We start from the raw sequence: 263,778 nt of genomic DNA on the forward strand, positions 1-263,778 counted from the left end.
GTTTAAACACTGGATGAGAGAAGCAACTACTACACATATTGGAGAAGTTGTAGAGTCCCAATTGATTTGGTTGAAAAACAATTGCAGCTATAGGTTTTTCTACGATATGTTATTTTTAGGGCAATCCATTGACCATAACAAAAGATGTCATGTGTTCAAAATGTCTATCAATGGCCATGGATCTGGTGTTGAGCTAGTAAATAAATGTAGCAAGATGGGAGTGGGGACTTGCGAAGAAGCTGGGTTTTGTTCGATCACGTATATAGGGTAGTGGGGTGGACAATAATGGCAACACATGTCTACAATCCTGCGTAAGGCCAGCTCCACAACTTCCTACTTTTTGTTCGTCCATTTGTAGCATTGTTCAATGATAAAACTTTGTAGGATTCAAGAAATGCAAAGAATTGCCATCTGCAAGATTAAGGAAGAAGACACATAGGCATAGATCATGTTCCGGGAAATGATGAATTCAGTGTTGCTAGACAGAAAACACCATCCAATTGATTTTAGAGAACTCATGGCAGATGAGGCTGGAGAAAACTGGAAAGCTATTCAAATTGTATTCAATGGAGGACCTGACAATGTTATGGAAGGAAAAGAATTCTCATGCTTGTTTCATTGGGAGCAAAGCTTGCACATTCACATCATGCAATATGTGCATAAAAATTTCCAAGAAAGCACAAGCGTATGTGTAAATTGTGGCGATCTGCAAGGACCGAGGAAGAAGAAACCAGCTTCTACTGTTCTATACGAGCTTGGTGGGCTTCTAGAAAAGTATGTGACTATAACTTGTCGCAAATGGATTGTTGGCTAATTTGATGGCATGTACGGTACCTTCGCTATAGAAAACACTTCGTTGGGGTAAACATTGCCAAGCAATTTTTTGGTAGAATCTTGTATTTTAGTGCTCAAATGCAATCCCATAATAACAAAATGTTGCAAGAAGTGGATGATATGTTGTACATTATAACTAAAAACCTTGCTAAAACAAAGTACGCAAGTTGGCTTGCTGGTGAGAGAAACATAGAAATGATGAGCTTGTATGATGCATGCATATCTAATCTATCAAACACTTTGCTTCAAAGTGTGAAGATGCTTGCTTTTGTCGAGGGTAGATATCATGGAGCTGTACCATCTGTAGAAATACTTGCTCGTAGACCACAACAAGGCCAAGCACCAGGCCCAATTGCTAGTGCTACAGAGAGATTGAGGATGGAATCAGAGGTACACCATTCTATCAACAATTGGCACTGGAGGGAGATAATATTACAGTAGCCAAGAAGAAAAAACAGGTTGGGACAATGATCTATGAGGAGGAGAATGCTTCACATCAAATTAAGTATCTCACTCAAAACATCCCGTGAACTCGTAGAGGTCTCCCATCAACTACCAGAGTTGCCATCCAAGTAGTCAAAGAACACGACTGTGGGCTAGTGGTTGAGGAGACATACACTCATAAGACAATGTGGGCAATCCACTGTATACCAAAGGAAAGTAGTGTTCAACTTCACTGGTAGTTAGGATCGAGAATTGGTAAATGCAAAAAAAAGATATAAAGAACACAGGAGCAAGCGTTGTTGCACCATCCTTTTGTGGTGTTCGGACATGGGAAGGGTGTGATGTTAGTGCTCACAGTAATGGTTCAAATGCACAATTCATGTGGTTCTACAATGATAGTGTAAATCACACATGGAAGATCTGTAACACAATCACTCAATGCCCTGCAAGGGTCCCAAGTATATGGCCAGTGGAAAAGGGAACAAACATAATTGCTTCAGAGTTTCTAGAATTTGAGACAAGAGGTTTCACAATAAAGAAGGTTGCAATTAAGGAAACCAATAATGTGCGTTATCGGCCAGGAGTATCAATACAAGCCTCTAAGAGAGTTGAGTTGAAAGTAACCATGGAAGCCCAATTCAGCACATTGTTGTGAAGGCAGGCATGCATGAAAAATTCATGGTAGAGACATCTTCTTCACAAGTCCACGGCGAGAGGTATGAAGTTCATGTTGCAAGTAGCCCGATGTGTATATGTGGAGACTTCACATAATGAGTAGCATAAAGAAAACCATATATGGCATGCAAGCTTATTTATTTCATCTTCCTTTGCTACTTTGGCTTGGATCTAAACCACAATATGTTTATCCATCAGAGCAAGATGACAAATGAGGATCTATTGACTTCATAAGCTCTAATTTACATATGAGTGGTGAGGAAGGCACATCCTTCTCTCCTAACGACAATACATGTGTGCCATTGGATCTAAAAATCATATTTTTGTGCTCATAGCAACACTTAAGTAATGGTCCTAGGCTATGCAACCATTCTCGAGCAAGTACCACATATGCCTACTCCATATTCATAACCTGGGAATCCAAGGATGTGATATTCCCTTGAATTTCCAACGGTACAGCTCTCACTTGAGTGTCCCACACCTCGCTATCATAGTCGTTCATCATCTCTACCTTGTAATGGTGGGAACTCAAAGTTTGGGGCAAGTTGAGCCGTTTCACTAACCCACATTTAATGAAATTGTGTGTAGCACCGTCATCTACCAAGATACGCACCTCGTGTCCTTGAATAGATCCGTGCATATGCACTAGCTCATGTGGAACTGAAGTTCTGCTGCCACATGGAAGATGTTATACAACATTCATGCACCACCTCACTGTGTGTTATTTACACATTGGAGAAACGTGAGGAAGAATCAAGAGGCAATATCTGCACCATGTGCATTGCTCTCTCCTTGCCCTGGGGAGAATATTTTCCCTTGGGACAATCCTTTTTGCCATGGCCGTTTCCTAAGCATTGAAAACATACTTTTCCTTTTTTGCCTTCCCAATTCTTCTATAGGGAGAATCCCTCTAGGACCCTTGGATTTTTTGGATGCCTCTGAATTGCCTACTATAAAATTCCTCTTATTATGCCCATGTTGTTTACGTGTATTACCATGTGTATTGTCAGGCACGTGAGTATTGTGTAGTGTCTTATCATCGCGATCATCATGGTTGTGAGCTTGTACTATGGACTCGTCAAGTGTTTTGGGATCTTGTATCTTGACATGTTCTTAAGCTCTAGCATCAAACCGTGGATAAACTTACACGCTTGCTAAAAGGTATCTAATCCTTCCAACTTGAGGATGACATCCCAATAGTGCGAGATATATTCCAGCAACGATTTATGTTGTCGCATGGAACACTTATCCCAAGCCGATCAATTTCTATCCGATTCATCTTTGGATAGAAATTCCTTTCTAAATACAGCCTCAAAGGCTTTTCAAGTCTGTGGTATGATGTTCTTCTCCTTGAGAGACATCCACCATTTATAGGCCTTGCCTTCCAATGGAAAACTTGTCTGCATTTGAAGTACGTAATAGATCATGAATTCCTTTCCAATTACTGAGAAAGATATTCAATGCATCCTTATTTCACTCTCTTTCCTATCCCTTAAAATTCGACGGTTTTGTATTTTTCAACAAATCCTTCACCTCCTTTTGAGTGAGGGAGTGCAGAGAATCTGGAGGGGACCCTGCCCTTGATCGGAGCCTTGGTCCTACATATGTATTAGCAGGACCCTTGGCCTGCTATTGTATGAATTGGACCACTAAAGTGGATAATTTACTAACATTTTCATTCAAAGATGAAAAATTCTTTTCCACCACAGATGCTTGAAACACTTACAAATTTCTGCCGTTGAGTCCTAAGCCAGCCAAAGCCAAAAACTTCACGATTGTGCCACTCTGCATCGACAAGACATGAGTGGATGACCATGAAACTTTGCGAGGGTAGGGAAAGCACAATAATTCTTGCCCTTGCAAAGTTTCATGGCCATCGCAATCCATCTCGATGGAACACGGCGACACAATCGCCAACTTCTTTGAATGGGTAGGGAAATCACACTTATCCCCACCCTTGAAAAAATTCATGGCCATTGAAATCTATCTTGACGGTTCAAAGCGGTACAATCACCAACTTTTGGCCATTGGGCCCAGCGAGTCTAGCTAAAAAATTGGCTATTGTGCCACCTTGCACTGACTAGATGGGAATGGATGGCCATGAAACTTTGCACGGCCAAGGGAAGCATACTAATTTCCATCCTTGTAAAGTTTCATGGCTGGATGATCTGTCGGGATGATCCAGGGAGACATAATCCTCAACTTTTGGCCGTTTGAGCCCGTTTGTAGGGGCAGGGGAAGCACACTAATCCCTATCCCTACAAAGTTTTATGGTCATCGCAATCTGTCTCCATGGTCAAGGGCGGTACAATCACCAACTTTTGACCATTGAGCCCTTCACAAGCCCAAAAAAAATAATAATTGTGCCGGCTTGGACTGACGAGATTGGAAGGGATGACAATGAAACTTTGTATGAGCAGGGGAAGTAGACTAATCCCGGCCTGTGAAAATTTTCATGGTCATCGCAATCCATCTTTATGGTCAAGGATGACACAATCGCCAATTTCTGGTCGTTGAGTCCAAAGCAAAAAAATTGTCGATTGTGCCATCCAGGATCCTTGCAAAGTTTCATGGCTGGACGATCTGCCATGAAAATCTGTTTGGATAATCCAGGGAAGACACAATCATCAACTTTTGGCCGTTTGAGCCCATTTGTAGGAATAGAGGAGTCACACTAATCCCTACCCCTGCAAAGTTTTATGACCATCGCAATCTATCTTGATGGTCAAGGGTGGTATAATCACCAACTTTTGGCCATTGGGCCCTTCGCAAGCTCAAAGCAAAAAAAATGACGATTGTGCTGGCATGGATTGACGAGACTGGAAGGGATAGAAATGAAACTTTGTATGGGGGGGGGAGTAAACTAATCTCCACCTGTGAAAATTTTCATGGTCATCGCAATCCATCTCGACGGTCAAGGACGACACAATCGCCAACTTTTGGCCGTTGAGCCTTAGTGAGCTCAAAGCAAAAGAATTGTAGATTGTGCCACTCAAGATCGATAAGACGAAACCCGATTGGCCATGAATTATTTCAGGTACAAGGAAAGCACACTTATCCCCACCCCCTATAAAGTTTCATGGCCATCGTAATCGGTCTCAACGGTCAAGGGTAGCACAATTGCCAACTTTTAGTCTTTGGACCGTTGGCGAGCCCAAAGCCAAAAAATGGGAATTATGCTGCCCTATACCAACGAGATGAGAACGAATGGACATGAAACTTTGTAAGGGCAAGGAAATCACACTAATCCCTACCCGTGAAAACTTTCATGGCCATCTCAATCCGTCTTCACGTTCTAGGGACGACACAATCGCCAACATTTGGTCGTTGCTTGGCGAGTCCAAAGACAAAAATTTGGCAATTGTACTACCCTAGACCAACGAGACAGAAGCCCTTGTCCATGAAACTTTGTGGGGGCAACCAAAGTACACTAATACCTACCCTTGCAAAGTTTCATAGCCATCAAAATCCGTCTCGACGGTCCAAGGCAATAGAATCGCCGTCGTTGGCCCTTGGCGAGCCCAAATCCAAAAAATTGGCGATTGTGCCTCCTTGGATTGACAAGACGAGAACAGATGGCCATGAAATTTTACAAGGGCAAGGGAAGCACAATGATCCCTGCCCCTACAAAGTTTCATGGCCATCGCAATCCGTCTCGACGGTCTTGGGTGGCACAATCGTCAACTTTTGACCGTTGGGCCCTTGGCAAGCCCAAAGCCAAAAAGTTGGCAATTGTGCCACTCTAGACCCACAAGATGGGAGCGGATGGCCATGAAACTTTGCAAGAATAGGAGAAGCACACTAATTACCACCCCTACAATTTTTCATGGAAATCAAAATCCATCTTGATGTCGAGGGCGGCACAATTACCAACTTTGATGTTAGGCGCTTGACGAACGAGCCCAAAGTAATCCATCTCGATGGTTTAAGAAGACACAAGCTCCAATTTTTTTCCCTTGGACCCTTGACGATCCCAAAGGCCAAAAATTCGTGATTGTTCCACCTTGTTGTGGATGTGCGTTTACGCGGATGCGTGCATGTGTGGTGCGGTGTGCATGCGGGAAGGAGAGTACACAATGTGTGGGTGGAGCAAGACTCTACCAATGAGCTACCCTTATTCTTTGTATATGTACACAAGAATAAGCTATCAGTTGGGAGGGCGTCCATAGCTTGGGCGGTCGGGCAAGGTACAGACGCCTATACCCCAACAATCCCCCACTTAAAGGTGAATGTGCCAATAAGTGGGTCCTACTAGCTAAACTGCTAGTATGTATAAGAAAACAGGTGAGAGACTCTCTCAACCTATGTCCACTGGCTCGCTTAGGCAATGGCTCGCTTAGGCAACCTACATGCATCCGTACCGGCTCTGGTGGTAGGCGAGCGTGCGTACCCACATTAGAGCCTACATGTAAATCCCGGAGACTACTATGTATGGTCTACAAAACTCCACTATACATCATGCTTATGTTAGTCATCGCACGACTGATAATCTCTGCTGCAAATGCTCCCATTGCAGAGCTGCTAGGTTGGGCCTCGATACTACTAGGTCGTACATGAGATGTCCGAACGCTGACAAAATCTGCACAAACTTGGTTGTACTCGCCTCCCCTGTGCTATATGCATACTCTGTATCATCAGGACTAGCTGTCACAAATGGATGTGTCAACTCTAACTCGTGGAAGACCACGTCCCTCTCATCCATAGGGACTTGATGCATGTGTCATGATATCACCTCATCAGCCTCTATCATGAGCATAAAAAACTCCATATCTGTCATCTTTGCTTGTGTCTCTAGGGAGTAGATCTGCTCTACCTCTACTTACACAAACTCTGACAACACCACCTTTTGATGTTAGGCGCTTGACGAACGAGCCTAGACCGCTCTACCTCTGTCTCTACAGAGTCTACTGACACATCCTACATAGCTAAATGCTATGTATTTTGAACATGGTGGAGCTCACCCATGAAGGAGACACGTCTCATCTCTTGCTCAAAGCATGCCAGCAACACAATAAATACTATGCCATCTCGTACCTCAGACACATGAATATGATATACCAAGCCGCCGGCATCTGAAAAGACTTCTCTCTAAAGCAATATCTGACAACCAAATTCTGCTAACTGTCTCACTGAGATCAAGCTCTGTCTCAGCTGAGGAACATAATGTACATGCCGTAGCGTATATGATGCACCATTGGGAAAAAAAAAACAAACATCTCATGCACCCTCTATGTCACATGTTGAAACATCAGCAAGTTGTACGCAACCAAGTCTCCCACTAGAAAATGTGTTGAACCACTCACGACATGGTGTGACGTGGAAAGTAGCATCGCTATCTAGTAACCTACCGTGGAGAAAGTGTGCTATCCATAGACATATTTGCAAGAGGTACACTCGAGGCAAGCATGACATCACCTCATTGATGTAAAATGCCATTGTAAGTGCCTCTCTAACATGTGTTAAAGCTGTATTTGCATCACACATATATCTCCACTACTATCTCATACGTTTGAAACAACAACGCCTAATGTGCTCTGTGTGACCACAATGCCAACAACGCAAAATATCAGCAAGAACGAGATCATTGTCCCTCAATAGTCATTGTTGTAGACTCTAAATTGTGACACATGTCTGCAACCATAAGTCGATGTCAAGAAATTATGGCAAGAAAACCTTGGAGAAATCCGACAGAGTCTCCCCTGTAAACTGAGTAAAACCTCAAGTATAATCTCTATCATATACCATGCCAAAATGGCAACAAAGTGGGAGATAACTCGACCACTACACAATCATGGAAAACATGATCAAACGCATCAAAACCGATGCTCACATATGCATAAAAGAACTCCACAATCTAAAAACTGTAAGCATATAATCTAGAACAAATGCTCAATCGAGCGTAAAACCCATAACCATATACTCAAGTAGAGAGAAAACTAGCTCAAAACGCATCCCACAAGAGAAACTGCTTACAAAAGTCTGCAAAAAACCTGTGAAACCTGTGATTGGCTAAGTCGGTAGACACACTAGCATACACAATCTTCACTCTTGCGAGCATGGATACAAGAACATCAAACTATGTCCAAGCTGACAAAACCTGTCAAAGTGAGAGTCCAACTCGACCACTAAAGTCTCCGAAAGAGGACTCTAAACCATAAACCATAACACTACTCAATCAACCACGGAGTGACCGTGCATAAACAAGCACCAGAAGAGTTGCAATTCGGAAAACCGATCAATGCAAAAACAATGCTCTCGAGAGAGCTCACCGACACTCAAAAGTGCTCGCCAAAATGTATGTATAATGGGCATCAACCATGCGCCGTAACCATATGCAAACCCATTTGTAAAGACCATGAATACAAGCCCAAAATCAATGCCAAAGTATCATGTGAAAACCTATGAAAGAAGCTCCACATGTGTGCTCCAAAAACCGTGTCTCTCAAGAGACCGCTTCGATGGTGTGTAAACGCCTTCGTACTTCGTTGCCCAAATCTACCAAAAATCCTCAAACCACAAGCTCTGCACAAGCTGAAATTTCATCTTCAGCTCAAAATTTATGCACCTAGCTTTGAGCACATGCCGTGCTTCAAAAAGTGCATCAAATTCACACACTATGCGAAAACAAAAAACATGCAATTCTGTATACAGTCAGTGTGAGCTGAATATTAGCAAAACGGTGAGGAATTGGCAAAAAATTTCTTCTGCAAAGTTGTAGACCATGTTAAAATGGATGGGCTTTGACGGGAAGAATATTCAAATTTTTCTTCTAGAAGGAGAAAAACAAATCTGAAAACAGTGCTTCTGTGCACACAATTTTTAGGACAGCACCTTCACTTACACACATCTTTCACACTGTCTTCTGAGCTTCCACAAGAGCATACATCACTCTCAGCTAAGCTCACAAGCTCCCATTGCATTCTCACAAAGTTTTCAAGATTTCTTGATCTCTCCACCATTGAGAACAAGCGAGCTATCACCTTGAAGCTCTCAAAACCATCATACTCCCGGCCATCGCCAAGCCGTAGCTCTGATACCAATTGTGGAGGTGCGTATACGCGGATGCTTGCATACGTGGTGCGGTGTGTATGCAGGAAGGAGAGAAAGAGAGAGTATACTAAGTGTGTATAGAGCAAGACTCTACTAATGAGCTACCCCTTATTCTTTGTATATGTACACAAGAATAAGTTATCAGTGGGCGGGCGGGCGCCCATAGCCTGTGCGACTGGGCAAGGCACATACGCTTATACCCCAACACTTGGAAACACAAGAGGGGAATGTATGGCCATGAAACTTTGCGGGGGTAGGGGAGGCACACTTATCCCCACTCTTGCAAAGTTTCATGGGGGCCATCACAATCCGTCTCGACGGTCCAAGGTGGCACAATCGCCAACTTTTAACTGTTGGGGCCTTGGCGAGCTGAAAGCAAAAAAAATGACGATTGTGTCGTCTTGGACCGCCGAGATGAGGTCGGATGGCCATGAAACTTTACAACAGTGGGGAAAGCATACTAATCTATATCCTTGCAAAGTTTCATGTCCATCGCAATTCGTCTTGACGGTCCAAGGCAACAAAATCGCTAACTTTTGGCCGTTGGCGAGCCCAAAGCCAAGAAATTGGCGATTGTGCCGTCCTACATCGACGAGACGATATTAGATGGCCATGAAACTTTGTAGGTGCATGGAAAACATACTAATCATTATCCTTGTAAAATTTCATGGCCATCAAAATATGTATCGACTGTCCAGTGGAACATAATCACCAACTTTTGGCCGTTGGACACCCTTGGTGAGCCCAAAGCCAAAATTCGCGATTGTGCCACCCTGCACTGACGAGACGGGAATAAATGGCCATGAATCTTTGCAAGGGTTAGAGAAGAACACTTATCCTGTCCTCTTCAAAGTTTCATGGCCATTGCAAACTGTCTCGACGGTCAAGGGCGGTACAATCATCAACTTTTGATCAGTAGGCCCTTGGCAAGTCCAAAGCCAAAAAATTGGTGATTGTGCCACCTTGGACCGACGAGATGAGAACATATGACCATGAAAATTTGCATGGGTAGGAAAAGCACATTTATCCTGGCCCGTGAACAGTTTCATGGGCATAGAAATCCGTCTCGATAGTCCAAGGTGGCACAATCGCCAACTTCTCACCGTTGGGCCCTTAGCGAGCTTAAAGTAAAAAAATTGGCGATTGTGCCATCGTGGACCGGTCAGATGGGAATGGATGGCCATGAAACTTTGCAAGAGTACGTGAAGCACATTAATCCCTATCCTTGCAAAGTTTCATGTCCATCGCTATCCATCTTGACGGTCTAGGACGACACAATCGCCAACATGTGGCCGTTGGGCCCTTGCTGAGCCTAAAGTCAAAAAATTGGCGATTGCCCCATGTTGGAACGAAGAGACGGGAACAAATGGACATAAAACTTTGCAATGGAAAGAGAAGCACACTAATACCTACCCATGCAACTTTGATATAACAGGTGCTAGCATCAGTCCCAGAGACTCATATTCTCCACATGTAGTGTCATGCCGTGGTTCAAGGACCAGGCTGCTAGTGGGAAGGGAATTATAGGAAAAAATGGTTATAAATAAGGAGGTAGGGAGGAGGATTCATTCACACAATTCCCAGGGCATCACACTGTAGTATTGCATGGGTCCAAATTAGTGTGCTTTCATTACCCTTGCAAAGTTTCATAGCCATCCATTCTCGTCTCGCGGTCCAAGGTGGCACAATCTTAAATTTTTTTGCTTTGAGCTCACACCAACGGCCCAACGAAAAATAGTTGGCATGATGCCATCCTGGACCGTCGAGAAAACTTTTGATGGCCAAAAAACTTTGCAGGGAGGGGGAGACTAGTTTACTTCATTGGAGAAATGTATCATATAACCCCATTCTTTGAGTAGCAGACAAGAAATTAGTAGTGCACCTGTAGATGCAGGTATTTTTGATTGACATAAATGTCTCCAATTGTGTTGTAACTTGTTTTTGGCCTCCATAAGTCCTTAGTAAATCATGGAACTCTTGGGAGCAATTGTGGACTGTTGGATACAACTCGTTGCAAAGTTTCATGGTCATTCGTTCCCGTTTTGTCGGTCCAAGGCGACACGATCATTATTTTTTTGGCTTTGGGCTCGCCAAGGGCCCAACGGCCAACGGTTGGCGATTGTGCCACCCTAGACCATCAAGACGAATTGAGATGGCCATGAAAGGCAATTAGTGTGCTTCCTCAACCGTTGCAAATTTTCATGGCTATCCGTTACTGTCTCGTCTGTGCATGGCGGCCAAGAGTTGGCGATTGTGCCACCCTCCGCCCTGGACTATCGAGATGGAATGCGATGGCCATGAAAATTTACAGAGGTAGGGATTAGTATGGTTCCCATACCCTTGCAAACTTTTTTTTCCTAACATTCTCGTCTCATTGGTCGAGGGCGACACAATCTCCAATTTTTTGGCTTTAAGCTCGCCAAGGACCCAACGGCCAAAAGTTGGTGATTATGCCATCATGGACCGTAGAGATGGATTGGCATGTCTATGAAACTTTGTAGGGGAAAGGATTAGTGTGCTTCCCACACCCCCACAAAGTTTCATGGCCATTTGTACCCGTCTTGTCTGTCCAAGATGGCACAATCACCATTTTTTTGGCTTTGGGCTCGCCAAGGGCCCAACAACCAAAGTTGGCGCTTGTCCCGTCCTAGACCGTCGAGAAGGATTGCGATGGTCATGAAACTTTACAAGGGCAAGGATTAATCTGCTTCCCCCACCCTTGCAAAGTTTCATGGCCATCCATTATCGCCTACTCGGTGGAGGGCGGCATAATCACCATTTTTTTGGGTTTTGGCCGCAAAGGACTCAATGACCAAAAGTTGGTGATTCTATCTTCTTGGATCGTCGAGACTTATTTTCATGGCCATGAAACTTTGCGGAGGCGAGGATTAGTGGGCTTTCATTGCCATCTGCTCTCGTCTCGTTGGTCGAGGATGGCACAATCGTCAATTTTTTGGCTTTGGGCTCGGGTCGGCCAAAAGTTGGTGGTTGTGCCGCCCTCAAGCATCAACACGGATGCCATGAAACGTTACAGGAACAGGGACTAGTGTGCTTTCCCTACCGCTGCAAAATTTCATGGCCATCTGTTCGCGTTGACGTACCCACTTTTAGCAGTTGCCCTCACCAAGACAACCAAAAAATAACCTCTCTTTTTCCATTCCTACGTACATTTGACTTACTTGCACTTACTTTGAAGACGCAAGATTTGGTAGCCACACAAAGCACATAGTTGCAAACGCAATGGAAAGCTCTGATCTTCATTTTTTCACATTTAAATGGCAATTATTGTTCAAGGACTAATCTGGTTCAGCCTGTCACACCTTGTCACAACATTGTGACCTTGATAAAGAAATAATTATAACTTTTTATAGGCTTTTATTCTTTACTTATCTGTTTTCACATCAAATGTTCACTTGGCATGCAGCTTGGCACGCAACTTAACTTGATTTAGTGATTTTTTTTTTATCTTTGCATAATTAATATTCATTTTTCTTTGTTAGAATATCTATTTACAAAAACCTAATTTTTTTCCACAAAAATGATGTAGAAATTATTTTGCAAGATCCAATGGTCATTTGATAGATTATGACCCAAAGAATGTGACCATGCAAAAAAAAAAAATTAAACTTCAATAATTCATTTTTTAAAGATCTATCTTAGAAAATATGACTGCTTAGAGGACCTTGATATAGTTTTTTTTTAAATCTAATAAATAATGTACATTGCCACTCATTTTAATTTTCATATATGTCATAATTCTTAGTGTAAGGTCCTCATAGAAATAAATTTGAGTAACGGAAAGACACTTTTCCATTGTTTTGATTTTTTCCACTTGCACCATTCACTTGAGGTGTGCATCCTTAGCTTTGGTAAAATACCAAACCTGAAAATTCTGACACTTGTCAACCAACCATGGCTTGGTTCTACTCTCCCGATCCTAGTTGACTAGTCCACCTCATACAAGGAGGCTGCCACATCACCAAAGGTCCATGTTATCACCCTATCTTACCTTCCACATCACCACAGTCAACACTTTGACGGTAACACTTGGTTTGCCATGTCACTCTAATTGCCAACTCGTCCACTATCCTCCAATGTCACCTTTCATGTCACTTCACCTTAAGTGCCATGTCACCAACTCATCGCCTTCTTTTTGCCACCTAATCATTACATGTCACCATTTTGACACATCATCATATAACATGGCAAATGAGGGGATCCCATCCACCACCTCATCTTTCCACCTATGCATTCCATGTTATCAATCATCCACATCAACTTGCCACATGGATGACCATGTCATTCATGCATGGCCACCTCAATAACCATGGTATTTTTTTAAAATTTAAAATAAAGTAAATAAATTAAAAATCAAGACATCTCAATCTAACTATTAACGTGGTAATTTAAGCAACAAAATTATTTTTATGTAATTTTTTAATTTTTTAAAAGTGTAAATAAATAATAAAGCTGTATTTATTTGAAATATCATTATATCACTGAAAAAATTAAAATAGCTTTTGGTTTACTTATGCACATGGGTCCGGGACCTTTTGTATCGATACAAGCCGCATGTAGCTCGCGGTGGGGCAGGGAAAATGTCCACTACATTCCTTGATCACACCGCGGCCCAGGCGAGAGCTCACCGTAGTCAGTGCCCCGACCCTGGACACGCTCCGTCGTCACTCATTGCCTATGGATCCCGTCGTCCACTTCACGCGTGCCGAGTCTTGCAAGACCCAAAAGCGGCCTGAAAATAACCAAGCCCGTCTGTAGAAGGAAGCCTTGGCACTCGCCCACGGGGGGGGGGATTGCATCCCAACGTCACAAGAGCGGTGTGGGGAACTCTTCGCCTCACCTGACATGGCCGACTACGTCGACGGAGGATAACCAAGGACATGGACGCGTTGACGAGACGGCACGGACCGACGGTTGGGCCAATGCTCCGAGTATGTTGACGAGGGCTGATAGGTACGTGAAGCACGAAGCAGACGACATCATCATCGATCACAACATGACGGGTCGATCGACGGGTGCACCGACGGGGCCGAATACGTCAAGGGAGGACAACCGAGGGGTCGTCCGTGCAAGTCTTCGATGACGGGGATGGAGCAGGCCGACAAGGGTGGACAGACAGACGGGTGCTTGAAGCACGGAGCAGACGACGCCACCGCCGACTACACCGTGATGGGGCTGATCAAGGATGGTAGCGCCGACGGAGCCAACAAGTCATGCCCGATGAGGGTGATGGGGCGGCGTGGGTCGACGGGTGAGCCACGCAAGGGTCGACGAGTCTGAGGACGAAGCAAACGATGCCACCGCCGACTCCACCGTGACGGGGCCAGTGCGCCAGCGAGACCGAAGGGTCGTGCACGGGTGTGAAAATGGGGTGCCATGGATGGATGGATGAGCCGACACAACGTGTGTGTCGACGAGGGTCGACGGGTGCATGAAGAACAAAGCGGACAACGCCATGGCCAATGACACCATGACGATGTCGGTAGCGTCAATGGGGCCACCTATGTTATCACTAGAAGGATGGACACAAGACTTTGTAGGGGTGGGAAAATGAAGCTCAAATCCACCTATGCAAAGTCACATGGCCACCCGATATGGTTTGGGTGGTCCCAAAACCATACTATACGCTAAAATGGGCCATACAAGCCATACGATTCATTTTATTGCATAGTATGGGTTTTAACCACCCATAATAGTTTGGATGGCTATGCAAGTTTTCACGGGTGGGTAAATAGCACTCACCTCCACCCATGAAAATTTTTGTGGCCATCCGATATTGTTTGGGAGGTCCCAATACAAAATACACGCTAAAATTGTCCATATGAGCCGTACGAACCATTTTAGCACATAGTATAGGCCTTAATCGCCCAAACCATATTTGATTCCTCTGAAAATTTGCAAGGATGTAAAAATGATTCTCATCCCCACCTGTGCAATGTCTCACGGCCATCCGATATGGTTTGAGTGGTCCCAACTCATACTATGTCCTAAGATGGATCGTATGAGCCATACAACCCATTTTAACGTATAGTTTGGACCTTCACGGCCCGTACCATTCCAGATGGATGTGCAAATTTTCACGGTGGGGGATTTGTGTTCAATCCCACCCATGAAAATTTTTAGAGCCATCCAATATGGTTTGGGCAGTCCCGACCCATACTATGCGCTAAAATGGACCCTATGTCTCCTACGACCCATTTTAGCGCATAGTATGGGCCTTGATTGCCCATATCAGATGGTTGTGAAACTTTGCATAGTGGAGTAATGACGCTCATCCCCACCCGTACAAAGTCTTTTGTTCATCCGACATGGTTTGTGCTTTTCATTACCATACTATGCGATAAAATGGGCCAGATGGCTCATACGGCCCATTTAGCACATAGTATGAGCCTTGAATGCTCATTCCATATTGGATGGCTATGCAACCTTGCAGGGGTTGGAGAATGGGGCTCACTTCCACCCATGAAAATTCTTGTGTCCATTCGATATGGTTTGGGCTCTCTCAAACCGTAACATGTGCTAAAACAGGCCGTATGGCTCATACATAGTATGGAACTTGAAGGTCCATACCAATTTGGATAACTTTGCAGGGATAGGGTAATGGTGCTCACCCCCACCCATGCAAACTCTCATGGCCATCCAATATAGTTTGGGCTGTCAAGGCCCATACTATGCGCTAAAATGGGCCCTATGAGCCATATGGTCCATTTTAACCTAAACCCTTTACTCTAAGCCTTAAACCCTAAACCCTAAACCATAAACCTTAAACCTTAAACCTTAAACCTTAAACCATAAAACCTAAATCCTAAACCCTGCACCCTAAGCCCTAAACCTTGTACCCTAAACCCCAAAACCCTAACCTATAAATTTCAAACTTGGATGGTTGTGAAACTCTGGACAGGTGGGAGAATGGTGCTTCACAACCAACTAATATGGTTTGGGCGGTCCCCACCCATACTATGCTCTTTTGGGTCCCATTGTACTTATCATAATTTGCAATTCTCGTGAGCTGTGAGGCCACATTAGGGCCAAAAGGGCCTCAAAAAGGGATGTGTAAGGAATTGGTTAGCTTGCTAGACGGTCAAAATGGCTCCAAATTTGGCCGTTTTGGGTATTGAAAGCATATCTAGAGCATTTAAAGAGTATCCGAGTACATATCTTTCAATACGAAAAAAGATATCATTTTCAGACTATTTTCTCCCCTACTCGACCTATTTTATTGGCGGCAAATACAAATTTTTCACTTTTGAATGATGGTCTTCCTCACTACACTTTTTCTCAAGCCATTTCATTAGGCTCTCTTCACCCTCACAGGCTTTCCAAGCTCTCTCTACCTTCCCAAGAGGACCGCCATTTCTGGTCTGGCTAGAAGGACCATTGTCATTTTTCTCTCATCACCATTGCAAGAGAACCACCATTTTGTTCTCTTCACCCTCACAAGATTTCCAGTCTTTCTCACTAGTTTTGCTCTAGTTAAAAGCTCACTTTAGCCTCACAAGTTTTCCCATCATTTCTACTCTGCATGGAAACCATTTTTCTCTCCTCATCCTCACAAGATTTCCAAACTTTCTCACTAGTTTTTCTCTTCCTAGAAACTCACTTCAGCCTCACAAGCTTTCCAAACTTTCTCACTAGTTTTGCTCTGGCTAGAAGCCCCCTTTAGCCTCACAAGCTTTCCCACCATTTCCACTCTCCCTAGAAACTAGTTAAGTTTTTCCATATGGAAATCAAGATGAACCAAGTGTAAGAAACCACGAGGGTTGTGTATCAAAGGCTGCAGGCGTCTGAGCTCAAGCATTACAAAGCCAAGGGAGCAAGCAAATATATATGTATAGAAGTTAGCTTGCATCCTGTTGATCCACAAACTCGAAGGTAAGTAGAAAAGTTTGAAGCCTTACTCTCAAAAATAGATTTCCATGGTGGCCATCTGCATTTGGAGAAGGATCCAATATTTCTAAAAGGATAGGAAATGTTTTGAAGGATGCTTCAACAGGAGGTTTAAAAGCCAAAAGATTCACTTAGTTTTTCTTAGTTGGAAATTGAATCTCATGATATCTTGCAGCATATGCTCTATCTACATGGACCGTATCTTGCAAAACAAGGGCCCATTGCAACACATAGAAGTCACATTATTAAGCACAAACTTCATTTTTCATATCGACAAGAAAGGGAGGATGGCAAACAAGAAGCAATGCACTAAAATAACTACTCATTCAGTACCAAAGGAGGCAAATATAGAGGATGAGATCAAAGAACCAACAACAACCACCTTGTTGAACATCACAATCATTCCAAGGAGAAGACTATTTAGATGCAAACTTACAATATCATTTCTTGCAAAGAACCAACTTGCAAGACATTATCAATTTAACAATATAATTCCTTGTAAATTTACTTTAAATCTCCTTGCAAATCATTCATTTTCACAATGTGATACCTTGTAAAGTTACAACATATGTTCCTCTAAACATTGCAACATCAAGATTAACACTTTATTTCCCCTTTGCCACACAATCATTTTACTCATCTATAACTCCTAAGACAAGTTTCCTTTTAACTATTCTAATATTTGTGTGGGATCAAACTTGAGCTTGAAATTTTTCCATTCTTCTATGTAGACTCCCATGTGACCATGATCCTATAACATGACATCTAGAAACCATTGGCATGGACCGGCATTATTAGAAGCTTCATCACCCTTGAGCCCCTTTGCCTTTAAGCCATGTTAATAAAACTTTGTTGCTTCAGCTCTTTTGACTCAACTTAAAATTATAACTTTCAAATAGAGAAAAATGACAAAATTTTAATATCACTAATGAGTTTGAAATGCCCAAAACCCCCGGAAATGAATGGCTATATGCCTTGTTTTGACACCCAAAGAGGTCGGTATGGCCAAAAAAGGCCTCTGGAGGTACTATTCCGTACGGTGCGAGGAGAGGGGTAGGGAGAATCCACTATTCTGTACAAAGCGAGAAGAGGGGTAGGGAGATTCTACCACTATCCCGTACGGAATAGTGGATTCTTCCTACCCCTCTCTTCGTACCATACGGGATAGTGCCTCCGGAGACCTTTTTTTGTCATATCGACCTCTCCGGGTGTCAGAACGAGGCATATAGCCAGTCTTTTCCGCGGGTTTTGGACATTTTGGACTCATCTATGATATCAAAAGCTTCAAACAATATAGCTTTTAAAAATTACAAGTACTATATATTGTAAAATAGAATTGAGTAATTTTGTGACTATGCTTGTGTCCAATATGCTTAATAAATCTGTCTATAAAAAGAGATCTATAGTGGGCCAAAAAAGGTACTCTGTGAATGCAAATAACCCACACGACACGATTGGGGTAATGAGATTCTAAAACTATCTCCTATCTTGTTGTGCAAGCAAGGCATAGTGTGGCACCAAATTGGTGTTCCGAAAATGACCCACACAACATGAGGGTTGGGATAGTGAGATTCTAAAACTACCCCCTATTCCGTTGTGCAAGGAAGGCATAGTGTGGCATCAAATAAGTTTTTTGCTAATATCTTCTACGCATGAGAAAAACCATAGGAATCCAAATAATAAGGTCACTCAAGGTTTTTTTGCATGGTGTGTGCATAGAGCCAGAGTGACGCAATGAGGGGGGGAGTGACAAGCTCTATGATGCCCTTTTCGCGCGGTGTGGGCAAGAGCTAGAATGATGCAACAGGGGGAGTGTCAAAGTTTATGAGCGCTTTTGCACGTGATTTAGAAAAACCTTAGGAATCCAATTAACAAGGTGATTCAAGGTTCTTCTGTGGTGTGGCCACAGAGCTAGAACAACGCGATAGGAGGGTGACAAGCTCACACATGACAAGCGCAATGTGGGCAAAAGCTGGAACGGTGCAATAGGGGGAGGAGTGAACAATTCATTGAGTCCTTTTGTGCACGATGTGGGTACACTACCAAAATGGAGCGAGTGAGGGTAGAGTGACTCGATCAATCAAGCCACAATCGCACGGTGTGGGAATCGATCCAAAACAATGTGAGAAAGGATGTCTTGAGGTGTGGTCCCATGTTGATGTAGAAATTATGTACACACGTGATGAGTGCAAGCCCTTGATGCGATGCTTATAAGTAGAGGATGAGTTAAAAGTAGACATTAAAAAAAAATTTGATTAGTCATTAATAGTTGTTGTATCACTGTTTGAAAAGAAAGATTTCGTATCTTCTATGTACAATATTAAATAGAAAAGAGCACTTATACATCGGGCCCGTTATCCATCAAAAACAACAAGAACACCATCAAGTAAGGAAATTTAGCCAAATGAAAGACATTTAGACGTTTTCTTCTAAAATAGGAGCTCAAAAGCTCAAGCTAGAGGAGACAAAAAATGCCATACTTTTGTATATGTGTCAAGTGAGTATTGGCCTATTTCTTAATCCATGGATTACAAGACAACCCTTTTTAAGACGTTTTTGGCCCTAATGAAGCATGTCCAACACACTACTTGTTGCATTCTGATATTTTTCTTTGGTTTGGTCGAGATGCTATATGATCCATAGCTAGGTCCCGCTTTTGGTTTATGTGGTCCTTAATGTCCACAACACTGCTATCTATTTTAGTGGCCCCCAAAGTAAAATGATAGCTTTTTTTGGTAATTGAGAGCATGACCTTTGCAAAACGCCACAAGGGTGCTTGTTAAAAACCTACCCTGCTCGGCTCACCACCTCGCTCCTCGCATTTTCTATTCGCCACCATGTGGCCAGTCTGAATTCCCTTCTCCATAGCTAGCTAAAATTATTATTTCATTAGATGGAATCTATAAAGATTCCATCCATCCAAACTTTCTTCTTCTTCTTATATATACATGCTCTCAGTTGCTCGTATTTTAGGTCCTCTCAAAGTTGAACTAGCAGTGAGAATAGGTTTGCTTTGCACATAAGTTTTGTGTGCCAGGAAAGAATTGAATAATTTATATGAGCTTCTCTCTCTCTCTCTCTCACACTCACACACACACGCACACACACACGGTGTGCTCTTTTGGTAGTGGTGTCACCGTGCATGCATGCGTGTGTGTGTGTGTGAGAGAGAGAGAGAGAGAGAGGCTGCTCTTCTGTGCGCATGTCAGAAAGAAGATAAGGCGATAGAGAATGTGAGAGAAGCACACCTCCGCGAGAGAGTATAGATGTGGTGCATCACTGCATCTCTGATGCCTGCTCTGGCAGGGGCCCCTCTGCAGGCTCTGGCGATGGTGACCTTGACCTCCTCGATGGCATAAACTCGAACTTGATGCTTTAAGATTGAGTTTTGCCCTAAACGATTAAAAACGTCTATTTTTTTTTCTCAAACTCGACGAGCTACGTGGCATGACACGCAACTTGTCGAGTGCTTGGCCACGTAACTCGCCGACTTACGTGGCATTACACATGACTCGGTGAGTTACGTGGCATGGACCCGGTGGGTAACGTGTCCACTTTACTCGGCAAGTTACTTGGTAGCCACATAACTCGTCGAGTTACATGGGCAGCTTACATGTCTACCATGCAGACAACCACGATTGCAAACACGTAACTCATTGAGTTACGTGGCCTGCATCTGTGGCAGATACGGTAGCCTTGCCACGTAACTTACGTGGCATGTCCACGTGGGCAAGTACGTGGAATGGCGTTCACGCCTTCATGGATTGACCACGTTACTCGGTGAGTTACATGGAGCCTCTTTCCAGTAACTTGCCGAGTTCTAGTACTTTGCCACGCATCACAAGCTCGTGCTTCGGCAGGGGTTTAGCTCAACGAGTTAGCCTCATTGCGGGTGTCAGACTTGGGTGGGGACTACGGGAAGTGGGTACGCTCGATCTTGCATACACCCAACTGCTTGTTACGAGGTTAGGTGAAAAAGAGATGCTTGACAGATAACCCCTTTCCCTAGCATCTAATCATAGTCCATCACCCCTCTCCCTAGCATCTACGCATAGTCCATCACCCCTTCCAATTCGTCCAGATATTTGTTCAATCCAAATACCTTGCAGAAGTCCCAGGGACTGCTTATTAAGAGGTCAGGTGAAAAAGAGATGCTTGAGAGATTACACCTCTCCCTAGCATCTACGCATAGTCCATCACCCCTTCCAATTCGTCTAGATCCCTGTTCACTCCAAAGCAGGTAGTTGTGCTTAGCAGACTTTGGAAGAGCCCAAATAGCCTTGAACCTTTATGTCCATTGATAGGAACTCCATTCAACTAATTACTTGGTATCTTCAATTGTTGTGAAGACACATTCTGCATCCTAGAGAAATGCTTTTAGCTGTCAAAACACAATTGAGTAAGAGTGCAATATGAGGTCGTATAAACTTGAGAAAAATGCTGATGTGTAGACATACTAGTTATCCTTCATACAACAATGTCAAGACAAGAAAATGAGATCTGCAAAGAGGCACAAAATTCTTCTCTTGACATCCACCGATGATGCCCTTCCAGTATCTAATACCCACTTTGAACCACATGTGTGCTCTTCTGTCTATCCTTATACCTATATGCATTGCTTGGTGTCCATACCAAATAGAGTCCATTAAGAATTGCTTTGAGTGCATAATCTTCTTGTTGATTTTCCAGCATTCTTTAACCTATTACCAAGAGTCACAAAACCTTTTGACTAATTCAAAGCCAACTGGCTTGTAGACGATGGGACATGTGAGGTGTCTCCAAGATGTCAGTTTAGTTTTAGTTGTAGGGCGGACAAATTTGCCATCCTCATCCTCCTTGGATGCACCATAGCTCACATTTACAAGTTTAAAGATCAATAAAATTAATAGACAGAATCTCATGCAAAGTCATACAAATATGACATGGGTGATTCCTCCTTGGGAGTTGGGAAAAATAGCTTTCTACAAAGAGAATTTTCTTCAGAATGCTAGGATGGATTTGTTTTACAACCAAGATACAAATGGATCCAAAACCTCTCGCACCAGCTTCGATGTGGAACCAAAACGGTTTCATGACTCCTCCCACCTGCTTCAGATAGAGACTAGTAGATACACTTTCATACCTCAGAGCAACGGATTTCTAGCCATGCAGCTTAGAGCCTTGAGTGCTACACATGTTGATGATCAGTATATTATGAGATATGGAGAAAATGTCATGTCTTTAAAAGAGGGCTTCCAACCTCTGTCCAAGGTGATAGATGATACCAATTTGAGATGCCTTGGGCTTTTCTTGCTGGAGTTTCGCAAGCACAACAATGTTTATTGCAGAGTTCGACGCTCTCTACGACAAGACTCGTTCGAAAGCAGGTGAGATTTCTTCCAAAGCAACAGCACTCAACACACGCCAAAAGAAGTCACTCTTCAACACATGGGACTCTAATAGACAGAGCTACAAAGATTAGTCGATCTGGAAACCCTCATCTCTCTCACAAGCATATCATCAATGTATTTATTGTCATCGTGTCAAGATCATTATTAAGAGGCATAGAGAAGCTCCTATGAGATTCCTTGCAGAGGAGGAGATTGATGCCATGATGCAATGGCCCACGGGAGACTTTATTGTATAGGTGCTTTTCGTGGAGCCCAATCAGGAGATCAAGCTTTGGGAGACATGCCACAAACTGGCTTTGTTGGTGGCTAATTCATTTACAACTTAGTATTTTGCCTTAATCTTTCATTTTCCTATTTTTTCATTTAAAACATACGACAATCGTGTAATTCTTCAGTCTAATGGTCTTTTAGGCCTTTGGTAGACATAATAATTGTGTGACAAATGCTTACAATAGCCCAAGAGACCTTGCTCACCTCTAGCCACGTATTGTATTATATGAATATGAAAGATTTACAGATCTCTCTCTCTCTCTCTCTCTCTCTCTCTCTCTCTCTCACATAAATAAGACCAAACTTCACATTTACCCATTTGAATGTCTGGGGAAAAACACTACAACCATTACATTAAGAAGAAAATACCCAAACATAAACCAAGGGATAATTCCTCAAGGTACAGCTGTACAAAAGATGGGATTGCAACACTCAATGTGTCTCAAAGAGAAGAAAAAATGTCGATCGAAGCTCAGTCCCAAGTAATTTTGCATTTTTGAGTGCTCTCTCTCTCTCTCTCTCTCTCTCTCTCTCTCTCTCTCTCTCTCTCTATAAGAGTATGTGTGCATGCACATGCGCACATGCGCGCCTTAAGACATTGTAGATGATCAACTAGTATAAGGAGCAACCCCAAAAACACTATATACACAGCTCTCCTGTACACACAGTCTCCTTAACAGGATAGCATGAGTGGATAACAATAGTCTGTGGCTGCCCTTATCAAACACTAAGACCAGGCAAGCCGATTCGATAACAGTGGGCAAGCACTCACCATTTGTAGTGAACAGGCTCTTGTCAAGCAAGTAATCCATCTGAATTTCCCAGCAATCGCTCCCCTCGTATGAGCATCAACCCTTTTCAGACCCAAAAACTGTCTGGCCCTCCCAGAGTACTCTCCCCATGGGTGGACCGAAGAACGTGTATCATTCCTCAGTTTGAGAGTAAGCCCCTCAATGAGCATTGTCCCTCTCGGATGTAGCGACCCTGCTCTGGCAGTGCAATTGTTCAGACAATTCTCGGGCCTGGTGGTTTCCGCATTCTGTAAGAAAACATCATGTACATAACATCGAGCAAATCGGCCAAACAAGGCTTCACACACGTTGACAAATGCATGCCCAAATGATCACACACAACATGCACATATACTTGCAAATAGGCAAAAGGAGAGTAGAATGGAGAGCAAAGAGCGTGTATTGGAAATCCCATCACCAGTCTCATCAACATTATGCATATGCCTGAAGCCCACAAGCCATGGAGACCTTGAGCTTGAGAGCGTGGAGAGTTTTTTTTTTTCCGAGAAAAAGATCCTTCTATTAGTTAATGAAAACTGCCCATAGGGCTACAACCTCCTCTGCAAGAAAGGGCTACAACAAGCATGATGGGGAGACTCTCCCAATGAAAAAACAGCATATATACAATGAGGCTAAATCAAGAGATGGGAGGAGGGAAGAGCCACACAAGTGGACAGTAGTGCCATATGAGCACCCCCTGGACTATGGTGTAGAAAGGCCCAGGGCGCCAGAGTCGAAGGAAAGCCTCGCGGCACTCCCGCATGCGGTCGGAGCTGCCCTGTAGTCCCTCAAGCTGTCCTCTGAGAGTATGGATCAGCTCGAGCCAAAAGTCACGAACAGTCTCTGCTGGTGGCATAGGGCGAGCCTCAAAGATGCGGAAACAGCAGGCCCGCCAGATGAACCAAAGTGTCAGGCCACTGATGAGCTCCCAACACTCCTCTCTCTCACTGAACCACTCCTGTGGAGTAAGCTATGTAGCAGGCTGGAGTGTAGGACATCCCCCCTGCATCACTATCATCCTGCTGGTGGAAGATAGCTCAAACTGAAGTGCCGGGCCCGTGAGGGTGGACCAAGCCGCTGCCCCCCAAGTGTACTGTCGAGCCGTGGAGAGAGCAGGCATCAGCCGAAGAACTCGTAGCCAAACCTGCTGGGCCGAGGGACAGTCCCAAAGACAGTGACGCTGACTCTCCACCAAATGGTCACAAGCTGCACATGTGGCCGAGAGACCACTATGCACTAGCCAGCTCCCTACTGCTGTGGCTCTATGTGCGACCAGCCACTGAAACACGTTGACTCGCTTCGGCTATCTGGAGTCCCACAACCTCTCCCAAAAGTCTGCCAAGAACTCGACGGTGAGACACTCCTCCTGCCAATGACGTGCTGCAGCGGGGAGGGCCTCTCTCTGTGCTGCTAGTATATGCCGTCCAAGCCGAACTGTGTACTGAAAGAAGAGGACTCCAGGGTGGTCTGTAGAAGAGAAGGGGTCCCTCCATAGCCACTCACCAGGATCCCACTGTACTCGTGCCAGTGGACAGCACTCCCAAGCCCAAAGCCTTCAGTGTCCAGTCTCAAGAGTTGTTGGGTCAGGGTCTATGACGCAAGTCCTCCCACACATGCCCACAACTCGGATCCTCTGGAAACAGCACTCTGCTACCTGCGGGGCCTCTACTGCAACTCGCTGAAGTCGTCCCCCACCTTGAAGCTCGAAGAACAGGGCTGGGACAGTCTCTGAGCAGGCCCTGACTGAAATGAGAACCTCCAGTCGTGTGAAGGCTCCCATCCACTGGGGTGCTACTGGCTCGAGAGGCGTGAGCCACTCAGCTGGAACTGACTCTGAGATGTCCTGACACATGCTCTGCACCCCTCTCATGCCCTGCAGCTGGAAACCCTGTACCTCCTCTGACAAACCTGTGAACTCTAGCCAGTCACCTAGAGAGCGCGCTGGACCTGCTGCCACGAGACCCCAGGAAACATGAGATCGACTACCAACCAAGTGGCCTCTCTGAGTGCTAACCATGGGGTTCCATACGAGGGGCTGCCGTAGGCGCTCCTCCGTACACATCGGCTGTCGCTGCTCCAGGCCACGCCGTAGGAGCTCCCAAGAACGAAGCAAACTCACAGCAAAACGGTCCTCTATTCTCCTGCTCAAACCAACTCGGCGCATCTCAGTAAAGATCCATCTGGTCGAAGGTTGCCAAGGGCCTCCTGACTGAGGCACCCTGGCACGAAGCCTCTGCAACAAGAACTTCTTCCAGGGCTCCTCACTTGGAAGAAGTCCTCTGACTATGAACTTCCCTAGAAGGGCTCTGCTCTGCTGTGCTGGATCAATGATCCCAAGCCCTCCCTAAGAACAAGGAAGCGTGATGACCGACCAAGCCACCTTGGCTCGGGCCATCTGAGTGTCACGTCCTGACCAAAGGAAGTTCCTGATCAGCCTCTCTACCTGGCTGATACAAGAACTCGAGAAGATCCAGCAAGAGGTGATGTACCACATAGTCGCCAACAGCACCTGGTTGGCAACTACTACTCTACCAGCCAGCGACAGACGTGCTGAGCTCCAATGTAACAGCTTTCTCCTGATGGACAAGAGAAGAGGAGCAATCTGCTGCTCGGGAGACAAGTCCAAACCAACCTGACAACCCAAGTATCGAACTGCAGTCCCTGAGGGAATCCACTTGAAACCCTCTCCTGGCATCCAATCTGGCATAGGAGCACTACCAACCGAGAAAGCCACTGTCTTTCTCCAGTTGATCAGTGCGCCCGATGCACAACAGAAGGTCTCTAGAGCCTGCTCACATCTGTGAAGATTGGCCTCCTGGCCATCTAAGTACAAGGCTGAGTCATCGGCAAACTCAGCGTCCAGTAGCTCCTCTCCCCGAATAGGGAGTGCTAAGCCCCGAAGACCAACCTGCTGTGACACCAAAAATCTGCTCATCGCCTCCGCATAGAACAGAAAGAGAAAGGGGGCAAGAGGGCAGCCCTGTCTGACCGAGCGTGTGAGCATGAAGCGCACACCTCTTCCCCCTGCCAAAAGCACCCGACTGTGAGCCTGCCTGTACAAAGCTGACACCCCTCTGATCCAAGCATTTAAGAAGCCCATCCTGCGAAGAGTGCCCTCTAGAAAGTCCCAGTCAACTCGGTCGTAGGCCTTCTCAAAATCGAGAAGAAGAATCACAAGGTCCTCACCACGGAGCCGTGCCAGGGCAAAAGTCTCCAAGAAAGTAAATGCCCAAATTCTTGACACTCGAAGCAACGCACATTGGCAAATTCCATAGCTGTCGTGGTGGCTACCATCGGTCGATTTTGGTAAGCAAAATTGACCGGTTTGTTGTCCCAATTATTTGACCTTGCCCTCTTTGCTATATAATCTCTGAAGTTAAAGGCTTAGCTCTCAATAAGGCATCTTGTAAGGTTGTTGGTCTGAGAGCTTCAAGTCTACTATTTAGAGGTTCTATGAGACCTTGGCATAATTTGGCAAAACCTGTTTGAGTCCCATGTATAAGGCTCTCTAAAAGTGGCTGAATCCTCAAACTCAGAGCCTTGGCAAGAATTTTGTAGGCTGAGTTGAGGATGGTGATGGGGCGCCACTGTCGAATCTCATCCAAATAGCCACCCTCCTTGGGAATGAGGTAGATCAGGCCCTCACTCATGCTGTCAGGCATCACTCCTGTGTGCAAAATGTACTGAAAAGCACTACAAAGATCTGGGACAAGCAGGTCCCAGTACTCCAAGAAAAAGCTGGGGGTCAACCCATCCTCACCTGGACAGCTACCACGAGGAAGGGCCCTCAGAGCTGTGTGCAACTCCTCAAGCTCAAGTGGCATCTCTAGCCTCTGGCGCATCTCCTTTGTCACAAGACATGGCATCTCTGCCCAAACCTGCTCCCTGCATGCATCCTGCCGCTCTAACTGAGGCTCAGCCGACAGTAACTCATGATAGAAGTCAGTAGCGACTGCACGCATATCCTCGGGCTCACAAGCAACTGACCCATCGGGCCTCCTCAACTGACTGACCTTGGCATGCGAATGCCTAGGCTCCACTGTCTCAAAAAAAGCACCAGTCACTCTGTCACCCACCTGAGTCCACTGAGATGCCTGTCGATGGAAGGCAAACTCATGACGCCTCTCCTTTGTGCTAGCAAGCTCCTGTCGAGCCTGCTGTAACTGCTCCTCCAACCATGGACTGTCTGGATGCTGCTCCTACATCCTCTGGAGTGAAGCAATGCCCCGTTTGAGACGCTGCTCCGCCTCTCTCGCTGCAGCTCAGCGAGCCAAAGACTCCTGAAGAAAAAAGTGGCTAAGTTGAGCTAGGCCTGAGGCCACTCTGTCTGCAGGTGAATCCTGTCTGTCTATACCCTCTGTCCAGTGAGCCTCTACCCTCTCTTTGAGTGTTGAGTCCAACAAGACCCTCTCTGGGATGCGGAGCATCGTGCTCCCACTCCTCTGCCTGTCTGCCACTGTGAGGATCACTGGTGCATGGTTCGAGAAGAAAGTCCCTGCCAAGATGCCCACTGAACCCCCCAAGTCACTGAAGTGGTCACTAGTGTAGAAGCGATCTATCCGCGATAGATTCACTCCTCCCACTCTGCGGTCCGATCTAGAGAAGGCAAGACTATCTGGGGGCCTCACAAAACCTGAGTGCTGCCATGTATCCGAGACCCTCAAAGTCATACAAAACCTCTCCCAAGCAGCCAACTCAACTCCATGCACAGTAGCATGGCTGCCACCAATCCTGTCAGAAGGGTCCTCCAACATGTTGAAGTCCCCTCCTATACACCAATGATCGGCCTACGGCAAAGACTCAACAATTTGTGACCAAAACTCTGCACGAGCACTCGCCACATTGGGCGCATAGATGTTCAGGAAGCCCACAAGGCCACCCTGAACCTGCATAGTAATCCACTGAGCCCTGCCTGGCACAATAATCCCTCTGCCTACAATGGCCTGCTGCAATGAGTCCGCAATAGTCATACATACCCCTCCCTGGATACCTCCAGGTCCAAAAGCAGCTGACCAAAAGGTATCATACCGTCCACGCAAAATCTGACCACAACGCCGAATGCGGCTCTCACACAGATGGTGCTCCTGAAGCATAAGAAGATCAATCTCTGCTCCCACAAGGCAACGCTAAAGCTCCTGACGCAATCGGCCCCGCTGTCGTTGAAACTGGGGCCCACCTAGTTCCTGCACGTTCCATGAGACGATCCTCATGGGGAGCGAGAGAGAACAGATGCTGCCGCAGCAGCAAGACGGGCTATCTTTGAGGCAGGCTTGGATGGGGAGTAATCCGCATCCGAGCGTCCTCTAGATAGGCGTGACTGCAGTGAGTGCCTAGCCAAAGCCCAAGCAGAGCGAGCCGTACGTAGCGCAACCTCCTCTGTCCAGGAGTCCTCATGCATGTATACATAGCAAGGCAAACACTGTGTATCAGCAAAGAAGTACACCACAATGTGCCTACATCCTGCTAAGTCTGGGGGTGTCACCGCAAACTTGGCCAATGGCCACAAAGTCTGTAGCATATCTATAACTCCAAGTTCTCCCATGTGGTGAGAGAACTCTAAAACCTGTGTATGCAACCATCCCACCACTGAGTCAAGGGACCACTCTGTCTCGGTCCTACCACAGAGGGGGAAGGAGAAACCAACTGCTGAGTCCAAGGCCTCTGTCCCCCTAGCGGCGAGGAACAGAACATGGACCTTGAAACAGGCTGCCTCATGGTCTGCTGCGGAGTCGCCGAGAAAACGAGTGAACCCGTAGTCGAAGAAGTCCCAACGACGTCTGATGTCAATGCTCGTCAGCCCACGAGGGATGGCTGTAAGGGAGGATGTCTGAATCTGCAGAGGGGGCCGCAAGAAGGGCTGACCCTCTCGCGCTAGGCGACTCGTGGCAAAGGCGCTGCCAAGAGATCTCCTAGCCGCCGGAGAGGGACCAGTCGCCTGAGCCGACTGAGGAACTGGAGCAGGGGGAGGAGAGGGAGCTGGGGAGAGTGGAGGAGAAGAGGGGCGGGATGGGGCGACAGAGGGAGAGGAACGGGATGGAGAGGCGACGGGAGCAGAAGGCGGGGAGGATGAGGCAAAGGGAGGAAACTCTAGGGGGGGTGCGGCTGTCGAGGGAGAAGCGGAGGTGGAGGCTGGCGTAGGGATCTCCTCCTGCTCAAGAGGACCAAAACGGTTCCCCGTAGGAACCCACTGCTGCTGAGTCAGCACCTGAGGGCCACTCTGAGTGCCAGGCTGACGCTGTGGCCCCTGGCGTCGGCGGCCACGGGCTTGCTGCCACCCCTCCTCCGCTAGAGCCCCAGGCTCGGAGGGTGGCTCTGCATCTATACGCTGTGTCGCTGGTTGTGGCTGCGGGCCAACCCTGGCAGGCTGGGACTAAGGCTGTGGTGCAGGTCGCGGCCTCCTCCGTGGACAAGCCTTCGCTAGATGGCCCATCTGGCAACAAATGAAGCACTAGTTCGGGAGGCCCGAGTACTCCACACTCTGTCGAAACCAACCCCCACTCACCCGAGGTAGAAGGATAGCCTTTGGAAGCGTGTGAGTATCTCTAACCAAAACTCGAACTGAGGGAATGCCAGCCGCCTTGGCAGCTACTGATGCTGCCGTGCGAGGTGTCTCCAGGACAGTCCCAATGGCGGAACCGATCCTGGAAAGAAGTGGTAGGTACTCCCTTCGTAAACCCGGAAAGCAAACTGAGATGGGGATGTCTGCCTCCTCTACTAGAACATCCGAAGCTGGGTCAAAACCATGTCGCCATTGTCGAAAGTGGGCACGTGAGGCTCGGATGGCCAGTGGACTCATAGCTATGACCTTGGACGCCATCTTGGAGGACTCAAACTCGATCTGATAGTAGCCCCGTCCGAGAATCTGGACATCCAAAATCTTTCCCACCTCTGCGAGAAGGCGGGCCTGGAGAAGGTCTCGCAGCCCTCCTCTGCTAGGTCGAGTGCCGAGAAGCTTGCAGATGACCGAGGTCGCCTGCAATCGCTCTACCTCGGCGACAAGGTTCGCTTGCTCTGTAGGCGAGAGAGCAAGTCCAATGGTGGGCTCAGCGGGGTCGGGCGAGGGGGCTTCTCGCGAGTCCCTCTGTGGCGAAGCTGGAGCCTCCATCTGTGTCTACTGCTGTGGCATAAGAAGAGGACCACGGGAGGATGCTGCAAAAGGGCGCGCCAACACTGTTCCAAGGAGTTAGAACAGATGCCGACAGTGCCGAATCTGCAGGGAGCAACCGAGGCGGGGGGGTGGGGGGGTGGGGGGGGGGGGGGGGGGGGGGGGTCTGGGGTGGGGGGGTTGGTAAAAGCGGGTTGGGGCTGAGGGCTGAGGGTGTGCGGCGGCAGCAGGGGGCTGCGGGCGGGCGGACGGAATGGCTGGAACAGGGCAGCGCGAGGGGGGGGGCAGCGGGGGCAGAGGGCAGGTGGGAGGGGACAGGCAAGCGGGGGGCAGCGGGGGCAGAGGGCAGGCGGGAGGGGACAGGCAAGCGGGGGGCAGCGGGGGCTGAGGGCAGCGGGCAGCACGCGAGGGGGGGGGGGGGGGGCAATCACCTGATACCGAGAGCGTGGAGAGTTGAGAGCTCTTAGTGGAGATTGGGCAAAAGCCCTGTCACATCTTCAACTAAAGGTTATATATGAAGGGTCTGCATATGTTTTGCCCGGTCGGACACTAACTCTAGTTGTTTTCATGCTCCTAAATTTCAGCTACACAAAATGAAGAGCACCTTCAGGATTCCCAAACAATTTCTTCCAAAAATACCCATTTGCTGCATAATGATGCTCTTGTAAACTCGCTTGATTCACAAAATAATTAAAAAGTAGTAATAGCAGCCATCCATCTCATTTTTTCTTTCTGTAGCAACTACAAAACCAATAGTCTTGGATCCACTTTTCTGATACAAAAACACTACTTCACTCCCCTTTTTCTTTTCTGGCCCTGTTCTTTCTTTGAAGGCTCTCCCTTCTCCGCTTTAACTTCTTCCTCTTCCTTGCTTACCTCAACTTTTTTAGTTCTTTTAAGGTTGGCTTTGTTGCTCACCTTCTCATTGTGAGCACTGCCCACTCTGCTTGTTCTTGCCACCTCTGTTGGTTCCTCTTTACCAGACCGCTTCCTTGCTGGAGCCTTCACCTGTTGCTTGCCCAATTCAAGCCGACTTTCAGGACTCTCCTCTTTCTGATCCCTAGGCTTCAATGCTTTTCCGGTCTTCTTTCCTCTTGAGACAGCCAATTTGCTCTCTTTTTCTGCTTCCACAATCTGTTTAGAGGCAGCTCTAATGCTTCCACGGCCCTTCTTAGGTTCCGCCTTACTGACGGGCAAACTCTCTTTTGTTGAGCTTTTCTTGTTTTTGACAACAAGATCTTCACCATCTGGTGGAGGAGCTGCCTTACTGGTCTGTTCTTTCCTTCCACTTTTCCTCTTGGTTTTGGTTGTAACATTCTCTGTTCCATTCTCATCAACTAGCCCATCTATTGAATTGCCTTTCTTCCGTGAGGATTGCAGCGTACATTTCTGAAGAGCAGGTACAATGGCAGATGTCTGGATTGGAAAACTATATTAATAAGCCTTGCTGAGGACAAACAGCTATCTAGAAAAACAGCTACGTCGAAGACATTACCCGACCACCCACTGTAATAAATGAAATCTTCTCCCCTGCAAACAAAGCAATTCTTTATTGATTTGACATAATAAACAAAAACAGCATAAGAGGGTAAGAGTAAGGATTCCCCAATGCAAAGCTACTCAATATCATTATCCCATTCTCACTAAGAATCTCACCTCCCACTTCTCCAGGTTTCTTATTCCAGCGGTAATGAAAGATCCAGTCCTTGGGAAACATTTCACTATCTGCATTGACATCTACTGAAAGCTTTAAAACCTGGAGGTCACACACAACGCAAGAGAGTAAAATGTAAGAGCCCGCCAATGTTCAGGCTGTGCGTAAAAACAACAATACAGAAAGCTATTGGTGAGCATTTCTACGTGCAAGATATCTGCAATACCTCTTGAATGGTTTTGTGAAGCCTCATGCACTCCGTTTCAGAAAGGCTAGAGGCCACTTGCTCAGGGTGAATTCTCGCCTGTCACATCAGTGTGTTGTGTTATCGTGATCGAGCTGACACAGTCTCTTTCTTCTTAGGATTAATGCATTGCATGGCTTTCAAACACGAAGGGCCAAGCTCATAACATAATATAAAGCCTTTACCTGATAAAGAACTTCATCAGCCACCCAGTTGCCAATGCCAGCCAGAAAGTTCTGCCAACAGAATTGTGTCAGGACAAGAAAACTGTGAAACTTTGTCTCTATAATTTAAAACCAGAATTTTGCCATATATAACCTCTTGCGAGTCTACTCGAAACGCTCAACAGATAACCTCTTGCGAGTCTACTCAAAACGCTAAACAGATCTTTTGTAGCAACACATCACACTTGCCTTGGTAAGGTTCTTGATACTACCTTACTAAGTGATGGGAACCTTATGAATCTACATTCAGTTTGCTCTCCGTTGAGTCTAGACTCTATGCTCTCTTTCTCTTGTTTCAAGTGCATATGCATGTGCATGTGTGTGTGTGTGTGATCCTATGTGCATGTGCTTGCTTGTATCGAGAGTGGTAATCTCTCCATTGTGTGTATGCACTCTCTTGAGTGAGTGGATGTGCATATCTGTCATCAGCCTTTGTATAGGAAACCCATGTATCAAAGCAGTTTATGAAAGATTATATATGTTGTCTTTCCAATTGAAAGATTACCTAATTGGACATGCATTCATGTGTCTACAGGACCATGATTGATTAGACATATGTCTATTCCTAAGTGAGGAAATATGAATGGCAATTGACATGCTTGTAAAGACTATACCCTCTTACCTTAATAGAAGAGAGAGAGAGAAATGAAATGAAATGAAATGAAATGAAATGTTATATTAACGTCTTCAAAAGGCCAGAGAGAGGCAGTCCCAGAGACACATTACAGATTTCTTTTCACTAGATATGGGACAGCCAGAGGAGCAGCCACGACTGCAGAGCTCGTCCCACACTCATTCGACCACTACTGGCACTCTCATCGACTGAGCATTGGAGCTACAGAGATACAGACGACCGCGACTGAGGAGAGGAGCTACACAGCATCGACGGAGACTACAACAGAAGATTCGAGCCATACTCTCTCGACATCCAGAGTGCAGATGAGGATGGATCCTCACCATTTCTTCCATCTTTGTTTCACACACTGTTACATCCAGTTTACCGGGTACCTATTGTATCAGCTGCTACACCCACGTAGTTTTAGATTGTAGTAGTAGTAGTAGTATTTTGTTCCACTTCTAGTTCTTTTGTACCCAGACATGGTATTAGATTCACTATTTTGTAACTGATTGGTCTCATAGGTCTGATCACGCGACTTGTCTTGTATTCGTTACGTTTTGAGCACTAACTTGTCATTTATTGAGACTTCCGTAGTACAACTCATTTATCACCTTTCCACTCCAGACACCGCATTTGGAATCAAAATGGTCGAAAAACGGGTGGGGTCAATATAATAAAAAATAAAAATAAACAAAATTCCAAGTCGACTAATGGCGTGGAGACGGATCTACTCACCCTAAACAGCTTAGCAAGTTTTACTTCTAGTGAAACTTGAGATTCTTATTTAAACTCAAGCTACAAACACCTTCTTACTATTTCCAAAGAGGAAGCCTCCGTGAAGGCCATCTCTTTTCCTTTCTGGACTAGGACACACACACACACCCTTCCATTTTCAGCTATGAAGAGCCCACCCCTATATAAAGAGGCTCTCCCCTCTCATTCTAGTCTTTTTGGCGAAGAGAGAGAGAGAGAGAGAGAGAGAGAGAGAGAGAGAGAGAGAGAGAGCACGTATGCTCCCGTGAAGGATTGAAGGGTGTAGAAGCTCTCCACAGACACACAATGAAGAATGCTGCTGATTTGATCGCAAGAAGGCGAGTGTTTGAAGACTAATTGCTGAATTTTTAACATCAAGGGACTCTACTCCCACGCGTTCGAAGTGCTGGAGAAGACAACCGGTCGTGTGCCCATTGGAAGGCATTTGGGTAGCACACAGATAGGAGAAGTACTCCAACACTTGTATGTGTGTGTGGATGAGACCACAGATGCAAGCGAGGAAAAACCAAGCATTTGTTTGCTCTTGTTTGTTGGTGATTCCATGATGAATTTTCAGCGTTATGTCATTCACAATCTTCTCTCCCTATCTCTTTAATCTGTCTTTCTCACATTCTCTTAAGCTATTCGTATCTCTACGCATCAATTACGCTATATCTCTACACATCTCTTCTCTCTCTCTCTCTCTCTCTCTCTCTCTCTCTCTCTCTCTCTCTCTCTCTCTCTCTCTCTCTCTCTCTCTCTCTCTCTCTCTCTCGGAGATGTCTGGGTTTGTTCTTGCTCGAGCAGCGCAGAAACAGAGATAGCCTGATGAATGGAGAGGCTAGCCAGTCTCAAAGACGGATCACAGACTTTTTCAGAGCAGACACGAGACAGCCGCAAGAGCCACTCCCACAGCAGAGCTCCCCCTCGTCTCACAACAGAGGCACACTGATTGACCGAGCGATTGAATTGGGGAAATCCAGGCGCCCGCGACTACGAAGAACTACACAACATCGACGGAGGCTACGACAGAAAATTCGGAGCACGCTGGCCAGGCATGCACGACGCCCGGTCAGACTACTAACCATGGAGGAAATTGATGAGATTCGCCAACGACCGATGATAGATCTCTTCTGATTCAGCTATCCCAACAAGCCGCCCATTTTTTGCTTAGTTTTTTGCTTGGCTCACATCGACCAACTTAGGACCCCATAGTATATATCTTTGTTTTGTAATGTTGTTAGGTTATTTTGTTACTCTGACTTGGTATCAGATCCACCACTTTGTAACTTTCGGGTCTCATAGGTCATTATGGCCTTTTGAAGACGTTAATATAACATTTCATTTCATTTTCATTTCTCTCTCTCTCTCTCTCTCTCTCTCTCTCTCTCTCTCTCTCTCTCTCTCTCTCTCTCTCTCTCTCTCTCTCTCTCTCTGGTCGAGGAGAAAGTGGTCATCCAAGATTCCATCATCCGAAATCTACAAGGTGAGCTTCTTGAAGTCGAAAGTGGGCACCTTGAAGAAGGGAAATTTCAGCCTTCCATGATGGAGGAGCTGAACACGATCAAAGAACAAGTGCAGGTCATCAAGAAGGAAGAGGAAAAAAATTCATCTTGGGTCGAGGTCATCACCAAGACACACAAGAAATTTGTGGTGACCAAGAAATGGATCGAGGTCGCCAAGAAAGGGAAAGGTAAAGAGGCTTCTTGTACACCTACCATCATTAACATGACCATCGAAGAAAAGCAAAGAAGGTGGCTATGTGCCTTACATGTGAGGGTCACCGGCCTCAAGGATGTCAATAATGTTGAAAAAGAGGTCACAAGCCTCATGTCCATGATGGGAATGGAGAAGCCTTTACACACAAAGGCATGGAGCGTGGGCAAGAGGAGTGAAGGCCCAGGAGAGTCCTCAAAGCAAAGAGCACTCATACTACGGTTCCCCTCCTTGGAGGAGTTCTTGAAGAAGAGGCCAACCCTCAAGAAGACAGGTATTTTTCTCGGTGATGATCTCAACCTCTCGCAACTAGCTCACATGAGAGAGGTGATGCCAAAGATTACAACAGCAAGGGAGAAGGGAAAGACTGCCTTCTACAGAGATGGTCGGGTGGTGATTGTAGAGCGACGCTCTACATGACGGTGTGAGACCTATGGGACCATACTGAATGGCAGCGTCGAATTGTAATGGATCTTATAGGTTGGATGTGGGTACCTTTGAGAATAGCTTTCGGGACAGGGACATTCTATTCTTCTCAGAGACTCATTAGGCCCCTGGACAGATGATGCCACATGTGACAGGATATAGATGGGAGACAGCTTGCCGGATTAACACATGATCTGAGCGTGGGCAAGTAGCAGGATTATTCAGAGAGGAACTACAGCCACTTATACACATTGTACGAAGAGACGATCGTGCTAGATACATGTGGGTGAGGCTGAAGGCTGACACAGGTTGATTTTTATACATTGCCATATGCTACTTTCCCCCCAATACATCAGTCTATGCTGGGCCTAGACGTTAGTCACCTTTCCGAATCCTAGACAATGACATATGGGAGTTTTCCAAGGATGGTGACATCATCATCCTAGGGGACTTCAATGCACGGACGGACAATGCTCAGACAATCTTCTATGACACTTCAAAGGAGATGCTTAGAGAACTGGATGTAGGAGATTTGGGGCTTGATAGACATTCACAAGATAGAGAGCAGACAGAGTATGGGAGATATCTCACAAAGATGGCAACTACACATGGTCTGGCGATACTTAATGGCCCGCAATGTTTTCCTAGAGCGGCTAGTTTCACATGCTTTCCACACAAGCATGGGGCCAGCACAGTGAATTATGTCATGGCACATCCGAGCTTCATTCGCTGCATTCACGATTTCACAGTAGGACCAAGACCAGCAGGTGTAGTAGTGGATCATGCTCTATTGACACTATCCATCTCCTTTCAGTTTAGTACAGCCCAGGTGTCAGGAGGGAAGACACATACCCGCTATACATTTACACTAGAGACTGATTGTGTTTATACAGAGGAGATCTATAGTCGTCTATGTACAGCAACCATGCCAAGACTCTCAGTGGAGGAGATCGCCACTTTACTGACTGAGACATTGCATGATGCAACAGTAGAGGGCATACCCACACACTCAGCCTAATCAACGACGTTGTTCTGGGACCATGCCTCAGAACGGTTGGTATGACAAGGAGTGTAGAGAGACGAGAGCACCACTTCAGAGAGATCTTTTCCTAGGGGTCATCAATCACAGACAATCTCAGATAGCCTTCAGGCAGCGAGCATTCCTAGCTCAAATGGAACAAGACTTAGACCAGTTGTTCTTGAGTAGAGACTCAGAAGAGGCATGGCGTTTCTTTCATGAGCACTCCCCTCCCCCAGTGATTACTTCTCCTGATGTGTGGGGTCAGTTTGCATCCTTATATACAGTCCCTGGACAGACACCCCTTCCAGATCCTCTTGAGCCATGCCCATCTACGAGTACCTTCTTTACCACTGAGATGGTAAAGACGGCCATTGACAGGACAATCTCAGATAGCCTTCAGGCAGCGAGCATTCCTAGCTCAAATGGAACAAGACTTAGACCAGTTGTTCTTGAGTAGAGACTCAGCAGAGGCATGGCGTTTCTTTCATGAGCACTCCCCTCCCCCAGTGATTACTTCTCCTGATGTGTGGGGTCAGTTTGCATCCTTATATACAGTCCCTAGACAGACACCCCTTCCAGATCCTCTTGAGCCATGCCCATCTACGAGTACCTTCTTTACCACTGAGATGGTAAAGACGGCCATTGACAGGATGAGGACTAGGGGGGCATATGATCATGATGGTCTAGTGGCAGAGCACTCTATACATGCTAGAGATATGCTAGCAGAGGTTCTTACAGTTCTCTCCAATCGTGTCATGTGAGAGGGTCTACCTGAGACTTGGAGATTGTCTACTATTGTGCCTATCTTCAAGGCAGGTGATCCTACAAATCCTAGAAACTACCGTACTATTATGATTGGACACACATTGGCACGGTTGTATACATCTACCCTTGAGCAGCAATTGAGCAGATGGGCAGAGAGTGAGGACATACGAGCAGCGGGACAAGCCGGTTTTAGGAGAGGCTTCTCCACTCTTGGCCATATTCTGCCACTCAGAGCCATCATTGAGGAGGGTAGGGCACATGGGAGACGGATTTATTGTAGCTTTGTGGAATTTCGCAAAGCATTTGACATGGTGCCCAGAGCCAGATTGATGCGCAGACTACAGGAGATGGGAGTGCCCACTGAGTTGATTTGGGCGATCATGGCTCTATACAGATCAGTGGTGGGCCATGTACGCACTCTAGAGGGCATATCTAATATAGTTCACTTCACCATTGGAGTGAAACAAGGCTGTCCATTGTCTCCTACTCTATTTGGTATGAATATATATGAGGTTTTTGATTACATTGACAGAGGTGCCCAGCTGGCAGGGACATGGAATCCATTATTGTTATATGCTGATGATATTGTGTTGATCTCTGACTCACCGGAAGATATGCAACAACACTTGGATGCATTACATAGCTTTGTGGAGGATAGTGGATTGTGTGTAAACCTTGGTAAAACCAAGGTTATGGTGTTTAACACCACAAAGCAGTGGATCAAGATATCAGCACCTACATTCACTTATGGTCAGGAGACTGTACACAAATGCATACAGTTATCTTGGGGTAGTCTTCACTGGGCCAAAGTTTTTTTTGAAGAGAGCAACAGATGAAGAGAGCAACAGAGACTAGACTGACAAGGGCGTATGCGGCCTTGGGAGGATTGGGGAGGATGTGTTTGCAGGTTCAATTCCACGAACCCCAAAAAAAGCTATGGCTCTTTGATACCTTGGTAGCTTCAGCTATGTTCTAAGGGGTTCAGGTTTGGGGACCCTCTATGGGTCAGGATGAGTGGAGAAGTATGGAGAGGCCCTTGGTATCTATGATCTCGGTGCCATCCAGCTTGGCCACTCACGATGCCCGAGGATGCCAGGATCTTCACATCGTAGATGAGGTTTACATCGGACGCTACAGAGCATCGTTGACGGGCATAAAGCACCCCCCCCCCCCCCCCCCCCCCCCCCCCATAGAGAGTTGAATATGGAGGACATTGAGGCCATACTGTAGAGACCCATGAGAGAGTTCATGGGATGATCAGCATTGTATACTTTCTCCATTGTACACCTCATTAGCCCTCATGCGATTGTACCCTCCCCGTATGTTTTCAGATGATGTAGAGACCCATGAGAGAGTTCATGGGATGATTAGCATTGTATACTTTCTCCATTGTACACCTCATTAGCCCTCATGTGATTGTACCCCTTCCCGTATGTTTTCAGATGTGTATTATGCGATGCTGTTGATGATGATGACGATGAGGATGTTAGGTAGGCTAACATACCTACCCACTCTAGGTACCCTCATTTATTTTTATGTTCCACAGACATTGCACTAGAGTCACACATGGGTGTAACCTTTTGGTCTCCTAGGTCATTTTGGCGTTTTGAAGATGTTAATATAACAGTTCATTTTTCTCTCTTAAGCGTTTTGAAGATGTTTTGTGCAAAGTATTATTCGGCAGTAGTACGCCTGTGGTGCATCAAAGGCAAGTTTCACTATCTGTGCATTCTATGTTTGCTTGAAGAGTGTGTGTGCATGCTATGTCATAGGAAATGTGTGATTGTAGCTCAAGATTGAGCATCGGCATAGGTAGATCTCTCCCTTTATTTGGTAGCTTAGATTTAATTCGGTTGTGAGCACCATTTGTGTGTGTGTTCATTGGCGCAATGCCTTTCCCCAATCTCACTATTCGATAGCCAATTTTCCATCAATAGACTAATGTATGCTTCACCTTTATCATTAGTCTGGATTTTTGCCATCCTGTATTATTTTCCAAAACTCGTTCATCCAGTAAACTATTTCTGGAGTCACACCAGATCTATCAACCTCAGACCAACTGCAAAAATTTACTAACATAAAATTTTTTTACTGTCTTTTGCTCTAAAATCTTTTAAGAATGAGCGGGCAGGATTTCCAACTGTGAGCTAGACGATTTCACCAAAGTTTTATGATAAAGCACACTGCCATTCCAATGTCCCTAAAAAATTTAAGGGAAAATCACCAAAGTACCCCTGAAAGCTGTGGAAAATACAACTCGAACTTCGAAAACTCACAAAATACCTCTCATATTTTTTCCAAAATTCCCAAACTACCCTTGTCACAAATCTGGCTTTTTTTTCTTGCAACTATTTATAGGAGAATTGGGTCCCCCTCAATATAAGATGATGACACTTGGATTTAGATGGTATTGTAGACTCTCAAGAGGAATTAGTTCATAATCTATGCAAAGATTGGAGTGATCCATCCAAAATTGGCAGAAGAGTATTTGGGGAATTTTTGTAATATGAGGGGTATTTTGGGATTTCCACAAATTTCGAGGGTATTTTGGCAATTTTCCCAAATCTAAACTGTGTATTTCCTACATGATTCGGCCTTCTCCAAGTAACCAATTGAACCACCACCCTTGAAGCACATGCCAAACCAAGACCATAACCAAACTAAGATTACAACCCATGCCACCTACCATGGGACACTATGGCATCTGCTTTAAGGCTTTTGCAGCTGGCACCATGCCAAACTTCATCATGAAATATGCTTACAAACAACTTTAATGATAAAAGAGGGACCATACCTGGTCCATTATAAGAGCCTTAATTGGGCATCTTTTCTTTAGAATGCTTCTCATGAAAGTAGTCTCTAATGGAAGCTCAAGAAACGCATCAGGTCCAAGCTCAGAAATTGGCGGTGCTGCAATTGGCTGCATACAAATGTTTGACATGAATCTAAAATTTTGCAAAAGTTCAAACAGAATATTCGACATAAACAAAGAAAATCTCTCAAAGCAGAAATGTACATGACGAAGAAACAATATAGCAGCTGCAAATATCGTAGAAGTACAGAAATGTTTCAAAGTTTAAAAAAAGGTGATATCCAGAAGAAGAATATATATTTATACCTGGATGAATCCAGGATAAGCAGTTATTCACATGTAAAGGAAAGTGCAAGGTATAGACTCATGGTAGTCATTCACAAGGCAATATAGCAATCAGCTCCATCATGCATAGTACTACGACATCCCTATTAGCGTCGTCAATGCCCAAATAGTGGGTGTAGAACTAGGTCCCACACACAAACAAGTACATTAGTGCAGGACTTGGCTATTGCACTCCACAATTGTATTTCAAATCATCTCCATGCACAACAAAAAGATTTCTTGCTGCTTTAGCATTTAGCCACAAAACACACCCTACCAAAAAAAGGTTACTTACATCGTCTAATAGCCTGACTCGAGCAAGGCGCCTCTTGTCTGTAAAAGAAACCTCTAACCCATCATCCAGCTGCAAAAACAATGGTCCATGTATTAAATTGAAGAGGCAGATCAGGGCAACCTTCAGACTCATAACAGTATATTAAAAGATTTGCAAACAGGCGGCCGGTTGCCGGACAAACTTTTTACATGAGTTGGTCCTAAACCAGAGAATTTTTTGTCCATCAGAGATGATGACAAAGCTGAACAGTTCCCGGCCTTGATACAAACCCCTACTCTTACCATAATTATATGCTCACATTGCTTGATCCGCTTTGACCTAGACATTTTTCTTGCTTTTTCAGTACTATTATTACACAAGCAGGATCTGCCTGCAAGTATCTTTTTAATTTTCAGAAATTGAATGAAAAGCTTGTGCACTTACACACCAAGCTGTCAATACTTTGACAGTGACGCTGCCAAGCACATTACTTCTCAATGACACTTGTTGCTCCAACTAGTCACTTATACATTTTACGTAGATATTTACACATTTAGTCCTTTCAATAGACTACAGCAAACCATAATAAACAATACCGTTTTCTGTCTTGGTTATCCCTGCAACCCTTGAACATGATGTGTTCTGGTGTTTTGTTAAAACTGACAACTCACAACTTACAAGCTACAGTTTTGCCCTCTCAATGAGCTTCCCCTCTTTTCTATGAATTCAATCTAGGCAAACCTGTTTGCGTGGGCCAACTAAGTATGTCTACACTATGTGACACTAGTCTTTTAAGATACAACGTTGGTTTTGATAGCCTCTAATTGAGATTAAGTAACCCCTTGGAATTTATGAACTGTATGGTACTCACCCAAAAGAAAAGTCCTCTTTGGGCCACAGTTCGGACTGTGACCCACCAAATGCCTATTCGTGTGTGATAGCATTCAACACTATGTTGGAATCAGGGTTGTAGGAAGACACAGCTTGGAGAAGAAGAAGGAAGCTCAAGGCACACAACAGAGAGTGTTTTACTTAGTGTGCAATGGAAAAATAGATAGCCCTAGAATGATGGACGTATATACAATGCACGGGGGGAAAAACCTCCTACTGAGGGAAAAAATGCCCCAACGGTCCTAAGTGTGTTCACACACATCACTACCACATGTATATGGTAACAAATCCCCCCTGGAATGATGCGGTGAACAAGAGTTGGCACATAGAGTAAAGGGAAGTGCCATGCCCTGAGGGCATGATCAATCCACAAAATCAATAATAGGCTGATCTGTAACATTTTCAAAAACCGCCATAGGCTGTATATTTGCCTCATTGGAATTTGTATTTGAACTTCCACCACTGAAAAGAGGCAACAAAGACTAAAGTGTCATAAATGTCATGTGAGCTTCCAGTATATGACAACAGGGCTCAACAGAATCTTCCACAAACACCGTGAGACCAAGATACGCTTTGTTAGCGGAAGATACAACCTGTAACCTTTGCTTTCAGCACTATAACCAACAAAAATACATTTGACAGCCGTATCATCCAATTTTCTGCGCTGTGTTTGTGATACCAAAGCATATGCCAAACAACCAAAAACACGCATGTGCTCAATAGAAGGCTTTCTATCATGCCATGCTTCATATGGAGTAATAGACTGCAAAACTTCGTAGGACACCTATTAAGTACATAAGTGGCACACATGAACGAATGTGGCAAAGCTTGACTTTTGTCCGTACATCGGGTGCCATTTCCGTAAGTGACCTGTTTTTCCTCTCAACAACACCATTTTGCCGAGGCGTATAAGGCACTGTACATTGGTGTTTTATCCCACGACTAGCCAGAAATGCATTAAATTTATGAGACATATACTCCCCCCCTCAATCGGAACGGGGGCTGCCCATAGTACAGTTCGAGACATTTTCAGCCATAGCCAGAACTTGTTTGAAGCACATAAATACTTCGGACTTTTGCCTTAAGCGGATACACCCATGCATGCCTGGAGTAATCATCAATAAAAGTCACGAAGTAGGTAATTACCCAAAGACGAAGTTTGCATGGGCCCACAAACATCACTATGCACAAGTTGCAACCTGCATGTGGCCCTAACTGAACCATCCTTTAGGAACTTAGAACGTTGCATCTTACCCAAATACAGCCTTCACAAACATGTTTGACAAGTGCTTCAAGAGGCGGCAAAGAAGCAACCATATCAGATTTCTGCAAATGCATGCAAATGGAGCAAATTGGCAAAATTCAGATGTCCAAAACGTGCATGCCAAAGTTTTGCATCTGAAATAGCCTTAGAATCTACAAGTGCATTTGCAAAATTCTGGCCACACTTGTCGTACAAAGTGAGCTTATACAGCCCACGACATAAAATGCCAGATGCAACAATTTCATCACCGAACCTGAGAACATGTATTGTACATCTATCATCCACAAACTTAACTACAAGACCAAATTTAGCAAGTGCAAATACAGACAAAAGATTCTTCTTGATCCCAGGTACATAAAGTGCATCAATAAGTGTGAAAGAACTACCATTTGCAGAAGTATGCACAATCTTTCCAACTCCCTGAACCAGATAAGAGACATTGTTGACACAAGTAACTGAATTCCCATGAGGGACAGATTCAAGAGAGGTTGTCACAAAGTGATGACGTGTCTGCCCGAGAGCATGCGGGAAAACCTAACCTTGATTGCTGCTGAAAACTCTAATAATGCAAACCTAACCCTAAAACTTGCAAACACTAAAATCTGCCAAAAACCAAAACCCTAACCCTAACCCTAAAACCTGTCCTAACCCTAGCAGCAGAAAAGCAGATTTCCGGAAAATGCATTGGCATGCTAACTTGTCACTGTATGGAAAAAGCAAGCTTTTCAACCCTCCAAGCGACGCAATTGGTGCTTTTTCTCTACGCTTTGGCAAGGAGAGAGAGAGAGAGAGAGAGAGAGAGAGAGAGAGAGAGAGAGAGAGAGATTACTTGCTTTATTTTTATGAAACTCTCTTGTGAGAGAGAGAGAGAGAGAGAGAGAGAGAGAGAGAGAGAGAGAGAGAGAGAGAGAATTTTTAGCTTTTGATTTGGAAGCTTTTGGGGCTCTGCTTTTCGGCATCCCTTGTAAAACTTTAAATAAGTGGTTTAGGGCTCACCCTACAGAGCATCTGGACGTAGAGTCTGAGAGTGAAACCCTAACCGCTCTCTTGTACTTTGACATTGATTAATACATAAAGAAATACCGAATGGGGCGCCGGTCTTTGGGGCCAATATCTCTAGGCACGGAACTCCGCCGGGCCAGTGCAAATCTATTGTGATGTGTGAATTGTTTTGAAGTGGTTATTTGGTATTGTTGTGATTGATTCTTGACTTGGAGTATCCAAGTCTGTTACAGTGGTATCAGAGCACGGCCGATTTCTCTTCTACGGGAAATCCGATCCCCAAAAAATTTTTCCGCGGCACCTATGGCTTCACGCAAGAATCAGTCAACTCCCTCTGCATCTGGAGATGCAGGCAAGGATCACAACGAAGATTCCGACAGAGAGTATGGCCCGCCTCGACCTACTCAGGCAGAGCGACGAGAGATATAGCGTCGTCAATTGATCGGCGATGCAACAAAGATGATGCTCAATTTTGCGAAGGACCCAAAATTTGCAAAATATATGAGCGAGACTTCTTTTTAGGAAGTGCACGAGCAGTGGCAGAAACCACACCACCACCCCCGAAACCCGCTCTCAAGAAACCTTCTATTCACAAGAAATATTAAGAGAAGGAATTAGAAGAGGTGGTTGATGCACGGATTGCTCAGCTTTTTGACGCGCAAAAGAAAGCCAAAAAGCACGGCAAAACGCAAAAGAAAGGCACTCACTTCCCGGGTTATTTGGGCCGTCAGTCGACATTTGACAAAGCAAAGAAACAGAAGACGCGTGTTCACTTTGAAGGAGTACCCAGTTCTTCTTCATCTTCTGCTTCTGACAGTTCTTCTAGTTCTTCAGATTCGAGCGAAGAAGACAGAAAAAGCAAAAAGCGAAGCAAGAAACAACGCTTCAGAAAGGGCAAAGAAAAGGCAAAGACGCCTAAATCTCACCCAGTGACTGACAATTCTACTGAGGACTCGTCTACAGACAGTTCAGACTCCGATGACGGAAACTTTTATGCGAACAAGAAGAATTTTTATAAAGCCAACCAGTATGACTTTCTGGAAGATAAAAAAGCAAGAAAGTCCGAGAGATTAGGGAAGGTGGACACTTGATCAAATTTGACACTTTTTCAGAATACTCAATGCTTCGAAGGCTTTGTCTTTTTATACAGCAGTTTGACATCGCTTTCGCGGGAGGACGCTACTCAGAGCACTCCAAGATTCGGAGAGTTGCCTCTTACTTTAAAGGGCATGCTCACACTTGGTGGTCCACGCTTCTTTTAAACAAGACTACGCCAGTTAAATGGCTGAAATTTAAGAAGCTTTTTATTTCTTCTTGGTTGACGCAAGAGTATGAACGCGATATACGAGCTACTTGGAACCATCTTCGGATGACCAAGAAAGATACAATAAATGCTTACTGTGAGAGATTCTCGAGCTCTTTTCTACCCGCTTCTTCATTCAAGAAGATCTCGTTCAGAGAACAGATTGAGCGGTTCACCTTGGGTCTACCTACAGAAATCCGAGATCGCTGCTTGGAACAGAAGTCAGCTTCTATTCAAGCGTTGATCAGTCATGTCTAGCGGGGCTTTGCCATTCACTCTGGCAATCTCACCTACCCCACAGATGAGGCCATGACACAACGAGCCGAACAGAGTTCCGAGAATGAAAGTAGGAAAAAAACAACCCAGAGAAAAAGGATGCATGACCCAAGATTACTCCTTCGGAGCGAGCTTGATTCATCAAGGAGGGGAAGTGCTTTGGATGCGGGGAACATGGACATATCTCCGCGAAGTGCCCTAAAAGGGCACAGAAAGAACAGAATGATAAGGACGACGACAGGCCTGAGAGTTCGAAAGCAGATGAGGAACGTGGACGAAAAGGCAAGATGAAAAAAGGACTGGTTCCAGATTGTGTGGGTACCGATCCCAACACCGTGGACGAGAGTACAAAACTTTGCCGAGCTTGGGGCAAAGTGAAACATAAAGAGGCCCTGATCTTCTTTGATGGAGCAGCCAAGGCCAACTTCATTTCACCGGAATTGGCAACGCGGCTCGAGATCACTCCTGATCGGATGGTACCACTTGCGGAGGCAGTTCTAGCGGCACCCGGCAGGGACGTAGCCATTACACCTGTCATTGCAAACTTAGGTTGCATTGTCAGGGGTATTTGGGGCATGAGGACTTCTTCATAATGCCTTTGACGGGTTGTCATGTTCTCTTAGGGATTCCTTGGTACCCCAAGAACAACGCCGTGGTCGATTATCGAGCTAGGAAAGCGACTTTGACTATAGAGAAGGACAGAACCATTGTACTTGATATTAAACTAAAGGGCGAGTCTGTCCCTATTGTATCGGCTTCGGCCATTTCAAATTTAATGAAATCCAGTCTGTTTGTTTACTCCATCTTTATGAAAGAATTGAACGATAAGGATAGGACAAATATGTCTAAACTTGATAAAGAACGCCAAGATTTTCTCCACTCTCACGCCGATTGCTTCTCAGAAAGCCTACCAGGCGAGTTACCACCTGCTCGTCCTGAAGATCATACCATTGATCTGATACCTGGAAGCACACCACCGAACCGGCCACTTTACCGTGTGAGCCGAGCACAGAATGAAGAGATTATGAACCAAGTGAAAGACCGCTTGGAAAAGCGTCTTGTCCAACCTAGTACTTCACCATATTGCTCTCTAGTGTTGTTGGAAAGATGGATCTTGGAGAATGTGCATCGATTATAGAGCTCTCAACAAAATCACCATCAAGAACAGATTTCCAATTCCTAGGATCGATGATATACTCGACAGGTTACAGAGATCCTCGTGCTTTAGCAGGATTGACCTGAAGAGTGGATATCATTAGATCACGAACGCGGCGGGAGACGTCTATAAGACAGCTTTTCGAATGACTTTTGGGTTATTTGAGTTTTTAGTGATGCCTTTTGGCTTAACCAATGCTCCTGCGACATTTAACCGGATGATGGAAAAGATTTTTCAAGAGTACAGGCTATTTGTTGGCACTTTCTTTGACGACATCATTGTTTTCTCCAAGAATGAGGCAAAACAAAGAGATCATCTGCTTCAGGTCTTTCAGGCATTACGAGATCACAAGTTAGTGATTAATGCAAAGAAAAGTAAATTTTTCCTACCAGAGATACACTTTTTGGGACATATTGTCTTAGCAGCAGGAGTGACTCCCTTTCAGACATTGAAAGAGAAATTGACTACAGGACCAGTTTTGACTTTGCCGGACTTGCAGAAGTCATTTGAAGTATATTGCGATGCTTGTGGTCGTAGTCTGGGTGCGGTCTTAATGCAAGAAGGCCATGTAATTGCTTATGAGAGCCGATTGTTCTCAAGGCTGGAGATGACAGCACAGATTTATGAGAAAGAGCTTTTGGCGGTTATCCAAGCTCTTACTCAGTGGCGGCATTAGCTACTCGGAGCGGATTTTACTATCTTTACAGACCATCAGACTTTGCGTTACTTCTTGTCACAGAAGCAGCTATGGGAAAAGCAGATGCGGTGGGCGAACATCTTGTCACAGTTTCACTTCCAGATTGTCCACGTTCAGGGACAGAAGAATATGGTGGCAGATGCTTTGTCTAAAAAACCGTTGGTTCTGGCTATTTCGTGATACATCATAGCAGCTTCGAGGATATGGTCGACCAGTTTGCCACAGATACAGATTTTGCAGATATTTTCACACGAATATGGGATGGGGAGACAGTAGCAGGATAATCCATTCGGAAAGGCTACTTGATGAGAAGAACCATGTTATGCGTTACACGGCCGTTGAGGGAAAAGGTTATGACGGAATGCCAGTGTCCACCTTTACGGGTCACCGCGGCATTGCTACCACCATGAAAGGGGCAGAGAGATACTTCTTTTGGCCGAGACTCAAAAAGGATGTGGAAGAGTTTGTGCGCAGTTGCTTAGTATGCCAGAAGGTCAAGTTTGACAAGCATAAGGCACAGGGATTGTTACAGCCTTTACCCATACCCACCCACCCCTGGGAAAGTATTGCAATGGATTTCATTTTTGATCTCCCAAGAACACAGAGTGGTCACGATGGTATCTGGACTGTTATTAACAGATTTAGCAAACACGCTCATTTCATTCCAGTGAAGAAAACAGTCAAGCCGGATAACTTAGCGAGACTGTTTGTGGCCCAGATCTTCAGATTACATGGCATGCCTAAGACGATTGTCTCCGACAGAGACCCCAGATTTACGAGTTTGTTTTGGAAGGCAATTTGGGAGAACATTGGCACGCGGTTGCAATTCTCTTCATCGTTCCACCCGCAGACTGATGGGCGATCCGAGATTGCAAATTCAGTGATTCTAGATTTATTGAACTCTTATATCTCATATCAGAAGACTCAATGGGAAAAGTATCTACCTTAGGTGGAATTTGCCTACAATAACACGATACACCACGGGAAGGCGCCATTTGAGATTGTTGAAGGTGCTGCGAAGGTTCCTCCCTTCCTAAGCACGAAAGATAAGATTTTTGAAGCGGATGAATATACGCGAGACTTGGATACGGCTTTTACCAAGGTTCGCGAGACTTTGCAGAAGTCTCAAGAACGACAGAAAAAGGAAACAGATCGCCATCGTCGCACTTGAAATTGAAGGAGGGTGATTAGGTGCTCTTACGTTTTGAGAAGGCACGCCTAAGAAAGAAAAAGGGAAAGGAGAGGCTTTTTCCAAAGCTTAGTATGCAATACTACGGACCTTTCCAGATCACTGAAAAGATAAATGATGTCTCCTTCCGGAGGAAACTGCCAGATACTTGGAGGATTCACAATGCATTTCATGTGAGTCTCTTGAAACCTTTTAAGGGTAATGTGCTTGATGATAGGGAGCCTGATGAGCAACCCGAAGTGGATCTGAACAGATTTTGGCACATAAGGATACGAAGAATGAAGGTAAAGTCCGAAGACGGTTCTTGATTAAGTTCAAGAACTATCCTCCATTGGATGCGAAGTGGATGGAGGAGGAGGACCTAGCAGATACTCCTCAGATTGTGAAACTTTACATTGATGCTTTTGGTTTAGCATAGTCTACTCCAAGTGGACCCCAGAATTCAGCTTGGCCGGAGATCTGGTGCAGTGGGATGCACAAGAGGGGAGTCACTCCGCTCCTTTGTCAATAGATGCCTTGATTTAGATACTAGAATCACTGATGTCTCTTTGAGCTTCAGGGATACTGAAAGCTGACAATATTCTATTGTATGACTTTATGAAATGGAATTCTTGATTATGATACTGATTTGTTCTCGACTTCTTTTAAGTGCAAGAACTGATAGACCAAATGACTGCAACATTTTAGTCTGATTGATCTCGAATAGACATGGTTGCAATAGGGGTTAGTCAATCGGACATCGATGAGGTCCCGATTGGACCTAGATGCAATTGCTAGCTACATTGCCGATAAATCATGGTCTAAGATCCGAATGGATGTTGAATGTCATGTGATGTCCTGTGATGTCTAGTGATGTCCTGTGATGTCGTGTGATGTGACTGTCGATTGGTACATGTGCTAGATGTGTGTTCCTAGTACGTAGGTACTAACAGTCAGTGTCTGCTAAGACGGTTTATGGCTTCTGTCTATTTTGCAGGCGTAATCGAGGGCGATTACAATGGTTTCAAGAGGGGGGTATGTCACAACGCGATGACGTGTCTGCCTAAGAGCATGCAGGAAACCCTAACCCTGATTGCTACTGAAAACCCTAATTCTGCAAACCCTAACCCTAAAATTTGCCAAGAACCCTAACCCTAACCCTAACACTAAAACCTGTCCTAAACCTAACCCTAACCCTAGCAACAAAAAAGCAGATTTCTGAAAAATGCGTTGGCAAGCTGACCTGTCACCGTACGGAAAAAGCAAGCTTTTCAGCCCTCCAAGGGACGCAATTGGTGCTTTTTCTCTGCGCTTTGGCAAGGGGAGAGAGAGAGAGAGAGAGAGAGAGAGAGAGAGATTACTTGCTTTATTTTTATGAAACTCTCTTGTGAGAGAGAGAGAGAGAATTTTTAGCTTTTGATTTGGAAGCTTTTGGGGCTCTGCTTTTCGGCATCCCTTGTAAAACTTTAAATAAGTGGTTTAGGGCTCACTCTGTAGAGCATCTGGACACAGAGTCTGAGAGTGAAACCCTAACCGCTCTCTTGTACTTTGACATTGATTCATACATAAAGAAATACCGAAAGCGGCGCCAGTCTTTGGGGCCAATATCTCTCGACACGGAAATCCACCGGGCCAATGCAAATCTATTGTGATCTGTGAATTGTTTTGAAGTGGTTATTTGGTGCTGTTGTGATTGATTCTTGACTTGGAGTGTCCAAGTCTGTTACACGATCTATCCAAGATAGATTCACTCCTCCCACTCTGCGGTCCAAGCGAGAAAAGGCCAGGGTGGAAACGGAGGCCAAAATGAGCCCGAATCAGAAGTCTGAGAAAGCGAAATCGGAGAAAGTGAAATCAGAGAAATGTTGCACTTGATGTGAAAATTGCCCGAAAAGAGGAGAAGGAAAGCGAGAACAACACGTGCTATATAGCACAAACCGTAGAAGACCGTAAGGACCTATTATGCAGATAACGGCATGGACATAATTTTTGCACAAAATGACGAAAGAGCCTACGTAGTATTGCCTGTAGTGGAAACGGAGGCCAAAATGAGCCCGAATCAAAAATCTGCGAAAGTGAAATCGGAAAAACTGAAATCCGAGAAAGCGAGCACACGTGTGATGGAGCTGCTGGCGACTAAGCCTGGGAGGACGCAAGCTGCTCTCATACCAAGTGTTGGAATTAGGGTTGCAGGAAAACACACACAACTTGGAGAAGATGTCACATAGTGATGACGTGGCTGCCCTAAACCCCTAAACCTAAATGCAGGGAAACAGAAACCCTAATTTCTGCCAAAAACCCTAATTTTGTCCTAACCCTAACCCTAAAAATCTGGAACCCTAATTCTGCCAAAAAAAAACGTAACCCTAATTGCTGACGTGGCACTGCCGTACTACTGACGTGGCACTCCCGTAAAAAAGCGGCGCAGTTTCCGGCAACAAAAAGCAAGGCAGATTTGCGTGGAGTTTGCTTTTTACTGGCTACGCAAGTTGAGAGAGAGAAAGAGAGGGAAGCTCTTTTTGCTTTTGCTTTATTGAGGCTCAAGAGAGCTTGAGAGAGAGAAAACCCCTTTATGCTTTACTTTACAAGCAAGAGAGAAAGAGCCTTTACTTTATTTTTAGGCTTTTGATTTTTTCAGCTTTTGGGGCTCTGCTTTTGGCATCCCTTGTATCGTTAAATACGTGGGTAAGCCACTCACAACTCAAAGCATCTGAATGTAGAGTCTGAGTGTGAGCGCCTGCCCGCACTCTTGTACTCTGAACACAAATTAATACAAAAAGAAATACCGAAAGGGGCGCCAGTCTTTGGGGCCAATATCTCAAGGCACGGAACTCCGACGGGCTAGTGTTGAATCAATTGTGAACTGTGAACTGTTTTGAAGTGGTTATTTGGTGTTGTCGTGGTAGATTCTTGACTTGGAGTGTCCAAGAGTGTTACAGTGGTATCAGAGCACAGCCAATTTCTCTTCTACGGGAAATTTGATCCCAAATTTTTTTTTCCGCGGCACCTATTGCTTCACGCAAGGATCAATCAACTCCCTCTGCATCCGGAGATGCGGCAAGGGATCACAATGAAGATTCCGGCAAGGAGTATGGCCCGCCTCGGCCTACTCAGGCGGAGCGTCGAGAGATGGAGCGTCGTCGATTGATCGGCGATGCAACAAAGATGATGCTCAATTTTGCGAAGGACCCAAAATTTGCAAAATATATGAGCGAGACTTCTTTTCAGGAAGTGCATGCGTAGTGGCAAAAAACCACAACACCACCCCCAAAACCCACTCTCACTATTTTGTAACTGATTGGTCTCATAGGTCATTTTGGCCTTTTGAAGACGTTAATATAACATTTCATTTCATTTCATTTCTCAAGAAACCTTCTCCTCACAAGAAATGTTCAGAGAAGGAATTAGAAGAGGTGGTTGATGCACGGATTGCTCAGCTTTTTGACGCGCAAAACAAAGCTAAAAAGCACGGCAAAAAGCAGAAGAAAGGCACTGACTTCCCGGGCTATTTGGGTCATCAGTCGACATTTGAAAAGGCAAAGAAACAGAAGAAGCGTGTTCGATTTGAAGGAGTACCCAGTTCTTCTTCTTCTTCTTCTTCTTCTGACAATTCTTCTAGCTCATCTGACTCGAGCGAAGAAGACCGCAAAGGCAAAAAGAGAAGCAAGAAACAACGCTTCGGAAAGGGCAAGAAAAAGGCAAAGAAGTCTAAAACTCGCCCAGTGAGTGACAGTTCTACAGAGGACTCGTCTACAGACAGTTCAGACTCTGACGACAGCAACTTTTATGCAAAGAAGAAGAATTTTTATAAAGCCAACCAATATAACTTTCTGGAAGATAAAAGCAAGAAGGTCCGAGAGTTTAAGGAAGGTGGACACTCAATTAAATTTGACACCTTTTCGGAATATAGAGACGCTTCAAAGGCTTTGTCTTTTGTACAGAAGTTTGACATCGCTTTCGCGGGAGGACGCTACTCAGAGCACTCTAAGATTCGGAGAGCTGCCTCTTACTTTAAGGGGAATGCTCGAACTTGGTGGTCCACGCTTCTTCTAAACAAGACTCCGCCAGTTAAATGGCTGAAATTCAAGAGGCTTTTTATTCTTCTTGGTTGACTCGAGAGTAGGAACGGGATATCGGAACTGCTTGGAACCATCTGCGGATGACCAAGAAAGATACAGTGGACGCTAGAGATTCTGGAGCTCTTTTCTACCCGCCTCTTCATTTAAGAAGATCTCGTTCAAGGAACAGATTGAGCGGTTTACCGTGGGTCTACCTACAAAGATCCGAGATCACTGCTTGGAACAGAAGTCAGCTTCTATTCAGGAGTTGATGAGTCATGCGAAACGGCCCTAGAATGATGGGCGTATATACAATGCACGGGAGAAAAAACCTCCTAGTGAGGGAAAAAATGCCCCGGCCGTCCTAAGTGTGTTCACACACATCACTACCACATGTATATGGTAACACACTAGACATCAGAGGGGGGAAAATGCAGTGTGACTAGGACCAAGCTCTCCTTGAAAACAATTCACAAGGTGTTCATCAAATGTCTTTAGATAGATCTCAGATACTACAGCCATATACACGAGCCATACACATCAAGAGATCATGGGCTGAAACGCAGTTCCTTGCAAACTCAAAGCATTTCACTTTGGAACACATTCCCTCAATTTTTATTAGTGAAAAAACCTTCCTTAAATCTATGGGATTCCTATCAAATTCATAAAATTAAACAATTTTCGTTTTTTAAACACACCCCCAAGATTCCACTGACATACTTACAGAGAATATTATTGAATGCATTGAAAATTGATTTCATAAAAGAAATATGGTGTGAAGGAGAACGCTCCACATTCTCATTGAAAGGACAAAAAAACTCATGCTTTGAATGCTGAAAACAAGAAAGCCCTGGTATCTATGTTGCCAAAGCTTGTCGTTGTTTTGCTGGGCTACATGTATTGAAACTTCGTAAAGAGTAATATTCCCAGAACTTTTGAGGCACATCCAAAACCAGGCCATTGACAAAGGCGACCAAACTAAGAAGCGCAACAATACAACAAATGCAAGTTGTAAATGGCAAACCTTCAAGAAGCAATATCCTAGATACAGATTATTTGCAGAAAATAAGAGAACGTTACCTTTAGAAAAACTTTGGAAAACTTAGAGGGCCACTCCTCTTTATCACTTACTGCAGACCTGAACAAATGCCTTACATTAGACATTTGGATGGACCACCAACATTAGGCTAATGCCTATCCTCTGTGAAAACAATGATGACACAGTTCCCCCTGACACACAATGTTTTGCATTCAAATCCAATTTGCATATCTTCCTTTGCTCTTTTAAAAGCTCATGGTCTCTTTCCAGTAGTGCAGTTTTTTTTTTTAACGAAACTCATAAACAATATCTGTTTAGTAAATCTTTACGACTTAATGACTACAAAAGCGAGACTAACATTAAACACCGCCTTAACTTACAGTGGCCTATTATGTTACTCAATCCGCACATCTCAAAAACTGATTACCGTTTGTATTTGGTAATCTCTTTGCCCTTGATACTGAAAGCCCCTGTCATGCCTGCATTAATAGAAATGTAACTTCAGTGTCTGAGGTTGATCAAGGCGTTCCTTAGACTCATTGCACACCATAGATGGATTGAACTCTTAAACACCAACAAAACCTTAACTACAAGGCCAAAGCCTAAAGTTTAGAACCAACAACTGATAATTCGTACTTCAACAACACTAGCAGCAGGTTGTTTTGTAGCAGGCCCTCTATATGATCCTCTTCATGCTTTTCTGAGCTGTCAGTTACAAAACAACCTGCTGCTAGTGTCGTGGAAGTACGAATTATCTTTTGTTCGTACAGCTCAGAAAAGCATGAAGAGGATCATATAGAGAGCCTCTGTTTGAGAGTGTGCCTCTGTTTTGTGCCAGCACCCACCCACTTCTTGAAAGGACTTGCATTGTTTTATTTTTGAAAGAGATTGCAAAACTTTGATTAGCATTGCGAGCACATAATCAATGCTAGTAATATCAAGAAGACTAAGAACACCGCAATCGAGAACAACTCTCCTTCATTCCTTACCCAAAACCCATAATTGAAGGTCCTCTCAAGGACTTGAGGTTACAAGAACCGAAATTGACCTTCAAAGTTTTGTTTTTTTGATAGTTATAGGGAAATTTACCATATTGTCATACTCTTCTAGGAAGTACTGATTTATCTCCCATAATAAGAGAAGCTGACTTTGTCTTTAGATCTGTCTTCTCTGTACACAGCAAAGCTATTAATCTCTCTTGCTCTCTAAATTCATTCCTCTTTTCAGTTAGAAACAAATGGGTGGTGGCTCAGGGTGTCACAAACTGATGACGTGGCAATCAATGACCAGCTAGATGAGAAAGAGAGAGAACTGCTGAACTGATGATGTGGCAAGACTGAACGGTGGCCAAGATTTTCCGCCGCAAATCACGGGGATGTTGGCATGGCAACCGAGCTGCTTTTTGGGCGGGGTTTATGCTTCACATTATGAGCTTTGGAGGCGCCAGTTCTGTTTTTAGGCACGTATTCTTAACAGAGCTTGCTTTTGAGGGTGCCAGTTTTTGTAGCTTTTGCTTTTAGCCACATTGCCTATAGGAGAGTGCCTTGGAGTCCTCTCGGGCAAATTAGCACATGGTTGCACAGTTGCAAAGAGCAACTCCCCGACACTTCTCCTATGTAACTTCCTGATATAGAAAAGAAGTATTGAAAGGGGCGCCGGATTAGGGGCCAGTGTATCTAGGTAGAGAACTATGCTCTACTGTGTCTCGACTCAAGTTATTTTAAAGTTCAAGTGTTGACCACCTCGCCAATGGCTTGCCGGTTATAGTAGTATTAGTGTGTTGACCGCCTTGCCACTGACTTGCTAGTTACAATGGTATTAGAGCTTCTCTATTACGAAGGAACCGATCCGACTTTTTGCAACACACGCCGTGGATTCAGACAAAGAAATTGACAAGGAACACAACAACAAGGAAAACCTCCAAGCTCATAAGAGTCCAAGACCGCCATCATGGTAGCTTTCCAAACCGCATAGTTGTCTCCATTCAATTGTTGATCCGAGGGAAAGGTAGGGAGTGTAGGTATCTTGATTGGTTGATCACCTACGCCAGAATAGAACTAGGACCAATCTCCCCATTCCTCATTGACAGTGGTCTCACCGCTGCCAATCCCATCCTCATGATGTATGGTGTACTTTGTCACCACGGGCTGAATTGGTTTCAGAATTATCACTCCTCTCCATGGTGTTGAAGAATTTAGGCATGTGATAAGGCTAGATCGAGGTAGAGGTTAAAATCTGAAAATCTGCCCACTACAGCCAAAATCAACCCCAAAAGAGTGAAAAACACAGAAAAAACAGCAAACTGTCACGTGACACATCCAACCCTATGTGTCCGTGGACAAGCTACAGCATGATCAAGGTTAAGTCAGTCCAGTCAGTCTAGATTTAGAAGTGATCTAGCACTTGTGTGAGTCTATTCGTAGACCGTGCATGCCCAGTCACTTAGCATAAATGCATATCCTCTGGTTGCACACAGCATGATCATCAATATTCCCTTCAGAATCCATCAGATTCAATCAGGGGAATTTTCCAGAGCATTTAGCCTATTTTCCCTATTTTTGGTATTTTCACTTATTATTTTTAAGTGACTTCCCAACAAAAGTAGGTAGGGCAATTTTGTTAAGTTAATATATAAGCAAACCCAAGTTAGCACTTTCAGGCAGAAGAGGCAGCAGGAGCACATGCTCAACGGGCATTCTTCTCAGCAAGAACCCTCAAGCGCCAAGCTCCCCCATAGCCTAGCGTTTTTGGATTGGACAACCTCGGCAGTATCCCCCAAAGATCCGGCGTATCAGCATTGCATGTGTCGCCACCAACACAGAGCCCTAGCGTTTTTCCCTTGCAGTCATTGCCAGCAATCCAGGTCCCTGGCGTTTTCTCCCATGATCGCCATCTCCCCCAGATAGCTAGCAGTTTTCACTAACGCTAGAGGAAGGCATCAACGTTTTTGGTTTTCAACCAATCCTCAGCAGAAGCAGATCAGCGTTTTTGGTTTTCAGCCATTTCGCATCAGATGCAGCGGCGTTTTCAGCTTTGAAGACGGTAGCAGATTCAGCACTAGTTGGTTGCAGAAGACCCCCATTTTCAGCCCTCGAAAACGCAGCCAAAACAGTCATTTTCAGCCACCGAAACAGCCCCGAAATTCAGCAGATAAAAGATCACAGATTTCAGCCCTAAAGTCGTCGTCATCATCACCGTCGTCGTCATCGGCATAGTCCCAGATTGCATCAGTCCATTGCATCGTCATTGTACCACTTTGTGCAATCATAAGTAGACCACTCTCGCCGACGAGAGTGGGGCCTTCGGAGGAGGGTTTTACGTCGTCTCTGGTGTCGTATCTCTCCTCTCTCTATCTCTTTCACTTTGTTCGTGATCGTAGCACTTTCCATTACGAACGGAAGGCTCTCCCTTCCATAAGAACTAAAAGGAACCTTGAGCACAGTTTTGGAGCACTCATCTTGAGCAAAGCGCAAACAATCATTCCGCTGCACCTAACACAAACCATCTCTTTTCGTCGCGAAAAAACAGCACCACAAACTCGCACAAATCACCGATCTGATTCGAGAGCACGCCGTGGCTCTGATACCATGTCAAAGGTGCAACGGAAAAGGGTAAATCGGGTGATATACTTGTCTGCAACCGTGAGCAAACCACCTCTCTGTGAGACAGGCAGCCAATAGATCTCGGATCTATCGCCATGGATCTCCTCATCGTCAAGCTCCTACCACGCGCCGCCCACCGAACGAGCACCGAAACACACCACAGCTAGTGGCACACCGAAGAGGGTGTGCACGTTGAGGAAGGGGAGCGCTAGCAAGGGAAGATGAGATTGCAAGGTAAAAACGCTAGAGAAGTTCAGATCGATGTGGATAGAGAAAACGCTAGAGAGAGGAGAGTCGCCGGCACACCCAAAATGCTACTGAATAACATACCAAAAGATTCAAGGGGGGAAGGGGGGTGTAACAGACTTGGTCACTCCAAGTCAAGAATCAATCACGACAGCACCAAATAACCACTTCAAAACAATTCACAGATCACAATAGATTTGCACTGGCCCGGCGGAGTTCCGTGCCTAGAGATATTGGCCCCAAAGACTGGCGCCCCTTTCGGTATTTCTTTATGTATTAAATCAATGTTCAAAGTACAAGAGAGCGGTTAGGGTTTCACTCTCAGACTCTGCGTCCAGATGCTCTGCAGAGTGAGCCCTAAACCACCTATTTAAAGATTACAAGGGATGCCCAAAAGCAGAGCCCCAAAAGCTTCCAGTTCAAAAGCACAATACTCTCACAAGCCCTCTTGAGGCTTTACAGTAACATAAAGCAAAAATCTCTGTCTCTCATGCTCCCTCTCACACACTTGGCGTGGAAAAAGCATCAAAAATTACGTCGCCCAGAGGGTTGCTTTCAGCCCGCAAATTACGGAAATCCGTACTGCTTGCCACGTGGCATTTCAGCCACCTATTTTAGGGTTCCCAGCCACATTAGGGTTTCAGCCAGCAGTTAGGGTTTCCAGCCACATTAGGGTTTCAGCCAGCAGTTAGGGTTTCCAGAAATTAGGGTTTCTGGCAGAAATTAGGGTTTGCAAGAATTAGGGTTTCTGGCAGTTTCTGCTCTCGATAGCCCCGTCATCACTTTGCGACATACCCCCCTCTTGAAAGCATTGTAATCGCCCTCGATTACGCCTACAAAACAGAAAGAAGCCATAAACCGTCTTAGCAGACACTGATTGTTAGTACCTATATACTAGGAACACACATCTAGCACATGTACGAAATCGACAGTCACATCACACGACATCACATGACATTCAACATTCATTCGGATCTTAGACCATGATTTATCGGCAATGTAGCTAGCAATCTCATCTAGGTCCAATCGGGACCTCATCGATGTCCGATTGACTAACCCCTATTGCAACCATGTCTATTTGAGATCGATCAGACCAAAATGCTGCAATCATTTCGTCTATCAGTTTCTGCACTTAAAAGAAGTCAAGAACAAATCAGTATCATAATCAAGAATTCCATTTCATAAAGTCATACAGCACAATACTGTTAGCTTTCAGTATCCCTGAAGCTCATAGAGACATCAGTGACTCTAGTATCTAAATCAAGGCATCTGTTGACAAAGGAGCGGAGTAACTCCCCTCTTGTGCATCCCACTGTACCAGAACTCCGGCCAAGCTGAATTCTGGGTTCCATTTGGAGTAGACTATGCTAAACCAAAAGCATCCAGATAAAGTTTCACAATCTGAGGAGTATCTGCTACTTCCTCCTCCTCCTCCATTCACTTCGCACCCAATGCAGGATAGTTCTTGAACATAACCAAGAACCGCCTTCGGACTTTATCTTTATTCTTCGTATCCTTATGTGCCAAAATCTGTTGAGGAACAAGGATCTCCTCATTTTCTTCCACTTCGGGTTGCTCATCAGGCTCCCCATCGTCAGGCACATCACCCTTAAAAGGTTTCAAGAGACTCACATGAAATGCATTGTGAATCCTCCAAGTATCTGGCAGTTTCAATCGGAAGGAGACATCATTTATCTTTTCAATGATCTGGAAAGGTCCGTAGTGTCGCATACTAAGCTTTGGAAAAAGCCTCTCCTGTCCCTTTTTCTTTCTTAGGCGTGCCTTCTCAAAACGTAAGTAAGAGCACCCAATCATCCTCCTTCAATTTCGAGTCGCGACGATGGCGATCCGCTGCCTTTTTCTGTCGTTCTTGAGACTCATGCAAAGTCTCGCGAACCTTGGTAAAAGCCATATCCAAATCTCGCGTATATTCATCCGCTTCAAAAATCTTATCTTTCGTGCTTAGGAAGGGTGGAACCTTCGAAGCAGCTTCAACAATCTCAAATGGTGCCTTCCCCGTGGAAGAGTGTATCGTGTTATTGTAGGAAAATTCCACCAAAGGTAGGTACTTTTCCCGTAGAGTCTTCTGATCCGAGATATAAGACTTCAATAAATCTAGAACCACTGAATTTGCCCATCAATCTGCGCGTGGAACGATGACGAGAACTGCAACCGCGTGCCAATGTTCTCCCAAATTGCCTTCCAAAACAAACTCGTAAATCTGGGATCTCTGTCGGAGACAATCGTCTCAGGCATGCCATGTAATATGAAGAACTGGGCCACAAACAATCTCGCGTATATTCATCCGCTTCAAAAATCTTATCTTTCGTGCTTAGGAAGGGTGGAACCTTTGCAGCACCTTCAACAATCTCAAATGGTGCCTTCCCCGTGGAAGAGTGTATCGTGTTATTGTAGGCAAATTCCACCAAAGGTAGGTACTTTTCCCGTAGAGTCTTCTGATCCGAGATATAAGACTTCAATAAATCTAGAGCCACTGAATTTGCCCATCAATCTGCGCGTGGAACGATGACGAGAACTGCAACCGCGTGCCAATGTTCTCCCAAATTGCCTTCCAAAACAAACTCGTAAATCTGAGATCTCTGTCGGAGACAATCGTCTCAGGCATGCCATGTAATATGAAGATCTGGGCCACAAACAATCTCGCTAAGTGATACGGCTTGACTGTTTTCTTCACTGGAATGAAATGAGTCTGTTTGCTAAATCTGTCAATAACAGTCCAGATACCATCGTGACCACTCTGTGTTCTCGGGAGATCAAAAATGAAATCCATTGCAATACTTTCCCAGGGGCGGGTGGATATGGGTAAAGGCTGTAACAATCCCTGTGCCTTATGCCTGTCAAACTTGACCTTCTGGCATACTAAGCAACTGTGCACAAACTCTTCCGCATCTTTTTTGAGTCTCGGCCAAAAGAAGTCTCTCTCTACCCCTTTCATGGTGGTAGCAATGCCGCGGTGACCCGTAAAAGGTGGACAATGGCATTCGGTCAATAACCTTTTCCCTCAACGGCTGTGTAACGCACAACATGGTTTTTCACATCAAGTAGCCTTCCCGAATGGAGTATCCTGCTATTGTCTCCCCATCACGTATCCGTGTGAACATATCTGCAAAATCTGTATCTGTGGTATACTGATCGACCATATCCTCGAAGCTCCTATGATGCATCGCGGAAATAGCCAGAACCAACAGCTTCCGAGACAAAGCATCTGCCACCACATTCTTTTGTCCCTGCACATGGACAATCTGGAAGTGAAACTGTGACAAGATGTTCGTCCACCGCATTTGCTTTTCTGAAAGGTGCTTCTATGACAAGAAGTAGCACAAACTCTGATGGTCTCTAAAGACAATAAAATCCTCTCCGAGTAGGTAATGCCGCCACTGAGTAAGAGCATGGATAACCGCCAAAAGCTCTTTCTCATAAATCTGTGTTGTCATCTCCGGCTTAGAGAACAATCGGCTCTCGTAAGCAATGACATGGCCTTCCTGCATTAAGACCGCACCCAGACTACGACCACAAGCATCACAATATACTTCAAATGACTTCTGCAAGTCCGGCAAAGTCAAAACTGGTCACGTAGTCAATTTCTCTTTCAATGTCTGAAAGGCACTCACCTCTGTGGATCCCCACGAGAAAGAGACTCCTTTCTGTGTCAAGATATGCAAAGGGGAAGCTGAAACCAGCCCGTGGTGGGGCGGTAGGCGTTGGCTTTCACCCGAAATTCTTTACTTTAGACACACTGAAACCGGCCTGTTTAATCCAAAAAGGGCGGTAGACTGTACACTTAAACCTTATTTGCTTTCACCCATTTAATTTGTCGCCCACTTTACCTGTAATTTCAAGACACAACAAAGGGGAAAGGGATACAGCCTGCTAGATTGCACCTCTATGAGAAGACCGACACCAGACTGGCCCCTAAATTAGGCGCCCCTTTCGGTATTTCTTTACTCTTTAACAGAGGGAATAAAAGCTGTGGTTCCCTACAAGCTGCCCCGCACAATCTTGGCTGAATTTCAGCTGTTTTGGCCTGATTTCCGCAACATAACTGTACTAGGACCCTTCACAGTCAATATTCCCACGCATTGGATGACTTTCCCGACACATACGGACCTTAGCAAAACCTGGCGAGAATCTGCAGCACGATGAATTCTGTTTTCTGTCCCGAAAATGCGCCAGATCACTTGTACAGCGGTCCCCTTGCGTCCCCGAACCTCCTGGGCGTATCAGGGTCCGTTTAAGGCCAAAACCCTAAACCTGCAAAAATACACAGCAGGCTGTAATTCACTGTTTCAGGCTCCGTTTTGCGTGCCGGTTGCATCCGTAGCAAGTCCTCGAGCTCTTGCACCTGTAGGGCTACTTGCCCTTTGAATCGGACGAGATTTCGCACGTGAAATCTCTCCGAATCACCTGTACCTGCGGGGGATTAGCCGCTAGCTAATCCAGTACCTATGCAAGAAGCTCTGCCTCGGCAATCGCGCATGAACGCACACAACTGTACATTGGTCAAATGAAAAGCCCACTAGAGGGACATAACATACTGCCATAGGGGAGAGAGAGGGTAGTGCGTAACGTGCAGGGCATCACTCCTGGCACCGCACTGTACATAAGAGCGAAAGCAAGCACTCCATAGCTCTTAACCTGTGACAGCCTCAAAATGAGCCCCTCTCCTCTCTAAAATCAGCGCCTCCTCTTCCTGCATGAGGAAAGTGCACAGAAATGTGCCATTTGGCACATTTACAAGCCATTTGCCGTTTCGGGGTTGCCGCCTAAGAATCTCCCGACCGGTTGCCCAATTGACTTCATTGCAGAGTAATAAAATGTTCCCGAAATAGCAGTTCCCTAAATTTTAGGAGATGCTACCATTGTATCTTTCTAGGTTATCCGACCCTCTTTGTACACTGCAGCCACACCAAGAAATGAAATGTAGCCTCTTTAGCAAAGGATTCCACTTTGGCTATTCAATGACCCCACTTTGCCTAACCATAGTCATTGTCCAACCTTAGTGCTCTCTTGCCCTCAGGCCTGGACTCCCTCTGAATAATTCCACACTAGCTATGCAATGCAGGGCAGTTAGATTTCCCGAGGGGTGTTTCCAAAAAGTGAAACTAAATAAATAATAAGAAAGAAATCAACAAAAAGGATAGATAGTAGTCACACGCTGGTGACATACCCCCCTCTTGAAATCTCAAACGTCCTCGTTTGCATCTATGTCGTACATGCTTACAGTCAACACTGGTGTATTCAACACCTCTCGACACATGTACTACACATACATGCTCACAGTCAACACTAGTGTATTCAACACCTCGTCGACACAGGTATTGCCTGCGTGTGAACCCTGTCCCAATGACATAGTGGTAGCTTCGCACTCTGCCATTGCTTTGAGTCATTAACTTTCCAATGACAAAATGGTAGCTACGCATTTTGCCACCGTCTTTTAGTACACGTTGGATCCAGTAACACTTTCAAGCATACCCAAACCGACAATTTAAGAATGCAGTTACACATGTATCCTTTAATACAAGCAATTACTGTATCCTTGACAAAGTGACAAGAAATACTCACTTCTATAGCACTAACCACACTTTTGGACATTCCTTAAGAGCAATTGCCAAACTGACAATCTGTACAGCTCTAATACTCATGTAACATGTACTTGATTTGAGCTCACTTTAAATACCATGTACATCATTTGTTTCAGAAGCCATTGTCACACTGACAATCCCTGTAGCTTTGAAACTGAAGGGGTCAAGGTAGATTGCAAATCGAAGGCTTCAAGGTAAAGTGATAACACAGTTGGTGACTCTGCAAGTTCACCTTCTTCCATCCACTTAGCATCCATTGGAGGATAGTTTCTGAACTTCACCACGTAACACCTAGCAACCTTGCCTTTCACTTTTCTTTCTTAATGTGCCAAAATCTGTTCCGGGACAAAGATCTCGTCAAGTTCCTCGACTTCCGGCTGATCTTTAGCTGGCATATCTTCTGGCACATCACCCACATAGGGTCTGAGAAGACTCACATGAAACGCATTGTGAATCTTCCAACTCTCAGGCAATTTCAGCCTTTATGCAACATCATTGATTATGTCACATACTTGAAAAGGCCCATAGTAACGCATGCTGATCTTTGGAAATAGTTTTTACTTGCCCTTCATCTTCTTTAACCTTGCCTTTTCAAAGCGTAGAAGCACCAATCACCAAGTGAAAATACCACTTCACAACGGTGACGATGAGCTGCTTTCTTTTGCTTTGCCTGAGTCTTTTCTAAGGCCACTTTGACCTTCTTGTACATTTCATCCATGTCCTAAACATACTTATCTGCTTCAAATATCTTGTCCTTTGTAAGCAGTTTGGGAGGAACTTTCTTGCCACCTTCAACTATCTCAAAAGGTGCCTTGCCAGTTGATGAATGCACTGTATTATTGTATGCATACTCCACCAATGGCAAATATTGCTCCCACTTTCCTTTATGCTGTGACACATAGCACTTCAACAGATCTAGGACAGTAGAATTTGCCTCTTCTAACTGCCCATCTGTTTGAGGATGAAATGACGAAGAGAATTTGAGCGTGGTGCCCATATTCTCAAACAAGCCTCTCCAGAACAAACTTGTCATGCGTGGATCACGGTCGCTAACAATCGATTGTGGCATGCCATGATACTTGAAAATATTGCTCATAAACAAGCGTGCCATCTGATCTGGCTCGATCTTCTTCCTGACAGGAATAAAATGAGCCTATTTGCTGAATCTGCAAATGATGGTCCAAATACCATCGTTTCTTGTCTGCGCTCTCGGAAGATCAAAGATAAAATCCATAGCAATACTTTTCCATGGTTTATCTGGAATAGGTAGTGGTTGCAATAACCTTGGCGCCTTTTGCCTGTCAAACTTGACCTTCTGGCATATTAGGCATTCTCGCACAAAGGCATCCACATCTCTTCTCAATGTAGGTCAGTAGAAGAATGTCTCAACCGCTTTAACTGTAGCATCGATACCACAATGCCCTGCATACGGTGGGACATGACTCTCTTGCATAACTTTGCGTCACAATGGCTATGTGACACACAATCTGCCATGCATCATCATGAACCCATCTTTGAGAAGATAGTGTTCATGACGTTGTCCATCCATTAGCTGCTCGAAGATCCTTGCAAAATCTTCATCATTTGCATATTGTTCCCTCATATCAACAAGTTCATGATGATAAGGAATTGACACAGCTGAAATTTGTGGCTTCCTTAACAAGGCATCAGCCACAACGTTCTTCTTGCCTTCCACATGCACAATCTGAAAATGGAACATGGACAACATATTTGCCAATCCCATATGCTTCTCAGATAACTTTACCTGTGTTAAGAAGTACTGCAAGGTCTGATGATCCGTTTGGACAACGAAATCTGCACCTAGCAGGTAGTGTTTCCAACTTACGAGCGCATGAATGACGGCCTGCAATTCTTTTTCATAGACTTGCATAGTCTTTTCTGGCCCTTGCAAGATTCTACTCTCATAGGCTACTACCCTGCCATCTTGCATTAGCACTACACCAATGCTACTACCACAGGCGTCACACTGGACCACAAATGACTTCCTAAGATCTGGCAACACAATGACTGGATCTGAAGTCATCTTTTCCTTTAAGAGATTAAAAGCTGAAATCTCTTTCTGTGTCCATCTAAAGGTGACTGCCTTCTCTTGAAGAGCATGTAAAGGTGAAGCAATCTCAGCGAAATTTCGGATAAACCTTCTGTAATAGGAGCATAGTCCCAAGAAGCTTCGGACATCGTGCACCGTCTTCAAATCTGGCCATGACTTGATCGCTTCAACTTTTGCAGGATCCATTCTGACACAATCCTTTGAAATCTCTTTCTGTGTCCATCTAAAGGTGACTGCCTTCTTTTGAAGAGCATGTAAAGGTGAAGCAATCTCAACGATATTTCGGATAAACCTTCTGTAATAGGAGCATAGTCCCAAGAAGCTTCGGACATCGTGCACCGTCTTCACATCTGGCCATGACTTGATCGCTTCAACTTTTCCAGGATCCATTTTGACACCATCCTTTGAGACAATGTGTCCCAGAAAGTGAATCTCTTCCAGAAAAAATTCACTTTTCTTTGCATTGATGAGCAACCTATGATTGCGTAGCTCTTTGAATACAATGGCCAAGTGATGCCTGTGCTCCTCTTCATTCTGTGAGTAGACTATCATGTCATCAAAAAATGTACCAACAAACTGCTGGTGTGGACGAAAATTCTGTCCATCATCCTATTTAACGTAGCAGGAGCATTTGTGAGACCAAAGGGCATCACTAGAAATTCGTAAAGGCCAAACGTTGTTCTAAAAGCAGTCTTGTGCACATCCTCTGATCTAATGCAGATCTGATGGTACCGACTCTTTAGATCTATCCTGCTAAACATAGCTGCTCCTTCTAATTTGTCCAGACTATCATCAATTCTAGGTATAGGGAACCTATTCTTGATGGTATTCTTGTTCAATGCACGGTAGTCGATACACATACGCCATGAGCCATCCTTTTTCTGCACCAACAACACTGGAGAACAGAATGGAGATGAACTGGGCTGAATCAGCCCCTTTTCTAACAGCTCCTCTACTTGGCTCATTATCTCTTTCTGCTGAGCCGCACTAACCCTGTACGGAGGCTTATTTGGTGGGCTACTGCCTGGCACCAAATCTATCGCATGGTCCTCGGGTCTCTCTGGCAGTAATTGAGACGGTAATGAATCGGAAAAACAGTCACTATACTGTTGTAAAAACATTGACCTTTCTTTATCTAACACAGATAAATTTGATTCATCACAATCTGACACTTCACGTGCAAAAACCAAGTACGCAAAAAGATGCTTTTTCATTACAGAAGTAATAGCAGAAGCTGATACAGTGGGAATAGACTCCCCTTTAAGCTTTACATCCAGAAGGTGAGTCTTTCCCCTACTCTGTACAGTGATCTTTTTGTTGAAGGCATCCATGATTCCCTGTACACGAAACAACCAAGGAATACCTAGCAACACATAACATCCGTCCAGTGGCATGATGTAAAATTCTTCAATATCTACATAGGACTGGATATGTAGGCGCAACTTTCCGATGATAGGTGTCACAGCCTCTGTATGGCCAGGACATGCCAAACCTGCCTTTGCTGTATACCCCATCTCTTCGGGTATGATTGCCAACTTTGAAGCCAATTCTGGGAAAATGAAGTTGGCTTTGGCACCTGGATCAAAGAAGATAAGCACTGTTTGATCCCTGACCTTTCCCCATGCTCTACAAAGCTCATTTGCATCTGAATTTGGCTTGTCGCCCACCATATCTGGCACTAGACCAGCCATGGGCCTCTTTCCTTTCATGTCCTCCTTGTCTTCAGAATCAGCTGGCCTTTTCTTTTGAGGACAATTGTAAGCAATGTGGCCAGGCTGCTCACAGATAAAACATTTGTTCTCTAACCTCAGGACCTTCTTTTGCTCTTCCGACTTGCGAGGAAAACGTCTTTTCCATTTCTTTGCTGGTCCCTTTTCTAATTCAGCCGTAGCTTTGCCTTTCCCTGCGTTGGCTGGCTCCTGAGTCCCTTTAGGAACCTCCTTGGGAACGTACTTCTTCGCTGAATTTTTCTTGGTTGATCCTTCCTTGACGCCAGTATTAAATTCACAATATTCTCCCTTGAGCAAACCATTGCGAGTGTTTTCTACCTCGATGAGCTGCGTCAAAGTAGTGACTTTGGTCTTCGTGCAATACTTTCTCAATCCTTTGGGTAGGCCACAACAGTATTTTTCAATCTGTTCTGTCAATGGCACAAACCCATAGGAAGTTACTGGAAGTAGAGCTTTCCAAAACTTCCGATTGTAGTCATCCAGATTCTTGTAAGTGGCAGCATTAAGTTGGTGCCATTCTGTCATGACATCTGCTTCAAAGTCATCAGATAACCATGCTGCTGCAAAAATCTACTTGAAGTAAATCCATGTGGACGGAGCTTCCCCTTGAAGCAATAAAGTTATCCACCATTGTCCCACATTCCCTGTCAAGAAAGTGGCTGCCTTGCGGACCTTTGAAGCCTCTGTAAAGTTTCCCCCTTCATAGGCCTTGTCAAACTACTGGAGGAATGAGAGAGCCTTCTTCCTGTCATCAAACCCTGTAAAGGTCGTGAATGTCACACCTTTGCCACCTTTTTTGTACGGAGTTGGCCTCTCTAGCGGCGTTAAGTTGTCATATGGAAGTGACTGAAACATGGGAACACTATTAGGGTTCATTTGTGTTCCTTGACCGCTATTAAGTTGACCTGGAAATGCCATATTTGGCTGTTGATTTGTAATTCCAACCATACCAAAATTTGTCTGTGGCATCCCAAATTGGCCTTGAATGGTTTGAAACCCTGGTAGCATGCCCGTGACACCATACATGGGGTTAGGCATCATTGTTTGAGCACCCCCAAACACTGTTCCTGGCGTGTAAAACTGATTTCCAGGTGTATGACCGGCCATGCTCTGGAATACCGATCCACCTCCAAAATAGCCAGGGTGTACTGAAGGTGGTGGGAAGACTTGTTGCATAGCCTGTAGGTTGCTTCCCTACCCATTAGAACCAGCTATAGGCAGTTGAAAGGTGGCTGGCTGAACTGGTACAGCTTGAAAGACTCTGCTATAGCTGGAAGCGTAGAGCGCCCTGCAAAATACTCAAAATAGCGCATAGCAAGACATAAACGAATAAATCTACGTACCTGTCGACTCGCACAAATCCATAATCGAGCACAATACGAACAGAGAGAGACAGAGAGCGAGAGAGATTGAGAGAGCACGTGCAGGCGCACCTCCTAGAGTGGAGTGCTACGCCAGCACGTCGAGAGGGGAGAGAGGAGAGGAGAGAAGAGCAACGCAGACACTGGGTGCAATCTCCCCCCGTGCAAGAGTGACCATTTCCCTCTTGGCATTTCAGCCACCTGTTCTTGCACCTTAGGCACAGGTTGTGGAGACTGCATGTTCTCCGTCAAGTGTACAGGTGTTTCCATTGACTCTGCAGTATGAATCACCTGTGCTTGAGCCTTAACAGGCTTTTGAATATGATCCAGTGACCCAACTTGCTGAGACGGAAAAGGAGGTTGCAGAAAGGCTAAAAACCTCGGGTTCTGCATTACTTGTGTGAACATAGCCACAGCAGTAGCCAACTGGGTCCTAAATATATCATCATCCGTCTGTGGTGGTCTTGAAGACTTACCCACTTCATGTGTCTTTTGACCCTGTGAGGAGGAAACCTCTTCAGTCACATCATCTAGTCTACTTGCAATTCTCTATGTCTGGTCTATGATCCCCTGTGTCTTCAAGCCCAAACTCACCAAGGCTCACTTCTATAGGAAAAAGTGATTTAATCCCGACGATGGAACCATGAAACCAGCATGTTTAATCCAAAAAGGGCGGTAGACTGTACACTTAAACCTTATTTGCTTTCACCCATTTAATTTGTCGCCCACTTTACCTGTAATTTCAAGACACAACAAAGGGGAAAGGGATACAGCCTGCTAGATTGCACCTCTATGAGAAGACCGACACCAGACTGGCCCCTAAATTAGGCGCCCCTTTCGGTATTTCTTTACACTTTAACAGAGGGCATAAAAGCTGTGGTTCCCTACAAGCTGCCCCGCACAATCTTGGCTGAATTTCAACTGTTCTGGCCTGATTTCGGCAACATAACTGTACTAGGACCCTTCACAGTCAGTATTCCCACGCATTGGATGACTTTCCCGACGCATACGGACCTTAGCAAAACCTCGCGAGAATCTGCAGCATGCTGAATTCTCTGTTTTCTGCCCCAAAAATGCTCCAAATCACTTGTACAACGGTACCCTTGCATCCCCGAGCCTCCTAGGGGTATTAGGGTCCGTTTAGGGCCAAAACCCTAAACCTGCAAAAATACACAGTAGGCTGTAATTCACTGTTTCAGGCTCCGTTTTGCGTGCCGGTCGCATCCTTAGCAAGTCCTCGAGCTCCCGCACCTATAGGGCTACTTGCCCTTTGAATCGGACGAGATTTCGCACGTGAAACCTCTCCGAATCACCTGTACTTGCAGGGGATTAGCCGCTAGCTAATCTAGTACCTGTGCAAGAGGCTCTTGCCTTGACAATCGCGCATGAACCCACACAACTGTACATTGGTCAAAAAAAAAGCCCACTAGAGGGACATAACATACTGCCATAGGGGAGAGAGAGGGCAGTGTGTAGCGTGCAAGGCATCACTCCTGGCACCGCACTGTATATAAGAGGGAAAGCAAGCACTCCATAGCTCTTAACCTGTGACAGCCTAAAAATGAGCCCCTCTCCTCTCTAAAATCAGCGCCCCCTCTTCATGCATGAGGAAAATGCACAGAAATGTGCCACTTGGCACATTTACAGGCCATTTTCCGTTTCAGGGTTGCCGCCTAAAAATCTCCCGACAGGTTGCCCAGTTGACTTCACTGCAGAGTAATAAAATGTTCCCCTTGTCATTCCGGAGGTAATGACGCGAACACATTTTCAGGTCCCAAAATAGCAGTTCCCTAAATTTTAGGAGATGTTGCCATTGTATCTTTCTAGGTTATCCAACCCTCTTTGTACACTGCAGCCACACCAAGAACTGAAATGTAGCCTCTGTAGCAAAGGATTCCACTTTAGCTAGTCAATGACCCCACTTTAGCTAGTCAATGACCCCACTTTGGCTAACCATAGTCCTTGTCCAACCTTAGTGCTCTCTTGCCCTCAGGCCTGGACTCCCTCTAAACAGTTCCACACTAGCTATGCAATGCAGGGCAGTTAGATTTCCCGAGGGGTGTTTCCAAAAAGTGAAAGTAAATAAATAATAAGAAAGAAATCAACAAAAAGGATCGATAGTAGTCACACGCTGGTGACACACACACACAGAGCACTTTGCAAAGGTAAACTGCAACGGGGATTAACACTTGAATACACACACGGCTCGGAAGCTAGAATGCTCCGAGCAGACGCCGACAACCTGTAGGCCCCAAAATTGCCGCCCCTTTCGATATTTCTTTATTCTTTGAGAGGATAAATTTACAAAGTCGAGTCCTGGGAATCCTTTGTCTATATCCAACTAGATACCACTTGATTTGGCCAAATTTCGGCAACGTAAAAACCCCAAAACCAATTCCCTTGCTTGAACTCACTTCCACTAGCATAAACCCTCTGATTCCTCCCCAAAAACAATAAATAGAGCACGCTGTATTTACTGGTTTTTGCCCTGTTTTCAGCCCCAAACAGTCCCCTAACTATCCTCTGCCAGTGGGGCCCTTTTCCCAATGGTTCTGGCGTCCATACGGCTGAAAAACAGTCAATTTTCTGCGCATACACGGCGCTGAATACGCACCTGTACGGTGAGGTTATGACCCTCACCGGTGCCTGCTTTGGAGTAGCAATTAGCTACCCCTGTTCCTCCTCAAGGAGGCTCTTGCCTTAGCACAAAAGCATGAACCCACACAGCTCTACAACAGTCAAATGAAGAGCCCTCTTGTGGGGCATCACACAACTGCACGTAGGGGGGGGAGAGAGCAGTCTATAGCGTGCAAGGCATCACTCCTAGCACCACACTGTACATGAGAGGGAAAGAAAGCACTCCATAGCTCTTGACCTATGACAGGTTCTCAATGAAGCGCCCCCCCCAGCATAAATCGAGCGCCCCCTCCTCTGCCCTTGACCTGTAATGCATCTGTGAACAAATAGTTGCAAAAAGCCGAGGAATTTCCATGGCTGCCAAAACCTGCGTATCGCTGAAAACGCAGCAAAACAGCCCTGTAAGCACGCATCTGACGCCTTCCAATGCTGAAAATGACCTCCTTGGACCTAGGCAAAGTCATGGGAAGCTCAAAACTGGAGAGAAATGGCTGAAAATCAGAGTTAACAGCGTCCAAAACTGCTCCAAAAAGTCAGTTACGAGTTCTCTTCTCCCAAACTTGGTAAATTGGCCAACAAGTACCACTTGGCACTCATACATGCAATTTTTCTCCGCATTGGGCTTCCTGCTTCAAAATCTCTCAACTAGTGCATCAGTTGACTTTGCAACAGAGTTGTAAAAAGTTCCCCTTGTCATTCTGAAGTTAATGACGCGAATAGATTTCGTGGCCCAAAATAGCAGTTCCCTAAATTTTAGGAGATGCTTCCGTTAGGCTCTCACTAGTCTTCTGACCATCTATCCTCATTGGGACCGCATCCAAAAGTGCAATGTGGCCTAACTATCGGATACTTTCTGTTGGTGATCCCACCTTGACTTTATGCCTTTATTGAGTTCACTTCCTAGTATCCACAAACTTGCTAAGTGCAACGGGGGGACCTACATGATCTTGAACTGAGCCTAGACATCTTTTACTTTACGAGTTCCAGTGACGACCAACTTCTCGTCTGCGGGCGAAACTACCGTTCACATTGGCCATACAATGTCCGACCATTTGCAGCTTCAAAAAGAGGGTCTCAAAAATAAAACAAAAATCATTGGAAAAAAACCAACAACTAAGGTTAGCAGTTGCCACGTCCTCGTGACAGAAGCAACCTTTGCAAACTTTCGTATGAACCGCCTGTAGTACGAACACGGTCCCAAGAAGCTTCTAAGTTCATGGACATTCTTCAAATCGGGCCAATCACGTATGGTCTGTATCTTGGCCAAATCCATTTGAACTCCTACTGCTGAGACAATGTGTCCCAAAAAGTGTATCTCTGGTTGAAAAAATTCACTTTTCTTTGCATTAATCACTAACTTGTGATCTCGTAATATCACGTGACACATCCCAACCCTATGTGTCCGTGGACAAGCTACACCACATCAGGGTTCAGTCAGTTCAGTCAAGTCTAGATTAGCAGTGATCTGGCACTTTTGTGAGTCTATTCGTAGACCATGCATGCCCAGTCACTTAGCATAGATGCATATCCTCCGGTTGCACACAGCATGATCATCGGAATTCCCATCAGAATCCATTAGCATCAATTAGGGAAATTTTCCAGTGCATTTAGCCTATTTTCCTATTTTTGGTTATTTTCACTTATTATTTTTAAGTGACTTTCCAACAAAAGTAGGTAGGGCAATTTTGCTAAGTTTGTATATAAGCAAACCCAGGTTAGCACTAAATGGCAGAAGAGGCAACGGGAGCTCCCGCTCAACAGGCACCTTCTCAGCAAGAACCCATCAGAACCCTTGGTGTTTTGGTGTTCCCTCATCGCCGCAGATACCCTTAGCGTTTTTGGATTCCATCAGCACCTCCAGTTGCCTAGCGTTTTTGCTAGAACCACCCAGATCTGCCAGCGTGTTGGATTTTCAGCATTAGGTGAACAAGAGAAGCCAGCGTTTTTGGTTTCCAGCCCTTATCGCAGCAGATGCAACAGCGTTTTCAGCTTTGAAGACGGTAGCAGATTCAGCCCTAGTTGGTTGCAAAAGATAGCCATTTTCAGCCCATGAAAACGTAGCCAAAACAGTCATTTTCAGCCACCGAAACAGCCCCGAAATTCAGCAGTTAGAAGAACACAGATTTCAGCCCTACAGTCGTCGTCATCACCGTCGTTGTCACCGGCATAGTCCCAGGTTGCATCAGTCCATCGCATCGTCATTGTACCACTTTGTGCAATCATAAGTAGACGACTCTTGTCGACGAGAGTGGAGCCTTCGGAGGAGGGTTTTACAACGTCTCTGGTGTCGTATCTCTCTTCTCTCTCTATCTCTCAGTCTCATACACTTGCACGCACAGTGTCCATTCACTTTGTTTGTGACCATAGCACTTTCTCATTAAGAACGGAAGGCTCTCCCTTCCATAAGAACAAAAGGAACCTTGAGCACAATTCAGAGCACTCATCTTGAGCAAAGCGCAAACAATCATTCCGTTGCACCTAGCATTGGTATCAAAGCTTTGGCAGTGTTCTGTATCACTCAAGGAAAGAACCACAAGAATTTTTTTGCTTGTTGAGGTCACACGAACCCAAGTTCGCTTGGGCGTGTCGATTCCTAATCGTGTTTTTGAAGAGTGACAGGAATCCCAGGAAAGAAGGGCGTGTCCAACCTCCCCTTGTGTCTCTTTTCACTCATTGAGAGCGGACCGTGCACTTAGCGGCCGGCCAATTGACGTGAGGTGGGAAAAAGCAACCTTGGTGTGAGCGCAAGGGGTGCGCCCGCAAAAAGGAGTAGAACTCGGGTGAAGAGAAGATCCTTCTCAAACGCAGTTTGCGAGCGAAGAAAACCTCGAAAACCTCAAGAACCAAGAACCCAAGTTCCTCGTGAACTTAAGAACCCAAGATCCCAAGAACCCACAAGAACCCACGACTTCAGAAGGGTCGTCACTCAAAGCAGAATGGATACTTCGCTTGGAGGTGATGAGCATGAGAGAGGCGAAGAATTTTCCCCACCGGGAGGTTTTTCTGACCCTTCCCCATCTACGACAAGGACTGCACTAACTCCTATGGAGGCTTTCGACAAGAGGATGATGGACAGGAAGTTAGAAAGCAAAGAAAGAATCGCAGCCATAGAGCGTAAGTACCAAGAAAGAATGGCAGCCACAGCGCGTAAGAGCGAGCAAGCACGCTTGGCAGCCAAAGCAAGAGAAGAAAAATTTGATCGCGAGAACAAAGAAAGAGAAGCAAAATTTGTTCGCGAGAACAAAGCAATACAAGCAGAATTTGTTCGCGAGAACAAAGCAAGAATGCAAGAGATGTTGCGACTCTTTTCTCACGTGCCGGCACCGATGCAAGAAATTCGGGAAAAGGAGACTCTCTCAGTCTCTTCTTCTCCAAAGCATGATACACAGGATTTGCATGATTGTGTGAAGCATGATAATGATTTGATTGACAATGACTTGCATGATGTTTTGAACGACAATGATAAGCACAATGATGAGCATGATGACAACCATGATGAGTTGCATGAAGATAATGTGATTGTTCACAAGGATGATGTTTTAGTAGATGCTTTTTCTTGCGAAGCTAACCTCGTTGTAGATTCGATCAATCACGAAGAACCGATCTTGGCTTTCGAGTCGAGATCCACAGATCCCCCACAAGAAGAGTCGATAGATCTAGAAGAACCGATCTTGACTTTCGAGCCTAGGTCCAAAGAACCCTCACAGGAAGTATTATGTGTTCGCATGATTGACACCCACACATTGTTCGAATGTTTCATTCGTGATCGTTTCCTGTATTTTAGTCAGCGTCATTATGTGATCCCTTTTCCTATGCATGACATATTGTATGTTGAGCACGTTTCTCTCATGAATGAGCACGAATGTATGCGGATTGTTCATGAAAAGCGGAAAAGTATGTATGTAAGGAAGTCACATTCGATGTCTCTTCCTTGGCATGACACATTTGTAGAAAGAGCACATGAAAGTATGAGCATCACGCATGGGCATTTCCGTTGTGAATTGCCACAGTTGATTGCTCTAGATCAAAAGAGAAAGATTCGATCTCATTGTTTGCGTGTGTGTGGTGAACGGTTTAGCACTCTGTCTCTTTGTTCATCTACATTGCATGCACAGTCTTTGAGGAAGACAAGATTTTTTCCACTCACTTTACATGGAATGGGTATGTTCATGGTTTTGTGTTGGAAATGGTTTCAATAATTTTTAGCCATCGAGATTCTTGAAGAAGAAAGAAGCAAGTCTCTAGACGAAGTTGAAGCATTGAAGGAGCCACAGAAGACTTTGTGTCGCTTTCGGCGCAGCCCAAAGAAGCAAGCGTTGCAGACCTTTATGAAGTTCAAGTACCGCACAACCCACACATCAGAGTGGACCGGTGAAGAGTCCCTTCCAGCATTCCGGATGCTATTGGCGATCTCCCTCGACACCATACAGTTCGGTATCAGTACCTCACTTTGAAAAGGAAGCGATGTCACGTGACACATCCCAACCCTATGTGTCCATGGACAAGCTACACCACAGCAGGGTTCAGTAAGTTCAGTCAAGTCTAGATTAGCAGTGATCTGGCACTTTTGTGAGTCTATTCGTAGACCATGCATGCCCAGTCACTTAGCATAGATGCATATCCTCCGGTTGCACACAGCATGATCATCGGAATTCCCATCAGAATCCATTAGCATCAGTTAGGGGAATTTTCCAGTGCATTTAGCCTATTTTCCTATTTTTGGTTATTTTCATTTATTATTTTTAAGTGACTTTCCAACAAAAGTAGGTAGGGCAATTTTGCTAAGTTTGTATATAAGCAAACCCAAGTTAGCACTAAATGGCAGAAGAGGCAACGGGAGCTCCCGCTCAACAGGCACCTTCTCAGCAAGAACCCATCAGTTTTTGGATTCCATCAGCACCTCCAGTTGCCTAGCGTTTTTGCTAGAACCACCCAGATCTGCCAACGTTTTGGATTTTCAGCATTAGGTGAACAAGACAAGCCAGCGTTTTACAAACGCTACAGCAGCCCCAGCGTTTTTGGTTTTCAGCGCTTATCGCAACAGATGCAGCAGCGTTTTCAGCTTTGAAGACGGTAGCAGATTCAGCCCTAGTTGGTTGCAGAAGATAGCCATTTTCAGCCCATGAAAACGCAGCCAAAAAAGTCATTTTCAGCCACCGAAACAGACCCAAAATTCAACAGTTAGAAGACCACACATTTCAGCCCTAAGGTCGTCGTCATCACCGTCGTCGTCATACAGTTCGGTACCACTACCTCACTTTGAAAAGGAGGGGATGTCACGTGACACATCCCAACCCTATGTGTCCGTGGACAAGCTACACAACAGCAAGGTTCAATCAGTTCAGGTTGCATCAATCCATTGCATCGTCATTGTACCACTTTGTGCAATCATAAGTAGACTCTCGCCGACGAGTGGGGCCTTCGGAGGAGGGTTTTACAACGTCTCTGGTGTCGTATCTCTCTTCTTTCTCTATCTCTCAGTCTCATATACTTGCACGCACAGTGTCCATTCACTTTGTTTGTGACCATAGCACTTTCTCATTAAGAACGGAAGGCTCTCACTACCATAAGAACAAAAGGAACCTTGAGCACAGTTCGGAGCACTCATCTTGAGCAAAGCGCAAACAATCATTCTGCTGCACCTAACACGTAATGCCTAAAAGACCTGAAGTAGATGATCCTTGTGTTTTGCCTCATTCTTGGAGAAAACAATGATGTCGTCATAGAAACAAATAGCTTGTACTCTCGAAAAATCTTTTCCATCATCCGGTTAAATGTCGCGGGAGCATTGGTTAAGCCAAAAGACATCACCAAAAACTCAAATAACCCAAAAGTCATTCGAAAAGCTGTCTCGTAGACGTCTCCCGCCGCGATCCTGATCTGATGATATCCACTCTTTAGGTCAATCCTGCTAAAGCACGAGGATCCCTGCAACCTTTCCAGTATATCATCGATCCTAAGAATCGGAAATCAATTCTTGATGGTGATTTTGTTGAGAGCTCTATAATCGATGCACATTCTCCGAGATTCGTCTTTCTTGAAAACCAACAACACTCGAGAGCAATACATAGAAGTACTAGGCTGGACAAGACGCTTTTCCAAGAGGTCTTTCACTTGGTTCATAATCTCTTGATTTTGTGCGCGGCTCACACGGTAAGGTGGCTCGTTCGGTGGTGTGCTTATAGGTATTAGATCAATGGTATGATCTTCAGGACGAGCAGGTGGTAACTCGCCTGGTAGGCCTTCTATGAAGCAATAAGCATGATGATTTCAATGATATTGCTAAGCATGATGATTTGGATGCCAATGACAAGCATGATGATTTGCATGATCAAGATGTGATTTTTCATAAGCATGATGATTTGCATGATCAAGATGTGATTTCTCACAAGCATGATGAGTTGCATGAAGATAATGTCATTGTTCACAAGGATGACGTGTTACTGGATGCTTTTTCTAGCGAAGCTAACCTCGTTGTAGATTCGATCAATCACGAAGAACCGATCTTGGCTTTCGAGTCGAGGTCCAAAGAACCCCCACCGGACGATTCGATCATTTAGGAAGAACCGATCTTGGCTCTCGAGCCTAGGTCCAAAGAACCCTCACAGGAAGTATTATGTGTTCGCATGATTGATACGCACGCATTGTACGAGTGTTTCATTCGTGATCGTTTCCTGTATTTTAGTCAACGTCTTTATGTGATCCCTTTTCTTAGGCATGACATATTGTACGTTGAGCACGTTTCACTCATGAATGAGCACGAATGTATGCGGATTGTTCATGAAAAGCGGAAAAGTATGTATGTAAGGAAGTCACATTCGATGTCTCTTCCTTGACATGACACATTTGTAGAAAGAGCACATGAAAGTATGAGCATCACGCATGGGCATTTCCGTTGTGAATTGCCACAGTTGATTGTTTTAGATCAGAAGAGAAAGATTCGATCTCATTGTTTGCGTGTGTGTGGTGAACGGTTTGGCACTCCGTCTCTTTGTTCATCTACATTGCATGCACAATCTTTGAGGAAGACAAGATTTTTTCCACTCACTTTACATGGAATAGGTATATGTTCATGTTTTTGTGTTGGAAGTGGTTTCAGGAATTTTCAGCCATGGAGATTTTGAAGAAGAAAGAAGCATGACTCTCGACAAAGTTGAAGCATCGAAGGAGCCACAGAAGACTTTGTGTCGCTTTCGGCGCGGCCCAAAGAAGCAAGCGTTGCAGACCTTTATGAAGTTCAAGTACCGCACGACCCACACATCAGAGTGGGCCGGCGAAGAGTCCCTTCCAGGATTCCGGATGCTATTGGCCATCTCCCTCGACGCCATACAGTTTGGTACCAGTACCTCACTTTGAAAAGGAGGGGATGTCACGTGACACATCCAACCCTATGTGTCCGTGGACAAGCTACATCACGACAAGGGTTCCGTCAGTCCAGTTAGTCTAGATTAGAAATGATCTGTCACTTTTGTGAGTCTATTCGTAGATCGTGCATGCATAGTCACTTAGTGTAGATGCATATCCTCTGGTTGCACACAGCATGATCATCAGTATTCCCATCAGAATCCATCAAATTCCATTAGGGAAATTTTCCGGTGCATTTAGCCTATTTTACCTATTTTTGGCCTTTTTCACTTATTAATTTAAGTGACTTTCCAACAAAAGTAGGTAGGGCAATTTGGGTAAAAAAATATATAAGCAAAGCAAAGTTAGCACTAAATGGCAGAAGAGGCAACAGGAGCCAAGCTCAGCAGACAACTTCTCAACAAGACCACTTGGTGGATTTCCTCCAAGCAAGAAGCAAGAACCATCGCCATAGACCTCCCCTCTCCTAGCGTTTTGGGAAGCATCATCAGTTAGCGTTTTGCATCAGCATTATCGCCACCAAGGACCAGCACCTAGCGTTTTGACAAGGCATCACCTAGCGTTTTTAAAATGCTAAGACCCTAGCGTTTTGGACTTCCCCAGCGTTTGCATATTCCAGCCCTTACAGCCTTCAGCCCGGCGATTTTCAGCATTAGAAGAACATCAAGATCAGCCCTAAGAAGTAACCGATTCACCCTAGAAAGACCATCAGTTTTCAGCCCTTAAGAACCTCTGTTTTCAGCCCTAAACCTGCAGATTTTCAGCGTCAAAGACTGTCACCAGGAGGTGTATTTTTCCTGTTGCCTTCCGTAAATAAGTATTAGATATTTTTATTTTTACTTGTTTTCCCCGGAACCCTTGAAAAGGTGCAAGTGGACATTGCATGGCCAGTCTGAAACGGCTGCGGCCGAATAGGTTTCTCACAGCGGGAGTCTGGGTCGGTCAGTCTGGGACTGGTCGGGCCAGTTAGCACTGAATTCTGATGAGTATGGAAGCCTGTGTGCGCCAAATGAAATCTGGGCCACTCGGAAAGTCACTTACAATTTTGTAAGTCAGTGGGAACTAGAGAATTAACTCAAAAGGGGCAAACTCGACACATGGCGGCTCCTGGTGCAGTTTTCCACTTGCATCAGCAAGAGGGGGCGCCCAATTTGAGAGAGGAGGCTGATTTGACTCATAAGTGACCTACAGTGTGTGTGTGAGTAGTGGGTGCAGGTCTACAGCTTTAATGGAAAGCTTGCCTTCTCCTCTGTCTCATGTAGCGCGATGATTTGCTCTCGTGCATCTCTCTCTCCCCTTTGGCACATATGGTAATGCCCCACTAGTTGGGCTACTCAGTTGAACATGTACAGTTCTGGGGGTTTATGCGCGTTTGCCAAGGCAAGAGCCTTTTGAACAGGAACCGGATTAGTTAATTGCTAATCCCTCATAGGTACGCACAGTTCCATCGCGAGAAATTGCAAGTTCGGAGAGTTTTCTCGCGTGAAAACTCCTCCAATTCACAGGGGAACTGTCCCATTGTGTGCGGGAGCCTTTGGGACACGCGTAGGCGTGTTCACTCCGCTAAAAACGATCCGAAACAGCGAATTACAGCCTGCTGTGTTTTTCTGCAGGTTTAGGGTTTCGCACCTAAACTGCAAGGGAACACCGGGGGAGCCTCGTGAGAGCCTTGGGATGCGTGTACAGGCTTTTGGGCACCTGGCAGTGAAAAACAGGGAATTACAGCCCGCTGAATTTCTGTGATAGCTCACCAGAAAGCTTCCAAATAGCGAGGGAATCCGTCCTAGATAGGTGCTTTTAACCTACAGGGGTTTTTGCGCCGTTATGCTGCCAAAATCAGGTCGAAAACCTGCGTTTTCAGCCCTCGCCAGGTTTGGACAGCTTTGTGAAAGCTTGTGCGAAGTGGTCGGATCGTCTACCTTAATTTGAATAAAGAAATACCGAAAGGGGCGCCAGTCTTTGGGGCCTACAGGGTGTCGGTCTCGTGTGCGCAGTGACATTCTAGTCGCTGGACGCAACTGTGTTCTCTTCCCTTCTCAGTGCTATGTGTAAAGTTATCAGGTAATTGAAATAGTACCGCCCTCTACGTTGTAGAGGCCGGTTATATGGTTCCATCGACGGGATAGTCACTTTTTCTTCAAAAAGTGCAGCGTGGATTGTTGTGGGTGAAAGCAACACAGAGCTTGTCGATATGGCAGAGAAGAGAGACCAAGTACCTGAAGAGGGATCTTCCTCACATGGCACGGAGAAAGTTCCTTCAACTCTTCAAGAAGAGGACAGGTTGTTTAGAACTCAACTACGTTGTTGCATGGACATGTTTCAACAGTTGGCTAACAACCCAAGGATGCAAGAGTTCTTATAGGCTCCGACACAGGGTTTTCAGCCTCCTACACAAGGCATGACTGAGCCGTTGCAGGAAAAGGAAATTTCCAATGCGCAGAGGACTCATGATGCTCGAGGGAAAGCCCATGTGGTTGAGCAACTAGCGATGTCCAATGATCCAAAGCAACTTGCTTTAGCTGGACAAGAACCGTTTGTGAATGGTCAAGGGAGTAATGAACACGGTATGCGTCAGACCCTTCCATTACCTAATACTTATCCTGGTTATTTTGGAGGCGGTTCAGTGTTTCAAGCTATGGTTGGACCTTCCACAGGTTATATGCCAGGGAATGTGTTCGGGACAATGCAAACAGGCATGGGTAACCCTATGTACGCGAACATGGGTGTCCAACCGGGTTTTCAGGGTGCCTATGGCCAGTTTCGAGTGCCTGGAACACAATTTGGTATGGCTGGTTTTTCGCAGCCATACGTACAAAATGCAGATATGACAGGTAAAACAGTTGATGTGAGTGTTGGAATGAACAATCATGGAGCACCACTGTTACAGGGACCTGTTTATGATAATGTTGCTCCTTTGAGTCAGCTTAAGGATTACAAGGAAGGTGGGCAAGGAGTGAAGTTTGAAACTTTCAGAGGAACTGAGGATCAATTGAAGGCTTTAACCTTCATACAGCAATTCGATGCAGCTTATGCTGGAGGAAACTTCACGGAATCTTCAAAGATACGCAAGGCTGCCACTTTCTTGAAAGGGAATGCGCTTCAATGGTGGACCGCATTGTTGAACCAGGGTCAAGCCCCAACAACGTGGGTCCAATTCAAACAGCTTTTTGCGCCTGCATGGTTGACAAACACTTTTGAAGTGGATGTGATGACAGAATGGCACGAGTTGAATGCTAAACAATGTGCGAATCTGGAAGAGTACAATAAACAGTTTTGGGCCACACTGTTGCCAATCACCTCTTACAGGTTTGTGCCATTGTCAAAACAAATTGAGAAGTACTGTTGGGATTGCCCAAGAAAATCAGGGACTATTGCACAAAGACTACTATCATGAATATGTTTCAGTTGATAGAGAATGCAAGAGTGGCCAGCAATCTGTCAAAGGGAGATTCCGATGGATTTAATAGCCACAAGAAAGGGTCCCAGGGCAAAGAGTTTTCAGCCAAGGGCAATGTTGCAACAAAGCCTTCTGAGCCTCCCACAAAGAAGCCCTCCACTTAAGAAGGTGATACGTCCAAGAAGCAGTCCAAGTCTTCTTCGGGACGAGGACAAGGACAAAAGAGACATTTTTCTGGCAAAACTTTTGAAGAACGGAAAGCTCTTAGGGAGGCCAAGAAATGCTACATTTGTGAACAGGAAGGACATTTTGCAAATGAATGCCCACAGAAGAAGTCACACGATAAGGATGACAAGTCAGACCATAAAGGGAAGAAGCCAAAGCCAAGTGCAGGACTTTGTTCCAGATTTGGTTGGAGACCAGCCAAACACAAATGCCACGGAGCTATGCAGAGCTTGGGGCAAAGTTAGAGACCAGACAGTGCTGGTTTTCTTTGATCCAGGAGCCCGTGCAAATTTCATATCACCAGAATTGGCATCAAAGTTGGGCATTCGTGCAGAGGAGATGGGTATGACAGGGGAAGCAGGTTTGGCATGCCCAGGTCATTCAAAGCCCGTTACTCCCATTTTGGGGAAGCTTCGTCTGCACATTCAGAGCTATGTGGATGCGGAAGAATGTCATATTATGCCACTTGAGGGCTGTGATGTGTTACTGGGTATCCCATGGTGTTACAGGTTGCATGCTATGGTGGATACTTACAACAAAAAGATTACCCTTGTACATAGAGGAAAGACTCATGTCCTTGATGTAAAGCTTAAAGGCGAGTCTGTTCCAGTTGTTTCTGCTTCTGCTATTTCATCTGTAATAAAGAATCATCTTTCTGCGTACTTGATCTTTGCAAAAGAAGTACCACAAGTTGTATCTAATTTGTCTACCTTAGATAAAGACAGGTCAACTTTTTTGAGTGGTTTCAGTGATTATTTTTCGGACTCTTTGCCAGGGGAGTTACCTCCTGAGAGACGTGAAGATCATAGCATAGATCTTGTGCCAGGTTCTAGTCCACCGAATAGACCACCATACAGGGTTAGTGCAGCCCAGCAGAAAGAGATTATGAGTCAGGTCAACGAGCTTTTAGAGAAGGGGCTGATTCAGCCGAGTTCATCCCCTTTTTGTTCGCCCGTACTCTTAGTGCAGAAGAAGGATGGTTCATGGCGCATGTGCATTGACTATCGCGCCTTGAATAAGAATACCATCAAGAACAGGTTCCCCATACCGAGGATAGATGACATTCTTGATCGGCTTGAGGGAGCGTCATTGTTTACAAGGATAGACCTAAAGAGTGGCTACCATCAGATACGCATTAGGCCAGAAGATGTCCATAAGACTGCGTTCAGGACAACATTTGGTCTCTATGAGTTTCTTGTTATGCCATTTGGTCTCACAAATGCTCCGGCCACGTTTAATAGAATGATGGACAGAATTTTTAGACCACATAGAAACTTCGTGGGGGTACCTTCTTTGATGACATGATTGTCTATTCGAAGTCTGAAGAGGAGCATAGGGATCACTTGACTGCAGTTTTCAATGAGTTACGTAAGAACAGGCTACTCATTAATGCGAAGAAGAGTGAATTCTTTTTGCAAGAGATTCACTTCCTTGGGCACATTGTTTCACAGGATGGGGTACACATGGATCCCGCTAAAGTGGAAGCAATTAGGTCATGGCCAGACTTGAAGTCCGTACATGACATCCGAGGCTTTCTAGGCTTATGTTCCTACTACAGGTGGTTCATCCGAAATTTTGCTGAGATTGCTTCTCCACTCCACGCACTACAAGTAAAAGGAGTTACTTTCAAGTGGACAGCCAAGGAAATTTTAGCGTTCAAACACTTGAAAGAGAAACTGACTTCAGATCCGGTAATCATTTTGCCAGATCTTTCGAAACCTTTTGTGGTTCGGTGTGACGCGTGCGGCCATAGTCTTGGTGCAGTTCTAATGCAGAATGGCCGAGTAGTCGCATACGAGAGCACAATTCTTTTGAAGACTGAAAGAAACTTGCAAGTCTATGAGAAAGAATTGCTGGCAGTAATTCATGCTCTCACTAGTTGGAAACACTATCTGCTAGGGGCTGATTTTGTTGTCCAAACGGATCATCAAACCTTGCGATATTTTCTCACACAGACGAAGTTGTCTGAGAAGCACATGCGATGGGCAAACATCTTGTCAATGTTCCATTTTCAGATTGTGCATGTGCAAGGGAAAAAGAACGTCGTAGCTGTCACCAGCGTGTGACTACTATCTATCCTTTTTGTTGATTTCTTTCTTATTATCTATTTACTTTCACTTTTTGGAAACACCCCTCAGGAAATCTAACTGCCCTGCATTGCATAGCTAGTGTGGAACTGTCCAGAGGGAGTCCAGGCCTGAGGGCAAGAGAGCACTAGAGTTGGACAAGGACTATGGTTAGCCAAGTGGGGTCATTAACTAGCCAAACTGGAATCTTTTGTTACAGAGGCTACATTTCAGTTCTGGGTGTGGCTGCAGTGTACAGAGAGGGTCAGATGACCTAGAAATATACAATGGCAACATCTCCTAAAATTTAGGGAACTGCTATTTTGGGACTTGAAAATGTGTTTGCATCATTATCTCCGGAATCACAAGGAGAACATTTTCTTACTCTGCCGTGAAGTCAACTGGGCGACAGGTTGGGAGATTTTTAGGCGGCAACCCCGAAACGGGAAAATGCTTATAAATGTGCCAAGTGGCACCTTTTGGTGCACTTTCCTCATGCAAGAGAAGGGGGCGCTGATTTTAGAGACGAGAAGGGCTCATTTTCAGTCTGTCACAGGTTAAGAGCTATGGAGTGCTTGCTTTCCCTCCTATGTACAGTGCGGTGCCGGGAGTGATGCCCTGCACGCTACGCACTGCCCTCTCTCTCCCCTATGGCAGTATGTTATGCCCCTCTAGTGGGCTTTTCATTTGACCAATGTACAGTTGTGTGGGTTCATGTGCGATTGCCGAGGCAAGAGCCTCTTGCACAGGTACTGGATTAGCTAACGGCTAATCCCCCGCAGGTACAGGTGAATTCGGAGAGGTTTCACGCCAGAAATCTCGTCCGATTCAAAGGGCAAGTAGCCCTACAGGTGCGGGAGCTCGAGGACTTGCTACAGATGCGACCGGCACGCGAAACGGAGCCCGAAACAGTAAATTACAGCCTGCTGTGTATTTTTGCCGGTTTAGGGTTTTGGCCCTAAACGGTCCCTAATACCCCCAGGAGGTTCGGGGACGCGAGGGGACCGCTGTACAGGTGATCTGGCGCATTTTCGGGGCTGAAAACAGAGAATTCAGCATGCTGCAGATTCTCGCCAGGTTTTGCACAGTGCCCGTATGCGTCGGGAAAGTCAGTCAATGCGTGGGAATATTGATTGTGAAGGATCCTAGTACAGTTATGTTGCCGAAATCGGGCCGGAACAGTTGAAATTCAGCCCAGATTGTGCGGGGCAACTGAACCACGGCGTTTATTCCCTCTTTTAAGCAATAAAGAAATACCGAAAGGGGCGCCTAAGTTAGGGGCCAATCTGGTGTCGGTCTACTCATCCATGTGCAATCTAGCAGCCTGTATCCCTCTCCCCTTTGTTGTGTCTTGAAAGTACAGGTAAAGTGGACGACAAATTAAATGGGTGAAAGCAAATAAGGTTTAAGTTTAAAGTCTACCGCCCTTTTTGGATTGAACAGGCCGGTTTCATGGTTCCATCGACGGGATTAAATCACCTTTTCCCATAGAAGTGAGCCTTGGTCAGTTTGGGCTTGAATACACAGGGGATCATAGACCAGACACAGGGAATTGCAATTATGGCTGACAGACCACATGATGTGACTGAAGAGGTTTCCTCTTCACAGGGTCAACAGACACATGAAGTGGGTGAGTCCTCAAGACCACCACAGACGGATGATGATATATTCAAGACCCAGTTGGCTACTGCTATGGCTATGTTCACACAGGTTATGCAGAACCCGAGGTTCTTAGCCTTTCTGCAACCTCCTCTTCCGTCTCAGCAAGTTGGGTCATTGGATCATATTCAAAATCCTGTTAAGGCTCGAACACAGGTGATTCATACTGCAGAGTCAATGGAAACACCTGTACACTTGACGGAGAACATGCAGTCTCCACAACCTGTGCCTAAGGTGCAAGAACAGGTGGCTTAGATGCCAGTCTTTCAAGCTGTAACAGTTCAACCAACCACTTTTTAGCAGCCTATAGCTGGTTCTAATGGGCAGGGAAGTAACCTACAGGCTATGCAACAGGTCTTCCCACCACCTTCAATACACCCTGGCTATTTTGGAGGTGGATCGGTATTCCAGAGTATGGCTGGTCATGCACCTGGAAATCAGTTTTACACGCCAGGAACAGTGTTCGGGGGTGGTCAAACGAGGATGCCTGACCCCATGTATAGTGTCACAGGCATGCTACCAGGGTTTCAGAGCACTCAGGGCCAATTTGGGATGCCACAGGCAAATTTTGGTATGGCTGGAATTACAAATCAGCAGCCAAATATGGCATTTCTAGGTCAACTTAAGTGCGGTCAGGGAACACAAATGAACCCTAACAGTGTTCCCATGTTTCAGTCACTTCCATATGACAACTTAACGCCGCTGGAGAGGCCAACTCCGTACAAAGAAGGTGGCAAAGGTGTGACATTCACGACCTTTACAAGGTTTGATGACAGGAAGAAGGCTCTCTCATTCCTCCAGCAGTTTGACAAGGCCAATGCAGGGGGAAACTATACAGAGGCTTCAAAGGTCCGTAAGGCAGCCACTTTCTTGACAGGGAATGCGGGACACTGGTGGACAACTTTATTGCTGCAAGGGCAAGCTCCGTCCACATGGATTTACTTCAAGCAGATTTTTGCAGCAGCATGGTTATCTGATGACTTTGAAGCAGATGTCATGACAGAATGGCACCAGCTTAATGCTGCTACTTGCAACAATCTCGATGACTACAGTCGGAAGTTTTGGAAAGATCTACTTCCAGTAACTTCCTATAGGTTTGTGCCATTGACAGAACAGATTGAAAAATATTGTTGTGGCCTACCCAAAGAATTGAGAAAATATTGAACGAAGACCAAAGTCACTACTTTGACGCAGCTCATCGAGGTAGCAAACCCTGGCAATGGTTTGCTCAAGGGAGAAGACTGTGAATTCAATACTGGCGTCAAGGAAGGATCAACCAAGAAAAATTCAGCGAAGAAGTATGTTCCCAAGGAGGCTCCGAAAGGGACTCAGGAGCCAGCCAACACAGGGAAAGATAAAGCTACGGCTGAATCAAAAAAGAGACCAACGAAGAAATGGAAAAGACGTTTTCCTCGCAAGTCGGAAGAGCAAAAGAAGGTCCTGAGGTCAGAGAACAAATGCTTTATCTGTGAGCAGCCTGGCCACATTGCTTACAATTGTCCTACAAAGAAGAGGCCAGCTGATTCTGAAGACAAGGAGGACAGGAAAGGAAAGAAGCCCATGGCTGGTCTAGTGCCAGATATGGTGGGCGATAAGCCAAATTCAGATGCAAGTGAGCTTTGTAGAGCATGGGGAAAGGTCACGGATCAAACAGTGCTTATCTTCTTTGATCCAGGTGCCAAAGCCAACTTCATTTCCCCAGAATTGGCTTCAAAGTTGGGAATCAGACCTGAAGAGATGGGGTATACAACAGAGGCAGGTTCGGCATGTCCTGGCCATACAGAGGCTGTGACACCCATCATTGGAAAGTTGCGTCTACATATCCAGTCCTATGTAGATGCTGAAGAATTTTACATCATGCCACTGGACGGATGTGATGTGTTGTTAGGTATTCCTTGGTTGTTTCGTGTACAGGGAATCATGCATGCCTACAACAAAAAGATCACTGTACAGAGCAGGGGAAAGACTCACATTCTGGATGTAAAGCTTAAAGGGGAGTCTATTCCCACTGTATCAGCTTCTGCTATTACTTCTGTAATGAAAAAGCATCTTTCTGCGTACTTGGTTTTTGCACGTGAAGTGTCAGATTGTGATGAATCAAATTTATATGTGCTAGATAAAGAAAGGTCAATGGTTTTACAACAGTATAGTGACTGTTTTTCCGATTCATTACCGTCTCAATTACCGCCAGAGAGACCCGAGGAGCATGCGATAGATTTGGTGCCAGGCAGTAGCCCACCAAATAAGCCTCCGTACAGGGTTAGTGCGGCTCAGCAGAAAGAGATAATGCGCCAAGTACACGAGCTGTTAGAAAAGGGGCTGATTCAGCCCAGTTCATCTCCATTCTATTCTCCAGTGTTGTTGGTGCAGAAAAAGGATGGCTCATGGCGTATGTGCATAGACTACCGTGCACTGATCAAGAATACCATCAAGAATAGGTTCCCTATACCTAGAATTGATGATATTATGGACAAATTAGAAGGAGCAGCTATGTTTAGCAGGATAGATCTAAAGAGTGGGTACCATCAGATCCGCATTAGATTAGAGGATGTGCACAAGACCACTTTTAGAACAACGTTTGGCCTTTACGAATTTCTAGTGATGCCCTTTGGTCTCACAAATGCTCCTGCTACATTCAATAGGATGATGGACAGAATTTTCCGTCCACACCAACAGTTTGTTGGTACATTCTTTGATGACATGATAGTCTACTCAAAGAATGAAGAGGAGCATCGGCATCACTTGGCCATTGTGTTCAAAGAGCTACGCAATCATAGGTTGCTCATCAATGCAAAGAAAAGTGAATTTTTTCTGGAAGAGATTCACTTTCTGGGACACATTGTCTCAAAGGATGGTGTCAGAATGCATCCTGCAAAAGTTGAAGCGATCAAGTCATGGCCAGATTTGAAGACGGTGCAGACGTCCGAAGTTTCTTGGGACTATGCTCCTATTACAGAAGGTTTATCCGAAATTTCGCTAAGATTGCTTCATTTTTACATGCTCTTCAAAAGAAGAGCAGTCACCCTTAGATGGACACAAAAAGAGATTTCAGCTTTTAATCTCTTAAAGGAAAAGATGACTTCAGATCCAGTCATTGTGTTGCCGGATCTTAGGAAGTCATTTGTGGTCCAGTGTGACGCTTGTGGTAGTAGCATTGGTGCAGATGGCAGGGTAGTAGCCTATGAGAGCAGAATTTTGCAAGGGCCAGAGATGACCATACAGGTCTATGAGAAAGAGTTACTGGTTGTGATTCATGCGCTCTTAAGTTGGAAACACTACCTGCTAGGTGCAGATTTCGTTGTCCAAACGGACCATCAGACCTTGCGATACTTCTTGACACAGACAAAGTTATCTGAGAAGCATATGCGATGGGCAAATATTTAATCCATGTTCCATTTTCAGCTTGTGCATGTGGAAGGCAAGAAGAACGTTGTGGCTGATGCCTTGTCAAGGAAGCCACAAATTTCAGCTGTGTCAATTCCTTATCATCATGAACTTGATGATATGAGAGAACAGTATGCAAATGATGAAGATTTTGCAAGGGTTTTCGAGCAACTAATGGATGGACAACGTCATGAACACTATCTTCTTAAAGAAGGGTTCTTGATGATGCATGGCAGATTGTGTGTCACAAAGCCATTGTGACACAAAGTTATGGAAGAGAGTCATGTCCCACCATATGCAGGGCATCGTGGTATAGATGCTACAGTTAAAGCGGTTGAGACATTCTTCTATTGGCCTACATTGAGAAGACATGTGGATGCCTTTGTGCGAGAATGCCTAATTTGCCAGAAGGTCAAGTTTGACAGGCAAAAGGCACCAGGGTTATTGCAACCACTACCTATTCCAGATAAACCATGGGAAAGTATTGCTATGGATTTTATCTTTGATCTTTCGAGAACGCAGACAAGAAACGATGGTATTTGGACCATTATTTGCAGATTCAGCAAACAGGCTGATTTTATTCCTGTCAGGAAGAAGATAAAGCCAGATCAGATGGCACGCTTGTTTATGAGCAATATTTTCAAGTATCATGGCATGCCACAGTCGATTGTTAGCGACCGTGATCCACGCATGACAAGTTTGTTCTGGAGAGGCTTGTTTGAGAATATGGGCACAACACTCAAATTCTCTTCGTCATTTCATCCTCAAACAGATGGGCAGTCAGAAGAGGCAAATTCTACTGTCCTAGATCTGCTGAAGTGTTATGTGTCAGAGCATAAAGGAAAGTGGGAGCAGTATTTGCCATTGGTGGAGTATGCATACAATAATACAGTGCATTCATCAACTGGCAAGGCACCTTTTGAGATAGTTGAAGGTGGCAAGAAAGTTCCTCCCATACTGCATACAAAGGACAAGATATTTGAAGCAGATAAGTATGTTCAGGACATGGATGAAATGTACAAGAAGGTCAAAGTGGCCTTAGAAAAGACTCAGGCAAAGCAAAAGAAAGCAGCTGATCGTCACCGTCGTGAAGTGGTATATTCACTTGGTGATTGGGTGCTTTTGCGCTTTGAAAAGGCAAGGATAAAGAAGATGAAGGGCAAGGAAAGACTGTTTCCAAAGCTCAGCATGCGTTACTATGGGCCTTTTCAAGTGTGCGACATAATCAGTGATGTTGCATATAGGCTGAAATTGCCTGACAATTGGAAGATTCACAATGCGTTTCATGTGAGTCTTCTCAGACCCTATGTGGGTGATGTCCGAGAGGATATGCCAGCTGAAGATCAACCTGAAGTTGAGGAACTTGACGAGATCTTGGTCCCGGAACAGATTTTGGCACATAAGGAAAGAAAAGTCAAAGGCAAGGTTGCTAGGCGTTACTTGGTAAAGTTCAGAAACTATCCACCAATGGATGCTAAGTGGATGGAAGAAGGTGAACTTGCAGAGTCACCAACTGTGTTATCACTTTACCTGGAAGCCTTCGATTTGCAACCTACCTTGATCCCTTGAGTTTCAGAGCTACATGGATTGTCAGTGTGACAATGGCTTTTGAAACAAATGATGTACATGGTATTTAAAGTGAGCTCAAATGAAATACCTGTTACATGAATGTTAGAGCTGTACAGATTGTCAATTTGGCAATTGCTCTTATGGAATGTCCAAAAGTTTGGTTAGTGCTATAGAAGTGAGTATTTCTTGTCAGTTTGTCAAGGACACAGTAATTGCTTCTATTAAAGAGTACATGTGTAACTGCATTCTTAAACTATCGGTTTGGGTATGCTCGAAAGTGTTACGGAATCCAACGTGTACTATAAGACAGTGGCAAAATGTGCAGCTACCATTTTGTCATTGGAGAGTTAGTGACTCAAAGCAATGGCACAGTGCGAAGCTACCACTATGTGTCACAAAGTGATGACGTGGCGGACAGCAGAAACCCTAATTTCTGCCAGAAACCCTAAAATTCCTGCAAACCCTAATTTTTGCCAAAAACCCTAAATTCCGGGAATCGCGGAGGCGTATTACTAAAAAAAAAAAAAAAAAAATTTCTTTTTTGGAAAATGATGAGCGACGCGAATTTTGCTTTTGCTTTTTTTTTATAAAAAAAAAAGAGAAGACTCTCTAAGAGAGAGAGAGAACTGATGCTTTTGATTTTAAAAGCTTTTGGGGCTCTGCTTTTGGGCATCCCTTGTAACCTTTAAATTAGTGGTGAGGGCCTCACTTCTCAGAGCATCTGGACGCAGAGTCTGAGAGTGAGACCCTAACCGCTCTCTTGTACTTTGATGATTGATTAATACAAAAAGAAATACCGAAAGGGGCGCCAGTCTTTGGGGCCAATATCTCTAGGCACGGAACTCCGCCGGGCCAGTGCAAATCTATTGTGATCTGTGAATTGTTTTGAAGTGGTTATTTGGTGCTGTCGCGGTTGATTCTTGACTTGGAGTGTCCAAGTTTGTTACAGTGGTATCAGAGCACAGCCGATTTCTCTTCTACGGGAAATCCGATCCCCGAATTTTTTTTTCCGCGGCACCTATGGCTTCAGACAATGATCAGTCGACTCCCTCTGCATCTGGAGATGCGGGCTGGGATCACAACGAAGATTCAGACAGAGAGTATGGCCCGCCTCGGCCTACTCAGGCGGAGCAAACAGAGATGGAGCGTCGCCAATTGATTGGCGATGCAACAAAGATAATGCTCAATTTTGCCAAGGACCCGAAGATGGTAAAATATATGAACCAGACCTCTTTGAAAGAGGTACAGATGGAGTGGCAGAGAACCACAACACCACTCCCGAAACCCGCTCTCAAGAAACCTTCTGCCTCCAAGAAATATACGGAGAAGGAACTGGAGAACGTGGTTGATGCACGGATTGCTCAACTTTTCGACGTGCAAAAGAAAGGCAAAAAGCACGGCAAAAAGCAGAACAAAGGTACTGACTTCCCGGGATATTTGGGTCGTCAGTCGACATTCGACAAAGCAAAGAAACGGAAGAAGCGTGTTCGATTTGAAGGAGTACCCAGTTCTTCTTCTTCTTCTTCTGACAGTTCTTCTAGCTCCTCGGATTAGAGCGCAGAAGACAGAAAAAAAGCAAAAAGCGAAGCAAGACACAAAGCTTCGGAACGGGCAAGAAAAAGGCAAAGAAGCCTACATCTCGCCCAGAGACTGACAGTTCTACTGAGGACTCGTCTACAGACAGCTCAGATTCCGATGACGGAAAGTTTTATGCGAACAAGAAGAATTTTTACAAAGCCAACCAGTATGACTTTCTCGAAGATAACAGCAAGAAAGTCCGAGAGTTTAAGGAAGGTGGCCACTCGATCAAGTTTGATACTTTTCAGGATACTCAGATGCTTCGAAGGCTTTGTCTTTTATACAGCAGTTTGACATCGCTTTCGCGGGAGGACGCTATTCAGAGCACTCCAAGATTCGGAGAGCTGCCTCTTACTCTGAGGGGAATGCTCGTACTTGGTGGTCCACGCTTCTATTAAGCAAGACTGTGCCAGTTACATGGCTGAAATTCAAGAGGCTTTTTATTTCTTCTTGGTTGACTCAAGTGTTTGAGCGAGATATACGAGCTGCTTGGAACCATCTCCGGATGACCAAGAGCGATACAGTGAATTCTTATTGTGAAAGATTCTGGAGCTCTTTTCTACCCGCCTCTTCATTCAAGAAGATCTCGTTCAGAGAACAAATTGAGCCGTTTACCTTGGGTCTACCTACAGAGATCCGAGATCACTGCTTGGAACAGAAGTCAGCTTCTATTCAGGAGTTGATGAGTCATGCGAAGCGGGGCTTTGCCATTCACTCTGGCAGTCTGACCTACCCCACAGATGAGGCCATGACACAACGAGCCGAACAGACTTCTGGGAATGAAAGTAGAATGAAAAAGAGCAACCCAGAGAAAAAAAAAGGATGCACGACCCAAGCTTACTCCTGAGGAGAGAGCTCGCTTCATCAGAGAGGGGAAGTGCTTTGGATGCGGGAAACATGGACATATTTCCGCAAAGTGCCCTGATAAGGCACAGAAAGAACAGAATGATAAAGACGACGACAGGTCTGAGAGGTCGAGAGCAGCTGAGGAATGTGGCAGAAAAGGCAGATAGAAAAGCAGAACTGGTACCACATGGCGTGGGACTTGAACCGAATCAAATGAATGAAAGTACAAACTTTGCCGTTTTTTTTTGGGGCAAAGTGAAGGATCAGGAAGCTCTTTTGAAGGAGCCAAGGCCAACTTCTTTTCACTTGGAATTGGCGGCTCGATTTGGAACTGCGCCCGACAGACTGACGCCACTGGCGGAGGTAGTTCGACTGGCACCCGGATGGGATGTTGCCATTACACCGAGCATTGGCAAACTTCGTTTGCAATGACAGGGGTGTTCAGGGCACGTGAGTGACGTTCTACTCGGGATCCCTTGGTACCACAAGAACTACGCCGTGGTTGACTACCGGGCCGAGAAAGCGACTTTGATAAATGAAGGGCTTAGAGATTGTACTTGATGAACTTCAGTTTTCTTACTCATTCTTTTGGGAGAACTGAACGATGGATAAAAGTTGAATATGTTTTGACCTGAAGAAAAGAACGCAAAGATTTTTTTCTCCACACTCATGCCGATTGCTTTTGAGAGGGCCTGAAGATCATACCATTGATCTGATATCTGGAAGCACGCCACCGAATCGGCCACCTTATCGTGTGAGCCGAGTACAGAATGAAAAGATTATGAACTCAATGAAAGACCTCTTGGAAAAGGGTCTTGTCCAGCTTAGTACTTCACCGTATTGCTCTCCAGTGTTGTTGATTTTGAAGAAAGACAGATCTTGGAGAATGTGCATCGATTATAGCACTCTCAACGAAATCACCATCAAGAACAGATTTCCGATTCCTAGGATCGATGATATACTCGACAGGTTACAGGGATCCTCGTGCTTTAGCAGGATTGACTTGAAGAGTGGATATCATCAGATCAGGATAGCGCCAGGAGATGTCTACAAGACAGCTTTTCGGACGACTTTTGGGTTATTTGAGTTTTTGGTGATGCCTTTTGGCTTAACCAATGCTCCTGCGACATTTAACCGGATGATGGACAGGATTTTTTGAGAGTACAGGCTATTTGTTGGCACTTTCTTTGACGACATCATTGTTTTCTCGAAGAATGAGGCAGAACACAGAGATCGTCTGCTTCAAGTCTTTTAGGCATTACGAGATCACACGCTAGTGATTAATGCAAAGAAAAGTGAATTTTTTCCTACCATGGATACACTTTTTGGGACACATTGTGTAAGCAGCACAACAGGAGTGCAAATGGACCCGGCCAAGATAGAGACTATCCGTGATTGGCCCGATTTGAGGAATGTCCATGAAGTTAGAAGCTTCTTGGGACTGTGTTCATACTACAGGCGGTTCATACGAAAGTTTGCAGAGGTTGCTTCCCCTTTGCATATCTTGACACAGAAAGGAGTACCTTTTTCGTGGGGACCCACAGAGGTGACTGCCTTTCAGACATTGAAAGAGAAATTGACTACGGGACCTATTTTGACTTTGCCGGACTTGCAGAAGTCATTCGAAGTATATTGTGATGCTTGTGGTCGTAGTCTGGGTGCGGTCTTGATGCAAGAAGGCCATGTCATAGCTTACGAGAGCCGTTTGTTCTCTAGGCCGGAGATGACAGCACAGATTTATGAGAAAGAGCTTTTGGCGGTTATCCATGCTCTTACTCAGTGGCGGCATTACCTACTCGGAGCGGATTTTACTGTCTTTACAGACCATCAGAGTTTGCGCTACTTCTTGTCACAGAAGCAGCTTTCGGAAAAGCAGATGCGCTGGGCGAACATCTTCTCACAGTTTCACTTCCAGATTGTCCATGTGCAGGGACAGAAGAATGTGGTGGCAGATGCTTTGTCTCGGAAACCGTTGGTTCTGGCTATTTCCGCGATACATCATAGGAGCTTCGAGGATATGGTCGATCAGTGTGCCACAGATACAGATTTTGCAGATATTTTCACACGGATACGGGATGGGGAGACAGTAGCTGGATACTCCCTTCGGGAAGGCTACTTGATGAAAAAGACTATGTTGTGCGTTACATAGCCGTTGAGGGAAAAGGTTATGACTGATTGCCACTGTCCACCTTTTACGGGTCACCGCAGCATTGCTACCACCATGAAAGGGGTAGAGAGAGATTTCTTTTGGCGGAGACTGAAGAAGGATGTGGAAGAGTTTGTGCGCAGTTCCTTGGTATGCTAGAAGGTCAAGTTTGACAGGCATAAGGCACAGGGATTGTTACAGCCTTTACCCATACCCACCCGCCCCTGGGAAAACATTGAAATGGATTTCATTTTTTTTTATCTCCCGAGAATACAGAATGATCACGATGATTTTCCGATTACATGGCACGCCTGAGACGATTGTCTCCGACAGAGACCCCAGATTTATGAGTTTGTTTTGGAAGGCAATTTGGGAGAACATTGGGACGCGGTTGCAGTTCTCGTCATCGTTCCACTTGCAGACTGACGGGCAATTTGAGATTGCCAATTCAGTGATTTTAGATTTATTGAAGTCTTGTATCTCGCATCAGAAGACTCAATGGGAAAAGAACTTACCTTTGGTGGAATTTGCCTACAATAACACGATACACTCTTTGACGGGGAAGACGCCATGAGAGATTGTTGAAACTGCTGCGAAGGTTCCATCCTTCCTGAGCACGAAAGATTAGAAATTTGAAGCGGATGAATATTCGCGAGATTTGGATACGGCTTTTGCCAAGGTTCACGAGACTTTACAGAAGTCTCAAGAACGACAGAAAAAGGCAGCGGATCGCCATCGTCGCGACTGGAAACTAAAGGAGGATGATTGGGTGCTCTTACTTTTGAGAAGGCACGCCTAAGAAAAAAAAAAGGGAAAGGAGAGGCTTTTTTCAAAGCTTAGTATGTGATACTACGGACCTTTCCAGATTACTGACAAGATAAATGATGTCTCCTTCCGATTGGACCTGCCAGATACTTGGAGGATTCATAATGCATTGCATGTGAGTCTCTTGAACCCTGTTAAGGGTGATGTGCCTGATGATGGGGAGCCTGATGAGCAACCCGAAGTGGAAGAAAACGAGGAGATCCTTGTTCCTGAACAGATTTTGGCACATAATGATACGAAGAAAGGTAAAGTCGGAAGGCGGTTCTTGGTTAAGTTCAAGAACTTTCCTGCATTTGATGCGAAGTGGATGGAGGAGGAGGACCTAGCAGATACTCCTCGGATTGTGAAACTTTACCTCGATGTTTTGGTTTAGCATAGTCTACTCCATACGGAACCCAGAAACTCAGCTTGGCCGAAGATCTGGTGCAGTGGGATGCACAAGAGGGGAGTCGCTCCACTCCTTTGTCAACAGATGCCTCGATTTTGATACTAAAGTCACTGATGTCTCTTTGAGCTTCAGGGATACTGAGAGCTGACAGTATTCTGCTGGATGACTTTATGAAATGGAATTCCTGATTATGATACTGATTTGTTCTTGACTTCTTGTGAGTGCAGGAACTGATAGCCGAAATGACTGCAGCATTTTGGTCTGATTGATCTCGAATAGACATGGTTGCAATAGGGGTTAGTCAATCGGACATCGATGAGGTCCCGATTGGACCTAGATGTGATTGCTAGCTACATTGCCGATAAATCATGGTCTAAGATCCGAATGAATGTTGAATGTCATGTGATGTCCTGTGATGTCTGGTGATGTCCTGTGATGTCGTGTGATGTGACTGTCGATTTTGTACATGTGCTAGATGTGTGTTCCTAGTACGTAGGTACTAACAGTCAGTGTCTGCTAAGACGGTTTATGGCTTTTGTCGGTTTTGCAGGCGTAATCGCGGTCGATTACAATGCTTTCAAGAGGGGGGTATGTCACAAAGTGATGACGTGGCGGACAGCAAAAACCCTAATTTCTGCCAGAAACCCTAAAATTCCTGCAAACCCTAATTTTTGCCAAAAACCCTAAATTCCAGGAATCGCGGAGGCGGATTACTAAAAAAAAAAAAAATTTTTTTTTTTTTTGGAAAATGATGAGCGACGCGAATTTTGCTTTTGCTTTTTTTTTATTAAAAAAAAAGAGAAAAGACTCTCTAAGAGAGAGAGAGAACTGATGCTTTTGATTTTAAAAGCTTTTGGGGCTCTGCTTTTGGGCATCCCTTGTAACCTTTAAATTAGTGGTGAGGGCCTCACTTCTCAGAGCATCTGGACGCAGAGTCTGAGAGTGAAACCCTAACCGCTCTCTTGTACTTTGATGATTGATTAATACAAAAAGAAATACCGAAAGGGGCGCCAGTCTTTGGGGCCAATATCTCTAGGCACGGAACTCCGCCGGGCCAGTGCAAATCTATTGTGATCTGTGAATTGTTTTGAAGTGGTTATTTGGTGCTGTCGCGGTTGATTCTTGACTTGGAGTGTCCAAGTTTGTTACACTATGTCATTGGGACAGGGTTCACACGCAGGCAATACATGAGTCGACGAGGTGTTGAATAAACCAGGGTTGACAATGAGCATGTATGTGTCGTACATATGTCGACAGGTGTTGAATACATCAATGTTGACCGTGAGCATGTACGACATAGATGCAAACGAGGACGTTTAAGATTTCAAGAGGGGGGTATGTCACCAACGTGTGACTACTATCTATCCTTTTGGTTGATTTCTTTCTTATTATCTATTTACTTTCACTTTTTGAAAACACCCCTCAGGAAATCTAACTGCCCTGCATTGCATAGCTAGTGTGGAACTGTCCAGAGGGAGTCCAGGCCTGAGGGCAAGAGAGCACGAGAGTTGGACAAGGACTATGGTTAGCCAAGTGAGGTCATTCACTAGCTAAACTGGAATCCTTTGTTACAGAGGCTACATTTCAGTTGTGGGTGTGGCTGCAGTGTACAAAGAGGGTCAGATGACCTAGAAAGATACAATGGCAGCATCTCCTAAAATTTAGGGAATTGCTATTTTGGGACTTGAAAATGTGTTTGCGTCATTACCTCCGGAATGACAAGGAGAACATTTTCTTACTCTGCCGTGAAGTCAATTGGGCAACCTGTTGGGAGATTTTTAGGCGGCAACCCCGAAACGGGAAAATGCTTATAAATGTGCCAAGTGGCACCTTCTGGTGCACTTTCCTCATGCAAGAGAAGGGGGCGCTGATTTTAGAGAGGAGAAGGGCTCATTTTCAGTCTGTCACAGGTTAAGAGCTATGGAGTGCTTGCTTTCCCTCCTATGTACAGTGCGGTGCCAGGAGTGATGCCCTGCACCCTACGCACTGCCTTCTCTCTCCCCTATGGCAGTATGTTATGCCCCTCTAGTGGGCTTTTCATTTGACCAATGTACAGTTGTGTGGGTTCATGTGCGATTGCCGAGGCAAGAGCCTCTTGCACAAGTACTGGATTAGCTAGCGGCTAATCCCCCGCGGGTACAGGTGAATTTGGAGAGGTTTCATGCCACAAATCTCGTCCGATTCAAAGGGCAAGTAGCCCTACAGGTGCTGGAGCTCGAGAACTTGCTACGGATGCGACCGGCACGCGAAACGGAGCCCGAAACAGTAAATTACAGCCTGCTGTGTATTTTTGCCGGTTTAGGGTTTTGGCCCTAAACAGTCCCTAATACCCCCAGGAGGTTCGGGGACGCGAGGGGACCGCTGTACAAGTGATCTAGCACATTTTCGGGGCTGAAAACAGAGAATTCAGCGTGCTGCAGATTCTCGCCAGGTTTTGCAAAGTGCCCGTATGCGTCGGGAAAGTCAGTCAACGCGTGGGAATATTGACTGTGAAGGATCCTAGTACAGTTATGTTGCCGAAATCGGGCCAGAACAATTGAAATTCAGCCGAGCTTGTGCGGGGCAGCTTGTAGGGAACCACAGCGTTTATTCCCTCTTTTAAGCAATAAAGAAATACCGTAAGGGGCGCCTAAGTTAGGGGCCAATCTGGTGTCGGTCTACTCATACAGGTGCAATCTAGCAGCCTGTATCCCTCTCCCCTTTGTTGTGTCTTGAAAGTACAGGTAAAGTGGACGACAAATTAAATGGGTGAAAGCGAATAAGGTTTAAGTTTAAAGTCTACCCCCCTTTTTGGATTGAATAGGCCAGTTTCAGTGGTTGATGCGTTGTTACGAAAGCCCCAAATTTCAGCAGTGTCAATTCCGTACCATTGTGAACTAGACGAAATGAAGACACAATATGCTGAAGATTCAGATTTTGCAAGGATCTATGACCAGCTTGTTGATGGGCAACATCATGAGCACTATATGCTTAAGAATGACTTTCTCATGATGCATGGAAAGTTATGCGTTACTAAATAGTTACAGCCAAAGATTTTGATGGAAAGTCATGCTTCACCTTATGCTGGGCATTGTGGAATTGATGCGACAGTGAAAGGGGTTGAGGCATTCTTTTATTGGCCAGCTTTGCGTCAAGATGTTGACACATTTGTAAGATCATGCTTAGTATGCCAAAAAGTCAAATTTGACAGACAAAAGCAACCGGGATTGTTGCAGCCATTGCCGATCCCAGATAGGCCATGGGAAAGCATAGCAATGGACTTTATCTTTGATCTTCCAAGGACGCAAACAGGCAATGATGGGATTTGGACTATCATTTGTAGGTTCAGTAAGCAGACCCATTTCATTCCTGTGAGGAAGAAGATAAAGCCAGAACACATGGTCAAGATATTCATGAGCAATATCTTTAAATATCACAGGATGCCTCAGTCAATTGTCAGTGACAGGGATCCACGTATGACGAATCTTTTCTGGAAGGCATTGTTTGAGAACATGGGCACTACGCTAAAGTTCTCTTCTTCGTTTCATCCGCAAACTGATGGGCAGTCAAAAGAGGCAAATTCTACTGTCCTGGACCTGCTCAAATGTTATGTGTCAGAGCATAAGGCAACTTGGGAACACCACCTTCCATTGGTTGAATATGCTTACAATAACACTGTGCATACGTCAACAGGTAAGGCACCATTTGAGATAGTGGAAGGAGGAAAGAAGGTCCCGCCCATTTTGCAGACTAAGGACAAGATTTTTGAGGCAGACAAGTATGTGCAAGATATGGATGAAACATACAGGAAGATAAAGATTGCTCTTGAGAAGACTCGGGCTAAGCAAAAGAAAGCTGCTGATCGTCACCGTCGTGAACTTGTATTTTCACTTGGTGATTGGGTGCTTTTGCGCTTTGAAAAGGCCAGGTTAAGGAAAAGGAAAGGCAAGGAACGCCTGTTTCCTAAGCTCAGTATGCGATATTATGGTCCTTTTCAGATTTCAAAAAAGATCAACGATGTAGCTTACAGGTTAAAGCTACCAGAAGGCAAGAAAATACATAATGCTTTTCATGTCAGCCTTCTAAGACCCTTTGTTGGTAATGTGCCAGAGAATATGCTTGATGAGGAACAACCCGAAGTGGAAGAATTGGATGAAATCCTTGTTCCTAAACAGATATTGGCACATAAAGAAAGAAAGGTTAGAGGAAAGGTTGCAAGACGCTATTTGGTGAAGTTCAAGAACTATCCATCGTTGGATGCCAAATGGATGGAAGAGTCTGAATTGGTTGATTCACCTCAACTATTGCAATTGTATCTTGAAGCCTTTCAGATGGAACCCACAGTGACTTGATGTAGCCTTTTTGGAGCAAGGCAAGAGCATGGTTCATGATGCTCAAGAGAGTAGTTAAGCAATTGTATCTACTCTTTCCATACAGAATTTAGCTAGAGAAGTTTGTGCTTGAGAGTACACTAGAAGACTTCTATGCTTGATATATGTGTCGTAGCCAGGTTGGTGGGATTATTTAATCGTCCAACGCTACATTTCCGGAAGCATGTATATCTTGGATTCCCATCATACAATATATGTGATATCAGGAGATACTGCATGTATTATTGGCATGCAAGCGAGGTCGCTTGCAGTATTTCAAGGGTGGGGTGTGTCACCAGGAGGTGTATTTTTCTTGTTGCCTTCCATAAATAAGTATTAGATATTTTTATTTATTTTTATTTTTACTTGTTTTCCCCGGAACCCTTGAAAAGGTGCAAGTGGACATTGCATGGCCAGTGTGAAACGGCTGCGGCCGAATAGGTTTCTCACAACGGGATTCTGGGTCGGTCAGTCTGGGACTGGTCGAGCCAGTTAGCACTGAATTCTGATGAGTATGGAAGCCTGTGTGCGCCAAATGAAATCTGGGCCACTCGGAAAGTCACTTACAACTTTATAAGTCAATGGGAACTAGAGAATTAACTCAAAAGGGGCAAACTGGACACATGGCGGCTCCTGGTGCAATTTTCCACTTCCATCAGCAAGAGGGGCCGCCCAATTTGAGAGAGGAGGCTGATTTGACTCATAAGTGACCTACAGTGTGTGTGTGTGTGAGTAGTGGGTACAGGTCTACAGCTTTAATGGAAAGCTTGCCTTCTCCTCTATCTCATGTAGCGCGATGATTTGCTCTCGTGCATCTCTCTCTCCCCTTTGGCACATACGGGCTACTCAATTGAACATGTACAGTTCTGGGGGTTTATGCGCGTTTGCCAAGGCAAGAGCCTTCTGAACAGGAACCGGATTAGCTCATTGCTAATCCCCCACAGGTACGCACAGTTCCATCGCGAGAAATTGCGAGTTCAGAGAGTTTTCTCACGTGAAAACTCCTCCAATTCACAGGGGAACTGTCCCATTGTGTGCGGGAGCCCTTGGGACACGCGTAGGCGTGTTCGCTCCGCTAAAAACGATCCGAAACAGCGAATTACAGCCTGCTGTGTTTTTCTGCAGGTTTAGGGTTTCACACCTAAACTGCAAGGGAACACCGGGGGAGCCTCGTGAGAGCCTTGGGATGCGTGTACAGGCTTTTGGGCACCCGGCAGTGAAAAACAGGGAATTACAGCCCGCTGAATTTCTGTGACAGCTCACCAGAAAGCTTCCAGATAGCGAGGGAATCCGTCCTAGACAAGTGCTTTTGACCTACAGGGGTTTTTGCGCCGTTATGCTGCCAAAATCCGGTCGAAAACCTGCATTTTCAGCCCTCACCAGGTTTGGACAGCTTTGTGAAACCTTGTGCGAAGTGGTCGGATCGTCTACCTTAATTTGAATAAAGAAATACTGAAAGGGGCGCCAGTCTTTGGGGCCTACACGGTGTCGGTCTCGTGTGCGCAGTGACATTCTAGTCGCTGGACGCAACTGTGTTCTCTTCCCTTCTCAGTGCTATGTGTAAAGTTAACACGTAATTGAAATAGTACCGCCCTCTACGTTGTACAGGCCGGTTATAAAGACCCACAGAAAACAGCCCCAAAATCAGCGTTTTTGGCTCAGTCGCAAATTTCAGCCCATAGCGTTTTTGGACAACAGTAGGAAGATTGCAAATTTTGAGCGATTAGGTCGACTTCATCATCACCGTCGTCATCGTCAACATAGCTTAGACTTGCATCAGTCTCATGCATTCCATTTGTACCAGATTGTGCAATCAATAGTAGACCACTCTCGCCGACGAGACTGAGGCCTTCGGAGGAGGGTTTTACGTCGTCTCTGGTGTCGTATCTCTCTTCTCTCCATCTCTCAGTCTCATACACTTGCACGCACAGTGTCCATTCACTTTGTTATGATCATAGCATTCTCTCATTAAGAACGGAAGGCTCTCCCTTCATAAGAACAAAAGGAACCTTCAGCACAGTTCGGAGCACTCATCTTGAGCAAAACGCAAACATTCATTCCGCTGCACCTTACACATGATTTATCGGCAATGTAGCTAGCAATCACATCTAGATCCAGTCGGGACCTCATAGATGTCCGATTGATTAGCCCCTATTGCAACCATGTCTATTCGAGATCAATTAGACCAAAATGCTGCAGTCATTTCGTCTATCAATTCCTGAACCTACAAACAAGTCAAGAACAAATCAGTTTCATATTCCGGAATTCCATTTCCTAAAGTCATACAGCAGAATATGTCAGCTCTCAATATCCCTGAAACTCAAAGAGACATCAGTGACTCTAGTATACAAAAATAAAGGCATCTGTTAACAAAGGAGCAGAGATACTCTCCTCTTGTGCGTCCCATTGCACCAGATCTCCGGCCAAGCTGAATTCTGGGTTCCATTTGGAGTAGACTATTCTAAACCAAAAGCTTCGAGGTAAAGTTTCACAATCTGAGGAGTATCTGCTAGGTCCTCCTCCTCCATCCACTTCGCATCCAATGCAGGATAGTTCTTGAACTTAACCAAGAACCGCCTTTGGACTTTACCTTTATTCTTTGTGTCATTATGTGCCAAAATCTGTTCAAGAACAAGGATCTTCTCGTTTTCTTCCACTTCGGGTTGCCCATCAGGCTCCCTATCATTAGGCACATCACCTTTAAAAGGTTTCAAGAGACTCACATGGAATGCATTGTGAATCCTCCAAGTGTCAGGCAATTTCAGTCGGAAGGAGACATCATTGATCTTTTCAGAGATCTGAAAAGCTCCGTAGTATCGCATACTAAGCTTTGGAAAAAGCCTCTCCTTTCCCTTCTTCTTTCTCAGGCGTGCCTTCTTAGAACGTAAGAGCACCCAATCATCCTCCTTCAATTTCAAATCGCGCTGATGGCGATCCGCTGCCTTCTTTTGTCGTTCTTGCGATTTCTGCAAAGCCTCGCGGACCTTGGCAAAAGTCGTGTCTAAGTCGCGCGTGTACTCATCCGCTTCAAAAATCTTATCTTTCGTGCTTAGGAAGGGAGGAACCTTGGCAGCACCTTCAACAATCTCAAATGGCGCCTTCCCCGTCGAAGAGTATATCGAGTTATTGTAGGCAAATTCCACCAAAGGTAGATACTTTTCCCATTGAGTCTTCTAATCCGAGATATAAGACTTCAATAAATCTAAAACCACTTAATTGGCAATCTCGGATTGCCCGTCAGTCTGCGGGTGGAACGATGAAGAGAACTGCAACCGCGTGTCAATGTTCTCCCAATTTCCAAATTGCCTTCCAAAACAAACTCATAAATCTGGGGTCCCTGTCGGAGACAATCGTCTCAGGCATGCCATGTAATCTGAAAATCTGGGGCCACAAACAGTCTCGCTAAGTGATCCGGCTTGACTGTTTTCCTCACTGGAATGAAATGAGCCTGTTTGCTAAATCTATCAATAACAGTCCAGATACCATCGTGACCACTCTGTGTTCTCGGGAGATCAATAATGAAATCCATTGCAATACTTTCCCAGGGGTGGGTGGGTATGGGCAAAGGCTGTAACAATCCCTGTGCTTTATGCCTGTCAAACTTGACCTTCTGGCATACCAAGCAACTGAGCACAAACTCTTCCACATCCTTCTTGAGTCTCGGCCAAAAGAAGTCTCTCTCTACCCCTTTCATGGTGATAGCAATGCCGCGATGACCCGTAAAAGGTGGACAGTGGCATTTGGTCATAACCTTTTCCCTCAACGGTTGTGTAACGCACAACATGGTTTTCCTCATCAAGTAGCCATCCCGAATGGAATATCCTGCTACTGTCTCCCCATCCCGTATCCGTGTGAAAACGTCTGCAAAATCTGGATCTGTGGCATATTGGTCGACCATATTCTTGAAGCTCCTATGATGTATCGCGGAAATAGCCAGAACCAACTGCTTCCGAGACGAAGCATATGCCACCACATTCTTCTGTCCCTAAACATGGACAATGTGGAAGTGAAACTGTGACAAGATGTTCGCCCACTGCATCTGCTTTTCCAATAGCTGCTTCTGTGACAAGAAGTAGCGTAAACTTTGATGGTCTGTAAAGACAGTAAACTCCGCTCCGGGTAGGTAGTGCCGCCAATAAGTAAGAGCATGGATAACCGCCAAAAACTCTTTCTCATAAATCTGTGTCGTCATTTCCGGCCTTGAGAACCATTGGCTCTCGTAGGCAATGACATGGCCTTCTTGCATTAAGACCCCCAGACTACAACCACAAGCATCACAATATACTTCAAAAGACTTCTGCAATCCGGCAAAGTCAAAACTAGTCCAGTAGTCAATTTCTCTTTCAATGTCTGAAAGGCAGTCACCTCTGTGGGTCCCCACGAGAAAGGGACCTCTGTGGGTCCCCACGAGAAAGGGACTCCTTTCTGTGTCAAGATATGCAAAGGGGAAACAACCTCTGCAAACTTTCGAATGAACCGCCTATAGTACGAACACAATCTCAAGAAGCTTCTAACTTCATGGACATTCTTCAAATCGGGCTAATCATGTATACTCTCTATCTTGGCCGGATCCATCTCCACTCCTGCTGCTGAGACAATGTGTCCCAAAAAGTGTATCTCTGGTTGGAAAAATTCACTTTTCTTTGCATTAATCAACAACTTGTGATCTTGTAATGCTTGAAAGACCTGAAGTAGATGATCTCTATGTTCTGCCTCATTCTTGGAGAAAACAATGATATCGTCAAAGAAAGTGCCAACAAATAGCCTATACTTTCGAAAAATCCTGTCCATCATCCGATTAAATGTCGCAGGAACATTGGTTAAGCCAAAAGGCATCACCAAAAACTCAAATAACCTTGTCTTGTAGACGTCTCCCGCCGCGATCCTGATCTGATGATATCCACTATTCAAGTCAATCGTGCTAAAGCACGAGGATCCATGTAACCTGTCGAGTATATCATCGATCCTAGGAATCGGAAATCTGTTCTTGATGGTGATTATGTTGAGAGCTCTATAATCGATGCACAATCTCGAAGATCCGTCTTTCTCCAAAACCAACAACACTGGAGAGCAATACGGTGAAGTACTAGGCTGGACAAGATGCTTTTCCAAGCAGTCTTTCACTTGGTTCATAATCTCTTCATTCTCTGCTCGGCTCACACGGTAAAATGGCCGGTTCGGTGGTGTGCTTCCAAGTGTCAGATCAATGGTATGATCTTCAGGACGAGCAGGTCGTAACTCGCCTGGTAGGCCCTCTGAGAGCAATCGGCGTGAGAGTGGAGAAAATCTTGGCGTTCTTTATCAAGTTTAGACATATTTGTCCTATCCTTCGCTCAATTCTTTCATAAAGATCGAGTAAACAAACAGACTGGATTTCATTAATTTTGAAATGGCTGAAGCCGATACAATAGGGACAGACTCGCCCTTTAGTTTAATATCAAGTACAATGGTTCTGCCCTTCTCTGTAGTCAAAGTCACTTTCCTAGCCCGATAACCGACCACGGCGTTGTTCTTGTGGTACCAAGGAATCCCTAAGAGAACATGACAACCCTCCAAAGGCATTATGAAGAAGTCCTCATGCCCCAAACACCCCTGACAATGCAACCTAAGTTTGCCAATGACAGGTGTATTGGCTACGTCCCTGCCGGGTGCCGCTAGAACTGCCTCCGCGAGTGGTCCCATCCGATCGGGAGCGATCTCGAGCCGCGCCGCCAATTCCAGTGAAATGAAGTTGGCCTTGGCTCCTCCATCAAAGAAGATCAAGGCCTCTTGGTCTTTTACTTTGCCCCAAGCTCGGCAAAGTTTTGTACTCTCGTCCATTGGGTTGGGATCAGTACCCACACAATCTAGAACCACTCCTGTTTTCATCTTGCCTTTTCTTCCACGTTCCTCAGCTGCTCTCGAACCCTCAGGCCTTTCGTCGCCCTTGTCATTCTGTTCTTTCTGTGCCTTTTTAGGGCACTTCCCGGAGATATGTCCAGGTTCCCCGCATCCGAAGCACTTTCCCTCCCTGATGAAGCAAGCTCTCTCCTGAGGAGTAAGCTTGGGTCGTGCATCGGTGGGGTAGGTCAGACTGCCAGAGTGAATGGCAAAACCCCGTTTCGCATGACTCATCAACTCCTGAATCGAAGCTGACTTCTGTTCCAAGCAGTGATCTCGGATCCCTGTAGGTAGACCCAAGGTAAACCGCTCAATCTGTTCCTTGAACGAGATCTTCTTAAATGAAGAGGCCGGTAGAAAAGAGTTCCAAAATCTCTCGCAATAAGCGTCCACTGTATCTTTCTTGGTCATCCGAAGATGGTTCCAAGCAATTCGGATATCCCGTTCATACTCTCGAGTCAACCAAGAAGAAATAAAAAAGCCTCTTGAATTTCAACCATTTAACTAGCGCAGTCTTGCTTAACAGAAGTGTGGACCACTAAGTTCGAGCATTCCCCTTAAAGTAAGAGGCAACTCAACAAATCTTAGATTGCTCTGAGTAACGTCCTCCCGCGAAAGCGATGTCAAACTGCTATACAAAAGACAAAGCCTTCGAAGCATCTCTATATCCCGAAAACGTGTCAAATTTAATTGACTATCCACCTTCCTTAAACTCTCGGACCTTCTTGCTTTTATCTTCCAGAAATTCATATTGGTTGGCTTTATAAAAATTCTTCTTTGCATAAAAGAAGTTGTCGTCAGAGTCTGAACTATCTGTAGACGAGTCCTCTGTAGAACTGTCACTCACTGGGCGAGATGTAGACTTGTTTGCCTTTTCTTTGCCTTTCCGAAGCGTTGTTTCTTGCTTCGCTTTTTGCCTTTGCGGTCTTCTTCGCTCGAGTCAGATGAGCTCGAAGAACTGTCAGAAGAAGAAGTAGTAGAAGAAGAAGAAGAAGTAGAAGAAGAAGAAGAACTGGGTACTGCTTCAAATCGAACACGCTTCTTCTGTTTCTTTGCCTTTTCAAATGTCGACTGACGACCCAAATAACCCGGGAAGTCAATCCCTTTCTTTTGCTTTTTTCCGTGCTTTTTAGCTTTGTTTTGTGCGTCAACCGTGCATCAACCACCTCTTCTAATTCCTTCTTTGAATATTTCTTATGAGGAGAAGGTTTCTTGAGAGCGGGTTTTGGGGGTGGTGTTGTGGTTTTCTGCCACTACGCATGCACTTCCTGAAAAGAAGTCTCGCTCATATATTTTGCAAATTTTGGGTCCTTCGCAAAATTGAGCATCATCTTTGTTGCATCGCCGATCAATTGACGACGCTCCATCTCTCGACGCTCTGCCTGAGTATGCCGAGTCGGGCCATACTCCTTGCCGGAATCTTCGTCCTGATCCCTTGCCGCATCTCCGGATGCAGAGGGAGTCGACTGATCCTTGCGTGAAGCCATAGGTGCCACGGAAAAAAAAATGGGATTGGATTTCTCGTAGAAGAGAAATCGGCCGTGCTCTGATACCACTGTAACAGACTTGGACACTCCAAGTCAAGAATCTACCACGACAGCACCAAATAACCACTTCAAAACAGTTCACATTCACAATTGATTCAACACTGGCTCGGCGGAGTTCCGTGCCTAGAGATATTGGCCCTAAAGACTAGCGTCCCTTTCGGTATTTCTTTTTGTATTAATCTGAGTTCAGAGTACAAGAGTGCGGGCAGGCGCTCACACTCAGACTCTACGTCCAGATGCTCTGAGCTGTGAGTGGCCTACCCACTTATTTAAAGAGTACAAGGGACGTCAAAAGCAGAGCCCCAAAAGCTTTTTTTTAAAAGCTGAAAACTTAAAAGCTTTTATAAATAAAGTAGAAGGAATCTCACTCTCAAGCTCTTATGCTTTAATAAAGCAGCCTTCAAAAAGCAAGTCTCTCTCACTTTCTCATACTGTTCTGCGTAGCAAAAAGCAAGGCCAAAATCTGACGTAGGCTGCCGCAAAAAGCGCCGTAAATCACGGACGTCCGTATTGCTGCCACGTGGCCAGTCCTCCGCAGTTTACGGGACAGTCAGACACATCAGCATTTTCTGATGCTCTCCGGGATCCCACAGGGTAGAGAGTATCTCCGGGGGTCTGTAGGGTTGATGTGTGTTGCAATGGGCAGCCACGTCATCAGTTTGTGACAGTAACGCTAGAGGAGAAATGGAGTTAGTGGTGATTTTAGCGTGAGGAGAGAGATAAAGATCGCATTGTTATATACAGCCGAATAGGCTAGCGCTGGTCTTTTTTAGAGCCTTGGCTTTATTTTAAGTGGGCAACCGATCACCTTTTTTTTAGAGTCAGAACCTGGACAAAACTCAATAAAATCGAGTGAGCTGAAAATTGATGCTATGCAATCACATTCAAGGCGTCCCCGGATGCAGTTCTCAGGCACAGATGCAATGCAAAAACACAGACACAGATTCCTTGCGGAAAAACATCTACTTTTCCCGAAAAGCACTTAAAAATATTCCTCTTTTTAGAAAAAGCTTCTCACAACCCATCTTTATTCTTGTGCTTGCGTCTTTATGCATATTCCTTTTTCTGGTTAGAATTTCCTGCCATACCAATGGAACATTCCCTTTCCAATACTCCCGTCACCCATCACGTAACGCATCAAGAATATCCATTTCTCAGTCTCTCCTACCGAACTAACGGTACAATCCCTTCATGATGCTTAATGTCACCTATCATATGACACATCAAAGTTGTCCGTTCTTGATGGCTTTTAATAATTCAAGTAAATCTGCAATTCCTAACCTTTACGGTTGAAGTGCACACATTTAAATATCCTAATTTCAATAAGTAGAAATTACTCCAAAAAATAAGAAAATAGTCCATTTAGCAACAAGCATCGTTCTGATAATGCTAAGGCATTCCTAATAAATGCATCACAGTGGCCCAACTCAATATATGGAAGTCGACTTTTCCATGATATCCTTGAATCGTGCCAAGACGAGCACCAACAAGGGGAATAACCGTACTAGTAACACCGGTAACTAATTCTGCTTCAATGCCAGGCACATATTGATCATAATCAAAAATTCATGGTTTTGAGAAATCCTAAATGAATAAATTATCTAGTGTTAGCACTAAATCACAGCTAAACTCAAAGAAAGAATCACACTATAGACACGGAGTGGCAGAGTTCCGCTTCTAGAAAAATATTGGCCCCAAACCCTAACACCCTTTCGATACTTCTTATATATTGATCTTCACAAAGTACTAGGGTACAACAACCGAAGGAGCGCACTCTGCCATCTACTACCAAGCTAATTTGCAAACGTGGCCCTCTAGGCTCTCTTATAAAGGCCTTGGCCAAAAAGTATTAGATATAAAAAGTTGGCACCAAGTTCAAAAGCAACGCTGCTATGAAAAACTTCAACTCAAAAGCATCTCCAAAAATGGTTACGTCATCCACCGCATCTTTCGGGTTGCCACGACCAGATTTTTGGTCCACTTTCTAGGTGTTCACACTACTGGCCATTAGCTCCCCTAACCCTTCAGGATTTCCTAGGATCATGCCACATCATCCGTTTGTGACATCTCAAGACCCAAACCCACGGCTGAACTAACTGTTTACATGTAATCACTTCCGGTGAGGGATCGGACAGAAATACACAGATAATTGCAAACTTCAAAACACTTAAATAACTATGAGAGTTCCGAGCTAAGATGTATTGGCCCCAAAGACTGGCGCCCCTTTCGGTATTTCTTCATTATTTCGCAAAGTACAACTCCCGCGGGTCGGACTCTCTCCAAGACTTTTCGTCCAGATGCCCCACGAAGTGGTCCTCTAGGCACTTATAAAGAGTACAAAGGATGCCAAAAGCAGAGCCCCAAAAGCATCTTACCTAAAAGCAATTAAGTCCAAAAGCACCTGTACCAAAATCCGGACCCAAAAAACGGAAATCCGTACAGCTTTCCTCATGACGACACTTGAGAGCTATGCAAAGCCTAGGACATGTTCCTAGAGAAAAAGTATCATAAAGCTTCCTCACGCGAATGTTAATGTCTTAGTTTTACACAATATCACTTGCCTTGATCCCATGAAGAATTGATCGCACTTGCCTTGATCCCATAAAGAATTGATCGCAAGCATGCAAAGACAATCACTTTGGGTGGTGTGAAGATGAAAGAAGACTACGATAATTCTTGCTATGGAAATTCCTCTTAGAAAAGAGATTGAGCTTTATAGTGAAGGGACCAAGGCGAAGGCTCAAACAAGCATGGTTCAGTAGGATACATTCACTAACCATCGACGATGTTAACATTTAGCACAAAACAGAAATGGATTGATGTATCAAATCTACCCAGCACTATTTCAGTGCGAAGAAAAACTCAATTGATGTGTCAAGGGCAGAGGTACTTCCTAGCACAAGCCAACGCTGGATTGATGTGTCAAGCCTAGCATTGCAAACCCATCCTTTTATCATAGCTTCTTTAGTTAGGAACAAATGGTCTTGTAGAAGACTTGAAGGATGTTATAAAATACTCTAGCTCCTTGTGCCAAATTCTCTCGCCTATTTCTCTATATATCTAGTTCAAGTTGCAGTTGTGGTTTCGAGCCTTCCATGCACATAAATGCGCAATACGTTCATTACATGCTACCACACTAGAGCTCAATTTCGATCAAACTCTTTGATTAGTACTATAGGTGTGCAACACATCATTGTTAACAAGCTTGTAAAGCTTGGTTACAAATGCAAAAGAAAAGGGGCTAGAAGCTTAGTGAAGTGATTCTCACGATTTGTAGAGTATTTCTAAAATTTTAAACAACACTTGATGTAATGGCTACCATCTCCACAATGCCATAATGCTAATGCTTTGTTATTAAAGCGTGCACACATGCATATCCATACATACACAAATTCTACTTTGATTTATATGGATAACAAAAAGACAACCTCATCGAGGCAAGAAAATGCAACAACTAATTGAGTGAGGGTCTATCATTGACAAACATTGTAAAATCCCATTCACATTAGGTTTTAAAAACACAAGCTTTGTAATAATTTCGATCGTATTAATTTGAGGAAGAGCTCAGTATGTGGTAACATTTTAAAAAAAATCGTGATAACACGAATCTTGCAAGATCCCTTGAGGAGCCATGTGGCTGCGAGGCAATCAACCAGGGGCACAGGCCAGAGCGGGCGCAGGCAGCCTGGTGAGGGACAGGTCGGACCAGCACACCAGCTGGCCGAGCAGCATGTGCGACGGTAGGGGAGGCAGCAAAGTTTTTTTTTTTTTGGTAAATTGGTTGCAAGCAATCACCGGAGCTCTCTTGATGAGTTCGCTTAGCGCAAAGAGCTCATTTCCACCCTGCAGCTTGTGAGCTCGTTAAAAGTAAGTAGTAGCCATACGCAAAGTATGTCGAGCATTATTAATTACATAGAGATTAGCTAGGTTAATTTTACATTCTCTCTTTCCACTTCAAGACTTAACTGTGGTCTGGTCAGAGATTATGACAAGCGTTATTAAATTACATGGAGATTAGCTAGGTTAACTTTACATTCTCTCTTTCCACTTCAAAACTTCTCTGCGGTCTGGGTTTTATAGGCACAATTTAATCCAAGTGTTTCAAATCCTCGTGTATGTGAGTGTGTACGTGTGCACTGGCATTCCTCCATGCACGCGTGCGCACACACACACACACACGTGTGTGTGTGTGTGTGTGTGTGTGTGTGTGAGAGAGAGAGAGAGAGAGAGAGAGAGAGAGCAGAGGACGTGATTTCATTTACCGAATTGAAAGGAGGGCCACGGGCGCGCGTCCAGTTCCAACCAGAGATTCTTGCCTTTGCGGTGAGCACCCAAAATGGTACGACCCACCAGAGCATTCTCCAAAACGGAGGGCGTGACACTGTCGATGACGATGGTGTCATTTGCAACAGTAGCTTCAACGATGCGCCGGCTACAGCAGCTCTCATGCACTGCCTTGCGGGCCGCCTCTACCTCCGGAAGCTCGGGCATCTCCCTCTCTCTCTCTCGAGCTCCTTCCTCCCGAGTCCCGCCCTCACTTAAGTTTGTTGGTCATAACATGCTCGAGAAAAAGCATTTTCTTAGCCTTGAAAATCATTTTCTCAAAGAAAATGGTAAAATCATTTTCTCGAAGAAAAACCATTTTCTTTGAGAATCAAAAGATGACGCAAAACTCTCCGTCTAGGTGTTCTCCTCTTCATCATCATATTTTGCTCTTGATAACATATCCGCAACCGGATTATCTCTCCGTGCAATGTAGAGGGAGTATGGATTAAGAGATTTTATCAATGCGATCCATGTAAGCATAACAATGTTAGACGTGGAACAGCTTGCAATCATCCCTAGCAGTGGTAGACAATCTGTCTCCACAATGATTGCTACCCCAATAAGTACTCTTTGTCGCACTTTAATGTCGTAGCAACACCCCATAATTCTCTCTTAACCTATGGATAATCCCTTCTTTGTCCACTCAAAACTTTAGCTCCAAACATTGTTACATATATGTGCCCTTCTTCATCATCATGTCCAGTCGCCCAACCAATCCCTATAAGACTAATATTCACTATCACAATCATAGGCCTCCCACACTTGTAGTCAATTATTCTTAATGTAGGAGCATTAAGTATACGGCCTATACATTGGTGTTTTATCCCACGACTAACAAAAAATGCATTAAATTCATGAGACATATAGTCCTCCCCTCGATCGGAACCAAGGGTGTCCGTAGTACATTAATAGGCATTTTCAGCCATAGCTTGAAATTGCTTGACGCACATAAACACTTCGGACTTTGCTTTAAGCAGATATACCCATGTATGCCTAGAGTAATCATCAATAACAGTCATGAAGTACATGTAATTGCCCAAGGACGGAGTTTGCATGGGCCCACAAACATCACTATGCATAAGCTCTAACTGAAACATCCTTTGGAAGCTTTGAATGCTACATCTTACCCAAAATAGAGCCTTCACAAACATGCTTAACAGGTGCTTCAAGAGGCGGCAAAGAAGCAACCATATCAAATTTTTGCCAACGCAGCAAACTAGCAAAATTCAGATGCCCAAAACGTTCATGCCAAAGTTTTGCATCCGAAATCGCCTTGGAATCCACAACTCCATTTGCAAAATGTCCACACTTGTCATACAAAGTGAGCTTACATAGCGCACCGCATAAAATGCTTGATGCAACAATCTCATCACCAAAACTGAGATCATGAACTGTACATCTGTTATCTACAAATTTCACCAACAAGGCCAAGTCTTGCAAGGGCAGATTAAAAAAAAGGTTCTTCTCCATCCCAAGTACATAAAGTGCATCAACAAGTGTGAAAGAACTGCCATTTGCAGCAGTCAGCACAACCTTTCCGACTCCCTTGATCGGATAAGAGGCATTGCTGGCACAAGTGACCGAATTCCCATGAGGGACTTCCTCGAGAGAGTTAAACAAGTCACGATGAGAGGTAATGTACTTTGTAGCACCAATGTCAAAGTACCAACATGAGCATTTGCAACAACTAACATACATGCATCATGGATAGAAGGATCATAAGTGCACTCATCACTAAAATCCCATTCTCCATCAACATCAACATCACAATCTCCTTTCACAGAAGAACAATAACTGCACACTTGTAGTGGAACCAACCTCTTTCTTCTTAGCCTTCAATTCAGACACTACTTGATCAAGTGATCATCAGCTTTACAATAATGGCAACGCATCTTCTTTTTGTCCTTTTCACCATTATTCTCAGACGAGGTGTTGCCAACAGAAGCATTGGAAACAATTGATTTTCCACTCTCATCGAAGAACCATGAGAAGTGGCTAGATTGCTTTTACCACCTTTCCTTTGAGCAGCAATAAAGCCTCTTCAATTGCACGTTGTTTAGCCCTGTTTTTTTCTTGAAAATGCCTCTTGCAACAACAATGTGCATAATGCATCAAACTTGACAACTTCAGGATTTCCTTGGGTCATAAGTCTCCAAGTACTAGAAAAAGTCTAGTAAGAATCGAGCAATGCATCAAGAACTGTTTGCATAAGGGCACTGTCAGAAATGACTTCACTTGCAGAAATAATTTTCTCATTTATATCCTTGATACCACAAAAAAAGTGTCCATTTCATCTTCCTCATGCATAATCTTTGATTCCAGCTCTTTACGCAGCAATGCAGTTTTAGCCTGATTTGCGATTTGCATAAAGACCAGCTAGAATATCCCAAGCCTCTTTTTCAGATTTTGATGAAAAAATGTGAGGAGTAAGGGTGCGCTTCACAGACAATGCAATCAATGCATGAGCCTGCACATCTCTTACATCCCAACGAGCTTGCTTAGCTATAGGCAAAACAACTCTAGCAGCAGGTACCCTGTCTCCACCAAAACCTGCAACATCCTCAACATCACGTACATCCTCAAAACTAGAGGTACCACAACATTCGAAACGCCCTTCGACACAAGGACATGTTGCATCATGTAAGCCCACATAGGATAATTGTCCCAATCCAATTTATCCTCAGTAAGCAAACATCTCGAACACGTATGATGTCAGCCACGGTGAATGCCTACACCTGATGTGAAAGCTGCTCAAAAAGAGGAAAAATGAAGCAAGACCAACACATGCTATATAGCACAACATGTAGAAGATCGTAAGGATCTCTTATGCAAAAAAAACGGCATTGACAAAAAAATTGCACAAAATGATAAAAGTGCCAGCGCAATACTGGCTATAGTGGAAATGGAGGTCGAAATGAGCCCGAATTGAAAATTTGAGCAGATTGAGCTCTACAAACGTGCTCAAAGTATTTGTTGACCTGCTCATGGTCACCAAAGCTCACTGAAAGTTGAGAAGTGAGCAGGCGTGTGCTGGCGATGTTGACGGCTAAGCTCGCTAGGACGCAACCTCTGATACCAATTGTTGGAATATGGCTATAGGGAAACACACACGGCTTGGAGAAGACGAAGGAAGCTCAAGGCACACAACAGAGAGTAGTATTACTTAGTGTGCAATGGAAAGATGAGATAGCCCTAGAGTGATGGGCGTATATACATTGCATGGGGAAAAAAACCTCCTAATGAGGGAAAAAAGCCCCGACGGTCCGAAGTGTGTTCACACACATCACTACCACATGTATATGGTAACACTATGAGTAGGAAAAATGCTACACCAAACTAAGTGAAACCTCAACAAAAGGCAGCAAGAAGAAATTGTATTTGGTGTGATGATGATGATCATCATGGATGAAGGGATTGTAAAGATTATCATGAGGCCTACGAGAGGAATCTAATCTTTTGGAAGAATATGAAGATTCATTTGAGCCAAACAAGGTACCAATATTGACCAATTTTTGTAAAGGTGGTTGAAGAAAGATTATGGAGGAGATGCTAGCCAATTCTTTTGGTAAAAAAGTATCGGCATATGGCCGAATGGTTTATGTATTAACTCCAAAGAGGAATATAAATATGAAAAGGATCTTTGGCTCTTCATCACATGAAGATAACAGATAAGGGAAAGGTTGCACATGAGACTTTGTGTCAAGTAGTAAATTGTATCAGAAAACAATGGGGTGGAAGATCGAGAAGATAATCTCTCTATATATGCTTATATTGCAAAGACATAGACTCACGAAGCAGTTTTGGAAGAAAAGAGGAAAAGGGAAGTTGATACTCTTGGAACATCAAAGAGGGTAACAAGGACTAACAATAGGAAGATGACCCTGAAGGGCCTACATACAAGTTAAAATCAGATATTGAGATGACAATAGATTTGCAAAAGTCTTTTGAGGAGAGAAAGTTCACTAGTAGGGTCGAGCTTACTCTAGGGGAACTATTGGGTATAGAAAAACCTAAATTTCAAGCAAAATATATCGACTTTGTGAAGAAGAAACAACACACCAAATGAAGTAGAGATAGATCCAAAGAAAGCCCACACAATTTAACAAATTGAGGCAATAGTTTGAAGTCATACAGAGGATTTCAAGGGAGATGAGTCTGAAAGCGTAATGGATATCTACAACATGTCATGTGATGTTAAGCATGTTTACTTCAGTGAAAAAGAAACAAATTACATTCCAAGAAGTCATTATTCAAGGACATAGTAGGTGATACCCATTTTGAGAAAAAAAGTACGGATGGAATCTTATGTGGATACCAATTTTGATTGAGCAACCAAAGTAGAGGTCGACGCACGCACGTACGCACGTGGGGGGAGCAACCAAAGCAAAGGTCATCAACGCACGTGGCATAGACCTGAGCAGCGAGTCGGTGGCATCACCCTCAGCAGAGCAGGCGAGGTTTTGAAGTAAAAAGATCAATTAAGCAAGGCTACCCACTAGCTCCTCTCTTGTTTGCCATTGGATCTCATCCACTAGCAACAACGCAGATGGAGGAGGGGCTGGGAGGGGGTTGTGAATTCTTTTGTTTTGAGATTAAAGGTGTTGAATGTTAACACCAAAAGCACCTTGCTGAGGTGGTTAGCGTAGGGATTTCCTGGCGAATCTATCCGAGTTCAGACCTGCAAAATGATTCCGAGTGTTTGTAGCTCCGTGTGCGCTAGAGCGTGCTCACTTTCTCCGATTTTTGTGAGCTTTGGCAAGCATCAGTAGGTCGTTTTGGCTCATTTCGGCCTCCATTTCCACTACATGCAGTAATGCATAGACTATTTTTATCATTTTGTGAAAAAAACTTGTCAATGCCATTTTTTGCGTAACAAGTAACTTACAGTCTTCTATGATTTGTGCTATATAGGGTAGTTTTCACATCAGGTGCAACATTTACCATGGCTGACAACAACACACATGTGTTCAAGATGTTTGCTGCTAAGGATAGATTGGATGAGGACAGCTACCATATGTGGGCTTATATGATGCAACATGTTCTAGTGTCAAAGGGTGCTTGGAACATTGTGCAACGCATTGATGTATGTTTTGGTTCTTCTGAGGATGTAGGCAATGTTGAGGATGTTGTAGGTTTTGGTGGCAGGATTGCTGCTGCCAAAGCTGTTTTACCTTAAGCTGAGCAAGCTCGTTGGGTTATAAAAGATGTGCATGCTCATGCATTGACCGCATTTTTTGTGAAGCGCACTATTATTCCTCACATTCATTCAACAAAATCTATAAAACAAGCTTGGGATATTCTAGCTGGTCTTTATGCAAGTCGCATTGAGGCTAAAATTGCATTATTGTGTAAAGAGTTAGAGTCGAACATTATGCATGAGGAAGATGAGCATTGAGATGGACACTTTCCTTGCTGGTGTCAAGGATATCAATGAGAAACTTATTTCTGCAGGCAAAGTCATTTTTGATAGTTCCCTTGTGCTGCTTTGCCAGACTCTTACCAAATTTTTGCTAGTATTTGGAGACTGAGAACCCAAGGAAATCCAAAAGTTGTCAAGTTTGATGCATTATGCACATTATTGCTGCAAGAGTCACTTTCTAGAAAAAACAAGACTAGACAAAGTGCACTGGAGAGGCCTTTATTGGTGCTCGATGAAAAGGTGGTAATAGCAATGTAGCCACTTCTCATGGTTCTTCTGCGAGTGGGAAATCACCTGTTTCTAATGCTTCTGCTGGCAGCAATTCATCTGGGAATCTGGTAATAAGGGCAAAAAGAAGATGCGTTGCCATTATTGTAAATTTAATGATCACTTGATCAAGCAATGTCCGAAATTGAAGGCAAAAGAGGCTAAGAAGAAAGACATTGGATCAACTACATGGTCCAATACAAGTAGAGCTATTGTAAAGTCTTTTGTGAAAGGAGATTGTGATGTTGATGTAGATGCAGAGTGGGATTTTAGTGCAGAATGTACTTATGATCCTGCTTCCATGATGCATGCATGTTAGTTGCTACAAATTCACGTGTGGTATTTTGACAGTGGTGCTACAAAGCACATTACCTCACACCGTGACTTGTTTACCTCTCTCGAGGATGTCCCTCATGGAAATTCAGTCAATTGTGCCCACAATGCCTCTTATCCGATTAAGGGAGTTGAAAAGATTGTGCTTACTGCTACAAATGGCAGTTCTTTCACACTTGTTGATGGATTTGTATGTACCTGAGATCAAGAAGAGTCTTTTGTCTGTATTTGCACTTGTTAGACTTGGTCTTGTAGTCAAATTGTGGATGACAGATGTACAATACATGATCTCAATTTTGGTGATGAAATTGTTGCATCTGGCATTTTATACAACGAACAAGTATGGGAAATTTTTGCAAATGAAGTTGTGGATTCTAAGGCTATTTCATATGCAAAACTTTGGCATGCATGTTTTGGGCATCTGAATTTTTCCACTTTGCTCTGTTTGCAAAAATCTGATATGGTTGCTTCTTTGCCGCCTCTTGAAGCACCTATCAAACATGTTTGTGAAGGTTGTATTCTGGGTAAGATGCAATGTTCGAAGTTTCCAAAGGATGGTTCAATTAGGGCCGCATGTAGGTTGCAACTTGTGCATAGTGATGTTTGTGGGCCCATGCAAACTCTATCCTTGGGAAATTACCTTTACTTCGAGACTTTCATTGATGATTACTCTAGGCATTCATAGGTGTATCCACTTAAGGCGAAGTCCGAAGTGTTTATGTGCTTCAAACAATTTTTGGCTATGGCTGAAAACGTCTCGAAATGTTCTATGGGCACCCTCCCTTCACATCGAGGGGGGGAGTAAATGTCTCATGAATTTAGTGCATTTATGGCTAGTCCTAGGATAAAACACCAATGTACAGTGCCTTATACACCTCAACAAAATGGTGTTGCTAAGAGGGAAAACAGGTCACTTACAAAAATGGCACGATGTATGGTCAAAAGTCAAGCTTTGCCGCATTTGTTTTGGCTTGAGGCCATCATGTGTGCCACTTATGTACTTAACAAGTGTCCTATGAAAGCTTTGCAGTCTATGACTCCATATGAAGAATGGCATGATAGAAAGCCTTCTATTGAGCACATGCATGTTTTTGGTTGTTTGGCTTATGGTTTGGTGCCACAAACGTAGCATAGAAAATTGGATGATAAGCCTGTCAAATGCATTTTTGTTGGTTATAGTGTTGAAAGCAAAGGTTACAGGTTGTATCATCCACAAACAAAGCATATATTGGTTTCACGGGATATTGTGTTTGTGGAAGATTCTGTTCAACCCTTGCTATTATGTACTAGAGATAGTAATGTAAGCTCACATGACATTTATAACAATTTGTTGCCTCTTTTCAGTGGTGGAAGTTTGAGTGTAAATTCCAATGAGGCAAATGTACAGTGTATGGGGGTTTTTCAAAATGTTATAGATCAACCTATTACTAATGAAGATGTACATGATGTACTTGTTGAGGAAAGGGATGAGAAAGAATGAGCAGGCTAGAGGTATGCCAAAATGAGTGATGCATACTTTGTGTCACAGTAAATTGGATGCAGCTTTGTCTAGTCATACTCATTCAGGTTTTTTCCATGCATCTTATGCATCAGATTGTTATGCTTTGGCTGTGTCTCGCTTATGTGATGTTGAGGAACCTCTGTCTTTTGATGAAGCACAAAATTCAAAAAATTGGATCACTGCCATGCAATCATAATATGATGCACTTATAGAAAATGACCTATGGACTTTATATGTGATTTTCCTCTTGGAAAAAAGGCCATTGGTACAAAGTGGGTTTAATCTTCAAGAGGAAAAATTTGTCTCTAGTGATAAGATAGGTCTCTACAGAACGAAGCCCTGGAGCAACCCAAAAAGGAGCCTAAAGAGCTCAAATCATAACAAGACTCTAAGGAGCTAGTAAGGTGTAGCTCCTACCGTTATCCAAGCTATCCTCCCTAGAATGCCCCCTTAGCACTAGGTTGGTAACCTAAGAGGACATAAAAGTGTCCTTTTAGGGTTTTGAAAAAAACTTTTAATCTCATAAGAGACTAATCTTTTTGGAAAAAATATTCTTGAGATTAGAGTCTAAATACCAGTACTTATAGGGAAAATGAGTAACCTTGAAAATGTCTCACCCTTTGGTCATGGTAAGCTTGCAAAGATGATATAGCGCTCTATACAACCATTCCTTGCTCTCAACTGCATACTGAGAAGGCAAGGGATTTTTCTAGAGCATGATATAGTTTTTCCCACAAACTGTAGTGGGGTTGTGATCACACCATATGGTTCTTTTATCCTCATAACTTTATATTTTTGACATAGAGAAGGTACAAAAAAGGCAATTTTTCCATTTTGTTGAACTATTGTCGAAGTTCATATAGCCATGCTCATTTTACTACCACTAAGTACGTGTTTCTTAGGCCCCTTTGGACCTGTATATTCGTAAGTATCCATGGAACATGTCAAAATAATAAAAAAGCTCCCATCTAGGATAATTTTGGGCACAACAATGAAGTATCGAAACAACATACATAAAAAAGGTGGGCTCCATATCACGGCATTTAGAATTCCTTAGAGAAGGCTTGATATATAGGAAAATCTAGAGGTTATAATTAGATATTCATTCAAGCTACAAAGTTTACATACTTGGCCCTTGAAATTAGCAATCATGAGAAGACTATACATGTTAACTTAGAACGGCTTTGATTCTTATTAAATCACAAAAACTCAACCATCATTCTATAGTTAGCTAGATGGGGTATTAGGTGCCCCAAAACTCAAGGAAGAATAGTCCCATGTTATGGAATCTACCTAAGTGATCAAAATTTCCTTTGGATTTTACTAATGCCACCAAAAAAATAAAAACGTGCAAAATTTGGCGGAAAGACAGGACTAGGAAATTATTGTAACTGGGTGAGAACTACTAAGGCTAATCCTCTGGCCATCTAGACCCCACTAAGATGGGTTTTAGAGTGTGTAGTTGAAAAAACTTGCAAAAATAGCCAAACATGTTTTTTTTGGCTCAGTTTACGTTGAGAAATAATTTGCAAGAATAGCGATAAAGGTCAAATTGATAACCCAAAAAATATTAAATTTTTTTTAGCTCAAAAGAAAAATTTGTGAATATTTATTACTAGAGATTTCATTTTGAAACTTCTCAAACAATTCAAGGAATTTGTTCACTTAAAAGGACATAAAAATGTATCAAGACATACAAGTGTCCCATTATTAACCTAGTGCTAATTAGAACTAGTGGAGCATTTTGAGTGGCTCTCCCCTATGGTGATTGATAGCAAAAAGAAATCCTAGAAATTACATGTTTGTGTTGATTTTAAAGCTCTAAATAAGGCCACTTTCCAAGATGTCCACTCCATTCACCAAAAGAGCCTTAGGGCATGTGGCTGAGCATACACCATACGATTTTATGGATGGGCTCATTGGCTACAACAACCAAGTGGCTATCCACCCAGACGACCAAATCAAGACAACATCTCTGACTCCATGGGGTATGTTCATTTACACTAAGGGCTGATTGCAACTATAGTACCACTAAAAGGGAAGGTCTAGCCATTCCAAAAGTTTTTTGATCACGTTTTTAGTGTTTATTTCATAGTGATCATTGGTCATAATGCTCTTGTATAATTCTCAAGTAGCTGACAGAGTTTGGTGATAGTTATTGTTGTTTAGGAATTTTAGTTTGAGGTGGATCTACAAGCTGGGAAACAACATGTTAGGGAGGATCACCTATCTAGAGTAGAAGCTGGTGAAGACACACTAGGTATTGAGGATGATTTTCTTGATAGCTATCGTTTCAAGGTAAACACTACCCCCATGGTGATGCCTTGGACTTGCTATCCACTGATATGTACCCTAAAAATGGCTCTCCAAAGAGAAGGCTATCATTTCAAGGTAAACACTACCCCCGAATGATATGATGATGCCTTGGACTTGCTATCCACTGGTATGTACCCTAAAGATGGCTCTCCACTACAAAAGAGAAGGTTTCTCTTGAATCAAATCCCTTTACTCTTATTGGTTTTCAATTGTACAAGTCTCGTGTAGATGGTGTATTCTGTTTACCCTCAGGTAGAGAGTATTTTGGAGGGTGTCCACAATTGTCCAACATGAGGTCACAACCTTGGTCATATTACTGCATAGAGAATTATATGGAGTCAGTCTTTTTCTGCCTCTTTCATTTCGGACTGCAAAAGGACTTTATGCATAGACTCAGAGGTTATGGCATCTTGCATCATACCTTGGCCGGCTCCAACCTCAAAGGGAGGGAACTCTTTCTGCTTTGTGCTCTGACCATCTTTGTCTTCTTCTTCTTCTTTGGGCTCAGAGGGTGTGGCATCCAGAAGAAGATTTGAAAGTTTCTGATGTAAGAAAACGAAGCCTTTTTCAGTGTTTTTCATACAATGCATAACATCATGAGCTTTTGCTCTAGAGGCACTACATACCCAGCTAGGTACGATTGGGGGGGCAGGGGACCATCGACCCCCAATCAGTCTTCAGAGACCTTTAGTTGTTTCAACAGGCGCGGGGAGGCAGTGTACAAAATGGCAAAAGGACGGGGGATGGCCGTCCATAGGCCTGAATTTGGTTATATTTTGGACTGCTTGGCCTCGTGGCAAGCAATCCCGAGCCGGGAATAGCCGGCTGTCCAAGAAGGAGGTTGATGCGGCACTCACGCGGGTCAAAAAGTGGGTGGCTGACCAAGTCAGTCAACACAAGGACAAGCACCCCGATACTTAACCATTGCCGGCTTGGCCCTTGGATACCATGTAGAGAACTTATTAATTAAACATGCTTCATTGCCTCCCTCATAGAGAACGCCGTCGCTCATACACCCAGGGACGTGCATACACAGAGAGACAACTACTCATCTAGTAGTATTGGATTGCATTATAATGTACTTGATTGTGCCCGTTCCTATGGCGGTGGCAGACACTTACATCAAATGGTATTGACTTTCAATAGCTAGCACTAGCTTTGGTTCCATTCTCTCACACAGTTTTTCCTCTTAAAAGAAAGAATTTCATAAAAAATGACTTTTTAAGTAAGTGGGCACTCACACACAGAGCCTTGGTTATTTTAAAGAAGAATCTTTTTTTTTTAATGCCATTCGCTTCGCTTCGACTAGTCTTACGAGATTGTGCCCACTCACCCACACCCTTATGTCTCAAGGGTTAAACCATAATGGGTGTGCTTAAAGCCCTCACCACTAGGAAAACTTCCTCTCAACTATTCAAAAGAAGAAACTTAAATCTTCAAGAGCCATTCATGTACTATAATCACAAAAATTTCATGTTGGTTTTATGAAGTTATTCATAGGATAAATCAAGCTATTATAATATAAACATGATGCACCATGCTACGAGTTTGTGAAAAAAAGTGTGAAGAGAGTAGACAATGGTTCACGAGCTAAGACCCTCTCTATATTGGCATCACATCTTATATATGCCAAGATTTACACATCTTAAAACGATAAAAAATGAAAAGCAATTGGCAACCAGCAACAACAAAGAATGCAAACCACATGGCAACAATTTTCATAATAGTAAAAAATGGCAAAATCTGAAGACCTGTGTGAAGGAAAAAATCCTTCAGTCTACAATCAAAGTTAACACCTATGTATATATAGAGCATTGGTGTGTACCTCCAACCCTCTTCTGGGTGGGGAATCTTATGCTTGTGTGTCTACCCTTGTGTTTATGAGACTTGTGTGCTTATCCTTATCTTTGTGCTGGGGGGAGATCGTGAATCCCTCCATCTACTTGTATGTGTTTAAGGGGATTGTGCATTGTGTGCCATACCCTAGTGTGTTTGGAGAAGAGATTGCACCCATCTTGATCCATTAGGGACTTTTGCAATGCAATGGGCACAATAACTCCCTCGTTCCTACCTTTCTCCTATTCTAAATAACTGGTGGAATCACTTCAAGGTGTAGAACTTCATCTAGCATTTGCTCTCAAGGAGGTGCACTAAATTGAATAACCCCTGGCTTTCCAGAGTCAACACTATCCCAAGCAATAGGAGGGTTGTCTGTGCATAATAGATTCTCGCAATTTGTAGCTTGAAAAGCTAAACATGACCGCCTTGCAAGTTATTTCTAGTCTCTCATTGCTGGGGCACACTCATCATAGTCAAGATCTCAGTGTTTTAGTCATTTGGCATTCAAGGGCTCTTTAGAAGCAAGTATGGAGAGATAATTTCCTCTAACATTGACTTGATCATATCCAAAGGAGTAGATGGAGCTGCCACTTTGTGAACACTATCAATTGAATCACTTTGACTCTAGTGATTGAATCTCGTTAAGGCTTGATTCTAGGGATATTGGGAAGGTGTATTTGCTTAGTGGCCTTCCTCACAACTTGGAATATGAATCCTTATTCATCCTGTTATGATAATTCCATGGTGGATTGCTAGACATCAATTTAAGTGCTAGTATTTGTTTGTTGTCATCTAGAATCTTGTTGTTCTTTAGGTTGTCAACACTATCATCCCCTTGCAAGAGGTATACAGGAACATTTTCTGGTGAAATTGCTATGTTTAGCTCATGGCTCCCTTTTACAGAGTCACATTGAGCTTTAAGGTGTAGGGAATGGTCGTGCACAGACCATTCCCGTTGATCATGGGCGACCGACTAGGCCGAAAGCCTTGATTATAGGAATGGTCTATGCACGACCATTCTCGATTGTCAATGGTTGTGGGAGAGGGTGGTCAACACACTCCCTGCAAATGGCTGACATTCACGAAGCGGACAGGATTCTAGGTGTTGATGTGGTAGCTGCATAGCGATTGTCACGTAGCACATTACGGGGGCTGTCAACGACAGATGCAATTCCGCGTGCTGATTTGGGATGTGCCTATTGGTCTGCAGACCTCATATTCCGAGTGCTAAGTAGGCTGGCATCCATAGCTCGTTGATGAGATTTTGCAGTAGAATGGACACCAGATAGATGGTGCATATCAACTCCCCCCCTCCCCACGGCCTTGACGGTTGGTGCAGTTTCTAGCTTTTTTGTAATAGATTCAAACTAAGGCTCATCACATGGACTCTTGGCTATGTTGTTTAGCATGACACCCCTATCCATTTCAGGTTAAGGTCATTTTTAGGAGCACAAGGCATCATTCAGAAGTAATTTCCAATTTCAGGGATCTGCAAGAGGGTTGTCGGCCAAATTTTCATAGTTCTACGTTCATGGGTCATATGGTCCATGATTTGCATGTCTTGATTCTTCTAGGGTCATATGCACTCTAAATTGTGGTCACTACGATCTGCAAAGTCTTATCCCACTCGTTTTCTCTTCAACGCTGGAGAAACTCATTGAGTGCTAAGTTGGTCAATATCTCATTTCAGCTCTGAAAGGTAGCTCATCATTGGTATTAAGCTCAATTTCGCTTTTCAATATTACAAGGTCCTCATGTTGGGTTTTCCTTTCTATTTATCTTTTTAGAAAAAAAATCCTCCTTTCCATTCTTAAAATTTTATTTTGATTTTTAACGAAGAATTCTGATGTATGATGCGATGGTGATTCAACCAGGAGAGGCAAGGGAGAGTTGGGAGGTGGTCGGTGAGCAGTGGCAACAGGGGGTGGTGGTGATTGGGAGCTGCCAGCGGCATAGGGGGAGAGGCGGACAACTTAGTTGAGACTGCAAATGAAAGCTACTTCAGTGAGTCAACGACCTAGGTTGCAAGGGGCAGGTGAGGCAATGTTGGGCAACTGGCAAAGGTAAGAGTGTACGTGGGAAAATGACATGGGCACGAACAGGTGGAGATTATGGGGATTAGGATGGTTAGGTTGAAGGAAGCACTGGATGTTGCAAAGGTGCAGTGATGCAAAGTAGAGTGGAGATTGAGGGACGTGCGTTTGAGGTTGGTGATGACAGAGAGGATGCACACATACATGTAGAGGGAGAGCGAGTAACACGAGAGAGAGAGAGAGAGAGAGAGAGAGAGAGAGAGAGAGAGGGCTACAGTCACTGGACATGACAAACAACTAATTATAGTTGGGCTAGAGTTCACATTGGACGGACGGACTCTCACCTAGGCAGTGACATGTGGCAGTGATATAGGTGGTGGTCTAGTGGACATCGTGGCCAAATCACCACAACTGTAGTTTGGAGATAGGCTTAGCTGGAGTAGGATATTTTGCTAGCCGTTGGTGGCTCTTTATGATACATATGTGTGGTTGGTTCCGGTCGTCAAAGACACCATGATGATCTACTTTGTGTGGTCAAGCATCAAGTCTTGAGTTCATGTAGATCATGTCTACACCGTTCCTACATATTGGAGCCTCGACACCTCATTGTACCCTTGAGTCTAGGCTTAGAGGTGAGTGTGCTACCAAGCGAGAGTCTATATGGTTCTTTGAGTTTGTCGAGTTCCACTGAGTTCTAGGTCTGTCGGGCTTTGAGAAGTCGTTCCATTTTAGTGTGATGTTTTCTTTCTGTTGGAGTGAGGCACTGAGGAGCACCCATTGTAGAGAGAGCACGACACACTTTTCCCACTACAGAGAGAGCTCTAATTTGATAGTAGAAAGAGAGGCCCTACTAGAATAGAGTAGAACACATGCATTCTCGCACCATTTCTCCTAGTCACACCTCTCTAAACAAGCATGCATTCACACAAAGGGAGCAAACTCGAAAGCAAGTAAAGTCACGGTCTTAAAATGGACACACTTATAATTGCTCACATAAACACGAATGGAAAGAGTGACCATGGAATGTATAGCAACAGAAAGAATTCGAAAGCATAGAATGCAAGAAACACTCACATGAGCATGGCTAGCATGTACAAAAGAAATTAGTGGTAAAGAAAGACACACCGCAACCAAACTTCAAGTTTACTTTTTGTCCAAAAGGTGAGTTTAAATGCTTCAAAGTATCTTTTAGAACCTACCTATCCTTTATATTCATTGTATGTAGTTTTGCACGAGCACTCTTTATGGACCCCATTATCTATCATGGTAAGCTCAAAAGTATAAAAAGACAATTTAAAAAAAACTCCATGATTACTGTATATAAGGTATTCCTAACGGCTCCAAAAAAAAGAAACACTACCGACATAAGAAAAAGTTGAAAGAAAAACAAGAGAGAAGAGAACCACAAACATACCAATGTACACTCGACTACCTCTCTTTATATGGACACAAAAAGTCTTTTGACTTTCCACCTTCATGTGTCCTTTCATTTCCTAAACTCACCCTTCACTTATGGACTTTAAGATGTTTTGAAAGGAATTTTATTTTTCCGAGATTGGGGGGCCCTAAGGGCCTCAAAATAAATTAAATTGAGATTCTTTTATGGATAGACATAGCATTTTAGTCTTGTTTTGGTACCAAGCTAGTACTGAAGAGGCCTTCTCATTGGGCATGGCTATAATTACAAGCAACAAATCCTTCAACTTATTTACAAAAGACCAATTGACCACCATTTCAAGGTCCCTTGGCTACCTGCTGTACAGGTCCAATTGCAAAGAATCAGATTTCACCAATCAATGTAACAATTACCTAGCTATCCTCACCAAAGCAATGTATTGATTGATGAGCGCTTAAGACTACCAGCTAATTTGTTCGATCCTCAAATCCGCTCTGAAAAACCGATACTTGTACTTCGGGAAACATATTCCGGATTCTCATCTTGACTGACATTAAGATCAATGTATTCCTCACTCTCATCAAAATCAATGTAGTCCAGAGCTTCTTCTTGATTACCATTGAACTCATTGGATTCTGGATTCTCTTCTAATCTGACATTAGAATCATCTGTTTCGGTAACCGACGCTTGCTCAATTTCCTCAAACACTACATTAACTGGTGAGAATGATACGGTCTTCCTGGTGGAGAATGCAGCTGGAATTGGGCTTTCATTATACAAAGGATTATTGTATTCTTCAGTAGAATTTTCATAAACTGAAATGCCGGAAAAATCTCTGCTGACGGGATTAGAAGAAGCCAGCAATTTCTCTGCTGATTGCTGCAGACCAGAAGCACCTATTATTGTCTGAGGTCTTGATTGCTTAGGCAGCAGCAGGGGAATAAGCGAAGCAGCGGGAGTCGGGCAATTATCATACTCGGAAAGAATTTGCAGTTCCTCTCCAAAATCCTCTTCTTCCAGTGCTCCAAACAAAATGTGGAAAACTGACTTCATCAACCCACTCCAAAACCCACCTCTTGAGTCAGTTGATGCGACAGCCGAGGCGGCCATTGCATCCTCTACCAGAATCCGTTCTTGATGAAAATGATCGCCTAGCAATGTGTCTGATGGAAACATTGCCAAGTATCTATCAAGGAAATGAAGCCCTTCAAGAGCAATCCTCAATTGGTCAAGAATCTTAGCAGACTTCGGCTGAACATCAAGTTCCGCTTGCAAATACTCAATATTCCGTAGATACATTCTTCGCCTATTCAAAAGCAACCCCTGTAGTTTGAACAAGAAAATGTTTTAAGCGGGATGCTGGCATACAATCCAACTTTTCATTGTAGTGTCTGCTATGAAAAACAATCATACTTGAGAGTTGAAAGCTTTGTACCTGGGGATGCCGAAACCTCTCTTGCTTCAGCAATAGACAAAGTCTTTGCCTATGTATTGTTTGCTTTTTCCTCCAGCAGCAATACATGAGAGCGCTTAAGAGCGACAGCAGTAAAAATATGATAAGAATAGAAATAGAGAATGCTATGAGGGGCCCATTGCTGCCTGGCAAATGGAAAGAACAACAGTTTGAGACTCTCTCTCTCTCTCTCTCTCCATTGCTGCCAGGCAAACGGAAAGAACAACAGTTTGAGACTCACTCACTCCCTCTCTCTCTCTCTCTCTCTCTCTCTCTCTCTCTCTCTCTCTCTCTCTCTCTCTCTCTCTCTCTCATCTTCCTCCTCATGCGGCCTCTCCCTGACTTGCCAGTAGCATTCGTTGGATGCCCTCCTCTCATGGCTGCAACCTGCAGTATACGACCCCTCCTTCCCTACTCGTCCTCCTACTCTTCTCCAGCTCTCGGTTGCTGCAGACCGCTCCCTTTTTGGCACGGTTGTACACATCTATTCTTGAGCAGCAACTGAGTAAATGGGCAGAGAGGAAGGGGAACGCGTAGCCGGGCAGGCCGGGTTCAGGAGGGGTTTTTCTACTCTTGACCATATCTTGACACTCAGAGCCATCATTGAGAAGGGCAGATCACATGGGAGACGGATCTATTGTAGCTTTGTGGATTTCCGCAAAGATTTTGACACAGTGCCCATAGCTAGATTGATACGCAGATTACAGCAGATGGGAGTACCCACAGAGCTCATTTGGGGGGTCGTGGCATTATACAGGTCAGTAGTGGGGCATGTACGCACCTCATAGGGTCTATCCACACCGGTTCACTCCACTATTGGGGTGAAGCAGGGCTGCCCGCTCTCTCCTACTCTATTTGGTATGTACGTGGATGAGGTTTCTGACTACATTGAAAGAGATGGTGATAGAGGTGCACAGCTGGCAGGGACATGGATTCCACTATTGTTATATGCTGATGATATTGTGTTGATCTCCGACTCTCCGGAGGGGATGCAACGTCACTAGGTTTGCCCAGGAAAGTGGTTTGTCCGTCAACCTTGGTAAAACCAAGGCCATGGTATTTAATACCACCCCACACTGGATTAGGAGGTCAGCGCCCGCATTCACATACGGCCAGGAAACAGTGGAGTATACAAATGCTTACACTTACCTTGGAGTGGTTTTTAGTGGGCCAGCATTTTCATTGAGGAGGGCAGCAGAGACTAAATTGACCAGAGCCCATGCAGCATTGGGTAGATTGGAAAGGATGTGTTCATAGGTTCAATTTCAGGAGCCTCAAACGAAGCTCTAGCTCTTTGACACTTTGGTGGGTTCTGCATTGCTTTATGGAGCTGAGATTTGGGGGCCTTCATTGGATCATCATGGGAGGACAGGCCGCAGTGATGGATGGGGGGACATGGAGAAGCCCCTGGTCTCGATGATCTCGCGGCTCAATAGAGCCAATGCTTCAGTACCACGTGCTATTGTCCGAGCAGAGCTAGCTGCCCCCCCACTAGTGGTTGAGGCGCTCACTAGATCTGTCTCCTTCATACACCGCATGTGGGAACTTCCCAGAGACAGATATGCCCGCCTTACACTTGAGTCCTCTCGACAGTTAGCAATGCAAGGAGATACAGCATGCTGGTATGGGGAGATGACATCATGGTTTCAGGCGCATGGGTTCAACATAGAATGATTGCCTCCCTTCCAGTACTCACTGGATGCACCCTCTCTGACTCTTACATAGTCCGAGATCACCAGGCTCATCCGCCATGACTTGACTCAGCTAGACACCAGGAGGACATGGATAAAGCTAGCACAAGAGCTGGGCACGAAGATGGCTTTCTACAGAGAGCATCTTCTCCAGCTTACGGAGGATGGTCTTGTGACGAGGCCCAGATACATGGACACCCACTTGTCTCATGGGATACGACGTGCTATTGGCCAGATACGCACATCTTCACACCAGCTACGGATTGAGACTGGGAGATACAGCGGAGTACCAGCAGAGGCCAGGACATGCCCCTTGTGTGACATCGAGCCTAAGACAGAGTTGCACTACACATGCCACTGCCCCGTCTACTACGAGATACGAAGCCGCTTCCATTGCTTGTTCAGAGAGGGCTTTCGACCACTCTCCAGAGTCATGCGGTATGAGGATCAAAGATGCCTGGGTTTGTTTTTGCTCGAGCTGCGCAGACACAGAGAGCCTGATGAGAGGAGAGGCTAGCCAGTCTCAGAGACAGATCACAGACTTCTTTAGAGCTGCCACTGGACACCCGGAGGAGTTACTACCACAGCAGAGCTCGTCGCCTCACACCAGAGGCACACTGATCGACCGAGCGACTGAGCTCGGGAGATCCAGACGCCCACGACTGCGGAGGACTACACAGCATGGACAGAGGCCGCATCAGAGGATTCGGATCACTTTGGCCCGACATGCACGACGCCCGGTTAGACTATTGACCATGGAGGAGATTGATGAGATCCGCCAACGACCGATGTTGGATCTCTTGTGATCTAGCTATCCCAGCTAGCTGCTTAGTTCACACTAGCAGTTTAGGATTCCATAGTATTTTATTTTGTCATTCTCTCATTTTGTCATCTTGTTACTCTGACTTTGTATCAGATCCACCACATTGTAACTTTCTGGTCTCATAGGTCACTTTGGCCTTTTGAAGACATTAATATAACATTTCATTTCATTTCTCTTTCACAATGGAATTCATACACAGCTTATGGGGGCTCCCATGAGATCGTTATGCTCGGCTAGATCTGGACTCCTCATGACACTTGACAGCACAGGGAGATACATCATGTTGGTATGCACAAATGCTAGCATGGTTTGAGCTACATGTTTTCTCTATGGACAAGCTCCCCCTCTTTCAGTATTCTCTAGATGCACCCCTCTCTCTCTCTCTCTCTCTCTCTCTCACACAGAGGGAGGTCACTAGACTTATACAACAGGATCTCTTTCACTTGGATACCCAGAGGACATGGATACAGCCTATACAAGAGTTGGGCACGAAGATGACTTCATATAGAGAGCATTTTCTCTAGCTCACAGAGAATGGGTTCTTATCCAGGCCTGCCTACATGGACACTCGCTTGTCCCATGGCTTAGGATGTGCTATTGGATAGATTCGAACGTCATCACACCAGTTGGAGATTGAGACTGGCTGATTTCGAGGCATCTAAGCTGAGGCCAGCAGACTGTGCCAGTTGTGTCAGAGAGAGCCAGAGATAGAGCTCCACTATGTACAACATACTATGAGATACGTCGCCGCTTTCACTATCTCTTTAGAGAGGGTTTTGGGTTTCTATCTAGAATTATGAGATACCAGGATTAGAGATGTCTTGGACTCTATCTATTGGAGATTCAATGACATTGAGCAAGATTACTGAGAGAGAGAGGCTCACAGATCGGGAGACACACCCAAAGACAGATCACAGTGTTCTTCCATCCACAGATTGAGGAGAGACGAGAGCAGCTAGAGAGGAGGGATATAGGGCATATCGCTAGCAGAGGTATACTGAGGATCAAGCAGCAGAGCTTGGGAGATCCAGAAGTGACCTTGTATCACATTCACCACGATGTAACTCTTTGGTCTCATAGTCATTTTGGCCTTTAGAAGATGTTAATAAAATATTTCATTTCATTTTTCATCTCTCTCTCTCTTGTTTTCCAAGAAAAGGGGGACTTGGTTCCCTTTGCATTACGTAATCAAAATTGCAAGCCTGAAGGCATTACATCAGCCTGTAGACATAACAAAATAAATGGAACTAGTAGTGTCACGTGACACATCCAACCCTATGTGTCCGTGGACAAGCTACAGCACGACAAGGGTTCAGCCAATCCAGTCAGTCTAGATTAGAAGTGATCTGGCACTTTTGTGAGTCTATTCGTAGACCGTGCATGCCCAGTCACTTAGTGTAGATGTATATCCTCTGGTTGCACACAGCATGATCATAAGCATTCCCATCAGAAGCCATCGGAATCCTTTATGGGAATTTTCCCGTGCATTTAGCCTATTTTACCAATTTTTGACATTTTTCACTTATTATTTTTAAGTGACTTTTGTTGGAAAGTAGGTAGGGCAAATTGAGTAAGTTTGTATATAAGCAAACCTAGACTAGCACTAATTGGAGAAGAGGCAGCAGAAGCCCAAGCTCAACAAACAACTTCTCAACAAAACCCTTGGTGGACTTTCCTCCAAGCAAAGACCCGCTCTCCCCTAGGGTTTTCCATCAAGCATCATCGCCAGCAGATTTGCAGTCCCTAGCGTTTTCAGCAACAAGGTCCTCATCGCGAGGAGTTCCCACAGCCTAGCGTTTTTCAGCCATATCACCCTCCCTTCTAGCTGGAGTTTTTCAGCAATGAAGCCTCAACAGATTCAGCCCTAAAAGACCTGCAGTTTCAGCCCAAAGAACATCAGTTTTCAGCCCCACAGTAGATGCAGATTTTCAGCCATAAAGACAAACAAAATCAGCGTTTTCCATAGCGTTTTCAGCAACAGCAGATTTCAGCATCTGCGTTTTCAGCGCATCGTCGTTGCATCGTTGTCATCGACATCGTCACCGACATAGAGTCAAAATTCAGCAGATAGAAGATTTGTAGATTTCAGCCCTTAGCATTTTCAGATTTCAGCCGTCTCGTTGTCGACATCGTCGGCAAGTCCAAGCATTGTAGAGATTTGTGCAATCATAAGTAGACCGCTCTAGCCATAGAGAGTGGGGCCTTCGGAGGAGGGTTTTACAACGTCTCTGGTGTCGTACTTCTCTTCTCTCTCTCTCTCTCTCTCAAGTCTCATACACTTGCACGCACAGTGTCCATTCACTTTGTTTATGATCATTGCACTCTCTCGTTAAGAACGGAAGGCTCTACCTTCCATAAGAACGAAAAGGAACCTTGAGCACAGTTCGGAGCACTCATCTTGAGCAAAGTTCAAACATTCATTCTGCTGCACCTTACAAGTAGTGACAAAACCCTAAGGATATACAATAACAACAAACTATAGGGGAAAGCATACTAGTGATACAAAGTTACAAAACATGGGTGATACTTCAAAAGAGGAAGTAATGGAAGACAGTAATAGAGATCTGAATCAAAAACAGGCAAACTAAACTTCGACGAGGAGGCCGAAAACTCTCTGATATTAAACTTCGGGTCTCCAAAGCCGCATGCACATCCAACAGAATAGGCACCACCACCGCACATGGACTCTACACCAAAATTTGGGAGAGAGATAGCCTCAAGCCATCCTTGGCAGCTATCAACAGGGCTATGACGGTCTTTAACATGCAAAACATCAGCATAAAGAGCAAGCCAGAGCGAGGCTTAGCCCACCGTATCACCAAACCAAATGAAACCACCATCAAACCGATCCAGCCACCATAGGCCCAACACATAGGGGAAAAACAACAATAACAGGCAACAAGCAAACACACATACACAAACACCCCTCATACAGGCAAAGCAGCCATTCAACACATAGACACATGCAGAATACACAACGGATGCAGCACAGACAAAACAACTAAAGCACAAGCATATAGGCAGACAACAAGAAACCAAAAAGAAAAGCCTACGTGAAAAGAGAACCTGAGAAAGACAGAAGAAACGTCGCAGGCACACATGCCAAAGGCAAAAATGCAGGAAGGAAGAGTTGGAGTGTCGGCTGCAGTCGAAGCTTTCGGGAAATCCTTCCCCAGCAGCCACATACACAGAAGGTGACGGCAGCAAACTGATAGTGGCGATTCATTAAATGGCACACGTACAGAGGCTCTCTCTGTGTGTGTGTGTGTGTGTGTGTGTGTGTGTGTGTGTGTGTGTGTGCAGGAAAAGAATCTTCCATTAAATAAAGATCTGGAGGGCACAATTCCAAGTACTGAGCGCCATAGAGAAGCAACTCTCAAAGTCATCAAATAATATACACTCAAAAGCACATAGACTATTGCTTGGTTCTGTGTGTGTGTGTGTGTGTGTGTGTGTGTGTGTGTGTGCAGGAAAAGAATCTTCCATTGAATAAAGATCTGGAGGGCACAATTCCAAGTACTGAGCGCCATAGAGAAGCAACTCTCAAGGTCATCATATAATAAACACTAAAAAGCACAAAGACTATTGCTTAGTTTTCACTCTCTCTCTCTCTCTCTCTCTCTCTCTCTCTCTCTCTCTCTCTCATTTATGGGAGAGAGACCTTGGCACCTTTCATAGCTCATCTCTTTAACCACGCACTTGTGGAGGGATTTCCAGACTCGTGGACACAGCACATCATTGTACCTATACACAAGTCTGGAGACACCATGGATCCCAACACATACAGGACTATTATGATTGGCCACATGTTGGCCAAGCTCTATGGCGCGGTTTTAGAGGAGGAGCTTAGCACCAGAGCAGAGGCAGCAGGCATCCGAGCTGCAAGACAGGCTGGGTTCCGCCGCACATACTCTACCATCGATCATATCTTCACGCTACGCTGCGTGATCGACCAGGCACGAGTGAGGAAGAGGAGGCTTTACTGTTGCTTTGTGGACTTTCGCAAAGCATTTGATACGGTGCCACGTGAGCAACTCTTCAGGCGACTACTCTCACTTGGGCTTGAGGAGGACATGATATGGGGCATATATACACTTTATGAGCAGGTATGTGGGCGAGTACGATGTCCAGGAGGCACTACAGAGACCTTGTTTAGCACCATTGGTGTGAAACAAGGATGTCCACTCTCCCCTACACTCTTTGAGCTCTACATTAATGAGATAGTGGATTTTATTCAGCATAGAGGAGGTGATGGGGTGGAGACGGGTGGCACCACAGTCCATATACTATTATATGCCGATGATATTGTACTCATATCAGAGTCAGCAGAGGGGCTGCGTCAGCATCTACTTGGGCTTGATGACTTTTGTGCGCAGCGAGGGCTCTCAGTGAACCTTGGGAAAACCAAGGTTCTCATCTTTCATACATTAGCACGGATCAGACGAGAGAGCTCTTTCACAGCAGCAGGGGGCAGTATCGAGGTTGTAGGCTCATATGTCTACTTGGGGGTGACTTTTACCGCGGCATCAGGGGCCTTTTCCATGAAACAGGCAGCCAGAGACAGACTGACCAGGGGGTACTCCGCACTCACACAGATGGAGAGACAGTGCCACCAGGCACACTTTCAAGAGCCCCGTACGAAGGGGTGGTTTTTTGACACTTTGGTTACACCGGCTCTTATGTATGGGGCAGCCATATGGGGACCTGGCTTGGCAGACTCGATCTGGCCTTTGATAGAGCGCCCACAGGTACTGATGATCTCCAGGATGATCTGCAGCAAGCCGTCCGTTCCACATGATATAGTCAGAGCAGAGCTAGCAGTCCCACCTATGCTAGTAGAGGCACTGTTTCAGACAGTTTGCTTGTAACATAGATTACAGAGTATGGATAGGGACCGCATTGCCTATCGAGCACTACAAGCATCACAATCTATGGCACTGGCGGGAGATGCCTCTTCTTGGTATGCACAGACCAGCGAGTGGTTCACTAGACATGGGCTTGATATAGATCGACTACCACCCCTCCAGTATGACATCCATACACCTACTTATACTCTCACTCATCAGGAGAGGAATAGGATCATCAGGCAGGAGATTTCGCATATTTACATTGAGAGGACATGGATCAGCCCCAGGCAGCCACTACCGACGAAAATGCTCCACTACCATGAGCATTTTCTCCAGATATCAGATCAAGGCTTCATAGACACCCCTCAGTATATGCAGCAGTACATGCCACATCACCTACGGGTAGCCATCGGCCAGCTCCGAGTCTCATCACACCAGCTTGAGATTGAACGGGGCAGAGCCAGAGGCATACCACGAGAGAACCAGACTTGCCCAGTGTGTCAGACAGAGGTGGAGACGGAGGAGCACTTCATGCTACGATGCCCAGCTTACTTAGAGCTTAGACAGCGATTTGGGATTGAGGGCACTCTCCAGACATGCATGAGGAGGAGAGACCAGACTCATGTGGGCCATTTCATCACAGGAGCACTCCACATACGTGAGGAGTCTACACGACCACGACCACATGACACTAGAGGTGTTCAGCAGACGATCACTCAGTTTTTCCAGAGAATGACTTCAGGGGATCCCACACCGCCGGCGACGACTGGGCTGACACTTGAGCAGGCAGAGGCACAGCGAGCACGACGCCGACCCCGGGAGTCAGGATACCGATGACCCGTCTATACCAGCAGGATATACTGAGGATCCGTACACTTCATGAGCAGCAGGTGGAGAGCGCCCGCTCCACCACACATTGGAGCACCCACTTACATCGGGTTTTTCAGCCCCTCCCCCCCATGTACCACTTTTTATACCCATCACACATTACACACTACTAGCCAGCTCTAATACGGGTATGCCCTCACACTTTTACTTTCACTCAGCACGAGGTAGTCATTTTCTGTTGTGACAGAGCTACATCCACAGCCATATATTCATATGGTCAGTAGCTGCGGTGCCAGAGCCATATATACCCATACCACCACACATTACCATCATACCACCACACTGCACATCCCGGTTCTAGATTAGCTTTCATTTCAGCATTTTATTTTCAGTATTTTCTTTTCCGGACACCCGGACTACCACTAGATGTATATTGATTTGTCTCATAGGCCGACTTCGGCCTTTAGAAGACGTAAATAAAGCTTTCTTTCTTTCTCTCTCTCTCTCTCTTTTTGGAAAAGTCAGGGCTGTATATTACTGAGTACAAAATAGTCCCCAGCGGATGCCAAAATAGCCTATCACGTGGGGTGTACAAGCTGAATGTAAGAATGATAGCCACTATAGTGACAACTCGACTAGAACAATCTCATGGTGGTCGGTGTGATGAGTGGAGGAGAAACAACCGAGGAGGGGCATAATGCCATGTAATCTGGCCACCTGTAAGTGTGAAGAAGAGTGGGAATCGGGCCCAACGCCGAAGGAAGTCAAATCAACGAGCCTCGGCTGCTCGAGATGTACCTGAGGAAGAATCCCACTGCCAAATCAGTGTGTGAATGATGTCCAGCCAAATGGCAGTGAGGGTATCCTGGAGGAGCTGTGGAGCCACACTGAGAATGTGAAGACAACAAGCTCTCCAAACATTCCATAGTGTAATGCTAGTGATGACTGAGAAAACTTCATCACGTGTCTGAGGATCCCCCTGCCAAGCAATCTGTGGTAGCATAGCCAAAGTCCCTCGCCGGTAACCAGTCGAGGTAAGCATAAGGGCTGGATCTGTGTCTGAGCCCTCGTAGAAAAGATGCGGTCCGGGCATCGGCATCAACCATGAGACAGATCCCCAAGTGAGAAATCCATGCCGAACACCCGCTCTGCTAAGTAAAAAGCAAACTGCAAGCCACACTACATGAGAAGTTGAGCATGACCAAAGACAGTGTGCAGGTGACTCAAGTAGTCGCAAAGGACAGCGAGTACATAGCGGATCATGACCCATAGTAGCTAGCCAAGTCCCAACTGGAAGTTCTGCATGTGCAATCATCCACATGAAAAAAGAAATACGACGAGCCGCATGTAAATCCCAGATGGCTGACCAAAACTGATGTACATAAGCATGGGAGAGACCTGAATGTAACGAGAAACGCATACGAGTGGGCTGCTCTGGTTGCTGTCTCATCAATGCTAACCTTCCAATCCTGACAGTGTACTTAAAGAATGATACAGGTGCACCGGTGGGGTCAGAGTGAGGCCAATGCCACTCTCCTGGGTCCCAATAAAGCTGAGATAGGGCACGACCCTCCCACACCCAGAGCCTCCAAAGTGCAGCATCAGCGGAAGCGAAACGAGGGTCAACACAACGACGCTTCCCGCGGAAGCCGACTACTCGTATGGCCTCCCATCGAGCGCCGGGGGAGACAGGGTGTGGAGAGGTGGCATCATATGTCAATCTAGCATGAATCCCCTGAGAGTAGTCAGTAGCAACTGTGAACAGCATGGTGTCTAAACGAACTAATAAGAGAGTGTTCTGAGCAAAGAGGCCTTCCCAGCCACAATGTGGAGGCATCTGAACCGTGCCTCGCAGGACTGCATCCCACTGTGAAGGAACGGCAGAGTCAATCTCAAGCAGTCTGTCTGTCACCCCGCGACCAATGTCATAATGTTCTGCCACAAAATCTACATCCAGCATACGTGTCTCATGAAACAACCGCATAGAGGCAGCAGGGCCAGTGTCCCAAGCAGCCCAATCAATGTGAGTCCTCTCTCCAAGCTGACGAGGTGGATTAACCAAAGAATCAAGAACTGCATCATTCCAAATGAGAGGCTGGCGCTCAATCTCCTCACGACATGAGGGAGGTGAGCATATGAAAGCCCGTCGCATGGAAACCCAAATCTGAAGGAGCGATCGGATGAAGGGTGAGAGGGTGATGGTGGACAAGGGGGCATCCGTAAAGAGGAAACGATACCCTGTATGCCAAGTATGACCATCTCTAGTGCCGAGGCGTGGAGTCGTTGTGCAAAGAGCGGCCTGAAGAAGCATCTTCCAAGGTTCTTGGCCGGGAAAAAGACCCCGAACAATAAGCTTGGTAAGAAGGGCGCGGCTCTGTAATTCTGGATCAATAATGCCAAGGCCTCCCTCTGACCTAGGACGAATAATCGTGCTCCAGCGAACTCGAGCACGAGTATCAGTAGTCCCATCTGTGCCACTCCATAAAAAGTTCCGCACTAGTCGGCAGAACTGCGCTCACACCAGAATGCAGCATCCAACAAGAGGCCGTATACCATACTGTAGCCAGAATGACCTGGTTGGCGACCAATGCACGGCCAGCCAACGACAGATGACGTGAAGACCAATGACATAGCTTCCTGCGAAGAGACTGTAGTACGGGTGCAAACTGCTGCTGTGAGGAAACATCAAATCCAACCTGAAAGCCCAGATATCTGCATGTCTGACCCGGCTGCAGCCATGTGAAACCATCAGCTACCCCCCAAGGTATGTCATCACTGCCAACCAGTAACCCATGGGATTTGTGCCAGTTAATGCGTGCACCACTGGCAATGCAATAAACCTCTAGGGCCTCCCGCATGGCATCAAGAGCAGCTAGCAAATAGCGCAACATCAGCATAGTGTCATCAGCAAACTCCTGATCAATAAGGTCCGGAGCTGTAGGTACTGGCATGGTCAAGCCACGAAATGCATGACTCTGAGCACGAAGAAAGTCGGACATAGTCTCTCCTACAAATAGATACAGATATGCTGCTAAAGGACATCCCTGACGGACAGATCGAGAAAGCTAAAAACTGCGACTGACACGGCCACCAATAGTAATAGCACTGCTGGCACTCCTAAAGAGAGCGGAAATGCCTTAGATCCATCTCGAAGGGAAACCCATCCTGGCTAATGATCCTTCGAGAAAGTCCCACTCAACACGATCGTATGCGTTCTTGAAGTCAAGGATGAAGAAAGCGAGAGGTTCAGAAGATGATCTGGCCCACTCTACTGCCTCATAAAAAGTGAAGATGTTATCTAGTATGCATCGATCCATGACAAATCCTGTCTAAGAAGTAGGAATAATATCTGGTAAGAACGGTCTCAAGCGATGGCTGATCAGTAACGCTAATATCTTATAGACCGAAGGGAGTAGTGTAATAGATCTCCACTGTCGGAGCTGAGTGGTGTCACCCCCTTTCGGAATAAGAGATATGAGACTTGAACAAAGATCCGGATGCATATATCCTGATGCAAAGATGTCCTGACAACCGCGAAGCAGTGGTATATGCAATACATCCCAATAAGTAAAAAAGAAAGCTCTAGTGAGGCCATCCTCTCCTGGACAAGAGGATGGATCAAGACTCTCGATAGCAGCATGGAGCTCTGTAAGTGAGAAGGGTGCCAACAAGATCTCTGCCATAGTGTCTGTACAACGGTGTCGAGTGTGATGCCAGATCTTCTCACGGGCAAGTAAAACCTCAATAGTGCATACATCAGCAGTGAACAATGTCTCAAAATAATCTGCAGACATATCAAGAATAACATCAGGATGCATATGTAGAGTCCCCTGAGCATCGAAGGGTGGTGCCAGGAGGGCGCTCTTTATGCGCAACGAAGAAATCTTTATTCATTTGATCAGCTTTAGCTATCCAGTGAGAAACAGAAGCATGATGAGTGAACTCAGACCTAGCCTCCTGTACGCGACGAATCTCCTCTGTGAGCTCTGTCTGTCTAGCAGCGAGATAAGCATCCTGAGGCCACTCCTCAAGCAAGCGCTGAGTGGAACCAAGAGGAATGTGAAGATCAGACTCACGTACGATCAGACTCACGTACTCTCAACTGACTACCGATGAATAATAGCAGTCTGATCACGACAGTAAATACTAGACTGAGTAATGCAATGAGCAAGAAACTCTCCAGGGGGACCACAGTAAGAAGCACCCGTGGACCATAAGTCACGAATCTGTTGCTGCAAAACTTCAGTGGTGAGAACACTGTCAGGGATGCGGCAGCCTGGTCTCTAAGCAGAGGATGAGATGGGTAAATGATCTGAGAGGCTGGTCCCTCTCCAAATAGTAGTAAATCCACCTAGAGCTGCTGCCCAAGGGCCAATGTAAAAACGATCAAGTCGCTCTAATAATCTCCCCTGCTGTCTCTGAAAGCCCCACGAGTAATGTAGTGTAGCAGGGTGGTGACCAAAAGAGGGTATGTGCCAGGCGTCAACACCTTGAATAGCTAGAAGAAATCGATCCCAAGCTGGCTGCTCATCGGGAGCAATGGATGATAGAACTGGAGGTGTGATGGATCGCCAGTCAGAGTCGCTCTCGACATTGTTGAAGTCGCCTCCAACAACCCAAGAGTCTACAGCAGGTAAAACAGCAGCCAAGGAGGACCAAAACGTAACCCTCTCCCGAGGAGTAGTGGGTGCATAGACTGACATAAAACCAATGATAGATTCCTGAATCCGAATAGAAACATAGACTGCTCTGTCAGCGACAAGGGTACCATGCTGCTGAACTGCGGCCAAGTAACGTGGCCTCACTGAGATGCATACACCGCAACTCTGTCCATGAAGGCCTAGAGCAGGCTCCCAAAAAGTGTGGGCGCCCGAGGACATGAGATTACCAAAGGGAGTGGCAATCTTATGCCTCTGTACTAGTAATATATCCACAGTGCCCACTACATGAGCGTGTAAATCTCTGCGAAGTAAAAGCTTACGGGAACCTCTTACACGAGAAGTCTGTAAACCATTAGCATTCCAAGAAACTACATGTAAATCCATAGACTGCATGAAAGAGTTTGTAGAGCATCTGACTAACTGCGCATCTTCTTGGAGGTAGCTGGGCCATCAAAGGGGTGAGCTTCGGGCGGTAGGAAAGCAACCTGCAAGCCCTCTCTAAAATATGGTGTCTCATTGCACCAACTGTGGACCTCAGCTTGTTTACATTGCATTACCGATGCTGCAGCTTTGACACCCCAAATGCGCATAGACATAGGAAGCACCACATCTGAGGATACATGAATGACCATAGGCAATGAATAGCAAGCATAAACATCACTCCACTCCACTCCATAAACATCAGGAGGAGCGGAAGCAGACAACCATAAATGAAGCTGAGCCATAGATTGTGCATGCACAAAATGTAGAACCTGATCCTTTGACCATTCCTGAGCAGCGTGGAATGGAAGGAAGAAGGAATGGGTAGGCTGAGAGCGACTGCCTATTAAAGAGGGAACACAACCTGTCTTGTGATGCATAAGGTAGAGCTGCACCCGCAATGGCCCTTCTGAGTCACCGCACATCTCAGCCCGATGTGTGCCCCAAGTAAGAGGGCAAGAGCTGAGAAAACTGCGTGGGACGTAAGTATGAGCTGCTGAGGGAGGGGGAGGACCAGAAGGTGGAGGGGGGAGAGTAATGGCGAGAGGAAGAGGAGGAGAAGGGAGAGGTAATAGCGGTGAATGATCCATCTGCATGGGAACAGGGACCTCAGGAAGAGGGGGAGGAGCGGGTGGGGGAACGGCAGGTGAAGGAGGAGCTGGAAGCAGAGGTAAGTGATCTTGTGCCGAAGAAGAAGAATGGCGAGGAGAAGCAGGGGGTAAGGGGGTGGTGGAAACTTGGGAGGGAGCAGGAGACATAACACTAGGGGCTGCATGCATTGTTGGTTGTTGACGAGGACGGAAGGAATGGTTACGACCCACTGTCTGCCATGCTGCCTCAGTGGGAGTTGAAGCGGAGGGAGGAACATGAAGGGTCGAAGCTCGAGGAGCACCTGTAGGCTATTGAGGTGCTCGAGTGGTAGTAGGAGAAACCGGTTGTTGACGCTGACCACATGGCTGAGCATGTGTGCCACGAGCCGGCTTTTGTTGCTGCCGATGGCGTGGCAAGAAGGGGCAATCTCGCGCCAAGTGTCCCATCTTGTAGTGACTACCATTCGGCAAGAGTAGTCTCTATCGCGCACAGCCACAGTAACTGTATCTGGTAATGAAGTATCCCCAAACACCAAGACCTGAATGCGAGGTGGACCAGATGAGAAGATGCAGGATCCTGGAACTACCATGCCAAAATGAGCAGCAATCATTTGGAGGAGATGCTCATCAATAAAATGGAGAGGCATATCCGGGAAGGAGAGTGTCAAAGGGAATCTGGGAATAAGATGTCGACTGTCAAACTCCTCAGTAGTAAACTCGGGATACCACCTCGTCAAGTATATCATCCTGCCATCAGAGAGTATTGGAGAGCGGGCCAGGAGAGCTGAGGCAGTGGCGGGATCTGAAAGACGTACCATGAATATGCCCCTGCCAAGGAATGTAAGCTTCGAGAACCGTCCCTGAGTAGTGCCCAAGGCAGTCTGACACCTATCACGTATAGAAGATCGAGGTGGAGACTGTCCAATCATCCGGCCAACCAAGGCATGCTGTGCCAAGTGTTGTACTTTGGAGTCAATGCGTGTCACAACAGGTCGCCAGTGCAGTCCACGCAACGGGCAAGTGGTGATGGAGCGTCGTGTGTAGCACTCGAGACCGGCAAAGCCGCCATGAAGAATGGGCGAGACTGACAAACGGTAAAAGCAAGACCCGAATTGAAGCTTGGACTCTCTCTCTCTCTCTCTCTCTCTCTCTCTCTCTCTCTCTCTCTTGCAGGCGGTAGAGAGATGCGCGCAAAGCACAGGTAGGGATTCGGACAGTTAGGGTTTTCAGGCTGCTAGGGTTTCCCAAAATTAGGGTTTCACAATTTTTGGCTTTTAGGGTTTCGTGCGGCAGCAGTAGGTACGCGCAGGCTGCAGAAGTAACGCGCACGCTGCTGGCGACTGTTTAGGGTTCGCACAGGCAACGCAGACACGCAACAGCAAGCAGATACGCGCAGGCAGCAGGCATGACGTGCAGGCAGCAGGGCGTAATCAGGCACACTTTCAGGAACCCCGCACAAAGGGGTGGCTTTTTGATACTTTGGTCACACCAGCATTGATGTATACAGCGGCAGTTTGGGCACCTGGGCTCTCTACTTCCTCTCTCTGTCTCTCTCTCTCTCTCTCTCTCTCTCTCTCTCTCTCTCATGGGTACCCACAGAGTTAATTTGAGGGATCATGGCTCTATACAGGTCAGTAGTGGGGCATGTAGGCACTCCAGAGGGGAGTTCTGATCTGGTTCATTCCACTATCAAGGTGAAACAGGGCTGCTCGCTATCTCCTACACTATTTGCCATGTATGTAGATGAGGTTTCTAACTACATTGAGAGGGATTGTGATACAGGAGCACAGTTGGCACGGACATGGATCCCACTATTGTTATATGCTGATGATATTGTGTTGATTTCTGACTCCCCGGAGGGCATGCAACGTCACTTAGATGCTTTTTGTACACATTTGCTAATGATAGTGGATTGCCTGTTAACCTGGGGACAACCAAGGTTATGGTGTTTAACACCACACCACAGTGGGTCAAGAGGTCAGCACCCACATTTACATATGGCCAGGAGACGGTGGAGTATACAGATGCATACATCTATCTTAGGGTAGTTTTCAGTGGACCGGTGTTTTCATTGAGGAGAGCCAGAGCTTATGTAGCCTTGGGATGATTGGAGAGGATGTGTTCGCAGGTTTAGTTTCAGAGAACCTCAAACAAAGATCTGGCTTTTTGACACTCTAGTGGCTTCAGCTATGCTTTACAGAGTTCAGATTTGGGGGCCCTCAGTTGACCACCATGGCAAATTTGGTAGCATTGATGGATGGAGGTGTATGGAGAGGCTTTTAGTCTCTATGATCTCTTGGATGATTCGGGCAAGGCCTTAGTGCCACATGAGATTATTCGAGCCGAGCTAGGTGCCCCCTACCCCCCCTCTTGTGGCAGAGGCACTTACTAGATCGGTATCCTTCATGCATAGTTAATGGGACCTCCCCAGAGACAGATATGCTCGACTAGCCCTTAGAGTCATCCTGACAGCTAGCGCTACAGGGGGAAAACATGCTAGTATGGGCAGATGACATCATGGTTTCAGTCACACATGAATAGACTGCTTCCATTCCGATACTCCTTGGATGCACCCTCCCTATCTCTCACACAAATAGAGATCATACATCAAGATTTGATTCACCTTGATATCGGGAGCACATGGATACAGCCGACACAGGAGTTGGACATGAAGAAGGCTTTGTATAGAGAGCATCTTCTCCAACTAACAGAGGATGGATATGTGATCAGATCGGCCTATATGGACACTCATTTACAACATAGGATACGATGTGCTATTGGTCAGATGTGCACATCATCGCATCACTTAGAGATTGAGACTGGCAGATTTAGAAGAGTTCTAGAAGAGGCCAGGAATTGCCAATTGAATCATATAGAACCAGAGACACAACTACATCACATTTGTCATTGTCCTGTATACTATGAGATACGAGGCCGCTTTCATTGTCTATTCAGAGAGGGCTTTGGACCATTGGCTAGAGTCATGAGATATCAGGATCAGAGATGCCTCCGGTTGTTTTTGCTAGAGCTGCGTAGACACAGGGAGGGTCTCTTGAGGAGATCAGGCAGTGGGAGACATTCACAGAGGCACTGACTTCTTTAGAGTAGGGGCTCGGTAGTAAGATGAGCAAGCTTCACAACAGCCTTCAAAGCCCACCTATACCAGAGGTATATTAGCTGACAGAGCCATTGAGCTCAAGAGAGCTAAAACACCCACGTCTACGAGGGCGACCACGACATCGACGGAGGCTCCATCATAGGATCAAGACTATTCTAGCATGACATGGGAGACGTCCAGTACGGCTATTTAGGCATACATTGACGATGCTCCTCAACAACCAATACAGTACTTTCTTGGACAACTCTAGAGTCATGAGCTATCAGGACCCAGAGATGCCTTCGATTGTATCTACTTGAGTTACACAGACACAGAGAGAGCCTACTGAGGACATCTAGAGAGAGACAATCCCAGAGACAGATTACCAATTTCTTCACACGAGACACTCTAGGGACACACGACAGCCACCGCTGCAGAGCTCAGCTCATACTCGCACCCGCGGTACTCTTATTGATCGGCATTGGAGCTAGGGAGATCGAGACGCCCACGACTAAGGAGAGGAGCTTCACAGCAACAATGGAGACTGCAACTGAGGATTCGAGCCATACTATCTTGACATCTAGAGTATAGATGAGGATAGACTCATGACCCATTATATCACCCTCTTGTACTAGGCACCCATTGTATCAGTGATCTCACACATCCCACACAGTACCAGCTAGTAGCACTCCTAGTTTCATCTTTAGCATCTCGTTTTTGTACCCAGACATGGTATCAGATTCACCAATTTGTATCGGTTTGATCTCATAGGTCAATTTGGCCTTTTGAAGACGCTATATATCATTTCATCTCTCTCTCTCTCTCTCTCTCTCTCTCTCTCTCTCTCTCTCCCCCCCCGCCGTCCCAGTCATCACTTCTACGGAGGTATGGGTCAGTATGCATCATTTCTCTACACAGTCTCGAGGCAGCCACCTCTTCTAGATCTGCCAGAGCCATGGCCGCACACATGTGCTTTCTTTACTGCCGAGATGGTAAAGAAAGCCATTCACAGGATGAGGACCAGGAGAGCATGTGATCACGATGGCCTAGTAGCAGAACATTTTATACATGCCAGAGATCTGCTTGCAGAGCTTCTAGCAGTGATGTCAACCGTGCCATGTGCGAGGGCTTGGAGTTTGTCTACTATCGTACCTATCTTCAAGTCAAGGGACCCTATGGAGCCTGGGAACTACCGCACTATCATGATTGGACACACATTGGCACGGTTGTATGCATCCATCCTCGAGTAGCAGTTGAGAAGATGGGCAAAGACAAGTCAGTAGTGGGGCATGTACGCACTCCGGGGGGGATTTCTGATTTGGTTCACTCCAATATCGAGGTGAAACAAGGATGCCTGCTATCTCCTACACTATTTGGCATGTATGTGGATGAGGTTGCTAACTACATTGAGAGGGATGGTGATAGAGGAGCACAGTTGGCAGGGACATGGATCCCACTATTGTTATATGTTGATGATATTGTGTCAATTTCTGACTCCCCAGAGGAGATGCCACGTCATTTAGATGCTTTGTACACATTTGCCCACGATAGTAGATTGTCTGTTAACCTGGGGAAAACCAAGGTTATGGTGTTTAACACCACACCACAATGGGTCACGAGGTTAGCACCCACTCTTACATATGGCCAGGAGACGGTAAAGTATACAAATGCATACACCTATCTTGGGGTTGTCTTCATTGGACCGGTGTTTACATTGAGGAGAGCAGCAGAGACTAGATTGACGAGAGCTTATGCAGCCTTGGGAGGATTGGAGAAGATGTGTTCGCAGGTTCAGTTTCAGGAACCTCGAACAAAGTTGTAGCGTTTTGACACTCTAGTGGCTTCAGCTATGCTTTATCAGGTTCAGATTTGGGGACCCTCAGTGGACCACCATGGCAAATCTTGTAGCACTGATGGATGGAGATGTATGGAGAGGCCTCTAGTCTCTATAATCTCTCGGCTGATTCGGGCTAAGGCCTCAGTGGCACATGAGATGATTCAAGCCCAGCTAGCTGCCCCCCCTCTCGTAGTCGAGGCCCTTACCAGATCAGTTTCCTTCGTGCATAATGTATGGGACCTCCCTAGAGACAGATATGCTCGGCTAGCCCTTAGAGTCATCCCGACAACTAGCACTACAGGCGAACACAGCATGCTGGTATGGGCAAATGACATCATGGTTTCAGTCACATGGCTACAGCATGGATAGACTGCCTCCATTCCAATACTCCTTGGATGCATTCTCCCTATCTCTCACACGGACAGAGATCACTAGAGTTATACGTCAGGATTTAGATACCAAAAGCACTTGGATACAGCCGATATAGAAGTTGGACACGAAGATGGATTTTTATAGAGAGCATCTTCTCCAACTAACAGAGGATGGATATGTGATCAGACCGGCCTATATGGACATTCATTTATCATATGGGATACGATGTGCTATTGGTCAGATGCGCACATCATCGCATCAGACAGTAATTGAGATTGGCAAATTTAGGAGAGTACCAGCAGAGGCCAGGATATGCCAGCTGTGTCATATAGAGCCAGAGACAAAGTTGCATCACATTTGTCATTTTCGGTATACTATGAGATACGAGGCCGCTTTCATTGTCTATTCAGAGAGGGCTTTGGACCGTTGGCTAGAGTCATGAGACATCAGGATCAGAGATGCCTCGGGTTGTTTTTTCTAGAGTTGCGCAGACACATGGAGAGTCTCTTGAAAAGACCAGGCAATGGGAGACATTCACAGAGGGAGATCACTGACTTCTCTAGAGCAAGGACTCACAGCCACATGAGCATGCTTCACAGCAGACTTCAGAGCCCACTTATACTAGAGGTATATTAGTGGACAGAGACATTGAGCTCGGGAGAGCTAGACCCCCATGTCTACAAGGGCCACCACGACATCGACGGAGGCTCCATCAGAGAATCAGGACTATTCTAGCACAATATGGGAGACACCCAATACGACTATTTACAGAGGCGGACATTGACGAAGCTCTTCAGCGACTGGTGCAATACTTTCTCGGCCAACGCCCGATGCCGGGCATCCTCGGGCATTAATGATGATGATGATGATTTTAGTTTTTCACTTTAATTTATTTTTATTTTTGTACCCAGAGATTGGATTAGATCCACAAGGATTGTATCAGTTTGATCTCATAGGTCATTTTGGCTTTTGAAGACGTTTCATATAACATTTCATTTCATTTCATTCTCTTTCAATGGACCGGCGTTTTCATTGAGGAGAGCAGCAGAGACTAGATGGACGAGAGCTTATGCAGCCTTGGGAGGATTGGAGAAGATGTGTTCGTAGGTTCAGTTTTAGGAACCTCGAACAAAGCTGTGGTTTTTTTACTCTCTCGTGGCTTCAACTATGCTTTATGGGGTTCAGATTTGGGGACCCTCAGTGGACCACCATGGCAAATCTCGTAGCACTGATGGATGGAGATGTATGGAGAGGCCTCTAGTCTCTATGATCTCTTGGATGATTCGGGCTAAGGCCTTAGTGCCACGTGAGATTATTTGAGCCGAGCTAGCTGCCCCCCCTCGTAGTCGCGGTCCTTACTAGATCAGTTTCCTTCATGCATAATTTATGGGACCTCCCTAGAGACAGATATGCTCTGCTAGCCCTTAGAATCATCCCGACAACTAGCACTACAGGGAAACACAGCATGCTAGTATGGGCAAATGACATCATGGTTTCAATCACACGGCTTCAGCATGGATAGACTACCTCCATTCCAATACTCCCTATCTCTCACACGGATAGAGATCACTAGACTTATACGTCAGGATTTGATTCAGCTAAATACCAGAAGCACTTGGATACAGCCAATACAGAAGTTGGGCACAAAGATGGCTTTCTATAGAGAGCATCTTCTCCAACTAAGAAAGGATGGATATGTGATCAGACCGGCCTTTATGGACACTCATTTATCCTATAGGATACGATGTGCTATTGGTCAGATGTGCACATCATCGCATCAGCTAGAGATTGAGACTGGCAGATTTAGGAGAGTACCAATAGAAGCCACGATATGCCAGTTGTGTCATATAGAGCGAGAGACAAGAGTTACATCGCATTTGTCATTTTCCGATATACTAAGAGATATGAGGCCGCTTTCACTGTCTATTCAAAGACTGCTTTGGACCGTTGGCCGTTGGCTAGAGTTTCAAAGATGCCTCGAGTTGTTTTTGCTAGAGCTGCACAGACATAGGGAGTCTCTTGAGGAGACCACGGAGTGGGAGACATTCACAGAGGGAGATCACTGACTTCTTTAGAGTAGGGACTCAGCAGCCAGATGAGCATGCTTCACAGCAGACTTCAGCAGAGCCCAGTTCTACCAAAGGTATATTAGTGGACAGAGCCACTGCGCTTGGGAGAGCTAGACGCCCACTTCTACGGGGGCGACCACGACATTGACGGAGGCTCCACCAAAGAATCAAGACTATTCTAGCACGACATGGGAGACGCCCAATACGACTATTTACAGAGGCAGACATTGACGAAGCTCTTCAGCAACCGATGCAATACTTTCTCGGACAACGCCCGATGCCGGTCATCCTGGGGCATGGATGATGACGATGATGATTTCAGTCTAACGATTTGAGTCTTTTAGTTTAGTCTTTCATTGTACTTCATTTTATTTTTGTACCCAGACATTGGATTAGACCCACAAGGATTGTATCAGTACGGTCTCACAGGTCATTTTGGCCTTTTGAAGACGTTTAATATAACATTTCATTTCATCTCTCTCTCTCTCTCTCTCTCTCTCTCTCTCTCTCTCTCTCTCTCTCTCTCTCTCCCCCCAAGGAGCTCACCAAAGCCATGGAGGTCAAGATGGAGGCCACCCAGGAAGGATGGGTAGATGTCGTGCGTAAAAAAATCTCAAAGGAAGTAAAGGAAGAGAAGCGGCATGAAGAGACACTATGGATGCATGCCACCTCGAGGAGAAGAAGATGAGAGAAGCCTGTATGCTCAATGTAAGGGTAAGTGGTATCAAAGAGAAGCATGGATCATCACCGGAAAGTGACGGGAGAACATTGTGTGCCAAACTTGGGTACACCAACACCCCTTTCACCAAAGCATGGAGGGTAGGGAAAGACCCTCAAAAGAGGGTGCTCATGCTACAATTCAGAGACCTCATGGACAAAATCACCTTCCTAAAGAAGAGGATTGCATTGAGAGGATTAGGAGCCCCCATTTACATTGATGAGGATCTCACCAAGACACAAGTGGAGCATCGAAAGCTTTGTATGCCCAAAATCACGCAAGCAAGGAAAGAGGGCAAGAAGGCTTTCTATAGAGATGGACGAATCTTCATAGATGGAAAACCCATCGCATAGGGATTCGTGGCCTATGAGACTATGGAGGCGACACGACATGGGATCACACTCGGAGTATGGAATTGTGACGGATGCTATGGACTCAGCCAGGGAGACTCGAGGAGGTGATGGAGGGGAGAGAAATTGTGATGCTGACAGAGACACACGAGAACCAAGAGAGAGGTCTACCATATGTCCGGGGCTACCACTGGGAGTCCACATACAGACAATCCACAGGGAGACGGGGGACGTCACGAGGATCAAGGGGGATTGCTCTTTTAGTGAGGAGAGAGCTACAAACCAGGGTCACAGTAGCGAGCAGAGATGTAGAGGCCCGCTTCATGTGGGTCAGGATACAGCTAGCCCCGGACAGAGCCATACATGTTGCACTGTGCTACTTCCCCCCACGCGGGTCACATTTCGCAGACCATACAGAGCTACGACGGGCATCTACGACAGAGGAGGAGCCACCAGAGGAGGATGCCGATGAGAGTATGCTAGAGGAGGAGGAGAAGGGACCACAGTCACAGTCACCCTTTTCGGTTCTCTCGGAGGACCTCCTTCACTACGCGGCATTGGGAGAGATCCTACTTGTAGGTGATTTCAATGCCCGCACACAGAGCGGACAGTGCAGGATATATGACTTTGATGATTCCACCCTTCTCCATACCATAGCGGCGGAGGATGTGGGACTAGGGAGGACATCAGAAGACAGAGGGAGTGACCCTACCAGATATGGATCACACTTACTGGCACTAGGATCAGCACACCACCTCCTGATCTACAACGGGATGTCCCGTTGGCCTATGTCAGGTGGATACACTTGCTTCCAGAAGGGACGCAAGACAAGACAGGGAGGCAGGAAAGGCCAAAGCACAGTGGACTACATCTTAGGCTCCACAAGGGGCCATGGATATTGTACGCTCCTTTACCATACCACCACGGCTCATCGGCGCGGATCATACATATCTCATCCTCTCTCTCAGGACCAGTTTACCGACACCACCTCCCCAGTCCCCCATGTAGCATACCACTATACACTTCAGTGAGGAGCTTTTCCGAGATTTACAAATACCATGTGTACGTAGGGATCAGCCAGCTAGACCCTGACGCCCCACTCTCCACACTCACCATTGAGCTCTCCTCCATACTCCACTCAGCGGCGCTCGAGAGCTTTCCCTCGACCATGCACTCCTGCGACACACCACGATCTGGGACGATGCCCCAAAATAGATGATATGATGATGAGTGCAGACACCTATACCAGAGGCTTAGGGCACAGCATATTACTGGGCAGATATCCGAGAGACAGATGCACCGACAGATGGGTACTCTTACTAGACGTAGGAGGAGAGCCTTTGAGGAGACATAGTGGTGGGATGTGTACCGTACACTTCAGAGTCGAGAGGCAGCAATCTCTTGGAGAGATATGAGACAGCGGACCCCACTCACGCCTATAGAGGACCCAGCGGTATGGCATGCATATGCAGAGACACTCTATCAGGTGCCGGCTCAGCCCCCCCTTCCACACCCGGTGGCCCCCCAACCTCCAGCTCCCACTCTCTTTACCATAGATATGGTGAGACTAGGCATTCAGAGTCTACAGCACCGCCGACGAGCCACGGACCACACCGAGCTTCAGGGTGAGCATTTTATATATGCTACACACACTTTGGCTCCATTGATTGCACACCTTTTCAACAGGGCATTGGCAGAGGGATTCCCAGAAAGCTGGACTATGCATACTACTGCATACTATCGTGTCTATACATAAGGCTGGAGACAACATGGATCCAACCAACTACAGGACTATCATGATTGGTCATATGATGGCCAAGATTTATGGAGCAGTTTTAGAGTCAGAGTTGAGCAGATATGCAGAGACCGAGGGGCTACGCGCCTCCGAACAGGCAGGCTTCAGGCGTACATTCTCTACTGTGGACCACATTTTCACTCTGAGATGCCTGATAGAGCAGTCACGGAGCCGAGGGAGACGCCTTTATTGTTGCTTTGTGGACTTCCGCAAAGCCTTTGACACAGTCCCCAAAGAGAGGCTACTACAGCGACTCATATCTCTTGGGATACCCCCGGATATGATATGGGCCATATATGCTTTGTATGAGAGAGTGTCAGGCAGGGTCAGATGCCCAGGAGGACTATCAGATAGCATCACTAGCACCATCGGGGTAACATAGGGGTGTCCACTCTCCCCTACTCTATTTGGTATGTACATAGATGAGATGGAGACCTACATCCGACAGAGAGGAGGAGCAGGCGCCGACCTATCAGGCACTCAGGTACATATTATGCTATATGCTGATGACATTATTTTACTCGCAGAGTCACAGGAGGATCTCCAGCTCCACATACAGGCTCTAGACTTATTTTGTACACAGAGAGGAGTGACAGTGAACCTTGGCAAGACCAAGGTTTTGATATTCCACACATCAGGCACTGTTCGGAGGAGATCAATTTTTCCTTGTGAGGGCAGCCAGATTGAGGTAGTAGAGTCATATGTATACTTGGGCATCACCTTTACAGCCAGGACTGGCCGCTTCTCTATGGCACAGGCAGCCCGAGATCGTACCACACGAGCGTATGCAGCTCTAGCCATGCTTGAGAGGGGATGCCATCAGACACATTTCCAGAAGCCCCGCACGAAGAGCTGGCTATTTGACACTTTTAGTGACACCAGCTCTTCTATGCGTTGCCTCCGTGTGGACCCCAGGATTATCAGAGCACGCTTGGAGCAGACTTGAGAGGCCACAGATATTGCTACTTCCGGATGATCCGGAGCAAGCCATCAATCCCACATGATATTGTGAGAGCAGAGTTTGGTGCCCCACCCATGGTAGTGGAGGCGCTATTTCAGACAGTGGGATACCTCCACAAGTTGCGAGGCATGAGGGTAGATAGACTACCTCGCCTTGCTCTTGAGGCCTCTCGTAGGCTAGCAGACTCTGGGGATGAGAGATCATGGTACGCGAGTGTGACTAGATGGCTTTAGACATACGGCTACTCTATGGACAGATTGCCTCCCTCACAGTATGATCCAGATGCACCACGCCAGGCCCTCTCACACACTGAGAGGAACACAGTTATCAGCTATGAGCTCATACAGAGGCATGTAGAGCAGACTTGGCTCACACCTTCGCGGCCATTGGCCATGAAGATGTCATACTACAGAGATCATTTCCTTAGGCTCACAGAGGACAGGTTCATACAGAGGCCCCACTACATGGATGTATATCTACCACATGGCATGAGGGTAGCCATCGGACAGCTCAGAGTATCATCCCACCAGCTTGAGATTGAGAGCAGCAGAGCAGCACGGGTCCCACGCGAGGCCAGGATATGCAGATTATGTAGGCAGGAGGTAGAGTGTGAGAGCAACTGCTTATGCAGATGCCCTCACTATGAGGAGATCAAATCACGGTACCCCAATCTATTTGACACGCCAGAGGTCTCATTACAGACAATGATGACATCATTAGATCAGAGACTACTTGGGAGACTCTTGGTGGAGATGCACCAGCATAGAGAGAGAGCCCTCCAAACAGGGGAAGGTGGAGGATCGGACAGGCAGACACAACTCATAGACTACTTCCAGGCTAGAGTACCCATGCAGCCACGGCCATCCACACATCAAGGGATGACTTTGATACGAGCTGAGGAGGCCAGAGCTAGGCGGAGACCACGACTACCAGGATACCGCTCCAGGGCCTCTCAGAGACACACACGAGAGGTCCAAGCCATCAGGGATCGACATACAGTATATATTCAGAGGAGGGCAGAGCAGACACTAGACATGGCGGGCATAGCCAAAGTCCTCACATCAGGCTCACAAATGTACCAGATACTACACCATGCCATCACTACTGGATGGAGCTGATGTACCACACCACCCCCCTCCCTCACTCTCACTACACACATACATGCCTCTCTATGTACATCGGATGTTTTGTTATTACCCGGTCACCCCCACATCTGCACACTGGATGCTTTGTTATTACCCGGTCACTTACCACACTACACTTTGTACACCGGATTCCATTATTACCCGGTCATTTGGCACATACCAGATATCCAGAGGATATTCACATTTTTGTACATGGATTTGTCTCATAGGCCAGTTTTCTTTGGCCTTTTGAAGACGTAAATAAAATCAATCAATCTCTCTCTCTCTCTCTCTCTCTCTCTCTCTCATAGGATATTCAGACATTGTACTAGTTTCACCACTTTGTATCAGCTGGTCTCATAGGTCATTTTGGCCTTTTGAAGACGTTAATATATCATATCATATCATCTCTCTCTCTCTCTCTCTCTCTCTCTCTCTCTCTCTCTCTCTCTCTCTCTCTCTCTCTCTCTCTCTCTCTCTCTCTCTCTCTCTCTCTCTCTGCGCGCGCAAAATACAGGTCTCGACTCTTCACCCTTCGATATTACAAAAACGTAGACTCTAACATTGTGATTGCTAACTCAATTTCTATGCATTGGACACTAGGTCGTATACCAATAATCTCTCTCTTTTCAGTTACCTAGTGATGGGATATGTACTATCAAAGTACCACTATCCATACTAGTGTGATTCAATCTTGTGCATCAATGAGTATGCTTATGGTGAATTAATGCTCAATTAGGGTGATTAAGGTCATCCCTCTCTTACCAAGGGCCTCTTCCCACTGCACTGGTGCTAGTTTGCAAGAGGACTGGCACACATGCAATCCATTTTCTTTCTAGTTCGCCAGCTGACACGCCCCCGCCTTTTGAGGGGTGCCCCACCCACCCCCTTGCCATGTGGGACAACCTTGCGGTACAAATAAAAAGTAAAAGATTTCCATTTGGGTGGGCAAGTGTATGAAAAAAGAGGGAAGAAACAGAAATATCAGATAAACCTGGATTCTTTGTCTTTGAAACGGTAAACAAAAACTCTGAGCAGCTGGCTTTATAAAGATTTTCTGAAAAGAAGCAGAAATTTCTATATCAATCTCATGCATAGTGCAAAAAATACAAATGGAGAATTACTACCAGAATAAGCAGAGGGAGCACCCAAATTTTGTGTAAAACTATCCCAGCTACTATTTAACAATTGAAAGACGGACAAGCGGTTAGCTTACCCTCAGATTCACATAAACTGCTGCTCGAAAGATCTGTTACAACAAAGAAAACTGAAGTCAATAAAGGCCAGATATCATACAACAGGCATTGATGTGCTTACATTCTTCCTACTAGTTTCACACAAGGCAAAAGTAAGAGTAGGAGTTACGAAGGAGGAGACAAGCAGAAGGTGATTAATTCACTTCCATGCATGCTATCAGCAAAGTATGGCTACTATCAAACACACAATTGTTACAGGAGGCCACAGGCTCGAAATCTAGCTGCTGGAGTTTGTATACAGTGAACACTAGAGAGGTGCAGCCAACCCAGCAGAGGGGTGAGAGGTTCCAGCATGCTGGTAAAATGAACTTTGATCTTCTCTTCCCTTCCCCATCATTTTCAACCAGACACTTAATGTCCATACCTGTGCCAAAGTGACATGGCAAAGCCTTTCTAACATCTCAGGTCAATTCCCGAGAAAAGCCAAATGCCATTAGTTTTTTGGTGATAAATCCCACCGATCACTCACTATAATTAGATATTCGACAAGTTAATCCTGTGGCTCTACAATTAGAAGCTATACTTTGAAATTGAACATTATGGAAATCACAACTGTACATAGACAAACTGAGGCTCGATGTTATAGCTTATGGGTTGCAGATTCAGAGAATACTTGCAATTGCTGTAATCGCAATTAGCCAATCAGGATCAATGGTGTACAAGCTCAGGTCTCTTGTCAGCAATGCTGCAGGGAAAAGGCCTGTCCAAAAGATCTGTTTCACTAGTTAGCAAAGAATGCTCGAAATTAAAAAGTCCATAAAAATCAAGTAGTTCAAAAGCATCTAGAAAGAAAAGAGAGGGATAAACAATAATGGCCAGTACGTATACATTTGGCCAATTCCAGAAACACGTAAATGTATTTTGTGAAGCAAGGGTGGAATGCAACCATATACATAATATTTTGAGGACTGTGTACGGCAGAACACAAGCATGGATCATTAAATGTACATCATCATTATTTATTAACAAAAGCTGGAAGCAAGTTGAATTGTCATCACTAATCAGGAGAAGGTCTTAAAGGTGGCTAGCAACATGAGTAATCACAGCAAATACATGACGATGTATTGAGTGCATAGTACATACCTGGGTACAATGTGCTCCATAAGACCTGACCACTTGATGGAGCAAGCATATAGAGGTTTATGCCCAAGTATTGTGTGATTCCCAAGCCTTTAGTGCCATCCACTTTCTGCATTATTGTTTTAGACAAGACTCTGGTTTGGGCCACAAATAAAGCTTTCCTTGAGCAATCTAGAACAGGAGCTACTAGTATGCTTACTAGAGACAGATTGTTTGCTGCCAAATACTTTCTCACAAACGCTCCATCTGGAGATATCACATAAAGAAAACCATCCAGAGAGCCAACTGATACAAAACCTGGGACCACAAGTTCCAACAATTATTTGATATGGTTAAACACCCTACTTAATTACCATCTCCTTGAAGCACCCATGGAAAAAGATTGCGCACCTAACAAGTCAACCCTTGGTGTGCAACTTGCTTCACTGAGAGGTCCAACTTTCACTTGCCAAACCAGAGTCCCCAGCTCGGTTGATATAGCATATATCATATCGTACTTGGCAATGGCTGCATAAACACGCCCATTATTGCCAGTGATTACTTTCGCTGATAATGGTATATCAGCACTAAGGGCATAACTCCATCTCAAGAATGGTTGCCAAGTTGCATAGGAAAACAGCCAACCGTCTGTCCTTGCTACCTGACATGCCAAAGCATAAATTATAGAGCTCCAGACCTCACCGCTTTGTCAAAACAGCGACCACATAAAAAGTAAAACTTTTACCATGCTCAAAAAAGATATAAAAGAAAGTTGGGAATCAAAGTGTTATCAATTTGTAACACTCACATAAATGCTTCCATCACATTCGTCCACTGCCAGGTATGGAAGAAGAGTGCAATTTGTCATATTATATGCACAAGACCCCATTGATTTCGGAGAGACCATTGCACTATTGTTGAATTGAACAATAGTGCTCCACAACGGTGTTCCATCAAACATGAATGCATGAAGCCCTGTGCCTGTGTTGATATAGAGGACAGAACTCCAAGATGTTACTGCCAGGCCAGTTATAGAAGAGAAATTGCCAATAGCCTTCAAGGTCATGGTCGGAACCATACTGAAAAAATCAGCTGCAGAGGGCTTTTCGGCTGCAGAAGATGGGGGAGTAACAACAACAACTGTCTGATCCGCAGCCACATAAACCTGAAGAAAAACTGAGCCCCTCTCTCTCTCTCTCTCTCTCTCTCTCTCTCTCTCACTCTCAAGTAATAGAAGAGCTCAACACGATCAAAGAACAAGTGCGAGCCATCAAAGAGGGAGAAGAGCAACACAAAGAAATGACGACCTCTTGGGTGGACGTTATCACAAAGACTCAACAGAGGGCAGATAAGGCGGAGAAATGGATTGAGGTTGCCAAGAAGTGTTGGCTTAAAGGCCCAAATGGCCCCCTTTGTGTATAGTTATAAAGGTTATTAACCTTTGGCCAAGTTCACATTGAACTTGGCCACTAACATTAAAATGGTCCTATACTTCTAATAAAGGTAGTTATAAAGGTTATTAACCTTTGGCCAAGTTCACATTGAACTTGGCCACTAACATTAAAAATGGTCCTATACTTTTAATAAAGGGAACAAGTGAGTCAATTTTACTCACTTTATCGCAAATTACAGGTTATGACAACAAAATACAGGTTTTGCAAATGATGTATTAAAGTGTGGGAACACTTTCGCGAAGTCCCCGCTACCCGAAAACACTGAAATTGCCGAAAAACGGGTCCTAAAACAGGTGTTTTCAACAAATTTCAGATTTACGCAGGTTTTTGCACGTGTTTTTATGATGCGACTATATTGGGGAAAGTGCAAATTGATGCAATCTATGCACGTTTGACAAATTTTGGCTATGTATGACCATTTGTGGTTCAATTTCCTACCAATTGGGGTTTTTGCTCTTACATGCTTCTATAGGCTGTGTATTAGCCTTATGTATGTTCTGTGAGGCTAACAACAACTAAATTTGTTGTTTTCAAGCACAAATTCGCTCGCTGAAATTTCTTGCACAAAAATTTCAGAAATTGTTTTTTGTGCCCAAATCGACCTATTTTGGCCCAAATTGCTCCTGTGACCATTTGGAGCTGTAGTGCACACCTCTGCGAGGCTATATTCCGGTTTTTGTGCATTTTGCCCAAAACTTCAGCGTATTAGCCCTCTTATTCATGCAACCATGGCCTCATCTTCTTCAGATGTGAAGATTCTCTTTGAGATTAGGAGGTTCGATGGAACAAGTTTCGACCTTTGGAAAGACAGAATCCAGAGAATCCTATTTCTTAAGGATTGTGAAGGGGCACTTGAATAGGTAAAGCCACAGAATATGACGGATGAAGCATGGGTTAGCCTGAACAGGAAGGCTATTACATACATTAAAATGGCCATGACCAATGAGACAGTCATTGATGTGAAAGGTTTCACAACTGCTTTTGATGTGTGGGTGAAGTTAAAGGGAATGTATGAAAATACAACGCCTGTCAACCAAGTGCATTTGATGCGAAAACTTGTTGGCATGCAACTACATGAGTCCAAGAGCGCTGCAGAGCACTTGTCGTTGTTCGTAGGTACTTTGTCGCAGTTACAGGATTCAGGCTTGCCCCCTTTTGATGATAAGCTGAAAGCTATCTTCTTGCTTATGACCTTACCTGAGTCATGGGAAACATTGGTGGTTTCATTATCCAATAACCCGAGTTTGACCTTTGATGGTGTTAAGGGTTCTGTCTTGAATGAGGAAATCAGGAGGAAAGTAAGTGGAGAGGGAGGCAGCTCTGCCGACATGGTTAGAGGCAGGACAGAAAAGAAGAATGCTTATGCACAAAGGAGTAAGAGTAAGAGTAAGGAAAGGGGAAATGCCAGCAAAGGCAAAAGTGATGTGACTTGCTATCAGTGTGGCAGGAAAGGTCACAAGAAACCCGATTGCAGGTACTACAAAGCCGAGTTAGAACGGAAAAAGAATGGCGGAGACAAAAAGAAAGGGAAGAAGGAAGTCAAGGCAGATGCACAGGATAGCTCAAAGGACAAAGAGAAGGCCAATGTGGCTTCTAGTGTTGTGATTGAGGAGCTGTCAGATGTAGAGGACATCTTGTGTGCCACTTTGTCAGATGATGATGCTTATGACTATGATGCCTCTCTTAACGTTCATTCACAGGACATGCAGATCACCAAGAGTGATCTTATTGATGCTTTGTTGACTGTCAATGATGCATTATCCCAGACTTGGATTGTTGATTCTGGTGCTTCATTTCATGTGACTCCTATCAAGGAGGTTTCTCTACTTTTGATGCAGGCAAGCGTTGCCATGTATACCTTGGAAACAATCATGCATGTTCCATTGAGGGTATTGGCACTCTGCATCTCTCCATAGATGGCACAAATGAGCTTGTCTTGCATGATGTTAGATATGTGTTGGGAATCAAGAAGAGTCTGCTTTCTGTTGGTCAGATGGATATGCATGGTTACAGCATCTTGTTTAAGAGAGGATCGTGGAAAATGACTAAAGGCTCGTAAAGGGCACAAAGAAAGGGACACTTTACTGCATGCATGGAAAGGCTGTGTTGGGCAAGTTTATTGCATTGGCTGAAATTAACTCTCACATAGAGTTGTGGCACAAGAGGCTTCGCCATATGAGCCAAAAGGGCCTTTCTAAGCTTTGTACTTTGAACAAGCTTGATGCTAAAGGCACAAAACTTGACTTTTGTAATGAACGTCAATATGGCAAGCAAGTAAAGCGTTCTTATTACTCTGGTGTCTCTCGTAAATCTTGTGTGCTTGATCTTGTACATTCTGATGTATGTAGCATGCCTACTAAGTCTATGGGAGGTGCATGTTATTTTGTCTCCTTTGTTGATGATCATTCTAGGAAATATTGGTTTATTTGCTTAAATCCAAGGATGAAGCCTTTGCTGCGTTTAAGAGATTTCATGCATTTGTGACCACCCAAACAGGTAGAAAGCTAAAATGCTTGCGTACGGACAATGGGGGGAAGTTCATAAGTGCTGAATTTAACAAATTTTGTGAAAATTTGGGCATTAAGAGGGAGCTTACTGTGCCATACAGCCCCTCTTCTAATGGTGCGGCTGAAAGATTCAATAGGACACTTTGTGAGAGGTGAGATGCATGCTGTCCACAGCTAATCTCTCTCATGGATTTTGGGGAGAAGCTTTGAAAACTGCAGTGCATATATGAAATCGATCCCCTCACATGTCTTTGAAAGGTGACATCCCTGAAGCGGTTTGGTTTTTGGTTGCGAGGCTTTTGTGCATGTTAGACCTGAGTTGAGGAGTAAACTAGATGCCAAGTCCATTAAAGGCCTCTTCATGGGATATGGTGAAGAAGGTGAAATGGGTTACAGAATTTGGTTACATCGGCTCAAAAGGGTTGTACGCAGCCGAGATGTTTTAATGAGACAAGGCTCCTTCAAAACAATTGTGCCTCAAAGCACGACCATAAAAGGGTCAAATTTCAGCATGACCAGCCACCTGTTAGGCCTATTTTTGACCCTTAAGATGCACCACATATGGCTGAAAATATAGATGATCCAATGGTGTTTGAGCCAGATGATGTTGGACAGCAGATTGAGGCTCCTGAAGGGCATTTTCAGCCAAGAAACAATGCTGAAAATGATGTACAGCGGCCCATTGTTGATGATTTTATCATGCCACCTGATTGCCGGATAATGTGGATCATTGGGTGAGGCGGTCTACTCGTCAAAGACGACCTGTGAACAGATATGACCCCTCTTTGCATTACATTATGTTGACAGATGAGGGAGAGCCTCTTACGTATAAAGAGGCAAAGATATGTGAGCACAGCGACAAGTGGGAGCTTGCTATGCAGGAAGAGATTAAAGCTTTGCATGCTAATCATACTTGGGATTTGGTTTGGTTGAATTGCCCAAAGGAAGGAAGGCTATTCCTAACAAATGGGTGTATAAAATCAAGACAGTTGATGCAAAACCCAAGTATAAGGCAAGGCTAGTTGCAAAGGGATATGTTCAAACCAAGGTCATAGACTTTCAAGAAGTGTTCTCTCCTGTTGTGAAGATGGCCACTTTGCATGTATTGTTTGCCATAGTGGCTGCTCTTGATTTGGAGATGGACCAAATGGATGTACATACCGCTTTCTTGCATGCTGATGTGGAAGAAGAGCTTTACATGAAGCAACCCGAGGGTTTTGTTATTCCTTGCAAGGAACATATGGACCTATGGTATGTATGCTCAATAGAAGCTTGTATGGGCTGAAACAATCATGTAGACAATGGTACAAGAAGTTTGATCGCTTCATGCTTAAACATGGTTACAAAAGAAGCCATTGTTTGTATACCAAACGTGATGAGGATGGCAGCCCTATCATTCTTGTGCTCTATGTTGATGATATGTTGATAGCTGCAAAGAAAAGAAGCACTGTTGATGCTCTTAAAGGGCAATTCAATATAACAAAAGCAAATGACAGAAAGATACACAATCTTGGGACGTACATTGGAAATCCAGAATCAATTGAAGACTGCTCGCTACTGTTGCACGCTCCCCCCCCCCGCTGCGCCATCGCTGCCCCTCCCTCCCCCCCCCCCCCCCGTCCTCGTCGTTCCCGAAGGTCTTCTGCACCTGGCTCTGTAGCACTTCTTCTTCGGACAAGTGCTCGACGTACTCGATTGCAGATTTTCTTCACCATCCGCTTCTTCGCCTCAGCAGTAGACACAGATGGAGGCTCCAGCTCCGCCACAGAGGGACTCACCCGAAGCCCCCTTGCCCAACCCCGCTGAGCCCACCATTCAACTTGCTCTTTCGCTGACAGAGCAAGCGAGCCTTGCCGGAGAGGTAGAGCGCTTGCAGGCGACTTCTGTCATTTGCAAGATCCTCGGCACCCGACCTAGCAGAGGAGAGCTGTGTGACCTTCTCCAGGCCCGCCTTCTCGCAGAGGTGGGCAGGATCTTGGACATACAAATACTCGGACGCGGTTACTACCAGACCGAGTTTGAGACCTCCGAGATGGCGTCCAAGGTCATCGCCATGAAACCACTGACCATCCGAGCAGCACGTGCCCACTTTCGACAGTGAAGACATGGTTTCAACCCTGCTTCGGATGTTCTAGTAGAGGAGGCAGACATACCCATCTCTGTCTGCTTTCTGGGTTTGCGGAGGGAGTACTTACCACTTATGTCCAGGATAGGCTCAGCTATTGGGACTGTCCTGGAGACACTTCGCACGGCAGCCTCAGTAGCTACCAAAGCGGCTGGCATTCCCTCAGTTCGCGTTTTGGTCAGAGACACTCACACGCTCTCGAAGGTTATCCTTCTGCCTCGGGTGAGTGGGGGTTGGTTCAGACAGAGTGTGGAGTATTCGGGCCTCCCGAACCAATGCTTCATTTGTCGACAGATGGGCCATCTAGCGAAGGCCTATCCACGGAGGAGGCTCGACCTACACCACAGCCTCAGCCTCAGCCCCAGCCTGCAAGGGCTTGCCAACAAACACAGCCAAAGACAGCGCACACAAGCAAAGCCACCCTCTGAGCCTGGGACTCCAGTGGAGGAGGGATGGCAGCAGGTCCGTGGTAGACGTCGACAGGGGCCACAGCGTTAGACTGGCACTCAGAGTGGTCCTCAGGCACCTACTCAGCAGCACTGGGTTCCCACGGGGAACCGTTTTGTTCCTCTAGAGCAGGACGAGGTCCCTGCCCCAGCCCCTTCCCCAGCTTCACCCTCGACAACCCCTCCCCCCCGCCTCCTGCTCCCGCCGTCTCTTCCCCCCGCCCTTCTACCTCTGTCGCTCCTTCCCGCCCCTCTTCTCCACCGCTCCCCCCATCTCCTTCTCCCCCCCCTCCTACTACAGTTCCACATTCGACCCCGGGGGCAGGGCCTTCTCCTGCGGGGCTAGGAGATCTCTTGGCAGCGCCTTTGCCACGAGTCGCTTAGCGAGAGAGGGACAGCCTTTCCTGCGGCCCCCTCTTCAGATACAGACATCTTCCCTTGCAGCTATCCCCCGTAGTCTGACGAGCATTGACATCCAGCGCCGATGGGACTTCTCCGACTACGGCTTTACTCGTTTTCTTGGCGACCCCTCAGCAGACCATGAGGCAACCTGCTTCATGATCCATGTTCTGTTCCTTGCCGCTAGGGGGACAGAGGCCTTGGACTCAGTAGTTGGCTTCTCCTTCCCCCTCTGCGGCAGAGATCAGGCAGAGTGGACTCTCGACTCAGTGTTGGGATGGTTGCACACAAAGGTACTAGAGTTCTCTCACCACATGGGAGAACTAGGAGTTACAGATTTGCTCCAGACTTTGTGGCCATTGGCCAAGTTTGCGGTGACACCTCCAGACTCAGCAGGATGTAGACACATTGTGGTTTACTTATTTGCCGATACACAGTGCTTGCCATGCTATGTATACATTCATGAGGACTCCTGGACAGAGGAGGTTGCTTTACGTACGACTCGCTTTGCTTGGGCTTGGGCCAGGCACTCGTTGCAATCACGCCTATCTAGAGGACGCTCGGATGCGGATTACTCCCCATCCAAGCCAGCCTCGACGATAGCCCGTCTAGCTGCTGCGGCAGCATCTGTTCTCTCTCGTTCTCCATAAGGATCGTCTCTTGGAACGTACAGGGACTAGGTGGGCCCCAGTTTCAGCGTCAGCGGGGCCGACTGCGTCACGAGCTTCAGCGTTGTCTTGTGGGAGGAGAGATTGATCTCCTTATGCTTCAGGAGCACCATCTGCGTGAGAGCCGCATCAGACGTTGTGGTCAGCAGCTCTTGCGTTGATGATATGATACTTTTTGGTCAGCTGCTTTTGGACCTGGAGGCTTCCAGGGTGGGATATGTATGACTATTGCGGACTCTTTGCAACAGGCCATAGTGGGCAAAGGGATCATTGTGCCAGGCAGGGCTCAGTGGATTACTATGCAGGTTCAGGGTGGCCTAGTGGCTTTCCTGAACATCTATGCCCCCAATGTGGCGAGTGTTCGTGCAACGTTTTGCTCACAGATAGTTGAGTCTCTGCCGCAGGCAGAGCATTGGTGCATAGGGGGGGACTTCCACATGCTGGAGGACCCTTCTGACAGGATTGGTGGTAGCCATGCTACTGTGCATGGAGTTGAGTTGGCAGCTTGGGAGAGGCTTTGTATGACTTGGAGGGTCTCGGATACATGGCAGCACTCTGGTTTTGTGAGGCCCCCAGACAGCCTTGCCTTCTCTCGATCGGACCGCAAAGTGGGAGGAGTGAATCTATCACGGATAGATCGCTTCTACACTAGTGACCACTTCAGTGACTTGGGAGGGACAGTGGGCATCCTCGCAGGGACCTCCTTCTCAGACCATGCACCAGTGATCCTCACAGTAGCAGACAGGCAGAGAAGTAGGAGCATGATGCTTCGCATCCCAAAGAGGGTCTTGTTGGACTCAACACTCAGAGAGAGGATAGAGGCTCTCTGGACAGAGGGCTTGGACAGGCAGGACTCTCCTGCTGACAGAGCGGCCGCAGGCCTAGCACAGATTAGTCGTTTTTTTCTCCAGGAGTCTTTGGCTCGCCGGGCTGCAGCGAGAGAGGAGGAGCAACGTCTCAGACGGGGCATTGCTTCATTACAGAGAATGCAGGAGCAGCATCCAGACAACCCCTGGTTGGAGGAGCAGCTACAGCAGGCTCGACAGGAGCTTGCTAGCACAGAGGAGAGGCGACATGAGTTTGCTTTCCACCGACAGGCATCTTAGTGGACCCAGGTGGGTGACAGAGTGACTAGTGCTTTCTTTGAGGCAGTGGGACCTCGGCACTCGCATGCCAAGGTCAGTCGGTTGAGGAGGCCCGATGGGTCAGTTGCTTCTGAGCCCGAGGATATGCGTGCAGTTGCTACTGACTTTTACCGTGAGTTACTGTCTGCAGAGTCCCAGTCAGCGCGTCAGGATGCATGCAGGGAGCAGGTTTGGGCAGAGATGCCATGTCTTGCGACAAAGGAGATGCGCCAGAGGCTAGAGATGCCACTTCAGCTTGAGGAGCTGCACACAGCTCTGAGGGCCCTTCCTCGTGGTAGCTGTCCAGGTGAGGATGGGTTGACCCCCAGCTTTTTCTTGGAGTACTGGGACCTGCTTGGCCCAGATCTTTGTAGTGCTTTTCAGTACATTTTGCACACAAGAGTGATGCCTGACAGCATGAGTGAGGGCCTGATCTACCTCATTCCCAAGGAGGGTGGCTCCTTGGATGAGATTCGACAGTGGCGCCCCATCACCATCCTCAACTCAGGCTACAAAATTCTTGCCAAGGCTCTGAGTTTGAGGATTCAGCCACTTTTAGAGAGCCTTATACATGGGACTCAGACAGGTTTTGTCAAGGAACGCAGTATCCTTGAAAACATCTTTACCTTTTGGGAGGCCTCTGCCCTGGCACAGCTCCGTGGTGAGGACCTCGTGATCCTTCTTCTCGATTTTGAGAAGGCATACGACAGAGTTGACTGGGACTTTCTAGAGGGCACTCTACGCAAGATGGGCTTCTCAGATGCTTGGATCAGAGGGGTGTCAGCTTTGTACAAACAGGCTCATAGTCAGGTACTCTTGGCAGGAGGGAGAGGTGATCGCTTCATGCTTACACGCTCGGTCAGACAGGGCTGTCCTCTTGCCCCTTTCCTCTTTCTGTTCTATGCGGAGGCGATGAGCAGGTTTTTGGTGTCGCAACAGGTTGGTCTACGGGGCTTAGCACTCCCTATTCGGGGAGATGAGCTACTAGACGCTGAGTTTGCCGACGACTCAACCTTGTACTTAGATGGCCAAGAGGCCAACCTCCACAGGTGTGAGTAGGCTTTGGAGACCTTCTGTTGTGCATCGGGCGCACTAATCAACTGGAGAAAGACAGTGGCTTTCTTGGTTGGTAGTGCTCCTATGCTAGATTGGATGCCAGGAGAGGGTTTCAGGTGGATCCCCCCAGGGACTGCAATTCGGTACTTGGGCTGTCAGGTTGGTCTAGACTTGTCTCCCGAGTAGCAGATTGCTCCCCTTCTCCTGTCTATCAGGAGAAAGTTGTTACACTGGAGCTTAGCACGACTTTCTTTGGCTGACAGAGTAGTAGTTTCCAACCAAGTGTTGTTGGCGACTATGTGGTACAACACTTCCTGCTGGATCTTCTCAAGTTCTTGTATCAACCAGGTAGAGAGGCTTATCAGGAACTTCCTTTGGTCAGGACGTGACACTCAGATAGCCCGAGCCAACGTGGCTTGGCAGGTCATCACTCTTCCTTGTTCACAGGGAGGGCTTGGGATCATTGATCCAGCATAGCAGAGCAGAGCCCTTCTTGGGAAGTTCATCGTCAGAGGACTTCTTCGAGGTGAGGAGCCCTGGAAGGAGTTCTTGCTACAGCGGCTACGTGCTAGGGTGCCTCAGGCAGGAGGCCCTTGGCAGCCTTCGACCAGATGGATCTTTCCAGAGATGCGCAGAGTTGGTCTAAGCAGGAGACTGGAGGACCGCTTCGCTGTGAGTCTGCTTCAATCTTCGGAGCACTTGCGGCGTGGCCTGGAGCAGAGACAGCCTACGTGCACGGAGGAGCGCCTACGGCAGCCCCTCGTCTGGAACCCCATGGTTAGCACTCAGAGAGGCCACTTGGTTGATAGTCGGCCTCATGTTTCCTGGGGTCCCATGGCAGCAGGTCCAACGCGCTCTTTAGGTGACTGGCTAGAGTTCACAGGTTTGTCAGAGGAGGTCCAGAGCCTTCAGTTACAGGGCATGAGAGGGGTGCAGAGCATGTGCTAGGACATCTCAAAGTCAGTTCCAGCTGAGTGGTCCACACCCATCGAGCCAGTAGCACCCCGGTGGATGGGAGCCTTCACACGACTGGAGGTTCTCATCTCAGTCAGGGCCTGCTCAGAGACTATCCCAGCTCTTTTCTTCGAGCTTCAGGGTGGGGGATGCCTTCAGCGAGTCGCAGTAGAGGCTCCGCAGGTAGCAGAGCGCTGTTTTCAGAGGATCCAAGTAGTGGGCATCTGTGGGAGGACCGTTGTCATAGACCCTGACCCAGCAACTCTTGAGACTGGACACTGGAGGTTGTGGGCTTGGGAGTGTTGTCCACTGGCACGAGTACAGTGGGATCCTGATGAGTGGCTATGGAGGGATCCCTTCTCTTCTGCAAACCACCCAGGAGTCCCGTTCTTTCAGTACACTGTTCGACTGGGACGTCATATACTAGCAGCACAGAGAGAGGCCCGCCCCGCTGCAGCACCTCATTGGCAGGAGGAGGGGCTCATAGCTGAGTTCTTGACAGTTTTTTGGGAGAGGCTGTGGGACTCCAGACAGCCGAGGCGAGTCACCTTGTTTCAGTGGCTGGTCGCACACAAAGCTGCAGCAGTCGGGAGCTGGCTAGTGCGTAGTGGTCTCTCGGCCACATGTGGAGCTTGTGACCACCTTGTGGAGAGTCAGCGTCACTGTCTTTGGGATTGTCCCTCGGCCCAGCAGGTGTGGCTACGAGTTCTTCGGCTCATGCCTGCTCTCTCCACGGCTCGACAGTACACTTGGGGAGCAGCAGCTTGGTCCACCCTCTCAGGCCCAGCACTTCAGTTTGAGCTATCTTCCACCAGCAGGATGATAGTGATGCAGGAGGGGCAACCTCCACTCCAGCCTGCTACAGAGCTTACTCCACAGGAGTGGTGCAGTGAGAGAGAGGAGTGTTGGGAGCTCATCGGTGGCCTGGCACTCTGGTTCATCTGGCGGGCCCACTGCTTCCGCATCTTTGAGGCTCGCCCCGTGCCACCAGCAGAGACTGTTCGTGACTTCTGGCTAGAGCTGATCCACACTCTCAGAGGACAGTTCGAGGGACTACAGGGCAGCTCCGACCGCATGCGGGAGCGCAGAGAGGCTTTCCTTCGACTCTGGCGTCCTGGGCCTTTCTACACCATGGTCCAGGGTGTACTCCGATGGCATTACCGACCACCTGTGTGGCTTTTCCCTCCCCCCATTTCTTGATTTAGCCCCATTGTACATATGCTTGTTTTTTCATTGGGAGAGTCTCCCACCATGGTTGTTGTAGCCCTCTCTTGAGGTGGTTGTAGCCTTATGGGCAGTTTCAGTAACTAATAGAAGAATCTTGTTCTCGAAAAAAAAAAAAAGGGCAACTGAAATCTGCGTTTTCAATGAAAGACCTTGGGGCAACTGAACATATACTTGGAGTGCGTGTTACAAGGCAAAGAGACAAGCGCCTATTATATTTGTCGCAAAAGAAGTCCATTGAAAAGGTACTGGACAGATTTAACATGGCTGAAGCAAAGCCTCTTGGTGTGCCATTACACCCATATGTCAAGATCTCCAAGGATGATTGTCCCAAGTCAAAGGAAGAAGCCAATGACATGCGAAGTGTGCCTTATGCTTCAGCTTGTGGTTCACTTATGTATGCTATGGTTGGTACTAGGCCTGACATAGCCCATGCAGTGGGAGTTGTGAGCCGGTTTATGGCTAATCCACGCAGGTTGCATTGGGATGTAATGAAGTCCATTATGAGGTACTTGAAAGGGACTAAAAACAAATGCCTCTGCTATGGTAAAGGACAATTGGAGCTGAAGGGATTTTGTGACTCTGACATGGCAGGTGATGTGGATACACGGAAATCCACAAGTGGCTATGTGTTTACCCTTGCGGGAGGTGCTGTTTCATGGTGTTCTAGACTGCAAAAGATTGTTGCATTGTCTACGACAGAGGCTGAATATATTTTAGCCACCACTGAGGCTTCCAAAGAAGCTATTTGGTTAGCACGCCTATGCAGTGAGTTTGGTTTGCCTGCCAAGGCACCTATGCTTGGTTGTGATAGCCAAAGTGTCATATGTCTGGCAAAGAACGAAATGTTTCATGCATGCACAAAGCATATTGATGTGCGGTATCACTTCATACGTGAAGTGTTTGAGGATGGCCTTATTACATTGGTTAAGGTCCATACATCACAAAATCCAGCAGATGCTCTCACTAAGTGCTTATCTAAAGCACAACATCATCTATGTATAGAGATGGTGGGAGTCAAGTAGCTTAAAGGCGCCATTTATGCCTTTAAGTGGGAGGTTGTTGGGTTAAAGGCCCAAATGGCCCCCTTTGTGTATAGTTATAAAGGTTATTAACCTTTGGCCAAGTTCACATTGAACTTGGCCACTAACATTAAAACGGTCCTATACTTTTAATAAAGGTAGCTATAAAGGTTATTAACCTTTGGCCAAGTTCACATTGAACTTGGAATGTGAACTTGGCCACTAACATTGAAATGGTCCTATACTTTTAATAAAAGGAACAAGTGAGTTAATTTTACTCACTTTATCATTCCCCTCAAAACGTGTAGCGAGCTCTCTCTCTCTCCTATCGTTCTACTAACGCCCTCCTTGCCTTCTGCACTCGCCCCTCTCCAAGGTGCACTCCTTGCACATTCTCACGTTCTCTATCACTTGCATATACCGCCGCGCGCTCATCAAGAAGGGGAAAAGCAAGGAAACAACAACGTCCACACCCACCATAATTAACCTGACACTAGAAGAGGAGCAAAGAAGGCGTGTGCGCTCTCTACATGTGAGAATTTGCGGCCTTAAAGACAAAGATAATGTGGACGAAGAGGTAAAACAACTCATGACTTTGATGGGGGTTCATGAGCCGATGCACTCAAGAGCATGGAGAGTGGGCAATAAGAAAAATGGGAGCAAGGGGGAAACCTCGGAAGAAAGGGCACTCATCCTTCGTTTCTCCTCCATGGAAGCGAAGGACTTTTTGAAGAAGAGACCAACTCTTAACAAAACGGGCATCTTTCTCGGGGATGATCTTACCCTCGCACAGATCGCTCATATACAGGAGGTAATGCCAAAGATTAGAGCGGCAAGGGCAAAAGGTAAGATCGCTTTTTACCAAGATGGAAGAGTGGTGATATTGGAGCCACGCTCCACATGACGGTGTGAGACCTATGGGACCTGCTACCTGGAACTGTAATGGATCTATGCGTCTTGGTGTGGGTGCTTTTGAGGAGAGTTTTTGTCACGAGATGTCACAGAGATGTGGCAACTGCTAACCTTGGTTGTTGTTTTCTTTCCAATGGGGTTTATTTTATTTGTTTAAGACCCTCTTTTTGAAGTAGCAAACGGTCGGACATTGTATGGCCAATGTGAACGGTAGATTCACCCGCAGACGGGAAGTGGTCGGCACTGGAATTCGTATGGTAAGAGGATGTCTAGGCTCAGAGCAAGATCATATAGGTCCCCCCGTCGCACTTAGCAAGTTGGTGGATACTAGGAAGTGAACTCAATTAAGGCGTAAAGTCAAGGTGGGACTACCAACAAAAAGTATCCGACAGTTGGGCCACATTGCATTTTTGGATGCGGTCCCAATGAGGATAGATGGTCAGAAGACCAGTGGGAGCCCAACAAAAGCATCTCCTAAAATTTAGGGAACTGCTATTTTGGGCCGTGAAATGTGTTCGCGTCATTACCTCCGGTATGACTAGGGGAACACTTTATAACTCTGCCGCGAAGTCAACAGACGCGTCGGTTGGGATATTTTTAAGCGGCGAACCCGAAATGGGAAAATGCTTGAAAATACGCCAAGTGTCACATCTTCGTGAACTTTCCTCTTGCAGAAAAATGGGCGCTGATTTTTATGCTGGGAGAGGCCTCATTTCAGCTTTTGTCACAGGTTAAGAGCTATGGAGTGCTTCCTTTCCCTCTCATGTACAGTGTGGTGCTAGGAGTGATGCCCTGCACACTACACACTGCTCTCTCTCTCCCCTACGTGCAGTTATGTGATGCCCCACAAGAGGGCTACTCATTTGACTGATGTACAGTTGTGTGGGTTCATGCTTTTGTGCTAAGGCAAGAGCCTCCTTGAGCAGGAACACGGGTAGCTAACTGCTGCTCCAAAGCAGGCACTGGTGAGGGTCATAACCTCACCGTACAGGTGCAAAATCAGCGCTGTGTATGCGCTGAAAATTCACTGTTTTTCAGCCATACGGACGCCAGGACCATTGGGAATCGTGCCCCACTGGCAAAGGACAGTTAGGGGACTGTTTGGGGCTGAAAACAGGGCAAAAACCAGTAAATACAGCGTGCTGAATTTACTGTTTTTGGACAAGAATCAGAGGGTATACGACAGTGCAAGCGAGTTCCAGCAGGGGAATTGGTTTCGCGCAAGTTTTGGGGCTGTTATGCTGCCGAAATTTGGCCAAATCAAATGGTATCTAGGTGGATACACGTGTGAAGGATTCCCAAGACCTTACCTTGTAATTTACCCTCCTAAAGAATAAAGAAATACCGAAAGGAGCGCCAATTTTGGGGCCTACAAGTTGTCGGCGTCTGCTCGGAGCATTCTAGCTTCCGAGCCGTGTGTGTATTCAAGTGTTAACTCCCGTCGCAGGTTCTCTTTGCAAAGTGCTCTATGTGTGTGTATAAAGTAAAGAATTTCGGGTGAAAGCCAACGCCTACCGCCCTACTGGCCGGTTTCATGGTTCCGTTGCCGGGACATCAATCACTTTTTCCTCAAAGAGTGAGCCTGGATTGTTCAAGGTAAAGACACACAGTGCAAGAACGCGGGGATTACACTATGGCCGACAAGGGGAAGGGAATTATGGAAGAGGGTTCCTCTCCAAAGGATAGGCAGGAGATTCCTATGGTTTTTGAGATTGGCAAGAGCTCACGGCCATGTCAGTCTGTACCTCCTGTCAACGTGAATGTCCCTCCAGTAGTACAGGGCTTTATGACAGGGCAACTTGAGGATGATGCGTTTAAGACTCAGTTAGTTGCCGCGGTGAATGTCTTTTCGCAGCTGGTGCAGAATCCGAGGTTTATGGAATTCTTGCAAGCGCCACCAGTGCAACAGCAAAATAGGCAACCTACGCCGCGTACAGAGCTTGTTGAAGCTCAAGCCCAGGTACTTCATGAGGCGCAGGAGGAAAGGGAACACTCGCATGTTGCGGAGTCGGGGGCTCCAAAGCAAGTTTCTCCCGTGCTTGAACAGGTGGCTAGAACGCCTATTCCACAGGTTATGCCAGTTCAGCCCGCCACCTTTCAGAGCCAGCATGCTGTCTTGAATGGACAGGGAGCTGGATACCAGGCTATGCACTCAGTTTTTCCACCACCCACGGTACATCCTGGGTATTTCGGGGGTGGATCAGTGTTCCAAAGTATGGCTGGTTATGCGTCTGGAAGTCAGCCGTACATGCCAGGAACAGTGTTCGGGGGTATGCAAGGCATCATGCCAAACCCCATGTATGGTACTATCGGCATGCAGCAAGGTTTCCACGGCAACCAGGGCCAGTTTGGGGTGCCACAGGGTCATTTTGGCATGGCTGGTTTTTCTGGACAGCAGCCAGATATCGCACCTCTTACGCAAAATGTGAATGGCCAAGGCGTGCCGATCATGCCTAGTACAGTGCCCATGTTGCAGACCATTCCGTATGACAACTTGGGGGTACTAGAGAAGCCGAAGGCTTACAAAGAAGGTGGTGCAGCCGTAAAGTTCAGTACCTTCAGTGGTTTCGAGGATAAGACAAAGGCACTCACTTTCCTCCAGCAATTTAATACAGCTTATGCGGGAGGGAATTTTACAGAGGCCTCGAAGGTCAGGAAAGCTGCCACTTTCTTAAAGGACAATGCGCTTACATGGTGGACGACATTGTTAATGCAAGGACAGGCACCCGCCACTTGGGTTTACTTCAAGCAAATGTTTGCATCTGCTTGGCTATCAAATGAATTTGAAGCCGATGTCCTGACAGATTGGCACCAGCTTACGGCAGCTTCGTGCAAGAGCTTGCTGGAGTACAATAGGAGGTTTTGTAAAGCGTTACTCTCAGTGACCTCCTACAGATTTGTGCCACTGACAGAGCAGATAGAGAAGTATTGTTGTGGGCTGCCTAAAGGGCTTCGTGATTACTGTACAAAGAACATAGTGGCTACCCTTACTCAGCTTATGGAAGTTGCGAACACTGGTCTTGCCCTATTGAAAGGAGAGGACAGTGGATTTCCGAGCAGTGATAAAGGAGGGCAGCAAAAGAAAAATTCAGCGAAGAAGCCCTTTGTGAAAACGGCTCCTGATGCGTCACAGGGGTCAGAACAGGCCAACAAAGACAAGGATTCAGCTGGGACTTCTGGAGCGCAGGCAAAGAAACAGAACAGGAAGCCTTTTGTGCGCAAGTCGCTCGAGGAAAAGAAGGTCCTAATGGCTAAGAATAAATGCTTTATGTGCGAGCAGCCTGGTCATATTTCTATCAATTGTCCACAAAGGAAAAGGCCAGCTGACTCAGAGGATAAAGAAGACCAGAAAGGCAAGAAGCCTAAACCCACGGCAGGTTTAGTGCCAGACATGGTGGGTGACAGGCCCAGCACAGATGCCAGTGAGTTATGCAGGGCATGGGGTAAAGTTAGGGATCAGACGACACTCATCTTCTTTGATCCAGGTGCCAAAGCCAACTTTATCTCACCAGAGTTAGCTATGAAGCTGGGCATCAGAGCTGAAGAGATGGGGTACACAGCAGAGGCAGGGTTGGCATGTCCTGGCCACTCAGAGTGTGTTACTCCCATCATTGGGAAACTGCGTCTGCATATTCAGTCGTATGTGGACACTGAAGAGTTTTACATCATGCCGCTGGAAGGTTGTGACGCCTTGTTGGGGATCCCGTGGATGTTCCGAGTGCATGGAGTCTTGGATGCCTACAACAAAAAGATCATTGTACAGCATAGGGGCAAAACTCACATCTTGGATATAAAGCTTAAAGGAGAGTCAGTCCCTATTGTATCTGCTTCTGCTATCACTTCTGTAATAAAGAATCATCTTTCTGTGTACTTGATTTTTGCACGTGATGTCTCAGATAGGGATCGGTCAAATTTATCTGTGTTAGATAAAGAAAGGTCAGCATTTTTGCAAAAGTTTAGTGACTGTTTTTCTGATTCATTACCGTCGCAATTGCCGCCAGAGAGACCTGAGGACCATCGGATAGATTTGGTGTCAGGGTGTAGCCCACCAAATAGACCTCCCTACAGGGTTAGTGCGGCGCAGCAGAAAGAGATTATGGGCCAGGTTCAGGAGTTATTAGAGAAGGGGCTGATTCAGCCTAGTTCTTCACCCTTTTGCTCCCCTGTGCTCCTAGTGCAGAAGAAGGATGGCTCATGGCGCATGTGTATTGATTACCGTGCGTTGAATAAGAATACCATCAAGAATAGGTTTCCTATTCCTCGCATTGATGATATTCTCGATCGTTTAGAGGGTGCTGCAATTTTCAGCAAGATAGACCTTAAGAGTGGGTACCATCAGATTCGTATAAGCCCAGAGGATGTGCACAAGATTGCGTTTAGAACGACATTTGGTCTTTATGAGTTTCTAGTGATGCCGTTTGGGCTAACAAATGCTCCTACCACGTTCAACAGAATGATGGACCGGATTTTCCGCTCGCATCAACAGTTTGTTGGAACATTCTTCGATGACATGATTGTGTATTCGAAGAATGAAGAGGAGCATAGGCGTCACTTGACCATTGTGTTCGAAGAGCTGCGCAGTCACAGGTTACTTGTCAATCCTAAGAAAAGTGAATTCTTCCTCGAAGAGATCCACTTTCTGGGCCACATAGTCTCAAAGGATGGTGTTAGAATGGATCCCGCAAAGGTCGAAGCTATCAAGACATGGCCAGACTTGAAGACTGTGCACGATGTCAGAAGCTTCTTGGGATTGTGTTCCTACTATAGAAGGTTTATCAGAAATTTTGCAGAGATAGCATCGCCTCTTCACGCATTGCAAAGAAAGAGGTCACTTTCAGATGGACCCAAAAAGAGATTTCAGCTTTTAGTCTCTTAAAGGAAAAGTTGACTTCGGATCCAGTTATTGTTTTGCCAGATCTTAGGAAGACATTTGTAGTCCAGTGTGACGTGTGTGGCAGTAGCATCGGAGCAGTGCTAATGCAAGATGGACGGGTTGTAGCCTATGAAAGCCGAATTTTGCAAGGGCCAGAGAGGACTATGCAAGTCCATGAGAAAGAACTCTTGGCCGTTATTCATGCGCTTTCTAGCTGGAAGCACTACCTCTTAGGTGCTGATTTTGTTGTCCAAACAGATCATCAGACCTTGCGATACTTCTTGACACAGTCAAAGTTATCCGAAAAGCATATGCGATGGGCAAACATTCTTTCCATGTTCCACTTCCAGATTATGCATGTGGAAGGCAAGAAGAATGTTGTGGCTGATGCGTTATCAAGAAAGCCACAGATTTCAGCTGTGTCAATTCCTTATCATCATGAGTTAGATGACATGAAGGAACAGTATACTGCTGATGAAGATTTTGCAAGGATCTTTGAACAGTTACAAGAGGGGCAACATCATGAGCACTACCTCCTCAGAGATGGTTTTATGATGATGCATGGCAGACTTTGTGTCACTAGGCCACTGCGACATAAGGTCATGGAAGAGAGTGATGTCCCACCATATGCAGGGCATCGTGGCATAGATGCAACAGTTAAAGCGATAGAGACGTTCTTCTATTGGCCTACCTTGAGGAGAGATGTGGATGCCTTTGTGCGAGCATGCATAGTTTGCCAAAAGGTCAAGTTTGACAGGCAAAAGGCACCAGGGTCGTTACAACCACTGCCGATTCCGGATAAGCCATGGGAAAGCATTGCTATGGACTTTATCTTTGATCTTCCAAGGACGCCAACAGGGAATGATGGTATATGGACCATTATCTGCAGATTCAGCAAGCAGGCCCATTTTATCCCTGTCAGGAAGAAGATAAAATCTGATCAGATGGCACGCTTGTTCATGTACAATGTGTTTAAGTACCATGGTATGCCACAATCGATTATCAGTGATCGTGATCCTCGCATGACCAGTTTGTTCTGGAGAGGATTGTTTGAGAACATGGGTACTACGCTCAAGTTCTCGTCTTCGTTTCATCCACAAACTGATGGACAGTCAGAAGAGGCCAATTCTACTGTCTAAGATCTGCTGAAATGCTATGTGTCAGATAATAAGGGCAAGTGGGAACAGTATTTGTCTATGCTTGAGTATGCGTACAATAATACGGTGCATTCGTCTACTGGCAAAGCACCTTTTGAAATTGTTGAAGGCGGCAAAAAGGTTCCTCCCATTTTGCACACAAAGGACAAGATCTTTGAGGCAGATCGATATGTTGAGAACATGGATGAGATGTATAAGAAGATTAAAGTTGCCTTGGAGAAGACTCAGGCAAAACAGAAAAAGGCTGCTGATCGTCACCGTCGTGAATTGCTACTATCACCTGGTGATTGGGTTCTCCTAAGGTTCGAAAAGGCAAGGTTAAAGAAGATGAAGGGCAAGGAACGGTTGTTTCCTAAGCTCAGCATGCGTTACTATGGGCCTTTTCAAGTGCTTGACAAGATAAGCGATGTGGCTTACAGGCTGAAATTGCCTGATGCGTGGAAGATTCATAATGCGTTTCACGTGAGTCTTCTAAGACCCTTCGTGGGTGATGTGCCAGAAGATATGCCAGTTGAGGATCAGCCAGAAGTTGAGGAACTTGATGAGATCCTGGTACCTGAGCAAGTTTTGGCACATAAGGACAGAAAAGTTAAAGGACAAGTTGCAAGACGTTATTTGCTGAAGTTCAAGAACTATCCACCTATGGATGCAAAGTGGATGGAAGAGCATGAACTGTCAGAGTCACCAAATGTATTGCAGCTCTACCTTGAAGCCTTTGGGTTACAGCCTACTTATGCCCCAACCCAACGTGTGCAAAGGAGGGGTAATGATAGAGCTAGTACATCAAATGTACATATGAATTCAGTGCCATAGATAGAAATGGCAAAAGTATGAAGGCCTCATTAAGTCATTTGTATCTATGTATGTTACGACCTTTCTTGCGGATACATGCGATGATAAAAGAGTGTTGATAGCAAAGATCATCAGTGGCGTGTATTTATGGAATGCAATCGAGGACGTTTGCGATTTCAAGAGGGGGGTATATCACGAGGACGTGGCAGTTATTAACCATGTCACAGAGATGTGGCAACTGCTAACCTTGGTTGTTGGTTTCTTTTCAATGGGGTTTATTTTATTTGTTTAAGACCCTCTTTTTGAAGTAGCAAACGGTCGGACATTGTATGGCCAATGTGAACGGTAGATTCACCCGCAGACGGGAAGTGGTCGGCACTGGAATTCGTATGGTAAGAGGATGTCTAGGCTCAGAGCAAGATCATATAGGTCCCCCCGTCGCACTTAGCAAGTTGGTGGATACTAGGAAGTGAACTCAATTAAGGCGTAAAGTCAAGGTGGGACTACCAACAAAAAGTATCCAACAGTTGGGCCACATTGCATTTTTGGATGCGGTCCCAATGAGGATAGATGGTCAGAAGACCAGTGGGAGCCCAATAGAAGCATCTCCTAAAATTTAGGAAACTGCTATTTTGGGCCGTGAAATGTGTTCGCGTCATTACCTCCGGTATGACTAGGCGAACACTTTATAACTCTGCCGCGAAGTCAACTGACGCGTCGGTTGGGATATTTTTAAGCGGCGAACCCGAAATGGGAAAATGCTTGAAAATACGCCAAGTGTCACATCTTCGTGAACTTTCCTCTTGCAGAAAAATGGGCGCTGATTTTTATGCTGGGAGAGGCCTCATTTCAGCTTTTGTCACAGGTTAAGAGCTATGGAGTGCTTCCTTTCCCTCTCATGTACAGTGTGGTGCTAGGAGTGATGCCCTGCACACTACACACTGCTCTCTCTCTCCCCTACGTACAGTTATGTGATGCCCCACAAGAGGGCTACTCATTTGACTGATGTACAGTTGTGTGGGTTCATGCTTTTGTGCTAAGGCAAGAGCCTCCTTGAGCAGGAACAGGGGTAGCTAACTACTGCTCCAAAGCAGGCACTGGTGAGGGTCATAACCTCACCATACAGGTGCAAAATCAGCGCTGTGTATGCGCTGAAAATTCAATGTTTTTCAGCCATACGGACGCCAAGACCATTGGGAATCGTGCCCCACTGGCAAAGGACGGTTAGGGGACTGTTTGGGGCTGAAAACAGGGCAAAAACCAGTAAATACAGCATGCTGAATTTACTGTTTTTGGACAGGAATCAGAGGGTATACGACAGTGCAAGCGAGTTCCAGCAGGGGAATTGGTTTCGCGCAAGTTTTGGGGCTGTTATGCTGCCGAAATTTGGCCAAATCAAATGGTATCTAGGTGGATACACGTGAAGGATTCCCAGGACCTTACCTTGTAATTTACCCTCCTAAAGAATAAAGAAATACCGAAAGGGGCGCCAATTTTGGGGCCTACAGGTTGTCGGCGTCTGCTCGGAGCATTCTAGCTTCCGAGCCGTGTGTGTATTCAAGTGTTAACTCCCGTCGTAGGTTCTCTTTGCAAAGTGCTCTATGTGTGTGTATAAAGTAAAGAATTTCGGGTGAAAGCCAACGCCTACCGCCCTACGGGCCAGTTTCACTTTTACTGGGAGAGATCATCTCCTACTCTGAGACACATCAGGCCCCTGGGCAGTCTATGCCTCACATTGGTGGATACAGATGGAAAACAGTTCGTAGACAGGAGACACGATCAGAGCAGAGAGGGCAGGGCTCAGGAGGAGTGGCAGTGTTATTCAGGGAAGAATTGCAGCCATTGATACATATAGCTCGTAGAGATGTGCAAGCTAGGTATATGTGGGTGAGATTGAGAGAAGAGACTGGTAGATATCTTTACATTGCCATTTGCTACTTTCCCCGAGTACGTCAGTATATGCACCACAATCCCCCTTCTCTATTTTGGATGATGACATATGGGAATTCTCCAGAGATGGCGACATTATCATTCTAGAGGATTTCAATGCTAGGACTGCCCATCATCAGACGGTATTTTATGATACTTCAGAGGAGGTTCTGAGAGAGCTGGATATTGTTGAGACGGGCCTATCCAAAATATCACAGGATGGGGAGCATACTGAGTATGGACGGCACTTGATAGACATGGGGACTGCACATGGATTGGCCATCTTGAATGGCCTACAAAGATTTCCCGATTCGGGAAGCTTCACATGCTTTCCACACAGACATGGAGCCAGCACGGTAGATTATGTCATGGCACAGCCGAGCCTCATATCTAGAGTATACATGATCTCACAGTTGGGCCTAGACCTGTTGGGGTGGCAGTGGATCATGCTATTGTGTCGCTGACCATCTCTTTCCAATTCAATGTAGCACACACTCCACGGGTAGCAGCCCCTACTCACTACACCTTCACACGGGAGACGGATTCTGTATACATAGACGGGATTTACAAGCGCCTATCCATTGAGGAGCCGGGGCAACCTCTGGAGGAGCTTACTACCATACTGACACAGACATTACATGATGCAGCAACAGAGGCATACCCACACACACAGCCCGAGCAGAGACGTCGTTCTGGGAGCATGCCTCAGAACAGGTGGTATGATGAGGAATGCCGTCAGACTAGAGCTAGACTTCAGAGGGAAGTGCTTTTGGGGGACATCACACACAAACAGTCACAGATTGACTTCCGATGCCTGGTGCGGCGGAAGAAGAGGGCATTTTTGGCTCGACTAGAGCAGGATCTATAGCAGCTATTCTTGAGTCAGGACTCGCGTGAGGCATGGAGGCTCTTTCATGAGCAGTCTCCCCCCCCTGCCATTACCTCTACAGAGATCTGGGGTCAGTACGCATCATCTTTGTACACAGTTTCTGGACAACAGCCCCTTCCCGACCCCCCTGATCCATGCCCACACACATGTGCCTTTTTCACCGCTGAGATGGTGAAGAAGGCCATTGACAAGATGAGGACTCGGAGAGCATATGATCACAATGGCTTAGTGGCTGAGCACTTCATGCATGTCAAAGATCTGCTAGTAGAGCTTCTAACAGTTATGTTTAACCGTGCCATGTGTGAGGGCTTGCCTGATACTTGGAGCCTGTCTACGATCGTACCTATCTTCAAGTCAGGAGACCCTATGGAGCCTGGAAATTATCGCACTATCATGATTGGACACACATCGCATCCATTGTTGAGCAACAGCTGAGTAGATGGGTAGAGAAGGAGGGAATGCGTGTTGTTGGGCAGGCAGGGTTTAGGAGAGGTTTTTCTACTCTTGACCATATTTTGACACCAAGGGCCATCATCGAGGAAGGCAGATCCCGTGGGAGACGGATTTATTGTAGCTTTGTGGACTTCCGCAAAGCATTTGACACAGTACCCAGAGCTAGATTGATGCGCAGATTACAGGAGATGGGAGTACCCACAAAGCTCATTTGGGGGATCATGGCACTGTATAGATCAGTTGTAGGGCATGTACGCACCTCAAAGGGTCTATCTACACCGGTTCACTCCACTATTGGGGTGAAGCAGGGATGCCCGCTCTCTCCTACTCTATTTGGTATGTATGTGGATGAGGTTTCTGACTACATTGAGAGAGACCGCTGGCAGTGACATGGATTCGGCTATTGTTATATGCTAATGGTATTGTGTTGATCTTCGACTCTCCGGAGGGGATGCAACGTCACTTGGATGCTTTGCATAGGTTTGCCCATGAGAGTGGCTTGTTTGTCAACCTTGGTAAAACCAAGGTCATGGTATTTAATACCACCCCACAGTGGATCAAGAGGTCAGTGCCCGCATTCACATATGGCCAGGAGACAGTGGAATATACAGATGCTTACACTTACCTCGGAGTGGTGTTCAGTGGACCAGCATTTTCTTTGAGGAGAGCAGCAAAGACTAGATTGACTAGAGCCCATTCGGCATTGGGGAAACTGGAGAGGATGTGTTCACAGGTTCAGTTTCAGGAGCCTCAGACGAAGCCCTGGCTCTTTGACACTTTGGTGGCTTCTGTATTGCTCTACGGAGCCGAGATATGGGGACCTTCATTGGATCATCACGGGAGAACAGGTCGCACTGATGGATGGGGGGACATGGAGAAACCTCTGGTTTCTATGATCTCGCAGCTCATTAGAGCCGAGGCTTCAGTACCACGTGCCATTATCCGAGCAGAGCTAGCTGCCCCCCCACTAGTAGTTGAGGCGCTCACCAGATCTGTTTCCTTCCTACACCACTTGTGGGAACTTCCCAGAAACAGATACGCCCACCTTGCACTTGAGTCCTCTCGACAGTTAGCCAGGCAGGGAGACACAGCATGTTGGTATGGGGAGATGACGTCATGGTTCCAGGCAGATGGATTCAGTATAGACAGATTGCCCCCCTTCCAGTACTCACTGGATGCACCCTCTCTGACTCTTACACAGTTCGAGACCACCAGGCTCATCCGCCAGGACCTGACTCAGCTAGACACCAAGAGGACATGGGTACAGCCAGCACAGGAGCTGGGCACGAAGATGGCTTTCTACAGAGAGCATCTTCTCCAGCTTACAGCGGACGGTTTTGTGACGAGGCCCAGATACATGGATACCCACCTGTCTCATGGGATACGCTGTGCCATTGGCCAAATACGCACATCCTTACACCAGCTGCGGATCGAGACTGGGAGTTACAGCGGAGTGCCAACAGAGGCCAAGACATGCACCCTGTGTGAAATGGAGCCTGAGACAGAGTTACATTACACATGCCACTGCCCCGTCTACTACGAGATACGAGGCCGCTTCCATTGCTTGTTCAGAGAGGGCTTTGGACCACTCTCCAGAGTTGTGAGGTACGAGGATCCGAGATGCCTGGGTTTGTTCCTGCTCGAGTTTCGCAGACACAAAGAGAGCCTGATGAGAGGAGAGGCTAGCCAATCTCAGAGACACATCACAGACTTCTTTAGAGCAGACACTAGACACCCAGAGGAGCTACTACCACAGCAGACCTTGTCGCCTCACACCAGAGGCACATTGATTGATCGAGCGACTGAGTTGGAGAGATCTAGACGCCCACGACTGCGGAGGACTACACAGCATCGACGGAGGCTACATTAGAGGATTCGGATCACTTTGGCCCGACATGCACGACGCCCGGTTAGACTACTGTCCATGGAGAAGATTGATGAGCTCCGCCAGCCGCTAATGTTGGATTTCTTGTGACTTATGACAATCCCAGCTAGCTGCTTAGTTCACACCTACCAGTTTAGGATCCCATAGTACTTTTATTTTATCATTTTGTCATTTCATTTTGTTACTCTAACTTTGTATCAGATTCACCACATTGTAACTCTTTGGTCTCATAGGTCATTTTGGCCTTTTGAAGACGTTAATATAACATTTCATTTCCCCTCTCTCTCTCTCTCTCTCTCTCTCTCTCTCTCTCTCTCTCTCTCTCTCTCTCTCTCTCTGTGTGTGTGTGTGTGTGTGTGTGTGTGTGTGTGTGTGTGTGTGTGTGTGTGTAAAGCCAAGGTTATGGTGTTTAACACCACCCCACAATGGACCAGGAGATCAGCACCCACATTCACATACGGCCATGAGACAGTGGAATATCCAGATGCTTACACCTACCTTGGGGTGGTCTTTAGAGGACCAGCATTTTCATTGAGGAGAGCAGCAGACACTAGACTGACTAGAGCACATGCAGCATTGGGTGGATTGGAGAGGATGTGTTCACAAGAGTCAGTTTCAGGAGCCTCGGACGAAGCTCTGGCGTTTTGACACTTTGGCGGCTTCCACATTGCTCCATGGAGTTCAGATATGGGGGCCTTCATTGAACCATCACGGGAGGTCGGGTGGCACTGATGAATGGGGAGACATGGAGAAGCCTCTAGTCTCTATGATATTGCGGCTTATTAGAGCCAAGGCTTCAGTACCACATGACATTATTCGAGCAGAGCTAGCTACCCCCCCCCCACTAGTGGTTGAGGGGCGCTTACCACATCAGTCTCCTTTTTACACCACTTGTGGGACCTCCCCAGAGACAGATATGCTCGCCTAGCACTTGAGTCCTCTCAACAGTTAGCTTTGTAGGGAGACACAACATGCTAGTATGGGGAGATGACGTCATGGTTTCAAGTACATGGGTTCGGCATGGACAGATTTCCCCCCTTCCAGTACTCATTGGATGCACCCTCTCTGACTCTTACACAGTCCGAGATCACAAGGCTCATCCGCCAAGACCTGATTCAGCTAGATACTAAAAGGACTTGGATACAGCCGGCTCCGGAGTTGGGCACGAAGATGGCTTTCTATAGAGAGCATCTTCTCCAGCTTACTGAGGATGGTTTTGTGACGAGGCCCAGATACATGGACACTCACTTATCTCATGGGATACGATGTGCTGTTGGTCAGATACGCACATCTTCACACCAGCTTCAGATCGAGAGTGGTAGATACAGCGGAGTACCAGCAGAGGCCAGGACATGTCCCGTATGTCACATGGAGCCTCAGACAGAGTTGCACTACACATGCAACTGCCCAGTTTACTATGAGATACGAGGCTGCTTTCACTGCCTATTCAGAGAGAGCTTTGGACCACTCTCTAGAGTCATGGGGTATGAGGACCAGAGATGTCTGGGTCCGTTTTTGCTTAAGTTGCGCAGACACAAAGAGAGCATGATGAGAGGAGAGGCTCGCCAGTCTCAGAAACGGATCACAAACTTCTTTAGATTGGACACTGTGCGACCAGAGGTGCAACTACCACAAAAGAGCTCACATTCTCCTCCCACCAGGGCATGTTGATTGATCGCGCGACCGAGCTAGGGAGATCTAGAAGCCCACGACTACGGAGGACTACACAGCATCAACGGAGGCTGCATCAGAGGATTCAGATCACTTTGGCCCGACATGCACGACGCCCGGTCAAACTATTTACCATGAAGGAGATTGATGAGATCCGCCAAAGACCGATGATAGAGCTCCTATGATTTAGCTCTTTTGAGAATTGTACATCCTCCTCATCTTGTATCAGCCTTTGTATCAGCTCTCACCCATTATTTTCCCACATGCATATCCACAATGTGTTGTATTAGCCCACCGTCACATCTTTCACCCCCCCTACTCATATCCTACACAGTTCCAGCTAGTTGCTTAGTTCACATCTAGCAGTTAAGATTTTTAGTTTTTCACTTTACTTCATCTTATTTTTGTACCCCGACATTGTAATAATCCACCAAGATTGTATCAGTTTGGTCTCATAGGTCAATTTGGCCTTTTGAAGACGTTTAATATAACATTTCATTTCCTTTCATCTCTCTCTCTCTTCTCTCTCTCTCTCTCTCTCTCTCTCTCTCTCTCTTTTTAAGTCAGGGCTGTATATTACTGAGTACAATATAGTCCCCAATGGATGCCAAAATAGCCTATCACGTGGGGTGTACAAGCTGAATGTAAGTAGGAGAGCCACTATAGTGACAACTCGACTAAAACAATCTCATGGTGATCGGTGTGACGAGTGGAGAAGAAACCACCGAGGAGGGGCATAATGCCACGTAATCTGTCCACCTGTAAGTGTGAAGAAGAGTGGGGATCGTGCCCAACTCCGAAGGAAGGCAAATCGGCGAGCCTCGGCTGCTAGAGATGCACCTGAGGAAGAATCCCACTGCCAAATCAGGGTGTGAATGATGTCCAGCCAAATGGCAGTGAGGGTATCCTGAAGAAGCTGTGGAGCGGCACTGAGAATGTGGAGACAACGAGCTCTCCAAACATTCCATAGTCTAATACTAGTGATGACTGAAAAAACCTCATCACGTGTCTGAGAACCCCCCTGCCAAGCAATCTGTGGTAGCATAGCCAAAGTCCCTCGCCGATAACCAGTCGAGGTAAGCATAAAGGCTGGATCAACCATGAGACAGATCCCCAAGTAAGAAATCCATGCTGAACACCTGCTCTGCTAAGTAGAAAGCAAACTGCAAGCCACACTACATGGGAAGCGGAGCATGACCAAAGACAGTGTGCAGGTGACTCAGGGAGTCGCAAAGGACAACAAGTACATAACGGATCATGACTCATAGTAGCTAGCCAAGTTCCAACTGGAAGTCCCGCATGCGCAATCATCCACATGAAAAAAGAAATACGACAAGCCGCATGTAAATCCCAGATGGCGGACCAAAACTGCTGCAGATAGGCATGAGAGAGACCTGAATGTAACCACAAACGCATACGAGTGGGCTGCTCTGGCTGCTCTCTCATCAATGCTACCCGTCCAATCCTGACAGTGTACTCAAAGAAGGATACAGGTGCACAGGTGGGGTCAGAGTGAGGCCAATGCCACTCTCCTGGGTCCCAATAAAGCTGAGATAGGGCACGACCCTCCCACACCCAAAGCCTCCAGAGTGCAGCATCAGCGGAAGTGAAACGAGGGTCAACACAACGACGCTTCCCGCGGGAGCCAACTACTCTGATGGCCTCCCATTGAGCTCCGGGAAGGACAGGGTGTGGAAAGGTGGCATCATATGTCAATCTAGCATGAATCCCCTCAGACTTGTCAGTATCAACTGTGAACAGCATGGTGTCTAAACGAGCTAATAAGAGTGCTCTGAGCAAAGAGGCCTTCCCAGCCACAATGGGGAGGCATCTGAACCGTGCCTCTCATGACTACATCCCACTATGAAGGAACGGCGGAATCAATCTCAAGCAGTCTGTCTGTCACCCCACGACCGATGTCATAATGTTCTGCCACAAAATCAGCATCTAGCATCCGTGTCTCATGAAACAACCGCATAGAGGCAGCAAGGCCAGCGTCCCAGGCATCCCAATCAATGTGAGTCCTCTCTCCAAGCTGACGGGGTGGATCAACCGAAGAATCAAGAACTGCAGCATTCCAAATGAGAGGCTGGCGCTCAATCTCCTCATGACATGAGGGAGGTGAGCGTATGATAGCCCGTCACATGGAAACCCAAATCTGACGTAGTGATCGGATATAGGGGGAGAGGGAGGTGGTGGACAAGGGGGATCAGTAAAGAGAAAACAATACCCTCTCTGCCAAGTATGACCATCTCTAGTGCCGAGTCGTGGAGTCAATGCGCAAAGAGCGGCCTGAAGAAGCATCTTCCAAGGTTCTTGTCCGGGAAAAAGACCCCGAACAATAAGCTTGGTAAGAAGGGCGCGGCTCTGTAACTCTGGATCAATAATGCCAAGGCCTCCCTCTAACCTAGGACGAATGATCATGGACCAACGAACTCGAGCACGGGTATCAATAGTCCCGTCTGTACCACTCCATAAAAAGTTCCGCACTAGGCGGCGGAGCGGAGCCATCACACCAGAATGTAACATCCAACAAGAAGCCGTATACCATACTGTAGCCAGAATGACCTGGTTGGCGACCAATGCACGGCTAGCCAACGACAGATGACATGAAGACCAATGGCATAGCTTCCTGCGAATAGACTGTAGTACGGGTGCAAACTGCTGCTGTGCGGTAACATGTAATCCAGCCTGAAAGCCCAGATATCTGCATGTCTGACCCGGTTGCAACCAAGTGAAACCATCAACTACCCCCCAAGTAGGTATGTCATCATTGCCAACAAGTAACCCATAGGATTTATGCCAGTTAATGTGTGCACCACTGGCCATGCAAAAAACCTCTAGGGCCTCCCGCATGGCATCAAGAGAAGCTAGCAGATAGCGTAACATGAGCATAGTATCATCAGCAAAACTCCTGATCGATAAGGTCTGGAGCTGTAGGTACTGGCATGGTCAAGCCACAAAATCATGACTCTGAGCACGAAGAAAGTCGGACATAGTCTCTCTCTCTCTCTCTCTCTCTCTCTCTCTCTCTCTCTCTCTCTCTCTCTCTCTCTCTCTCTCTCTCTCTCTCTCTCTCTCTCTCTCTCTCTCGCGTCAGATAGATCTTTAAGGTAAGAAGGGCAAAAGAAAGCTTATGCATTGGTCATCGGCTTCAATCATTAACACACTTTAGAGGAGGAGCTTCTAAGAACAAGATCCTTACATGTGAGAGTAATTGGGCTAAAGGAAAGGGAGAACATAGAAGAAGACATGCGAGAACTTTGCAAGCTTATGGGAATTCAAAAACCTATGTACACAACTGCTTGGAGAGCGGGTAGGAGAAATGGCAATGGCAATAAAGTGGGGGAAAGTTGAACGTTAGAGCTCTTACTCTACACTTTTCAACAATAGAAGCTAGCAAAGAGTTATTGCTCTTAGGAAAACACTTAAAGGCACAGGGATATTTTTAGGAGATGATCTCTCACCAAGTTAGCTTCCCTACGATATTGACAACTAAGAAGGAAGGTAAGGTGGAATTTTATAGAGGTAGGAAGGTTGTTATCCTAGAGCGGCACACCAAATGACGCCAGGTGTCACAAAAGTCATGATGTGGCATTAGTCAATGACAATGAAAGAGAGATTGCATAGATGACATGGCCCTGCCATACAAATCTGTTGACATGGCTTTCGTAAATCGTAGCGGGCTGTGCCTTGAGACTTTGGTCTTTGTGCCCACTCCCTAGGTCATTTTTCATTAGTTTTTAGACCTTTTAACCTTAGACCTAGTTATAGCCCTAACTCATTAGGCAATTTGCAAACGTTTTTATGGTTCTTAACAGGTGTTTTAGAAAACACGCCGTACTTATCCAAACCATACAATATAGAGTGTATTTCTCCGTAAGAAACTATATTGTACGACTATAAGTGACAACCTGGGTTACATAGTGCAAAGCAACTCCCTAGAAATTGTACTTTGTGCTTATCAATATAGAAAGAAGTACCAAAGGGGGGCCAAACTTGGGGCCATTGCATCTAGAAGCGGAACTCTGCCATTTCATGTCTTGGCCACTTCGAGTTGAAGTTTCTGTTCTAACTTATGTTCGTGTATTGCTGTGAGATTACCATCTTGCTCTTTAGACTGCCTTGTATGTGTCATGCATGAGCCGCCTAAGATTCGTCCAGCTTATAGCGAATAGAACCTCCAACCCTATTAGACCTATGGAGTCTGGCCCGCTCGACTATATACTTGCCAACTAGACTTGCTAGACCCATAGTTACCCAAAACAGGGAACGGGGAACAGCAATTGGCATGAAATGCCATTATACTCGCGTATGAAACACAGAACGGGGATTTGGAACGGGAAGCTAGAATGAGAACAGGGAATGGAGACCTGAAAATGGTCATTCCTTGTATTTATAGCTAGACCAAGTCCACCTACTCGACCAACTAGACCAGGTCCAACCAGCTTGACCCAATCAACATGTTGGACTTGCTCGACCAGCTAGACCAAGTCAACTGCTAGATCTCTCGCCCAGTTAGCCCAAGTCAACCAGCTAGACCAAGTCAACCAGTTGGACCACGTCCACCTACTAGCCTAGCCTGAACTAGTCAAGCTATCCGACCCCAACTTTCCCACCTTGGCTAGCAATTCCACTAGCTACAATGAGCAATGGAGTGAGACTTCAGATGAGGTCCCACTGCACATGTCAAAAAATGAGAGCACCTACAACAGGAAAACAATGTCGTGCGGTGCTCCTCGGTTCAGTATGCAAGAAACCTCACTCCATGGCATAAACGAGACAACTATAATGAAACATAGAACAAAAATGTACTCAAAATAACAAGGCAAGATAGACTCCAAGCCCAATGTAAACTTGACTACTCTCAATATATCAACTACAAACTCTCGCTGGCAGCACACACAGCTCCATACCAAGTGCTCATAGGGTACAATGGGCTGTCAAGGCTCAAACTATGAGGGGAGAGTGTTGTGTACAAGACTAGACTCTAGACCTAAGACTCGTCATATATACAATGGCTATCCCTCACCCATAACTCTAGCAAAAATATCTCTATAAAAGAAGTTGTACATGCGGATTGTAGTGGTGATGGTAGGCTGGCCATGGTGTCCACTCGACTACCACTTCTCGGTGTCTCGCCGAGCACCTCTGGTCCACTAGACCACTAACACAATCCTGGTTCTTCACTTGAGAGTGCCTGTCAAGGAATGTATGATCCTCGTGACTCGTCTAGGCCCAAGGATACATGGGACCTCAACTGGAAAGAAGTTGGTGCATGGTTAGACAGCACTGTAGCAAGCCAGATCTTGACAGTCCCTCCATGAGAGGCTGCCCAAGGAGCCAAGGCCAGCATAGAATCTGTCTTAGCTCTCAAGTAACCGTCCTGATTGCATACACAAAAAGCAAATATGATTGATGTGGCTAGTAGCTACCGGTCTTGGAGACAAGTTTGGAAAAAAGCCTATAGGTTGTAGCAGTAAGCAATGCACTCACAAGCGTACCACTTTTCTGTTTAAGTTTATAACCTGTTTGCTCAAATATAAACAATTGAAATGATTGAAGCACTTGATGTGTGAGCAAGAACATACCCTTCCATCAAATGCTTGTCCTGACAAGGACTTTCTTAAGAGTATACAATCGCTTTACCTTCTAAAGTTTATGACCTTTTTGCTCAGACATCAAAAACTTAAATGATTTAGCATATGATGTGTGAAATGAGGACATACCCTTCCATCATAGTCAATCACAGGAGCAATTGTTGTTTGACAAGTTTGATTCATCCCAACCCTCCAATATATCGTCCCATTTCCCTGAAACGCCACTACTTCTTTATTTGCACAAGCATAAATCAATTGATCACTTCCAATTGTGGGCTTTGAGAGCTGTGGAATACCTAAAAAAATTTAAGTAGTAAGATTCTCAATGGATTACAATTCTGCACCTACCTGCATGGAAAAACTTGTGTGTGTATGAGAAAGAGGGGGGTGGGGGGTTAAAAAGAGAGAGCAACCTTCTCAGAAAAGAAAGAACTCAAAAAGAGAAACAGGCTTACCAAAACAGAATCTCACGACAGTTAGCAGAATAGCTACTACCCAAAAGCCATTTTTAGGACATTGCTCGTTGAGGGTCCTTCCCCTGATCTGCATCTATGCAGCATTTTCCGCAAGGATTTGTCTTACACATCCCATATAAGCTACATATAAGAATCACATTGTATATTTCACACTGACCATCGTCGTAAACTCCAAACTCGAGTGAAAGATTACTGCAAATTTTGCACGAATACTGTGAAATTGCTGCAATGATTTCCAATAAATGTACATGTAAAGCCACTCTAGCAATAACTGAAGAAATGGAGCCACAAGGCTCGAAAACTCTGCAGTTCAAATGAAAAAATTTCATAAGATGGTTTGACCGTAATAGCTAGACTGAAAGAACCATCAGCAGGCTCTCTCTCTCTCTCTCTCTCTCTCTCTCTCTCTCTCTCTCTCTCTCTCTCTCTCTCTCGCACCCCCCTGCCCCTCGCGCTCCCTGCCCGCCCTCACACCCTCTCTCTCTCGCGCTCTCTCCCGCACCCCCTTGCCCTGCGCTCCCGTCCCTCGCTCCCTCTCTCTCTCGCGCTGCCCGCCCCCCCCCCCCCCCCCCCCCCCCCCCCCCCCCCCCCCCTCTCCTCAATCTATCTATCGCACACCAACCCCCCCCTCCTCTATCATTTCATTTCTCTCGCACGATGCCCACCCCGCTCCCTCTCTCTATCGCGCTGCCCCTCCCTCCTCTGCCTATCGCGCCCCCCCCTCCCTCCCCCCCCCCCCCCTTTTTTAGTTTAATTTAACTTTAAAATTTTTCAACCCCCTCTTTGTCTATCGCGCCCCCCCCTCCTCAGTCTGCCTCTCTCTCTCTCTCTCTCTCTCTCTCTCTCTCTCTCTCTCTCTCTCTCTCTCTGATTCTTTGGGCCTCACCGTAATGGATCAACGTCAAGGCCATGAATGCTTGATGGGTGTTGCACAAATTGTCACACTTGAAGAAGACCCTGCACAGGACACGGAAGCCGCCAATGTCTCACCTGTTTGCAAGCCGCGAGCAGAGGCAACCTTCATGCTCACGAATAAGCGGATGGCGCAGATGGAGAGGGAAATGAAGGAGTGGAAAACAGAGATGGAAGGACGGTGGAAGGAGAAGGCCAACCTCCTTCAAATGGTCTTCAATGAAGGCGCACAGTGGAAGAAGGAGAAAGAGAGCCTTAACGCAGAAATACAGACACTCAAAGAAGAAGTCTCAGTCCTCAAACAGGAGAACCCAAACACCGAGATACGGGTACTCAAAAAGAAGTCTCAGCCCTTAAACAGGAGCTTGCTGATAGAGTAAGCAATGGACTAGAGGAAGGCGAATTTCAACCCTCGGTAATAGATGAAATCAAGGAAATTAAGGAGCAGGTAAGGATGATCACAGAGGAAGAGAAATTGAGTGTGGCAAAGACATCTTCATGGGCGGAGATGATAACAAGGACACAGAAAAAGGCGGACGAGGCTGAAAAATGGATTGAGGTCGCCAAGAAAGGGAAAGGTCAAGAAACTCCTTGTACACCGACGCTTATCAACATGACTCTCGAAGAGGAACAAAGAAGGCGGATGCGAGCACTGCATGTGAGAGTGACCGGTCTCAAGGATATAAACAACGTGGAGAAAGAGGTCACAAGCCTTACATCCATGATGGGGATGGAGAAGCCTTTGCACACAAAGGCATGGAGGGTAGGTAAGAAAAGTGATGGCACGGGAGAGTCTTCAAAGGGGAGAGCTCTCATACTACGCTTCCCCTCGTTGGAAGAGAAGAAGGAATTCTTGAGGAAGAGGCCTACTCTCAAAAAGACAGGTATTTTCCTCGGTGATAACCTGACTCTCTCACAGCTCGCACATATGAAAGAGGTAATGCCAGAAATTACAGTGGCAAGGGAGAAGGGAAAGATAGCCTTCTACAGAGATGGACGGGCGGTGATTTTAGAGCGGCGTACTGCATGACGGTGCAAGACCTATGGGACCACACTGAAGATGGCTACCTGGAATTGTAATGGGTCTATGAGGTTGGACGTGGGTGCATTTGAGGAGAGTTTCAAAGACAAGGATATTGTGTTCTTCTCAGAGACTCATCAGGCCCCTGGACAGGTAGTGCCACATGTGGTGGGATACAGATGGGAAACAGCTCACAAGACAAATGCGAGATCTGAGCACGGGAGTAGAGGTTCAGGAGGAGTAGCAGTGCTATTCAAAGAGGAACTACAACCATTACTGCATATTGTATGAAGAGATGATCATGCTAGATATATGTGGGTGAGACTGAGACCTAACACAGGTCGATTCCTATATATTGCCATATGTTACTTTCCTCCAAGTACATCAATGTATGCCGCATCCAGCGGGCAAGTGCCTTTCTGCATATTGTATGAAGAGATGATCATGCTAGATATATGTGGGTGAGACTGAGACCTAACACAGGTCGATTCCTATATATTGCCATATGTTACTTTCCTCCCAGTACATCAATGTATGCCGCATCCAGAGGGCAAGTGCCTTTCTCTATCCTAGATGATGACATTTGGGAGTTTTCTAGGGATGGTGATATCATTCTCCTAGGGGACTTCAATGCCCGAACGGGCAACTCGCAGACAATCTTCTACGACACTTCAGATGAGGTGCTTAGAGAGCTGGATGGGAATGAGTTGGGACTTGACAGATGCTCAGATGATAGAGAGCAGACGGAGTATGGGAGATAACTCATGGAATTGACGACTACACATGGATTAGCTATACTTAATGGCTTACAGCGATTTCCTGGAGCAGCCGGTTTCACATGCTTTCCACACAGACATGGGGCCAGTACAGTGGATTATGTTATGACACAACCGAGCTTTATCCCCTACATTCAGGATTTCATAGTGGGAGCCAGGCCAGTGGGCATAGCAGTAGATCATGCTCTCTTGACACTGTCCGTCAAATTTCAATATAGTACAACCCATACATCAGGAGGCAAGTCACACACCCGCTATACATTCACTCCAGAGTCCAGTGACTGATTTCGTTTATACAGAGGAGATCTGGGACCGTCTATTGGAAGGCACAGCTGGTACAAATGGTACAGGCCTCTCAGTGGAGGAGTGCACCACTCTACTGACTGAGACACTGCATGGGGCTGCATCAGTGGCATACCCACACACGCAGCCGGGCAAGAGACGACATTCTGGGAGCATGCCCCATAATAGTTGGTATGATGAGGAATGCAGAGAGATGAGAACTCAACTTCAGAGGGATCTTCTTTTAGGAGTCATCACTTACAGACAGTCTCGGATTGCTTTCCGACTCCTTGTGCGACGGAAGAAGCGAGCTTACCTAGCTCAGACAGAACGAGACCTATATCAGATGTTCTTGAGTAGGGACTCAGGAGAGGCATGGCGACTCTTCCATGAGCACTCCCCTCCCCCAGTGATTACTTCACCTGATGTGTGGGCCCAATATGCGACATCATTATATACGGTTCCTGGACAGGAACCCCTTCCAGACCCTACCAAGCCTTGCCCAGCTGCGAGCACTTTCTTTACACCTGAGATGGTACAAAGAGCCATCAACAAGATAAGGACCGGGACGGCATATGATCATGACGTGTTGGGGTATAAAGCCCAATGTGGTCGCCCAGGTGAGTGGACGGGCCGCCAGGTACGTACACATATTCTTTTGTAAAAACCTAATAAGAACTCACTATGCTCTACACATTACAGTAGAGCGAGTTCACCATATCGTCGTGCTCTTCTTCTCGCACTCTCTCTCTCGCGTCGCACTTCCGCTCGTACTCCTTCAACTGGTATCAGAGCTCAGATCGAGGCTCGGGGCAGCACTGCAGGAGGCTAGAGTCACCAACTCAGATTGGAGTGAAATTCGACAGGCGAAGACACGGCCCAAAATCTCGTGGGGGAGCACGAAGGACCTGGTGTTGTCAGAATTTCATTCTGAGGTCATCTCGGCCACCGTTCAGCTTCGACAAAGGTCTGCGCAGGCCATTTTCGACTACGTGGTCTCGACGGGTGCAGATCCGACTCTGCAAATTTGGGGTTTTCGGCCTACGACTGCAGGTGCTGAGGATATCGACACTCCCAGAGTGTTGATTTTTGGTTGTCTACACATCGAAGGACGGCTCACAGTTCTTGGAGGCGTGTCACATACGACACGGGCGCATCTATACACAGTCTGTAGGCGACATCCACTAGTTCATCAGGTAGCTTGTGTTTGCTGATTGATATTCCAGATTTCATCCTGACATTGCAGGTACTTCCACATGGGATGTATTGTCAGAGATGATGTATGTCTATTGAGGGTTTGTTGGCTGTGAGTCACGCAGCAAACAACCGCCGCAGCATACAGTGGGAAATTTGTGGATGTATGACTTTGTGGGAAGTCTATGTACTGTCAGATTTACTGCAGCCTTTGTTGAGGGTCGAGTGAGGTTTTATTGAGCTGGGGGATTCTCGAATGTTGAGATCCTTTCGGTGATACAGGTCTTGGAGCGATCCCTCGAGCACCCTTAGATAGGCAGCTAGGATGTATTGACTGTGAGTTAGACAGTTGGGATTGCATCTTTGCTTTACTGCCGTTGAGGCATTGTCGCGGTCTATGCTTACAGGACATTGACAAGACAATGCGGGACAGTGAGAGACAGTACAGGTGCAGGACAGATTTACCCACAGCTTACAATGTGAGAGAGATAGTGGTTTTTTGAGCTGTTTTTGGTCTGTTTTTTGAGTACACCAGAGCCATTTTACAAAGGAGACTCTGCCGAAATTTCTGCAGAATCTAAAGCTTTCTTGGTTCATTTGACAGGTTGATATTGGTTTAGAGGTCAATTTACAGGGGAAACTCTGCCGAATTTTTCCCAGGAAAGTAAACTATTGTGAAGCGTAGCTATGGCTGGATCACAGGACACTGCTCTTTACAATATCAAGAAGCTGGATGGAACCAATTTCCCATTGTGGAAGAAGCAGATTTGGCACGTGTTGGTACAAAAGAAGCAGATAAAACCTATAAAGCTCAAGGGGATAAAACCAGAAGATATGGACGAAGATGAATGGAGCGAAATGGATGAATTGGCACTTTCTACCATTATGTTGACTTTGGCAGAAAGTGTTTACTTCAATGTAGCAGACGAGATGTCGGCTTACAAGCATGGTTAAAGCTGAGTGATCTTTATGAGAAGCAGAGTGCAGCTTCACAGGTATACTGGCTTAAGAAGCTTGTTGACTTGAAGATGAAAGAAGGGACACCTATGTCCAATCATCTGAATGAATTCAACACAACCTACAGTCAGTTGTCAGCTCAACGTGTCAAGTTTGATGAACCTGTTAGAGCTATGTTTCTGTTGATCACATTGCCGGAAAGTTGGGACACTTTTTGCACAGCTTTGAGTAATTGCACCTCCAGATGGTTTGAACATAGCAGGTGTAGAAGGAAGTCTGCTTACTGAAGAAACAATTAGAAAGACAATGGACAAAGGCAAAGGAACAGCCTTAGTTGTCATGGGAAGGACCAAAGAAAAGTACAAAGGTGGAAAGAGGAATCAGTCTCGTAGCAAGTCTCGCAGTGCTAAAGGCAAGAGTGACATAGAATGCTACCATTGTGGCAAGAAGGGTCACATGAAAAGAGACTGAAGAGAATGGAAAGCAGAAAAAGGCAAAGAGAAAGTTGAAGACCATGGTGAGAAGAACAAGTCCTCAGTGAAGATTCAAGAAATAAATGTGACAAACACTGTTGCAGAGGATGACAGTCTAGTGTCAAGAGACATCTGCTTCTTGAAAAATACAATGGACTTAGCTCTTCTTACAGCATCTGATGGAAATGCACTGAGTGACTGGATTATAGACTCAGGGGCATCACTTCATGTGTCTCCAAACAAGGAGTGGTTTACCTCTTATGTGACCACTAAAGATCATGTTCGGCTAGGCAATGGGCAGACATGTGAAATCTTAGGTGTTGGAGATGTTCAATTGAAGTTTCAGAATGGCTCTTCTTTCACGCTGAAGAATGTGAGACATGTTCCCGCAATTACAAAGAGCTTGATCAGCACAGGTTTACTTGATGATGCTGGCTACGTCACCACTTTTGGACAGAACATGTGGAAGATATCCAAGGGTTCTATGACAGTAGCACATGGAGTAAAGTCTGGAGGACTTTACATGATTTATGTATCAAATGTCTCTAAAAATGTAATCAATGTAACCGAGCAGCCGAACGTTTCTTTGTGGCATAGCCGGTTAGGACATATGTCCAAGAAGGGAATGGAAATCTTGTCTCGTTCTGCTTATTTGCCTGGCTTGTCATTTAATGATTTTGAATTCTGTGAACATTGTCTATATGGTAAGCAAACACAGCAGCCACATAAGCATAGAAGCAGTAGAAGAGATAGACAGTTGGTGTAACAAACTTGGACACTCCAAGTCAAGAATCAACCGCGACAGCACCAAATAACCACTTCAAAACAATTCACAGATCACAATAGATTTGCACTGGCCCGGCGGAGTTCCGTGCCTAGAGATATTGACCCCAAAGACTGGCGCCCCTTTCGGTATTTCTTTTTATATTAATCAATCATCAAAGTACAAGAGAGCGGTTAGGGTCTCACTCTCAGACTCTGCGTCCAGATGCTCTGAGAAGTGAGGCCCTCACCACTAATTTAAAGGTTACAAGGGATGCCCAAAAGCAGAGCCCCAAAAGCTTTTAAAATCAAAAGCATCAGTTCTCTCTCTCTCTTAGAGAGTCTTTTCTCTTTTTTTATAAAAAAAAGCAAAAGCAAAATTCGCGTCGCTCATCATTTTCCATAAAAAAAAATAATCCGCCTCCGCGGTTTCCGGAATTTAGGGTTTTTGGCAAAAATTAGGGTTTGCAGGAATTTTAGGGTTTCTGGCAGAAATTAGGGTTTCTGCTGTCGGCCACGTCATCACTTTGTGACATACCCCCCTCTTGAAAGCATTGTAATCGACCGCAATTACGCCTGCAAAACCGACAAAAGCCATAAACCGTCTTAGCAGACACTGACTGTTAGTACCTACGTACTAGGAACGCACATCTAGTACATGTACAAAATCGACAGTCACATCACACGACATCACAGGACATCACCAGACATCACAGGACATCATATGACATTCAACATTCATTCGGATCTTAGACCATGATTTATCGGCAATGTAGCTAGCAATCACATCTAGGTCCAATCGGGACCTCATCGATGTCCGATTGACTAACCCCTATTGCAACCATGTCTATTCGAGATCAATCAAACCAAAATGCTGCAATCATTTCGGCATCAGTTTCTGCACTCACAAGAAGTCAAGAACAAATCAGTATCATAATCAGGAATTCCATTTCATAAAGTCATCCAGCAGAATACTGTCAGCTCTCAGTATCCCTGAAGCTCAAAGAGACATCAGTGACTTTAGTATCAAAATCGAGGCATCTGTTGACAAAGGAGTGGAGTAACTCCCCTCTTGTGCATCCCACTGCACCAGATCTCCGGCCAAGCTGAATTCTGCGTTCCGTTTGGAGTAGACTATGCTAAACCAAAACATCGAGGTAAAGTTTCACAATCCGAGGAGTATCTGCTAGGTCCTCCTCCTCCATCCACTTCGCATCAAATGCAGGAAAGTTCTTGAACTTAACCAAGAACCGCCTTCCGACTTTACCTTTCTTCGTATCATTATGTGCCAAAATCTGTTCAGGAACAAGGATCTCCTCGTTTTCTTCCACTTTGGGTTGCTCATCAGGCTCCCCATCATCAGGCACATCACCCTTAACAGGTTTCAAGAGACTCACATGCAATGCATTATGAAGCCTCCAAGTATCTGGCAGTTCCGATCGGAAGGAGACATCATTTATCTTGTCAGTGATCTGGAAAGGTCCGTAGTATCACATACTAAGCTTTGGAAAAAAGCCTCTCCTTTCCCTTTTTCTGTCTTAGGCGTGCCTTCTCAAAAGTAAGAGCACCCAATCATCCTCCTTCAGTTTCCACTCGCGACGATGGCGTTCCGCTGCCTTTTTCTGTCGTTCTTGAGACTCCTGCAAAGTCTCGCGAACCTTGGCAAAAGCCGTATCCAAATCTCGCGAATATTCATCCGCTTCAAATTTCTAATCTTTCGTGCTCAGGAAGGATGGAACCTTCGCAGCAGTTTCAACAATCTCACATGGCATCTTTCCCGTCGAAGAGTGTATCGTGTTATTGTAGGCAAATTCCACCAAAGGTAAGTTCTTTTCCCATTGAGTCTTCTGATGCGAGATACAAGACTTCAATAAATCTAAAATCACTGAATTGGCAATCTCAGATTGCCCGTCAGTCTGCACATGGAACGATGACGAGAACTGCAACCGCGTGCCAATGTTCTCCCAAATTGCCTTCCAAAACAAACTCATAAATCTGGGGTCTCTATCGGAGACAATCGTCTCAGGCGTGCCATGTAATCGGAAAATCATCGTGATCATTCTGTATTCTCGGGAGATAAAAAAAAATGAAATCCATTTCAATATTTTCCCAGGGACGGGTGGGTATGGGTAAAGGCTGTAACAATCCCTGTGCCTTATGCCTGTCAAACTTGACCTTCTGGCATACCAAGCAACTGCGCACAAACTCTTCCACATCCTTCTTCAGTCTCCGCCAAAAGAAATCTCTCTCTACCCCTTTCATGGTGGTAGCAATGCCGCGGTGACCCATAAAAGGTGGACAGTGGCAATCAGTCATAACCTTTTCCCTCAACGGCTGTGTAACTCACAACATAGTCTTTTTCATCAAGTAGCCTTCCCGAAGGGTGTATCCAGCTACTGTCTCCCCATCCCGTATCCGTGTGAAAATATCTGCAAAATCTGTATCTGTGGCATACTGATCGACCATATCCTCGAAGCTCGTATGATGTATCGCGGAAATAGCCAGAACCAACGGTTTCGGAGACAAAGCATCTGCCACCACATTCTTCTGACCCTGCACATGGACAATCTGGAAGTGGAACTGTGACAAGATGTTCACCCACCGCATCTGCTTTTCCGAAAGCTGCTTCTGTGACAAGAAGTAGCGCAAACTCTGATGGTCTGTAAAAACAGTAAAATCCGCTCCGAGTAGGTAATGCCGCCACTGAGTAAGAGCATGGATAACCGCCAAAAGCTCTTTCCCATAGATCTGTGCTGTCATCTCCGGCCTAGAGAACAAACGGCTCTCGTAAGCTATGACATGGCCTTCTTGCAGCAAGACCGCACCCAGACTACGACCACAAGCATCACAATATACTTCAAACGACTTCTGCAATTCCGGCAAAGTCAAAATAGGTCTCGTAGTCAATTTCTCTTTCAATGTCCGAAAGGCAGTCACCTCTGTGGGTCCCCACGAAAAAGGTACTCCTTTCTGTGTCAAGGTATGCAAAGGGGAAGCAACCTCTGCAAACTTTCGTATGAACCGCCTGTAGTACGAACACAGTCCCAAGAAGCTTTTAACTTCATGGACATTCTTCAAGTCGGGCCAATTACAGATAATCTCTATCTTGGCCGGATCCATTTGCACTCTTGCGGCTGACACAATGTGTCCCAAAAAGTGTATCTCTGGTAGAAAAAATTCACTTTTCTTAGCATTAATCACTAGTGTGTGATCTCGTAATGCCTGAAAGACTTGAAGCAGATGATCTCTGTGTTCTGCCTCATTCTTGGAGAAAACAATGATGTCGTCAAAGAAAGTGCCAACAAATAGCCTGTACTCTCGAAAAATCCTATCCATCATCCGGTTAAATGTCGCAGGAGCAATGGTTAAGCCAAAAGGCATCACCAAAAACTCAAATAACCCAAAAGTCGTCCGAAAAGCTGTCTTGTAGACATCTCCTGGCGCGATCCTGATCTGATGATATCCACTCTTCAAGTCAATCCTGCTAAAGCACGAGGATCCCTGTAACTTGTCGAGTATATCATCAATCCTACGAATCGGAAATCTGTTCTTGATGGTGATTTCGTTGAGAGTGCTATAATTGATGCACATTCTCCAAGATCCGTCTTTCTTCAAAACCAACAACACTGGAGAGCAATACGGTGAAGTACTAGGCTGGACAAGACCCTTTTCCAAGAGGTCTTTCACTGAGTTCATAATCTTTTCATTCTGTAATCGGCTCACACGATAAGGTGGCCGATTCGGTGGCGTGCTTCCAGATATCAGAGCAATGGTATGATCTTCAGGCCCTCTCAAAAGCAATCGGCATGAGGGCTCGGAGAAAAAAATCTTGGCGTTCTTTTCTTCAGGTCAAAACATATTCAACTTTTATCCATCGTTCAGTTCTCCCAAAAGAATGAGTAAGAAAACTGAAGTTCTTCAAGTACAATCTCTAAGCCCTTCATTTATCAAAGTCGCTTTCTCGGCCCGGTAGTCAACCACGGCGTAGTTCTTGTGGTACCAAGGGATCCCGAGTAGAACGTCACTCACGTGCCCTGAACACCCCTGTCATTGCAAACGAAGTTTGCCAATGCTCAGTGTAATGGCAACATCCCATCCGGGTACCAGTCGAACTACCTCCGCCTGTGGCGTCAGTCTGTCGGGCGTAGTTCCAAATCGAGCCGCCAATTCCAAGTGAAAAGAAGTTGGCCTTGGCTCCTTCAAAAGAGCTTCCTGATCCTTCACTTTGCCCCAAAAAAAGCGGCAAAGTTTGTACTTTCATTCATTTGATTCGGTGCAAGTCCCACGCCATGTGGTACGAGTTCTACTTTTCTATCTGCCTTTTCTGCCACATTCCTCAGCTGCTCTCGAACTCTCAGACCTGTCGTCGTCTTTATCATTCTGTTCTTTCTGTGCCTTATCAAGGCACTTCGCGGAAATATGTCCATGTTCCCCGCATCCAAAGCACTTCCCCTCTCTGATGAAGCGAGCTCTCTCCTCAGGAGTAAGCTTGGGTCGTGCATCCTTTTTTTTTTTCTCTGGGTTGCTCTTTTTCATTCTACTTTCATTCCCAGAAGTCTGTTCGGCTCGTTGTGTCATGGCCTCATCTGTGGGGTAGGTCAGACTGCCAGAGTGAATGGCAAAGCCCCGCTTCGCATGACTCATCAACTCCTGAACAGAAGCTGACTTCTGTTCCAAGCAGTGATTTCGGATCTCTGTAGGTAAACCCAAGGTAAACCGCTCAATCTGTTCTCTGAACGAGATCTTCTTGAATGAAGAGGCGGGTAGAAAAGAGCTCCAGAATCTTTCACAATAAGAATTCACTGTATCGCTCTTGGTCATCCGGAGATGGTTCCAAGCAGCTCGTATATCTCGCTCAAACTCTTGAGTCAACCAAGAAGAAATAAAAAGCCTCTTGAATTTCAGCCATGTAACTGGCACAGTCTTGCTTAATAGAAGCGTGGACCACCAAGTACGAGCATTCCCCTTAAAGTAAGAGGCAGCTCTCCGAATCTTGGAGTGCTCTGAATAGCGTCCTCCCGCGAAAGCGATGTCAAACTGCTGTATAAAAGACAAAGCCTTCGAAGCATCTGAGTATCCTGAAAAGTATCAAACTTGATCGAGTGGCCACCTTCCTTAAACTCTCGGACTTTCTTGCTTTTATCTTCGAGAAAGTCATACTGGTTGGCTTTGTAAAAATTCTTCTTGTTCGCATAAAACTTTCCGTCATCGGAATCTGAGCTGTCTGTAGACGAGTCCTCAGTAGAACTGTCAGTCTCTGGGCGAGATGTAGCCTTCTTTGCCTTTTTCTTGCCCGTTCCGAAGCTTTGTGTCTTGCTTCGCTTTTTGCTTTTTTCTGTCTTCTTCGCTCGAGTCTGAAGAGCTAGAAGAACTGTCAAAAGAAGAAGAAGAACTGGGTAGGCCTTCAAACTTGAAGCGCTTCTTCAGTTTCTTTGCCTTGTCAAATGTCAACTGACGACCCAAATATCCCGGGAAGTCTGTGCCTTTCTTCTGCTTTTTGCCGTGCTTTTTGGCTTTCTTTTGCGTGTCAAAAAGCTGAGCAATCCGTGCATCAACCACGTTCTCCAGTTCCTTCTCCGTATATTTCTTGGAGGCAGAAGGTTTCTTGAGAGCGGGTTTCGGGAGTGGTGTTGTGGTTCTCTGCCACTCCATCTGTACCTCTTTCAAAGAGGTCTGGTTCATATATTTTGCCATCTTCGGGTCCTTGGCAAAATTGAGCATCATCTTTGTTGCATCGCCAATCAATTGACGACGCTCCATCTTTCTTTGCTCCGCCTGAGTAGGCCGAGGCGGGCCATACTCTCTGCCTGAATCTTCGTTGTGATCCCAGCCCGCATCTCCAGATGCAGAGGGAGTCGACTGATCATTGCCTGAAGCCATAGGTGCCGCGGAAAAAAAATTCGGGGATCGGATTTCCCGTAGAAGAGAAATCGGTCGGGCTCTGATACCACTGTAACAAACTTGGACACTCCAAGTCAAGAATCAACCGCGACAGCACCAAATAACCACTTCAAAACAATTCACAGATCACAATAGATTTGCACTGGCCCGGCGGAGTTCCGTGCCTAGAGATATTGGCCCCAAAGACTGGCGCCCCTTTCGGTATTTCTTTTTATATTAATCAATCATCAAAGTACAAGAGAGCGGTTAGGGTTTCACTCTCAGACTCTGCGTCCAGATGCTCTGAGAAGTGAGGCCCTCACCACTAATTTAAAGGTTACAAGGGATGCCCAAAAGCAGAGCCCCAAAAGCTTTTAAAATCAAAAGCATCAGTTCTCTCTCTCTCTTAGAGAGTCTTTTCTCTTTTTTTATAAAAAAAAGCAAAAGCAAAATTCGTGTCGCTCATCATTTTCCAAAAATAAAAAAAATAAAAAAATAAAAAAAATAAAAATAATAATCTGCCTCCGCGATTTCCGGAATTTAGGGTTTTTGGCAAAAATTAGGGTTTGCAGGAATTTTAGGGTTTCTGGCAAAAATTAGGGTTTCTGCTGTCGGCCACATCATCACTTTGTGACAGTTGGCACTTGTTCATAGTGATTTGTGTGGACCTATGCCTAACCTATCTCTAGGGGGAGCTTCTTACTTTATGACATTTATAGATGATTACTCGAGGAAAGTATGGGTTTACTTTCTCAAGCACAAGGATGAAGCGTTTAGTGTTTTCAAAACGTTTGTGACACTTGTGGAGAATCAGAGTGGCAAGAAGCTTAAATGCTTACGTACTGACAATGGTGGAGAGTATGTTTCAAAGGCCTTTCAGGACTTTTGTGAGTCAAAAGGTATAAAACGTGAACTTATTGCTCCTTACAATCCTCCTCAAAATGGTGTTGCTGAGAGGATGAATAGGACCATACAAGAGAAGGTCAGAAGTATGTTGTCTAATGCACAGCTGCCAGATGGGTTTTGGGCTGAAGCTGTATCAACAGCTGTTCATCTTATAAATAGATCTCCTAGCAAGGTTTTGCAGAAGGATTTAGTGGCAGAGATGGTATGGTCAGGCAAGGCGCCCTCATACAAGCATCTCAGAGTCTTTGGCTATGAGGCATATACTCACGATGCAAAGGAATTTAGGAACAAACTTGAGCCAAAGAGTAGAAAGTGCATCTTTCTAGGCTATGGTAATTCTGGTGAGATGGGGTACAGACTTTGGGATCCCGAATCCAGAAACGTTATCCGCAGCAATGATGTTCACTTTAATGAAGCCAAATATCATTCTAAACCAGAGAGGGTTGAGAAGATTAGAAGAGCTGTCTTCCAAGAAGATGGACCTGCACGTGCAAGACAAAATGTCAGGGCTCAAGAGGAGCAAGGACAGGATAGATTGGAACCACATGTTGTGGCTCAGCCTGAGCCACCTATTGTGCGTAGATCTCGACGTATCACGCGACCTCCTGATTGGTTTGTTCCATCTATGAACTATGTCATGTTGATTGATTGCAATGAGCCTTCATGTTACAAGAAAGCAGTGCAAATGAAGGACTCCGGGAATTGGCAATTGGCCATGCAGTCAGAGATGACAGCTCTGCATAAAAACCAGACATAGGAGCTAGTTAAATTACCACAGGGCAAAAAGGCTCTACCTTGTAAATGGGTTTACAGGTATAAGATCACCGCTCATGATAGTCAGCCAAAGTACAAAGCAAGGCTTGTTGCCAAGGGCTTTAAGCAAGAACAAGGCATTGACTTTGATGAAGTCTTCTCTCCGGTGGTCAAGATGACTACATTGAGATGCTTTCTTGCATTGGTTGCCATATTAGATTTGGTGTTGCACCAAATGGATGTCAAGACAGTGTTCTTGCATGGTGATTTAGATGTGGAAATTTACATGCAACAGCCAGAAGGGTTTGTTGAGAAAGGCAAGGAAGATTTGGTATGCCAGTTGTTAAAGAGTCTTTATGGCTTAAAACAATCACCGAGGGCATGGTACCATAAATTCCACAAGTTTATGCTTTCTCAAGGCTACAAACGTAGTGAGTTCGATCACTGTCTATATACAAAGAAGGCTAAGGATGGCAGTTGGCTGATCCTTATTTTGTATGTGGATGACATGTTGATTGCTGGCAAGCACTTGGAAGAAATTTCAGCTTTGAAGTCAAAGATGGCAAAATCGTTTGACATGAAAGACATGGGTGAGGCAAGTCATATACTTGGTATGCGCATTGAGAGAGACAGATCAAAGAAGTTGATTTGGTTATCTCAAACAGAGTATATTGACAAGGTTTTGCAACGTTTCAATATGGAGAAGGGAAAGGCATTGAGTGTTCCATTGCCACCATATGTGAAACTTAGCAAACAAGATTGTCCTGTGTCTGAGGAAGAACAGGCTGAAATGGATAAGATTCCATATGCGTCTGCAGTGGGTAGTTTAATGTATGCAATGATTGCTACTCTCCCAGACATTGCATTTGCAGTGGGAGTAGTAAGTCGATACATGTCAAACCCAGGCAAGAAACATTGGGAGGCAGTGAAAGGAATATTGAGATACCTGAAAGCTACAAAGAGTATGCATATATGCTATGGGAGTCAAGAGCTAAGTGTAAAGGGTTTTACAGACTCAGATTATGCAAGTGACTTAGACAACCGAAGGTCTACGTCAGGGTATGTCTTTACATTGGCTGGTGGAGCAGTATCATGGTGTTCTAGATTACAAGATTGTGTTACTCAATCTACTACAGAGGCTGAATATGTTGCAGCATCAGAGGCATGCAAAGAATCAATTTGGCTTAATCGACTAGTAACAGATTTGGGAATCAAAGAAGAGATGCCTGTGTTATATTGTGATAGTCAAAGTGTTATACAATTGGCTCGCAATCCAGTTTATCACTCAAAGACAAAGCATGTGGATATGAAGTATCATTTCATCAGGGAAATGCTCGAGGATAAGCAACTTCAGCTTGTCAAAGTTCACACCACAGAAAATCCTGCTGATCTACTTACAAACGGACTTCCCTCAGAGAGCTTTGCGCATTTTTGCAAGCAGTTAGGTGTAGGGTAGTACATCACTTCTCTACATCTCTTGTATATTAGCTTGTATAGTAGCTTCTCTCACACTTAAAGTACCACATTGGACTTTAAGTGGGAGGTTGTTGAGGTATAAAGCCCAACGTGGTCGCCCAGGTGAGTGGGCGGGCCGCCAGGTATGTACACATATTCTTTTGTAAAAACCTAATAAGAACTCACTATGCTCTACACATTACAGTAGAGCGAGTTCACCATATCGTCGTGCTCTTCTTCTCGCACTCTCTCTCTCGCGTCGCACTTCCGCTCGTACTCCTTCATGACGGTCTAGTAGCGGGGCACTTTATACATGCCAGGGATATGCTGATGGAGGTTCTCGCAGTGTTGTTCAATCGTGCCATGTGTGAGGGATTACCTGAGACTTGGAGGCTGTCTAATATTGTGCCCATCTTCAAAGCCGGGGACCCCACAGAGCCTGGGAACTACCGCACTATTATGGTTGGACACACATTGGCACGGTTGTATGCATCTATTCTGGAGCAACACTTGAGTAATTGGGCAGAGGGTGAGGGTGTACGAGCAAAGAGTCAAGCCGGCTTCAGGAGGGGTTTCTCCACTCTTGATCATATTCGGACACTCAGGGCCATCATTGAGGAGGGTAGAGCACATGGGAGACGGATCTATTGTAGCTTTGTGGATTTTCGCAAAGCATTTGACATGGTACTAAGAGCCCGATTGATGCGTAGATTGCAGGAGATGGGGTGCCCATAGAGGTGATTTGGGGGATTATGGCTTTGTACAGATCAGTGGTAGGACATGTACGCACTCTGGAAGGGGTATCTGATTTAGTTCACTCTACTATTGGAGTGAAACAGGGCTGCCCATTGTCTCCTACTCTATTAGGTATGTATGTTGATGAGGTGTCTGAGTACATTGACAGAGAGGGTGACAGGGGTGCCCAGCTGGCAAGGACGTGGATCCCATTGCTACTATATGCTGATGATATTGTGCTGATATCTGACTCACCAGAAGGTATGCGACAACATTTGGATGCACTACGCAGTTTTGCAGAGGATAGTGGACTGTGTGTAAACCTAGGTAAAACCAAGGTTATGGTGTTTAACACCACACCGCAATGGATTAGGAGATCAGTACCTACCTTCAAATATGGTCAGGAGATTGTGGAGTATACAGATGCATACACTTACCTGGAGGTAGTCTTTACTGGGCCGAGATTTTCTTTGAGAAGAGCTGCTGAGACTAGACTAACTAGAGCTGGTGTGGCTCTGGGAGGAATGCAGAGGATGTGTTCGCAGGTTCAGTTCCAGGAACCTAGGACAAAGTTATGGCTCTTTGATACTTTGGTTGCTTCTACTATGTTATATGGGGTGCAGGTTTGGGGACCTTCTATAGGCCAAGATGGCTGGAGGCGTATGGAGAAGCCCCTGGTATCTATGATCTCTCGGCTGATTAGAGCCAAGGCTTCCGTACCGCATGATATCATTCGAGCGGAATAAGTTGCCCCCCCTATGGAGATTGAGGCGCTTACCATATCATTCTCCTTTGTACACAGTCTGTGGAATACTACTAGAGACAGATATGCCAGGGTGGCTCTAGAGTCCTCCAAACAATTAGCTCTTAATGGGAATACATCATGCTGGTTTGCACAAATGGCATCATGGTTTCAGACACATGGTTTCACCATGGACAGGTTGCCTCCTTTTCAATACTCTCTACAGGCACCCTTGAGGTCTCTGACACGAGTAGAGATTAATAGACTTATTCGTCAGGATCTGATCCAGTTCGACACGAGGAGGACATGGATAGAGCCGTTACAGGAGTTGGGCACAAAGATGGCTTTCTATAGAGAGCATCTTCTCCACCTCACAGGGATGGGTTTGTGATTCGACCTAGCTATATGGACACGCATCTTTCTCATGGTCTGCGTTGTGCCATTGGCCAGATACGCACGTCCTCACATCAACTCGAGATTGAGACTGGCAAATTCAGAGGGACACCAACAGATAGCAGGATATGCCGCGTATGCCATCTAGAGCCAGAGACAGAAGTACATTACATATGTCATTGCACAGTGTACTATGAGATACGAGGCCGTTTTCATTGTCTATTCAGAGAAGGTTTTGGGCCTCTATCTAGGGTCATGAGTTATGAGGATCAGAGATGTCTTGGGCTATATCTACTTGAGTTACACAGGCATAGAGAAACTTTACTGAGGAGAGCTGAAGAGCGACAACCCCAGAGACAGATCACAGATTTCTTTACACTAGATATTGTACACCCAAAAGTTCAGACAGAGGAGCAGCCAACAGTTGAGAGGTCTACCCGCACTACTGGCATTCTCATAGACCGAGCATTGGAGCTAGGGAGATCTAGACGACCCCGATGGGGAAGAGGAGCTACACAGTTTCGAAGGAGGCTACAGCAAAGGATTCAAGCCATACTCTTTCTCGTCCACAGTGCAGATGAAGATGGATCCCTATGAAGATGGATCTCTACTCCCCTCCCATATTGCCTTCACATTGTACTGCTTAGTTTAGGATCCCGCAGTATTTATATTTTGTTATCCTAGTTTAATTTATTTTGTTAATCTGACTTTGTATCAGATACACTGCATTGTAACTTTCTGGTCTCATAGGTCACTTTGGCCTTTTGAAGACGTTAATATAACATTTCATTTCTCTCTCTCTCTCCCTCCCTCCCCCCTGCCATCACTTCTACAGAGGGGGGAACACTCCCCCGCCCTTGCCATCACTTCTACAGAGACCTAGGGCCAGTATGCATCATCTTTGTACACAGTTCCAAAGCAGCCCCCCCTTCCCGACCCCCCGATCCATGCCCGCACACATGTGTTTTTTTCACCACTGAGATGGTGAGGAAGGCCATTGACAGGATGAAGACTGGGAGAGCATATGATCATGATGGCTTAGTGGCTGAGCATTTCATGCATGCCAGAGATTTACTAGCAGAGCTTCTAGTAGTTATGTTTAACCGTGCCATGTGTGAGGGCTTGCCTGATACCCGGAGCCTATCTACTATTGTACCTATCTTCAAGTCGGGAGACCCTATGGAGCCTGGGAACTATCGCACCATCATGATTGGACACACATTGGCACGGTTGTACACATCTATTCTTGAGCAGCAGCTGAGTAGATGGGCAAAGAGGGAGGGGATACGCGCAACCGGGCAGGCAGGTTTCAGGAGGGGTTTTTCTACTCCTAACCATATCTTGACACTCAGAGCCATCATTGAGGAGGGTAGATCGCGTGGGAGACGGATCTATTGCAGCTTTGTGGATTTTCGTAAAGCATTTGACACAGTGCCTAGAGCGAGATTGATGCGCAGATTACAGCAGATGGGAGTACCCACAGAGCTCATTTGGGGGGTCATGGCATTATACAGGTCAGTAGTGGGGCATGTACGCACCCCAGAGGGTCTATCCACACCGGTTTACTCCACTGTTGGGGTGAAGCAGGGCTGCCCGCTCTCTCCTACTCTATTTGGTATGTATGTAGATGAGGTTTCTGACTACATTGAGAGAGATGGTGATAGAGGTGCACAGCTGGCGGGGACATGGATTCCACTATTGTTATATGCTGATGATATTGTTTTGATCTCTGACTCTCCGGAGAGGATGCAACGTCACCTGGATGCTTTGCATAGGTTTGCCCAAGAAAGTGGTTTGTCCGTCAACCTTGGTAAAACCAAGGTCATGGTATTTAATACCACCCCACAATGGATAAGGAGGTCAACGCCTGCTTTCACATACAGACAGGAGAAGGTGGAGTATACAGATGCTTACACTTACCTTGGAGTGGTTTTCAGTGGGCCAGCATTTTCATTGAGGATGGCAGCAGAGACTCGATTGACCAGAGCGCCCATGCAGCATTGGGTAAATTAGAAAGGATGTGTTCACAAGTCCACTTTCAGGAGCCTCGGACGAAGCTCTGGCTCTTTGACACTTTGGTGGCTTCTGTATTGCTCTATGGAGCTGAGATTTGGGGACCTTCACTGGACCATCACGGGAGGACAGGCCGAAGTGATAGATGGGGGGACATGGAGAAGCCTCTGGTCTCTATGATCTCGCGGCTCATTAGGGCCAAGACTTCAGTACCACGTGCTATTATACGAGCAGAGCTAGCTGCCTTCCCACTGGTGGTTGAGACACTCACAAGATCGGTCTCCTTCATACACCGCATGTGGGAACTTCCCAGAGACGGATATGCACGCCTTTCACTTGAGTCCTCTCGACAGTTAACCGTGCAAGGAGATACAACATGCTGGTATGGGGAGATGACGTCATGGTTTCAGGCGCATGGGTTCAGCATAGACAAATTGCCTCCTTTCCAATACTCACTGGATGCGCCCTCTCTGACTCTTACACAGTCCGAGATCACTAGGCTCATTCGCCAGGACTTGACCCAACTAGACACCAAGAGGACATGGATACAGCCAGTACAGGAGCTAGGCACGAAGATGGCTTTCTACAGAGAGCATCTCCTCCAGCTTACGGAGGATGGTTTTGTGACGAGGCCCAAATACATGGACACTCACCTGTCTCATGGGGTGCGATGTGCTATTGGCCAGATACACACATCTTCACACCAGCTGCGGATCGAGACTGGGAGATACAGCGGAGTACCAGCAGAGGCCAAGACATGCCCCCTGTGTGAAATCAAGCCTGAGACAAAGTTGCACTACACATGCCACTGTCCCGTCTACTACGAAATACGAGGCCGCTTTCGTTGCTTGTTCAGAGAGGACTTTGGACCATTCTCTAGAGTCATGCGGTACGAGGAACAGAGATGCCTGGGTTTGTTTTTGCTCGAGCTACGCAGACACAAAGAGAGCCTGATGAGAGGAAAGATTAGCCAGTCTCAGAGACAGATCACAGACTTCTTTAGAGCTGCCACTGGACACCCGGAGGAGTTACTACCACAGCAGACCTCGTCGCTTTACACCAGAGACATACTGATCGAATGAGCAACTGAGCTCGAGAGATCCAGACGCCCACGATTGCGGAGGACTACACAACATCGACAGAGGCTGCATCAGAGGATCCAAGTCACTTTGGCTCGACATGCACAACGCCCGGTCAGACTACTGACCATGGAGAAGATTGATGAGATCCGCCAGCGACTGATGTTGGATCTCCTATGATCTACCTATCCCAGCTAGCTGTTTTAGCTGCTTAGTCCACACCCAGCATTTTAGGATTCCATAATATTTTATTTTGTCATTTTGTCATCTTGTTACTCTGACTTTGTATCAGATCCACCACATTGTAACTTTCTGGTCTCATAGGTCACTTTGGTCTTTTGAAGACGTTAATATAACATTTCATTTCATTTCATTCTCTCTCTCTCTCTCTCTCTCTCTCTCTCTCTCTCTCTCTCTCTCATAGAGACATGCAATTTCCCCCGTCTGCAGATGTAACTATGCGTTCATTTATAAGCATACCTCTCTCACTCTCTCTCTCTCTCACACACACAATGTGGAGGACATACCTTTCAATCCCCAAGCAGTTTGCACGGGAGAAAAGAAGAAGAAAGGTGGCGGAAGCTAGGCGTTGTCCTGCGGGCGTTCAAATTTTCTCCGTTCGAAGGTGACACCAAAGTTCAAAACCCGTGGCCTCCAAAGCAAAGACTATGTGCAGGGGGTAAATCTTTTTACCTAAGTAAAACCATCAACGTCGATCTATCTTGCGGCTTAGCAATCCGTCGAGGCAAATCTCCATGGCCAATTACACACACTTTTTTATTTTTTTTGTATATTACACACACACACACGCAGATGGAACAGAGAGAGGAAAGTTTCGTTAACGAGACCTCCCTCTCTCTCTCTCTCTCTTCTCAGCATTCCATCTCCCTGCTATCTTGTTTGTCTATCCGTAGGGGTAGCTTGGTATCTCGCTCTCTGCCCTGCTGTCTCTTTAAAAAATCTCTCGTCCTACCCCTTGGCACTCGGTGCAGACCCCCTCCCTCTCTTGCAACTGCCCCTAGACGTCCGCTTGTCCCATCCAGGCGTCCCGTCCAGCCAGGCCCATACATACAGTTCGCCTAACCAAATGCAAATAAGGGAAACTTTGAAATTCTCCCATTTGCTTTTGCCGATTAAAACAACTCTCTCTCTCTCTCTCTCCCTCCTGCCTGCACGTGTCATATGTGCCCCCTCTCTGATCGCACAAGCCACCACGTGGCACATTCCCACTGGCAGTTTTCCACGCTAGCAAAAGCTCAAAACCCCCGCTAATAATGATCGATTAAAATAAAAAACACCGCCGTGAAACGAGTACAAGCAGTTCACAGACAGAGCTCAAAAGCACTTCGAACTTCTCCACACAAGCAGTTCGCAAGTTCCCCAAAAGCAACAAGTTTGCGAGAGATATGCAGCAGATCTCGATGCTTAATTCTCAAGATTCACACCAATTCTTTTCCGCGCAATTTGCTTGTGCAGCAGTAAGCTGGGTAGAACAGGAAAGGAGTACCAAAGACCGGTTATATTTCGTAGATCATCAAGCTAGAGTGATGAGCATTCTCAAAGATCAGATATTTCATGCGATCAACCAATGGAAGAGGTCTGTTCTAGTGCTACTGAAACAGAAGATAATCAATTGGCCTAATCTGGAGTCGAACCACCAAAACTCATTGCCTTTGCAGGCCCGTTCAGGGTGTTGGCGATGCAGACGGAAGAGGCAAAAGAAATGGAAAGAATAAACATCGAACTGGACATGAGGGCAGAAAAGCTTAGCAAATTCGATCATACCGAAGCTTATGATGGTCATCCTCAAGTAATTAAGCCAGCAGCCTCAGTGCTAGCTACTTGCGTTTTTAGCAAAGAGTGCCGCTTTTAGTAGAGAGTGTGAGGGGATTAGTGGCAGACAACTCAATGTCAAGGGAAAGGCATTGGGGAATATTGCCACTAGTGCAATTCATGGTCTACTGAGCTGTTGACTTCAGTCGCACTTCTCGTCCAACTCTATTGATAGGCTATCTAAAAATTTGATGAGGCAAGCAATTCAGAACGATCTGCAAACAAACAGAAACATCTCTCATGACCAATTCAACGCAGAATATGGTGTCCGTGGGAGTGGTTAATGTGTAGCTCCAAGGAGATGCAACAGATCGCAGCGAAAGTCAAGTAGTCAATCATGTAGGTGCCTACGCTGCCGGCCAAGATCAAAAGAATAGTCAAAGAGCAAAAGCGGAAGCTAATTCTTTTCTCCACACAAAGAGCTTTGATGTTGCGCAAGCTCGAGAACAAGGACTGCGGAGCAATAGCATTTTTGGAGACAGGCATACCAATATGTCAGCACCTATAAGCCTCCAGTAGTGAACTATTGTTGGCCATTCAATGGGATAGCAAAAAATTTAACAAACAATATGGCCAATATTGTGTCATGTAAAGAGATTCTCTTTCTAAACCGCGTGCAGGTGGCAGCCAATGTGGTCGCAGTTGGGATTAGCAACAATAGTATACTGCAGTGTTGCTCTTCAGCATATGCAAATGAAGCAGGGAATGATGGTGGCAGATTCTATGAGCAAAGGTCCATGTACGCAGCAGCTATCGGATCAAGTTCAGATGGTTGCAAATGCAGACATCAATTTGGCATCGATACATAACACAGGTTAGTTAGCAAGGAGGCAAGAAGACATAATTGTTGACCGAATCAGCTTACAAGTGAGAGAGAGAGAGAGAGAGATAAGGTAATATTGATCATAGGACATAGAGCATAAAGTTACATCTGCATGTTTTTTGTATGGCAGGGAGGACATATATTCACAACATTGCACGTTCCAATTACACAAAGAGTGACTCCAGCTCGACAACATCGCAAGGTCCGTTATCTGCATCTAATTTTCCATGCGCATTCGTTTGCTTGGCGCAACACATAAACGCTACGGGGCAGGGCACGGCTTCCGTTTCTTATAATTTTTTGGAGAGACCACAGTGCCAGCTCTCCACCATGCTTTTGTATGGCACCTCTGTATGACGTGCACAATATACTTTGCACTTTCAGTGTGTCGTTTCATTGCAAGACGATATGTTTAACTATTCACATTGCTTTTTTGTAGCTTGACTCACATATCGGCTTGTAGATTGGACAATCAAAAAGCAGGAGTACAACATTGCAGGTCAGTAAAGCACCTCATTTTTGCAGTTCATTCATGCTTTATCTACTTACTTGTTTTAGAATTCTCCGCATTACTTCCTTTGCTTTGGTTTATTTGGGTCTCGTTTTCAGAAGTATATACTCAATCTCAATCAACATCTACACGTGAGTTACACATGTAACTTTTAGCATATGGTTGCTTGCCAAATATATGTGATGTATTATAGTAGTGAATGCATGTGGTGTATCACAGTAGTGAATTCACCTTGTGCATCTTTACTTGTAGCTCTAAATAATTTATACCATACTAGCTTACCGTCCATATGCTAGGTCATGGTTTGAAATCACTGCATTGTATAAAGATTGGAGCATGCATTGTCGATGCCATAACACAGAACACAGAAGGTGAATTTACATGTATCAATGTCCTCATTCATTGTATTGGGAATAACTACAAAAGAAGAAAGGCAAAATGCACTCGAAATCCACCTTCAAAAATGCGAGCCGACGTGTTGCGCTACCAACCATTCGATGAAAAATATTGAAATTTAAAATACTTTTCGTTTGCAAGAATTTACATGTAGCACCTATACTAGAAAAAACATTCATCAGTAGACAACCTTGCTTGGATATAATCTCAACTGTAACCATCCCTATAATCTCAAATAGGCGTTCAAAAAAATTAATTTCATAAACATACAAAATTCCTTCTTGGGTAGATTCAAAAAGAGGATTTTTTCCAAAATAGTTGGTACTTTTTGCACTTCAATTTCATTTTTTTTAAAAATTCCAAGTTGATTTTTTCCTTCTCCCCTTCCCTTCAATCATAAAAAAATACATTTTCCCAAACCGAAGATAAAAAGGGCAAACTTGAAATTCTCAAAATTTGAAGCTCTTATAGGTATTTACACTAAAACTTGTGAAGATTTCTTGATTTTGTTCAAGGCAAGTTCAAAATCTATCTGGGATTTTACGATTTCAAACGATTAAAGAGAGAGAGAGAGAGAGAGAGAGAGAGAGAGAGAGAGAGAGAGAGAAGAAGAAGAAGAAGAAGTGAATTTTTAACATCGTGGAAAACTATCCCAAGAGACCTCAAAGATCTGTCCGTTACCTGCAGCTGCTTCTCGCCATGTCCTGCAAGAGAGACAAATATGAGCCTCACATACTAGAATGCAACAAAGCTACACTAATAATAGTATTCACACTGTTGCTTGTGAAACTGCCTTCAATCAAACTCCCAAGACCATCATGAAAATGTGCAAGCAAAGGAAGGACACTATTCCAAAAGGTGCAAGGATCCCGAGGCTGCTCATAAGACGGCCCAGATGGGTGCCGCTAGATCTACTAATACAAGGTTTGTGGAATGTTTGCAAGAATTCAATAAGTGAACTCAGCTGTGAAATCATTCTCTAAGACATTTGAGGTTATCAAAGAGACACTCTTTGGGAAGGTTTATAAGGACAACACGTGATGTTGGTTGGTGATCTTTTCATGTACATAGTGTGCCTCAATAGTTGTACATATTTGTCTTTGGTTTTTAGGAACGGATTAAAATCCATTTTTTGTACTTGCCCAGTGAGGTATGTTACATAGCCCCTTTTTGGGCATGTTGATCGTATGCAACTTCAATGTTGTGTAAACATGTCTAAGGCCCGTCTTTGGGTTTTCTCAAAGAGTTATTGAAACTTCCAAAAGAAGGATTTTTGTTTTGTGTGTGTGTGTGTGTGTGTGTGTGTGTGTGTGTGTGTGTGTGTGTGAGAGAGAGAGAGAGAGAGAGGGAGAGAGAGAGAGAGACAGAGAGGGGAAGACGGCCATTTGCAGCAAAGCGTAACCATCACCTGTTGTCTTTGCTTCTGACGATGGCTTAGTAAACTATTGCTATTTACATCTTATTGTTCCTAGACTCTTGGAGTGGTGACAATGTGCTTCTTAAAAATTGTGGACTGAAGCGTACAAGGATTTTATGTAAAGCACTAATAACTAATATATGGAGGCCATGAGCTTTGTTGCCAAGATGCTTTAGTTGTTGGAATTAGGGTTGCAAAGAAAAACACACAGCTTGGAGAAGACGAAGGAAAGATAGATAGCCCTAGAGTGATGGGCGTATATACAATGCACGGGGGGAAAAACCTCCTAAAGAGGGAAAAAATGCCCCGGCGGTCCTAGTGTGTTCACACACATCACTACCACATGTATATGGTAACAAATCCCCCCTGGAGTGATGCAGTGAACGAGAGCTAGCACATGAGTAAAGGGAAGTGCCATGCCCTGAGGACAGGATCAGTCCACAAAGGGGAGTAAGCCCAAAGCTTTGCGGAAAGCTTCAAGCTTCTCACGAGACAATGCCTTTGTGAAAAGATCTGCAAGGTTGTCCTGTGTTGGCACATCAGCCAAGCTGATCTCTCCTGCTGAGAGCCTCTCCCTGATATAGTGGTAATGCACCTCAATGTGCTTTGTGCGAGCATGAAAAACTGGGTTCCTCGCAACTGCCAATGCGCTCTGACTGTCAGTGTAGATAGTGTTGGCAGTGTCCTGTCCAACACCCAAATCATCCATAAGGCGTCTGAGCCATACACACTCAACCGTAGCTGTGAAGACTGCCCTGTACTCAGCCTCACAACTCGAAGTGGCCACAGTAGGTTGCTTCTTGCTCAACAATGATATACATGAACTGCCAAGCATGAAACAAAAACCACTTGTGGACACTCGCGTGTCAAAACAACCAGCCCAATCTGAGTCCGAAAAAGCATGTAAGTCTGGCGGAAATGATCCCCCCTTAGGATAAAACAAGCCAAGATGTAAAGAGCCACTAAGGTAGCGAAAAATCCTCTTGACAGCCTGCCAATGCTTAGACCTTGGGCTATGCATAAATCTGCTGACCTGTGATACTGCAAACTGAATATCCGGCCTCGTGTTGCATACATAAATGAGGCAGCCAACAGCAGTTTGGTAAAGAGTGACATCAGCAGGATCACCAGCATCATGTAGACTCAACTTCAAACCTGTTTCCATGGGAGTGGCAATAGGTTTGCAATCCTCAAGTCCAAACTTACATAGCAATGTCTCTATGTAACTTTTCTGACACAAGGCAATACCACCATCACACTGCTTAAACTGTATACCCAAATAATGATGCAACAGCCCCAAATCTTTCATCTTGAAAGTAGCATTCAAATCAGCCTTAAATTCAGCAATATGTCTCTCATTTGGTCCAGTGATCAGCAAATCGTCAACATAAAGAACCACAATGAGAAGTACATCACCCTCACGCTTTACATACAATCTACTTTCTGTTGGACTATTACGAAAGCCTTGTTTGACCAAATGAGTGTCAACTTTCTCATACCAAGCACGAGGAGATTGCTTCAACCCATACAAAGCCTTGTTGCATTTGCACACTTTGTCCTCTTGTCCTTTTATGACAAAACCGCGAGGCTGCGTTACATAAACTTCCTCAAATATGTCACCATTCAAGAAAGCAGTAACAATGTCTGATTGATGTACATCCCAACCAAAATGAGCTGCCAATGCACATAGAAAACGCACAGTAGTCATACGACAAGTGGGAGCAAAAGTCTCTTCATAATCTATGCCTTTTTGGTGTGCATAACCCTTTGCAACAAGTCGAGCCTTATGGCAATCGATCTCACCATCCGGCTTGCGTTTCAACTTGTAAACCCACTTCGTACCAATGGCCTTTTTGCAAGGAGGCAAATCACATAAAGTCCATGTGTCATTTTCTATAAGTGCATCATATTCTCATTGCATGGCAGCCATCCAATTTTTTGAATTTTGTGCTTCATCAAAAGTCAGAGGCTCCTCAACATCATGCAAGCTAGACACAGCCAAAGCATAACAATCTGATGCATAAGATGCATGGCGAGAGCCTGAACAAGTACGACTAGACAAAGGTGCATCCAATTTACTGTCACCCAAAGTGTGCACCAGCCATTTTGGCATACCTCTAGCCTACTCATTTTCAGCCCTTTCCTCATCAAGTACATCATGTACATCTACATCAGTAATAGGCTGATCTAGAACATTTTCAGAAACCCCCATAGGCTGTACATTTGCCTCATTGGAACTTACATTCATATTTCCACCACTGAAAAGAGCCAACAAAGTGTCATAAATGTCCTGTGAGCTTACATTATTGTCTCTAGTACATGACAGCAAGGGCTGAACAGAATCTTCCACAAACACTACATCCCGAGAAACCAGAATACGTTTTGTTTGCGGATGATACAACCTGTAACCTTTGCTTTCAGCACTATAACCAACAAAAATACATTTGACAGCCTTATCATCCAATTTTCTGCGCTGCACTTGTGGCACCAAAGCATATGCCAAACAGCCAAAAACACACATGTGCTCAATAGAAGGCTTTCTATCATGCCATGCTTCATATGGAGTAATAGACTGCAAAGCTTTCGTAGGACACCTGTTAAGTACATAAGTGGCACACATAATGGCCTCAAGCCAAAAAGAATGCGGCAAAGCTTGACTTTTGACCATACATCGTGCCATTTTCGTTAGTGACCTATTTTTCCTCTCAGCAACACCATTTTGCTGAGGTGTATAAGGCACTGTACATTGGTGTTTTATCCCACGACTAGCCAGAAATGCATTAAATTCATGAGACATATACTCCCCCCCTCGATCAGAACGGAGGCTGCCCATAGTACATTTCGAGACATTTTCAGCCATAGCCAAAAATTGTTTGAAGCACATAAAAACTTTGGACTTCTCTTTAAAAGGAAATACCCATGCATGCCTGGAGTAATCATCAATGAAAGTCAAGAAGTAAAGGTAATTGCCCAATGACGGAGTTTGCATGGGCCCACAAACATCACTATGCACAAGCTGCAACCTGCATGTGGCCCGAACTGAACCATCCTTTGGAAATTTAGAACGCTGCATCTTACCCAAAATACAACCTTCACAAACATGTTTGACAGGTGCTTCAAGAGGCGGCAAAGAAGCAACCATATCATATTTCTGCAAACGCAGCAAACTAGCAAAATTCAGATGACCAAAACGTGCATGCCAAAGTTTTCATCTGAAATAGCCCTTGAATCTGCAACAGCATTTGCAAAGTTTTGTCCACACTTGTCATACAAAGTGAGCTTATACAGCCCACGGCACAAAAGTTCAGATGCAACAATTTCATCACCAAAACTGATATCATGAACTGTACATCTGTCATCCACAAATTTGACTACAAGTCCAAGTCTAGCAAGTGCGGATACATACAAGAGATTCTTCTTGATCCCAGGTACATAAAGTGCATCAACAAGTGTGAAAGAACTGCCATTAGCAGCAGTAAGCACAATCTTTCCAACTCCCTGAACTGGATAAGAGGCGTTGTTGGCACAAGTGACTGAATTCCCATGAGGGACAGACTCGAGAGAGGTAAACAATTCACGATGTGAGGTAATGTGCTTTGTAGCACCACTGTCGAAATACCACATGTGTGAATCTACAGCAAAACTGACAAGCATGCATCATGGACATCAGGATTGTAAGTGCACTCTGCGCTAAAAGCCCATTCTGCATCAACATCAGCAACACAGTCTCCTTTCACAGAAGACTCAACAATGGCTGCATTTGTAGTGGAACCAGCATTTGCAGTGGAACCACCCTCTTTCTTCTTAGCCTCTTTGGCCTTCAACTTAGGACACTGCTTGATCAAGTGATCATTGGCTTTACAATAATGGCAACGCATTTTCTTTTTGCCCTTATCACCAGAATTTCCAAACGAATTGCTACCAGCAAAAGCATTAGGAACATAATTTTTGCCACTCGCAACAAAACCATAAGAAGTGGCTGCATTGCTGTTACCACCCTTTCTTTGAGAAGCAATAAAAGCCTGTTCAACTGCACGCTGTCTAGTCCTGTTTTTTCTGGAAAGTGACTCTTGCAACAGCAATGTGCATAATGCATCGAACTTGACAAGTTCTGGATTTCCTTGGGTCATAAGTCTCCAAGTACTAGCAAAAGTCTGGTAAGAATCTAGTAAGGCATCAAGAACAGTATGCACAAGGGAACTGTCTGAAATAACTTCACCTGCAGAAATAAGTTGCTCATTGATATCCTTGACACTAGCAAGGAAGTGTCCATATCATCTTTCTCATGCATAATCTTCCACTCCAGCTCTTTACGCAGCAAAGCAATTTTAGCCTCATTGCGGCTTGCATAAAGACCTGCTAGAATATCCCAAGCCTGTTTTGCAGATTTTGTTGAACGGATGTGAGGAACAATGGTGCACTTCACAGACAACCCAATCAATGCATGAGCCTGCGCATCCTTAACATCCCAACGAGCTTGTTCTGCCGTAGGCAAAACAACTCTGACAGCTGCAATCCTTGCAGCAAGACTTGCAACATCCTCAACATCGCCTACATCCTCAGAACCAGGACGTACATCAATGCCCTGCACAATGTTCCGGACACCCTTTGACACAAGAACATGTTGCATCATATAAGCCCACATAGGGTAGTTGTCCCCATCCAACCTGTCCTCAGCAGCAAACATCTTGAACACATCTGTGTTGTTGTTGTCAGCCATGGTAAATGCTGCACCTGATGTGAAAACTGCCCAAAAATAGGAGAAACGGACCGGGAACAACTTGTGCTATATAGCACAGACCGTAGAAGACTATAAGGCACTTGTTATGCAGAAAACGGCACTGACAGAAATTCCGCACAAAATGACGAAATAGCCTATGCAGTACTGCCTGTAGTGGAAACGGAGGCCGAAATGAGCCCAAATCAAAATTCTGAGCAGACCAAGCTCTTTTTATACCTCAATAGCATGACTTATTACTTTTACAGTGTTTCTTAAAAATAAGTGTACTAAAGTATAGCATCATCCCCCATTGAAAATTACTCAATTAGCATGTCATCCTTTGAGATTCTAACCTTTTAACACCAATTGTTGTTTATCAGCTACAAATCTAGCTTCTTTCATTAATAGTCTTATTTCAAGTCTTGAATTCTCTTCATTCTATCAAATATGAAAGTATGCTCCTTCCCACTAATTGTTCTGATTGTCACTACCTACTATTCTGAAACTTTCATAACCAAATGCACACATTTGTGAGACCATAATGCTTCACTAATGTTACCATATACATGTGGTAGTGATGTGTGTGAACACACTAGGACCGCCGGGGCATTTTTTCCGAGGTTTCTCAAAAAGCGAGGGGTAAACAAATTAATGTTGCATGGCAAAGTGAGGACTCTTTCCATGAAGCAAAGTAGAAGCAAAATTTGACAATCTTTTCCCAACAAAAAAGTGGTGATATTGTTGAAAGATTTTCAAAATGTAGCATATCGTCAATGGTATACATCTCATGGAGCGTGTTAAAATTGTTCTAAAAGAGGAATATGCACGTGTAGCCATGATATGCAAAAACTGCCCAAGTTAGTCGCTACCCACATAGTTATGTTTTCCCAGCACTATTTGAGCTCACTTTGATGGCTCGATACAATTAGGAGAAGTGGTTAGCCTATTCATTCAATGGAGAGTGCTAGCCATATATATATATATATATATATATATATATATATATATAGAGAGAGAGAGAGAGAGAGAGAGAGAGAGGAGAGGAGGAGACTATGAGCCTTCTAGGTCTTGCTCACCTTCCACCACACCTCACACTCTCCACCTTTCTTCCATTTGCACCTGAATATAGCCTTGGTAGATGACAACTCTACAAAGGATACAAGAGCTTCCATCACCCCCTCCATCCTCAATCCTCAAGTGGATTAACAAGCATCAGCTAATTGCTTTGGCTCTATCTAGATATTTGGATTGGTGCCTTCCTTGACTTATAAATGATTGAATCATGTTCCCACTATACTTCATGCCAGGGTGCATGCACAATCAAAAACTCTAGGAGCTTTGGCAGATGCATCTGCTGCGAAATATCATGAACACTGATCTGGCAAGAAAACTAGCTAGATGAAAAAGGGTGAAAACACTAGAAACCAAATTCCCAGGGTGGTAGCAATTCGCTTTCTATAGGCTCATATGTTGCACACATGGAACTCTACGACAAGGCGTTCGGCTAGGTAGATATGCCACACCATTGCACACATGACATTAGGTGAGTTACTGATCTTATCATCATGGAGGCTCCCTCCTTCATCACGTTCACATGCACATAGTGACATTTACATGGAGGGAAGAGAGGAGAAAGGTTCCAAGCTGGTTTAGGGTACCAACACTTGATGTGGAGCATTCTGCTTCTTCTTGGAGCTTGAACCAATGCCTTCATCAAGACGTTACCTCCAAATATTCCCCACTAATTGGCTTCATGTGCACAGACAGACAATCGATGTGAGATGGTTTGTGGTGTCACCAAATGCAAGCCAAATGTTCCATGTGTGCACTACATCGATGCCAATTGTATTTCAAAGGCTATGGAGGTGACATACAATTTTGTTTACCTATGTCAAGTTCCTAAGTTGTTTTTGTGCACATCACTAGAAGGGCTAATTCAGTCCTTTGTTGTAAATATGTTATGCTAACTTTTTCTACAAAAAATTGTAGTAACATATTGTATATTGCAAGGCTAAGTTGTTTGATCAAAACTTAAGTTAAAAATCTAAAACGTGTGATTGAGAGAGAGAGAGAGAGAGAGAGAGAGATTTACAAGACCCTTCAACTAAGGTCCTTTATACACTAAAACCATCACCAATACATCTACTATCAAGGTGTGTGTGTGTGTGTGTGTGTGTGAGAGAGAGAGAGAGAGAGAGAGAGAGAGAGAGAGAGATTTTAACTTCATTGGAGCAATCCCAAGGGGGGTCAAGAGACCTTTTGACACTATCTACCTGACGAGTCTTGAATTAAAGTCCCATTGCAATTGGCCTAAGAGATCTAGAAGATGAGTCTTGAACAAAAGTGCTCTTACTCTAGAGAGAGAGAGAGAGAGAGAGAGAGAGAGAGAGAGAGATTTTAACTTCATTGGAGCAATCCCAAGGGGGACCAAAATACCTTTTGAAACTATTGATCTACCAGATAGTTCTTGAATTAAAGTCCCATTTAATTGGCTTGAAAGATCTAGAAGACGAATCTTGAATAAAAGTCCTCCTACGAGAGAGAGAGAGAGAGAGAGAGAGAGAGAGAGAGAGTACTTTTTATAAAGAGGTAGAGAAAATGTTGAGCATTGGAAACATCCATGTGTCAAGCATTGGGAATTTTCCTAAAAATCTCCCAGCAGCTCGATGCATCCACGTGTCAACTTTCCCACCCACCTCTACTGCATCATGCATGCATATTCCAAGCCCAAAAATCGGTGTGGGTTTAGCCGTGGCTTCCAGACATTGCCTATAGCTTTAGCCGGTGGTATTTCAGAGGGAGAGGATAATGTGTAGCCATAAAGGGCTTTTACGATGATAAAAGTATATAGAAAGGGTGACATGTCTATGGGCATGGGGTGGGGACTTCTTTGGTGGCCGTAGACAAAATGCTATAGGGTGAGGCTCAACACCACTAGCCATCTAAGATATCACACCCACGACCAACTCACAAACTCTGCTATAAATCCAAAATACATGGATTATCTATGTTTGCTTTCATTGCTATCAAATTTTAAGGTGCCAATAGTGTTTAAATACAATGACAAACGATATGTGTCTTATATCTAGAACAAAAGTATTGAAATTTTTCACCTCAAAGATGGTATTTTGTGACTAGAGGCCATTTTTTTTTTTAGCCGCATCAACATGCTGGTCACATACTAGTTTTCCCTCAAAGCCACAAGAAGCATCTCTATGGATTTCCCTTAATCTAACACCTCAAAAAAATTGGCAAGGCCTACTGATGAGAGTTTAATGTTCTGGTTTGATTCTTTAGGAGATGCCCACACAGAGGGCGGGTAATCAATATGGTTTACCTCTTCCTACCTCCACTAACTGCACCTCAAAAGGGTGCACTTAGAAATGGCCAAGTCATCCCTCTCTTGTTTGCGTGTGTGTGTGTGTGTGAGTGTGTGAGTTTAGCTTGTCACATCATACCTTGTCAATCATATCCTACAAATCACCCCCTTCCATGGAGGCCCCCTCTTTACATCGGCTATCACCCTCCTTGTAATTTTTTGGGCTATTCAATATAATTTACTCACAATTGTGAGTTTTGCTATTAAAAAAAAAAAAAAGATCATGGGATTTCTTTTAAGCGTTCACGATTGAAACATTTTGGCCTTCCAAAACATTTCACTATGTGGAAGTATCAAATCTTTTCGCCTAAATCCAACCTGATGATGAGTTTTTGAAGAGGGATGAGAATTTAATGATGAGTAGGATATGAGTTAAAAGCGATGATTGGTTTGCTTCTTCTTCAAAGGGGCGTGATGATATTTGATGTAAGATTCTTTCAAGCCTTCAAAATAAATGGCTTGAAAGATTCGTTTGGCACAGCTTGGTCTATACTACTTTTATTAACCCGAATCTTCGAAGATGCCTTCGATCGCACCTTTGCCTATGCCAATCATCTTCCTCTGCGTTCAATGCCCTACATGAATCCTTTCCTGCTCTGTTGCGTAGCAATCATTGCCGCTCTATAGCAGGATGGGCTGACACACACCTCCGCATATTCTCTCACGTGTCCACGCACTACATCCTTGCCTTCCCTTCCTTCCCTTGCTGCATGCGCAGCCTCGGCACTCAATCCTCTTATGGCCATCGCCACACAAGGATAATAAAACAAACGGTTTGTTGTTCCTCATCTTCTCTCTTCCGACCACCTGGCTACCCAGTTATCTCTCCGTCTTCTATTGCCCTCCTCAACACCTTCCGCAACACCGCCGACACAAAGAAAACCCTATCTGCCTCTCTGCATTCCCCCAGACACAATGTCATCTATCTCTCTCTCTCTCTCTCTCTCTCTCTCTCTCTCTCTCTCTCTCTCTCCAGCATTCCATCTCCCTACTATCTTGTTTGTCTATCCGTACGGGTAGCTTGGTATCTCGCTCTCTGCCCTGCTGTCTCTTATGGCATCCGCCATAAGAGCCAAGAGAAAAAAATCTCTCGTCCTACCCCTTGGCAACTGCCCCTAGACGTCCGCTTGTCCCATCCAGGCGTCCCGTCCAACCAGGCCCATAAATATACAGTTCACCTAACCAAATGCAAATAAGGGAAACCTTGAAATTCTCCCATTTTCTTTTGCCAATAAAAACAACTCTCTCTCTCTCTCTCTCTCTCTCTCTCTCTCCTGTATGCACGTGTCATCTGTGCCATTTTTACTCTCAAATACCCTCTGGCCATTCTCTCTCCCTTTCTTTCTCTCTCTTCCACATGCCAGTACCTTCACTTTTTTCCTCAAAGCCACAAGAAGCATCTCTATGGATTCCCTTTAATCCAACACCTCAAAAAAATTGGCAGGGCCTACTGGGAATATTTTCTCCTCTAAGGATAGTGAAGATATTATGCGTTTGGCTCGTCTAATATCATGCACAATTTTATTGTATAATTGTTTGTTTGATATATTGTATATTAAAATTAAGTCAATTCTAAAGTTGACACTAATATTGTTCTTGGAAGCTCTTTGTTTTCAAAGGGGGTGGGGTCGTCCATCCTTGGGAGCGTCCCCATCCTTGGGAGCATCCCCATGCGGCTTTTTTTAGAAAATCATTTGGTCACATATGGACTTACACCCGTACTTTGTAAGCATTATTTTGCACATGCAAACCGATACTTGTTCGTGAGTTGTTTAGTGTCACATGGACGTACACTTTGGATGCTTCCTAAAACACTTATTCCTAAATATTAAGCTTCATATAAAAGACATTTTTTATGTGACGTCCTTTGATTGGTGGAAAAAATCCTTGCAAGGCTTCGAGTAGAGGATCCGAGAGAGATTTTGGAGGGAGTTTTTCATGGAAAATGGACCGGTTAGCAAATCCATTGAAAAAACTCTCTCTATGAACTTTGTGTTGAATTCCCTAATGTTATGCAAAAATCTCCCTCTGCCAAATGTTGGTTGATGACACGACCGCCGTCAAACAAATTTGTGCCACCACATTAAAAGACAATGCTATAGAGTGATGGTTGGGTGGTTGGAGGTCTTATGTGCACTTCTAACAATGTGTTTGCACACAAGCTACAATAAAAGCGAGGGGACAAGTGTATAAGTTTCACACGTGAGTGATGGTTGGGTGGTTGGAGGTCTTATGTGCACTTCTAACAATGTGCTTGCACACAAGCTACAGTAAAAGCGAGGGGACAAGTGTATAAGTTTCACACGCGAGAGAATTATATGACTCCTAGTTCCACAAAATAACCAATAGATTCTTCACCTTGGAATACAACATAATCAAAATACAAGGATCAAAGCAAATGGTGCTGCAAAGAACTTCTCTTATGCAACATTTGGTGAATTTTCCATAATGCCAAAGACAATGCATGCTTGCATGTTTCAATTAGTACAGGATGCAATACACGTGGAGGGGGAGGAAGGAGAGACGTACTTAACAGTTCAAGAGAGAAAATCTGTAGCACTGATAGAGTGTCGTGCTCTCTACAGTGGGTGTCCTTAGTGCAATGTGCATGACATCTCACTCAAAACAGAATGAAAACAAAGGAAACAATAGATAACAGCTGATCAACACAAAAACACAGCAACAAACCTGAACATATGGACTTGACTATCTCAAAGAACCAATACAGACTTTGGTGTGGCGACACACTCAGAACTCATGGGTACAATGGGGGTGTCGAGGCTCAGATGTGCAGGGATGGTGCAGACGTGCTATGTGTATAGACTCGCTACTCTAGACGACGACGTTGGACCATATATGAAGAAGATGATAATCATGACCCAACAGCTACTACTCACATGTACAATCATAAAGAGGCACCAACGGCTACTACTCACATGTACAATCATAAAGAGCCACCAACGGCTACTACTCACATGTACAATCATAAAGAGCCACCAAGGGCTCATAAATGTTAGCCATCTAAGTATATCCCCAAACTGAGTGGTGGTGGTGACATGGCCACGATGTCCACTAGAAAACCATCTGTATCCATGCCACGTCTCATTGCCCAGCCCAGAGAGTTCGTCCAGTGTGAACCAGACTAGACCAACTGTACTAACTGTGTGTCCTGTGAAAGTGACATTGTCGCCTGCTATAGGTTTCCCGCCACAAGACCACTGAAACCGTCTCGGTGAGAGAAACAACTGGAACTGCTAAAAGATTGTAAGACTGCAAAATAAACCACTACTACACTGCACTGCCATGGTCAAAAAACTGCCATGGAGTCACCCAAGAGAAAGATTAGTTGCCACACCACCCGAAGCATCAGTCTCTGGAGGTGGAGCCAACAAATCGATGGTGGAACCCTATTTTATGTGGGCTCTCATGTCCGTAACTGGGCCACCTGGGAAGGGGCCAGCCACCTGCTATTGAGAAGATGGTAGCACATGTCATGTAGTGTACTGAGAACGTCGAGTAACACAACCATGGAGGTGTGCACTAGCAATGCTGTTGCAGCAAGTAACGTTCTGTGTCTGAGGCAATGGTGACGACTGAAACCCTGAGGATAGTGTTTTTTGTAGTACTAAAATGGAGGCTGTGGGTAGAGTCCCATAAATTGCTGAGAAGGACCTGTTTGTTGGATTCTGCACTGGTGTACCTGATCCAGTCCATCCATACACCACCCCCATCATCATAGGCTGGGTAGCCCTATTTTCATGTAGAAGCAGTTCTCTAAATCCTTGTACCTGAGCTTGAAGGTCATTAATCATAGCATGCCGATCGACGATGGCGCTCTCAACGAGTCGCAAAAATCCCTCCATAGCTGCGTAAGTAGCTGCATGATGCTAGTGTGTAGCTGTCAACCGCTCTGCTCCAAGCTCAATGGTAGCAATGGCCTGCCTGGACTCCTACAATATATCCTCAAATGGGTGAAAAAGTGACGTATTGTTCGAAACTGTGGAAGATCTCGTAAGAGTATCAGGTGGGAGCGGGCTGGGAAGTGGCACTGCTTGTGGCTTCAAGCTTCTCACGAGACAATGCCTTTGTGAAAAGATCTGCAAGGTTGTCCTGTGTTGGCACATAAGCCAAGCTGATCTCTCCTGCTGAGAGCCTCTCCCGGATATAGTGGTAATGCACCTCAATGTGCTTTGTGCGAGCATAAAAAAATGGGTTCCTCGCAACTGCCAATGCGCTCTGACTGTCAGTGTAGATAGTGTTGGCAGTGTCCTGTCCAACACCCAAATCATCCATAAGGCGTCTGGGCCATACACACTCAACCGTAGCTGTGAAGACTGCCCTGTACTCAGCCTCACAACTCGAAGTGGCCACAGTAGGTTGCTTCTTGCTCAACCATGATATACATGAACTGCCAAGCATGAAACAAAAACCACTTGTGGACACTCGCGTGTCAAAACAACCAGCCCAATCTGAGTCCGAGAAAAAGCATCTAAATCTGGCTGCAATGATCCCCCCTTGGGAGAAAACAAGCCAAGATGTAAAGTGCCACTAAGGTAGCAGAATATCCTCTTGACAGCTTGCCAATGCTTAGAACCTGGGCTATGCATAAATCTGCTGACCTGTGAGACTACAAACTGAATATCTGGCATCGTGTTGCATACCTAAATGAGGCAGCCCACATCAGTTCAGTAAAGAGTGACATCAGCAGGATCACTTGCATCATGTCGACTCAACTTCAAACCTATTTCCATGGGAGTGGCAATAGGTTTGCAATCCTCAAGTCCAAACTTACATAGTAATGTCTCTATGTAGCTTTTATGACACAAGGCAATACCACCATCACACTGCTTAAACTGTTTGCCCAAATAATGATGCAACAACCCCAAATCTTTCATCTTGAAAGTAGCATTCAAATCAGCCTTAAATTCAGCAATATGTCTCTCATTTGGTCCAGTGATCAGCAAATCGTCTACATAAAGAACCACAATAAGAAGTACACCACCCTCACACTTTACATACAATGTACTTTCTGTTGGACTGTTATGAAAGCCTTGTTTGATTAAATGAGTGTCAGCTTTTTCATACCAAGCACGAAGAGATTGCTTCAACCCATACAAAGCCTTGTTACATTTGGACACTTTGTCCTCTTGTCCTTTCTTGACAAAACCGCAAGACTGCGTTACATAAACTTCCTCAAATATGTCACCATTCAAGAAAGCAGTAACAATGTCTGATTGATGTACATCCCAACCAAAATGAGTTGTCAATGCACATAGAAAACACACAGTAGTCATACGACAAGTGGGAGCAAAGGTTTCTTCATAATCTATGCCTTTTTGCTGTGCAGAACCCTTTGCAACAAGTCGAGCCTTATGGCGATCGATCTCACCATCTGACTTGCGTTTCAACTTGTAAACCCACTTCGTACCAATGCCCTTTTTTCCAAGAGGCAAGTCACATAATGTCCATGTGTCATTTTCTATAAGTTCATCATATTCTGATTGCATGGCAGCCATCCAATTTTTTGAATTCTGTGCTTCATCAAAAGAAAGAGGTTCCTCAACATCATGTAAGCTAGACACAACCAAAGCATAACAATCTGATGCATAAGATGCATGGCGAGAGCCTGGGCGAGTACGACTAGACAAAGGTGCATCCAATTTACTGTCACGCAAAGTGTGCACCAGCCATTTTGGCATACCTCTAGCCTACTCATTTTCAGCCCTTTCCTCATCAAGTACATCTGCATCAGTAATAGGCTGATTTGTAACATTTTCAGAAACCCCCATAGGCTGTACATTTGCCTCATTGGAACTTACATTCCTATTTCCACCACTGAAAAGAGGCAACAAAGTGTCATAAATGTCTTGTGATCTTACATTATTGTCTCTAGTACATGACAGCAAGGGCTGAACAGAATCTTCCACAAACACTACATCCCGTGAAACCAAAATACGCTTTGTTTGCGAATGATACAACCTGTAACCTTTGTTTTTAGCACTATAACCAACAAAAATATAGTTGACAGCCTTATCATCCAATTTCCTGCGCTGTGTTTGTGGCACCAAAGCATATGCCAAACAGCCAAAAACAGGCATGTGCTCAATAGAAGGCTTTCTATCATGCCATGCTTCATATGGAGTAATAGACTACAAAGCTTTTGTAGGACACCTGTTTAGTACATAAGTGGCACACATGATGGCCTCAAGACAAAAAGAATGTGGCAAAGCTTCACTTTTGACCATACATCATGCCATTTCCATAAATGACCTGTTTTTCCTCTCAGCAACACCATTTTGATGAGGTGTATAAGGCATTGTACATTGGTGTTTTATCCCACGACTAGCGAGAAACGCATTGAATTCATGAGACATACACCCCCCCTCGATCGGAACAGAGGGTGCCCATAGTACATATCGAGATATTTTCAGCGATAGCCAGAAATTGTTTGAAGCACATAAAAACTTCGGACTTTGCTTTAAGCCAAAATACCCATGTATGCGTGGAGTAATCATTAATGAAAGCCACAAAGTGAAGGTAATTGCCCAAGGACGGAGTTTGCATGGGCCCACAAACGTCACTATGCACAAGCTGCAATCTGCATGTGACCCGAACTGAACCATCCTTTGGAAACTTAGCACGCTGCATCTTACCCAAAATACAATCTCCACAAACATGTTTGGCAAGTGCTTCAAGAGGTGCCAAAGAAGCAACCATATCAAATTTCTGCAAACGCAGCAAACTAGCAAAATTTAGATGACCAAAACGTGCATGCCAAAGTTTTGCATCTGAAAAAGCCCTTGAATCTGCAACTGCATTTGCAAAATTTTGCCCACACTTGTCATACAAAGTGAGCTTATACAGCCCACGACAGAAAAGCTCAGATGCAATGATTTCATCACCAAAACTGAGATCATGAACTGTACATCAGTCATCCACAAAGTTCACTACAAGTCCAAGTCTAGCAAGTGGAGACACAGACAAAAGATTCTTCTTGATCCCAGGTACATAAAGTGCATCAACAAGTTTGAAAGAACTACCGTTAGCAGCAGTAAGCACAATCTTTCCAACTCCGTGAACTGGATAAGAGGCATTGTTGGCACAAGTGACAGAATTCCCATGAGGGACAGACTCGAGAGAGGTGAACAATTCACGATGTGAGGTAATGTGCTTTGTAGCACCACTATCGAAATACCACACATGTGAATCTGCAACTGACAAGCATGCATCATGGACAATAGGATTGTAAGTGCACTCTGTGCTAAAAGCCTATTCTGATCGACATCAGCATCACAGTCTCCTTTCACAGAAGACTCAACAATGGCTGCATTTGTAGTGGAACCAGCATTTGCAATGGAACCACCCTCTTTCTTCTTAGCCTCTTTGGCCTTCAACTTAGGACACTGCTTGATCAAGTGATCATTAGCTTTACAATAATGGCAACGCATCTTCTTTTTGCCCTTATCACCAGAATTGCCAGACGAAGTGCTACCAGCAAAAGCATTAGGAACAGAAGTTTTGCCACTCATAGCAGAACCATAAGAAGTGGCTGCATTGATGTTACCACCCTTTCTTTGAGAAGCAATAAAAGACTGTTCAACTGCACGCTGCCTAGTCCTGTTTTTTTTGGAAAGTGACTCTTGCAACAACAATGTGCATAATGCATCAAACTTGACAACTTCAGGATTTCCTTGGGTCATAAGTCTCCAAGTACTAGCAAAAGTCTGGTAAGAATCTGGTAAGGCATCAAGAACAGTCTTCACAAGGAAACTGTCTGAAATGACTTCACCTGCTGAAATAAGTCGCTCATTGATATCCTTGACACTAGCAAGGAAAGTGTCCATATCATCTTCATCATGCATAATCTTCGATTCCAGCTCTTTATGCAGCAAATCAAATTTTGCCTCATTGCAGCTTGCATAAAGACCAGCCAAAATATCCCAAGCCTGTTTTGCAGATTTTGAACGGATGTGGGGAACAATGGTGCGCTTCATAGACAATGCAATCAATGCATGAGCCTGCGCATCCTTTACATCTCAACGAGATTGTTCTGCCGTAGGCAAAACAAATCTAATAGGAGCAATCCTTGCAGCAAGACCTGCAACATCCTCAACATCGCCTGCATCCTCAGAACCGAGACGTACATCAATGCCCTGCACAATATTCCAGACGCCCTTTGACACAAGAACGTGTTGCATCATATAAGCCCACATAGGGTAATTGTCCCCATCCAACGTGTCCTCAACAGCAAACATCTTGAAGACATCTGTGTTGTTTTCAGCCATGGTAAATGTTGCACCTGATGTGAAAACTGCCCGAAAATAGGAGAAATGGAGCGGGAACAACACGTGCTATATAGCACAAACCGTAGAAGACTGTAAGGCACCTGTTATGCAGGAAACGGCACTGATAAAATTCTGCACAAAATGACAAAATTGCCTATGCAGACCGTCCTTTAGTGGAAACGGAGGCCGAAATAAGCCCGAATCAGAAATATGAGCGAACAGAGTTCTATGAGTCCTCCCAAAATATTTGTCAACCTACGAACGCTCGCCAAACCTCACTGTAATCGGAGAAAGTGAGCAGGCATGTGTTGGATAAGCCCGGGAGGATGTAACCTGCTCTTATACCAATTGTTGGAAATAGGGTTGCAGAGAAACACATACAGCTTGAAGAAGACGAAGGAAGCTCAAGGCACACAATAGAGAGTGTGTTACTCGGTGTGCAATGGAAAGATAGATAGCCCTAGAGTGATGGGTGTATATACAATGCACGGGGGAAAAAACCTCCTAAAGAGGGAAAAAATGCCCCGGCTGTCCTAATGTGTTCACACCCATCACTACCACATGTATATGGTAACACACACATTGCACCTGAGCTCTGGTTCTTTTTGCCCGCGACTGTAAGAAGGTAAATAGAATTTGATGAAAGACACATGGGATGACGTTGATGAGGTAGTATAGGCCATCGTAGTGAGAGAACATAGTAGGCACGTCTCATCTGGCCTTGCTTACTTTAGCAGATCTGATCAGAAAGCAGTACTTGAAAATGGCCCAGAGCTTTTTATTTTTGGCATAATCAACGTGACCAGCACTAAGTAGCTCTTTGCATGCTTGAATGGTTGCATCCTTTGAAAGTTGTGAGTAGGTTCTTGTAGCCGGTTTTACTAAAGGAAAGTTCTTCATTCCCAAAGCATGACCAATGCGTGTAGCCGTCAGTGGGTGTCCTCTTACTTTGGGAAAAATCTTGAGAACCTCATGCACCATATCCATGGGAATATCAATAGGAAGATCGGCCTCTGTTAATGCTGACACACCTAGAGTTTGTAGTTGATCTTTTGATAAAACTTCTTGAAGAGACGGATGAGGCTGCTGCAGATGGAGGTTCAAGGTAAATTTGGTTTGTGTTTTGGAAGAAGGAGGCCTAGGCATTTGATGGCTGAGCACCTGAGTGTTGGCCTTTTTCTTTTTGTCTTTCACTGCATCTTCCTGTTGGACATCATCTTCCTGTTGGCTAGAAGACTCTGAGTCAAAGTCAGAGGCAGAGCCGGAGTCAGTCGCTTTGTAACTCTCATCACTATGATCAGTGGAGGATAGATCGGTGGGACCATGGCTGGAGGTTTCTACGTCTTCTTCCTTTGCAGAACTTAGAGATGTTTCAGTGGGTCTCTATCGAGGCTTTCTTGCTAGCTTGCTTGCTTGTACCAGCCATCGTAAATTGTTATTGTTATGAACGCAATGTGTGCCGTATCCTCAGAAACTTGCAAACCCACAAAAGCGTACATGAACGCAACACAGTTAGTTGAGCAAAGCCTGAAAAGTGTGAGATTGTCGAAATAGGCCCTGCCTGAAAAGCGTGAGATTGTTGAAAGAGGTCTGCCCGAGGAGAATGTAGAAGGAGATGAACACTGCAACGTTGCAACTTGATGGGGATGTTAAGTGAAGGTATGATGAAAGGAAGGAAGAGGGTGGGGCGATAGACTGTAGGGAGGGGCAAGGGGGTGGGGTTAGGGTAGGGACGAGATGCAGGGTAGGGGGGAGGGTAGTTTTGGGTAGGGGCGTGAGTAGAGAGGGGACGAGGGAGATGAGGGTAGGGGCGAGGGTAGAGAGGGGGCGAGGGGAGGGGAGATAGGGCGAGGGAGGGGTGGTGAGGGGCAAGGGGATTGAGGGTAGGGGCGAGGGGGCTTAGGGTAGGGGCGAGTGTAGAGAGGGGATGAGGGGAGGGGAGATAGGGCGAGAGAGATTAGGGTAGGGGCGAGAGTAGAGGGGACAAGGGGAGGGGAGATAAAGCGAGGGAGGGGCGAGGGGATTGAGGGTAGGGGCGAGGGGGATTAGTCGAGGGAGCGGTGGTGAGGGACGAGGGTCCGTGCGAGGGGGATTAGGGTAGGGGCGAGAGTAGGGAGGGGATGAGGGGAGGGGAGATAGGGAGAGGGAGATTATGGTAGGGGCGAGAGTAGAGGGGACGCGAAGAGGGGAGATGGGGCGAGGGAGGGGGGGCGAGGGGCGAGGGGATTGAGGGTAGGGGAGAGGGGGATTAGGCGAGGGAGGGGTGGTGAGGGGCGAGGGGATTGAGGGTAGGGGTGAGGGGGATTAGGGTAGGGGCAAGAGTAGAGAGGGGATGAGGGTTGGCGTAAGGGGGAGATAGAGAAGGGCGAGGGGCACTAGGTAGGAGGGCCAGGGGCAGTAGAGATGGGCGAGGGTAGTTAGGCCTAGGTGGAAGTACGGGGGGTTAGGGGCAATGGAGGTGTAAGTGGGAACTGCAAGGCAAATTAGGAGACTAGAGACAGACAGTTCGTGCTACTGTAAGAAGAGTGGGAACTTAGAAAAGTCTCCCAATGCCCCACGTGTGTTACACTTAGAAGAAGAGAGTTTTACTTCATAGGAAATTATCACAGGAGACAATACAGATCGAGCAGACGAGTTCAACTAGAAAGACCCCAATAAAAGCGTCAAACAATACAGATGATAGAAAGCATTATAGAAAGAATGATTGGATTTCAAGAAGTTCAAGATGAAACAATTACCCCAATTCTATAGTGTAGAGAAAGTATACCTTAGGAGGAAATGTGGAGACTCCTACAGACATAGTAGAGACTTAGAGTGTGTAGAGACATTAACATAACATCGGCTCTGGTGGAAAGGGAATGGAAAGAAAAGAGATGGGAGATTCAGGAACCTATCCTTAGAGGCATAACAATTATTGGCGAAACGGTTGCAGATTGTTTACTCAGAGGGATAATAGCACTTGATTCTAGAGCCATTTACCAGCGGCAAGGGAACTTTGTCCAAAGTTACAAGCTCGATCGCTCCTTGTGGCAAAATTTCATGTACCATGAATGGACCTTGCCAAGCTGGAACCAACTTCTTTGCTTTTTTCTAATATCTAGATTGATACAGTAGCACCAATGATCCTTGCATAATTTTTGGCTTTCTGAGATGGCGATCATGCAACGCCTTGCAACGAAGCTACTCTACTTCAAGAGCCTCGGAAGCCAAACGGCGGCTTTCTTCCAATAGGGCGAGACGAGATACAGAGGCAAACCCCCATTGACATGGAGACTGCCTACTCGTGGAGATCCTGAGTTTAATTCAAAGGGTGCTATTGCTTCCAAAACGAAGGCTAACTAAAATGGGGTGTGGTTGGTCGTGGCTTTGAAAGAAGTGCGGTAAGCCCAAAGAGTGTCGTGGATAGCTTGAGCCCAAGACGTCGGATGTAGATGACATGCTTTTCGCAAAAGAGCTATCATAACCTTATTTGTACTTTTGGCCTGGCCGTTTGCTCTAGGGTAATAGGAACAAGACTTACGATGAAAAATCTTGTAGTTGGCGAGCAAGGTTGAAATCATTTCATTAACAAAGTGACTGCCCCTATCACTAGTGATCTCCAGGGGACATCCAAACCTGCACAAAATATTTTCATATAAAAACTTGGCTACAGTATTTCCAGTGCAATCAGTTGTTGCCAGTACCTCTGCCCACTTGGTTGCATAATCTGTATTCACCAACAAATACTTCCGGTTACCTGGTTGGGGCCGGGGGAGCAATTGGACCCACAAAATCTATGCCCCATCTCTCAAAAGGCAGGCATGCCATAGAGACCTGCAAAGTACGGTTGGATTGCTTGCTTGGTTTAGGTCCACAACAGTGACACACATTGCATACTTTCACATAGGCAATTGCATCCCAAAAAATGTAGGGCCACCATAGACCACTGTGCAGAATCTTGTGGGCGATGATGTGACCAGGGTAATGGACACCAGTGGGACCACTATGGGCATCCTCTAGAATATTCTCAACTTCATGAGGGGAGACACACCGTCTCAGAACACCATCTGGTCCGGATTTGTAGAGTTGGCCCCCCTAATTAGAGTGAATGGCCTCGACTTTAAAAGCAATCTTCTCTTTTGCAGTGGAGACAAATTATCAGGGTGCAGGCCAGTGGATAGCACATGCAAGACATTGTCGTACCATTCCGGAGTGGTATCCACCTTAAAGAGACTGCTATTTGGAAAGTCATATGCAACCCATGTTGCTTCTTCACCTGTGTGAATGTGAGAGAGGTGGTCAGCAAGGACATGATGTTTGTCGGGCCTGAGTACCACTTCAAAATCAACCTGCAACTTGTGGTTTATTAAGCAGATAGCACAGGGCATGGTGATCAGTAATAAAACTGTGGAGTGGACTCCTAATAAATAATGGCACAATTTTTGTAAAGCATACACAATAGCCAAACCTTCCCTTTCTGTGGTGCTATAGTTGCACTCTGCCTTGGTGAGCAGGCGACTTGCATAGTGAACATGGCGATCCAATTTGTACTCCATACTCGGTTGAGTCAACACAACATCCACAGCCAATTGACTGGCATCAGTATGCACATGAAAAGGAAGAGACCAATCAGGAGCCACTAGAATAGGTGCTTCAATTAGGCATTTTTTGAGGTATGCAAATGCTTCAGCCTGAGGTTTGGCCCATTCAAAGGGAACAATAGCACTGGTGAGTCGGGTCAGTGATTGAGCCACCTATGCATGAGATTATAGCCTATGTGGCCTACAAAGATATGCACACCTTTTGGGTTGATGGGAGGTGGTAACTTCAAGATTGCTACTATCTTCTCTGGGTCAGGCGCTAAACCTTTAATAGACACTACATGGCCTAGAAGTGTACCTTCAGTGACCAAAAAATGACATTTGTTCGGATTGAGCTTCAGGCGTGCCTCCCTGCACCTCAGAAAGACAACAGAGAGCTAAGCGAGGTGCTCCTCTATATTTTCCACTAGGGTTGAACACTGAGCACTCGAGAAAGTTGAAAAATCATCCATGAGGATGTGAAGATGATCCGTAAGCAAAGGATAGAATATGAGATATACTGCTCGATCGAAGGAAGGTGGAGCGTTTTTCAACCCAAACGACATTCTAGTGTAGATAAAAATACCCCAGGGAGTCACAAAAGCCGTTTTGATTCAATCACTTGGATGGATGCCCAACTGATTGTATCCACTGAACCCATCCATGAAAGTGTACAATGCATGCCCTGCTACATCTTCTAGCACACGCTCAGTGAAAGATGTGGGAAAACCATATGGGATAGTTACCTTGTTCAGAGCGCGGTAATCTATGCACACATGGATTTTCTTGGACTGCTTCTTAGGGGCTATCACCATGGGTGATAACCACTCAGAGTGCTCCACAGGTACAATGATCCCTGCCTCTTGCATTTTTTCTAGCTCACTTGACAGCCTCTACATACTTTGGGTTGAGCTTGTAAGCTCGGCCTCTGACAGGCTTAGCCCCTTCAACTAGAGGGATAGTATGGACACCCAATTCTGGTGGAATCCCTTCCAAATCCTTGTAGGACCAAGCAAAAACATTTTCAAAAGAGTGTATAAAAGAGACTACCTCATCGAGTAACACGGATGCTCCCATAACCAAGCTGCTAAGAGGACGTGCTGACGGTTGTCAGGGTCACCCATGTTGACTTCTTTGACCAAGTCAGGAGGTGTAGGTGGAGAGGGTGCCTTAGAAGATGAAGAGTGAGCTGCCTCTTGGCTTCAAGATGGGTTGAGCTTGTAAGCTCGGCCTCTGACAGGCTTAGCCCCTTCAACCAGAGGGATAGTATGGACACCCAATTCTGGTGGAATCCCTTCCAAATCCTTGTAGGACCAAGCAAAAACATTTTCAAAAGAATGTATAAAAGAGACTACCTGATCGAGTAACACGGATGCTCCCATAACCAAGCTGCTAAGAGGACCTGCTGAGGGTTGTTAGGGTCACCCATGTTGACTTCTTTGACCAAGTCAGGAGGTGTAGCTGGAGAGGGTGCCTTAGAAGATGAAGAATGAGCTGCCTCTTAGCTTCAAGAGATCATGGGCTAGTGTTTGATCGATTGGAAACTCCACATATTCCTCTTGTAACCATCCTCGTGGAAGCTCTTCAAAGGGTAAGTCTCCAGACACAGCAAGAGTGGGTGGGGCGTCAGACCCGGGAGATGTTAGAGGAAGAGGTGAAGAGTTGGTAAGACTCTTATGCTCATCATCTTGCATGAGCAACTATATTGGCACCTAGTCATCCAGCCATGTCTAATTAACACTCCAAATTTAGAAAAAGTAGTAGTACAACAACATAGACATTTTAACTAGATGAGTAGTAGCTATAGAGATACTAGTGGGATTATTAGGTTGGCTCTGGTTTTGGATCAAGTAATCTGACTCTTGAATCTTATGATGCCTCCTGTTTTGGAGAGAAACTTGAGACTTATTACTATTGATCGTAATACCTAACAGTAGAGCATATATAGCTCTAGCTCTTTCAAAAATAGTTTGTCGTTTGTTCACACTAAGAAAATTTGGATTGGTTGTCCCTATTGGGGCATGTAGGTTGGGTTGCTTATCCAAACTTGGGCTTGTTATTCATAGTAACGTTGAGTGTGTAGAGTTTTTTAATTTTAGGCAGCCACCATTGAGGTGCTCTTGGTTTCTAGGTTTTCTTTAGGCTAAGGGAGGTGATTGGTTGGGCATGGTATGGCCAAGCGGGTACATCAATGTGTGGTGAATGGGGTCTGGGTTGTGGCTATTGCAATCGAGCTTTTGATGAGGATGCTTCAACATTTTTTTGGCACTAAGAAAGGATAGTTCTTGATGAATTGTAAGTGGAGGTGTGGTGGAGGTTGAAGGTGTTGGGTATGAGATGGATACATCAACCATCTGTAAGTGGTAGTGTGGTGGAGGTGAAAGGTGTTGAGTATGAGATGGATACATCCACCATCTATAACGGGACCTTGATTACTCCATAGGTTGTTTGGAATGTGGTGTGATTGGTGTCCCATTCAATGTTCCATTTGGTGGTGTGCATCCAAGATTGGTCTAATATAGTAATGTGAGTGAATTGGTGGGTGGTACCACATGGAAAAGGCCTAAGATGGATAAGTATCACCTTGGAAAACCTACAAATAGAATTTTCTTGGGACATATAGCCACGTGTTAGCGTCAAGGCCAATTCTATAAAGTTGATACCCCACTTTCTGATATCGCTATGATGCAAGTATTGTATTGTTTTTTTTGGCTTTGAGATAGTAGTAGATATACATGCCATAATTTGGCAAGCCCATAGGATGATATAATGATGAGTATTTTAAAAAAGTGACAACTTGGCAATTGGTACGTACGCACACAAATTTTGCCACGTCTATTTCTAATGTAGGTCAGCACAATCCTTAGAATTTGGGGAGTGTCACCAGTTGGTGTGATGCCAATTTTTGACCACAAGGGAGCACATGAGCATTGTGTCGGAGATACTCATTAAGACATGGCACTCTTTTCAAGACCAAGTCATTGTACTTGTAATGAAGATGACCCACTATCAACACAAAATAATGGGTGGCCCTCACAAATGTATAGGCTTGCTCCTCAAAAGATTGACGCATTGGAGCAATGGTGGTAAGCAAAGTCATGACATTTTTGCCCCATTTTGGGACCCATTCTATAGGGAAAAAAAAGGGCATTGGGGTGATCATCATTTACAACTATAGAATTTATGAGGTTTTCTTTGGAAGTAAGTCAAGATAGGTGATCTACTCGTTGATGATTAGCCCCTTTCTTTATAGCATCCTCAAAATCAAGTTCTAGTAGTATAATGAACCACCTGACTATTCTACCCATGTTGCAAGATTTATTGGCCAAGTAGACAAGAGATTGATGGTATATGAAGAAGATGAGCTTATTTGCTAGCACATAGTGTCTAAATTTCCTAACCGAGTTTATTGCGGATAATTGTTCTTGTTCCATAGTACTAGTTGTTTCCACCAAGTTCAAATGCCGGCTCACATACATAAATGGGGAAGTCCATATTGCCTTCTCCTAGATGATCCAAAATGCATCATGTGGTATATGCGCATGAACATGAAATCTTTTGGCTCATTATGGTGCTTTTAGGGTTGAGAAAAGGCCCCTCTAAGGGGAGTAGGCCAAACATGGATCTTATTGAGTCCTCTAAAATCATCTTTTATATACAGCTCATGGAAGTGTAGCTTCAACTATAGTAGGAGATGCAGGATATTGGTAACTAAATAATTCTTTTTTACTCTATGTTCCATATGCTAGAATGGGCACTATTGATTATGATATGGTTTCAATTGAAAACCTCACTTAGGTTGTTGGATTGACAATCAAACTATTGATGAAGAGAGACTTGTATAAATGAGATGATCTGATGTGATACTCTCACCTATTTCATTGTAATTGCAAATTTGGTAAGTAGTAGTACAAGATAATTTACAGGGATAATGGAAAGATAAAAAATGGAACCAACAAGTGTAGGAGGGTATATGAGCCTACCACTACTTAATTGGTTACCTGATTAAGTTGTTTAAACCTCATTGGATAAAACAGCTTGAGGTGATATGGTAATTATGAAAAACCTCTTTGGTTTTGCTGAAATACCTGAGTACAAATTGCTGATGGTTTAGAAGATGGTACCTCTAAAAAGGAGTTTTTAAAAGTATAAAATGGTTAAATAAACCTATGATATTGGTTGCTTAGCTGGAACCTTATGTTTATATATATATTTTTGAAAAAATTCTCCTATTTTGGGAGCTGCTCTTTGGAGAGGAACCTCTTCTATCTCTTACAACAATCTCCTCTTTTAGTACAAGTTAGGGAGACATGGATGACAACTAGAGTAACCCCATTTACCTGTAATGCTCTTTGAAAACTAATCTATTGATTGTTTGCTTACTCTGGATGCAAGTAAGGGTGCTCTCTCTCTGGCTTTGCTGAAGGATGGTTGTGTTGTTCTACTTTTTCTCTTTATACTAGCAGGACCCTGGAGACTATCATCTGGCTTGTACACTTAAAAGATGCATCTCTTTGTTGTTAATGACTAAAAAGATATGTATATTGGAAATTGATAGTTGTGGTCTATGGTTCTAGAATTTCAGTTGAAGTCTCATGTGCCATTTTAGCCTATGTATGTAAATCTATCTCTCATATGTACATGGGTGAATAAAGGCACATTGTGCACTTGAACACCAGAACCTGGACTACAATACTTTGTCCAATTGATATATGGCTTGACTGGATATCCTTGGATGGAGGGATGCCACACAGCCGTTATGACTTTGTCTTGGTTGGTTTTAAGTTGGTCTCCCTACCAGTTTTAGTTACCTTATCTCTATTTTTTTTTCAGATGGCCATTGTGCCTGCTAATCTCTTCCCCTCTACTCAACCTCTCTCCCTAGCCTCTCTCTTAGCGATGAAAATGATCAGTAACCCATAAGTGAATACTCTGTTGAATGAAAGCTCAAAATATGTGGAGACTTCCATGCATGACTCTAACATGCATTTGCTCTCCTTCAACGATTGGGTGCTTCTACCAATTTAGATGCCAATGAGAAAGATGGAATCAAATACCTACAGGGAAGAATTGCAAACTTGGTTGCGCGACAGAACAAGGTCACAACAAAGATCTGATGAAATTTTCCTCTCAAGGCAGTGAGCTATCCAACCATCTCAAGAAACTATTGGGCTGTCAAATACTTTAGTAGCATCTCAAGCCCCCGTTGCAGATAAAACCCTCAAAGGTTTATTCTTTTGCAAACTAGGAGCTTTGGAAGCTGTAAAAGGATTTCAAGCAAGACTCTATGCAACTAGTCAAATCTCCCTGATGGAGCTAGTTCCAAAGGTCTCCAAGAGCTTTCCCTTCTTACCATCCAAACAAATTGAGATAGAAGGAAGGGAAAAGCAGCACATGATTTGTGAACTTCAAAACAAGGCCTTTGTGGCTCCAATCTCCATTTAGACATGGATCTTCCTAGCAGGACTCCCCGCCTCCACGAATGAAGATTGCAAACTGAACATCCTCAAAGGAATCCAATTCCTGGGCAAAGGAGAATTGATCAAGGCCCCTTTCATTATGAGTTTTTTAGACTCCGAGAGGTGTAGGATTATGGCAGGGCTCTATGCCCGTACAAAAGGAACAATGGCCTTTGATCACCAAAACAGTGAATTCTACTCAGGATGTAATGGAATGGCCTATGAACTTTGAGAATAGCGAAATTAGGAGAATTAAAGAGAGCATTTTTGTGAGACTACTTTGAGAACATAGAGAGTGAACTTAATTAGCGGTAGCAACATAACCATAATACTTATTTAAATTGGCATGAACAATACTTTTGCAAGAGAGAGTGTTTAGAGAACTTAACAATAGTGGAGGACCGGATTTATGTGGAGGCGGTCCCCCCTCCAATAGGCTTTTGTATTATAGATTCTCCCATCAAGAGACACTTGGTACAATAGAATCTTTGTGTTCCTTGTGACCTAGGTGATGCAATCAAGATGGAAAGCTTCACGTATCACGAGCATAACATAGACTTTGTAAAAAGCATTAACCATCCCCAGCCTCAGTCCAAAGGCCTCAAACACCTTCAAAGGTGGAGAGAGATAGCGGGGAATGAGGGTAGGGAAGAGGAAGAAGAAACATTCATAAAAGAAATAAATAGTTCCTCACTTATCATCACTCTTCTTGCATAGCAAACATAATAGCATAGTAATGAAGATAGAGAAGATGGAAAGCTTATGAAGTATCATGGCTCTTGGTTGGATTGCATTCATAGCCAAGAGTGTTGGTGTAGGCTCTCAACTTCTCAACAAGCTTGTAGAAGGAGATGGAGTTCTTGCACTTTCACCAAGTGAGAACGTTTGAAAATGAGTGTGTGAGAGGGTGTATACCCCCAAGCACACCCCTTGCTTTCTTTTGTCGACCCCTCCTTGTAGCTCAAGCATGAAGCTCATTGGACCCTCGAAGCCTAGCCAATCACATGCACAATGCATTTCAAGAAACATGGGTAGTGTTTGGACAAGTGTCCTCCTTACCCCTTTGAGAGAGAGCTTGAAAATATCTAGATATTTGTTCAATCGAACTAGAAGCTCATTGGACCCCTCTTTAGCCCAGCCAATAGGATTCCAACACACCATGGGGCTAAGCATAGGGAGAGTCTGACATGTGTCCATGTGCCCCTTAAGAAACGGGGTTCCCTTTGGGTGAGTGGGAGGTTAAGTCAAAGATTCCCCTGACTTTGGGGTTTTCCCCCTCCTTTGTAGGGCCTCTTTTTGACTCAAGCCCCTCAAGCACCTTACCTCCATGCATGGGAAACTTCTCAAGAACCTTACTCATCAAGCATGACAAGCAGCTCAAGCACCTTAGTTAGCAAGCACCTCAAGCACCTTACTCATCAAGCATGAAAAGCACCTCAAGCACCTTAGTCACCAAGCATGACAAGCACCTCAAGCTTGGGTCGGGTTCCCAACTTAAGCTCAACCCTAGATTTTCAAAGGTCAAAGGAATTTTAATACTAACCTTTGGATGTCTTTAATGAAGCCAACCCTAAGGTATTTAAGCTCCATTAGCTAGCCTTGCTCTTTGACAAACCATCTCTCATTTGGACCCCCTTAACATTAGCCCCGTGTTGAAATAGATCTATAAGCACATGTCTATATGCTAACCTTTGTTCCCGTTTATTCTCCCACATTAAATGATCAGTTTAATATGAGAAAATGATTTGGGTTGGTTAGATATTAGATTTTATGACACAAGAGCTATCTGGAACATCGACATACCTTACATCAAATGCGGATGCAAGATTCTGGATTTAAAAGACAATAGTGAAAGCAACATACTCTGGTTTGATCATGCAGTCTGGTTTATCCTAAACCACCTTTTTGATCTCTTTCCTACCTAAGCAAGAGAACACTACCTTCCCCTGATATGCTCCTGGCTTGGTGGACAAGCTCGGGAAGTTGTCCAAGCTCCGATTGCATACTTACAGTTTAGGACTTGTATGCACGATTCTCTGATTGAACTTAAGAATGATGAGCCTAGAGTCCTTCTCTCAAATATTAGATCTAGTAAAGAGATTAAACACATCTTGTTTCTTATCAAGCCTCCCCTAGAACTTGAAGATACTCCCTCTCTAAAAAGGCCACTTCTGACCAGCTCAGGATCTCAATCCATTACTTCCTTTTTGACCCCCTCATCCCTTCCTGATACCTCTGATGGGAAAGGGAAATCTAGAAGTTTTGTTAGAGGGAGAGGAAAAAACTTTTCGGTTTGCCAAATGTTTAACTACTAAATTCTTTGTGATTCCAGATGAGCTCTACACGTGCTGGAAAGCGCATTTTTCTCAAAGAGGAAACGAAGAAGACCTGGCTAGTCCACACCCTTTTTGTGAACAAAATTTTGGAGTTTTTTTCCCCCAAATCTATTTTCAAACATGTATTTAAAACAATTTTGGAAGATGATTGTTTATCATAGGACATCACTATAGGATGGAGGTTTGATCCACCTTTGAAGGATTTTGTCTACTCTACTGAGTTCCTCACTTCTGAATCCAACCCTAAGTGTAAGTTCTCTGAATTCACACATTATTGTAAAGATTTTGAACAACTTGGTTTACATGTGTGTTTTGCTCAACTATGGGTTGAATCATATCCCCTTACAACCAGTGAATCAACACTTGGCTTTTGTCGCACTTCTCAAATGCTAGACTGACATAGCCAATGTCCTAACTTTGGACAGTCTAACTTTTTTTGAATTATCTGATGGTCTAGCTTCACACTTTCAGACTTGCATTGGAACATTGCCACCGGTTTGCTTGAGCAATGAGACCTCATGGGTCTCACCTTCTATTTCAAAAAAGCTTTTTTAACCTTAAATAGGATTGGTTCATTGTTGGGTTGGACAAAGCACCACGTATCCCTACTATCATCTGCAAAAATCTTACAAAGGATGCAGCTCTGGGATGACTAGGAGGACCAAAATTTGTCATAGCTAACATGACTGCTGAGGATGTAAAGGACCTTCTCTCAGCGGTAGTACAACACTTTGGACTTGAAGCAAGTCGTAAAAAAATCCCCATTCTCTTTCCAACTTATGAAAGTCACAAACACAAGTCTAGATGGATTTTTGATGCATCTAACTACATCATGCTACAAGCAACGACTATCATCACTTCTTGCCTGAATCTTTTTTTGGAAGATCTTTGCACCATTTGTGAGGAAAAATTCCTAATAGTCATAACTTTTACTAACCAAGAGGTTGATACCTTTTGGTTAGTGAAAAATACGATTGAGGTATTTCTAAACTTGCCTCAACACATATTCTCCATTTGCTCCTTAATTTTATGGACTTTTTAAAATCATTAAAAGATTAGTGCTAATACTTATATGATAGAATTACCTCTTCATTGGTGTATACATGATTCTTTTACATGCCTACTACAACCATTTAGAGGAGAGTTTTCTATTGCACTTGCGATTGAAAATCCTCCTCTCTAGAAGATGATGTAGAAATTTTGACCCTTGAAAGAATTTTGGATCATGACGTGACTACTACCCCTGTTAGACAACAATATCATATCTATATTTGGTAAAGTTCCATTTAATTGATAGAATTTCAATGGATTCAAGCATCGCGTCTTGCTTCTCAACGTCTATCACTCATAGCTACCTATCTCAATAACACAAACAAGATAGCACACATACCACTGAGTGAAACAATGATGATTATTTTGATGTAGAGCACTGATTTAGACAATAGAATTGTGTCAAACAATGATTGAGACAACACTCATTCATGTGGACATTGCCAATTTAGGCAACATAATTGTGTCAAACAATGATTGAGACAACACTCATTCTTGTGGACATTGCCAATTTAGGCAACATAATTGTGTCAAACAATGATTGAGACAACACTCATTCTCGTGGACATTGCTACTTTAGGTTGGACATCATTACATACAAATTTCCAATTGAGGTGGTATGGTGCATATCACCGACTGAGGCAACATTGTTAGCTTGTACAGAGTGCAGATTGAGGCACTACATCTAAGGACATTAAACTTGTGGGTATGTTATTTAAGTATAAGTTAAATAATGATTTTAATTTCTAGTCCACCTCGGATATTCGGTTGGTGAGAAATATGTTCTAATGGTGATTGACATATGTTGGTAGATGAGTAGATACGGATTGTGCGTTCACTTTGGGCAGCTTCTATTTCTACAATAAAGAGCAAAGTATATTTAGTTGTTAGTTTGGAGGGAAACCCTCTTAAACCATGCAAAATCTATTTAAATGAAGTAATTTACTTTCTACCCAAAATGGAATGTACCTCTCTTTTTGAGCTTGCTTTTCAAGTTGACTGATAAAATCAAATACATGCACAAGGGAGGAGCTCACTCATGCATGTGGGCAGATTAAAACCAAATCTGTATGCATCGCTTCTACATCTCCATCTCTATTTCTAGGTGCATTCTCTACTACATGTAGTTGTTATGTGTTTGTATATCAATATCGTAGGTAGAATATATTGGTGAATGTGGAGATATTCACAATAGAACCCTACTCTATAAACCTACTTGACCACACTTTGTCAATGTATATGTGCATTCAATCTGAGCGTTAGCACTCACTGACTTTACTCACAAGAAAGGGAGATAGCGAGAGAAAGAAGGAGATGGAGAGGGAACGAGATGGAGAGGGTGAGAGAGTGTACCTTCAAAGGCTCAATGATCGCCGCTCTCCCCTAATCTCTCTTAAGTGCTATTGCTTGGCATTTCTTAAAGGGAAATTTACCAAAATACCCCTCTAAATTGTGGAAATTCTTAAAATACCCTTCAAATTAAAAAAAAATTTGTCACAGATTACCTTGCAAAAAAGGCGATTATGTCTAAAAATAAGGAAGCGATTCATCTCCAAAGCCTACATAACCAACTCAAATTCTAGTTTTAGCATCTTGTATTGATAGACAATCATTCTTCTTATGAAAAGCTACAATTTTTTTTATCTTTAGAGAAATTTAATCTCACAACTAGGGGTATTTTAGGAATTTAGGAAAATTTGAAGGGCATTTTGGGAATTCATGACAACATATTGCGGCTATTTTGGGATTTTCCATAAATAAGAGGGGTATTTTGGTTCCTTTCTAAAAAAAGTTTCTCTAGACCTGTCTCTGCCAACGAGCGCTAGAGCTTGCCTTTTTAGAAGCAATCACTATCTCTCCCTCCCTCCATATCACTCTCTCTCTCTCGCTTTTGTGGCAAGCGAGCGTTTGCACTTAGATTGAGAGAGACGGAGATGGAGGGAGGGTGAGAGAGTGAAAGCTAATAATAAGCTTGAAAAATACGCCAATTTATGCCGCCAGACAATACGTGCTCATCTCCTAAATGAACTCGAGATGCGCCTTGCAGAAAGGCATCACCAAGTATATCAAGCACAGAGTAAAGCACCATGTATATGCCCGTCTATAACATTCACTACATGAACGGAGTAAATTTGCGGTCATGGGAACAGATAGAAGCCATATGTACTACCAACTTCTTATCAAAGAAGACTACATGGGAAAATCACGGCCATAGATTGCAAAATTCTCAATTTCAAAAAGATAGAAGCCTTGTTTACAACCCAGATATCAAAAGCCCAAATTCGACATGTTCGTCGGTGGCATCCTACAACTCGTCTCAATGCTGCCTACAAATTGTGGAACCCTCATCAACTCTATGTGTGTTTCATTCATCTATTCATGCCACTCTTTGCTTGGTCCCTCTTCTGCAAAATTCGTCGCAAGCCTTCCGATTGTGTGTACCCTTCCCCCCCCTAAGTTGCTGGACTATCTCCCGTTTATTTTACAATGTGGCTTTATTTTTAGCTGCATCACCTTTTATTTCTTTAAATAAAAAAATAGCCCCGTCGTTTATATTTTTAGGGAAAATTACCAAAATACCCCTCTAATTTGTGGAAATTTCCCAAAACCCTTGTATCTATTTTGGTTAGATTGGTCAATTTTTTTTAATATTTAGCCCTTTTTGACAATTCAACTCCGTTTTTGAGCGCTTAGCATGTAATTTGTCACAAATTACCTCTAAAAAAAGGCAATTAGGTCTAAAAATAAGAAAGCAATTCATCTTCAAATCATACATAATCAAATTCTAGTTTTAGCATCTTGTATTGATAGAGGATGCAATTTTTGGGCGAGCATTTTCTGGCGAGCGTTTTTAAGAATCGGGCGAGCGGATTCCCAAAAGATTCTTTATCTACCTCTCGCTCTCTTCTCTCTCTCTCGGCTATTCCAGAGTCTAGAACCATTGCTACGTGCCTCTCACTCCCTTTTCAACTAAAATGTAACATTCAAGATTGCACGTTCAGGGCCAACTTGCATTCAAACAAAAGCATGATTTACCACCATGGATGCATTCAATACAGTATTGATAAGACAAAGAGAAGTGCCTTACACACAATTATGGTATATTTGATATAGCAAACCCCAAATCTATTTTTTCCATTGCATCAAAAGTAAATACATATGGGGGGAGGAGGGGGGAATACATCATGGGTGAGGTGATGAAAGAAGGGCGGTGGAGGGCCATATGCTCCTGGAGGAAACAAAGGTCGTGCCAACGCGGACAGTGCACCAAATGATGGGGGAACTCCTCCAAATGGCAAAGGGTACAAACCATATATGGGGAGGCCTGCAGGTAGTGTGCAGGGCAATGGATCCACTCTAAAGGGGGGCTCAAATGTGGAGGCACTGAATGCACTGGGGGATGGTCCAGTTAAGACTCGGGCCATGAAAAGTTGTATGTGGAGCTTCTATTGCCCCCCTGACTGTTGACTGGTGTCCGCAAAGGTGGCTCCTTTGGATGAATCTGCTATGTCACTTGCTCTAGATGCTCAGTTACATGAGCTCTATATACCCTACGAAACATCAATGTCAAGCCTAAATCGGAAGGTAGGCATTGAGCCGGCCCTAGACAAGCACTGAAAACTGACCAATCCTTCTCACAACTGATGCAATGTCTGCATAGCAGTAAACATTGTGCTTCCTATGTCCCCACTCCTGCAAAATAGGCGAACACAACATCTCCCATGTTTATGAAGGTACCTAGTAGCCACCTACAAAGCAACAAAACTCCTTAGATTTTTTATACCTCCAATTTTTTAGGAACATGAAGTCAAAACATCCGATAAGTTTCTAGCACCTGGCAAACGCTGGACTCCTCTCAATACCTCTACGATAAGGCCTACTCATATGATCAAGCATCCACTGTGTGGGATCCGTACCTGGTAGCTTCTCCCACAACATGTCGTCATCTGCAGAGAAGCCACGTACATTTTGCTACAATCTCTCCATCCACTCGATCATACCTCGGAAGCCGACACCCGCCCTCTCTAGGGGATGAAAAAATGACTAGCAACAAAGTACCAACCTATGGATAACATTAACAATAAGATATTTTGAAATAAGAACACCACAGATACTCATCAACATTAAAACAAAAAAAAACAACATACCCCCTCTACATAGTCCTAAAGAGTCGTGCAGGCTGGGGTATGTACAATATCCTCAACAACTGGAAATGGAGTTCCCTCTGCCCTCGAAGTGATAATGGACAGATGTCTCCACGACATGTCGCCACAACCATGCCATCAACCCAAAGAAACTCGATTGCGAGAAGGAATGGAGCATCCGCAAGCTCGTTATCCCACTTGTTCCATAAAGAAACTCCACCCGTGCTAGCTGCATGTGGCCTAGTGTGTATGGGATAGGCCTTGTACATCAAACGTACTCCACCCAATCTCAAATTGGGGTTCATTGGCCCTGTTTTTGCTAAAGAGTCCAAGAATGTACGTAGTGACTACATAGACCTGCACAAAATATTTAATAGCACTAAAATTATGGACATTACTAGGAAGGAAAAATAGTGTGGCTTACCTGTCATTGCACAAAACATCAGTAATAGCTTCTGCCAAGCACTTGACACTAGCATGCATTGCAAGGTGGCGTGGCTCTACAAGCATATATATATGCTCAACATAAGATTAAATATATCTTGTTGAATGCTCTCAGGATTAACCATTTTCACATACCTGGAGGGTTTTCTCTGACCACTCTGGCTATGTCCGAGTCCTTTGCAACCCTACCTTGTGATGGTGAAGATGGAGGTGACTCTTGTGTGCCACCTACTAGTCTCGGAGTGAAGGAAAGTTTTGGTACACTGTGGCTCATAGCACCAAGGCTCTGAGCACTATCGCTGACCTGTACAGAATGCTCCTCAACTACATGCTCACTCTCACTATCATTATCACTGGAGGCCATTTCTCTCTTCCTTCTCTTCCCACGTTACCGATTAGCCAAGGGGGCTTGCGAGACCAATGTGGAGCCAATCTTTGGGTCTTCTTTGAGGCCGGTTTCTTTGTTTTGTTCGGAGAGAGTGCATCCTCTATCATGAAGCATTATGCTCCGCTATTAATTAAAAAATGAAGATTACTGTGCCCATGTCGTATTGCATGGCAAAGGCAAAATCTACATAGTACGATACCTATGTAAAGCACTTCCTCTTTGGGTTAGTACTCTTTATCTGGGTAATCCAACCACCAAGGACACTTTCCCCATGCTCCCTTTGACCGCAAGTCATCTATCCACGAGTTTGGATATAAGCCCATCTCCTCTCTCTCTCCGACATGCACCATGCATCACTGAGGTGCTCGGGAATGGGGAAGACTAGAGCATCTCTGCACCATCTATAAGACAACAAATAATGTTTTGTGTCACCATGACAAGATTGGTGTAACCTACAAAACATACGTAATGTGTCTAGCAAAGATATCCAACCTGTAGAACATGCGTCGTGCCATGCAAGCGAAGTGGGGTTGCTCTTCGGGATCTTGTGTGGACTTGATCCGTGCACTCCACTTCTTGAAGGATTTGCCAAAGTAGTTTCGTCTGTATTTCTGCAATGTGTGTACAAGTGTGACCCTGCCTCTCTTCAACCTTCTTGTGTAGGTCTGCAACATGTTGATTCTCGCCCTCCATTTTCTCGGCCATCTCAAGCACTCTTTTGCAGCAAATAAAAGGACACAAGTTAGATCATCAACATATTGATTCGAGGACATAATCACTTGATCCACATTTCCAATTGCCACCAATACACGTGGTAGCGAAGCCATTGGATCCATGCCTTCTCCGTCAACCCTATGCCATTCTCTTTCAAGGTTGCATCACCACCTTGGAGCAAGTCGATCAATTTTTGACAGTTCCCGTTAGACATCAAGGTACATGGACATCCTTGATCCATTCTATTTAAAGCAAGTTTACTATGTAGGTAAGGATATACTACAAGATTAAAGTGGATATTATTGATGTCGTTCCGCACTTGAGAGGTGGTATGCCTACTTTATTCTATTTTGACCACCAGAAGTAGAGGTTCAAGGGCTACCAAATGCTAAAACTAGTGAAGTTATATGTTATACAGATAGTGTGTGTGTGTGTGTGTGCACATGCCGTGTGTGACACACGCGCGGATGTGTGTGTGTGGGTGGCAAGCATACACACACACATACGCTCGCGTGGGTGTGTGTCTATGGCAAGCGCACCCGCACACACACCCGCGAAGGTATGTGTGTGTGTGTGTGTGTGTGTGTGTGGGGGGGGGGGGGGGGGGGGGGGGGGACATGCGTGGGCCACACAGTGGCGTCTCATGGCCCCTTGCTCCCATCTACCAAGGATCGTTGGGTGGCGCGTGGCCCAAGGGTCACGCGTCGCCCAACGGCCCAGTGATAGAAACGTGTATCGTCGATAACCAACGTTACACATGGCATGCCACGTGGCCATGAGGCAGCCTCCGTGGTCTCCCCGTGGCCACGTGGTCTGCCACTGGGCCATTGGGCGACGCGTGACCCTTGGCCCTTGGCGCCAAGCGGCCACGCGAGGCCATACACCACTGCGTGGTAGCGTGTGGCCCACGCATGCCCCCCCCCCCCCCCCCCTCCTCCCCCCCCAACACACACGCATGGGTGTGTCTGTTTGTGTGTGCATGTGCTTGCCATAGGGCCACACACTGCCACGCAATGGGTGTGGCCCCGGGTGGCCCCTTGGTGCTTGGGGACATGGTCCCCATGCGTCAAGGGTCGTTGGGTGGCGCGTGGCCCAAGGGCTACGCGTCGCCCTACGACCCAGTGGCAGACCACATGGCCACAAGACAGCCATGCAGGCTACCTCGTGGCCATCTGGACAACCACTTTCCCCTTGGCGCATAAGGAAGGGGCCATGCGGGGCCACACGCCACCGCGTGGCAACATGTGGCCCACGTATGCCGCCCCCCCCCCCCCCCCCCCCCCCCCCCCCCCCCCCCCCCCCCCCCCCCCCCCCCCCCCCCCCCCCCCCCAACACACACACACACACACCAATGCGTGCAGGCCACACATGCGTATGTGTGTGCGTACACGCTTGCCACACACACACAGTTCCCTTCTTCAAACACACACATACATATTTGCGCGCACAAAAAAAAAAAAATTTATTAAAAGAGTTTTATATATTTTTAATGAATATTTTTTAAAATATTGTTATTAATATTTTGTTTTAAAATAAATTTGTTAAAATATTAAGATTTTATTAAATTTAAATTTATAACGATCCTATTATTAGCAGTGAGTATATAAACAATTTGTTAGTTGTTATGAGATTTTATGCTTGACTACTTGTTTACCTTATTATTATGGCATGTTCTTTATTGTTTCTTGATAAAGAACTTTCTTATCCTTTTTACAAAGGTAAATTTATAATATCTGAATCATTTCTTTTAGAAATAATTTATCCAATGCAATTTACAACTTTAAATGCAGTGATCAAAGTTGGTGATATTGAGATGACTGTCTCTTGAAAGGACGCTCAACAATTTGGATGAAATCATCTATGTAATGAATAAATAGCTTTTACGTAAATACAAAGTCAACGTGTCCCATCAAGCATACTATGTAGGCTCACCTAGCACGACTCCCATTGCCATTGTGGATAGTCTGCCAGAGGTGCACTTCGCTTAAAAGGAGATAGTAGATCTTTGCACCGCACCTCAAGTTTTGCTTCCAAATAGCTTCAAAAGGACTCCAAGACAAAAACTTCTACAGGTCGAAAAGACGGGTACATTGACAAAGCTTTTAATGCAAATACAACAAGTGGAACAAGTTACAGAGATTCCAAGGGCTTACAATGGTGATCTTGTTTTAGAATTTCCACCTACCATGGGGAGGTTGCACCATATGGATGCAATGGAGGATAAGTATGATCCTCATTTGTGGTTGAAGCCACAAACGTCCAATATAGTTTTCTTGAGTGTAGTGCATCTTAGTCATTGCTTAAGATCTCTGAAGTGCATGAATGAACAATGTGCCCGCTTGGTTAAGTATCATATTCCTAATACAAGTCATTTCAACGGGTACATACAAAAGGCACATGCACCCGGACATATTGTAAGATTGGAGATAAGATCCTTACCTGTCACTTTTGTAAGGCAATTGCTTTCTGTACTACAACATGTGATTGTGTAGTATACTATGTCATGCCATCAGATGAGACGGCCACTAGAGTCATGATTCATCGTGGCACATATAGACATGATGTGTGCAACGGCACATCCAAAACACGAACGGACAACACCAAGGTGATGGTGCAAAGGATTTTGATCGTTGATCCACATGCAGGAGCCAGGAAGGTTCAAATGTGTTTGACAAAAGAAATTATAAGTACAACACTTCTTCGCAGCAACATCAATGAGGGAATTTTAGGTGAGCAACAGCTACTTGCAATCACTGAGGAGTTGGGACCATTGGTGCAAGATAATTGGTATGTGCATTTCTCAGATTCTTATTTCAATGCAAAACTCTATGCTGAATTATTTTTGCTCTGAACACCATGAACGTTGCTAGGTTTTGAAGGTCGGTATCTAGTTTACAGAGAGATGGTGACAAAGAATCTCTTGGCATTGATGTGATTCTAAAGCTGAAGCGGGACTGCACATATGACTTTTCCATGGAAGCAGGTTTCCTGGTCAAGTACGGTGGGAGAGAAATGTTATGTCTTCAAAATGTCCACAATTGGTCTAGCATCCGGTGTGGACCTGGTGAGCCGAATGAGACAAGACGGTGATGGCGATCTTCGACGTGAGTGGATCCAGTTTGATCACACTAGACGCTTGAATGATTGGGTGACTATGGCATGTCATGTCTATGATCCAAGGTACATGGTGCACCTTGACAGCAATGTGGGTTGCCTTTGAATCCCTCTCTAACAATTTATTTACAGCCTGTAGGACCTTTTGACTATTGCAACTTGTGAAATGAAAGAGGAAGACATGGAAATGAAATGTCTTTTTTGGGAGTGCCTCAATGATGTAATGCTATTATGTGGGTGTGAAAGAGCTAATCTTTTTGGCTTCATGGAGGACGAAGCTCAAGCAAATTGGAGTGCAATTCGAATTGTTTTCAATGGTGCCAACAAGACTAATACAATGAGCGATCGAGAGCATTCTTGTATTTTCCATTGGAAGCAAAGCTTGAATCAACACATAACGAAGTATGTGGGACAAGCTTCTTAACACATACACAAAGAAATATGTGAGAAGTGGAGGCAGGCACCAACAAAAGAGGCTGCAGCAGCATCAGAGGCTCATCTGATACACCAATGGTTGCGTAATAGTCATTGCATAGATCGTAACATTCCATTTATGTATTGATGGCTTAGTTGGTGGGAAAATCGTATTGCACACTGGGGTGGAATTATGACGTGCGTAGAAAGAAGCTCTGATGGACCAAACACTCCACGCACAAACCTCGCCGAGAGTAAGCATGGCAGCTGGGTAACAAGGAGGGTTTTTGTAAACTCATTTCATTAGATGATGCATGTACAACCGACCTAGCAAATTTCATCTTACAGAGCACAAAGGCCATTTCATACAGCCATGGAAAACACATTGGGAAGGGTCCATCGATATAGAAGCTTGCGGAACAGCATCATGAAAAAAGTCCCAGTCAAGTAATAAGTAGTGAACGAGGCTACTGAGGGCACTCCAATGTATAAATAACCGACTCCATTGACAAGAGATAAGGAGAAATCAAGGCAAAAATGCAAGCCAAATGAGGTAATCAATGTGGAAGATGATGCATTGCATAGGCCTGAGTACAACTCGGTCACCAAAGATCGCAAGAAGTGTACAAGACCCCGTAAGATCAACTTTGTACAAGAAGGGATGTCACAAACCCCAAAACAAAGTATAGGTTCGGGTGGGCAGTATGTAGTGGAACGCAAGGTCAATGAGGCAATGTGGGCCATACGACGAACTCCACAAGGTAGTAGAGTTACATGTAGCGGCACTCCACGAGGAGGACGAAGGCGTGGAAGCAGTATTGCAGGTTCAAGCCTTGGTATACCAGCCCCATCTTTTGAAGGATATCAAAAGCATCTGAATGGTGTAGTGCGTCAGTGGTTTTGGTTTTGTCCAGATCATGTCTTGCATTGCCACATAGTCGACCATAACATTTAGTCGCAGCCTCAGCATCCACCACACTCAAGGATATCAATGAGCAACTTATTTCTGCAGGTGAAGTCATTTCAGACAGTTCCCTTGTGCAGACTATTCTTGATGCCTTGCCAGACTCTTACCAAACTTTTGCTAGTACTTGGAGACTTATGAGCCAAAGAAATCCTGAAATTGTCAAGTTTGATGCATTGTGCACATTGTTGTTGCAAGAGTCACTTTCCAGAAAAAACAGGATTAGATAGCGTGCATTTGAACAAGCTTTTGCTGCTCAAAGAAAGGGTGGTAACAACAATGCAGCCACTTCTTATGGTTCTTCTGCGAGTGGAAAATCACATGTTCCTAATGCTTCTGTTGACAGCAATTCGTCTGGAAATTCTGGTGATAAGGGCAAAAAGAAGATGCACTGCCATTATTGTAAAGCTAATGATCACTTGATCAAGCAGTGTCCTAAGTTGAACGCGAGGGAGGCTAAGAAGAAAGAGGGTGGTTCCACTGCAAATGTTGGTTCCACTACAAATGTAGCTATTGTTGAGTCTTCTGTGAAAGGAGATTGTGATGCTGATGTTGATGTAGAATGGGCTTTTAGTGCAGAATGTACCTATAATCCTGTTGTCCATGATGCATGCATGTCAGTTGTTGCAGATTCACATGTGTGGTATTTTGACAGTGGTGCTACAAAGCACATTACCTCACATCATGATTTGTTCACCTCTCTGGAGTCTGTCTGTCACGAGAATTCAGTTACTTGTGCCAACAATGCTTCTTATCCGGTTCAGGATTTGGAAAGATTGTGCTTACTGTTGCAAATGGCAGTTCTTGTTGATGCATTTTATGTACATGGATCAAGAAGAATCTTTTGTTTGTATTTGCACTTGCTAGACTTGGTCTTGTATTAAAATTTGTGGATGATAGATGTACAGTACATGATCTCGGTTTTGATGATGAAATTATTTCATCTTGCATTTTATGTCGTGGGCTGTATAAGCTTACTTTGTATGACAAGTGTGGGCAAAATTTTGCAAATGCACTTCTAGATTCTAAGGCTATTTCAAATGCAAAGAATTTTGCCAGTTTGTTGCATTTGCAAAAATCTGATACGGTTGCTTCTTTGCCGCCTCTTGAAGCACCTATCAAACATGTTTGTGAAAGCTATATTTTGGGTTAGATGCAACGTTTGAAGTTTCCAAAGGATGGTTCAGTTAGGGCCACATGCAGGTTGCAGCTTGTGCATAGTGATGTATGTGGGCCCATGCAAACTACGTCCTTGGGCAATTACCTTTACTTCATGACTTTCATTGATGAGCTTCAAACAATTTTTGGCTATGGCTGAAAATGTACTATGGGCACCCTGCGTTACGATCAAGGGGGGGAGTATATGTCTCATGAATTTAATGCATTTTTGGCTAGTCGTGGGATAAAACACCAATGTACATTGCCTTACACGCCTCAACAAAATGGTGTTGCTGAGAGGAGAAACAAGTCACTTATGGAAATGGCACGATGTATTTTGACCGATCAAAACTCACACTTTGCCGCATTCTTTTTGGCTTGAGGCCATCCTGTGTGCCACTTACGTACTAAACAAGTGTCCTACAAAAGCTTTGCAGTCTATTACTCCAAATGAAGCATGGCATGATAGAAAGCCTTCTATTGAGCACATACGTGTTTTTGGCTATTTGGCATATGCTTTGGTGCCACAAACACAACACTGGAAATTGGATGATAAGGCTGTCAAATGTATTTTTAAAGGTTACAGGTTGTATCATCCGCAAACAAAGTGTATCTTGGTCTCACGGGATGTTGTGTTTGTGGAAGATTCTGTTCAGCCCTTGCTGTCATGTACTAAAGACAATAATGTCAGCTCATAGGACATGTATGACACTTTTTTGCCTCTTTTCAATGGTGGAAGTTCGAATGTAAATTCCAATGAGGCAAATGTATAGCCTATGGGGGATTTGAAAATGTTACAGATCATCCTATTATTAATGTAGATGTACATGATGTACTCAGGGTTGAAAATGAGCAGGCTAGAGGTATGCCTAAATGGTCGGTGCATACTTTGCGTGATAGTAAATTGAATGCACCTTTGTCTAGTCGTACTTGTTCAGGTTCAGGCCATGCATCTTATGCATTAGATTGTTATGTTTTGGTTGTGTCTAGCTTACATGATGTTGAGGAGCCTCTGTCTTTTGATGAAGCATAGAATTCAAAAAATTGGATGGCTATAATGCAATCAAAATATGATGCAGTTATAGAAAATGACACATGGACTTTATGTGATTTGCCTCCTTGCAAAAAGGCCATTGGACAACAAAAAGGCATAGATTATGAAGAGACTTTTTCTCCCACTTGTCGTATGACTACTCTGCATTTTCTATGTGCATTGGCATCTCATTTTGGTTGGGATGTACATCAGTCAGACATTGTAAGTGCTTTCTTGAATGGTGACAAATTTGAGGAAGTTTATGTAATGCAACCTCGCGGTTTTGTCAAGAAAGAACAAGAGGATAAGGTGTGCAAATGTAACAAAGCTTTGTATGGGTTGAAGCAATCTCCTCGTGCTTGGTATGAGAAGGCTGACACTAATTTGGTCAAACAAGGCTTTTGTAACAATCCAACAAAAAGCACATTGTATGTAAAGCGTGAGGGTGATGTACTTCTCATTGTGGTTCTTTATGTAGATGATTTGCTAATCACTAGACCAAATGAGAGACATATTGCTGAATTTAAGGCTGATTTGAATGCTACTTTCAAGATAAAAGATTAGGGGTTGTTGCATCATTACTTGAATATACAATTTAAGCAGTGTGATGGTGGTATTGCCTTGTGTCAGAAAAGTTACATAGAGACATTGCTTTGTAAGTTTGGACTTGAGGATTGCAAACCTATTGCCACTCCCATGGAAACAGGTTTGAAATTGAGCCTTCATGATGTTGGTGATCCTGCTGATGTCACTCTTTACCAAACTGCTGTTGGTTGCCTCATTTATGTATGTAACACAAGGCCGGATATTTTGTTTGCAGTCTCACAGGTCAGTAGATTCATGCATAGCCCACGGTCTAAGCATTGGAAGGCTGTCAATAGCTACTTAAGTGGCACTTTACATCCTGGCTTGTTTTATCCAAAGGGGGATCATTACCGCCAGACTTACATGCTTTTTCGGACTCGAATTGGGCTAGTTGTTTTGACACGCGAGTGTCCACAAGTGGTTTTTATTTCATTCTTTGCAGTTCATGTATATCATGGTTGAGAAAGAAGCAACCTATTGTGGTCAGTTCTAGTTGTGAGGCTAAGTACAGGGCAGTCTTCACAGCTACGGTTGAGCGTGTATGGCTCAGACGCCTTATGGTTGGCTGACTTGGGTGTTGGACAAGACACTGCCAACACTATCTACACTGACAATTAGAGCGCATTGGCAGTTGCGAGGAACCCAATTTTTCATGCTCGCACAAAGCACATTGAGGTGCATTACCACTACGTCAGGGAGAGGCTCTCTGCAGGAGAGATCAGCTTGTCTTATGTGCCCACACAGGACAACCTTGCAAATCTTTCACAAAGGCCTTGTCTCATGAGAAGTTCAAAGCTTTGCGCAAAGCTTTGGGCTTACTCCCCTTTGTGGACTAATCATGTCCTCAGGGCATGTCACTTCCCTTTATGTGCCAGCTCTTGTTCAACGCATCACTCCAAGGGGCATTTGTTACCATATACATGTGGTAGTGATGTGTGTGAACACACTTAGGACCGTCGAGGCATTTTTTCCCTCACTAGGGCTATCTATCTTTCCATTGTACGCTAAGTAATATACTCTCTGTTGTGTGCCTTGAGCTTCCTTCGTCTAATCCAAGTTGTGTGTGTTTTCCCGCAACCCTAATTCTAACATTCTTCATAGGAGGTTTGACACAACAAATGGGAGTGATATGTCCACAACGCTTATAGTTAAAACAAATAGTATGAGTGTCATGTAGATGTGATCGTGCATTGTTGTGTCTAGATTATAGATTTGAAATTACATTGAAAAAAGTAGATATTAGTTGCAGGAGAGACATTATTATAAAGATAAGTGAGTACAACTAGTGGGTTGGATTGCAGGTTTCCATACTAGTTAATAAAAAAATTTGAATCGTTGGGGGTTGTAGTTTGAACATGCGGATCAGGTAGAATAAATTGGAGTTATGGAGGTTTGCATTTTTAAAAAAATTGAAGGAATCTTACTTTTGGCAAGCACCATGAGCCAAAGAAATTGCCTCTTATAAAGATGAAGGTTTTAGCAAATTCACTTAGTGTGGATACCTTTTTAAAGTCCATCTTTGTATCTTTGTTGAAGGGTGTCTTTTCATCAAGGATTTGTATACCTAACAGAGTTTGTCAAACCTCCTCGTGTATTGGGAAACAATGTCTTGTTGAATCCAAAGCAAAAGTACTCCAATCATGATGAGCCTCAAAATGAGAATGTGAAAGTAAAAATAAGTTTATGACTAGAGCGTAAAATTTGTTCCAAGTGTGTGGGGCTTTGATGCTTGCCACAAAGTATCTCCCCATAAATAAGCTTTTATAGTCATGTGATCAGTTGCACATTCAAAATTTTCACGCTCAAAAAATATTTTACTAGAGAAACAATCGTCAAATTGACTACGCCACGAAACAATGTTTTCACCCTTTTTCTTACCATCTTATTGTGATTTTGGGTAGGCTTTCTTACTCCTAGAGATATGATGACAAGACATTAGAGATATAACCCTCTATTGACTCCATTAAAGCTCTTTCTGTTTTATACATAGAGCATTCAAAGCTTGTTATATTAAAGTTGATTTAACGTCTATTGAACTCTTTTGAAACACCTCTAGTAGACAAGATTGGCAATTCCATGGTAGCTTATCACTGATGGCTACATCATAGCTACCAAAAAAAAACCTTATATATTTTGTTAGTGGGAACCACTCACTACGTCCTCCTCTTCTCATCTCAGGAGTTGGCAGCCTTGTTGCTTCATAAACTTGGCAAGACCTAGAGCCTTAACATGAATCTCAATTGGCAAAAGCTTGTAGCTTATTGCAGTAGTGACCCCAATTAAAATTCATACTCCTAGCGATTTAGAGTTATTTGTCCTTAAAATTCCTTCTAAGTGGTGATTCACATGGCTCATGTTCTCCTAAAGTGAAAACCTCTGAAGTAGCAATTCACACCAACTCAAAGTTATGGGCAAGCACATATACCATAAGTTGCAATCAATGATGCAATGCTTCTTGTTTTATGTTTGCAATCCCCCAAATAAAAGAATTAGCACTCAAATGTTTGAATACCTTTTACCCTGTGAATCTTCACTCAACTTCAAGGCTCATTGTATTAGCCAACAAAAGACTTCAACTATGTTACTGCAAAGTTCATCGAAGTTTTCTTCATGCATTGTGCACTTTGTTCTATATGTTGAATTTAGTGCTTGTGGAGTAGTACCAATCCACACTCAAAGCCTCATCACCATGAAAGACTCAACCAAGCGGGGGAAAGTTCATATGTACTCAACTGTTGCACCATGAACACTTGCCTCTAGCCATGCATGATTGTTTCATGTGATCCATGTACGGTGCTCCTTTGGTCCATGTTGAAAGTCATCACTAAATCGATCACAATTTTGGTCACCATTTATCCACCAAGTTTAACCTCTTTTTGGGTACTTTATCGATCATCTCATCTCAAAGGATTAAATTAAACAAGGGCTGAAGGGGAGTTTGTTAGGTCTAAAAGGAATGATTTTTCTAGATAAAACCATTGTAATCCTATTGGTCATCTGGATTGATCATACCCTCTGTCACATATATAAATAGCTCCACCTCCACTCTATTTTGTAGGCTTATGAGTCTAGAGTCTTGTATTTGTGCATCTATGCATAATGTACTAGCCTAGTGTTAGCATCCATGAGTTGTATCCACTAATATAGTTATTTTGCTTTCCATCGACATTTAATCTTTGGTGCTCTCTTAAGTTTAACAGAGTTGTTTTTTTGAAGCATCCAAAAACCCTTTTCCACCACCTTCAACACTAAAAATTGCAATTCAAAACTATGTATAAAAGGAAAGGCTTTGTATGAGGAGTGGAAGCTTTTAATCTCAACTTATGAGCACTTCTTTTGGCAATAGTCAACAAAGAAGGTGAATAATCAAGTGGCAAAGAACTTGGCTCTTTACCTTGATGTGGTGAGTTCAAGGCTCCCGTTGTTGCAAGGCTTTAGGGAAGACTCCTACATGCACGTTGCCAATGGTGCCTTTGCATGCCAAGGTCTATGGCTTTGTCACCACCTTGGTTGTAAGGCTTAGGTGATCTTGCAAGGTTGCCCCAATAGGATCTTGGGTTGGATGTGGGGGTTCTTAAAGGGAAGTTTCGGCCTTTGCACTTGAACTCTGATACCACTATTGCATGCAACGATATGTAGACACATACTAGCTATATGTAGATTAAAAAAAGACAATCAAGATAATGCACAAAGACTTAGTCCGATCTGTCCCCATGTACGAGTGAGCTCCTCTTTTGTGCATGTATTTGATTCATTAGGTTAACAATGATACGAAGACACAGAATATCTCTATGGAGAGAATGCACACAAAAACATAGATGGAGACGAAGAAGAGGATGTGCACAAATTTGGGATAATCACCCCCATGCGCGAGTGGCGGCATCTCAAGAGCTTCCTCATCCTCTTTGCGGAAAATGTGGTTGCTTGAGCATCTGTTGAATGAATGTCATTGAGTATTGGGCAATGGGTACTCTTCAACCATCCACAATTTCGTATTTCTTTGCAATGTGAATGGGAGAGGATGGAACTAATGTGAG

The 263,778-nt window shown here is 45.0% G+C and overlaps 3 protein-coding genes across 15 annotated transcripts; all 3 read right to left on the bottom strand.

Moving 5' to 3' along the window:
* Positions 1 to 23,061: 23,061 nt before the first annotated feature.
* Positions 23,062 to 113,173, bottom strand: LOC147432319 (formamidopyrimidine-DNA glycosylase-like). Its single transcript, XM_086492289.1, has 11 exons — positions 112,887 to 113,173; positions 54,578 to 54,629; positions 54,192 to 54,249; positions 41,318 to 41,386; positions 40,681 to 40,806; positions 32,548 to 32,598; positions 32,345 to 32,422; positions 32,121 to 32,220; positions 31,960 to 31,994; positions 31,383 to 31,880; positions 23,062 to 23,607 (listed from the first exon to the last, which is right to left on the bottom strand). Exons 1-11 carry the CDS (start codon positions 113,113 to 113,115, stop codon positions 23,296 to 23,298), a joined length of 1,608 nt encoding a protein of 535 aa, XP_086348415.1. The 5' UTR covers positions 113,116 to 113,173; the 3' UTR covers positions 23,062 to 23,295.
* Positions 24,915 to 25,523, bottom strand: LOC147432320 (uncharacterized). Its single transcript, XM_086491558.1, has one exon. The coding sequence runs from the start codon at positions 25,521 to 25,523 to the stop codon at positions 24,915 to 24,917; it is 609 nt and encodes a 202-aa protein (XP_086347684.1).
* A 15,128-nt stretch (positions 113,174 to 128,301) lies between the features above and the next one.
* LOC147432321 (protein GAMETE EXPRESSED 3-like) lies at positions 128,302 to 213,115 on the bottom strand. 13 transcript variants are annotated; one of them, XM_086492296.1, is made up of 13 exons: positions 212,542 to 213,115; positions 191,839 to 191,984; positions 191,661 to 191,754; positions 191,335 to 191,501; positions 159,146 to 159,230; positions 158,874 to 159,046; positions 158,477 to 158,726; positions 158,090 to 158,383; positions 157,620 to 157,706; positions 156,967 to 156,999; positions 156,745 to 156,807; positions 129,490 to 129,653; positions 128,302 to 129,377 (listed from the first exon to the last, which is right to left on the bottom strand). In XM_086492296.1, the coding sequence occupies exons 2-13, from the start codon at positions 191,929 to 191,931 to the stop codon at positions 128,538 to 128,540; spliced, it is 2,343 nt and encodes a 780-aa protein (XP_086348422.1). In that variant the 5' UTR covers positions 191,932 to 191,984; positions 212,542 to 213,115; the 3' UTR covers positions 128,302 to 128,537. The 13 variants fall into 13 exon arrangements, with proteins under 13 accessions (XP_086348422.1, XP_086348419.1, XP_086348421.1 ...); XM_086492293.1 differs by having other exon boundaries at positions 158,090 to 158,195; positions 158,286 to 158,383; positions 158,874 to 159,230; positions 212,542 to 213,114; XM_086492295.1 differs by having other exon boundaries at positions 158,874 to 159,230; positions 191,661 to 191,748; positions 191,839 to 191,873.
* Positions 213,116 to 263,778: the final 50,663 nt, after the last annotated feature.

The sequence above is a fragment of the Adiantum capillus-veneris genome, chromosome 20, assembly GCF_014529385.1.
Source record: "Adiantum capillus-veneris isolate H3 chromosome 20, ASM1452938v2, whole genome shotgun sequence".
NCBI classification, from domain to species: Eukaryota; Viridiplantae; Streptophyta; class Polypodiopsida; order Polypodiales; family Pteridaceae; genus Adiantum; species Adiantum capillus-veneris.

What these genes read in the sequence shown, in the direction of transcription:
- LOC147432320 (XM_086491558.1), bottom strand. Translation starts at nt 25,523, where the DNA reads ATGCGCCGAGTTGGTTTGAGCAGGAGAATAGAGGACCGTTTTGCTGTG.
- LOC147432319 (XM_086492289.1), bottom strand. Translation starts at nt 113,115, where the DNA reads ATGCCCGAGCTTCCGGAGGTAGAGGCGGCCCGCAAGGCAGTGCATGAG. An exon ending in AGGCTCTTATAATGGACCAG is followed by an intron (nt 32,599 to 40,680) that starts GTATGGTCCCTC and finishes TTCTGTTGGCAG; the next exon opens with AACTTTCTGGCTGGCATTGG. An exon ending in GCAGTGCTCACAATGAGAAG is followed by an intron (nt 23,608 to 31,382) that starts GTGAGCAACAAA and finishes GTTTTCTTACAG; the next exon opens with AATGCGGAAACCACCAGGCC.
- LOC147432321 (XM_086492290.1), bottom strand. Translation starts at nt 191,931, where the DNA reads ATGTACATTTATTGGAAATCATTGCAGCAATTTCACAGTATTCGTGCA. An exon ending in TGATTGACTATGATGGAAGG is followed by an intron (nt 159,231 to 191,334) that starts GTATGTCCTCAT and finishes GTTTTTCTTCAG; the next exon opens with GTTTATGTGGCTGCGGATCA. An exon ending in AGAGGTTTCGGCATCCCCAG is followed by an intron (nt 129,378 to 129,489) that starts GTACAAAGCTTT and finishes TTCAAACTACAG; the next exon opens with GGGTTGCTTTTGAATAGGCG.